This window comes from Silene latifolia, chromosome 10, assembly GCF_048544455.1.
Source record: "Silene latifolia isolate original U9 population chromosome 10, ASM4854445v1, whole genome shotgun sequence".
Lineage (NCBI taxonomy): Eukaryota > Viridiplantae > Streptophyta > Magnoliopsida > Caryophyllales > Caryophyllaceae > Silene > Silene latifolia.
In genome coordinates, this window is record NC_133535.1 from 78,807,852 (window position 1) to 79,096,209 (window position 288,358).

The window sequence follows — 288,358 nt, forward strand, 5'->3', positions numbered from 1 at the left end:
TGCTAGGTGAAAGAATCTGCCCGAGCCGACTTCACGACGAGCGAGCCAATGCTCGGGACGCCCGTCCTCAGCTCAAGTCGTGGGGACAAGAGGGGTCGTTTATTGTCAAATTTGCACTGGAGTAAAAATCTGCTCGTCTCCAGCTTAAGTCGAGCGAGCAACTGAAAATCCGCCCGACGTGTTGGTGAGACGCCCGTCTCCAAAGCTCTCCTGAAAATTAATTTTCCACTGCTCAAAAATCCGCCCGAATTACCCTTGAGCCGCCTATCCCGACCTGTTATATCATATAACAGGGTACGAAAACACTCCTTCTTCATTTCATTTCACTTCATTCAAACACAAACACCATTATTTGACTCACTTCAACCTTCAAACCTTCATCCAAAAACAACAATCTCTCATCCAAATTCATCCAAATCCAGTCTAAACTTGCTCAAAACAAAAACAAATCACTCCTTCATCAACATAAGACCATTCAAACATCAATTTCTTCAAAAAAAAATTCAATCAGTTTCTCTAGGGTTGGTGACAATTCGAAAAACCCCAAATTGATTGGGCATTCAATTGAAACTTGAAGAAAGAAGCATTCAAGCATTAACTTGGTGTGCTGATATAAGAAGGAAAGCAATGGTAAGGGCCAAGGGAGGAATCAAGACAACAAAAACACCAACATTGTCTAAAAGACAACAAGCTCTAGCATCCAAAGCAATGGTTTTGGTACAAGGGGAGCAAGCTACTACATCAACTATCAATGCTATTGAGGAAGTTACTAATTCTATCCCGGAAGTGGAACAATTAAAGAACTATCCGGAGGTAACTTTCTTATCCGATAAGCATAATAATGCATTCCAATCCCTTGCCAAGAAAAAGATTCTAGCTACAAAATTTATATGTCAAGATGCTTTGAGAAATTTGGGTGTCCTTGACCAAACAAAGTCATTTTTCGAGTCTATGGGGTTAGCAACCCTCTTTGAAATGAATGAATTGACATACCCCTCCTTGACTTTAGAGTTCATTAGCTCCTTGAGGGAATATAATATTGAGACTCGAGATTATGTAGAATTCCGTCTCGAGAACAAGACTAGAACGATGCTCAAAGTTGAATTTGGTGAAATATTTGGGCTTCCATACCATGACCGGTTCAAAATGAAACCGTTTGAATTTTATGTCGAACCAATTTGGCTAGCTATCTCCGGTCGTAAGTTCACTAGTTTCAAAGAATGCCATGCCTTGTACATTCATCATCCGGGTATAAGGTGTTGGCACAAGTTCGTAGCAAACACTTTGATTAGTAGGAAAGATGCCAATCACTTGACAGAATTAGACTTTGTTTACCTTGAGTCTTTCTTAAATGTTGGTGGAAAACCTAAGAGCGATTATAATGTTCTTTAACTATTGATAAAAAGATGGTTGGAAATTGAGAAGGGGAAGGAAGGTGCGGCCTTTATTGTTAATGGAGGCTTCGTAACAAGGTTGGAAAGACATTTTAACTCGGATTTCAATAAGGATAACACTTATAAATCGATTAAGGGAAGCCACCTTCTTGACATGAGCAACATGATTCAAAGGTTCCAATGGGTCAAGCACTATAACTTGGACCGTAACTATGAGTGGCTCATCAAGGATGCCAAGTTTATTGTCTTAACGAGTAATATTTGTCGCATCTCCACCCGCCGAACCATCTACCTCATCCCCGTTTCCGAGCAAGCCGAGACCATCATCAAACAACAACAACAACAACAACAACAACCAAGAGATGAACCCTCCTTCTCTTCCATTGTTACACTGCCTTATCCCTTTGCCTACCAAGAGTTCAAAGCTAATGGTGCTACGGCGAGCAATGACTACTTGACCCAACTAATGCAACACATGCATAAAGAAGCTCACAAGTACCGGGTGAATGCATATTACGCCCAATATACACCTCTCTACCATCTTGCTAGGCAAGGACTCATTGATCCTTCGGTTCTTTATCGGATTAGGTGGATATGAAAGTGTTCTTTACTAATGCTTCTCAAGATGAAGAATGGGATACAAGGGGAGAGGAGGAAGTTAATGATGGGAGCGGGGAAGGTAGTGGGTCTTGCCAAGATGATGATGAAGAAGAGCAAAGTTCAAGTGAAGAAAATGATGGTGAAACCTCTGGTTCCATGGAGGTAGATGATGATGATGATGATGATGATGATGATGTCACGATGAGTGACAATTGATGGTTGACAAAGCATGAAAGAGGGCATTATAATGCGGGGTTGATCACTTATGCTAGTACCAACCTATTCCATTGTGAGTCTCCTACCCCTCTTTTTTCTTTGTTTTTGTCTCTGTTTTCATGGCTTGTATAATATTTAACTTGCACCACTTTAAGAGTTATTTCAGGCTCTTTGTCGTTTTGAGTTTGGAGTCCTAGCACCACTCAAAGGACTCTCACCTCGGTCACATTGAGGTGTTTATCTTTTGTCTCCCACTACAAGAATCCAAAATGAAAATCTTCATTTATGCATTGCATTTCATGCCTTGTGAATTAACTTCCCTTTTCTTTTTTGCACTAGCAATAGTGTTATGTCCGGTTTGAGGAATTTCAATCATAAGGAATGCGAGTTAATTCAAATTATCTCTCCGAACAATAGAAACATGCATCATCTAGTATATATTAGCTTATATCACTTGAATATATTTATCACATGTACATATCTCACATATAGCTTGCATTTAGTGTAGAATCATGCATCATTCATTTCATTGCATTTGCACAATTCCCTATTGTTTTGTCCATTCGGGACAATGTCCATTCTAAGTGTGGGGATGGAGAATTCTAACACCTTCTAACTCAAAAATTTCAAAAATGATAAAAATTTGAAAAAAATTCAAAAATTCAAAAACATGTTCTTCCTTTTGTAGTACAAAAATGTATATATTGTATATATTTGTTTGTTTATGTTCACTCCTATTACATTGGACCGACTACGCCACCTCTGAGAGATGAGGAATATGAAGACCGCATGGTATGATCTTTCTAAATCTCATTTTTCCTCTCTATGTTAATGACTATGTGGCTTCTTTTTGTTTGATGCGGTACAAACCAACGTGATTCTAAGAGTTGAAATTAGATTATATGGCATACTAGTTATAGTAGTATTTGCATAAGAGTTGTATATATGTTAGTTGCATGATGGAATGTTGTTGCATTTTAGAAAAAAATTTGTGAAAATGTCTAGTTCGGAAGCTTGACAAGTGTATATAGTCCCTTATAGATAATTTTTCTCCTTGAGACTTTGTTTGCTAGAATACCCTCAAGACACTCTAGAATGTGTCATACTAGTATGTTTTGACCCATGGACTATGGCCTAGTCAAGAGTACCTTGTGGTGTGATGACTCCTTGGCTACCGTTTATTCCAAGGTGACCCTTGATGCCATACGACAGTTCTTCCATTACTATCATCATGTTTTGCCAATATAAAAGGGAATGTGCACAAAAATCTCCAAATTGAGTTCAAGTACAAAAATGAAAATAAAAAAGTTTGCACAAAATTGCATCAATGAAAATAGGAGCAAAAATAGTCTCCTAAGTTTCAATAAAAGTACCTTTGCTACAAAATGGGGTTACTTTGAAAATGTTCAAAAAGAATGCAAAAGAAATTGCCAAGTATCAAATTGTCAAACATCATAAGTGGCAAAAAAAATATTCTCAAAAGTCAAATACCACAAGAAATTGGGGGGAAACAAAACAAAACCAAACTACCATTGTGAAACTCAAACATATTGATCCCTTTTATACATTGATGATCTTTTCTTTGTTGCATGTTGGAGAGGGGACGACCCTTCTTCTTGTCTAGGCAAGAGGGGAACTTCCATGATCCTACAGTGTTTCTAGCACCTTAGGGAGCCTACTCTTGGACAAAATCATTTAGCGATTGAGGATAAAAGTACCCTAGTTTAACACAACTTGGAGATGATTTGTTGATATCCTATTTGACTTAGTAGCTTGGAGAAATAATATCTACAATGGAATGTGGACCCTTTGATTGCGTCCTCTCTAGATGAGGAAAGTGGCTATTCTTTTTGTAGATGCATCATTACTTGTGTTTTGTGCTTAAATGCTTGGATGTAAAGCCATTTTGGCAAGGGCCGCCTTATCTTGGAAGAAGGCATCTTACCTCATGGATGTCTTGTTGTGAGTTAAAGGGGTGGTGTGAGACCTGCTAATTGTCTCACATCGGCTAGTAATATTAATAAAGATCATAGTTTTAGTCACCTCTTTACACGGGACGAGCAAAGGTTTGGTTTGGGGATATTTGATATGACCCATATTTGTGCACATTTAGTCCCCCGAAGTAGCCTCTTTCCTATGCTTTCTAGTACTATTTAGGGTCGTTTCTTATCTTTAGTTCCCTACTTTGCATATTCTTTGAGGTTCTGTGTCCTTGGTAGGAGAGGATTGCTAACCTTGCACTTATGGAGCAAAGTAGAGGTAGATGGATTACATCTAATGACCAAGTATCAAAGAGGAGACCATTACTATAGGCCTAAGTGAATAAATGAAGTAGAAATGGGCAATGATGAAGAGCCCCACGACCTACCCACGATCCCCACGGATCCTCGGGCAGTCAAAGAAGAAGAAGAAGAGCTGAACAAAGATTCGGGCGTCTCAAGCATTGATTCGGGCATCTCATCCCTTAATCCGAGCGTCCTGAGCCCAGGTCGGGCGTCTTAAGGCTCAATCCGAGGGTCTCAACCTCAGGTGGAGCGGCTCATTGGGCAGAGCGAGTTTGCTTCAATCCACAATCTGGACGGCTCTCTCTAGGACTTGTAAAGCACTAATCTTTTTCTTAGGGACTTAATCGTCATTTAAGGACTTAGTTACCCTAATACTTGTACTTAGTATAAATACCCCATTGTATTAGGGGATTAATAACCAAGTTTACCTAGTTATAATTTAGCATTAATCAAGTTGTAATCTCTTAATTCAATATTAATCAAATCTTAATTCCTCTTTAATCCTTCAAGTGTTCTTAGTTTTAGTTTGGGTAATTTGAAATTGGCTTTATTGAATACTTGAAAACTCTTCATCATTCATCAAGTGTTCTTCTATTACTCTTTGCTTATTAATTAGATCATCCTCAATTTGGTATAATCCTTTTACCCTTGCTTATTTATTTACTCATTTACCATGTTTAACTTTTCTTGTCTATTTGAGCTCGGATTGTAAAACGTACGTCATTTCCTCATCCGGACTCTTATTAGAGTGATTCAAATGCCTAGATCACTTGATTTTTCGACGCTGTTTTATCTATCATATTTTCAGAGCAAAACAAGCAACTTTTAATTTGGTACCAAGCAATTTCTGTTGGGGTTGGTGTCCTTAACAGTTAGTGCAAGGACTTACAAACCTCTAAAAGGATCAAAGGGCATACTTTGGTATTATTATCAGTTGATCCACGTTTATCAATAACGGTTGGCTTGCTAGATAAGTTTGACGTTATTGTCATACAGATGGCGGTGATCAACTGGTCCCTAAAAGTCACACCTATAGGACACGTTCGAGAGACGTGACCGTATGAAAATACAGTCATGTAGATGCCAAATTTGACTAACCAGTTAGTCCGAGTTATTTGACTAGTAATTAGTCGAATATGTGATGTTGAGATATTATATTTAATACGGATTAAATATCATGGGCTAAGGCGAATTAACCGATTAATTCGAAATTAAATATAAACGAGTTATATTTAATTAATGTATATTGAATATAATTATACAATCTTTTTTGTTTTGTCGGACACGAATTAATAATTCAGCTAGCCCGTATTTTTAGCTGATGCCTTAATTTCCGATAACCGATAACAGTTTATAATTAAACCGCGTCGTATACACTTAGCGAGCTATGGACCGGATCACGAGTTTAAGTGAAGAGGAAATGGAAAGCCCATTTCTCTCTTACTCACTCGGTTTGGCCGAATGATACAAAGAGGGAGTCCCTCCTCTTTGTAACCTAATCATCATTTGAAACAAAAATTAGGGTTTCGAAAGAGCATTCTTCTCTGTAGAAACCGAGATCTCACATCTCAAGCAAACTCACATCAGTTCTCCCAATATTGCAAGGCAATCGGAGAACACGTTCTAGCACAAGGGCATATCTCGGACAAGGTCTTGGGTGCAACAATTAGGAGGGAATCTCATTTGATTTACTTTCTTTACGCCGCACTATAAGGACCCGAGGTTGATTCTAATTCCTTATCGTTTCTATATTGTATTTATGTTTTATGACGATATTCGCATGTTAAATTTACGTTATAGTCCTAAATTTAAAGGGTAGTATACGGATATTAACCCCCAAGTGGTATCAGAGCGAGGCCACGTGAATTTTTCCATGTGTTTTTCATAAAACTATCTTGAAACGATTTTTGTTTTGTCTAAAATTCCGTGCGGCTGCAGTAATTCTCACGGCAGATTTTTTTCTGTTATTGCTGCGTTTTTGTTGCATTGGGAACCGTGTCCTGTTTACACGGTTGATCTTGTTGTTGTTTTGTATCGAAAACCGTACCGTGACATGTTTTACACGGGTCATTTTCGTTTTGATATTATGCATATTGTTATTTTACACGATCATTATAACAATATGTTAATGTCTAGCATCTTGTAGTTTTGTTTTCAATCAGTTTTGATCAAAATAACGTTTGTTTTGTCTCGCCAAAACTGTTTCACGAGGGTTTGAAGTTTTCAGAGGTTTTTGCACTCGATCGACCAAGTTTTTAATCGATCGAGTGGTTTTTCTGACAAGTTTTTACTCGATCGAGTCCTTGTTGTACTCGATCGACTTGCTTTTAAAACCCCACTGCTCGATCGAGGAGTCCTCGTACTCGATCGAGCAGTATTGCTGATATAAGTCCTCGATCGACCACCAGTCCTGTCGATCGAGTACCTCCTGATTAGCATACCTCTCGATCGACTTGCAGTTCAGTCGATCGAGCCCTCCTGTCCCTCGATCGAGCACTTATGTCCCTGGATCGAGGGATTTCGTCTTTGACAGCTTTGAAAATTTGTTTCTTTTGATTTAAATTTTCTTTTGGCTTCAATATGTACTTTATACGGATATAGTACACTCGCTATGATTGTGAAACGGTTCACCACGTACCATTAAGTTATTTTAAAGCATACTTAAAGTAACGGATTGTAATGGATTAAAATTGAATGATAGAAGCGGTTTTATCACATGAATTTTAATCATTAAAAGGTGGTTTGGATAAATTTAACATAATTACGGAATTATGTCACGAATGAATTTGTTTTTAGTTGATGCATTTTCATTTATCGTTAATTATGAATGCCGTGAATGCTTTATATTACGTATTTATTTATTTTTACAATCAGTTGTAACTTAGTGTGGCCTTAGTAGAACGTGTTACCGTAATGATGGAACACGGTCTTGGTTGTATTTTGAGATCTCGTATCTCCGTTTTGGATTTTTCACTTGTAATTACAGTTTTTAATTAGAATGTAATTAGGTTTATATTTTGTAATTTTAATTGTAATTTTTGAGAAGACCAAAGACGGAGACCAGATGCTCACTCCCGCTACCTGGATCAAGATGGAACAACAAGACAAGCTTCTTGGGTCCAACGGTGGATTCCAAAGTTGTATTTTGTTCTTTTTATTAGGATAGGCCACACTAGGAAATTTTATTTACGTATTGCATTCATTTATTTAATTTATCGTAACGATAGTATGCATCATATTCCGCCTAAAAACCAAACCACCTAATAATTGCATGAAAACTGACACATATAGAGGTCACGAGTTAGTTTTCCTTGACATTCGTATGTCACACGTTTTTTAAGCCATCATCCAAATAAATTCATTCACGACAGACGCTAGTTATTCGTTCACTTAAAATGAATTATAATTTAGTTGATGGGATCTTCCTCGTATAAACAAAAATTGAGAACGGTCTTTATAGGTCAAACTCCAATGAGTCCCTTCTTCGTCGGTAGGCATAATATGACCCCTTCTACGTCGGGTAAGTTGGAACCGATTGACCTATTTTATCTCAACACTATGGTCACTCGTACGATCCTGTGACTATGGTGGACTATAGATAGGATTTCCGGAAATCTATCGACCAAGAGTTCTTCCAGAAGAATTAGCTAAACAGTTGGCTTATCAGTTTACAGAAATTGAGTCTTGGGATCACTTGTATCATTCTTGAGGGAGATCAATTATACAAGTGGGAGAGTCTACATGTTTAAAATGAATTTTAAAATAGACTTAAATCACCTCGATGAGTTGCTTATTTCGTTTTGTTTTTCTTTCTTTTTCAGTGTAGATCACGATTTTAAACTGCTAAACAACAAATGGCTGGTTCAAGTGATAACCCAATGCCAAGTGCCACATTGGACCGTGAGTCCTGGCTTAGGATCTTCATGAATCAGATGAATCGGTCTACTCGATCAAGAATGATGGATCCAACTTCGCGGACCGGGAGGCGGCATTACGGAATGCTTTGCCGCTGCGACGGGAAGCTCAAATATCTCTTGGAGCCCATCCCGCAAACCCGGGTCCCACGGCTAGAGCTGCTGAAGTCACCAAGTTTAATGATTTCTGTATGGAAGCGGGTGCGATTAAAAACGTACTCATTTTTGCAATGGAACCCAATTTGCAGAAACGCTTCATAGCCCATGGTGCAAACAAGATTTTCACCACGCTCACCAAGGAATTCTCGAAAGCACCGAGAATCGTGACCTATGAGCATACCACTCGCTTCTTTGATGCGAGACTCGAGAAGGGCCAACCGGTTAGCCCACACATTCTCGGCATGATTGAGAATGTCGAGAAGCCGGAGACCTTTAATTGTAACATCAGCGAGAACATTGTTATCGATCGCATACTTCACTCACTCCACGATGGTTATTCGCAATTTAGAGCGAATTACTATATGAATGATTTGAAGAAAACTCCCCATGAATCGCACTCCTTCTCGTACAGGGCCGAGAAGGACATGAAGTCCAGTGGGAGCATGAAACAGGATGTTCTCGTTGTGTCGAATAAAGGGAAGGGTAAGGGCAAAGCTCGGGCAAACCTAGCGAGAGGTAAGGCGAAGTTCAAGAAGTCGGGTTCAGGTAAGAGTGGGCCTGGTGAGTCGAGCACCTCATCAGGCGTGACAAAGAGCAAGAATGAAAACATGGAATGCCATCATTGCCACAAGACTGGGCATTGGAGACGCACATGTCCTGTTTATCATGAGGACTTAAAGGCAGGTCGCGTTAAACCTGTTGGTATGTCTTCCTCTTCTTCAACTTTTATTCATATGATTGAGATTAACCACGCAAGTTACGGAACTTGGGTACTTGATACTTGGTTGTGGTTCTCATCTGTGTAATCATGTGCGGGGCTCAAACATCGAACCCCTCGTAAAGGGTGAGGTGGACCTGCGTGTTGGGAATGGAGCAAGAGTAGCTGCCATCTCCAAGGGGACATATGTGATCCAGCTTCCTAGCGGATTCGAGTTGTCATTATATGACTGTTATTATGTTCCTAGTCTTTCGAAAAACATTATTTCGGTTTCGCACTTGATAAACTTGGTTTTTCATTTGTAATAGAAAATAATTCTTGCATTTTATCATTACACGATATGATTTACGGCAAGGCAGTCTCCATGAACGGAATTTATGTTTTAGATCAGACCACGGAAATATTACACGTAATGAATAAAAAGTTAAAGGTTGGTGACAAAGATCAAACGTATCTATGGCACTGCCGTATGGGACACATTAATGAGAAACGCGTAAAACAGCTCATCAAACATGGAGCTATCTCGGCCTTTGATTTTCAATCATTTGGCACGTGTGAATCATGTCTCATCGGTAAGATGACTCGGATTTCCTTCAAAGGTGTAGGAATGCGCGGCTGGCGACCTATTAGGACTCATACACACGGATGTATGTGGCCCTATGTCAATCACCGCACGAGAAGGCTATAGGTATTTCATCACTTTCACGGACGACTTAAGTAGATATGGCTATGTCTACTTAATGAAGCACAAAAGTGAATCCTTTGAGAAATTCAAGGAATACCAGAATAGGGTACAGAACCTATTAGGTAGAAAGATTAAAACTTTGCGTTCGGATCGTGGTGGCGAGTATCTTTCTCACGAGTTTGATCAACACTTCAAAGACTGTGGGATTGCCCTACAGTTAACTCCACCTGGAACACCTCAATTGAATGGTGTGTCCGAACGGAGAAATCGAACACTACTTGATATGGTTCGATCCATGATGAGTCACACGGTTTTACCCGATTCATTATGGGGTTATGCTCTTTTGTCGGCCGCTCTAATACTTAACCGAAGTCCGTCTAAAGCTGTTGACAAGACTCCATATGAACTATGGAAGGGAACGGTCCCTAACTTGTCCTTTATACGGGTTTGGGGCTGCGAGGCTTATGTCAAGTGGAGACCTGAAGATAAGCTCGGCCCGCGATCGGTCAAGACATACTTTATAGGTTATCCTAAAGGAACACGTGGTCATTACTTCTATTCGCCAACCGAACAACGTGTTTTTGTTGCGGCTAGTGCGACATTCTTAGAGAAGGAATTTCTTGAGAATGCAAAGAGTGATAGAACCTTCGACCTGTCGGAGATTCCAAAACCAAACACCGAGCAACCATTGGAGGAACCAATTCCTTCAATCCCGGCTGCGGTAAATATTCCCGAGGAACCTAGGAGGTCGGGAAGAGTCTCTATTCCTCCGGACAGATACATTGGTATGGTCGAGGAACATGATATAGACGACGTTCTACTCTTAACGAGTAGTGAACCCGCAACCTATAAAGGTGCCGTGACCAGATTCGACTCGAAACTATGGTTTGAGGCCATGAAATCCGAGATGGACTCTATGTATGAGAACAACGTGTGGGATCTTGTCGACTTACCTGCTAAGGTTCGTCCCCTTCAATGCAAATGGCTTTACAAGATAAAGCATTCTGTGGAAGGTCAACAAGATATCTACAAAGCACGACTAGTTGCTAAAGGTTTCACCCAAGTGCCAGGTTTGCACTACGATGAGATTTTTGCACCCGTAGTCATGCTGCGTTCCATTCGGATTATCTTAGCGATTGCCGCCTTTCATGACTATGAAATTTGGCAAATGGACGTGAAAACCGCCTTCTTAAACGGCTTTTTGGAGGAAGAGTTGTACATGGTACAACCCGAAGGTTTCATCGATCCTAAACATCCTAAGAAAGTGTGCAAGCTTAAGCGTTCCATTTATGGACTTAAGCAAGCATCAAGGAGTTGGAATCATCGCTTCGACTAAGTGATAAAAGAAAATGGATTCACTCGATCAGTCGAGGAACCATGTTTATATATCAAGTCGAGTGGGAGCAAGATTGTCTTCCTAATATTGTATGTTGACGACATACTCCTGATTGGGAATGACATACCTCTCTTAACTTCGGTGAAAGTATGGTTGAAAAACCATTTCCAGATGAAAGATCTGGGAGAGGCACAAAGAATTCTAGGCATCCGTATCTATCGAGATAGATCACGACGGATGCTATCTCTCGATCGAGTCTTACATAGACAAAGTCCTAGAGAGATTCAAAGCATGACTAACTCCAAGAAGGGTTCCTTCCTATGTCTCCGGGGGTGCATTTGAGCAAGTCTCAGGCACCAGAGACACCGGAAGAGAAAGAGCGCATGGCACGGATAACTTATGCCTCGGCAATAGGATCTATCATGTATACCATGATATGCACACGTCCCGACGTGGCATATGCATTGAGTATGACAAGTCGATTCCAACAGCAACCAGGTGAACCACATTGGTTGGCTGTCAAGAACATTCTTAAGTACCTACGGAGGACTAAAGATTGGGCATTGACTTATGGAGGCGATCAAAAGTCATGTGCGCAACCGTTCTGTGAGATGCTAGCTTCCAAACGGATCGAGATGACTCGAAATCTCGATCTGGATTCGTTTTTACTCTTAATGGCGCTGCATCACCGGAAGAGTTCGAAACAAACTGTTACAGAGATTCTACGACCGAGTCCGAGTACTATGCCGCGTCCGAAGCTACAAAGGAAGCGATATGGATGCGTCAATTCTTACATGGGCTATCCGTAGTGCCTAGTTCGAATGACCCGATCACCATCTATTGCGACAATAGTGGTGCCATCTTCCAAGCTAAGGAGCCAAAGTCTAGCAACAAGTCTAGACATGTACAACGGAAAGCTCATCTAATCCGGGATTACGTGGAGCAAAAGACAGTAGTGATAGAAAAGATTGCTACGGATGATAACATAGCAGATCCTCTCACTAAAGCATTACGACAAGATAAGCATGAAGGGCATGTTAATTCCATGGGAATTAAACGTGTTCCAAAGTTGTAGTACTCTTTTATGGATCAGATTCATCCTCTCTTGTACTCTATACGACATCATCGTTTTGATATTTTATATATATATATTTTGTTTTTCATGTGGAATTGTACGACAATTTTGAACACCACAAAGTGAACTGAACAAACATCATATCTTTTTAGTCCTTAATTGCCCACATGAGCTGATAACTCTGGCAATTATTTTGTGACGTTGGTTGATGGTGGGTTCAACGAGCCATAAGTCAACCGGTTGACTGACCAATCACAGAGGCGATTTATACGGATATTTCGTAGGACACACTTGTGACATCGACGTGGAGTCCTAAATGTTTTCTAACATTCGTTGCCCGGTCGTGGATAGGACTTCCATGGTGATCCTAAGAGTCGATTCTTTTGACTATCGACTGTCTCTTGAGACTACGGCAGATTTTGGGTGACTTTGGTTTCTTTCTCACGGTCATCCGTAACAGGGGGCCAAGTAGATTTTTTCTTGGTCATTTCATGCTGTGCATAGATCGGAAGGAGTCGAGTTGAAGGAAATATTCATCCTTTATCAGGTACTCGATATTTCTCGGGGCCACTCGAGGAGTCAGAATCGAAATGCATGGCCATGCTCGGATACGGATTCGTTTTATCAGTTAAGTTACTCTCTAGTCGGGGAAACCACTCTTGATACAGATCGATTGTAAAATACGACCTTTGTGGATCCGGATCTGCAAATTGTTTTACATTGAGTGGGAGAAATTTTAAATGAATATGAGAATCGGTTATCGCACATACACTTGTACGGACAAGTGGGAGTTTGTTGGAGCTTGTGTCCTCCAGTGAGTGCGGATAACGTCATTGCACATGCACTTGTACGGACAAGTGGGAGCTTGTTGGGGTTGGTGTCCTTAACAGTTAGTGCAAGGACTTACAAACCTCTAAAAGGATCAAAGGGCATACTTTGGTATTATTATCAGTTGATCCACGTTTATCAATAACGGTTGGCTTGCTAGATAAGTTTGACGTTATTGTCATACAGATGGCGGTGATCAACTGGTCCCTAAAAGTCACACCTATAGGACACGTTCGAGAGACGTGACCGTATGAAAATACAGTCATGTAGATGCCAAATTTGACTAACCAGTTAGTCCGAGTTATTTGACTAGTAATTAGTCGAATATGTGATGTTGAGATATTATATTTAATACGGATTAAATATCATGGGCTAAGGCGAATTAACCAGTTAATTCGTAAAATTAAATATAAACGAGTTATATTTAATTAATGTATATTGAATATAATTATACAATACTGTTTTGTCGGACACGAATTAATAATTCAGCTAGCCCGTATTTTTAGCTGATGCCTTAATTTCCGATAACCGATAACAGTTTATAATTAAACCGCGTCGTATACACTTAGCGAGCTATGGACCGGATCACGAGTTTAAGTGAAGAGGAAATGGAAAGCCCATTTCTCTCTTACTCACTCGGTTTGGCCGAATGATACAAAGAGGGAGTCCCTCCTCTTTGTAACCTAATCATCATTTGAAACAAAAATTAGGGTTTCAAGAGCATTCTTCTCTGAGAAACCGAGATCTCACATCTCAAGCAAACTCACATCGTTCTCCCAATATTGCAAGGCAATCGGAGAACACGTTCTAGCACAAGGGCATATCTCGGACAAGGTCTTGGGTGCAACAATTAGGAGGGAATCTCATTTGATTTACATTTCTTTACGCCGCACTATAAGGACCCGAGGTTGATTCTAATTCCTTATCGTTTCTATATTGTATTTATGTTTTATGACGATATTCGCATGTTAAATTTACGTTATAGTCCTAAATTTAAAGGGTAGTATACGGATATTAACCCACAATTTCCTCCTGTAATGGCTCCCTTCTTGTCATCCTGGCCCAACAACTTGTGGGAATTTATTATTGAGTCATGGGGATTGTCCTTTATAGCCCTAAAACTTGCTTTATTAAGATAAGGCCTTTAGCCTTGGTCTCTTCTTTTATTCTTGGTCGTTGGATGCAATTAATTTAGCTCTGTTTTACTCCGTTTAGGCAAGGTTAGTGCTCCTCTCCTACCAAGGACACCAAACCTCCTAGAATATGTATAATAGGAAGCTAAAGACAAGAAACGACCCTAATACAAACTAAAAGGCATAGGAATTAGTCTAGTTAGGGGACTAAATGTGCGTAAATACGAGTCACATCAAATATCCCCAAACCAAACCTTTGCTCGTCCCGAGTAAAGAGGTGACTAAAACTATGACCCTTATTAATATTACTAGCCAATGTGAGACAATTAGCGGGTCTCACTCCACCCCTTCAACTCACAACAAGATATCCATGAGGTAAGATGCCATCTTGCAAGGCATGGTGGGACTTCCCAAAATGGTGATACATCCAAGCATTTAAGCATAAAATACAAGTAATGGATGCATCTACATAAAGAATAGCCACTTTCCGCATCTAAGTGGCGGAAATCATCTAGAGGGGAAGCAATTTAAGGGTACACATTCCATCATAGATACTAGTTCTCCAAGCCACGTAGTCCAAGAGGATAAAACAAGTCACCTCCAAGTGGTGTTAAACTAGGCTACTTTACTCCACAATTGCTAAATGCTTTTGTCAAGGGCGATCAGATGGGGTGGAAGGATGATCCCTATGATATTAGTGGCATAAAACATGATAAATCTCAGATTCTCTACAAGTGTAAAGGCCAAGGATCATCCCAAGCTCAACAAGGCGGAATAACAAAAAGGTTTTGGGGAATGAAGTACTCAAGTCAATTAAAACAATAGTGGATTTGACTAGCATTCAAAATTTGGCCTCATTTCAACTTCTGCATTTCACATTTCAAAACTTTATGATGGGGTTTGTCCCTCATTTGCTAGCGTCCTTTGATTTCGCCAATCGCTTATTAGTCAACCGGTTAACCTCTAGACAATAGCTTTTCGGGACGATAGTCACTTTATCTTTGGGCGGTTGAATTCACAACTGTGTAGGGGCCCAATTCAATGGATCCCTCACCATAGCACATTGAAATGGTACGCCTCCATCAAATTTCTCAGCAATTTCAATAATTCAAAACATTTGAGGTTTTTTTTGGCAATCAAAACGATTCCACATGAAAAAACTTTTGAAATGAGCATTTTAAACTTATTAATGAAAGGTATTTTTGGGTTACTAAACCATGAAGTTAATCAAGGTCCCTTAGATAAGTGGATTAAGTCCATATCACATCATAAGGTTGGATAGGTGACTCACATGCAAACCCTTGACCAGGCTTTAGACCATGGGACAAAAGATACTACTATGACTCAACCTAGGGTGTCTTGATTGCATTCTAGTAAACAAAGACTCAAGGAGAAAAATTATCTACAAGGATCTTATATACACTTGTTAAGCTTCCCAATTAGACATTTCCACAAAATTTTCTAACATGCAAACTACATGCCATGATGCAACTAACATATATACAAATCTAATGCAAATACTTCTATCAACTAGTATGCCATATAAACTAAATTCAAGCTCCTAACAACATATAGGCACGAAAAACAACAACACAAAACTCCACAACTTCCTCATACACATATAGCCCATCCTCCTTATAAGTAAGAAGAAATGAAAGGGAGAAAGGATTAGAACAATTATACCATGCGGCCTTCTTATTTCCTTAGGATATGTTTCAAATGGAGTGGCGTACCTATATGAGAAGATTTTAATACACACAACCATATACAATTCTAAACTACTAAATGAATGAACATGTTTTTGGTTTTTGAAATTTTTTAATTTTTAGGGATTTTGTTTTTATAAAATTAAAAGCATATTTTTGAGATTTTTCAAGATGTTTATATGTTTTTGGAATAAAAATCCCACCTCCACTTTATTTTGGAGATGGTCCTTTATGTACAACGTAGGAGTAGAAATAAAAATGCAATGTATGAAATGAATGAATGCATGATCTATATAAATGCAACTATATGTCATATGTCACAAATGATGCAATTAAGCTAAACTAAGCTAAAGTGATGCATGGTTTCTATTAATATGAAAGCTAATTTGAATTCGCTTAGGACACTTATGATCAAACCTCCCCAAACCGAATCAAACACTATTACTAGTGTAAAAAGTAGGAGGTTTGGTCATGAGTGACTATGCATGAATGCAAAATGTATGCAACTAACTATATGAGATATGTATATTATAGTAAATGAGATGAGCTAATCTATATGAGCTAACTAGACTATTATGATGCATGATATTAATTTAAATGATAGCTAACTTGAATTAACTTGGAGTACTTGTAATCAAACTTCCCTAAACCACACAAAACATTGTTTCCAATGTGTGGACAAGAGCCCACCTACATGCTAAGCCAATCCATGGATGTACATCGGTCTGAAAGCCACGCTCGGCGGCGTAAAAGTGCTTTTGACAGGATCGATTTAGATCGGTCAATTTCGTCTCGGCAAGGGTCTCAAAACGATGTAAGAGATGTTTGGAGTTGCCACAAAGCATTTGTTGGATGCTTGGAACCCGTTTGAATCCAATTTATACCTAGGTAAACCAAGGCAAAAAGCGGTGTTTGACATAGGTACTAAAGATAAGGAATCATCCCTCTTTAACATACATCCTATATTTAGATTACATCTCATCTCAACCCAATTTGTGACACCCTAAGACATAACTACTTGCAATTGAAATCTTAAATTGATACCCGTGCCTTGGGATCCGACCTTTACTTACCACTATACTAAAAGTAGTTTGTGAAGATATAAATATAGTTTTGGTTGGTAGCGATAACGACTAAGCATCACACAATAATACCGAACCAAAAATGTCCTCGGAGTAGGTGTAGAATTGTATATACTTGTGTTTTTATTCTCTTCTCACATAGATGCAACACTACATTTGAGGCATTGTCAAGGGAATGTGAAGACCGCTTGGTATGATCGCTCTAATCTTTATTTCCCTTCCATTTATTTTCATTATTCATATGAGGAGGATGGGCTTACATGTCAAGGAGGATGTGGTGTATTTTGTTGTTGCGGTTTGTGTATCTATGTGTTGTAGGAGTTGCATCTAGATTATATGGCATTTTAGTTGATAGAAGCATATGCATTAGGTTGTATATATGATAGTTGCATCATAGCATGTAGTTGCATGGTTAGAAATTTTTTGTGAAAATGCCTATTTGGGAAGTTGGACAAGTGTATATAAGGCCCCTGTAGATAATTTTTCTCCTTGAGACTTTGTTTGCTAGAATACCCTTAAGACACCCTAGGATGTGTCATACTAGTATCTTTTGACCCATGGACTAAGGCCTAGTCAAGAGTACCTTATGGTGTGATAACTCCTTGGCTACTGTTTATTCCAAGGTGACCCTTGAAACCATGCAACCGCTTCTCACTTCTATCATATTTTGTCAAGAAAAAAGGGAATGGGCACAATAATCTCCAATTTGAGTTCAAAAACAAAATGAAAAATCAAAAAGTTCGCAAAATGGATCAATGATGAGAGGAGCAAAAATAGACTCCTATGCTTCAATAAAAGTACCCTTGCTACAAAATGGGGTTACTTTGAAAAATGTTCAAAAATGCAAATATTGAAAATTTTGCCAAGTATCAAAAATGCCAAACATAAAAAATGGCAAAGAAATGTTCTCAAAAAGTTAAATGCCACAACAATTTAGGGGGAAAACAAATCAAAAGCAAACTACCATTGTGAAACTCATGTATCTTGAAACCCTTTCTATCCTTTGATGATCCTACTTTGTTGCATGTGGAGAGGGGACGACCCTTCTTCTAGTCTAGGCAAGAGGGGGAATTCCGCGATCCTACGGTGTTTCTAACACCATAGGGAGCCTACTTTTGACAAAAGCGTTTAGCGATTATGGAATATCTATGATGGAGTGTGTACCCTTTAAATTGCTTCCCTTTTAGATGATTTCCGCCACTTAGATGAGGAAAATGGCAATTCTTTTGTAGATACATCCATTACTTATTTTGTGTGCTTAATGCTTTGATGTATTGCCATTTTGGCAAGCCCCACCTTGCCTTGCAAGAAGGCATCTTACCTCATTGATGTTTTTTTGTGAGTTGAAGGGGCGGAGTGAGACCCGCTAATTGTCTCACATCGGTTATATTATTAGGATAGTCCCCTAGTCACCTCTTTACTCGGGACGAGTAAAGGTTCTGTTTGGGGATGTTTGATGTGACTATTAATTACGCACATTTAGTCCCCTAATTGAACCTATTTTGCGTACTAATATAGCATTTTGTGGCCATTTATCCGTCAATTCCTTCCTATTTTGCTTTCCTATTGCATTTTATATGTCTTGTAGGAAAGAAGATAATGAGGCAGAATCCTCGTCCCTAGTGCATATTCGGAAGCTTGTTGACGATCTTGGATGTACTAGTATGAAGAAGAGGCAAGAATGGTGACCAAGGATGTAGGAATAAAGAGTATATAGAAGGATTATAGGCTTAAAATCAAGAATAAGAGAAGAACCCGGTCCTAGGATCCGAGCGTCTCGACCTTAAGCCGCGCGGCCTAGACCCAGGATCTGAGCATTCCGATGACAGCCCGAGCGAATCCCCTTACAGGACCAAACGTACTTCAGGCTAGGATGCGCGGATTTCCTTGGGAGTTGCTACTCAATCTGCGCCTGTCCCTCGGGACTTGCAAAGCTATATTCAACAGACTTAAGCATTGTTATTTACTAATCTACCCTTGCTTAACCTAATGATGTACCACTATATATACTCCATTTGTAATAATCAAGAAGGAGGGCCCTCTTAGATTAAAAATAAAGCTTCCTTAGTTTAGATTAAGCATTCTTAGATTAGATTAGGAGTATATTAGAATAGATTAATCTCAATCATTCTACAAAATTACACATTAATCTTTCTTTAATTATTGTTCAAGTTTATTATTGGGTAATTGAAGATTATTGGATTATTATTGGAGAATTGATAACTCTTCATCTATTAATCAAGTTTTATTCTATTATTATTTCCTTTCCAATTGTTCATCTTAAGTTTGGTATAATTCCCTTACTCTTTACTCTTTATTGCTTATTTCTTCACTCTTTTATCATGTTTATACTTGTTGTGATGATTGACACCATTGATGACATGTTTTCCATGATAATAAGTGAGTAGTTACTTAACTAGGACTAGTGGGGGATTAGGGGAGTTAATCATGGGATAGATTTATGCTTAATGAGTTCATACGAATGCTTGCTTATTGTTTTTCAACTTATGCACATATCATGTTTGATGAAATGCTAGACAATGAAACTGTTTTGTGTGGATTTTGCGCAGGGCGAAATCAGGTCAGGGTGATATTGTGCAGGGTTAACTAGCTCTAATTAGATTATTGGTCAGGTCGTCAGGGTACGATATTGAGCTATAAATAAAATAACAACAATGACAAGACAAACAATTTTGTACGTGGAAAACCCTTGAATGGGAAAAAACCACGGGCACCAAGCCAGGAGAGGATTTCACTATATGATTTGGGAGAATAATGATATGATAATAACAATGCTCGTATTTCTCTAAGTAATGTGTATATTTCTTCTTGTGTACGAATGATGTGTCTCCAATATCTTCAAAGTGTCTCTTATATAGCTTTCCCATCTTGAGCAGTTTGTATGATCAAGCATTGAAGGCTGAATATTCTCCATAATTGCTGGTAATAATTGCTGAATATCTCTCTCTTAATTGCTGTATTTACTGCATGATCTTTATACTTAATGCTGCGTATTTATTTCCATTAATATACGCGGATATGATCAAATATCATCCTGATATTTTGACCGTTGTCCTCTCCATGGCCTGGCGCCTATCTTCATGTGCCCTGAGAGCCTGACACCCTGAGAGCCTGGCAGTCAGGTTTAGATGAAATGCTGATCAGGGCGGTCTGCGGATTTTCAGGCCTAACAATTGCCCCTTATCTCTTTATTGGTAGTGCCAGGACGAAAAAATGAGGAGATAACTTCAATTTTGATAAGATCGCCCAACGGTTAAATTTTCCCTGATCAGTTTCCTGTAACGGCTCTTTTACTGCAATTGCTGACGCGTGGTTTATTTACTGCAACTTCCTTAATGATTTTGCGGCTGAAACCCTAATCTTCCTCACTATAAATACTTGTGTGCTTCATTAAGTTGAACTCATCAACGCAATCTCTTCTTATCTTCTCTTTTCAATAATTCTTTTCTTCAGTTTTCTTAATTCCTAACTTCCCAAATCTTTAATCAATCTTCCATAATTTTTCAAATAATGGCCGCAAAGAAAAAATCTACCAGGGCAGCGGTTCCTGCAACTCCTCCTCCTCAGAATCCTGAGGAAGTTTCTTCTGAAACTTTGCCTGCTTCTTCTGCTGCTCCATCTCCCACAGTAAATAAGCTGAGTGACCCTCCATTGGAGATGATCTCAATATCTCATGGTGCTTTTCAATTCAAGCCTACGAAGGCTTTAAACGAAGATCAGTCTCCTGCAAACCGTTTGAAGACTGAGTTCGAGAAAATTTTGAAGGATAAAGGGATTATCCCTGCTGATGCTGAAGTCTGGATTCCTGAGGATTCTCCTATCAGGGCTGACTGGGCTTGTCCTGGTTGGTTCTGCATCCATGACTGGGCTTTCAGGGCAGGCTGTAAGCTTCCTTTTTCTCCTCTTATGGTTGAGGTTATTAAGGAGATCGGTGTTCCATCTTATCAATTGATGCCAATGGTATGGACGGTTGTATGTTCTATTGAGAACCTCTGTAAAAAACACAATATTTATTTTTCTCTTGATGACTTGAAGACCTGTTATTCTGTTAAAACAAACAGTCCTGGCCGTATAAGTTTTAAGGTCAGGGCGTCTACCACTCCTCTTCTGAGTAATTTAGACAGTGGCCATGATAAGGGCTGGGCTGCTGGCTACATGTTTGTCAGGACCAATTCCGTGGGTCCTGGCCTGGCGTACTTAAATCATGAGGCCTGCGTGGCTGGTAAGTCTTTTGGTTTCTTTCTTTGCCCTGCATGTTTTATTTGTTAGTAAAAAATGAAATGAAATTTATAATAAATCATACCTCCTATGTGTGCAGTTGATGACTGGGTTACTAAAACTGAGTACCCCACTCCTAATGTTTCTGCTTTCCTTGCTATTCCTCCTTTGGAGAGGTCCTGGCCTCTTTGTTGCGGGGTTGGTCTCCTACTTCGTTGTTTGATGGCTGACAGTGCTCTCAGGGCGGCTAAAGCGTCAGGGGCTGTTGGTGCCAGCACTTCAGGCAGTAAGTCTATTTTAATCTTTCCTTTCTTTTTACCTGGGCTTCCTGATAATGTTTGGTTTGTATTGCTGATCGATTTTTCGTATTCTGACTACCAGGTCATCTATTCGTCTTGCCAGGTTTGGCATGGCTGGCCTTTCAGCCAGGCTGGCGAAGATCAAGGAGGAAGGTCCCCAGGGAAGCGGGGATACTGAGCCTGTTATTGACTTGACTGAGCAGCCTAATGTTGCCAAGGTCACTGCTGCACCTGCTGTCCCTGCTGAAACAAGTTCAGCAGCCCAAAAAAGGAGGATTGAAGATGTTGATATCTCTGCCCCGGTCAAGGAGGTGAGAGCCAGGGTGGAGAATATGGAGGCTGCTATGGTGAAGATCAGGGATTATGCATCTTCTAAATCGGATGTCATGCTCACCCTTGACCCTGTTGAGACTGCTACTCAGGCAGTTGCTTCGGTGGATCATTCATCGACCTCTTGGTGCCCCGGCTAAATGTAAGGGAGGTAGGTTGGAACAATTTCTATGTGTACTTTGTTTTTGTAGTTTTCTATTTTCAGGGTAAGTTATTCATTCTTTCTTTTGTTTTTGATCAGGGTGCCGCAGCCTGTCTCCATAATGCCTATCAGGCTACTTCTTTGGTGGCCAGGATTGATCTGATGAGATCAGATTATGATAGGTTGAAGTCTGAGCTGGAATTTGCAATGGCTGACTTGGCTGCTAAAACTGCTGACTTGACAAGGGTGCGGTGAGAGAGATCTTTGCTAAGACCGAGGCGACTTCAAGCGGGGCACATTGCGGGAGGCCTTGGATAGGAATGAAGAGCTTACCCGGAGAGGGATGACTTGGAGTTCAAGTGGATGATGCTTCCCTCTATTTCTATATCAAGGAAGGGCGGCTGCTATGTCGAGGCTCTGTCGAGGCCAGGGCCAAATGGGACCCTGCACCGAGATGGCTTTTGCTTTGCTTCAAAGTATCCCGACCGCACAATTTGGAGAATGAACAGGAGGTTGACTCTCCGGGGAGCGGGGCGTTGAAGCCGATCCGGCTAATAGTGGGGCGCAGTTCTTTGATCTTTCTTTTCAAAGGAGAAGCAGTAATATATTTTAGTTGGTATTTTGGGCCATCCAGGGGGGGATGTCTCTGGACAAACATTATTTTTATTTTCCCGTTTTGGGTCAGGGGGACTCTCCCTGGCCTTTATGAATATTTTGGCACCTTTGCCCCAGGGGGTAAAGGTTTATTAATATAGGCATGATGGCCTTCTTTTGGCTGATTTCACTTTTGTTTTTGCTTGATTTGTGAGTTTCGTCTTGTTGGACCTGTCAAATATTTTGTTTGCATGATCTGCACATTATTCTGCTTAAATAACCTGCACATTATTTCGTTTCAATTTGTCATGAGTATTTCAACCAAGTATAGTGTTTTGCTATAATGGTTGAAGGGGTGGGAAATCCGGCCTGTCAGGAGGGCTTATGTCCCCTGCCTAGCTGGAGGGCTTGGTATTCGGCCTGTCTAGAGGGCATTTAGACTGATGGTCGATATAAAACACCCTTGCACCTGTCTTGCTGCGTCCAGCCGGTTGTAATAAGTGGCAGTAAACCTAGTCAGATCAGGCAATTATTTCATGCCTGATTGGTCCTGACTCTTTACTGTATCTGGTGGTGGTTACCAACTCGTCAGGCACGGTTAAGTGCATAATTTTTGTTTCAGGAATATACAGTAGAGTAGCCTTCAATCCTGATTATTTATGCATATAATCTTTTATTATGTATAATTGTTCAGGATTCAAAAAAGTAAATATATGGGTTAGTTGATCAGATATAAAATACAGACAAGGTATGTAAAACATGTAATTCATCACATAGCATGTTGGGTTGAGTAATGATTGAATTTATACCTAATTGTAGCCTGATCTTTACATATGGAATAATTTTAAATGAGTTACATTCCAGGATCTTGGGATCATTTCCCCTTCTAGTGTTTGGAGCCTGTATGCTCCTTGTCCGACAATTGAGTCAATTAAGTAAGGCCCTTCCCATGTGGGAGCTAGTTTGCCTGCTGACTTTTCTTTTTTATTTGGAAATACTTTGCGTAGGACAAGGTCTCCTTCTTTGAAGACCCTGACCCTGACGTTTTTATTTTAAGTCCTGGCAACTGCTTGTTGATATGATGCTATCCTGATTTTGGCAGCGTCTCTTAGTTCTTCTGTCAGGACTAAGTTATCTTGCATCAGGTCTTTGTTTGTTTCAACGTTGTTTAGGCTGCATATGGATGTTGGTACCCCTACTTCCGCAGGAATAATAGCTTCACAGCCATACACCAGGGAGTAAGGTGTTTGGCCTGTTGCAGTCTTTGGAGTTGTCATGTCTGCCCATAGTACTAATGGAAGTTCTTTAGCCCATCTGCCTCGTCTTCTTTTCAGCTTCTATTTTAGGCAGCTTATGACTACCTTGTTGCTTGACTCTGCCTGGCCATTAGCTTTTGGGTATCCAGGGGTCGATGTTACCAGGTTGATATTCCATTCTTGGCAGAATGCTTGGGTCCTTTTCCCCACGAACTGAGTTCCGTTGTCACATACTATTTCAGAGGGGACTCCATAATGTTTGTCCTGATGAAGGATATTAATTCCTTTTCGATTACTTGCCTGTAAGAGTCAGCCTCAATCCATTTTGAGAAGTAATCAGTCGTGGCTAACATGAAGACTTTTTGTCCTGGAGCTACAGGCAATTTTCTCACAATATCCATGCCCCACTTTATAAATGGCCAGGGTGCGGAGATTGAATGAAGGAGTTCAGATGGCTGATGTATGATTGGTGCATGAATTTGGCAGGCTTCGCATTTAGAAGAGTATTCCGAGCGATCGACCCTCGGTGTAGGCCGAGTAGCCTTGTCCCGAGAACTTTGCTTGCCAGGCTCTTTCCTCCTTTATGGTTGCCACAGTGTCCATCATGTATCTCTTGAAGTACTAGTTTGGCTTCGTCAGGCTCCAAGCATCTCAGGTAGGGTCCAACCTGCGATCTCTTGAACAAGGTGTTATTGATGATAGTATAAGTTGAAGCTCTAATTTTAAAAGCCCTTGCTTCATGTATTCCCTGAAGCAGTACTCCTCGGAGAAACCAATCATAATAAGGTTTAGTTCAGGAATTACTGTCCGGATTGACAGGATTGACCTGTTCGGGTCTGCTGATGGTTGGCTCTAATAAGTGCACAATTGGTATTTTGTTGAAAATAGTGGGGGTGAAATTCGAACCTAGGCTGGCCAGAGCATCAGCCTAGGTATTCAGGTATCTTGATATTTGATCTATGTCAAATAAAGCAAATTTAGCGGTAAGGTTTTTTGCATATTCTAAATACGAAATCATTTTTGCATCCTTAGCCGTATAAATTCCCTTTATTTGATTAGCAATTAAGAGTGAGTCAGTTTTTACCTTTAGGTTTTGAACACCGAGGTCTAGACATACCTTTAAGCCTGCTATCAGGGCTTCATATTCTGTTTCATTATTGGTAGCTTTGAACTCGCAGCTTACAGCCTGAGCTATCACGTCTCCCTGTGGTGATTTAAGTACTAGTCCTAACCATGTCCCCCTGGCGTTGGATGCCCCATCTATGAATATGGTCCATTCTTGGTCTAGGGTTTTATTTTCTAGTTGGTTGACCTCTTTTATTAGGCCTGGTTCCAGGTTAGGGCTAAAATCAGCCACAAAGTTTGCTAGGGCCTGCGATTTGATCGCTGCCCTGGGTTCAAAGGAGATGTCATATGTGCTAATTTGTACTGACCATTTGGCCATCCTGCCTGAAAGTTCAGGTTTACGCAGGACATATTTTATGGGTAGGTTGGTCCTGACTATAATGGGGTGACTTTCAAAATAGGGTGTCAACTTGGTACATGACATAATTAAAGCTAAAACATATTTTTCAAGTAGTCCATACCTTAACTCAGCATCTAGCAGGCTTTTACTTACATAGTTGACTGGATGTTGCTGTCCGTCCTGTTCTTTCACCAGAACTGCGCTGATTGCTGTGTCAGTGACATATAGGTATACTGACAAAGGTTCTCCCTTTTCTGGTTTAGCCAGTAAGGGTGGAGATGATAAATAGGATTTTAGATCTTGAAAGGCCGCCTCATGCTCGTCATCACTTTGAATTTTTATTTTTCCCGAGGAGGTTATAGAATGTTTTGCATCTCTAAGAGAGGATCTTGATATGAAGCGGTTCGGGCGACTACACGCCAATTTTCGGATATCCTTGACAGACTTGGGTGACTGCAGTTCCAGGATAGCTTTTATCTGTTCAGGGCTGGCTTCTATGCCTCTCTTTGTGACCATATATCCTAGAAATTTGCCTGCAGAGACTCCAAAGTGGCACTTTGCAGGGTTTAGCTTCATAATATACTTTTCTAATATCTCAAATGCTATTTCTAGATGCTTCACATGGTCTTCTGCATTCTTGGATTTTACCACCATGTCGTCTATGTATACTTCCATAATGTCGCCTATCTGGTCTTTAAACATCATGTTGACCAGGCACTGGTATGTTGCCCCTGCATTCTTTAGGCCGAAAGGCATGGCAATGTAACAGTATATGCCTCGGTCTGTAATGAATGCAGTACTCTCCTGGTCAGCAGGGTGCATCTTTATTTGATTGAATCCACTGGAAGCATCCATGAATGTCAACATTTCGTGGCCTGCTGTTGCATCTATCATGGCATCAATATGAGGCAGGGGGAATGGATCTTTAGGACAGGCTTTGTCAGGTCAGTGTAGTCTACACAGACTCTCCACTTTCCATTCTTTTTCTGCACAACAACTACGTTAGCCAGCCACTCAGGGTACATTACTTCCCTGATCATCCCCATATCCAAGAGTTTTTCTACTTCCTCATTTATTATGGTGTTTCTTTCAGCTGCAAATTTGCGTCTCTTCTGCTGTACAGGCTTAAAAGATGGGTCAACATTTAGCTTATGAGTAATTACATCAGCGCTAATTCCAGTCATATCAAAATGTGACCAAGCAAACCAAGATGACTTATTTTTAAGGAAATTTACCAGTTCAGGCCTGACACTATCTGGTGCGTCAGATCCTATTAAAACATACCTGTCAGGGTACTCAGGGTCTAGAATTACCTGATCTGTTTCCATTCTGGGAGGTGCTACATAAGTGCTCCTGACAGGGTACTGTAATTGCTATGCCAGGGACTTACCTGCCTTGGAAGGCTTCAAGGCTGCTGTGTAGCACTCCTGGGCTGTCTTGTGATCCCCTTTGATTGTGGCTATGCCCCAGTCTGTTGGTATCTTGATGCACTGGTGATAGGTTGATGGTACGGCCTTGACATTGTGAATCCAGGGTCTGCCCAGGATGGCGTTGTAGGATGACAAGCAGTCAAGGACCCCAAACATTCCATAGGGTGAGACTCTTTCCACATAGGTTGGGAGGTAGAACTCTCCTAGTGTGCTTCTGGTTTCACCACTGAATCCTACTAGGACGCTGGATTTTTTGGTAATTTGATCCTCGTTTATCTTCATGGCTTTCAGTACGTCAAGCATGATCAGGTTTACTGAGCTGCCTCCATCTACCAGGATCCTTCTTACTGTGGCTGTTCCAATCTGCATAGAAATGACCAGGTCACAATCATTGAAAGTGATTGTTGGAACAGGATCCATCTTGCAGGGTGACACAGTCCTCGGTGTCCTGGCTATCTTTTTTGCTGCTGAACTTGTCAGGCCTCAAATCTCTGAACCGCCAGATATAAATTTTACTTCATAGAGTGGTGGTGGTGGAGGGAGATTACGATCCTGCCTGTGCTCCTGATTTTCCTTATCCTGGTTTGCGTTGCTGCCCTTAGTCTTGATCAGGTCTTTCAAGTATCCTGACTTTAGCAGGTAGGCTACTTCCTTCCTCAGGGTGAAACAATCATCTGTGGCGTGTCCAATATCCATGTGAAATTCGCACCATTTTAAATTGTCTCTCTTGAGATTTGGATTTTCTGATTTCTTGGGCCATCTAACAGTTGTTCCCATGTTGTCAAGCCTCTGGATTAATCCTGCAATATCAACACTAAAGTTATGTTCAGAGATAGGTGGATAAACCTTAACCTTACCTTGATATTCATGAGCCAGGTTGACTTCTGACTGATCTGGCCTGGAATATGGAGTAGGTCTGTAGTTGTTCCCTCTGTTGCTTTTCCTATTGCTTCTTTCATGATCCCTTGGTCCACTGGGTGATCCAAGTTTGTAGCTTTTATATTCTTCCAGCCTGATGAAGGCAAGGGTCTTGGCCTGGACATCTTCGAAGGTGTGGCAGGGATACTTAGTGAGTTCACTGTATAAGTCACTATGTGGTAGTAACCCCTGTCTGAATGCCTCCACTAATGTTCCAACGTCACACCTGGGTATAGACCTTTCTCATTGTTGAATCTTGCAAGGAATGTCCTGAGAGTTTCATCAGGCTTCTGTGTAACTCGGTAAAGGTCACTGGATCGTTTCTCCAACTCCCTGCTACTTGCAAACTGCTGGTTGAAACTGTTGATCAGGTTGGCAAAGGAATGGATATCTTGCCAGAGGCGGGTTGATGTACCATTGCAGGGCAGGACCAGTCAGGGTCGTTCCAAATCCCTTACACATGCAAACTTGTCTGAACTCGCTGGGAATGGATGCAGCCAATATTTTCTGCTTGTAAAGAGCCACGTGATTTTGTGGATCCGTGGTTCCATCATAGACCCTCATGGATGGAATTGTAAATTTCTTTGGTAGGTCTACTTTGGCTATTTCGTCTATGAAGGGTGAATCAACATAGCTGTCAGGGGCAGCTTCTTCTATGCTGGCAGGTACTCCTGGTACTTTATCGAATTTTTCGTTGAGTTTCTTGATCTCCTGAACTACTGCCATCATGATGGCTGCTGCAGATTCATCAGTTTTATCATTATCTTTTGGTTCATCATCACCATCTACGTTAGTGATTTTAGGAGTACTTGGGCTCCCAAAGCTGGAAAAATCAATGTTCTTAATAATTGATGGAAACGGGGTTCCTTGTTGGAATCTAGAGCCTGCCCCTTGGGTTTTTTCCAATTTTTGTTTCAGGGCTGACTCAGATTCTTTCAGTTGTAGGATTTCTGCTTCAGTTTGGGCCACTTTTTCTTTCAGGCTTTCCAATTCAGTGATTTTTTGGAGAGCTATATTCAATTGTTCTTCAACGGTGGGTTGGGTCATTTTTGTAGGTTTTTGAGTTTTTTGTAAGATAAGAAAAAAGGATTTAGAGAGCTAGATGCCCCACGGTGGGCGCCAATTGTTTTGTGTGGATTTTGCGCAGGGCGAAATCAGGTCAGGGTGATATTGTGCAGGGTTAACTAGCTCTAATTAGATTATTGGTCAGGTCGTCAGGGTACGATATTGAGCTATAAATAAAATAACAACAATGGCAAGACAAACAATTTTGTACGTGGAAAACCCTTGAATGGGAAAAAACCACGGGCACCAAGCCAGGAGAGGATTTCACTATATGATTTGGGAGAATAATGATATGATAATAACAATGCGTGTATTTCTCTAAGTAATGTGTATATTTCTTCTTGTGTACGAATGATGTGTCTCCAATATCTTCAAAGTGTCTCTTATATAGCTTTCCCATCTTGAGCGGCTGTATGATCAAGCATTGAAGGCTGAATATTCTCCATAATTGATGGTAATAATTGCTGAATATCTCTCTCTTAATTACCGTATTTACTGCATGATCTTTATACTTAATGTTGCGTATTTATTTACATTAATATATGCGGATATGATCAAATATCATCCTGATATTTTGACCGTTGTCCTCTCCATGGCTTGGCTCCTATCTTCATGTGCCCTAAGAGTCTGGCACCCTGAGAGCCTGGCAGTCAGGTTTAGATGAAATGCTGATTAGGGCGGTCTGCGGATTTCCAGGCCTAACAGAAACCTTGCATTTTTACCCATCTCTTATCTATTCAACAAGGCTTGTAAGATATAAACCAACTCAAGCCTTGTTAGACCTTGCTTATAGTTGAAATAGGGAAAACCCAAGTCGACTTTTAGGTGTTGTAAAGTCTTAATCGACTCGGCTCCGAGACGTAAGTTTCCCTAGGAATTGGTTTAATATGCATGTAGTTTAATGGGAAGAACTAAGTCGATTGTAGGTGTTGTAAAGTCGTGAATGACTCGGTTCCAGGAGCCAAATCTTCGTATGCATTATATGACAAGAACTAACTTAATTCCAACAATAATAAGTTGCTTGCATCTATGTAACTAATTTATGCTATCTTACCATGATTCCCCTATGATCCCATGACATCCTAGTATCCTTTATTATTTGTTTGCATCTTTATTTGCTTTATTGCTTGTCTTACTTTATTACTTTCATTAGTTTAGAATCAATCAATTCCAAACAATTATAACAACCCTTAGCGCAACTACGATTAGACTGAACAATTTGAGTACCCCCGTCCCGTAGATCGACCCCGACTTGCTTGCTACGCTAGTAGTTCTGTATAAATGTGTTTGAGGGCGTACAACGACACGCTCAATCATAGGTTTTGAGGGGGTGCGTTTTGAAGTTCGCCACCCATGTTGGGGGTGCATTTTGAGGCTCGCCAGCCATGTTGAAAGTCGAATGATCGACTGTGGGAAAAGGCCATGTTGGGGGTGCATTTTGAAGCTCGTCAGCCATGTTCGGGGTGTGTTTTGAGGCTCGCCTGCCATGTTGAAGGTCGAATAATCGGCTGTGGGAAAAGGTCGTGTTGGACGGGCTTATTTCGAGAGGTTGTTGAGTTAGTGGCCTCCGTGGGCAGGTTTCCGATATCCTGCCAGCGAATTTTGGTATTTATTTTGGATATTTGTGGCGCCGGAAAGAGATAGGGTTGTGAGCCTGGCTCTTGTGGATGGCGGTGATTTCGAAGTTTGAAGACAGGTAACGGTTTTGACTGTCGTCGTTCCGAATTTGTAGGAATAGCGGATGTGAATTCCGCCATTTGTTGTTTGTTTAGGAGATAACGGTTTTAATTCCGTCTTCTTGTGATTTGAAATTTGTGAGGAGTAGTGAATTTGAATTTCATTATCCTGTTGGAAGGAGTGACAATTTTTAATGCTGCCGTTTAAAATTAGTGAACATAACGAATTTGAATTTCACTATTTTGTTTTAGATGTGAAAATGACGGTTATTAATTTCGTCGTTTAAATTTTGAAATATGTGAAAATAGTGAATTTCCATTTCACCATTTTTGTTTTTTATTTGAAAATGACGGTTTTTTTATTCCGTCGTTGAAATTTGTGAAAATGGCGAGTTTGAATTTCAGTATTTTGTTTTTTTGTGATTCGAAAGTGACAGTTTTTTATTCCGTCGTTTGAAATTTTGTGAAAATAGGGAATCTGAATTTCACTATTTTGTTTTTTTGTGATTTGAAAGTGACAGTTTTTGATTCCGTCATTTTGAAATTTGTGCGAAAATAGCGAATTTTGAATTTCGCTATTTGTATTTGATTTAAAATTGACGGTTTTTGATTCCGTCATTTTGAAATTTGTGCGAAAATAGCGAATTTTGAATTTCGCTATTTGTATTTGATTTAAAATTGACGGTTTTTGATTCCGTCATTTTGAAATTTGTGCGAAATTAGCGAATTTTGAATTTCACTATTCGTATTTGATTTCAAAATGACGGGTTTTAATTTCGTCGTTTGAAATTTTGTGAAAATTGTGTGGAAGTTGAGCCAAAGCACAAAATTTCGCTGAATAAGCAGGGAAACGCTAAATAGGCGTGAGCCATCCTGCAATGCAAGGGGCTTCCCCTTTGTTCTGTATAAAGACGCGAGAAGGCTATGCTCTTAATTTCGTTTGTCTTATTCGACACATATCGCAAAAAACATACAAAATTGCCATTTTCGACTTTGTCATTTGCTTGTTTTCGTGCCATTGTTCTTATGTCATCTCAAGGTATGTAAATCCTCTTCAATCCATTTGAATTTGTTTGCCCATTTGTTAATTCAATTAGGGCGAAACCCTAACCCCTTGAAAATCGATTTAGGCGTTTTTGTCTGTCCTATTTTTGAGTGAAATTGATCTTTGCATTAGGTTAGAAAGTTGTTTAGGAGTATAGGGGTACTTTTAGTTTGCATTTTGGTCCCCATTAATGAAAGTTCTTCTTATTTCACAATGTTGTATTTGTTTGCTTGAGTTGTGTGCCCCACTAGGTTTAATTTTAGTCGGGGAAGATCGCCTTTGCAATATTGGACCTTCGTTGGTCTTTGTGGGCAAAATTTGAATTTTTGCATTTGTGAGACGGTCTTATGCTGACGAAATAAGCGTCTGTTTGGGCTCAAACTGAGCCGGTTTATCTTGAAATGGACCTTAACAGTAGTTTAGGTAACTTTGAGATGTGATTAAATCACGTTGTTTTGTTGTGGTCATAATTTTTAATTTCGACATGTTTATGCCCGAATTGGCGTAAAATTGCCTTTTTTAAGCCGTGAAAAATACCCAGTTGTGTATGGAATTTTTTTTCTTGTTTTGCGGACCTTGTATGGTCTTTGAAGTGTTGGGTGGTTTTTGTAATTTTGTCGTTGTTTTGACTCACCTTTTCCTTAAAAAGGAGGGCGAGTCGGTTTTTTTGTGCGATTTTTGCGAAGTGTTTTGCTGGATGAGTTTTGGCGGGTTTACCCTTGTTTTTGTTTCGCATTTGCAGATGATTTTGTTTTTGGATTTTGTCCATTTTGTGCTGTCGTAATGCCGAAATTTTGGCTTACGTTTTTGTTTTGTCCTTATTTCAGGTGAGTGTTCTAGGGCTTATGGGCCCACTAGGTCTGTGGCTGAGGCTTTAGAGCTCTTGTTTGGGACCAGACCGGTTACTACTTCGGGGAGTGTGCCCGAGGTGGCAGAGGATGCTTACAAGGAGGAGCCCACTGAGGAGGCTGTTATAGCCGAGGGAGCCGTAGGAGTTCAAGCTAGGCCTGTTGCTTGACATGTTGGAGCTGGGGGAGCCACGGAGGCCCGGGAGGGACCCGTTGTTGAAGCTGTTAGTGCTGAGAGGGCTCGGTAGGGGTCCGAGGCTGGTTCCTCTGTAAGGAGGGTTAGGACTAAGAGGAGGGGTTCTTACTCCAATAGACAGGGGCTCCAGAATGTTGTACGGATTATTGAGAGGGGTCCTCTTCGTCCTATGCAGCCTCACTGGACAAAGAGGTGGAGAGTAGAGATGGAGGCGGACGTTGTCTTCGTTCGTAGTTGAGAGGCTAGGCGAGTTCAGGCTCCTCGAGGGCTGAACCTGCGGTCGGCGCCTGCTTGGGCTGAGGGCTTTGACGGTAGCTAGTTGCTGTTGTGGCTCGACATTTCTAACCATGCACACGAGGGCCTGGGGAGTTTGCTGCTTTGTCGGGCCTTTGTTGTTTTAGTAATTTCAGACCTGAATAGGTGTTCAGATTTTTTTTGTTTCCCAATTTTAGGAGATTCCTACCATGAGGCCTTTCTCAGGCTTCTCGACTTGCATGGGCTTTTACGACGTTCTCCTGGCCGGTTCGAGGGTGTTGATAGAGAGGTCGGCTATGGGGCCGCTGGTGGCTGCCTAGCGCGAGATTCACCGGGCTTCGATTGGATCGAACTTATGTTTGATTCGCGCCATGTTAAACCGTTACTAGGACACGACGTCGTCGTTCCACATAGAGTTTGGGGAGGTCGGTATCACTTAGGAGGACTTTGCCATGATATCAGGCATTCCTTGTGGCGAGACGCCTATTTAGTTACCGGAGACGCCGGAGAGAGTGTCTTCTGCAATTATTACGGGCTTGATCGGTGTTGTTTTGCCTGCGCCGACCGACATTACCCCTTTCTTGATAGCGAAGTCCTATGTGGGGGACCACTTCAGAGTGAGGGTGACCGGCATCGTTCCGGGGCCGTTGGCGAGTCCGAAGGCTAAGGCTAGGGCTGACGTACAGGAGGCGCAGTTGTGGTTATGGTACTTCTTGGGTACCACGTACTTTGGTTACAAGGGTGAGCGCTTGTCGACCAATATAATTTCTTTTCTTGTTGACCTAGACGCCTTAGGTCAGTACGACTGGGTGACGTTGGCTTTGGCACATCTTATATGTTACTTGTACGCCGTCGTTCGTCAAGAGACGATGGAGGATGGGAGCTCTCCCTCTTTTGTCGGTCTCGGCCTCATCTTAGGGGTACGAGCGTTTTTGTTGTTTTTGATTTTGATTTTGATTTATCGATTGAGTTTTGAGTTTTGGCAATTTTTGAAAAATTGGTTGTTTGCTTACTTTGTCCCCTTGTGCTCGAAGACGACGGGTGATGTACCTCTGGCTTACCCGGCTGTGAGGGATTGGACTGTGGCTCGAAAAAAGTCCACCAAGTCGACCTACGAGGACTGCAGGCGTCGGGTGATTGCCCTTCGGGTTGGCGACGTAAGTCATTATTTCTTATCTATTTTGTTTTGTAGAGCAAAAAGTAAAGATAGGATAACTAGGTAGCTTAAAAAGCCCAAGTTAGTTGATTAGCTTTGCTATGAGCGCAGTTTGTCAGGTGGCCTTGGGAGCGCTACACGGGTGTGTCGTCCTTTGTTAGGGAGCGTTTGCGACCTCGCAGTTGCCAGCGTTTATTCCTTGAGACGGCGATCGAGCCGGTTTGGTACCTTTGCGAGCGTTTAGCCCGTCAGTGCTTTAAATAGACCTTCCTGGTGCCAGTCGATCCACCTAAGGTGTTGTTCCAGGAGTCGACACCCGATGAGGTTCAGAAGCACCTTAACAGTCGTGGAGGTGAGGAGCTGTTGTTGCAGGAGGCCGACTACGATGCCTTTCGTTTGTTGAGGCTTGCTTCGTACCCGATCGAGGTATGTTTTCCTCTGTTATTTTCTTTATTGCCTCTTTTGCATTTTGGTGGAAAGGTTTGTTATCCTTGGTCTGGTTTCCCATTGTAAGGTGTTGACGACCTCATGAGGAGTCGCCCCCCCCCCCTCCCCCCTTTCATAGCACATACCACTTTCTAAAGGCCGAGTGGTGAGGAGTTACAGCTGCGTCTACCAGAGCCTGCGGATCCTGAGGTGACCAACGTTGGCATAAAGTGGAGGCTGACGGTTTTGAGGGTGAGTTTCCAGTTTTGAACTCTCCTTCTTGTTTGTATTTTGCTTTGCGGCTTGCTTTGTTGAAAGGTTTTTTTTGTAAGTGCAAGCCGTTAGTCATCAGGCTCTGTGACAAATGGCTAACCGGTGTAGAGCACTTCCTGGTGATTTGGCTACAAGGGAGTCTCGGCTTATGCAGTTGCCTTTTGTTGGTTGTTTTGTGTGTTTTTGTGTTGCATTTCACATTTAGACCTCAACGACCTGTATTTGTGTTTTGCAATGTATTGCGGATCCGGCGGAGCTTGCTCGCGTCTGTGTTGAGTTTGACACGACAAGGTCGACGATCCAGGCACGGGAGTTGGGACTCACCACTCGTGATCAGGAACTGAGGCGTCGTGAGAACGGGTTGTGGAGTTGGGACGCGGAGATTGCTTCTCTCAGGGCTCGGTTACCCGAGGTGGAGGAGCTTCGTGTTACGATGAAGCGGGAGACGTTGGAGAGTTCTCCTGAGAGGGGGCCAGAGCAGGAGGTGGTGTCTGGTTTACCCGCGAATCCTCGTGAGACCAAGAGTGACCCACCGGGAGGTGTTGAGTAGTTGTGGTTTTTCGTCCGTGTTTTGGACTTTGCCTTACATATATGTATATTTTGCGTGTGGCGGTTTGTATACTTGTGTTTTTGGTTTATATTTTATTTGTGTTTGGCCTTTTTTGTGTTGTGTTTCGGAGAAACACGGTCAGCGGCTAATTCTTCATTTGCTTCGGCATTTGTTTCTGCATCGTTAGTGTACAAAACAGGCAACATGTAGCACATATGCATACACGTAAACACGCAAAAGCATTTGATGAAAACAAGAATAACCACGATGACTCGAAGTTAAAAATGAAATTGAAAAGAAATTTAGAAAATTTTGTGACAAGTTGTCACGTTTGGATTTCTCAAATGAAATTTTTTTGAAATTTCGAGGAATTAATTCGTGTTTGAATTAAATTGCTCGAGTTTTGCTGAAAAATTGATTGGAGACTAAAACTCAAACCGCCTTGGATGAATTTTAAAAGAAATTTTGTGAGTGTGTTTGATTTTTGTGAGATCCAGACTCAGATTTGCAAGAGTTTGAATTTTATGAAAAATTGATGTCGTGTTATCAATTTTGAATTTTGTGGAAAAATCAAAAAAATTTGGACTTTTCGACTGACATGGAATAATCCGTCGCGGATCAGGGCGAATAGCCCTTCCCCCCTTTAAAAAAAAAGAAAAGAAAATTCGTATGTTTAAAGCTGCGTCGCGGAAACCGTGCCGGATTTCGTGAAACGCGAAAATAAGGAAATGTGAGTGTGTGAAAACACAAAAATTTCCGGAAAGGCTCGAAGAGGCGCGAGCCTTGAGGCGAGAAATTTTAGGTGTCGGGAAGAAACGCAACTTGATAGGGACAAATCAAGGTGCGGATCCTGAAAACCAGCCCAAAGAGGCGCAAGGTCCTGGGCGATGTAAATGAGCTTCCCCCTTTTTCGGAAAAAGCGCAGATTGTTTTGTATAAAAAGGGACATTTGTGCTTCATGCTTTCATCATCCGAAACAAGAAAATCATCTATATGAAAACCTTTCTTCTTCTTCCACAAAATAGTTCATGGATACTTCGAAGATAGGTTGTGACATTGGTGTCGGGATTTGTCGACTCCCGAGAAGTATCGACTCGTTGTAATGGGGGTAGTTGGCAATTTTTGGTGCTTCATCAAGTTATGGTGCAATCCTTCTTCCTTGAAGCATGCTCTCGGTTTTTGGATTCGAAACATCATATTTTCGTTTTCCTAAAAGGTGAAATTTGCCCTTTTGCCGAAGAAATGGGCACCATTGGAGGATAGCCGGGTTTACGCCGGTGCTTCCTCCGATCAGTTGTGTTACAAAGAGAAGTTTCGTTCAATGTTGGGCTTGTCGACGAGCCAAGAGAACTTTCTCCTTGCTCCCCATGGTGTGGATATGTTGGCTCTTATCAACATCTTCTCAAACCGGTTGGATGTGAATGTCTCGGAGGTGGCTAGGAGAAGGGCTCTTGCCTTTTTGCCTAGTGCATTCTTACCTCCTTGTTGATGCTTTGAAGAAGGAGGGGCCAATGTGGTAGGGTAGCATTACCCTTGTGCATGTGGTTGAGCAAATGGAGCACGGATGGGATCAATTGTGGTTGGTGCTTGGCGAGATCATCCATGCTTTGGACAAGAAGGGCTCTTGTAGAGAAGCTCCTTTGTTTGGATCTCCAGGGATCCTCCAAGTGGGGCTCATGGAGAGGTTAAGGTATGTAGAGCCTCCGGTCGATTCTTCTTAGTACTCCTTCTGTCGCCTTACGATGAGGAAGAAGTTGTATTCAGATAGTTTTGCGTCCACCGAGGCCTATTGGACCTCGAGATTGGTGGAGGTGTTGGAGTATGTGTCCTCAACAATAGTGCGATCACATGATTTAAAATCGTAATTAAATCTCATAATAAGAATACGAAAGGGGTGATAAATAAAATAGTCAACTGATAAACATTAATCGGTAACGATTGGCTTGCTAGAGTTTGATGTTACTGTCGTGTTGACGGTGGTGATCAGTAGATCCCTTAAGGTCACACCTAAAGGATGATGCCCTTATCAGTAAAGTTAATTAGTTTTATATTGATACAAGTTAATTAATTCCTTAAATAAGAACAATTTATATTTATGAGAGGAAATATGTATCTTATTGTAATGTGATTAAATAAGATTCAATTTAGTGAATTAATATATTAATTTACTAAATTATGTTGAGTTTTTTAAATATTTCGAGGTAGAGATAATTAGTTATTTACATTTACAAAAGGTTGTAAATTTAACTAACTAGCCATTATGGGACCCATTATATGTTGATATAATGGTAAAATATTACTCAATAGGTTGAGTGAATATATGTTTATTAATTTGTCACATAATTGTTGTATGATCAAATTAATATTTAATTATGTAAGATAATTAAACATAAGACTTATAATTATTTGTGGGCCAAATATTATAAGACAAAAATGGACCCATATAGGTACATGTGTACCGCCCAACATGTGAAGATGATGGAGTTTTTGGTTTTGTCACTTAGTTGTTGGAAAGATGCTCCATCAACTTATGACAATACTTTACTATAGCCTACTACCTACATATAATTAGATTATTACATGTGAGACAAGACAAGACCATAAAATGCTCTACAATAGGCATTTTGGACGGCACATGCCTTATAAGAAAACATTTTTTGTTCTTCTCATTTTTCCACTCAATCTCACATGCAAAAAAACCTCTCACATTCATATTTTTCCTTCTCTAAAACTTGAGAAGTTTTAATTCAAATTGTTCATCAATACTACTAATATTATTAATGTAATATATGAATAATAGTAGTCAATTTTAAGGTAGACTACTAAATAAATATCTAGCAAATATTATTTAGTAGAGATAAGGGCTAATCTTGGGTGCAATCAAGAGGAGAATCTCTACATTGGGATTTTGGAGGATCATCCTAATACTCATCATAGCTCAAGAACAAGTGAAGCTAGGAGACCTTGCTTGTGCCCATAAATCCGAAAATAACAATGTAAGAATCATTGTTTTCGCATTTTATTCCTTATTTAGTTATGCATGCACTAGATCTAAAGAACTCATATGAAAATGTTAATTAGTTCATTATTAGAAGAGTCTAATAAGAGGTATATGAACCTAACAATTGGTATCAGAGCATAGTATGTTGCATGCATAATCGATTATTGTTTTTCCGAGTTAAAATGTTAACATATAAAACTAAAAATTTGTGATTTATTAGATAAAGTCACGAAATATTGATGCATGTTATATATTCTGGTCCTAAAATGTTTTTACGTCATTTTTATGATTTATGGTATTTTATTGCTCATTTTAATTATTTTTAGTGAAATAATTACATTTTTATGAGTAAAATGAACTTTTATTCTGGTCCTAAAATACTCACTATTGATGTATGTAAAATTTCGCATTAATGTGATTAATATTTCATGATTTAAGATTTTTATGTGATAAAAATGGTATAAATGGAGGTTAAATGACTAAAAATGGTTAAACTTAGTTTCTGACCTTGAAATTTTTATATGACCTCACATGTATATTTTACTTATTGTATGTAAAATCTCGTATTAATTTGATTAATATTGTATGATTTATGATTTTTATGAGATAAACATGGATTAAAAGGAGGTAAAATTGTTAAATATAGTTAAACTTCGAAATGGGCCATAAGATTTTAATATGTTGTCACATGCATGATTTACACACTGTATGTAAATTTTGAGATGAAATGGTTTCATTTAGCATGATTTATGAATATTTAGTGTAAAAATGACATAAATAGTGAGTATTTTAGCATAAATAGCTAAAACGAATTACATGGCATGAGAAAATTATTTTAGATTGCATTAATATCCCAATTATCAGATCTAAACACTACTACAGGTACAGGCTATAACAACGGTTAAAAACCGTTGTTATATGAAAATGCGGACGTTGTTAAAGTGTCCGTTGTAGTAGCTTTTAACGATTTTTCTAAGATACCCGTTGTGAAAACTAGTAACGGTTTAAAGTAGAAAAAAACCATTTTGGAAAGGGTGACTAAATTTTGGTGGGAAAGTTATAACAACGGTTACAGTATAAAAAACCGTTGTTATAACTAAAGACAACGGGTTTTTTTTTAAATAACCGTTGTTGTTTAGTTACCTCCAAAAAAAAATATAAAATTAAATATTACTAGATGTATGCATTATTACGGCAGTCCGTTATAACTCTGATGCATGCATTATTACTGTCAATCCCTGCATATGAATGGACAATATATGGAATGAGAAGAGTTATAATATTTGAAGCAGAGATACGATGGCACAACTTCCTAAACATATATTAATTAAATAACAACTCAAAAGACACATTACTTAGTATAAATACATGCATATCTCAACTAACATTCCATTATCTCACTATATATCTCCAAACCCTAACTGCTAAAACAAACTCCAAACCCTAAATCTTTCAAACAAACTCCAAACTTCATCGACAATGAATGATACCATCCGTAAGATCACATTACTATGACCGAGCACAACAGAGTTTCATCCGCCGGTTGCTAGACATCGAGTACAGGTACAGGAGCTACCTTGAGAACGCTCGGACCGCACTGAAGGACGCCAAAAAAAATGGCTTGACAGAGCAGCAGTTGTTGCAGCTATATGACGATATAGTAACTGCTGAACAAAACTTCCAAATAGCTAAGGAGGAGAGGATTGATATCATAGAAGAGAATGAGACTCTCTATGCATATCTAAGAATTGCATTTTTATCAATGTAATTCATTTTTTAATTTATGTATTTATGTATTTATATATATATATATATATATATATATATATATATATATATAATATATATATATATATATATATTAATTAAGTTTATCATGCATTCCTCTCTATCATCTTGCTTCTTCTTTGTTTTATTTTATTTTATTTGTTTTACAAGCTAATAAATGCAGAAAAACAACAGTGACAAAACTAATTAAGCGAATAATACTTAGAGAAAGAACATAATGATCGATAAAAACACATGCAAATGAAATAATTAGAGAAATAAAATAATGACTGAGATGACAAAACCTAGATTAAATCATGCATATTTACCTGATAATTAGAGAAAGTAAGAGACGATGAAACCAACAGTGACGGCGAGATGATAAAGCGACGATGAGGAAGAGCGAAAGAGACGATGAGAAAGTGTGTTTGCGCTTGTGTATGTTTATTGTGTTTGTGTTAGGGTTTGTGTGGTGTGGCTGTAGATCTGTGTTTGTATGGTTTATATTATGGAACGTATTGACAACGGTTGTTAAACATAAACCCGTTGTCATTACAGAAAATATTAACAACGGGTACATAGAAAACCGTTGTTAAAAAGTATTAACAACGGGTTTATAAATAACCGTTGTAATTACTTTTCACTAACTTTGCGCCAAATTATTAACAACGGTTGTGCATGTTTGATCCGTTGTTAAAACCTATAACAACGGTTATGGAACCATAACCGTTGTAATTAGTTTTAGTAAAATTCACGCCATCCGTTCTACAATGTCTTATGGTGATTTTCGTGGATAAGCGTTGTTAAAGGGGCGTTGTAGTTGCCTGGATTTGTAGTAGTGAAAGTTGTATACTTTAGATGTTTTATTTGATAAAACCGATAAATTGCAACTATATTTTCCTCGAAATTAATTCAAAAATTTTAACCATGATTTTTGACATTATGAGTGTCATGGAAATATTCCAGAATGTTCAAAAATTTAAAATTCAAATGTTGAAATTATTGTAATTTAATTTTGATTTATTTCATAAATGTTATGATTTTAAGGTCAAAATGAGCATAAAATTATATCAAGTTGAATTATTGTCAAAAATTGAGTGATGACTAATTTTTGAGTCCTAAGAGTGTAAGGATAATTAACTTGAGCTTAAATTTGATTTAAGTATTGATTAGTAATTTTAATAAGTTATTATCATGCATTTTCATAAAACGAGGTTATATAATCGATATAAGTTAAATAAGGCGATTTGGCACATAATTTGGCATGATAGACACATATTATAATGCTGCATATTTCATTTGTTGAATGTCTTTTTATTTATATAATTTTGAATTATGTAATTTTATCTAGTATGGCCTTAGTTTTAATCGATATTACCCGTAATGAAAGGGAATATTCATTCGGTTGTAATTTAATGTGATCTCGTATCACTTTTATTTTACTAGTTTTTCATATTACAAATGTATAATAGCAATAGCTTTGTATTTTTATTATTATTTCTAATAATGGAGTTTCTTCAAGACGGGGCCATTTGGAAAGGTGTTCCGATGAAGACAGTGTTCTTGGGAGGCGTGCCACTTGAAGATTCAAGGGACTAATGGAGTTGGTTTCCGAATATGTAATAGATTATTTGATTTTCTATTTTAGGAAGGCTATACTAGGAATTTATTTTTAATTGCTTTGCATTTATTTTAATATGTAGCATGCATTGCCAAATCGCCATAACAACACATGCATTTCAAATCGAGTCATCGAACGTGTCAATTATAATTATCGTAGTTCACCGCTTTAGTTCGCTTAAAACGTGATAGATAATAAATTGACAAGACCTCTCACTAAATAAAAATTGAGAATTAGCCTTATCAAATAGTAGAAACCATGAGTCCCAATTTCATAAGGAACTAGGCTCGACTCACCGGGGTGCTAAACTTGTTACGTTGGGTAAGTGGGTAATAAAATGTTATTACATCGAAATTTGGATTGAGCTCAACGGAAGTATTCGTGACCGTAATCGCATGTGTTCCGGGCTAAAGATAAATATTAATGTAATTTTATCGACCGAGAGTTCTAGACGTAGAATCGATTAAAGAGTTAATCCACTGAGTTATATTGATAAGGGATGAATCAGCTCACCGTGCCCGAATTGATATGAATTTGGATCTCGGGATCATTTATAATAGTTGGGTAGAGGTCACTATATAACTGCTTAAAACTTGTTTAAAATGTTTACAAAAATTATTAAAACAATAGATGTTTATATTTCCTTCATTTTCGTTTTTGTAGTTATTTATACGCAATGGATTCATCTAATACTCTTACACCAATCACCATTAATTCATGGCTCCAATCATTCGATGAAAAGTGCTCCGAGTATGACAATGACCCGATTAGAGAACTACGCTTTGGCATTGGTCAGGATGGAAATCTTTGCTACTTTACCACTTCCACACCTCCCACCCCCATATTAATGCCCACCTCTTTGGTAAGAGAATCTTGTGAAGAAAATCTCACAAATTCCAACGCATCTGTGTTTGTAGAATCAAGGTGAAATATTAAATTCAGTGGGAGTTCTAGCAAGAATGTCCTTGCAACTGAAAGGAGTAATGGTATTATTAAAAGAAAGGCAAAGATGGGTAAGAAACCCAAACCTGATAATTAATTGGAAATGGATAGTGAGACTACCCCAACCAAAACCAAGAAGGGTGCCCAATCTTACGAAGAATGTTATTATTGTAATGTCATGGGCCATTGGAAACGAAATTGCCCTAAGTATTTAGGAGATATCAAAGTTGGACTTGTCATTCCAGTTAGGGTTAAGGAGTATGGAAGCACTTAACAAGGGTAACATGGATCTCCAATTCGCAAATGGAACTAGAGTAGCCGCCATTTCAAAGGGAACCCTTGTGATTGCCTTAGCTAAGTGACTTTAAGTTGCATCTACATAATGGTGATTATGTATCCATTTTGTCTAAAACATTATTTCCATGTTAGACATGGAAGGATTCATATTTCGCCATCAAAAACAATTGTCGTATTTTGTTGAAAATAGACATGGCTGTGAGCCAAGTCACTTCTCCTAATGATATTCATGTTTTAGACACTTCCAACTCAAGCAAAAATATCTACATAATACGATCCAAAAGACTCAAACAAAGTAATCCAAATGTTTTGTACATTTGACATTGTTGATTAGGTCCCATAAATGAGAAACGCATTAAAAGCTAGTGTCGACTAGATTTATTGAGCCATTTGATTTTAAATCATATGGAATCTGCGAATCTTGTCTCCTTCGCAAAATGATTTGTACTCCCTTTAGTGGTAAGGGGACACAAGTAAGTGATTTGTTGGGACTAATACATGCCGATGTATTTGGTCTAATGAGCATCACCACAAAGGACAAATTATGACTACTTTGTCACTTTTACCGATGATTTAAGTAGATATGGGTATGTTTACTTAATATAATATAAAAGTGAAGCATTTGAGAAATAGAAGAATTTCTAAATAAAGTAGAGAACCAATTGATCAAGAGAACTAAAGCATTACAATCTGATCGTAGTGGCAAAGATCTTAGTAATGAATTTGATTACTCCACCATATATATTTGTACCTCACAAAGCTATCTCTTAAGAAGATAGATGTATTTCTAAGAGATAGAGTAGGAGTAGATTAGATCGTCACAAACATGACTTATAGTTATTATGTTACTTTTTGAAAGTAATGGAACTATAATCAATAAAGATAGAGTGGGAGTATAGTTTAGTAGGAGTATAGCACACATGTCTTATTGTTAAAATGTTGAGTTTCGAAAGTAATGGTATTATGACCTTGTCCCAAATTGACCTTGTTGCATATGAGCCATAACATTACAATCCAAAGATTGTTACTCAAGAGTAGATTTACTTTAAGGTGATGGTCTCTTTGAAGTAAATAGAGCTTTAGAGTACTTAAGTGCATAGATCGATATGAAGATGTTAATCAAGATAAATCATGTTAGGAATCGCCACATTTCATTTTGATGAAGAATGACAAATGATATTAAAAATTCGCTTTTCTAAAATGGGAATTTAGAAAAGGATGTGTATGGAACACAAAACCTTAGACAAAGATCTAAGAATCCTATCATATTATGCATAGCTTACTTAAGCGATCCTAGAATGATCTTAAGCAAGCATCAAAGGATTATACTTTTCGTTCATCTGATAATTGAGAAAGATTTCATTCACATTGTTTAAGAATCATATTTATACATGAAGTTTAGTGGGAGCCAGTATTATTTTCCCATGTCTTATATGTTGATAACATATTACTTATTGAGAATAATGTACTAATGCTCTCTTCTGTGAATGAGTGATTGGGAGACTAGGAAAAGGTGCGATGTATTTTAGAATCTATGTGGGAGAATATTGGCATAGAGTTGAGAGTCTTATGATGATAATGTTGGGATTCATTAATCACATATGTTTACATATTCATGTATGATAATTTAATTTAGTCATAAAATTAAATCGGATCTTATGCATGCAAAACAATTACAAAGTATAGAAAGAAAATCGATTCTTACATTGAATATTCGGCAATATGGGCACTAGTAAGTTCACCTTCTTACTAGTTCTTGAGCTTTCCAAATATGGAAGAACAAGACTCAAGTTTAGAATCTCTCCTAAGGAATTATACCCAAGGAATACCCTTAAATGTTTTAATTAATATAAGACTAGTATTAATTAAAACAAGCTTAAAAATAACACAAAATGGAGATTTTGTTCTCTTGTAATTCGGTCAAGAGAGGAGGATTCAATGAGTTTTCTTTCTCTAAAATATTTCACAAATGTAGAGAGTAATTATTTTCTAACTCCTTAGAAAACAATGTGGTAAGTAGTGAATAATAAATAGAGGAAAAACCCTTGCCTCTTTCCTCTAGAAAACCGGTGGGAAGGAGGGGGAATAGGCCAATACATGGTCTTTGTTCTTCTCAAGATAAGACTAGGTGTGCATGGCTACATCTAGAGTATAATCATTGTGTTTCCCTTATTTAAAAATAATCAACACAATTTAACTCTAATACTCCCTCCATTTCGGCACACACACACATAAAATGGAAGGTCCGTTTTATTTTGTCATTTGTCAATTTTGTCATGTGTCACATGTTACGTGACATGTTACACTATAGTGTATTTTTAACATATTAAAAATCAACATATTAATGAAATATGTCACATACAAAATTTAACTAGTAATTCTTGATTACTTGTACCAAAATGGTTGATCGAATTATAAATTACAACGACTTGTATTTATAATAAATTATTCAACCTGTTTCAATTGTTTCGTAAACAATAATTTAATCTAAGTAATAAAACGATTCTATTACTCAGACCGTATCTAATTTAATCGAATTATAATTAGATACGTTAATTTTACTCACAAAATCATCCGTCAGTTTTAAGCAATTTAATTAACTCGTATACGCATACGATTAATTAAATAATAAATTAAGAGTATTACCCTATAGTTATGACCTCAAGGTATCAACTAATCACCACCGTCGCACGACAGTAATGTCAAACACTAGTCAGCCAATCATTACCGATATGTGTGGACCAATTGACTGTAAAATATTACTTTCTCTCTTGTATTCTTAAATATGAGATTTAAATATGTGATCATCATGATCTACAATTGTGATCGCATTATTGTCGGGGACATAAACTCCAACAATCTCCCACTTGTCCTCGACAAGTGTGCGTCACCAATTCTCTTGTCCTAGTACTATCTCCCACTCAATGCAAGGTGTATTTCAGGTTGTACTTGCAAGTGATCACATCGAGAGTGGTTTCCTCGATCTGGAGAATAACTGATTGATCGGAGTTATCTACCATAGATATCTTCCGAGCGTGGCCATGCATTTCCAGTTTATTACTCCTCGAGTGGCCCTGAGATATTGTTTCAACCCTGACAAAGGAGTGGACAATTCTTATCGCACTATTCCCTTCGACTAGCCACAGCTCATCATAACCCAAAATAAGCCCTTTAACCCCATTTACGAAGGTCGTAGGATCATAAATCAAAGTTACTCTGAAATTGTGCCACCTTGGGTGAATAGTCTTTAGTCAAAAGAATCGACTCATTACAATATTATAGTAGTTCTTGCCACGACCAGGCTATATAAATTTGCCAGAACTCTATAAGCGGTTATTAGGCCCGACAAAGTGTTCCTAACAGTCTGCCTATGTGATCGACTAGTCATCTCATATGACTCTATGGCACTTGAACTTGCCATCAATGTAATACTCCGTATTTATAAGTCTTGGGGTACTCTATCGAGTAGGCCTTACTCTGTCGAGAAAGGGTAAGTTGCGTTTTAGAAAAGTTTCTGACCTGTTGGGTACTCGATCGAGTAGCTGGGGCACTCGATCGAGTAAGGGGGTACTCGATCGAGTACCTCGGTTACTCGATCGAGTAGCCGGTTTTACGGGGAGTTTTCTCGGGTTTTGTTAATTATGCGATTAAGGTATATAAGCTTTGTCGTCATTATTCTAAATCGCTTTTACAAAACCTAAATTACTGTTTAAGAGAGAAAGCAAGCAAGTTCTTCATCCTAATCACATTATTAGCAATACCCGGAGTTTGGAAGGTCGGTTCTTAGCGTTGATTATACCGTTGAGTTCCTTGCGTCGAGGGTAAGATCTATGTACCCTTTTTTTATTGTCTTTCCTTTGATTTGGTTAAACCCTAATTTAGAGATTTGGGGGTTTTATGTGTAGTATGTGATTTGGTAGCCTTTATGTGTTGTATGATAGGAGGAGGGTTCATAGAGGAAGCTTTTTGATTCAAAGAAGAGAGACCGTCGATTGTGTGCTTACCAGGTAGGATTTCCTACTCAGTATTAGTCCCATAATGGGATATTGGTTGATGTATTGTGTTTGGTTGTTTGATATAGTAATTGTATTGTGATTGTGGTTGTGATCGTTGTTGATGGTTCGCGAGGCATGGCCTCGGCTGAGTGGGGTCACTTGCGGGAGTGGCTTCACGCCCTAGTTTCGCCTTCTGTGGAACCCGCCACAGAAGGGATGTGCACATTAATGGACAGGGTTATCGCTCACTATGTGGAGCGGGGATTTGGTGGGTACGGCTGTGGTCCCCCACTGGCAGGGCTGGTCCAGTGGACAGTCAGTGATTGAGATGATTGGATTTGGCGTGATTGTGTGTGTGTGTGTGACAGTTAAGCTGTCTGTTTATCTTATTGTTGGTATATATTGAATTGTGTGATTAGTACTGACCCCGGCGTTGTTTTGTAAACCTGCGGTGATCCATTCGGGGATGGTGAGCAGATATTGAGCAGGTATTGAGATGAGTACTGGGATAGCTGGGATGGCCACGACATGATGATAAGAGTCTTCCGCTGTAGCTTATTAGTTATTTACATTTCAGTTAGAACAGTCAGTTTGAGAACATGTATTACATTTTGGTTTGGTTTCGAGAATTGTACTCTTCACTAAGTATTTATATTTAAACGTTGTTTCTTCATTGTTTATTTGATTATCATTGCCTCGGGTAACCGAGATGGTAATGTCTTCATACCTGAGTGGTCCTGGTAAGGCACTTGGAGTATGGGGGTGTTACAAATGGTATCAGAGACGACGATCCTGAAACCTGTAACCAATGAACCTAATGAACATAGGGAGTCCTAAAGTCGCGAAGTCGCCCTACAATTTTTAACCGGTCACATGGGGGGAGTGTTTGTCGAGTCGTATGTGTGTTTGGTTAACTTGTGTAAGAATGTGATGAAATGTGTGATTGTTGGATGTTGAAGTAGAAAGTTAAGAATGTGAAAGAAAAGTTGAAGATATGTGGAAACTGTTGATGGAATGATAGCATGTTGAATGTTTTACAATGTGGCATTTAATAACATGATGAAGTGATCTCGTATATCGTATGAAAAGATGCGTAGCATGTTTAGTTATGATATAATGTGGTTTTATAAAGTTTAGCATGTTAGCATATGACGTAGCATGCGGGTAGCTTTTATGAGTTGGCATGACTCGATCGAGTGGGACTGACTCGATCGGGTGGGTTTTTGACGATTTTGAGTCCAGAATCGTATTTTTGGGTACTCGATCGAGTAACTAGGGGTACTCGATCGAGTAGGGGGTCACTCAATCGAGTAGCTACTCGGTCGAGTATGTAAGAGATCAGAAGGTCTGTTTGGGGTCTGATGTTTGGGTACTCGATCGAGTATGTTGGGCACTCGATCGAGTAGCCCGTTACTCGATCGAGTATGTTTGGGAACTCGATCGAGTAGGTTCTGGGCAGCGTGTTTTCATGTTTTGAGGTTTAGTACGTGTGTTTATGTCTACCCTTTCTTATATATAGTTTCAAGATGCCGCCCAAGAAGACTGCTTTGTACGCGAGAGCTGAGCTTATGAACATAGATGACATCGTTAAGATGTTGGAGCATCAGGATGCTCTCACTGAGGCTTTAAAGACTGTGGGGAAGGATAAGGATAAGGATAAGGAGAAGGAGGTTGATCATTCTAAAATCAGCCTCTATATCGCGAGGTTTAACCCGAAAGAGTACAAGGGAGTTGGGGAGCCTAACCTTCTTGATAGTTGGCTGAGAGAGATGGAGAACATATTAGATTTGGTTCACCATCTGATGAGATGAGGTGGAACAGTGCGTTCTATCCGAGGGAGGCGGTGGCAAGTGGTGGGATACAGTGAAAGTGAGCGCTAAGGAGATATATACAAACCAAGGGTTACCTGCTATACCTTGGGAGGAGTTTCGTAGGGCTGTGAGGAAGGAGTTTATACCGGAACATGTGAGGAGTAAGTTGAGGGAAGAGTTTGACAGCTTTAAGATGACCGCTGAGATGTCTGTGGCCGAGTACTACAGGCAATTCAATGAGAAGTCTAGGTATCTTTTTGAGGATATGGGTTTGAGTGAGGAGAACCTGGCGTTGAGGTTTGAGAGGGGTTGACCCCTAAGATTATGGATAAGTTACCCGTGGGGATCCTTACGATGTTAAGGAAGCTTATGAGAGTCTTTGGGACAAATTGAGAGGTTGGTGGAGATGGCTCAGGAGAGGTTAGGTGGTGAGAAGAGGAAGTCTGAGAGCGAGGGTGGTGGCCAATCTAATCACAAGAAAGGCAACCACAATCAGTCTAAGGGATTTTCTTCTGGGTCGGGTTCAATCTTTGGGGCCTCCTTTGGGCGTGGCCGTGGAAGTGTGAGTAATAGTTGGGGAGTGACCTGCTATAGCTGTGGTGGTGTAGGCCACAAGAGACATGAGTGCACTAGTGCACCAGGATCTTTCCAAAGACCTGCGCAGAGCTTCGCGAGCAATAGACCGACTGGATCATGGCCAAACCGGGGAAGTCAGAGTTACCAGAGTGGAGGCAACCGCAACGGCGGTAATTCTTATCAGAAACCACCAACGAACAACAACAACAATCAAGGGTCGGGTGCTAAGCCGACCACATCAGCCAGTACTGTCCAGGGAGGTGGGCAAAAGACCAGTGGCAAGTTATTCATGATGGAGAAGAAAGCAGCTGAGGAAGATGCGCACGTTATCACCGGTACTTTTCTTGTAAATGGTATTCCTACCTTTGTTTTGTTTGATTCGGGGCTTCTCGGTCGTTTGTGTCTTGAGTCATGTTAAACAGTTGGGTTTGAGGGTATATGAGTCTGTTAGTGAGCAAGTTTTTATACCTTCGGGTGAGTCCGTATCATGTGGGAGATTGTTTAGAGATGTATCTATGATAGTTGGGCAAGTTGATCTACCTGTAGACTTGCTAGAGTTTCCTTTGACGGTTTTGAGATGATAGTCGGGATGGATTGGTTAGGAAAGTATAAAGCTAAGATAGACTGTCATCAAAAGAAAGTGTCTTTAAGAGGTCCTAAGGGTGTTAGTGTGTCTTATCGTGGGTTTCTAGTCAAACCCAAAGTTAAGTTGATTGCACAATTTGTCACCTTGAAGTCTTATCTGAGGAAGGGATGTCCTTTGATCTTGTGTCATGTGAGAGATGACCGGATAGAGAGTCCGACATTGATGAGATACCAGGTGGTGGGAGAGTTTCCGATGTTTTTCCGAGAGAGATTCCGGGTTGCCACCAAAGAGGGAGATAGATTTCAGCGTTGAGTTGAAACCGGGGACGGGGCCAATCTCTAAGGCACCGTGCCGTATGGGTCCTAAGGAGATAGAGGAGCTTAGGAAGCGGTTGGATGATCGATAGAGAAGGGATACATTAGACCTAGTGTATCGCCGTGGGGAGCACCCGATTCTTTTCGTGAAGAAGAAAGATGGGAGTTTGAGGTTATGCATAGATTACGGGAGCCGAACCGAGTAACGATAAAAGAACAAGTATCCTTTGCCAAGGATAGATGACCTGTTTGATCAGTTGAGTGGTGCATCAGTCTTTTCTAAGATTGATTTGAGGTCGGGGTACCATCAGGTGAAGATTAGAGAGGTGGACATACCAAAGACAGCTTTCACGTCGAGGTATGGCCATTATGAGTATGTGGTGATGCCGTTTGGGTTGTCTAATGCACCGGCAGTGTTTTTGGATTTGATGAATAGAATCTTCAGACAGTTCTTGGACCAGTTTGTAGTGGTATTTATCGATGATATCTTAGTCTAATCTAAGACTAAGGAGGAGCATGAGGAGCATCTGAGGATCGTGTTGCAAACTTTGAGGGATCATGAGTTGTATGCTAAGCTATCCAAGTGTGAGTTCTGGTTAGAGAAAGTTGCTTTTCTGGGGCATGTGATCTCTAAAGATGGGGTAGTTGTGGATCCGGCGAAGATAGAGGCAGTGACAAAGTGGGAAGCACCAAAGAATGTTGCCGATGTTAGGAGTTTCTTGGGTTTAGCGGGATACTACAGACGGTTCGTGAAGGATTTCTCCAAGATAGCTAGACCTATGACAGCGTTGATGAGGAAAGAGAACAGGTTTCGTTGGGATGAGAGTTGTGAGACGGCGTTCCAAACATTAAAGGAGCGTTTGACCACGCTCTGTCTTAGCATTACTGAAGGGACCGAGAACTTTGAGGTTTATACAGATGCCTCGAAGAATGGGTTGGGATGTGTGTTGATGCAGAATGATAAAGTGATTGCTTATGCCTCTAGGCAATTGAAGCCTTATGAGGAGAACTACCCTACTCATGATCTGGAGTTGGGGGCTGTGGTGTTTGCTCTCAAGATTTGGAGACATTACCTTTATGGAGCAATCTTTAAGGTATTTTCTGATCACAAGAGTCTCAAGTACATCTTCACTCAGAAGGAGTTGAACATGAGACAGAGGAGGTGGATGGAGCTGATTGGCAATTATGACATGGAAATCATCTACCATGATGGGAAGGCCAATGTTGTAGCTGATGCTTTGAGTAGGAAGAGTGTACATTCTCTGTGTACAGCTCTATCTTTGATGAGGCTGAGAGATGAGGTAGCGAGCTTTGGGATACATATGATGCAGAAAGGAGATGCCATGGGTGATATGACAGTATAGCTTGAGTTTTATGATGATATTCGAGGTAAGCAGGCGTTGGACCCTAAGATAGTGGAGTGGAGAGCTGGAGTAGAGAAAGGGACAGTGTCCCGGTTTTCTATTCATACAGATGGTAGTTTGAGGTTTTATGGTAGGTGGTGTGTTCCTAATGATGAAGAGTTGAAAAAGACTATCATGACAGAGGCACATTGCACACCATATTCAGTACATCCGGGTGGTGACAAGCTGTACAAGGATTTGAAGAAAACGTTTTGGTGGCCTGGGATGAAGAAAGAGACAGCTGAGTTTGTGTCCCGTTGTTTGACATGCCAGAGAGTTAAAGGGGAACAGCGACGACCACAAGGGAAGATTCAGTCTTTAGAGGTACCTGAGTGGAAGTGGGAATCCATTTCCATGGATTTCATTGTGGGTTTGCCAAAGAGTCAACAAGGTAACAACATGATTTGGGTAATAGTGGATCGACTGACCAAGTCAACTCACTTTGTTCCAATGAAAGATACATGGACTAAGGCACAATTGGCTATGGCCTATCAAAAGAACGTGCTTAAGTTACATGGAGTCCCTAAGGACATAGTGTATGACAGAGATGCGAGGTTTATATCGAGGTTTTGGAAGGAGTTGCAGGAATCGTTGGGAACAACTTTGAAGATGAGTACAACATTTCATCCTGCGACAGACGGGCAGACTGAGAGAACAATCAAGACTGTTGAGGATATGTTGCGAGCTTGTGTGATGGATTTTGGTGGTAGCTGGGAGCAGAGGTTGGACTTGATAGAATTTTCTTACAATAACAGCTATCACACTAGTATTGATATGGCACCGTTTGAGGCTTTGTATGGGAGAAGATGTAGGAGTCCAATCTGTTGGGATGATAGTGCTGAGGCAGTGGTTTTAGGACCAGAGATGGTGCATGAGATGGTGGAACAGATTAAGATGATCAGGGAATGGATGAGAGCAGCTCAGGATCGACAAAAGAGTTATGCAGATCTACATCGCCGGGATATAGAGTTTCAGGTTGGGGATAAGGTTGTTCTGAAAGTGTCTCCTATGCGTGGGGTTATGAGATTTGGGAAGAAAGGCAAGCTAAGTCAGAAGTTTATAGCGCCGTATGAGATCTTAGAGCGGGTTGGGGAAGTTGCTTATCGTCTGGCTTTACCAGCTGCTTTAGAGAGAGTGCATAATGTGTTTCATGTATCGCAGCTGCGGAAGTATGTGAGTGACCCGTCACATGTGTTAGAGGCCGAGACCTTAGAGCTAGATGAGTCCTTATCATATCTTGAGGTGCCTAAATAGATTCTAGACCGAAAGGTTAGAAAGACTAGGACTGGTGAGACAGTTCTGCTCAAGATTCTTTGGTCTAACCACGAGACCGAGGAAGCTGAATGGGAGCCAGAGGAGGCTATGAAAGAGCGTTACCCTTTCCTTTTTTATCAGGTATGTATGGTTACGGGGTCGTAACCTTGTTTCTTTTAGGGGGGTAGGAGATGATCGCGAACAGTTTTTAAGAGTTTTATACCCCTTTTTATATGTTGTGTCGGGATGTTTGTCGGGATGAGTTGGGTTAGTAACATGTTTTATGTTGAATTTTGTTTTGGGTTGTTGAGTCGGGAATGTTATGGGAGTACCTTTGTTTAGTAGTGGTTTGAACTTCGAGGACGAAGTTCCTTTTAAGGAGGGAAGACTGTAATACTCCGTATTTATAAGTCTTGGGGTACTCTATCGAGTAGGCCTTACTCTGTCGAGTAAGGGTAAGTTGCGTTTTAGAAAAGTTTCTGACCTGTTGGGTACTCGATCGAGTAGCTGGGGCACTCGATCGAGTAAGGGGGTACTCGATCGAGTACCTCGGGTACTCGATCGAGTAGCCGGTTTTACGGGGAGTTTTCTCGGGTTTTGTTAATTATGCGATTAAGGTATATAAGCTTTGTCGTCATTATTCTAAATCACTTTTACAAAACCTAAATTACTGTTTAAGAGAGAAAGCAAGCAAGTTCTTCATCCTAATCGCATTATTAGCAATACCCGGAGTTTGGAAGGTCGGTTCTTAGCGTTGATTATACCGTTGAGTTCCTTGCGTCGAGGGTAAGATCTATGTACCCTTTTTTTTATTGTCTTTCCTTTGATTTGGTTAAACCCTAATTTAGAGATTTGGGGGTTTTATGTGTAGTATGTGATTTGGTAGCCTTTATGTGTTGTATGATAGGAGGAGGGTTCATAGAGGAAGCTTTTTGATTCAGCAGTAGAGACCGTCTGATTGTGTGCTTACCAGGTAGGTATTCCTACTCAGTATTAGTCCCATAATGGGATATTGGTTGATGTATTGTGTTTGGTTGTTTGATATAGTAATTGTATTGTGATTGTGGTTGTGATCGTTGTTGATGGTTCGCGAGGCGTGGCCTCGGCTGAGTGGGGTCACTTGCGGGAGTGGCTTCACGCCCTAGTTTCGCCTTCTGTGGAACCCGCCACAGAAGGGATTTGCACATTAATGGACAGGGTTATCGCTCACTATGTGGAGCGGGGATTTGGTGGGTACGGCTGCGGTCCCCATCGGGCAGGGTGGTCCAAAGTGGACGATCGATGATTGAGATGATTGGATTTGGCGTGATTGTGTATGTGTGACAGCTTAAAAGGCATCTTTTATCTTATTGTTGGTATATATTGAATTGTGTGATTAGTACTGACCCCGGCGTTGTTTTGTAAACCTGCGGTGATCCATTCGGGGATGGTGAGCAGATATTGAGCAGGTATTGAGATGAGTACTGGGATAGCTGGGATGGCCACGACATGATGATAGGAGTCTTCCGCTGTAGCTTATTAGTTATTTACATTTCAGTTAAAACAGTCAGTTTGAGAACATGTATTGCATTTTGGTTTGGTTTCGAGAATTGTACTCTTCACTAAGTATTTATATTTAAACGTTGTTTCTTCATTGTTTATTTGATTATCATTGCCTCGGGTAACCGAGATGGTAATGTCTTCATACCTGAGTGGTCCTCGTAAGGCACTTGGAGTATGGGGGTGTTACAATCAATCGCATCACATTCTAGTCACTTCGAGACGTCACCTCATACAAGTAACTATGGGCGATTACTATGTCAATTTAGTTCACTTTAATGGGGTTCAATCTTGTCTCCACAACCCATTTGAATATGACAAGTTAATGAAAAATAAAAGACAAATGTGATTATACATATGAATAACTAAAACAACTTCATTTATTTCATATCAATGTCTAACATAAAACTGGCATGCGTTTAAGTCCCATAGACACAACATGTCCATCATGCTTAGTCTGCGATAAAGGCTTGGTGAGCGGATCTGCAATGTTATCATCCATCCCAACCTTAGCCATCGCAATTTCCTTTCTTTCAATGAAATCTCTAATTACATGAAACTTTCTAAGTACATGTCTAGATTTATTACTAGACTTGGGCTCTTTAGCCTGGAAGATAGTCCCGTTGTTGTCACAATAGAGATTAATGGGATCATTGGCGGTAGGTACTACTTTTATCCCTTCTAATAATTGCTTGATCCATACAGCTTCCTTGGCAGCTTCTGATGTTTCTATGTACTCAGCCTCCGTAGTAGAATTCGCAGTCACAGCTTCCTTGAAGCTTCTCCAGATAACGACACCACCATTGAGCATAAAAAACAAAACCAGCTTGTGATTTCATGTCATCTTTGTCTGTTTGAAAACTGGAGTCCGTGTAACCCTTAACACCGAGCTCGGAGTCACCTCCAAACGTTAGGACAAAATCCTTAGTCCTTCGCAAGTAATTAAGGATGTTTTTAACGGCAATCCAGTGACTCTCACTAGGATTCCTTGATATCTACTCGTCATGCTCAAAGCATACGAGACATCTGGACGAGTGCATATCATGGCATACATGATTGATCCAATGGCGGAAGCATAAGGGATCAATTTCATGCGTTCAACATCTTGGGGTTCGGTGGGTGATTAAGACTTGCTCAATATGGTCCCACTTACCATAGGAACCAAGCCTCTTTTGGATTGGTCCATGCTGAAGCGTCAAAGAATCTTATCGACATAAGATTCTTGACTTAATGCCAATATCCTTTTGGTTCTATCTCTATAGATCTGGATACCTAATATGCGTTGTGCTTCTCCTAAATCCTTCATTTGGAAGTGGTTACCCAACTACTCCTTAACGGAAGACATCATTGGAATGTCATTTCCAATGAGTAGTATGTCAGCCACATACAATATTAGGAACACAAAAATTCTCCCACTGAACTTCATGTATAAGCATGGTTCCTCAACGCTACGAGTAAAACCATTTTCTTTTATAACATGATTGAATCGATGGTTCCAACTTCTCGATGCTTGCTTAAGACCATAAATGGATCTCTTAAGCTTACATACAATGTTAGGATTTTTAGGATCCACAAAACCTTCGGGTTGTATCATGTACACCTCTTCTTCTAAATACCCATTTAGAAAACCGGTCTGGACATCCATTTGCCATATTTCATAATCATGAAATGCGGCGATCGCTAAGAATATCCGAATTGATCTCATCATAGCCACGGGGGCAAAGGTTTCGTCATAGTGAAGACCATGAACTTGAGTAAAACCTTTTGCCACTAGCCTAGCCTTGTAGACATCATCATGTCCTTCTATGCCATTCTTTATTTTGAAGATCTATTTGCACTGAAGAGGTCTTGCCCCTTCAGGGAAATCCACCAAGTTCCAGACTTGATTTTCATGCATAGAACTTATTTCGGATTTCATGGCCTTAAGCCATAAAGTTGAATTGGGACTAGAGATTGCAGCTTTGTAGGTGGCGGGTTCATCACTTTCTAAAAGTAACACATTGAGGGTCCCATTCTCTTCGATAAATCCAACATATCTATCAGGATGGCGAGGAACTCGACCCGACCTTCTCGGTTGAGGAATAACAACAGGATTAGATGACGAAGGAACGTCTTCTTGCGTCTCTACTTCGGTTTGTGGCTCTTGAACTTCATCAAGTTCAAAATTTCTCCCACTCTGTCTCTATTAGATTTATTGTGAGAATTGTTGCATTAATAATTTAATTATAATCGTTTGGTTGAATGCATGCAACTGAACTAGTTAATTTGGTTAAGTTCAAACCTAGATCGAAAGATAGGAATGAATAGACCTGTTATGGGCAATAGACTACACTAGTGAGGGCGGAAGCTAAGCTAGTTGTATTTTAGGGCGGATAGCGGACCGGAAGGACCTTTCCTTTACCCTTCTCACATTATATCGACTGACCTACCTTTAGCTGACTTGTGCATCTATCAAGATAACCCGACATCCTGTCATTTTTCTCTCTTTTTACACTTTCTCGACCCTTACTTTTATTAGTTTAGTTAAAATTACTCAAATCCCTCATCTTGTGACCGTAGACAGGCTGAATTAACAAGTAGATAGTGACCGCCTCCCTGTGGAGATCGACCCTACTTCCACTAGCTTCTGTTAGTTGTTTTAAGTATTTATTTTTGGTACCTGACGTTGGTATCAAATTTTGACGCCGTTGTCGGGGATCAATTTGCTGAAGAGCCTTGATTTTGGCAGGGTCAATTTCGATGCCCCTTTTGCTAACGACGTGTCCCTGGAGTTTTCCGGAGGTGACCCTGAATGCACACTTCTGAGGATTTAGTCTCATGAAATATTTTCGAAGGTGAGCGAAGAATTTCCGAACGGCGATGATGTGGCCGTTCCGCTCTTTGATTTGACGATCATATCATTGATCGTGTAGGAGAGTGGTGGCGGTTCTTTGGTGGGTTGCTTCGGCGTTGATTAGACCAAATGGCATGACAGTGTTGCAATATGTACCCCATTGTGTAGTGAATGCAGTCTTGTGCATGTCTTCCTCAACTATTTTGATCTGGTTATACCCAACATACCTAATACCTGTCATTTAGTACCAAAAATAAATACCTAAAACAACTAACAGAAGCTAGTGGAAGTAGGGTCGATCTCCACAGGGAGGCGGTTACTATCTACTTGTTAGTTCTAGTCTGTCTACGGTCACAATTTGGGGGTTTGAGTATGAATAAACTAAACTAAATCGAACAAGGGTAAAGAGAAAATAAAGAGAGAGATGCCAGGATGTCGGGTTATCATGGTATTACACAAAGCATCTAAAGGTAGGTTAGTCGATCTAATATGAGAAGGGTAAAGGACCTTCCGGTCTGCTATCCTCCCTAAAATACAACTAGCTTAGCTTCCGCCCTCACTAGTGTAGTCTATTGCTCATAACAGGTATATTCATTCTAATATTCCGATCTAGGTCTGAACTTAACCAAATTAACTAATTCAGTTGCATGCATTCTACTAAACGATTATAATTAAATTGTTAATGAAACAATTCTCACATTAAATCTCCTAACCAATTAAACCATCATCGATTAACTATCATGACTCCCGTAATTCTAGCATTCAAGAATTAGCTACTCATAAATAGAATGAGAACGAGAGATAAAGTAGAAATAAACATAATAAAGAGACGAGCAAAAGAGAAGGATAAAAGAAAGAGAGAGTTACAGAGAATAAGATTCGGAAAAGTAGAGAACAATCGTAACGTTCAACAGTAAGAAATGATAAAGTGATATATGAAGTGATACCTAAACCTAATCACGTCTCTCCTATTTATAGGAAAGAATTTTTAAACCTAAAATACGAAATTAAGATAAAAAGCCCGTGTCCATAGCAAGTTACTCGATCGAGCCCTTTCATAACACTCGATCGAACAAATCCAGGCTAAAACCTCTCGATCGAGGACTTTAGGTACTCAATCAAACACCATCAAAAAGAGGCCATTCGATCGAAGACAATAAGTGCTCGTCGAGCAAGATAGTTGTCGATCGAGTACTTTCCAGCGCACAATTCCTGCTTTGCGCACTGAATTTCAAACGGCTGCCATTTCTTCGATACTTGGGCAAACAGAGTGTTTCCGGTGGCGTTGGAAACATAAGAGGACAAGCGTTCATCTCCATTTAGAATCACTTGAAAATAGACTGTATAACTCGAGATATAGCTCTTCAAATTAAGCACAAGTAATTTAATATTCTTCCTTTGCTCGCCTAGCTATCTTACTCCTTTGCGCATCTCAAAATAGTAGTCTCCAAACTCCGACTCAACTCATCTCCTAAATGCATGCATAAAGACATGTTTTAGGATTGATTATGCTCCTCTCCGGTTCATACCTACAAATAATACAAGAGAAACCAAAGTAGACAATTCGGGGGACATTTGTAGCTAAACACTACACAAAATGCATAGAGATGCGTGCAAATATGGTACAATAAGTCTATATACACGCATAAAACACCTTCCTCCTTCCGTCACCTTCAACCTCAGATTCCGTCCACATTTCTTAACCTTTTTCCTTAATTTTTGTACCATTCTCTTCCTCTTTCCTTCCTCCTTCTTTCTAGGTAAGAAAGTCTCATTTTTGTGGTAATTTCATTCTTCGCCGTCTTTAAAAGTGTCGTATTTTAGCTTCTTTATCTTGTTTTTTAGCTTCTGAAGACCCGGAGTGAGACTCGTGCCTTGTGGACCATTTATTCGAAGAATAAGGAGCGTTTAAGGTAACAGTGATAGGTTACTCGACAAAAATGTCGAAACTCCATCTTATATGTCATTTTATATGCGCTTGTTTGATAAAGTTTGATTCTTGGTGTTTTTCTCATTTGTATGTTAATCTCCGTCTCAGAATGACGTTTGATATGGGTTCGTTTTATGCGGCTTTAGTGGACAGTTTCACATGGTTTTCGAGTATTGTTAGAATGAGTGTAACAGTTATTATTCGTGTTCTAGTTGCGTTTTGTTTCCGTCTCAAACTTGTCTTCCATGCCATCTTAATCGTGACTCGATTTGGACTGTTTTATTCTCCGTTTGGGTGTCATTTTTGGAATGCGTGATAGACGGATACCGCGCTGAAGCTAGGACTGTCTGTACTCCGTTCCCTTTCAGCCGTGGGAGGTGGTGTGGTGGTCGTCACGACCTGGTTGAGTCCCGTTCTGGCGACTTTTGCGGGTTGTCTCGGCACGGCCTTGGTCGGCACAGTTTTAGTGACTGTTTAACAGGCTGTTGGCCGCCGTTTAGTGGTGGTTAGGTGAATCGTTATGGGGTGCTTGGATGGTGGTTGTAGGGGGCTATCGGACCGTGGTTAGCTGCCCAAGGTGACACCTTGAGTCGTGGATTTGAATTGTTTTGGTGCTAGTTTAGTTTATTTGAAATATTTGAATTTGTGTCTCGTGTTTTATATAACGCAATTTGTCGGATATCGTTCTTTTACATATTATTTTGTCAGACTTGCCATGTTTAAATTGTTGGGCTCACCCTTTTTAAATTGATGGGCTCACTACTTCTTTGATTTTGGGCTCACCTTGTTGCATAAAATGGATGCTTTATACTTTAAATGTTGGGCTTGTAGTGTTCACTTAATTGGATTCGTTATGTTAAATTAGTCGGGCTAGTTATGTTAATTTAGTTGGATCGGTGTAGTTTACTTGATTGGGCTTGGTATGCTTCACTTGTTGGATTTCACATGTTTACATTGTTGAACCAATTTAATGCAGCAAACTAACACTTATAGCAAAAATTGTCAAATGCAAACGAGTTCTATGATGTTTATAATAGAGCTGAACTGTCGACCTTGCAAGACCTTTAATGATGGACTATAACGGGTCACTCTTTTCTCATGAAGCAAAGGGTAAGCATATGAATGTAAGAGAGGAATAAATATAGTCGCTCACCTAAACTACGACCCACTTAAACATGCATGCAACTAATATGATAGACAATTCTAATTACCGTACATACATTCCAACCAAACAAGGTCCTGTCACAGCCGAGGATTTACAAAAGTATGGGAATGTGAGGTAATGGGTAAGAAAAGGCAAAATATTTCTGGAAATGTGAGGTTAATAGCCAAGCTAGCTAACCTAATCAAAACCAAACTAAAAAATATCTGATCCTTAATCATTTGTAATAAGCACAAGTGCCCCTATTTCGGCACACAAACTCACTAAACAAATAGATACTCCTCATAGGATAAAAATAATGCATAGGAGTAAAAACCGTCAACAATTGAACTCTTTTTCATTCTCATACGGTTTCCTTTTTTGAATTCTTTTCTCTTTTTTTCTTTTCTTCACGTTTTTTTTTTCTCTTTTGGTCTTTTCATTTTCAACTTTTTTTTTTCAATTTCATCATCCTCCTTCCTCCATAAATTACCAACTCCCGACAATACAATACAAACCAAATTCGAATCAATCGTAAAATACCGTAAAACAATCAACTAGCTTAATAAGGCAGGCTAAATTTGGATGTAGTTAAGGGTCAAAAGGCAAATGTGGAGTTAAATGGGTAAAAATGAAAGAAAAGGAATATGTAAGCGCCTCCCTACATGTGACACCAACCACTAACCCGAATGTATGTAGGCAAAAAGCAATTGAATTTCATACTTGTGCAAATTAATGAACATGTTATGCAAGGAGTAACTACTCACAATCCGACATGAAACCGACCATAAGTGACACCAGTTTATAAGGCTCTAAATCTTAGAAATTATAAGTAGTTTGCCAAAATTATCAGGTCAAGTCTATTCGTTCAGCTAAATTTAAACATTAACTCGTAGATATGCAAAAATGACAAGGCTAATAAGATGACAGTTTGTTGCAAGGCTAAAGTGAAATGCAGTCTTGTGCATGTCTTCCTCAACTATTTTGATCTGGTTATACCCAACATACCTAATACCTGTCATTTAGTACCAAAAATAAATACCTAAAACAACTAACAGAAGCTAGTGGAAGTAGGGTCGATCTCCACAGGGAGGCGGTTACTATCTACTTGTTAGTTCTAGTCTGTCTACGGTCACAATTTGGGGGTTTGAGTATGAATAAACTAAACTAAATCGAACAAGGGTAAAGAGAAAATAAAGAGAGAGATGCCAGGATGTCGGGTTATCATGGTATTACACAAAGCATCTAAAGGTAGGTTAGTCGATCTAATATGAGAAGGGTAAAGGACCTTCCGGTCCGCTATCCGCCCTAAAATACAACTAGCTTAGCTTCCGCCCTCACTAGTGTAGTCTATTGCTCATAACAGGTCTATTCATTCCAATCTTCCGATCTAGGTCTGAGCTTAACCAAATTAACTAATTCAGTTGCATGCATTCAACTAAACGATTATAATTAAATTGTTAATGGAACAATTCTCACATTAAATCTCCTAACCAATTAAAGCATCATCGATTAACTATTATGACTCCCCTAATTCTAGCATTCAAGAATTAGCTATGCATAAATAGAATGAGAATGAGAGATAAAGTAGAAAGAAACATAATAAAGAGACGAGCAAAAGAGAAGGATAAAAGAAAGAGAGAGTTATAGAGAATAAGATCCGGAAAAGTAGAGAACAGTCGTAACGTTCAATAGTAAGAAAAGGAAAAGTGATATATGAAGTGTTACCTAAACGTAATCAAGTCTCTCCTATTTATAGGAGAGACAATTAATAAACCTAAAATACGAAATTAAGGTAAAAAGCCCGTGTCCATAGCAAGTTACTCGATCGAGCACTTTCATAACACTCGATCGAACAAATCCAGACTAAAACCTCTCGATCGAGGACTTTAGGTACTCGATCTAACACTATCAAAAAGAGGCCATTCGATCAAAGACAACAAGTGCTCGATCGATCAAGATAGTTCTCGATCGAGAACTTTCCAGCGCACAATTTCTGCTTCGCGCACTGAACTTCAAATGGCTGCCATTTCTTCGTTACTTGGGCAAATAGAGTGTTTCCGGTGGCATTAAAAATATAAGAGGACAAGGTTTCATATCCAATTAGAATCACTTAAAAATAGGTTGTATAACTCGATATATAGCTCTTCAAAGTAGGCACTAGTAATTTAATGTTCATCCTTTGCTCGCCTAGCTATCTTACTCCTTTGCGCATCTCAAAATAGTAGTCTCCAAGCTCCAAATCAACTAATCTTCTAAATTCATGCATAGGGACATGTTTTAGGCTTGATTATGCTCCTCTCCGGCTCATACCTGCAAATAATACAAGAGAAACCAAATTAGACAATTCGGGGGACATTTGTAGCTAAACACTATACAAAATGCATAGAGATGCGTGCAAATATGGTACCATAAGTCTGTATTAAATGCACGCATCAATACCCGTCCATGAATGCTAAAAGGATGTTCTCGGCGGTATTGTCTACCAAGATGTAAACATGTGGTAGAGGAAAGTCGTCTTTTGGACTTGCTTTTTTCAGGTCCCTAAAGTCGACGCAGACCCGAATTCTCCCGTCTTTCTTGGGTTTGGGGACAATGTTGGCCACCTATTTAGAGTATTCGGATACTTTGATGAATCCGGCTTTGAACTGTTTATCTACCTCTTTCTTGATTTTCAAGGCCTATTCGGGGCGCATACAGCGCAGCTTCTGTTTTATGGCCTTACCCCGTGTTTAGATGATATCCTATGCTCTCTAATCTCCCTGTCGATCCCAGGCATGTCTTTGTAGAGCCATACAAATACGTCCTTGTATTCGTGTAGGAGGTCGATGAACTGCTGTCTTTCCGAGGGGTTAAGGGTGGTCCTTATCCTAAGTTCTTTATGTGTGTTGTCGGTCCCTACGTTGATAGATTAGGTTTCCTCAAAGATGGGTATCATATCCTCTCGTTTGTCAAGTTCTTTGGCTAGGTGAGGTGGGTAGTCACTCAAGTTAAATTCCTTATATTCGTTTAGAATTGCATTGTAGTTAAATGGAGAGGAGTCGTAAGCAAACTTAGCGTTCATTAAGTCGACCTGAGCGAAAAGCTCGGATAGGACATAAATCTCATGGGCAGTCATAGGCGACATAGTAGAGGAGGTGGGCCCTGGAACAAGCTCCAGGTCGCTAGCATGCGGGAGTGGGGATAATCGTAGCTGACTCAGCCTCTGAGGCAGCCACATGTTAGTGATAAATAATAGAAATGGGACATTGATTGGGACATTAGAAGTTCTAGGATCTAGACACACTCTGATTCAGACTCAGACTCGGACTCCTTCTCATCTTCACTTCCCTTTTTGAACATAGAGCCTTTTCCAGTTGTAAACTTGACAATGCGGCCCTGACGATCGGTCCACTTGACAGTTTTCCTCTAGCCTAGAGTAGCTTTCTCTCGGTCAGCATCAGAGATTAAGGCAGTAGGATCGAACTAGTTGTCTTTAAGAGCAATGTTGATGATGTCCTCATAGACGAGGTGCTTGATGTTGTCTTCTCCGAAGAGGAGACTCACGGCTTGCCCATCCAGGTAAGGGGTCGATTTAGATTTGGTTGATGCAACTTTGGTGTTGTCAGGGATGAAGTAGAAGTCTTGAAAGACTTCTACACCCCGGTATTTGACCTTTGCTACGGGGTTGTAGATTGGCTCGAGAAAGCCGTTGTAGAGTTAAGACTCTCCCTCGGGGACGAAGTATCCATTGAGGGTCAAGTGGTAAGGTCAGAGGATGACTACGTTCTTTTTGCGCTTCCGTACTAGGAGATTCATTTCTTGGATTTCTGATGCGTGCATTTTATAAAGACTTTTTGTACCGTATTTGCACGCATTTATATGCATATTTAGTAGTGATTAGCTACAAATATCCCCGGAATTGTCTACTTTGGTTTCTCTTGTATTATTTACAAGTATGAACCGGAGAGGAGTGTAATCAAGCCTAAACATATTCATATGCATGCATTTAGGAGATGAATTGAGTCGGAGCTTGGAAACAATTATTTTGAGATGCGCATAGAAGGTAGGTAGCTAGGAGAGCAAAGGAAGAGCTTCAAATTACTAGTGTTTACTTTGAAGAGCCATATCTCGAGTTATACATCTTTTTTTCAATTGATTCTAATTGGAGATGAAATTATGTCCTGTTAGCTTTCCAACTCCACTGAAAACGCTCTGTTTGCCTAAGTAACGAAGAAATGGCGGCCGTTTGAAATTCAGTGCGCAAAGCAGGAATTACTCGTTGAATATTGCTCGATCGAGAGGTTAATCTACTCGATCGACTACCCAATCTACTTGATCGAGAGGTTCTTAATTGGAGGTCCTCGATCGAGTAACAAAAATACTCGATCGAGAGGTTTTAGCTTGGATTTGTTCGATCGAGTGATATGAAAGTGCTCGATCGAGTACTATTCTATCTGACGCAAGATTTTAATATCTTGTCATCGTGTCTTAGGAAAATAAATATCTCTCCTATAAATGACAGAGACTTATTTAGGTTTTATGATCTTTCATTCGACTTTTCCTCTGCTCATTATTTCTGTTCGACGTTATACTGCTCTTTATTTTCGGAACTCATTCTTTGTAATTTCCTTTCTCTCTTTTATTTTATTTCTCTTTTGCTTACATCTTTTTACCATGTTTGTTCTTGCTTTATCTCTCTTTATTTCTTTATTCACTATTATGCGTAGCTAGATCCCTTGTGCTGGGGTATAGGGGAGCCATGGTGATTAGGGAGATTGAGATTAGATGATTAGGTTTGGCTAAATTTGGTTTGAGTTGTTAATCACTGCAATTAACTGTAGTTAGCTGCTTGAGTCGACACATTTAGCTGATTAACTTTGGTACACCTTGACCTGGATCGAGAGATTGGAAGGGGTAAGACCTGTAATGAACATTAAGGCATTCTAATGAGGGTGAAAGCTAAGTAAGTAATGTTTTAGGACGAATAGCGGACCGAGGGGACCATTTCACTACCCTGCAGACCGAATTTATGTCGATCTTTTACTCTACTTTTGCATTCCTAGGAAACCATGGTGAACCGACAATCCTAGCACTTTCTTCTCTCCCTTGACCACATCTTTATCTCTCATACTGCTTTTAATTCTATTATTAGTTTAGATTAAACGACTCAAACCCCCCGTTTTGTGGACTTAGGCAGACTGAATAACGAGTAGATAGTGACTGCCTCCCTGTGGATACGATACCCGACTTGCCTCTGCTGCATTAGTTAGAGCCTGTTTGTTTTATTTTTGATAGGGTTACGACAGCCGTGTCAAAGTTTGGCGCCGTTCCCAGGGAGGTAACTATTTCATCTGCTTGTTTTATTTTTCTCTGTCTCTAGCCTCAAGGAATTTATTCCTTGAGGCAGTTCTTATCTTCTTCTCTAGTGTTGTTTTTATAGGTCCTACAGGTCTAGCTGAACAGGATTATTGGGAGAAGATCATCAAAGGGAAGGCTTGAGTACCTTTGATCTTCACCTATGTTCCATCCCATGGCGCAACAGGTGTTCTACTGTGAGAGATGTGGTGCTGCGGGGCATAATGCTGTTATTTGTTTGGCAGAGAATAACGAAGTCTATGCGTTTAGGCAGCATAGACAAGCTAGTCATTCCTTTACATATGTGTCGCCACATCCATTTCAGCAACGAGGCTATCAAAAGTCTCCATTTATCTAGCCGCCGCAACAACAAACTCTTCCTCCTACTAAAAAGAATGAAGAGATTGCTGAATTGAAGTCTTTGGTGAAGGCACTTGCACTTCAAGTGCAAGAATCTGATAAGTCTAGAGAGGCTCATTTCAAGCTAGTTGAATCTCAAATTGCTCAATTAGCTACCGAGTAGGATTCTAGACAATCAGAATTGCCTATTGACGATATGTATGTTGGATTATGTGTTCTCAATAATAGTGCGATCACAAATTAAATCTCATAACAAGAATACAAAAGGGATGATTCAATATATTATCAACTGATCAACATTAATCAGTAACGATTGGCTGACTAGAATTTGACATTACTGTCGTTTGACGGTGGTGATCAGTTGATCCCTTAAGGTCACACCTATAGGGCAATTCCCTTATTAGATAAGTTAATTAATTGTATGTCGATACAGATTAATTAATCGTTAAATAGTATAAATTTTATCAATGAGCGAGAGTTATATATCTTATTGTAATTTGATTAAATAAGATTCAATTTAGTAATTAATATGTTATATTACTAAAATTGATTAATGTTTATGAAACATTTGAGATACGAGTAATTAGTTAATCATAATTACAAAATGTTGTAGATTATAATAACTAGACTTGTGAACCATTTTATATACATGTAATTGTGAATTACTTTTTAATTTTTTAATTGTAATTTATTTGATATATAATGATATTTAATTAGTAAATATGACTTTATATTACTAATGACATGTTACATGTCACATGTCACAACATATTATAAATGACAAATGACAAAAATAAAATGGAGTCCATTTTAAGTGTGGGAGTCGGTTTTATGGGTAGTGTGTTAGGAGTTTGGGAAGTTGGTTATTTTTATGGGATAGACATAATCATCACATCTATTCCAGTCAACCTACCCTAATGTTTTGAAAAGACAAAAACCAAGAGTAGGCTTACCCTTCCCAAGGGCCAAAAACGGAACCCCCTCCCCTTTTATTATGAGATGAGTTCTTATTTTTAATATATGGAAAAACTCTTATGCTCTCACTTTCTCCTTCTCACATAAATAGTTTATGTTCATAAAATATGTTCAAAATCTAATATTTGCATCTAACTTACTATGGCAGTAATAAAATTAATATTAGATTTAATATTTAAGGTACTAATATATATTACCTAGTTAGTTATATTATTAGTGTTATAGGATATTCTTGGGTGCAATCAAGTGGAGACTTTCTAATTTGAAAGTTTGAGTTTATGGAGGATCATCCTAATGTAGTAAGCTCAAGATCTAGATTTGGAAGGAGTCCAAATCTAGTGCCCTAAATTTCGGTCCATATGAAATGTAAGAAAAATCGTTTTACTCGTTATTTTGATTTAAAACATCTTGCATGCAAGTAGATCCACATGACATAAATTATGAGTAATTTATAAAAATGAATTAGATGAGTCTAATAGGGGTTTATGATCCTAATAATGTATGAATCGGAATTCGAAGATTACTACAACAAAAATTCGATCGAACAGATTACACCATTCGATCAAACGTTTTTTACGAGGAAGGCCTCGATCGAACTAATGAAATTGTTCGATCGAGTAGTTTTGAGAAAGAAACCCTTCGACCGAGCACTTTGCATACTCGATCGAATGATTCAGCTGTGAATAGTGTTGACTCGTCATTCAGGCCTATTCCGGATGACGATAAGAAGGTAATTCAAGATCAATCCTGTCAAATTGGAGGTAATGCTATTCCTTCTATTTCACTCAATGGGATTCCTTTATTCCTTATGTTAAATCATATACTACTGCTGATTTGACGCCTTTGTCCCAGTTTGGGAGCAAGTTGGAAGAATATCGTCTTGTTTCTTCTTATACAGGTCTTGACAGGTTAGAAGACACGGAAGGAGGATTTGAATATTCCATCCCACATAATAGGAGGGCGTGGGATATGGCTAAGAGAAGACGCGACGTAGTTGATGCTGTAAAGAGTCGTTGTTCTTCCGATGTTATGCTGTGGCGACCGAAGGTGAAAGTCATGGATGCTGAAGGGACCTCATTTAACCAGAAGCCTTGTTATGGGCCATTAATTTTTGTTGGTGGATGAAGAGAAGAAGGCCGAGCTGGGACCTATCTGAAACTAGCGCTGACCAGGAGGTAACCCGGAGTTTAAGCTTTTTAGTTGCTTTTCAAATATTTCAGTTTTTGTTGCGTGTAATAATTGGTTTTCAGACGATAGACTGGAACATTTGGATTTGTTATGTTAGTTATGTAGGTTGTTTCTAGCGGGCTTCTCGATCGAGTATTCACTTTCCCGATCGAGCACTTTTGCGGCTCTTTTTACTCGATCTAGTGCTTTCTGTCCTCGATCGAGTTCGCTTGTTTTGATTCGCTTCCAGTTTGCTTGGGGACAAGCAAATGTTTGGTTTGGGGAAGTTTGATGCGCGCATTTTATATAGACTTTTTGTACCGTATTTGCACGCATTTCTGTGCATATTTAGTAGTGTTTAGCTACAAATGTCCCCCAACTTATATACTTTGGTTTCTCTTGTATTATTTGCCGGTATGAACCGGAGAGGAGTGTAATCAAGCCTAAAACATGTCCCTATGCATGCATTTAGGAGATGAGTTGAGTTGGAGCTAGGAAACTACTATTTTGAGATGCGCATAGAAGTAAGGTAGCTAGGCGAGCAAAGGAAGAGCTTCAAATTACTATTGCCTATTTTGAAGAGCCATATCTCAAGTTCTACAACTGCTATTCAAGTGATTCCAATTGGAGATGAAAGCTTGTCCTGTTACCTTTCTAACGCCACCTAAAACGCTCTGTTTGCCTAAGTAACGAACAAATAGTGTCCGTTTGAAATTCAGTGCGCGAAGTAGGAATTCTCGCTGAACATCGCTCGATCGAGAGATTAATCTACTCGATCGACTACCCAATCTACTCGATCGAGAGGTGCTTAATTGGAGGTCCTCGATCGAGTAACAAAAGTACTCGATCGACATGTTTTATCTTGGATTTTTCCGATTGAGTGATATGAAAGTGCTCGATCGAGTCCTTTTTTATCTGATGCAAGATTTTAATATCTTGTCATCGTATTTTAGGAAAATAAATATCTCTCCTATAAATAGGAGAGACTTAATTAGGTTTTATGATCTTTCATTCGACTTTTCCTCTGCTCATTATTTCTGTTCTACGTTACACTACTCTTTATTTCCGGAACTCATTCTTTGTAATTTCTACTCTCTTTTATGTTATTTCTCTTTTGCTTGCATCTTTTTACCATGTTTGTTTTTTCTTTATCTCCCTTTATTGCTTTATTCATTATTATTCGTATCTAGATCCCTTGTGCTAGGGTATAGGGGAGCCATGGTGATTAGGGAGATTGAGATTAGATTATTAGGTTTGGCTAAATTTGGTTTGTGTTGTTACTCATTGCAATTAACTATTATTAGCTACTTGAGTCGACGCATTTAGCTGATTAACTTTGGTACACCTTGACCTGGATCGAGAGATTGTAAGGGGTAAGACCTTCAATGAACATTAGGGCATTCTAAAGAGGGTGAAAGCTAATTTAGTAATGTTTTAGGGCGAATAGCTAGCCGAGAGGACCTTTTCACTACCCTGCAGACCGAATTTATGCTGATCTTTGACTCTAGTTTTGCATTCCTAGAAACCATGGTAAACCGACAATCCCAGCACTTTCTTCTCTCCCTTGACCATATATTTATCTCTCTTACTACTTTTAATTCTTTTATTAGTTTAGATTAAACGACTTAAACCTCCCGTTTTGTGACCTTAGGCAGACAGAGTAACGAGTAAAGAGTGACCGCCTCCCTCTGGATACGATACCCGACTTGCCTCTGCTGTATTAGTTAGAGCCTGTTGGTTTTATTTTTGATAGGGTTGCGACAGCCGTGTCAATGTCTTTATTGGTCGGCTCATAGCCTAGCCCGAAGGGGATGTTGGGGACCTTGGCCTGTTTTATAGGAGGTAAGGTGCTCTTCAGTGGATTGAGAGGTATGCCCAGGAAATAACACTGGCGCATCAAAATGCGGTTGACTGTGAGGTTCGGGAACGGGTCATAATCAAAGGAGGTTGATTCATCGCTTAGGGCGTTCACAGCTTGGAATCCCCACATTTCACTATCAGCCTCTTCAATGACCTGAGAGGCTATTCCCTTCTTCATGATAGCCTTGATCGGCGATGCAGGAATTGTGATTGTTTTCCTGTTGAAAGGGACCCTGATTTTATAATGAAGGGTTGAAGTGACAGCCTTGGCAGCGTAAATCCAGGGGCGTCCCGTAAAGCATATTGAAAGAGGTGTTGATATCGACCACCTAAAACATGGCTTGTCTTTACAGGGATCCAGTTGTAATGGTCAAGATGATAAGCCTCGCGACTTTACGACAAGTGCGGTCATAAGCGCGCATTCCTTGATTAATCGGAACCAAGTCAACTTCTTTGATACCCAGTTAATGAGCCGTATTGAGGGGAATGACGTTGACTGCATATCTGTCATCCACTAGGACCATAGGTACGTTCTTCTTGAGGCACTGTACAGTGATGTATGGGGCTAGGTTATGGTTGTCTTCGAACGGAGGGATATCATCGTCGGACAAGATGACCGGGTTGTTCAGGCCAGGGACATCCTTGGTCATTTGTGCTACCACTTCTTCAAGGGAGGAGGAAGAGGGAACTGTCAACTTTCCCAAGGCTTGTAGCAAAGCCTGCTGATGTTCGAAGGATGTAGCGATTAGTTGCCAAATTGAAATTTCGGCCTTCGCCTTTTGTAGTTGTTTAAGGATCGAGTTCTCGGCAATCATGGGTTGAATGTCCACATATGGGACGATTTGGCCATTTGTGTAACATCCCCATACACCAAGGTGCCTTACCAAGACCACCTAATGCATGAAAGAGCTACTATCTCGGTTACTCGAGGTAATGTACATCAAATTGACCATAAAAGAACATACTTTAGATAATTAAGTTTAGCGATTACATAACCAACATCCCAAAACTGTAAAGAAATACAACTGTTCCAAAATAACAAAACCAACTAAAAGGAAATATAAGTTCAACGACACAGAAGAAGACTATAGTGACACGTGGTGACTCAATCCCAGCTATCCCATGCGCGTCCATCTCATACCTGCTAAAGATCTGCTCATCATCCCCGAATGGATCACCACAGTTTTTAAAACAATTAAACGAGGTCAGTTACTTATTACACAATATAAGATAAAGCAATAACAATACTACACACAATCACCCAACTCCGTCACACCTCCAAACACCTAACTAGCCTGAAGGTCTAGCCTTGCCAGATTACGGCCGCAACCAGTAATCCTCACCGCCAGTGGGGGACCGCAGTCGTTCCCACCTAAGCCCCGCTCATCAGCACCGAGCGAAAACCTAAGTTCCTTAATGTACACATCCCCTTGTGACGAGAACAACAAGGGGCGAATCAAGGGCCTGAAGCCACTCCCTCAAGTGACTCCACTTAGCCGAGGACACACCTCGCGAACCACAGAAAATTACAACCAACCAACTATACAACAAAAATTACTAATTACCAATACCAATATGATATAGATCAACAATGTTAACAACCATCCACAATCAACCATCAAATACAATGTAATCAATAACCGAGTAGGGAAACCCTACTTGGAAAAGAAATCACCAAGATCGTCACAATCAGATAATCAAAACCGTTCTTTTACTAAATCACCTCCTATAATCACACAATCATACAATTACTATTTAACAATCACAATAACCCCAAATCCCCAAAAATACCCAATTAGGGGTTCAACAAAAATCAATGAAATGACATAAAAATAAAACTAGAATTTTACCCACGATGCGACAGTCTCAACGGTATAAAGAACTCAACGATCCGACGACTCTAGCCCTTAGAATTTGATAGCAATGAGAGAAGGGAATGCTACGTAACTTTTCTTTTGTGTAAAATATTTAGAATAAGTGAAAAAGTAAAAATAACTGGTAAAAATTACTTTATATAACATTCTCACGTTGCTATCAAAACCCGGCAAAATAACCCGTATAAACCGACTTACACAATCGAGTAAGTCAATTACTCGATCGAGCGCCCCCTACTTGATCGAGTGACACCTACTCGATCAAGTACCCATAAGACAATACACTGTTTCGTAACCAAAACTCACTTACTCGATGGAGTAAGCCTTACTCGATAGAGTACCCAACAGTACAGAAAATCGTAGTATTACAGTCTTCCCTCCTTAAAAATGAATCTCGTCCCCGAAGTTCAAACCCATACTAAAAAAAACACAGCAACACAAACATGACAGATAGAATTCAGATTGAAGCTTCAAGACGCGTGTTTTCTCCAGAACTCGCCCGGATTCTCAGACAGGAAGAATTTTTTTCTTTCCTTTGGTTTCAACTCGCGCAAGTTGGTCTCGATCCCAACGGATTGATGCAATTTTTGACCCAACACCCGAATCCTCCATTTTCTTCATTTCTTTGCATTTTCTATATTCTCGTTTTCATCAATTTCCATCAAGTTGCTTAATCAAAATATGAGATCCCTCATTTTCATCTCTCATGCAATCAATGCAAGCTTAAAAAGGTATGCTACAAATGGAGGTTTGATATAGGACTCCACCAAACTAAGTCAAATGACAAATTTCATTAACCATGGAGTTTAATGCTCTTAGTAGGCGATCAAAGGCTCTTAAATAAGCCTCAGATAAGCACTAGTAGGACCTTGGCCATTTTGAAATAGAATAGAGCTAATCCTCCACAAGGGGCTTCTCATTGAAATTTCTCCCCTTCACTTTGGCCTTTTTACCATAGCCTTCTTGTCTCTCCAAACTAGTAAGCTTAAAATTCTTGTCATCGGAAGGCTTCCATTCTCTCTCGTCCCCCTCAAATATGGAGATGATGACAGCATTTCGATTTATCAATCCTTCAAGAATAGAAGGAGAATCCTCATAGTATTGATGACGGGGTAGCTTAGGAATTGAGATTGTGGGTGCCAAGTCTCCACAAGTAAGCTCATTCATAGCTTTGTTCTTGAGCTTCCCCGCCAAGTACCTTTTGTATGACAATTTAACCTCTTATACAAGGTTTACCATATCATACCCAACAATCATAGGTTCCATGGTGGGTGAGAAAAGGTCTTCATAGTCAATAGGAAAGAGACATTCATCTTCTCCACGCAAGCATACCTCAAACTTCTCAAGGATGGGCTCCTCATGTGAGGCAATGTCACAACTCCATTCCTCTTCTTCATTCCATGAGTCATTGCAAGACACATGCTTCGCATAAGCTTCTTCCATAGGCTTGTCATCATCGCTATCTGTTGGAGTATGTGTCCTCAACAATAGTGCGATCACATGTTTAAATCTCAATTTAAGAATACGTAAGGGATGATTCATTTATATAGTCAACTGATCAACATTAATCAGTAATGATTGGCTAACTAGAGTTTGACATTACTATCGTTTGACGGTGGTGATCAGTTGATCCCTAAGGTCACACCTAAAGGACAATTCCCTTAATAGACAAATTGATTAATTGTATAACGATACAAGTTAATCAATTCTTTAAAATTGAACAATTCAATTGTGAGAGAGATTATTTATATCTTATTGTAATTTGATTAAATAAGATTTGTTAAAGTAATTGAAATACTTTATTGCTAAAATTGATTATTGTTTGTGAAACAATTGAGATAAGAATGAATGGTTAATTATAATTACAATATGTTGTGAATTATAATTAAATGACCCATTTTATTTATGTGATCAAGTATCACTAGTCAATTTATTATATATAATTTAATTAATGTATAAAATGATATTTATTTGATAAATATGCATTAAATTAATTAATAACATGTAACACACTACATGTGACATATTGTGTAACAAATAACAAATTAACAAAATAAAATGGTAGTCTATTTTATACATATGGACCGAAATAATGGAGGTGGAAGGTGTTTGTGGGTGATATTATTTTATGTGATAAAATTTAAATAATTTCACCTACACCTTCTAGCCTCTTACACACCTAAAATATTGAGAAGAGTAAAAGGAAAAGAAGATACCATATTTTGGTATCTACCCCTTGACCTCCACCGGTTGTCCTACTCTTTGTTAAGAGAATTTGTTCTCTTATTTACTCTATCATTATTCATTATTCATTCTACATGCATTTCTCTCCTTCTCTCACAACTCTCTCTACAATGGTTTAGCAACCTTATAACTAGTTTAATTTCCCGTGAAAATCACGGGAATTTCTCTAACTCTTCTTTAAAGGTTATTGAATCATGTTTCTATTATTCTCATTTGACTGTTGTAGATGAGTGATATCGTTTTTGCTCAACATCTGTATAATACTTTTCTTAATTTACAACTTTATTAAAATGATAATATCATGAAAGTAGTAAGTAGTATTACCATAGTTGTCCCCTTCAAAAAAAAAGTATTACCATAGTTATAAGTTTGGAAATAATTAATGATATTTAATCATTACAATATTTTTCACTTATTTTCTCTTAAGCGTTTATGAAAAAAATTAAATAGGATAGGCATAATAAATAAAATCATATAGATATTCATGAAAATTCCCACGTTAAAAATTCGAAATTAAAAGACATGCTACCCTTTTAACCGACCTCGTTAAAATATAAGAGAATATTGTACTTATGAATTACACTAAACTTGCTTTGGTCGATACATTTGTAATCTATTGTACTTTAATACAATCCAAACAAATTCACTACACATTATCAATTATGAATACATTAAAATTTTCTCAAAAACATTCTATCAATATTAAAGATGTGAGACTAAAAAACTAAAATTATAATTTGGTTAAGATACTAGAGTTTGTTCACCAAAGCTTGACCTCCCTCCACCATAATAGATAGTCATATTCGATCATCGACGATATCAAATCACTTAATCAACATTCAACATGCCAAAAACAAACTTTACAATAAAAATGCTTGTCATTCTATTTTCTTCTATTTTTCCTCTTATCTCTTCAACGGAAAGTTTTGAAAAATCTAATAGAATATATGAATTAAATATTTTAGTAATGAAAATGGAGTAAATCATAAAAAGGAGAAATTTAACGATCAATTTTTTTGTTAAGAATATGCTAGAGTTCTTATCAATTGATCTCCTTTTATACATAAAATTTGTTGAATTTTCATAATAGCAGAATATGAAAGTTCTGCATTAAAGAGAGATAAATATTGTGATTATGGGGTGAAGTAATGCTAGGGAGATGAAAGTTTACATAAGATGGGTGACTACTACTTTGTCTTTTTGTGTTCTAATTTTAATTTGTTTATTTTTATTTTTATTTTTTAATTTACCATGTAATTGTGTTCCGCCATGTATCGTTCTATTAACTACTCAATCTAGCATTTTTATTTTATTGTATATATGGCTCTTCGTTTGGGCCATGCTTTAACTCCACCCATTATTTCACTTAAAAATTTGTGGACAATACGTTTAATGTTTTGGAAATATGAATCAATTATTGATAAATAACAAGAAATTTGAAGAGTTAGGGACTTGAAACATAAAAGTAGTAATGATTATGCCGCATAATTAAATATAGGATTACACAAATGCTACAAAACACATCATTCCAAAAGATTCGAAGACTGCCACGTGTCACAATATGATGGTCAAGGTAGGCTTTTTATGTTATTATATAGAATTGTTCATCATAAATTCTAAATACAATATTAGATTACTAGTGTAGTAATAAGAATATTATTAGAATCATTTTAAGGATACTAGTGTATTAATCTAGTTAATTAATATATTAGTTTAAGGGATTTGTCTTGGGTGAAATCAAAGGAGGATCTCTACATCCAACATATTTAAGCTCAAGAACAAATAAGGAAGGTGACCTTATTTGTGCCCTTATTTCGAGCCATTCAACAATGTAAGCGACAATGTTTTCTTATTTAATCTCTTTTTTAGTTATGCATGCACTAGATCTAAAGAACTAATAATTAAAATGTTAATTTTTTCACTATTAGAAGAGTCAAATAATAGGTATATGAACCTCACAATTGGTATCAGAGCATAGGATGTTGCATGCATAATCGATTTATAATTTTTTCGAGTTATTAGTAACTTAATTAAAACTAAAAATTTGTGATTTATTAGAGTAAGTCACGAAATCATGATGCATGTTATATATTCTGGTCCTAAAATGTTTTTAGGTCATTTTTATGATTTATGGTATTTTATTGCTCATTTTAAAGCTTTTTAGTAAAATAATTACATTTTTATGAGTAAAATGAACTTTTATTTACTAAAAATGGTTAAACTTCACTACTAGCCGTGATTTTTTAGTATGACCTCACATGAATATTTTATGTATTGTATGTAAAATTTCTTATTAATGTGATTAATATTTCATGATTTGTGATTTGTATGTGATAAAAATGGTATAAATGGAGGTTAAATGACTAAAAATGGCTATATTTCTGACCTTGAAATTTTTATATGAACTCACATGCATATTTTACTTATTGTATGTAAAATTTCGTATTAATGTGATTAATATTGCATGATTTATGATTTTTATAAGATGAAAATGAATTAAAAGGAGGTAAAATGGTTAAATATAGTTAAACTTCGAATCGGGTCATGAAATTTTAATATGTTGTCAAATGCATGTTTTAATCACTTTGTGTAAAATCTGAAATGAACTTGAATCATTTAGCATAATTTATGGATTTTTAGAGTAAAAATGGCATAAATAGTGACTATTTTAGCATAAATAGCTAAAACGAATTGCATAGCATAAGAAAATTATTTAAGGTTGCATAAATATTCCACTTATCAGATATAAAGTTGTAAAATTGATTGGATTAATTTTTGTATAATTTAGATGTTTTATTTGATAAAACCGATAAATCGCAACTATATTTTTCTCAAAATAAATTTGAAAATTTTAACCATAATTTTTGACATTATGAGTGTCATGGAATTATTCCAGAATGTTAAAAAATTTAAAATTTGAAATTATTGTAATTTAATTTGGATTTATTTCATAAATGTTATGATTTTAAGGTAAAAGATGAGCATAAAATTAAATCAAGTTGAATTATTGTCAAAAATTGAGTGATGACTAATTTTTTAGTCCTAAGAGTGTTAGGATAATTAACTTGAGATTAAATTTGATTTAATTAATGATTTGTGACTTTAATAAGTGATTGTCACGCATTTCCATAAAACCGGGTTATATAAATGATATAAGTTAAATACGGCGATTTGCCACATAATTTGGCATGATAGACGAATAATATAATGTTGCATATTTCAATTGTTGAATGTCTTTTTATTTATATAATTTTTGAATTATGTAATTTGATCTTAGTATGGCCTTAGTTTTAATCGATATTACCCGTAATGAAACGGAATATTGATTTGGTTGTAATTTAATGTGATCTCGTATCACTTTTTTTTTACTAGTTTTTCATATAACAAATGTATAATAGGAATAGCTTTGTATTTTTATTATTATTTGTAATCATGGAGTTTCTTCAAGACGGTGCCATTCGGAAAGGCTCTCCGTCAAAGACGGTGTTCTTGGGAGGCGTGCCACTTGAAGATTCAAGGGAACAAAGGAGTTGGTTTCCGAATATGTAATAGATTATTTGATTTTCTATTTTAGGAAGGCCATACTAGGGATTTTCTATTGCTTTGCATTTATTTTAATATGTTGCATGCATTACCAAATCGCCATAACAACACATGCATTTCATATCGAGTCATCGACCTTGTCAATTATAATTATCGTAGTTCACCGCTTTAGTTCACATAAAACGTGATAGATAATAAATTGACAAGACCTCTCACTAAATAATAATTGAGTATTAGCCTTACCAAATAGTAGAAACCATGAGTCCTAATTTCATAAGGAAGTAGGCTTGGCTCACCGGGGCGCTAAACTTGTTACGTTGGGTAAGTGGGTAATAAAATGTTATTACATCGAAATTTGGATTGACCTCAACGGAAGTATTCGTGACCGTAGTCGCATGTGTTCCGGGCTAAAGATAAATATTAAAGTAATTTTATCGACCGAGAGTTCTAGAAGTAGAATCGATTAAAGAGTTAATCCACCGAGTTATATTGATAAGGGATGAATCAGCTCACCGTGCCCGAATTGATATGAATTTGGATCTCGGAATCATTTATAATAGTTGGGTAGAGGTCACTATATAAATGCTTAAAACTTGTTTAAAATGTTTACAAGTATTATTAAAACGATAGATGTTTATTAATTCCTTCACTCCCTATTTTGTAGTCGAAATTGTTTTCTCAATTGCAATGGCAACTCCAATTTCATCCGCAACCAATGTCTCATGGTTCCGATCCTTCATGGATCGTTATAAGTTAGAAAAGAATGGGTCCAACTTCGCCGATTGGGATGCTCAACTTCGCTTGGCCGCGGAGGGTGACGACAAGCTTCGTTACCTTACCGAGGGCTCTCCCGCCGCACCTAACGCTAGATCTACTCCCGCCGCTGGGCAAGCCTATGAGGTTTACCAAAAGGAGTCGGCCGCGATCAAAAATGTGTTGATCTTCTCAATGGAGGCCGAACTCCAAAAAAATGCTATAAAGATTAGCACCGCCTATGAGATCTATACAAAGCTTGTGACCATGTTTTCACAAACTCCGAGGATCATTCAATATAAAGCGGCATCCGCATTCTTTGATCTCAACATTAAGGAGGGCCAAAACGTTAGCCCTCATGTGCTCAAGTTGATGGAGCATGTTGAGACTCTAAGATTGAAAAAGGTAGAGATTCCCGAGGAACTCGTCATTGACCGAATTCTTCATTCCTTGAACAAGGTTAAGGCATATGTTCAATTCAGGGTGAATTTTAATATGCAAAACATGAAAGTTTCCCTTGATGAAATTGCACAAAATGCTTGTGCAAGCCGAGAGGGACATGGGGCTAAGTTTTAGCACCACCAAGGATATGCTCAACATTAATCAAAAGAGCAAAGGGAATTTCAAGAAAGGTGGCAATAAGAGAAAGAAGAAAACTCCCTACAAGAACAAGGAAAAGGCTTGTGAAGCTAGCTCCTCTAAGCCTAAGAAGGATGCCCCGTCCGGGGACAAATGCCACTATTGTAATGGTGTTGGGCATTGGAAAAGGAATTGTTCAAAGTTCCTTGGCGATATCAAAGTTGGAGAGATTGTTCCAGTAGGTAAATAACTATCCCTATCTTTTATGTTTCGATCTCAACGTTGGTATTTTGATACAAGTTGTGATGATTACCCTTTTTATTTTAATTAGGGCATCCAAGCAAGGACAAAGGCAAAGAAAAACATGCCTAGAAGATCTTAAGGAAAGCTAGATGTAGCCGCCCATGGTGCTAGATCTATGGAAGCTAGGGCTTACTTTGTCTTTATTTTCATGTTGTATTTTGAGATTTTAGAACTATTTTGATTTCCTCGTTCCACATCGAAATTTTGTTGTTTCCTTAAAACAATGGTTGTATTATGGATATTGGTGACTTGGTTTGCAACCCAAGTCACTCACTTTATCGTATCGTTTGTTCTAAAATTTATCATCATACTGTTGGAGTAGTGTCCTCCACAATAAGTGCGTTTACATATTAAATCTCTTAAAAGGAATATCAGGGATTTATCTTTTTATTTGTCAGTTGATCACCTGCGGCAGCTAATCGAAGTTGTTCCTCCCAATCTTTAAAATTACTACCGTCGACTTTTAAAACATATTTGTCCATAAAAGAACGTAGCCATGAATCTCTAGCTATGATGACGGTTTCACTTGAAGAAGTCATCGTGATTACTACAAAGGAAATGAAAGGAAAGATTAACATTTATCGTCTAAAAAAATTTTTAACTTGTGAAACTATTTTAACAAGTTCCCATTTATATAATGATCTCCCACTAAATTATATAAATGATTCCAAGATCCAATTTTTTATAAACACGGGCATGGTGGACCGATTCAACCCATATTTATATAAATTTGGTGAGTCAACATTTTGACTGATTCTACTACTAGAACTCTTGGTTGACGGATTTTCTTAAAATCTATCTTTTAGCCCCATAATAAATATGGGCACGGTGGACCGATTCAACCCATATTTATCCCGTTGAGTACAACCAATTTTCACGCGTAATAACTTTTATTACCCTACTTACCCAACGTAAAAAGAGTCTACCTCGGTGATCCTAACCTACCTCTAATGAAGAAGCGATTCATATGTGCTATTATTTGGTAAGGCTTAATCTCAATTTTAAACAAATGTGAGAGATCTTATCAATTTAATTGTCTATCACTTTTAAGTGAACAAAATTGGTGAATGCTAGACGATTAAATCGATAACAACAAAAATTGAAGCATGTAGTGACGATTTGGCATGAATGCATAAATAAACAAACATGTCCTAATATGGACACCTAGTTAATCTAATTAAATAAAATTATTACATATCGGAAACCAACTCCTTGGTCCCTTGAGTCTTCATTAATTGGCCTCCTTCTTTAGGATTTAGGAACGCCTTTCCGAAAACACCGTCTTTAGATGCTTCATTTAATTATAAATAATTAAATTACATAACAATATCCTATTATACAATTTGTAATTAAAATTAAAATAAATCTATTAATTAATTACAAATTAGGCGATACGAAATCGCAATTAATTACAAAACAAATCGATATTCCCTTACATTACGAGAAATACCAATTTCTACCTTTGGCCATATTAGGAAAAATTACATAATTATAATGCTAAAAAAAATATTCATCCAAATGAATAATAAAATGCATTATGGAAAATGACATACCAAATCGTCTAACTTACCAACAACGATCATTTGAGCTTTCTTTGACGGAATTTTTACCAATAAAAATTCATAATCAATTCTTAAAACAATTTTAAGCTATGCTAATGATACAAATCTTTTCTAATTTCAAAACAATTATTCTAACTAATTATCTTGAATTAATATGGGATTAAAACACAAATTATGACAAAAAGACATAATAATTCACAATTATTATGGAAAGATTTCATTTAATTATAAAATTAATGGAAAAAAAATTTTCAAGGCCATGAACATTCTGGTATTACACCAAAAATGACATGCAAGCGAAAATTTTTGTTTTAAAATTTATTTAAAACGATTTTACAATTTAATCGGTAAAACGGCAATTTTTACGATTTAATTCTAAACCAAACCATAAAAATTGAAATAACTTAAAATAAAATTTTGTACATTTTGGAACAAATTCCAGGAGCTAAAAATTCAAAAATTTCGAGACCAAAAAATTAAATCAATATTTATTTGCAAAATAACCATTATTTACTATTTTTTATCAAATAAAAATCAATAAACTATCTAAATTAATCACATTAACTTAAAGTAACTACTTATCTCATAAATAGAACATGCATGTGGTTATTTCTAAATAATTATGCATAAAATTAACATGCAACCCAATTTAGTAACTCTTAATTAATTTTAATGTATTTTTATTCAATTTTATGCCATTTTAAGTTATAAAAAATGGAAAAATATAACAAAAATCAAATTTTCGTCCCATATCATCCTAAAATCGTCTTAAGACAACATGCATGTATATACCAATGCTCTGATACCACTTGTTAGTTATTTAGACCAAATTATTACTCATCTTATGATATCAAAATTACAAATTAATTTTAGGTGGTCTAAATCTACATAGATGCAAAGCAAAATATAAAAGAGATGGTATTAAACCATCTTATGACAAAAATTCCTTACATTGTTATAAGGCAAAATGGGCACAACTCAAGGACTCCTTCCTTGATGTTGTTCTTGTGCTAATGCAATAAGGATGATCCTCCAACACCTTAATTACCAAAGTAGGTAATCTCCTAAGGTGACACCCAAGATAAACCCAAAATACTACTAAAATACTAACTACGTAAATGTAGTAGTAATCTTGTTTATTTGTATATTTGATGTACTAATTAATATTATTTCCTTGATAATATTATTTGTTTACTTTTATATGTGTTTATTGTAAAAGGATGAACAAAATAAGAAGAAAAATATGGTCTATTGATGGTGTATATGCACCATCCACAACAAGCACACAAAGATCAATTTTTCTTCAAATTTCCAACCTTAGAAATGATGGAAGGACTTAGGTATATATAGGCATGCAAATGTATACAATTCACATACAAATGCTAGTGGGAAATGCCTACCTTTTCCACTCACAATGAGTGTATTAGTAGTGTATAAAAATCTGTCCAAATGGTCCGGGTCCATTTCAATTTTCGACATTTGTCCCACAAATGCTTATAAGTCTTATATTTAATTATCTGACATAATTAAATATTAATTTGATTATTTGACACTTAAATAATATAAATTAACTACCAATGACTACTTAACTATTAAGTAATCATAAGACCATCTTATCAACATACAATGTGTCAACATTATCCCAATTAGCTAATTTTACAACCTCTTGTAAAATATAAATAACTAATTAATTCCACCTCAAAATATATACACATATCGCATAAAATTAATTAATTAACAATTAAGTAATAAATTCTAAATTATTAATTTATTACTTAAATATCACATAATTAAATAATAAATCTTCTCTGCCCGAGTTCGTAACCCGTCATCAAATAATACTTTTACGTGACTAATTAAAAGTTAAATAATACAAGGAATTAATTATCTCGTATCTCATACAAACAATTAATTCATTCTATTTGGGCGTCATGCTATAGGTGTGACCTAAAGGGATCAGCTGATCACCGCTGTCACACGACAGAATGTCAAACTCTAGTCAGCCAATCATTACCGATTAACGATGACCAGCTGACAAATAAAAAGATAAATCTCTGATATTCCTTTTACGAGATTTAAGATCTAAACGCACATATTGTCTACCTTGTCTATCCATCTCCCCCTTCACCTAGTACTAGGGCCACTGCCGATGTAAGAGAGGCTTTTTCAAATTATCAAAAGGAATCCGCTGCAATTAAAAATATTTTGATTTTTTCAATGGATCCTGCTTTACAAAGGCAATGTGTCAAGTTTCGTGATGCACATGAAGTATTCTCGAGGCTTTCAACTATGTTTTCTCAAGCCCCGTGAATAATTCAATGTGACACCACAGTTCTTTTCTTTGAGCCTAACCTCAAAGATGGTCAACCTTTAAGTTCACACGTACTTAAAATGTTTGAGTACGTGGAAACTTTAGAGGGGTTAGGATGCAAAATCCCCGACGAACTTGTGGTGGACCGAGTGCTCCACTCTCTCTCGCACGTCAAAGGATTTACCCAATTTAGGGTAAATTATAATATGACGAATATGAGAAAGAGTTTACATGAGCTCCATTCTCCGCTTGTGCAAGCAGAGAAGGATATGGGATTGAGTGGGAGTACAAGGAAAGATGTGCTTGCGATAAACGTGAAGGGGAAGAAGCAGTTTAAGAGGAAAGCAGGTAAGAAGCACATACAGGTGGAGGGAAAAGGTAAAGCAATTGCGAATTCCTCTACCAAGCCTAAACCTATAAAGGGTAATCCTCTTAAAGATACTTGCAATTACTGTAATAACAAGGGACATTGGAGGCGTAATTGCACGAAATACTTGGATGACATCAAAGCTGGCATTGTGAAGCCAACATGTAATTTCTCAATCGAATCTTTTATGGTAGACATAAATTATGCTTCAAATACAAGTTGGGTATTAGTTAGTGGTTGTGGTTATCACTTGTACAATCATTTGCAAGGCCAAAAAAGCATAAGAAAGCTAAACAAGGGTGATGTTGATCTCCGAATGGGTAACGGGTCTAAATTAGCCGTCGTCTCAGTAGGAACTTATGTACTTAACTTAGCTTCGGGGTTGCATTTGTTTCTTAATAAATGTTATTTTGTACCAACGTTGTCTAGAAATATAATATCAGTATCTGTGTTAGACAGAGAAGGTTTTTCTTTTGTAATTAAAGACAAACGTTGTACTTTTTCCCTTAATGGGATTGTATATAGCGAAGCTATTTCAATCAATGGTATTTATATTCTAGATACTTGCAACGATGTTTATCATTTAGATAATAAAAGACTCAAAACAGGTGATCCCGATCAATCTTATTTATGGCATTGTCGATTTGGACACATTAACGAGAAACGCATGAAAAGACTAGTGTCGACTGGTATAATTAAACCTTTTGATTCGAATCATTTGGTACATGCGAATCTTGTCTTCTTGGCAAGATGACTCGTTCACCTTTTCTAGGAAAATGATCTCGAGCTAGTGAGTTGTTGGGTTTAATACACACCGATGTATGTGGTCCAATGACAGCACTGCTAAAGGTAATTATGACTATTTCATTACTTTTACCGATGACATGAGTAGATATGGGTATATCTACTTAATGAGGTATAAAAGTGAAGCTTTTGATAAGTTCAAAGAGTTTCAGAATGAAGTACAAAACCAATTAAATAAGAAGATTAAAGCATTATGATCAGATCGTGGTGGGGAGTATTTAAGCAATGACTTTAGAGATCACCTTATAAACTGTGGTATTGTATCCAAGTTAACTCCTCCTGGCACACCACAATTAAGTGGTGTGGTTGAAAGAAGGAATCGAACTTTATTAGATATGGTCCGATCAATGATGAGTCAAACAGTTTCGCCATTTTATCTGCTGTATGCTCACTTAATCAAAGTCTCACTAAAGCAACCGACAAAACTCCATATGAGATATGGAAAGGGAAAGCCCCGAATCTGCGATACATGAAAGTATGAGGTTGTGATGCTTTTGTCAAGAGCAAGTCTGACGATAAGCTTGCACCTCGTTCTGAAAAATGTATTTTTGTAGGCTACTCTAAGGAAATCTGTGGATATTACTTCTACAATAGTAGCGAGAACACAGTGTTTGTGGTTCGTGAAGCTGTCTTTCTAGAAAAAGAGTTTATTTCTAGAAGACAGCGTGGGAGAAAATTTGAACTTGATGAAGTTTAAGAGCCACAAACTAATATGACAATACAGGAAGATGTTCCTTCTACGTCTGAATCGGTTATTGTTCCTTCTGAACCTAGGAGGTTAGAGAGGGTTAGTCGCCAGCCTGATAGATACCTTGGTGTCATCGAGGAAGATGGTGACTATGAGGTTTTACGTTTGGAAAGTGATGAACCCAAGACCTACAAAGCAACTATTACGAGTTCTGACTCTAAGCTATGGCTCGAGGCCATACAATCCGAAATTGATTCCATGTACGATAATCAGGTATGGGACCTGGTTGACTTACCTAAAGATGTTCGACCTCTTCAGTGTAAGTGGATATTCAAGATTAAAATCGGCATGGATGGACATAAATATATCTACAAAGCTAGATTGGTGGCAAAAGGTCTCATCCAGGTTCATGGTTTACACTATGATGAAACTTTTGCACCAGTTGCTATGCTTAGATCTGTTCGGATAATGTTAGCGATTGCTGCATTTCATGATTATGAGATATGACAAATGGATGTCAAAACCGCTTTCTTGAACGGGTTTCTGGAAGAGGAACCGTTCATGACATAACCTGAGGGTTTTGTGGATCCTAAAAATCCTAACAAACTATGCAAACTTAAGAGATCCATTTATGGTCTTAAGCAAGCATCAAGGAGTTGGAATCATCGTTTTGATCATGTTATTATACAGAATGGTTTTTCTCGAAGTGTTGAGGAACCATGTTTATACATGAAGTTTAGTGGGAGTAAAATTGTTTTCTTACTTCTTTATGTGGACGACATATTACTCATTGGGAATGACGTAGATATGCTTGCTTCTGTCAAGAAGTGGTTAAGAAATCACTTCCAAATGAAATATTTGGGCGAAGCTTAGCGCATCTTGGGTATCCGGATCTATAGGGATAGATCCAAAAGGATATTAGCATTGAGACAAGAAGCCTACATCGACAAGATTCTTGACCGATTCTATATGAAAAACTCCAAGAGAGGTTTTCTACCTATGGGCAGTGGGATCTCTTTGAGTAAGTCACAGTGTCCTACTAAGCCTAAGGATATTGAACGTATGAAATCGATTCCCTATGCTTCCACTGTTGGATCGATCATGTATGCTATGATGTGTTCTCGTCCTGACGTCTCATATGCTTTGATTATGATGAGTCGTTTTCAGAAAACTCCAGGTGAGAGTCACTAGATAGTCGTCAAGAATATTCTAAAGTACTTGAGAAGGACTAAAGATTCATTCTTAGTGTTTGGAGGAGAATCTGAATTACGTATAAGAGGTTATACGGATGCCAGTTTCCAAACCGATAGGGATGATTTGAAATCCCAGACTAGTTTTGTCTTTTTTTTGAACGGAGGGGCGGTTTGCTCGAGAAGTTTTAAAGAGTCCGTGACTGCTGATTCTACAACGGAAGCTGAGTACATTGCAGCCTCTGAAGCTGCAAAGGAGGCTGTTTGGATTAGGCAATTTTTAGAGGGACTGAAAGTAGTTCCTACCGCCGAGGATCCTATCACTTTGTATTGTGATAACAGTGGCGCTATTTTTCAAGCAAAAGAGCCCAAGTCGAGTAACAAGTCTAGTCACGTACTTAGAAAATTTCATATAATTAGAGATTTAATCGAAAGGAAAAAATTACATCGTTGATCCTTTAACCAAACCTTTGTCTCAAGCCAAACATGATAGTCATGTAGTTTCGATGGGATTGAGACGAATGCCAGAAATGTTGTAAATTATATGATATGTAATAATTAAGATATTGTATTTATTATTTCATATATGATAATTACATTTATCGTTGCATTCAGTTTTATATCTGAATTTATATATACTTTGTTTTATCCAAATAGATTTTAGTGACAAAGTCGAACTCTATTAAAGTGAACTGGATTAACATTGTATTTTGTCCCTAGTTACTTAATGAGGTGACGTCTCGGAGTGACTATATTGTAAGGCGATAAATGACAGGTTCGACTGTCATATGGTCATAATGATGACTGGTCGGTTACATAGGCAGATTGTGAGGCGATTTGTCGGACAGTGACCGTTTATGGAGTCCTTTTGTTGCTGGGTCGTAGCGAGGATTTCTATATATTCCTACGAGTCAATTCTTTAGACTGGTGACTATTTGTATGAGTTGGTGCGGTTTTCCGGTGGCTTTGGTTTTTGTTCTAGGTCGCACCGTAAAAGGAGGCCGATGAGCATTTACCGGGTCATTGTGATCTGTATCGAATGAAGAAGATAGGTCAACGGGATTCTCCATTTATGTCATATTTTATCTCAAGGCCACTCGAGGAGAGGTGACTGGAAATGCGGGGCCACGCTCGGATGAGATCTATAGCAGATTATCCGGTCAGACAGTCTTCTCCTTATCGAGGAAACCACTTTATGATATGATCACGTGCAAGAACGGCCTGAAAGACATCTTGCATTGAGTGGGAGATATTATAGGACAAGAGAATTGGTAACGCACACTTGTGTCGGACAAGTGGGAGATTGTTGGAGTAGTGTCCTCCACAATAAGTGCGTTTACATATTAAATCTCGTAAAAGGAATATCAGGGATTTATATTTTTATTTGTCAGCTGGTCATCGTTAATCGGTAATGATTGGCTGACTAGAGTTTGACATTACTGTCGTGTGATGGCGGTGATTAGCTGATCTTTTTAGGTCACACCTATAGGATGACGCCCAAATAGAAGGAATTAATTGTTTGTATGAGATACGAGATAATTAATGCCTTGTATTATTTGACATTTAATTAGTCACGTAAAAGTATTATATGATGACGGGTTAACTCGGGCAGAGAAGATTTATTATTTAATTATGTGATATTTAAGTAATAAATTAATAATTTAGAATTTATTAATTAATTGTTAATTAATTAATTTTATGCGATATGTGTATATGTTTTGAAGTGGAATTAATTAGCTATTTATATTTTCCAAGAGGTTGTAAAATTAGCTAATTGGGATAATATTGACACATTGTATGTTGATAAAATGGTCTTATGATTAGTTAATAGTTAAGTAGTCATTGGTAGTTAATTTATATTATTTAAGTGTTAAATAATCAAATTAATATTTAAGTATGTCAGATAATTAAATATAAGACTTATAAGCATTTGTGGGGCAAATGTCGAAAATCGAAATGGACCCGGAGGGGACCATTTGGAGATATTTTTATACACTACTAATACACTCATTGTGAGTGGAAAAGGTAGGCATTTCCCACTAGCATTTGTATGTGAATTGTATACATTTGCATGCCTATATATACCTAAGTCCTTCCATCATTTATAAGGCTGGAAATTTGAAGAAAACTTGGTCTTTGTGTGCTTGTTGTGGATGGTTCATATACACCATCAATAGACCATATTTTTCGTCTTATTTTGTTCATCCTTTTACAATAAATACATAAAAAAGTAAACTAATAATATTATGAAGGTAATAATATTAATTAGTACATCAAATATTCAAATAAACAAGGTTACTACTACATTTACCTAGTTAGTATTTTAGTAATATTTTGGGTTTATCTTTGGTGCCACCTTAGGAGATTACCTACTTTGATAATTAAGGTGTTGGAGGATCATCCTTAATGCATTAGCACAAGAACAACATCAAGGAAGGAGTCCTTGAGTTGTGCCCATTTTGCCTTATAACAATGTAAGGAATTTTTGTCTTAAGATGGTTTAATACCATCTCTTTTATATTTTGCTTTGCATGCATGTAGATTTAGACCACCTAAAATTAATTTGTAATTTTGATATCATAAGATGAGTATTAATTTTGTCTAAATAACTAACACATACACTACTTGCATCGAGAAACATAAGATTATCGACTTAAATTGATCAAATAGACAATTATAATGATTAGATCATTATATGTCCAAAAACTATGAATTCGATTCTCCTTATACCATTGTTACTAAAAGTAACAACTTTCTTATGTAAGATCAATTATAAAGTTATGTTGAGCTATTGAACTAACATATTAGGGAATTTGCGATCCAAAACGGACACATTATTCTAAACGGGTGGTCAACCAGGAGATACCTAAAATAGAGAGTCTATTTAACATATGACAATGATCAGGCTCGCATATTACATGAATCAAACTGCCATAATAGAGCTGGTCTTTTTATGTGCTAACACGTTAGTCTAGACAAACATCCAATTACTTCACCATATATGTTTGTAACAAACAAAGCTATCTCTGAAGAAGATAGATGTATTTCTAAGAGATAGAGTGGGAGTAGATTAGATCGTCACAAACATATTTTGTAGTTAATGTGTTACTTTTTGAAAGTAATGGAACTATAATCTATTTAGATAGAGTGGGAGTATAGCACACATGTCTTATTGTTAAAATCTTGCTTTTCGAAAGTAATGGAATTATGACCTAGTCCCAAATCGACCTTGTTGCATAATAGACATAGCATTACAATCTCAAGAGTAGATTTACTTTAAGGCGAGGGTCTCTTTAAAGTAAATAGAGCTTTAGAGTACCTAAATGTATAGATTGACATGAAGATGTTAATCAAGATAAATCATGTTAGGAATTGCCACATTTCATTTTGATGAAGAATGGCAAATGATATTAAAGATTCGCTTTTCTAAAATGGGAATTTAGAAAAGGATATGTATGGAACACAAAACCTTAGATAAAGATCTAAGAATCCTCACATATTATGCATAGCTTACTTAAGCAATCCTAGAGTGATCTTAAGCAAGCATCAAAGGATTATACTTTTCGTTCATGTGATAATTGAGAATGTTTTCATTCACTTTGTTGAAGAATCATATTTACATATGAAGTTAAGTCGGAGCCAGAATTATTTTCCTATGTCTTATATGTTGATAACATATTACTTATTGAGAATAATTTACCAATACTCTCCTCTGTGAAAGAGTGATTGGGAGACTAGGAAAGAGTGTGATGCATTATAGATTTCTGAATTTATGTGTTGAATTTGAGAGAATATTGGCATAGAGTTGAGAGACTTATGATGATAAGTTCTGTCACATCTGTTTAACATCAACAAGGTTGAGTAGGTTATTCATAGTGATGAAAGTGGAATTACTATGATAGAGTCATAGTCATTCACTGAACCTAAATAAGTTGTTGATCACATGAAATCGATTGCTAATGTTTCCGCCATTAGAACGATCATGTATGCCATTAAATGCACACGCCGTGATGAAGCTTATGCTTGGAGCATAATGAGTCAATAACAAGTTAATTCACAAGATGGTCTTGTGAAAGCCTTAAAGAACATATTTTATGATTCTTGAGAAGAATTGAGGATTTGTTCGTATGTTTGGATGATAAACTAAGTTGTGTGTTGAAGGGTTGCACAAACTGAAGTTTCCAAACCGAAAAGGATTTGTCAAAATCTTAGGCTGTTTTTATTGACTTAGGAGTAAGAGACTAGAGAAGTGTTTTAGTTTCGACCATTGCAAATTCTACAAACAGAATCTAAGTAAATTGTGATAAAATGGGCAACATAGGGAATTAGAGTGAATCCCTCTACTGATGACTTTATCACAAGTTATGAGATACAGCGGGAGCATCTTTCAAGCTAAAGAGCCCAAGTCTAGTAGGAAGACTAGACATATACTTGGATAAATTCATGTTATTAGAAATACCATTGAATAGAAGGAAATAGCAATTAATAAAGTTGCAATATATGGATATATGGTATATCCACTTGCCAAACTTTTATTGCATTTCAACTAGTGTAAAAGGTACACTATATATTATAAGATATGAAGTAGTAATAGTGTATTGACTATTCATATATGATAATCGCATTTATCGTTTGAGTTTCTTTAAACTCATTTATCACTTTGTTAAATCCAAATGGGTTGTTGAAACAATATTGAACCCCATTAAAGTGAACTGGATTAACATAGTATTCTCCCTTGGTTACTTAAAGGAGGTGACGTCTCGAAGTGACTAGAGTGTGATGCGATTGATGGCAAGTTCAACTGCCATATGGTCATATGGGATGACTAGTCGATCACATAGACAGACTGTACGGGACACCCTGTCGGGCAGTGACCGCTTATAGAGTTCTGGTAATTCATATAGCCTGGTCGTGACAAGAGCTACTATAGTATTCTTATGAGTCAATTCTTTTGACAAGAGACTATTCACCCAAGTTGGCACAAATTTCTGATTGACTTTGATTTATGCTCTACGACTGTCGTAACTGAAGTCAAATGAGTACATCTTGGGTCATGATGAACTGTGGCTAAACGAAGGGAATAGTGCGATAGGAATTATCCAGCCCCTTGTCAGGGTTATTTGAAATATCAAGGCCACTCGAGGAGTAGTAAACTGAAAATACGTGGCCACGCTCGGAAGATATCTATGGTAGATAATTCCGGTCAGATAGTTACTCTCCAGATCGAGGAAACTACTTAAGATATGATCAAATGCAAGTACGACTTGTGAGACACCTTGCATTGAGTGGGATATTGTAATAGGACAAGAGAATTGGTGACGCACACTTGTCCCGGACAAGTGGAAGATTGTTGGAGTATGTGTCCTCAACAATAGTGCGATCACATGTTTAAATCTCAATTTAAGAATACGTAAGGGATGATTCATTTATATAGTCAACTGATCAACATTAATCACTAATAATTGGCTAACTAGAGTTTGACATTACTGTCGTTTGACGGTGGTGATCAGTTGATCCCTTAAGGTCACACCTAAAGGACAATTCCCTTAATAGACAAATTGATTAATTGTATAACGATACAAGTTAATCAATTCCTTAAAATTGAACTTCAATTGTGAGAGAGATTATTTATATCATATTGTAATTTGATTAAATAAGATTTGTTTTAGTAATTGAAATACTTTATTACTAAAATTGATTATTGTTTGTGAAACAATTGAGATAAGAATGAATGGTTAAATATAATTACAATATGTTGTGAATTATAATTAAATGACCCATTTTATTTATGTGATCAAGTATCACTAGTCAATTTGTTATATGTAATTTAATTAATGTATAACATGATATTTATTTGATAAATATGCCTTAAATTAATTAATAACATGTAACATACTACATGTGACATATTGTGTGACAAATGACAAATTAACAAAATAAAATGGTAGTCCATTTTATACATATAGACCGAAATGATGGAGGTGGAAGGTGTTAGTGGGTGATATTATTTTATGTGATAAAATTTAAATAATTACACCTACATCTTCTAGCCTTACACACCTAAAATATTGAGAAGAATAAAAGGAAAAGGAGATACCATATTTTGGCATCTACCCCTTGACCCCTACCGGTTTTCCTCCTCTTTGTTAAGAGAATTTGTTCTCTTATTTACTCTATCATTATGCATTATTCATTTTATATGCATTTCTCTCCTTCTCTCACAACTCTCTCTAAAATGGTTTAGAAACCTTATAAATTGTTCATCATAAATTCTAAATACAATATTAGATTACTAGTGTAGTAATAAGAATATTATTAAAATCATTTTAAGGATACTAGTGTATTAATCTAGTTAATTAATATATTAGTTTAAGGGATTTGTCTTGGGTGCAATCAAAGAAGGATCTCTACATTGGGATTTTGGAGGATCATTCAACATATTTAAGCTCAAGATCAAATAAGGAGGGTGACCTTATTTGTGCCCTTATTTCGAGCAATTCAACAATGTAAGGGACATTGTTTTCTTATTTAATCTCTTTTTTAGTTATGCATGCACTAGATCTAAGGAACTAATAATTAAAATGTTAATTTGTTCACTATTAGAAGAGTCTAATAATAGGTATATGAATCTTACAATATCTTCATATGAATCATAGATGGGGGATTCACTCCTCCTCGTTAACTCTTTCTCCAACACCTCAATGTTCACATCAAATAACACACCCTCATACTCAGAAAGGCTAAGAATATTTAACTTACTCAGCCTCATATCTTCTTAATCAAATACCACACCTTCATACTCACAAGAGCTCAAGGATATTGGCTCTTCCCACTTCACATCTGAAAGATCATAGATCCTAATTAGATTCTCTAATTAAAAACAAATTATCTCATAATATTATGTTTTTGTGATCTATGTAACATGCATGCAACATAAAAGAATATTAATAAAAGATTAAGGAAATACAATTTCCTTACATTGATTTGATAGTGAATATGGGCACAATCAAGATCTCCTACCTAGATTGTTCTTGTGCTAATGAAAGATGGAAGATCCTCCTTTACCAAATCTCCAAATTAGAAGATATCCTTCAAGAAGCACCCAAGAACAAATACCCAATAATCTAACAAATATTAACTAGATACTTGTTAAATTTAACCCTTGATAATATGTAAATAATACTAATACACTTAGTATTTTTATTCTTTTATTACTAACAATCTTAGTAAATGATTTTATTATTTTAGCGAGATAAACCAACAATTTTATTCACATGCAAAAGATGTTCAAGTGAGCAAGTGAGAAAAAGAACAACTGTTGGTCTATATGGGGGGAGGGTGGCCGAGTGGAGTGTAGGTGAGGGAGTGTTTTTTTTCTTTTATTTTATGCCCAATCTAATTGAACATAGAGAAGAGCAAAAAGTAATAGAGAAGAACAAAAAGTAAACTGAAATGATTATGTTTCATGCACATTTACTTATACAATTACACGGTCCAATGCCCTATTTACCGGTCTATTTTGGTTCTTACTTTTGTCGCACAAATACGTGTAATTTTATTTTAAACATCATTTTATGTTTAAATGCTTCCCGATTAATTTTGTTCAAAACACTCTGTAAATATATGTGTACCGCTACACATATTATTTATGTACTAATATTAATCACATTAATCAATTAATACAATTTTAGTGATTTAACAATTAATTAACTAAAACCCGTCACATAAAATTAATTATTCAATTATCGCATAATTAAATAATAACTGTCGCACCTCGAGTTCGTAACTCGAAATCTCTCTAAAAAGATCGACTAATCTTTTAGTCAATAAATCAAGGGACTAAATCAATTGTATCTCATACAATTAATTAGTTCTCAATTGGGGTTTGCTCCTTTAGGTGTGACCGAAAGGGGTAAGTTGATTACCGCCGTCTCACGATAATAACGTCAAACTCTAGTCAGCCAACCGTTATCGAATTACGTTAATCAACTGACGAGGATCATAAAATAAATATCCTAATGATATTCCTTTAATGAGATTTATGATGTAAATGCAGTATTTTGGAGGACACTAACTCCAACAATCTCCCACTTGTCCGACACAAGGTGTGCGCTACCAATTCTCTTGTCCGTTTTAATCTCCCACTCAATGCAAGGTGTCTTTCAGGTCGCACTTGCACATTAACATATCGCGAGTGGTTTTCTCGATCGGGAGTGTGACTACAAGACCGAAAAAATCTGCCATAGATTACTTCCAAGCGTGGCCATGCATTTATAGTCACAACTCCTCGAGTGGCCTTGAGATATAGTAACCCAACATGGGTGTGCAATTCCTGTATGCCCTATCTATCTTTGCTTAATACAGATCACCATGACTCAGAAGATGCCCTTTCGCCTCGTTTCACGGCATGACCTAGGACAAAAACCAAAGTCACTCGAAAACTATACTGACTTGGATAATAGTCTCCAGTCAAAAGAATCGACTCATAGGAACATCTTAGAGATCCCTGCCACGACCAGGCTTCTATAATAGAACTAAGGGACTCTCTAAATGGTCACTATCCGGCAAAGTGTCACACACTCTGCCTATGTAATCGACTACTCATCACAAATGACCTCATGGTGTTGAACAACCATCAATCGACTTACAATCTAGTCACTCCGATACGTCACCTCATTAAGTGACAAGGGACAAATACAATGTTCATCTTATTCACTTGAATAGTGTTCAACATTGTCTCCACAACTTATTCAGATAAACAAGATATTATAAATTTAGTCACACTAAATGAAAGAATTCATAAATGAATGCTTAAAAAATGAATGCGATTATCATATCTATAAAAAGTGATACACTGTAACACCCCGTATTTTATTAAGTCGGATAAAATTCTTTTAATTGCTATTTTGAATTTAATTACATCATTTAACGATTTATATATATATGCTTAGCTAATTAATTAATTTCATCATAATTCGATACGTTAATTTTAATAATCATTAATAAGTTTATTTAAAGTTAGTTCGAGTTTATTGAAATTAGTTCGAGTTTATTTATTTAATTATTTCCGTTTCTTTACGAGTCCTTATGAAAGTTGTTTGAAGTGAACCCGAGATGGATTTTGGGAACAAAACCGTCCAATTAGCTATTTTGAGCTTATTTCACTAAATTAGCAATTTTTATTAATATCCGTTAGTTTTGTAAAAATCGCTAATAATTCCGATTCAAGCTGATATTGTATTATTTACGTTAACTAGCTGAGTTTATTTTATTTTCACTCATTAAATTTATTTATTATTGATTCCGTTTTATTACTGAAAATTTTACTTAAACCGATTAAATTTAACTCGAAACGGTTTTAATAACTATCGAAGTTTCTTAACGATGAAGAAACGTACGTATAATAAATAGCAGGCGGGCAAGCTGCTCCCTCATTTCTCACGCAACATTCTTTCTTCTCCCTTCCTTTTTCTTCTTTTCGTTCTGTTTTGATTTTTTTTGATCCTGCCACTCCGTTTGTCATCCGTTATCAATGATTTTCGTTCCATATTGCTGCTCCCATCGTTCCTGTCAATCCGTTGTAAGTAAAATTCATTTTCGTACGTATTTTTACAAACCCATTTATATTTTCAGCTTTATTTTTATAAGACGGTTGTAGATGCTAAAATAGAAGGTCTTGTAGAAGATTTGTTAGTCATAAATGATTAGTTCAATCGAAAAAAGGTAACAATGATAGGTTACTCGATATTACTTGTAAAATATGTTTATTTCGAATGCTGGTTAGTCTGTTTTATAATTAAGACGGTGTATAATTATATATAGGGATCCTTATGGATGTTAATTAGTCAGTTGTATAGTTGAGACGGTGTATAATGATATGTGGAGATGATTGAGACGGTGTATACTGACCTCTAGGGATCATTTGGGATGCTAGCTAGTAAGTGGTATATTTAAGACGGTGTATGCTGACATGTATGGATTGTTTTGGGTGATAATTGGTGTGTTTTATAGTTGAGACGGTGTATACTGACATGTAGGGATTGTTTTGGACTGATTTGGACTCTGTGTTGGGGCGATTTTTGTAGTCTTTAGGGTCTGTTTTTGAGTTGCTTTATACTTGTGGATTCCCGCTCTAAAACCGTTTTAAATGCTGACTTAGTTGGCTCAGCTAGGACTGTTTTTAGGCGCGAGAATGGAGTCTTAAGGGGACGATTGGTACTCTGTTTTGGGCAGGGACGAGAGCTGTCATCGTGGGTTTTCACTTTGCATTTGAGGTCTAGAGTTGGGGTCGAACTTAGGCATCTTTTGGGTTCTGTTTTGGACTGATTTTTGGGCCAGGTTATGAAGTAGGGTGAAGGGTGGCTATAGGTAGTCGGGTGGTGGTCGTGTTGGACTCCCAGTGGCCTAGCTGTGGCCTGGCCGTGGCTTAGCTAAGTCACGAGTTTGAGGCCATGTGTAGTTGGTGGTTAGGCCGAGTTTGAGGTTGTCATAATAACTTTTGAGCCGTGTCTATAATTTGTTTTGACGCTAGTTTGGTTTATTTAAAATATAATTAAATTAATTTCCGTCTCATATTTTGTATAAAGATAATTCGTTAATATCGTCCTTTCACATAATTATTTTAGGTGGCTCATATGTGGTTGAAGATGAAGAGTAATTTTGGGTTTTAGAAGCTTTCTCAGGTTATTACCTGTCTCTTTGCTAGCGTAAGGTAACTATTCCGAGTTACTCGACGAATTAATGTCACATTAGTAGTTAATGTTGTGCCTGTTGTTTGTTAAGTGTTTAGGTGATTGATAATGTGTTACTTTCGTTTTTCACATGATAGAAATTAGAAATAGCATGAGAATTATATTGTGATAAATTTTATGATTTGGGCCAAAGTAGGCAAAGACTCTGAGCCGGGCCGATTGACCGAACGAGTTTGGTCAAACTAGGTTTAAACCAAATCGACCTCGTTTTGACCGATGACCCGTCGCGGGACTCGGGTCGAGGGTTTGTCTTTGAGGTAAGATTGGTTGTTATTGGAGGTTTTATGTTATGCCTTGATATTTGTAATTATCATTTCACATGTTGGTTGTTGGATGCTTTGGATGCCTTATGCTTGAGTCTTGTTTGCCTTTAGCCATTGTAGTTTATTCTCATGGACTATGATATTGATGGTTAGCTATAATTTGGTTATTGACGACATTGAGGATATGGTTGGATTGTCTGCTGAATAGACATTTATATAGCCTTTCACATGATAGAATGTTAGCATTTATGTTGGTAAGTTGGACTATTTGCCCCTCTTATGGTTAATTGGGTATCCTACTTGTCTTGTGTGGTGTGGGCTAAAGTATTCAAGTGGGACTAGTGGGACTAGGTCCTAGGTGAGTATTTCGGCCTTCATCATAGATAGGTCATTATAGTCTTTGACGAGTGTATGTTCACTGCTTAATAGCCTCTGTGTTCCTGACTTGGTGGGTTTATATCCAAGTTGGGGCATGACCTCGTTACTTATTTTGAGAGTAAGTGGTCAGCTTAAGTACTAGCCAACCCTTTGGTGGACTCCTTAGGGTACTCACATGGTTTTATACAATTGTGGGTCTTGGGTGCGGTGGTGTGTATCCGCATGTCTAGGTCTGCGCAGATTTTAGGCTAGGGTTGTGTTGTGTCTTGGCCATGTTTTGATAGGACCTCTGAGCCAAGATACCGGTTCGATTACCTTCCCTACCTCGTGGTATAGACTCGAGTTACAGAGTGACTATTGACGGGACTAAGAACTTATGCCTGTCTTTGATATATTGCCCTTTCTTGTTTGATGATTCTATGAATCATATAAGGTGAGATGCAAGCCGGCTATGGTTGATAGAGTTTGGATTCCTCGATGTTATGTGATTCACATGATAGTGTAGTATGAGTCGGTCTTGTATTCACATGCTAGGACTATGTGTTGTTATATTGTTATTCACATGATAAGCACGATTGTCTAGCATCTATATGCTAAGGCTATGTGTTATTCATATTCATATTCTTATGTTTACATGTTATATTAATTATGACATTTTGTGGTCTGGAGAACTCGAGTTACTCCCCACCGATCGTGGCTTTCGTATTTGTATAAAATGCGAATGACAGGTAGGTGATGCATATATGGGGTACATGGACGAGCTAGCGAGCAAAGTAACCTTGGAACCTAGATTGGTTTTATTTTATTGTGACCCTTATACACTTTTTATGTCACATAAATTTTAGGGACATATGTCTCCCTTTCTCATATTTGGGTTGTATAACTTTGTTTCGCGACTTTAGCGATGTTTCATTCATGAGATTTATTTTGGACCTTGCATGTTTGACACCTTCTAATTGGATATCTTTATAACAGGTTTAGGTTTTAAAAATTACAGGTTTTTACTATAATGAACCTATTACAAACATATCCATGCAGTTTTATTCTAGAATTACGTGTTTACTTTTCCGCAATAAATGAGGGTGTCATATACACTATCCAATTATTACATATCCATAATCTAAAGAAATTCTGGTACTCGTCTCAATCCCATTGAGACGACATGACCATCATGCTTAGCCATTGATAAAGGCTTGGTTACAGGATCACCAATATTATCGTCTGTCCCAACCTTACAAATGTCTATTTCCTTCCTTTCCACATAATCTCTAATTACATGGTATTTCCTTTCAATGTGTCTAGATTTGTTACTAGAATTCGACTCTTTGGCTTGAAAATAGCCCCACTGTTATCACAATATAGAGTGATCGAATCTTTGGCGAAATGGACTATTCCTAGTCCATCCATGAATTGCCGAATCCAAACAGCTTCCTTTGCAGCCTCAGACGCTGCAAGGTACTCAGCCTATGTTGTAGAATCCGCGGTAACGCTTTGCTTGAAGCTCTTCCAGCAAACAACTCCTCCATTTAGCATAAATACATAGCCGGATTGGGATTTCATATCATCCCGATAAGTTTCAAAACTTGCGTCCGTGTAACTACTTATACGTAACTCAGTTTCTCCTCCAGACACTAAGAACGAATCCTTAGTCCTTCTCAAGTACTTAAGGACGTTCTTTAAGGCTATCTAGTGACTCTCACCGGGCTTGGCTTGATAACGACTTGTCATCCTCAAGGCATATGCAACGTCGGGACGAGTGCAAATCATAGCATACATGATTGACCCAACATCGGAAGCATAAGGGACGGTCTTCATGTGTTCAATATCCTTAGGGGTAGAGGGACATTGTGACTTGCTCAAAGTGATTCCTTGGCCTATAGGTAGAAATCCTCTTTTAGAGTCTTTCATATTGAACCGGTCAAGAACTTTGTCAATATAAGCTTCTTGACTTAATGCTAGTATCCTCTTGGACCTATCTCTATAGATCCGGATACCCAAGATTCATTGTGCCTCTCCCAAGTCCTTCATCTGGAAGTGATTCCCTAGCCACTCCTTAACATAAGTGAGCGATGGAATGTCATTCCCGATGAGCAATATGTCATCCGTATATAGGACAAGGAAAGAAACCTTAATCCCACTAAACTTCATGTACAAACACAGTTCTTCAACACTTCTAGTGAAAGCGTATTATTTAATAACATTATCAAAGCGATGATTCCAACTCCGAGATGCTTGCTTAAGACCATAGATGGACTTCTTGAGCTTACACACCTTCTTAGTATTAGATATATCCACAAAACTTTCAGGTTGTATCATGTACACTTTCTCTTCTAGAATCTCATTCAAGAAGGCGGTTTTGACATCCATTTGCCAAATCTCATAATCATGAAACGCGACAACCGCTTAGATTATCCTTATAGACCGAAGCATAGCGACTAGAGCGAAATTTTCATCTTAGTGTAAACCATGAACTTGGGTGAAACCTTTTGCCACCAGTCTAGCTTTGTAAACATCTATATGTTTATCCACGCCGAGCTTAATTTTGTATATCCATTTATACTGAAGGGGTTACACTCCCTCAGGTAAATCCACCAAGTCCCATATTTGGTTCTCGTACATGGAATCCATTTCGGACCGCATGGCTTCTAGCCAATACAAGGAGTCAGGACTAGACATGGCCGATTTGTAGGTAGTGGATTCATTACTTTCCAAAAGTAATAAAACACCATCCTCTTCGATGTTTCCAAGGTAGCGGTTAGGTGGATTAGAAATCCTACTTGCCTTTCTAGGAAAAATTACCATTTCAGAGGAGGAGGGAACGTTATCCTCCACATTCTCCTCTACCTCATTATCGATTTGTCGCTCTCGAAGTTCGTGAAGTTCAAATTTTCTCCCACTCTGTCTTCTAGAAATAAACTCTTTTTCTAGGAAGACAGCATCACGAGCCACAAACACTTTGTTCTCATTTTTATTTTAGAAGTAATAGCCACGTGTTTCCCATGAATATCCTACAAAAAGACATTTGTCAGACATGGGTGCTTGTTTATTGTCAGACTTGATCTTGACATACGCTTCGCAACCCCAAATGCGCATGAATGACAAATAAAGGACTTTCCCTGTCCACATCTCATATGGACTCTTATCGGCCGCTTTAGTCGGGCTTCGATTTAGTGAAAATATTCCAGACAAGAGGGCAAAATCCTAAAATGAACCAGAAAGCTCGGTTAGACTCATCATAGACCGAACCATATCTAGTAAAGTTCGGTTTCTCTTGTCGGCCACACCATTTAATTGTGGTGTTCCAGGAGTAGTCCATTGCGATACTATACCACAATCTTTTAGGTGTGAATCAAATTCAGAATTTAGGTATTCTCCACCACGATTAGATCGTAGGGTTTTAATCTTTTTATCCAATTGGTTCTCTACTTCATTCTGAAACTCCTTGAACTTGTCAAAAGATTCACTCTTGTTCTTCATCAAGTAGATATACCCATATCTACTCAAGTCATCAGTAAAATTAATGAAGTACTGAAAACTTCCTCTAGCGGTGATGGTTAATGGTCCACACACATCCGTATATATGAGAGCTAAAACCTCACTAGCTCGTGTCCCTTTTCCCGCAAAAGTTGCACGAGTCATCTTGCCTAAAAGACAAGACTCGCTTATACCATAAGATTCGAAATCAAATGGTTTGAGCACTTATGATGAAGCAAGTCTCTTAATGCGTGTTTCGTTTATGTGACCTAAACGATATGCCAAAGGTAGGATTCATTTAGATCACCCGTTTTGAGCTTTTTATTTTCCCCATGATAAACGTCATTAACATCATTTAAAACATAAAAACCTCCAATTGAAATGGCCCTGCCATAAACCAAATCATTCAACGAAAAAGTACAACAATTGTCCTTAATCATAAAACAAAAGCCTTACGCGTCTAACGCGGAAATGGAGAGGATGTTCTTGGTTAAAGTTGGTACAAAATAACACTTATTTGAAAATAACTCTAAACCACTAGCTAAAGTGAGCACATAGGTCCCCACGGAAACGGTCGCTACTCTAGCTCCATTGCCCATGCGGAGATCTACATCACCTTTTGCTAGTGCTCGCACGTCCCTTAAACCCTGCAAATGATTACAAAGGCGAGAGTCACATCCGGTATCTAATACACAAGTGGAAGTGCAAGCATAATTAACGTCTATCACATAGAGAGAGGAAATCATACCAATAGGCGTCACATGCCCTTCCTTGAGGTCCTTCAAGTTGTTGGGACAACTCGTTCTATAATGCCCCTTCCCATTACAATGGAAACATTCCGCCTCAGAGAGTTTGACATTCTTTGCCCTGGGCTTGCCATTCTCAATGGCCTTCCCCTTTCCCTTGTCTTTTTTCTTTAACGATTTCTTGAATTGGGACTTCTCTTTCCCCTTACCCTTCCTAACTCCAATGGACATGTTCTTTAACTTCATAGTGAGAACATCCCTTTTGTCACTCCCACTAGCTTCCATATCCCTCTCCGCTTGGGTGAGTAGTGCATGAATTTCATGATAACTTTTATCCATGCCATTCATGTTATAGTTTACCCTAAAGTGGGCAAACTTAGTGGGAAGTGAGTGGAGGATGCGATCCACCACAAGAGTTTTAGAAATGTTACACCCTAGACGCTCTAGGATGTCAACTTATTCGAGCATTTTTAGAACATGGGGACCAAACTTTTGGCCCCTCTCAAGCTTTGCTTCAAAGAAGCGTGCCGCCGCATCGTATTGGCGGACTTTGGGTGTTTGTGAAAACATAGTAGTCATACGAGTGAATATCTCGTACGCATTCAAGGAAATGCATGAAAGCTTGAGACTTTGGGACATCGACCATATCAACACATTTTTGATATCATTGGACATTCTCATATAGTCATCATAGGCGGTCCGCACCGCCGATGAAGCCCTTGCACCGGGCTCGATGAGAGGGGCATCGGTCAAGTAAGCAACTACGTTGTCGGACAACGCGGCGCTTTTGATGTTGGATTCCCATTCAATAAAGTTAATACCGTCATCTTTTAAGGTACATTTGTCCATTAAGGACCTTAGCCTTTAATGTTTGCCTAGTGGAGTAGTCGATGGAGTTGATGAAGTTGCCATTGCGAATTAAAATGCTACAACAAAATAAGGAAATATTAACATTCATGGTTTTAAATTTACTTGTGAAACATGTTTAACAAGTTTTAACATTTATATAATGATTTCCCACTAAATTATATAAATAATACCAATATCCGTTTTTAAACAAAAATGAGCATAGCTTGGGCAAAACATCTCATAATCGTGTAAATTCGGTAAGTCAACGTTTGACTAATTCTACCTCTAGAACTCTTGGTTGGCGGATTTACTTAAATCCATCTACTAGCCCCGGAACACAAGACCGTCTTATATCCCGTTGAGTCCAACCAAGTTTGGCGCGTGTTAACCTTTTATCACCCTCTTTACGCGAGGTAAAAAGAGAACACCCCGCTTGGGCTAGCGTGGCTCTTATGAACAAGGGATTCATAGTTGTTAGTAATTGGTAAGGCTAATCTCAATTTTAGTTATGTAAGTGATCTTGTCAATTTAGTCATAAATTCCCTATAAGTGAAATAAGTCGGTGAATGCAAATGACGTGAATTGACAACCGCGAAAATAAAATGCATGTGAATGGCGATTTTGGCATACACGAAAAATAAAAGCAAGCAAGCATATGAATTATCCTAGTATGGCCATGGCCTCCTAGTTAAAAATAACTAGACTATTACATATTGGAAACCAACTCCTTGGTCCCTTGCCTCTTCATAGGAACATCTTCCAAAGGGGCTTCTTCTTGTGGGACTAGGAACACCTTTCCAAAATAGACTATGTCTTGATGTAAATCCGTCTTTTGGAAACGCCGGTTAAAATAACTATTACAATTAAAATACATAGCTATTCCTATTATACATTAATTAATAAAATAAATAAAACTATTAATTAATTACAAACCGACGATACGAGATCATATTTAAATTACAAACGAATCGCTATTCCCATTCATTTCGGGTAATAACGATTAAAAAATAACTAGGCCATACTAGGTACAACAAAATAAATAATTTAATTAAATGACATTCATTCATTCAACACAAATAAATATGCTTAAAAATGATGTAAAATGATGCCAAAATCGCCCTATCTAACAATCGTTGGTATCTTGCTCGGTTAGGTGGATTTAATCGATTTTTAACTTGTTAAAAATCAATATTTAACACTTAAATCTAATTTTAAGACCAAACTAATTGTCCAAACTGTTTTGAACCTCAAAAATTAGTCCTCACTAATTTGATCATGAATAATTTGGGATAAATTTATGAAGAAAAAGATCGATATTTATCGGTTTTTTAACCACTAAAACCAATAAACATCAAAACAAGGTGAAATCAGATTTTAAATTTCACTTTTAACTTATAAAACATATTATTAAATGTACATAAATTTATCAAGGGCAGAATCATACGTTTCAAAATTTATGATTAATTTAATTCACTTTTATCGACTTTTATCTCATAAAATCAATAAACATGCAAAATTTCAAACCAACCTTCTAAATTTTACATATAATTAGTAGAAAATATATATGAAATAATATAAAAATTTCATGACCCGAATCAACTTTAACTATTTTAAGTTAACTATTAACCAAAATACGACATTTTTGACTCGGTTTTCTAAAAAATTCATTAAAAATAGCAAAATAACTTCACAAGTTACCCAATTTTCCCACAAACCTTTTGAGATCAGTAGGTATGCATGCCTAAAAAATTTTGTGCTAAAACCTCTTCTATCACAATTTTTTATTTTTTCAAATTATCTCACAATTTGTTTAAGATGCGAATAATCAACATGCAAATTACAAGCGTAGCTATGATACCACTTGAATGATCATAGATCCTAATTAGACTCTCTAATTAAAAACAAATTATCTCATAATATTATGTTTTGGTGATCTATGTATCATGCATGCAACATAAAAGCATATTAATAAAAGATTAAGGAAATACAATTTCCTTACATTGATTTGATGATGAATATGGGCACAATCAAGATCTTCTACCTTGATTGTTCTTGTGCTAATGAAAGATGGAAGATCCTCCTTTACCAAATCTCCAAATTAGAAGATCTCCTTCAAGAAGCACCCAAGAACATATACCCAATAATCTAACAAATATTAACTAGATACTTGTTAAATTTAACCCTTGATAATATGTAAATAATACTAATACACTTAGTATTTTTAATCTTTTATTACTAACAATCTTAGTAAATGGTTTTATTATTTTAGAGAGATAAACCACCAATTTTATTCACATGTAAAAGATGTTCAAGTGAGCAAGTGAGAAAAAGAACAATTGTTGGTCTATATGGGGGAAGGGTGGCCGGTTGGTGTGTAGGTGAGTGAGTGTTTTTTATTTCTTTTATTTTATGCCCAATCTAATTGAACATAGAGAAGAGCAAAAAATTATAGGGAAGAACAAAAAGTAAAGTGAAATGATTATGTTTCATGTACAATTACTTATACAATTACACGATCTAATGCCCTATTTACGGGTCCATTTTGGTTCGTATATTTGTCGCACAAATACGTGTAATTTTACTTTAAACATCGCTTTATGTTTAAATGCTTCCCAATTTATTTTGTTCAAAACACTCCGTAAATATACGTATACCGCTACACAAATTATTTATGTACTAATATTAATCACATTAATCAATTACTACAATTTTAGTGAATTACAATTAATTAACTAAAACCCGTCTCATAAAATTTATTATTCAATTATCGCATAATTAAATAATAACTGTCGCGTCTCGAGTTCGTAACTCGAAATATTTCTAAAAAGATCGACTAACCTTTTAGTCAATAAATCAAGGAGATCCCCTTTCTCCTTTGCTCTTCACTATTTGCATGGAGTACTTCAGTAGACTGCTGAGTGTAGCTTGTGAGTATCCTGGGTTCACTTATCATCCTCTCTGCAAAGGATTGAAACTGAATCATCTGATGTTCGCTGATGACCTTCTCCTTTTTTGTAGAGGGGACATCAGGTCTGTTCTTACTCTCATGACTGCTTTTCAATGCTTCTCTGCAGCTTCTGGTTTAACCATTAGTAATGAAAAATCTGATATCATACTCAATAGAATTACTCATGAACATGAAAATGAAATCCTGGCTCATACTGGATTTAAGAAGGGAAAGCTACCTTTTAAGTATTTGGGTGTTCAGATTTCACATAAAAGATTAACCAAGCTGGATTGTAATATTCTAGTGGATAAAATGTTGGCAAGGATTCGAGGTTGGAATAAAAGAAGGATTTCCTATTCTGGAAGATTGGTTTTGGTGAAATCTGTCCTTACTACAATTCACAACTACTTGTCACAAATTTTTATTTTACCTATGGGAGTAGTTGATAAAATTAAGGCCTTATGCAGGAATTTCCTTTGGGAGGGGGATGATTCCTACTCTAAAGCTCCTTTAGTAGCTTGGAATACTCTATGTAAAGGGAAACTGTATGGAGGGCTTGGAATTGTGGATACAAAACAGTGGAACATAGCTGTTGTGGGTAAATTGGTTTGGTGGATAGCAAGGAAGAAGGATCACTTGTGGATTCAATGGGTGGACAAAGTTTATATAAAACAGACTGATTGGATGGATTATAAACCTACTAGTGCTAGTTCTTGGGCATGGAGGAAAGTGTGTGAGATCAAAGAGGTCTTTAAAGATGCTTATGTGCAAGGGAAATGGTCTGCTGATGATGAGAAGTACACGATAAATGATGGGTATAAGTGGCTCACTCAACATGATATGAATAGGGTCCCTTGGTTCAAGAGTGTGTGGAACAAATTCATCATTCCTAAACACTCTTTTATTCTATGGCTCCTAAAACAAGAAAGACTCTTGACACTTGATAGGCTTGGTAAGATGGGTACTACTCAACAGACTAGATGTTTTTTATGTGGCATTCCTGATGAGAATCATCGACATTTATTCCAGGAATTCGTTTATGCCAGGCAATGTTATACTCAGTTATTTGACTGGCTGCAGATGCAGGTACCTGTTCATCTCAGTGCTGACAGTATATTGAGAATCAGGAAATATACTGGTTTTACCCGCTTGCTCCTTAGTTCACTGGTTGCTGCTATGCAATACCACATTTGGCTTTGCAGAAATACTTGTCGTGTGGATGGATATGTGACTCACCCTGCTGTTATCCTTAAGCGTATAAAGAGTGATTGTAGAATGCGTCTCATGAATATTTCTGTAGGAAGTCTGAAAAGAGGGGAGATTGACTGGTGTATGCAGCGAGGACTCATGTAATGTGTGTTCTAATGTATGTATATGGTAGTCTGAACTTTGGTGAATAGTTGCATTGGTTGTAATGGTGTTTGATGGCCTCTTTTGGCTTGGTTTTATAATATTACTTACATTTTCACCAAGGGACTAAATCAAGTGTATCTCATACAATTAATTAGTTGTCAATTGGGGTTTGTTCCTTAGATGTGACCGAAAGGGGTCAGTTGATCATCGCCGTCTCACGACAATAACGTCAAACTCTAGTCAGCCAACCGTTATCGATTTACGTTAACAACTGACGAGTATCATAAAATAAATATCCTAATGATATTCCTTTAATGAGATTTATGATGTAAACGCACTATTGTGGAGAACACTAACTCCAACAACATCTTCCACAACAAAGGTCATTACCTCAAATTCCCATTCATGGTCAATGCTTAAGAATTTGTGAGGAGTGGTTGGTTGGGTTACCTTAATTTGGGAAATTTGAATTGTCAACTCCTCATCTTGGGTAACAATGCTTTGAAGAACATTGTTTCTATTTTGGTTCTCTTCTAGCATTTGTGTGAAGAACTTTTGTTTGTCTCCCATCAGTTAATGAACCACATTTTGAATGTCAAATTTTGGCTCATCTTCTTGTTGAATGTCAAAGTTTGGCTCATCTTCTTGTTGTGTTCGTTTGTGTTGACTTGCTCCTAAAACTCATCATACCCATTATAATCATACTCAAAAGATCAACCACATACTCCATGTACCAAGTCTTGGATCATCATCATCATAGCCAAGATAAAGATACAACTACAAACATGGAAACTAAAACAAAACGGTGAAAACGACCTTGAGGAACAAGTTTCTCACGGTTAAAGCACAATTAAAAAAGACAAACTGTAATACTACGGTTTTATGAGTCTCTGGGTACTCTATCGAGTGGGGCTTACTCTGTCGAGTAAGTATGTTTGGTATACGAAATAGTAGTCTGCCTGTAGGGTACTCGATCGAGTAGCCTTGGCACTCGATCGAGTAAGTGACTTACTCGATCGAGTAAGTTGGTTATCGGGTGGTTTGCGACGGGTTTGTTAATAATGCGGATTAATATATAATACTCCGTCATCTTTTTCCTAAACACTTTTACAAACCGAAAGACACAAAAGGGAGATATTGGCAAGTTACGTTGTTCGATTCATTCGCATTATTGGCAAATCCCGGAGCTACAGGTGTCGGCTTCCTTTGTTCTTTATACCGTTCAGATCCTTGCGTCAAGGGTAAGTTCTACGTATCATTTTTATAGCAATTGGTTAATGTTGGTTAAACCCTAATTTGGGAATTCGGGGTTTTTATGATTTGTATTGTTGTAGTAGTAATTGTATGAATGCATGTATATGAGGAGGGTTCGTAGAACAGAGGTTTTGAGACAGCTGCTAGATCGTCTGATTCTGTGATTGCATTCCAGGTACGGTTTCCTTACTCAGTATTAATTACATGATGTGTTTGGTGGGTTCATTTTTATTATTGTTAAAGTATATTGTTGGTGGTTATGACGGTTATTGGTTATATTATTGGTTGTATTATTGATTAATATCGTTGATTGTTGTTGTATCTGTCTGTGGTCTTCGGGGTGCGTCCCTGGCTGAGTGGAGTCACTTGCGGGAGTGGCTTCACGCCCTTGATTCACCTTCTATGGAACCCGCCACAGGAGGGATGTGCACATTAATGAACATGGGTTTATCGCTTGGATGAGATGAGCGGGGCTTAGGTGGGAACGGCTGCGGCCCCCCACTGGTGGTGTAGAGTATCTGTTACGATGGGTACTCTGGCAGGGCTACACACTTTAGTGTGTAGTCAGTTGTGTGGAGTTTGGTGATGGAGACTGGGGTTTGATGTGTTGACTGAGTTGTTTGGCATTTGTTCGTAATGGTTTGTATTGTGTAATTAGTACTGACTCCGTTTAATTGTTTTAAAAACTATGGTGATCCATTCGGGGATGGTGAGCAGTTTTTGAGCAGGTTTGATACGATGCTTTTGGGCTAGCTGGGATGAGTCATCACTTGGCATTAGAAGAGTCTTCCGCTGTGTCAGACGATGTCTGTAGTTGTTCAGTTTTGCTAGTAGACAGTTTTGATTTTAGATTATATTTCATTTAACAGTTTTGGTTTGAGACATGTAATCACTTAAACTATGTTTACTTTTAAATTATGTTTCTCTATTGTCTTATGATTATAATTACCTCGGGTAACCGAGATGGTGACGTTCCTATACCTGAGTGGTCCTGGTAAGGCACTTGGAGTATAGGGGTGTCACAAAGTGGTATCAGAGAGATGATCCTGAAACCTGTAACCAATGAATCTAATGAATATAGGGAGTCAAATTAAAATGAACCCAGGGTAGAAGTTGTAGGAGCTAGTGCAAAGGCTTGGGAGACGTCCTAAAGTCGCGAACTCGCCCTACAATTTTGAGCCGGTCACATGGGGTACGTGTCGGGATCGTATGCGTTATCTTCTGGTTTGTGTATCTATTTAGTAACATATGGTGTGGAACGGTGAATGTGTGAATGTGGAGGATATGAGGTATGGAGTAAATGATGAACGATATGTGACTTGTATGATTGGATGAAGGCATGTTGTTTGTTTTATAATGTGGCATATTAGTGATATGAAGCAAAGTTATTATGTTGAGTATATAAAGAACTTCGTTTATACATATGAATTGTTGTTGTTGTTATGTTAATTATATGAAGGTTATAATGCATAGTTGGGAAAGAAATATAAGCATGCGGGTAGTGTTTACGAGTCGGCATGGCTCGATCGAGTGGGTCTGACTCGATCGAGTGGGTAGTTTACGTTTTCTGGGCAGAAGCGAGATTTTGCGCACTCGATGGAGTAAGTAGGGGCACTCGATCGAGTGGGGTCAGCTCGATGGAGTGGCTAGTCAGCTCGATCGAGTGTGTTTTTGAGCAGTGTTCTTATCAGGTTCTGGAGTCGAGGCACTCGATCGAGTAGGTGGGGCACTCAACCGAGTGGCCTCAACTCGATCGAGCGGGTTTTGGGACTCAATCGAGTGGGTTTTATACAGGTCATATGCATGTTTTGGGTTATAGTATGAGTGTTTTTGTCTGCCTTTTCTTATATAGTTACAAGATGCCGCCAAAGAAAACCGTCTTGTATGCTAGAGCTGAGAGTATGACGATTGACGACATAGTAAAGATGTTGGAGCACCAAGATGCACTTACGGAAGCTTTGAAGAGAGTGGGAAAGGATAAAGAGGTTGATCACTCCAGGATCAGTATCCACATATCTAGGTTCAGTCCAAAAGAGTATAAGGGAACCAGGGCGCCAATTCTTTTGGATAATTGGTACAGGGAGATGGAGAATATCCTGGAGTTGGTGCATTGCTTGGATGAGTTAAAAGTGGAACAAGCTGCGTTCTACATGAGGGAAGCGGCAGGTGAGTGGTGGGATAAGGTCAAGGTGAGTGCTAGCGAGATGTATATGAAGCAGGGACTACCTCCAATACCTTGGGATGAGTTCAAAAGAGCCATGAGACGTGAGTTTGTGCCGGAACATGTGAGGAGTAAGCTGAGGGAGGAGTTCGATGAGTTTAAGATGACATCTGGTATGACGGTGGCTGAGTACTACCGTAAGTTTAATGAGAAGTCCAGATACGCTGAGGATATGGGGCTGAGTGAGGAGAATCTAGCTTTGAGGTTTGAGAAGGGGTTGACCCCCAAGATTATGGAAAAGCTACTGGTGGGAGTCCTTACAGATGTTATGGAAGTCTATGAGAGAGCTGGGAGGGCCGAGAGGTTGGTGGAGATGACCAGGGAGAGGGGTGCTGAGAAAAGGAAGGCTGAGAGCGAGGGTGGTGGTAAATCCACATATAAGTAGGGTAACCACACTCAGGCGAGAGCATATTCATCTGGTTCAGGGTTTAGTGCTGGGGCTTCATATGGGCGTGGTCGTGGGAGTGGTAGAACTAGCTGGGGAATGACCTGTTTTAACTATGGTGGTGTGGGCCACAAGAGACATGAGTGCACCAGTGCGGTGAGTGGGGGTTTCCAGAAACCGTCACAGGGGAGCTTTTCACAGGGTCCTGCACAGAGTTATGCGAGTAACAGACCGGGTGGGTCATGGAACAACAAGGGAGGTCAGAACAACGGTAGGGGCAACCACAATGGCGGTAAATCTTATCAGAAACCAGCTACGAACACCAACAACAACCAGGGGTCGGGTGCTAAGCCGATTACCTCAGCTAGTACTGTCCAGGGAGGTGGGTAGAAGACTAGTCGCAAGCTGTTTATGATGGAAAAGAAAGCAGCTGAGGACGACGCTCATGTTATCACTGGTACATTTCTTGTTAATGGTGTTTATACCTTTGTTTTGTTTGATTCGGGAGCATCACAGTCATTTGTATCTTTGAGTCATGTTAAACAGTTGGGTTTAAGTTAGTATGAGTCTGTAAGAGAAGAAGTTTTTATACCTTCGGGGGAGTCTGTATCTTGTGGGAGGTTTTATAGAGGTGTATCCATGATAGTTGGACAAGTTGATCTACCTGTAGACTTGCTAGAGTTTCCTTTAGACGGTTTTGAGATAATACTCGGGATGGATTGGTTGGTAAAGTACAAAGCTAAGATAGATTGTCATCAAAAGAAAGTCTCTCTGAGAGGTCCTAAAGGGATTAGTGTGTCATATCGTGGGTTTGTTGTCAAACCCAAAGTTAAGTTTATTGCAGCTGTGACCTTGAAGTCCTATCTGAGGAAAGGGTGCCCGTTAATCTTCTGCCATGTGAGGGATCCAAGAGTGGAGAGTCCCACAGTTGAGCAGATACTAGTTGTGGGAGAGTTTCCAGATGTCTTTCCAGAGGAGATTCCGTGGTTGCCACCAAAGAGGGAGATAGATTTCAGTGTTGAGCTGAAACCGGGGATGGGGCCAATCTCTAAGGCACCGTACCGGATGGGTCCTAAGGAGTTGTAGGAGCTAAGGAAGCAGTTGGATGATCTAATTGAGAGGGGATACATTAGACCTAGTGTATCACCGTGGGGAGCACCAGTTTTGTTTGTGAAAAAGAAAGATGGGAGCCTGAGGTTGTGCATAGATTACAGGGAGCTGAACTGAGTGACAGTGAAGAACAAGTATCCTTTGCCAAGGATAGATGACTTGTTTGATCAGTTGAGTGGTGCAGGAGTCTTTTCTAAGATTAATTTGAGGTCGGGTTACCATCATCTGAAGATTAGAGAGGAGGATATACCAAAGACAACTTTCACGTCGAGGTATGGCCATTATGAGTATGTGGTGATGCCGTTTGGGTTATCTAATGCACTAGTTGTGTTTATGGATTTGATGAACCGAGTTTTCAGTCAGTTCTTGGACAAGTTTGTGGTGGTTTTCATAGATGACATCTTAGTCTTTTGTAAGACTAAGGAGGAGCATGAGGAGCATCTGAGGATTGTGTTGCATACCTTGAGGGAACATAAGTTGTATGCCCAGTTTTCCAAATGTGAGTTCTGATTAGAGGAAGTTGCTTTTCTGGGGCATGTGATTTCAAAGAAAGGGGTAGCTGTGGATCCTGCAAAGATTGAAGCAGTTACCAAGTGGGAAGCACCAAAGAATGTAGCTGAGATCAGGAGTTTCTTGGGTTTAGCAGGATATTATCGACGGTTCGTGAAATATTTCTCCAAGATTTCTAGACCTATGACAGCTTTGATGAGGAAAGAGAACAGGTTTCGTTGGGATGAAAGTTGTGAGATGGCGTTCCAAACATTAAAGGTGCATTTGACCACAGCTCCAATCCTAGCATTGCCTGAAGGGAGTGAGAACTTTGAGGTGTATACGGATGCTTCAAAGAATGGGTTGGGTTGTGTGCTAATGCAGAATGGGAAGGTGATTGTCTATGCTTCTAGGCAATTGAAGCCTTATGAGGAGAACTACCTTACACATGATCTAGAGTTGGGTGCAGTTGTGTTTGCTCTTAAGATTTGGAGGCATTACCTATATGGGGCGACCTTTAAGGTATTTTCAGATCACAAGAGTCTCAAGTACATCTTCACTCAAAAGGATTTGAACACGAGACAGAGGAGGTGGATGGAGTTGATTGGCGATTACGACATGAATATTATCTACCATGAAGGGAAAGCCAATGTGGTTGCAGATGCTTTGAGCAGAAAGAGTGTGCATTCTCTATGCACATCTATATCTTTGATGAGATTGAGAGATGAGGTGGGGAAGTTCGGGATAAATATGATCCAGAAAGGGGATGCTATGGGAGATTTGACAGTGCAGCCAGACCTTTATGATGATATTCACGGTAAGCAGGTGTTGGATCCCAAGATTGTGGAGTGGAGAGCTGGAGTAGAGAAAGGGACAGTGTCTAGATTCTCTATTCATACAGATGGTAGTCTGAGGTTCGATGAGAGGTGGTGTGTTCCTAATGATGAAGAGCTGAAGAAGACGATTATGACAGAGGCTCATTGCACACCATACTCGGTACATCCAGGCGCTGACAAGCTATACAAGGATTTGAAAAAGACTTTCGGGTGGCCTGGGATGAAGAAAGAAACAGCTAAGTTCGTGGCTCGTTGTTTGACATGTTAGAGAGTAAAAGGGGATCAGCAACGACCACAAGGTAAGATTCAGTCTCTTGAGGCACCTGAGTGGAAGTGGGAGTCCATTTTTATGGATTTTATCTTGGGTTTACCGAAGAGTCAACAGGGTAATAACATGATATGGGTTATAGTGGATCGACTGACCAAGTCAGCTCATTTTGTGCCAATGAAAGATACATGGTCTAAGATATAGTTAGTTATGGCTTATCGGAAGAATGTGGTGAGTCTACATGGGGTGCCTAAAGATATAGTGTCTGACAGAGATTCGAGATTTATCTTACAGTTTTTGAAAGAGTTGCAGGAGTCTTTGGGAACTACCTTGAAGATGAGTACAACATTTCATCATGCGACAGATTGCCAGACTGAGAGGACCATCAAGACTCTAGAGGATATGTTGCGAGCTTGTGTTATGGATTTTGGTGGTAGCTGGGAATAGAGGTTAGATCTGATTGAGTTTTCTTACAACAACAGCTATCACACCAGTATTGGCATGGCGCCATTTAAGGCTTTATATGGGAGGAGATGTCGGAGTCCGATTTGTTGGGACGATGGTGTTGAGGTAGTGGTTTTGGGACCAGAGATGGTACATGAGATGGTGGAGTAGATTAAGCTGATCAAATAAAGGATAAGAGCGGCCCAAGATCGACAAAAGAGTTATGCTGATCTACATCGACGGGATATAGAGTTTCAGGTTGGGGACAAGGTTCTTTTGAAAGTGTCTCCTATGCGTGGGGTCATAAAATTTGGCAAGAAAGGGGAGTTGAGTCAGAGGTTCTTTTAAAAGTGTCTCATATGTGTTGGAGAGGTTGCTTATCGGTTGACTTTACCGTCTGCTTTGGATAGGGTACATAATGTGTTTCATGTATCTCAGCTGCAAAAGTATGTTAGTGATCCGTCACATGTGTTAGAGGTATGGAACATAGAGCTGGATGAGTCATTGTCTTATCTTGAGGTGCCTAAACAGATTCTCGATTGACATGATGAGACAGTGTTGCTTAAGGTTCTTTGGTCTAATCATGAGGTTGAGGAGGCTACATGGGAGGCGGAAGAGGCTATGAAGGAGCAGTACCCGTCTCTTTTTTATCAGGTATGTATGGTTACGGGGATGTAACCTTGTTTCTTTTAGGGGCTAGGAGATGGTCGCGAAGAGTTTTTACATATTTTTATGTTGATTTTGATATAGTTAGTAGTTGTTTGAGTCGGGTTGAGTTTTGTTTGGTAAGTATGTTTTGGAGGTTTATGTTGAGTTTTGTTTTTGTTGTCGTATCGGGAGAGTGTTGGTGTGTTTTTGTTTTGTTGTGGTTTGAACTTCGGGAACGAAGTTCTTTTTAAGGAGGGAAGACTGTAATACTACGGTTTTATGAGTCTCTGGGTACTCTATCGAGTGGGGCTTACTCTGTCGAGTAAGTATGTTTGGTATACGAAACAGTAGTCTGCCTGTAGGGTACTCGATCGAGTAAGTGGCACTCGATCGAGTACGTGACTTACTCGATCGAGTAAGTTGGTTATCGGGTGTTTTGCGACGGTTTTGTTAATAATTCGGGTTAATATATAATACTCTGTCATATTTTTCCTAAACACTTTTACAAACCTAAAGACACAAAAAGGAGAGATTGCAAGTTACGTTGTTCGATTCATTCGCATTATTGGCAAATCCCAGAGCTACAGGTGTCGGTTTCCTTTGTTCTTTATACCGTTGAGATCCTTGCATCAAGGGTAAGTTCTACGTATCATTTTTATAGCAATTAGTTAATGTTGGTTAAACCCTAATTCGGGAATTGGGGGTTTTTATGATTTGTATTGTTGTAGTAGTAATTGTATGAATGCATGTATAGGAGGAGGGTTCGTAGAAGAGAGGTTTTGAGACAGCTGCTAGATCGTCTGATTCTGTGATTGCATTCCAAGTACGGTTTCCCTACTCAGTATTAATTAGATGATGATGTTTTTGGTGGTTTCATTGTGATTATTGTTAAAGTATATTGTTGGTGGCTGTGACGGTTGTTGGTTATATTGTTGGTTGTATTGTTGATTAATATCGTTGATTGTTGTTGTATCTGTCTGTGGTCTTCGGGGTGAGTCCCTGGCTGAGTGGAGTCACTTGCGGGAGTGGATTCACACCCTTGATTCGCCTTCTGTTGAACCCGCCACAGGAGGGATGTGCACATTAATGAACATGGGTTTATCGCTCGAATGAGATGAGCGGGGCTTAGGTGGGAACGGCTGCAGTCCCCCACTGGTGGTGTGGAGTATCTGTTGTGATGGGTACTCTGGCAGGGCTACACACTTTAGTGTGTAGTCATTTGTGTGGAGTTTGGTGTTGGAGACTAGGGTTTGATGTGTTGACTGAGTTGTTTGGCATGTGTTCGTAATGGTTTGTATTGTGTAATTATTACTGACCCAGTTGTTGAGCAGGTTTGATACGATGCTTTTGGGCTAGCTGGGATGAGTCATCACTTAGCATAAGAAGAGTCTTCCGCTGTGTCAGACGATGTCTGTAGTTGTTCAGTTTTGCTAGTAGACAGGTTTGGTTTTGGATTGTATTTTTAAAAGTTTTGTTTTGAGACATGTGACAAACAAATAAGAACTTACTCACAAAACACCGTCCCCGGCAACGGCGCCATTTTGTGAAAGATCATAGATCCATATTAGACTCTCTAATTAAAAAACAAATTATCTCATAATTCATTTTTATGTGATCTATGTAACATGCATACAAATATAAAAACATAATAAATAATGATTAAGGAAATACAATTTCCTTACATTGAGAAATGGTAGTATTTGGGCACAACCAAGATCTCCATATTGGTTGTTCATGAGCTTAAATTAAATTGCAAGATCCTCCATCTTCAATTGTCCAAGGTAGAACACCTCCTCTCTTAAGCACCCAAGAACTTCCCAAAAAATCTTCTAATATTAACTAGATATTATGTAAGATTACCCTTGAAAATAATACTAACACTTAATAAAAATTATTAGATTTGTAATACTAATTCTTAGTATGTGATTTCTAATATTTTTGGTTTTTAGAGAGATAAACCCTTTTTATTTTTCTCCACATACAAAAGATAAGTTGAAGTGAAAAAATAAACAATTGAATGGTAGAGCGAGGAGGAGGGAGGCCGGATTGATGCACAAAAGAGAGGGAGTTTTTTTGTGTTATTTTTGCCCAATCAATTGGTGCATGGAATAGACAAAAAGTAATGGGAAGTGCACATCCAATAGAATTTGGTGGTGCATAATAATTGTATCTCATGCACAATTATCTATAATCCACGTCCCAATGCCCATTTACGTGTCCATTTTAGTTCTTATATTCGTCACACAAATACGTGTAATTTTTATTTAAATATCGTTTTATGTTTAAATGCTTCCCGATTAATTTCGTCTAAAATACTCCGTAAATATACGTGTACAGCTACACATATATTTTATGTACCAATATTAATCACATTAGTCAATTAGTACTAATTTAACAATTAACTACTTAATCATTAATTCCCGTCTCAAATAATTTATTATTCAATTATCGCATAATTAAATAATAATTTCCGCGCCTCGAATTCACAACTTGATATCTCTCTAAATTAATTAATCGACTAACTCTTAGTCAAATTATCAAGGGACTAATTTAAACTGCATCTCATACAATTAATTAGCTTTCATGTTGGGGGTCGTTCCTTTAGGTGTGACTGAAAGGGATCAGCTGAACACCGCCGTCTCACGACTGTAACGTCAAACCCTAGTTGGCCAACCGTTACCAATATACGTTGATCAGCTGACTAGTATTGCCAATGAATAACCCATGCATATTCCTTAATGAGATTTAATAATATAATCACGCACTATTGTGGAGGACAAAAAATCCAACATTTTGATGGTCAGCGAGTCGTTTTTCACTTAATCAAACACATTTATAATCTCAACAAATAACTAGTTAGTAGTTAAGTCGAGGTCGATCCACGTGACGATGTGATTTGGGTTCTAAGTCTATCTATCTCAATTTATGCTAGTGTCACAATTTATTGGGTTGAAGTTGTGTTCTCAGCTACAACAAAGAAATATAAACAAGACAAGTACATAGAAACAAGGATGTAAGCAAATGATAAACAATACTAGGGAATCATGGGATCATATGGGATTCATGGTGAAATAGCATAAATGAATTATGTAGATGCAAGCAATTCTTATTGTTAGAATCAATTTAGTGTATCTCTTACAATTTCTAGGGGAAACTTAGGTCTCGGAGCCGAGTCGGTCAAGACTTTACAACACTTACAAGTGGACTTGGCTTTCCCTATTCATAGTGAGATAACACAAATGAGTCCTAAGAAAGTTAGGGTCACGGAGCCGAGTCGGTCAAGACTGTACAACACCTACAATCGACTTAGTCCTTCCTAATCAACTATATGTATGGTCTAACAATCCTTGAGTTGGTTTATGTCTTACAAGTCTTGTTGAAAAGATCAAGAGAAACATGCTAGGTTGTCAATCAAGCATTTCATAAAACAAGAATTGTGCATAAGTTGGAAAACAATAAGCAAGCATTCATATAAACTCATTAAGCATAAATGTTCCCCATGATTAACTCCTCTAATCCCCCACTAATCTCTAGTTAGAAAACTACTCTATTATGATCATGGAAAACATGCTAACAAGGCTGTCAATCATATTAACAAGTCTAAACATGATTGAGTAAAACAATAAACAAGGATTAAGTAAAGAGTAGAGAAATTGTACAAACTTAGGATGATAAAATAGAAAGTAAAGAATAATAGAAGAAAACTTGATTGATGAAGAGTTGTCAATTCTCCAATAATAACCCAATAGTCTTCAATTACCCAATAATAAATCTTGAACAATATCCTGCTTGTACTATACAAGGGTGTGTTACCAATTCTCTTGTCCGTTTTAATAACAATCTCCCACTCAATGCAAGGTGACTTTCAGGTCGCACTTGCACATGAACATATCGTGAGTGGTTTTCTCGATCGGGAGTCTGACTGCAGGACCGGAAAAATCTACCATAGATTACTTCCGAGCGTAGCCACGCATTTCTCAGTCACAACTCCTCGAGTGGCCTATAGAGGTTTAAACCCAACGTGGGTGGACAATTCCTGTCTGCCCTATCTATCCATTTGCATAATACAGATGACCATGACCCAGTAGATACCCTTTGGCCTCCTTTCACGGCCCGACCTAGGACAAAAACAAAAGTCACTCGAAAACTGCACTTGCTCATATAATAGTCTCCAGTTTAAAGAATCGACTCATACGAATATCATATAAGTCCCTGACACGACCAGGTGTCTATAATAGATCTAAGGGACTCTATAAATGTCACTGCCCGACAAAGTATCCCACAGTCTGCCTATGTAAACGACTAGTCATCCTTATGACCTTATGGTGATGAACCTTCCATCAATTGTCTTACAATCTAGTCACTCCGAGACGTCACCTCATTAAGTGACTAGGGGCTAATACAATGTTCATCCTATTCACTTGAATTGGGGTTCAACATTGTCTCCACAACCAATTCGGATAAACAAGGTATTCATGTTTTCAGTCAAACTGAATAATTGAGTTCTTAAAGAGACTCAAACACTGAATTCGATCATGACTTACATAAATATTAATACTCTATCCAATATTTACATAACGATCTTCAGCAATTAAGGTATACTCCTCAATCACATTGAGATGATATAACCATCATGTCTATCTTATACCAACGACTTTGGTTAGAGGATTAGCAACAGTTGCATCACTCTAATTTCTGTTGTTATTTTCCTTTATTCTATGTAATCTTTTCATCACATAGAACCTTTCTGAGTACATGTCTAAACAAGTTTTTAGACTCTGGTTCTAAAGCTAGTCAAACACTCCCACTGTTTTCACAGTCTCTCGGGAGACGATATTCGGCTAACAGAACTACTGTAGTTCTATTAAATTCCGGATATCTACTATCTCTTTCACAACATCGGATGTTGTAATGTACTTAGCTTTCGTTCATGATTTATACGTATAATTCTTATACAAATCTTTCATATAACATCTTTTATGTATAACTTCTTATACATGTATAACTTCTTCTACATATAATTCTTTATTATGCATATAACACTTTTACATGCGAACCATTCCTTAACAAGGCTCATAACATCTTATAAGCATACGAATGTTATCGTGTAACCCTTTTACACGAAATTCATAAATTCCTCCAAACTACAAGAGTAAATCCTCAGTGCTTCTCAAGTACTCAAGGATGCTCTTGATAATCATCTAGTGACACTCACTAGGAAATGATTGGTAATGACTTCTCATATTCTCAATATGATAAGTGCCTGACGGAAGCAGCTTTTAGCATATTTAATAGATCCTGCAGTGGAAGCAAAAGAGATCATATTTTGTGTTCAACAACTTGAACGAGTCAAGAATCTTACCACATAAGTCTCTTGACTAAAATGCTAATATCCATGGAGATCTATCTCATTAGATCCGGATATTTAAGATGCGCCATGCTACTCTCAAGTATTCACCCGAGAATATTTCTAGTCACTAATATGTCAAACACATATTTAGACTAAGAAACATCACCTTAGCTCCCACTAAACTCCATGTATTATCGTGGTATCTCGATAACTCGAGTAATACCATTCTGACTGACGACATGATTGAACCCAAAGTTCCAACTCTTTGACGTATATAAGATCACAAAAGGGATCATTCAAGCATGCTAGGCTTCTTAGCATTGACAAGATCAACAAAACTTCTCCCTGCATGAGTAACATTCAAGGAGAAAGTTTCGTTATTCTTTTGGAGAATCTCATCCTCATGAGAGGCTATATTGCTAAGAACATAGGAATTGATAAAGGCATTTAGGTTGTCACAAAATCTCTATAACCAACTCAAAATTAAAACATCTTATGTAACCTTTATGACAAGATCAAGGTAACCTAATTTGGTGCAAAGTATTCGCCCCAAATCAAGTCTCGAAAACATCTCATGTTTCCTTCCTTATCACATCTTGTGCAAGAAGACAATTTCGAATTGCATGGTGACACGCCATTACATAGAGTTCATACTATAGACAAGCCTTTTATGAGGGTTTAAGATTCGTCACTTTCGAAAAGTAACGCAATATTATCGCGAGATTATTTCCTTATAACCACTGAGCCACAATAAAGAACGTCTTCTTGCATTGTACTCAGTTTGTGGGTCTTGGACTTCCGTAAGTTCATAATTTTCCCACTCCGTCTTTCAGAAAATGAAAATTTTTCTAGAAAGACAGCATTACGAGCCACAAACTCTTTGTTCTCGTTTTGGAGAAGTAAAAACCAAGTGGTTAAAATTGGAATAACCCTCACAAATACATAAATTGGTTCTGAACATAAACATTTATGGTTCCAAATGTATAAAAATAACAAGTTAGGGACTCTCCCTATCTATATCTCATATGGAGTCACTTAGGCTATTATAGCAGGGTTTTAAACTTTTAGTTAGAAAATAGCTTACAAAGTTGCGAAAAACCTCAAACTATATCTCATAAAGTTTGGTTTTTCTTTTAGTGATACCAACTTTATGGTTCACAATCTTCTTAGTGATCATCAAGTTCATTACTTGATATTACCCATTTGACCTTCAAAGTCATTACTTTGAAATTTCCGATCAACATTGTTGAACTTGTCATACTTTTGGTTAACTACTTCATTTTGAAAATAAATAACCTACTATTGGCCTTACACATCCGTATGTATATGGTCAATCACCTCACTATCTGTGTTTCTTTTCTGCAAAAGAAAACATAATAAATGCACACATACCATAAGATTCTCAATCAAATGGTTGTACGATGTGCTAATCGTTTATCCGTTAAACGAATTTACTTGAGGTTTTATCGATTGGGTTCACCGGATTAGAGACTTTAAAATCTATAAGATAGAATAATATTTAGTTTTCGTGAAGAATGTAAAATACCTCTAACTTGAGTGGTCTAAACCAACCACCAAGTTATCATAGGAGTAGGTACAACCTTTTATTTTAAATCACCTGAGTGACGCCTTCTATGTGTAAACATAGATGATTACATTCTTTTAAAACCAAATTTAGGTACATTGTCCCTATCGAAATCGTTGCTACTCTAGTATCATTTCGATTCAAAAAATGTCCTATGCTAGACGTCTTACGTTTTATCAATTCATGTAAATTTCTGTACAAAGAAATGACCCGCACTTGGTATCTCATAACAAGATAGTGGAACTAGCCTATCCATTGAGTAGATGTCTCTTTCAACTTTGTTCTATCGCATACATCTAGGGTTGCTTCTTATTAACTCCCACTCATTTTTACATTCCTCTTTGCTTCAACAAGCAAAAATGAATCTCATGAAGACCTCTCTTCATGTCATTCGTGATATTTTATACACTTAGTAAGAGTAAATTACTATTAGGTGAGTGCAACATGTGGCAAAATCACAACTTCTTGCGAAATTGGACTACCTTACCGTTCAATTATCATCATATGCGTAAACTCTTTAGCGCATAAACAATCGATTTGGCCTTTCTCGAAGTGAGCCATTTGACGGTATCATTTTGGAGTATTTTATGTGTTTTTGAAAACTCTTTTCGCAAACTTTTGAATTACTCTTGAGTAATTAAAACAAATATGTCATCATCATGACGGAGGTGTCACTTTCCAAATCAAGACACTCTTGATAAAATGTGACTCCCATTTAAACTCGTAATAAGAGTTTGCAACATGAAACCCCTTTTTAATATGTATGGACGTTAAGTTGTAAAAAAAAAATCGCAAAAATCGTTGTAAGCTTAAGTAGGTGATTTGGTAAATCATGTTACTAATCATTGCTACCGAATTCCTTCAAAGAAACCGCTTTCTATGAAAGAACGAAACAAGTATAATAATAACCAAAAGGAGGATAAAATGCACGATGTCATAGTAAATACATTAATAAAAATGAACGAGAAATAAGGAAAATCAACATTCAATATTATAAAAAACTTGATAAACATTTTGAACAAGTACATTTATATAATGACCTCTCACTAAATTATATAAATGATTCCAAGATCCGTTTTTAGACAAAAATAGGCATCGCTTAGGCGAAACATCCCATAATTATGTAAATTCGGTAAGTCAACGGTTTACTAATTCTACCACTAGAACTCTTGGTTGACGAATTTCCTTAAATCCATCTACTAGCCTCGAAATACAAGACCGTCTTATACCCCGTTGAGTCCAACCAACTTTGGCGCGTAATAACCGTTAACCACCATACATACCCGAGGTAAAAGAGAACACCCTGCTTGGGCGAGCGTGGCTCTAATGAACAAGGGATTCATAGATGTTACTAATTGGTAAGGCTAATCTCAATTTTAGTTATGTGAGAGATCTTGTCAATTTAGTCATCAATTCCCTATAAGTAAACTAAGTCGGTGAATGTAAATGACGTGAATTGAAAACCGCAAAAATGAAATGCATGTGTATGGCGATTTTGACATGCGCGGAAAAATAAAAGCAAGCAAGCATATGAATAATCCTAGTATGGCCTCCTAGTTAATAAAAACTAGACCATTACATATCGGAAACCAACTCCTTGGTCCCTTGCCTCTTCATTCCAAAAGTTGCTCCTTCTTGTGGGATTTGGAACACCACATACTCCATGTACCAAGTCTTGGATCATCATCATCATAGCCAAGATAATGATACAACTATAAACATGTAAAATACAATAAAACGGTAAAAACGACCTTGAGGAACAAGTTTCTCAAGGTTAAAGCACAATTAAAAAAGACAAACAAATAAGAACTTACTCACAAAACACCGTCCCCGAAAAAACGGCGCCATTTTGTGAAAGATCATAGATCCATATTAGACTCTCTAATTAAAAAACAAATTATCTCATAATTCATTTTTATGCGATCTATGTAACATGCATGCAAATATAAAAGCATAATAAATAAAGATTAAGGAAATACAATTTCCTTACATTGAGAAAAGGTAGTATTTAGGCACAACCAAGATCTCCATATTGGTTGTTCTTGAGCTTAAAATAAATTGCAAGATCCTCCATCTTCAAGTGTCCAAGGTAGAACACCTCCTCTTTTAAGAACCCAAGAACTTCCCCAAAAATCTTACTAATATTAAGTAGATATTATGTAAGTTTATCCTGAAAAGAATAGTAACACTTAGTAAAAATTATTAGATTTGTAATACTAACTCTTAGTATGTGATTTCTAATATTTTAGGTTTTTAGAGAGATAAACCCTTTTTATTTTTCTCCACATACAAAAGATAAGTTGAAGTGGAAAAATAAACAATTGAATGGTAGAGTGAGGAGGAGAGAGGCCGGATTGATGCACAAAAGAGAGGGAGTTTTTTTTGTGTTATTTTTGCCCAATCAGTTGGTGCATGGAATAGACAAAAAGTAATGGGAAGTGCACATCCAATAGAATTTGGTGGTGCATAATAATTGTGTCACATGCACAATTATCTATAATCACATGTCCCAATGCCCATTTACGGGTCCATTTTGGTTCTTATATTTGTCGCACAAATACGTGTAATTTTTATTTAAACATCTTTTTATGTTTAAATGCTTCCCGATTAATTTCGTCTAAAACACTCCGTCAATATACGTGTACAGCTACACGTATATTTTACGTACCAATACTAATCACATTAGTCAATTAGTAATAATTTAACAATTAACTACTTAATAAATAATTACCGTCTCAAATAATTTATTATTCAATTATCGCATAATTAAATAATAATTTCCACGCCTCGAGTTCACAACTGGATATCTCTCTAAAATAATTAATCGACTAACTCTTAGTCAATTTATCAAGGGACTAATTTAAACTATATCTCATACAATTAATTAGCTTTCATGTTGGGGCTCGTTCCTATAGGTGTGACTGAAAGGGATCAGCTGAACACCGCCGGCTCACGACAATAACGTCAAACCCTAGTTGGCCAACCGTTATCGTTATACGTTGATCAGCTGACTAGTATTGCCAATGAATATCCCATGCATATTCCTTAATGAGATTTAAGAATATTATCACGCACTATTGTGGAGGACAAACACTGCAACATTTTGAGGGTCAGCGAGTCGTTGTTCACTCAATCAAACACGTTTATAATCTCAACAAACAACTAGTTAGTGGTTAAGTCGAGGTCGATCCACGGGACGATGTGCTTTGGGTTCTAAGTCTATCTATCTCAATTTATGCTAGTGTCACAATTGATTTGGGTTGAAGTTGTGTTCTAAGCTACAACAAAGAAATATAAACAAGACAAGTACATAGAAACAAGGGTGTAAGCAAATGATAAACAATACTAGGGAATCATGGGATCATATGGGATTCATGGTGAAATAGCATAAATGAATTATGTAGATGCAAGCAATTCGTATTGTTAAAATCAATTTAGTGTATCTCTTACAATTTCTAGGGGAAACTTAGGTCTCGGAACCGAGTCGGTCAAGACTTTACAATACTTACAAGTGGACTTGGTTTTCCCTATTCATAGTGAGATAACACAAATGAGTCCTAGGAAAGTTAGGGTCCCGAAGCCGAGTCGGTCAAGACTGTACAACACCTACAATCGACTTAGTCCTTCCTAATCAACTATATGCATAGTCTAACAAGCCTTGAGTTGGTTTATGTCTTACAAGTCTTGTTGAAAGGATCAAGACAAACATGCTAGGTTGTCAATCAAGCATTTCATTAAACAAGACATGTGCATAAGTTGGAAAACAATAAGCAAGCATTCATATGAACTCATTAAGCATAAATGTTCCGCATGATTAACTCCTCTAATCCCCCACTAATCCCTAGTTAGAAAACTACTCAATTATGATCATGGAAAACATGCTAACAAGGCTGCCAATCATATTAACAATTCTAAACATGATGAAGGAGTAAAACAATAAACAAGGATTAAGTAAAGAGTAGAGAAATTGTACAAACTTAGGATGATAAAATAGAAAGCAAAGAATAATAGAAGAAAACTTGATTGATGAAGAGTTGTCAATTCTCCAATAATAATCAAATAGTCTTCAATTACCCAATAATAAATCTTGAACAATAATTAAGTAAAGATTAATGGTAATTTATGGAAAGATTAAAGACAAATCTATTCTAATCTACTCCTAATGAGAGTTTAATTTAAACTAAGAAAGCTTAATCTCTTGATTATTACAAATGGAGTATATATAGTGGTACAACATTAGGTTAAGTAAGGGTAGATTAGTAAATAATATGCTTAGGTGTCGAAAAGAGCCTTGCAAGTCCTAGGAGGAGCCCCACGACTCCCCATTGCGAAGACAATCTCGCTGCATAACAATCCGCTCGATCTGGGCTAAAAACAAGCGTCCTGAGCTTCAACTCGAGCGGGTTGAGATTTACCTGAGCGTGTTAAAGGATAACTCAGGCGAGTTGACCTTGACCCGAGCGGGTTGAGCAGCAGAATCCTTTTTCTTGCTTTTATGCCTATGATGCCTTCATATGCTCATTATTCCTATCATCCTTGATCATCATTCTTGCCTCCCGTTCATACTAGTCCATATAATATCGTCACCAAGCTTCCGATTATACATGAGAGACGGAAATTCCGCCTCATTATCTCATTTCCTACAAGACATATAAAATGTACTAGGAAAGCAAATAGGAAGCAAATGATGAATAAAATGGCTATGAAATGCTATATTAGTATAAAAAAATTAGGTTCAATTAGGGGACTAAATGTGCGTAAATATGAGCCACATCACATACTTATATGCTATGTTGAAGACGAGAAATCGACGGAAGTGTAAGAACTCGTTAGGTCGGAAAACTCGGTTGAAATCCGTTTTAGCAAGGTAAAGAGTGTATTGTTTAGTTTAGAGAGTTTGTAGTTTGTTAAGATGGTCGGTCAAGTTGTTTAATACAGATGATGGTACCAAACAATGTGTATAGCTTGTACTTCTGATCGGTAGGTCGAAAATACGTGTCGGTTTGTCACTTGAGAAGTCAAGTTTAGAATTTTAAGGGAGAAATGAAGGGGCGAACACTCTCGTACCTTCAACTGGTGGCATTTGAGGGATATTTATAGAATATTGTGTGGTTGTGTGCGTTTTGAGAGACGTGGCCATCTGGGCTACTTAAAGAGGCGCGAACCATTTCGCGGGTCTTCGAGGTGTCTTGTCACAATCACGCACTTGAAATCATGGTTTGTTCTATCCTAGTTTTTGGATGTCATGATTGTAGTACTTGACCTTCAAGTATAACATGTATACATAGTATGGAAGGTTTGTGATGTTTGTTTTTTGTGTTTGACTCGGTTTGACTCGTTGTTGGAGTCGGGATTTGAATTTTGAGTCGGTTTTGACTCTAGTTAGTGTCATTGTGACCCCGTCGTCGTGCATTAAACACTCCAGGTATTTCAAATGTTTTAAGTTTTGTTTTCGAAATAGTTTTCATTTTTCCAACATATAGTTATACATAACTGTCGATTAAAGATGGGTCATGAGAATACAAGTTTTTTTCCATGGTCAGATTAGAGCTAGGCAGACTCATAATAGGGTGATGTCTATCAGGGGTATTGATTATATTCTTTATACTAACTCTCATGATATAGAGGCTGCTTTTTTAACTTACTACAAGGACCTGCTTTGGAGCTCTCACAACACCACTCCTGTTCATTTCCCCACTGTTAGAACAGGGCCAGTTATAACTGAGGATCATACTGATTTTCTTTTGGCACCTGTTTCTGCTGATGAGATTCATTCCAGTATTTTCTCCATTCCTTCTGTGAAGTCTCCTGGGCCTGATAGCTTCACTAGTCAGTTCTACAAAGATTCATGGGAGGTAGTTGGAGCTGATACTGTTGCTGCAGTTCAAGACTTTTTCAAAACTGGTAAACTTCTGAAGCAAATTAATACTACTACCCTCACTCTTATCCCTAAAGTTTCTAATCCTAAGTCAATTTTGGAATTTCGACCTATAGCTTGCTACAATACCATTTATAAGAGCATTGCTAAGGTCTTGTGTAGTAGACTCAACAAAGTCTTACCTGATATTGTTAATGAGAGTCACGGAGGATTTGTGAAAGGGAGGAATATTGTTGAGAATGTTCTGATTTGCCAAGATTTAGTGAGGCTTTCTAATAGGAAATCCTCTTCACCTAGATGTATGATCAAAATAGACTTGAGTAAAGCCTATGATTCTGTTGAGTGGTCCTTCCTTGAGCAAATGCTTAAGGCCTTAAAGTTTCCAAAGAAATTTGTTGACCTTGTCATGGCTTGTGTGACATCTCCTACTTATTCTTTGTCTGTTAATGGTAGCTCCTTTGGTTTTTTTCCTGGGCAAAAGTGGTCTGAGGCAAGGAGACCCACTCTCCCCCCTCCTCTTCACATTGTGCATGGAATATCTTTCAGGGATTTTAGGGGTGGTTGCTCAACAAGATGGCTTCAGATTTCATCCTCTATGTGGTCACATCAGATTAAATCATTTGCTATTTGCAGATGATTTGCTTCTCTTTTGTAAGGGTACTGAGACTTCCATCATGTGGTTGTTGAGGATCTTTTCCACTTTTTCTAATGCATCAGGCTTGACCTTGAACAAAGCTAAGTCTGAGATCTTTTTTCAATGGTATGCCCTCTTCTGCTATGGAGAATATTTTGCAAGTTTCTGGCTTTCATAAAGGTCAGTTGCCTTTCAAGTACCTGGGAGTACCTATTTCTGCTAAAAAATTGTCTAAAGCTGAAGGTATGAAATTGGTGGATAGAATTGTTGCCAGAATAAGAGGGTGGGGATCCAGACATCTTTCTTATACTGGTAGGCTGATTTTGGTTCAGTCTGTCCTTTCTACTCTCCACTCCTACTGGGCAACCATTTTTTTGATTCCAAATGGTATTATAAATAAAATTAATTCCATTTGTAGGAACTATTTATGGAGTGGAGGGGATGAGTATAAAAGGGCTCCAAATATAATTTGGGATAATTGTTGTCTTAGCAAAGAGGAAGGTGGTTTAGGTCTAAAACATGCTAAAAAATGGAATATGGCTTTGTTGGGTAAGTATACTTAGTGGCTTGCTAAAAAAAAAGGATCATCTTTGGGTCAGGTGGGTTACTCACGTTTATATGAAAGACTGTGAGTGGTCTAGTTACTGTCCTCCTGTTGATTGTAGCTGGACATGGAAGAAGATCACACATATTATGGAAACATTAAAGCAAGCTTACACCAATAACCAGTGGCTAGACACTTCTACTGAGTACACTGTGAAAGCAAGTTACTCTTGGCTCTGTGGAAACCAGCCTAAGGTAAGATGGAGATTTCTTTGTTGGAATACTTTAAATATCTCTAAATCTTCTTTTATTTGCTGGGGGATCATGCACCAACGTTTGCTTACTAAGGATCGTTTGTTGAGAATGGGTATCATTGTGGATGGTGGATGTGAAATTTGTGCAGCGGCTACTGAAGATCATAAGCACCTGTTCTATGAATGTTAGTACACCAGACAGTGTTTGGGTCTTTTTCAACAGAAAATGCAAGTACCTATGGACTTGAATGATATGATCACCTGGTTCTCCAAGTGTAGAGGTATTACTAAGGTGCAAAAGAGGTTTATTGGGGCATGTTATGTGGATCCGTTATACTCTATTTGGCTTGTCAGAAATGATGCTAGGATAAATGGTTTGGTTAAAAGTCCAAGTTTTGTCATACAGAAGGTTATAGAGGATGTGCTTCATAGATTTCAGAGACTGAATACCAGTAATTTGCAGTCACGGGAGAGGGCATGGCTGCAACAAATTTCCTGAGAAAGTTTTTGGTTTTTGTTTGCTTAGAATTGTTTTGATGTAAATATCATATATGTTGAGTTGTACACACTTTGATTCTTTGATATTAATATACTTAACTTTCCCAAAAAAAAAACTGTCGATTAAACGTAGCGATTCCTAAGCATGTTGTAGTCAGATAATCATCGGGTGTTTATTGGGGAATCAACAGATACAGGGTATCTACACAATGCAAAAAGAGAGAAGGTTTGGTTACAATAACTAAAATGATTCTAGATGCAATTATACTAAATGTAATGCAAAGTCGAGGAAGAGGATATCTTACAAATAGTGGTTTGAGGGAGTACTCCACCAAACTCATTTCAAATTGCCATTTTCATTGATGTTGTCCATATTACTCAATGCTCTCAATAACCGATCAAAAGCTTGAGCGCAATCTTCAAACAAGCATGAATACGATTTGTCCCAATTCAATATGAAGCATGGCCAAGGGAGCTTTCCACTTACTCTCCCATTCACCTTGCCCTTAGCACTTGAGCCTTTGCAATGCTTCAAACCAACAAGCCCATGATTCTTGTCAACACAAGGTATGAAGTATAGCCCATATTCATCCGGAGACTTCCATTCTCCACCATCTCTTTCAAATTCTATGATGATTGAGCATTGAATCATCAATCCTTTAAAAGTAGAAGGAGAGTTCACATTCTTTGATAAGGGGATAGTTGAAGGATGAGATGTGGAGGAGTCAACTTCTCACTTATGGAGAGCGAGTCGTTGTTCACTCCATCAAACACATTTATAATCTCAACAAACAACTAGATAGTGGTTAAGTCGAGGTCGATCCATGATACGTGCATTTTATATAGTCCTTTTAGGCCTTTTTATGCACGTATTTCTATGCTATTATCGTAGTTTTATGCTACGAAATGCCCCGAATATGCTACTTTGGTTTGTTTTGTCTTATTTGTAGGAATGAACCAGAAAGTAGTGAAATCAAGCCTTTTACCGTCCGTTTAGCATGCATTTGGAGGAAGAGTGAATTTGGAGCGGGAATGTAGCTATTTTGAGATGCGCAAAGGAGTAAGATAGCTAGGCGAGCAAAAGAAGAACTTCAAATTGCTAGTGCCTACTTTGAAGAGCCATATCTCAAGTTCTACAACTGATATTCAGGTTCTTCCAATTGGAAATGAAAGCATGTCCTCTTAGATTTCCAACGCCACTGTAATCGCCCTGTTTTCCCAAGTAACGAAGAAATGGCAGCTGTTTGAAGTTTAGTGCGCGAAGCAGGAAATTGTGCGCTGGAAAGTACTCGATCGAATACAATTATGTTCGATCGAGTCCTTTTTCTACTCGATCGAGTAGTTGCATTTTAGGATTTACTCGATCGAGTAGATTTTCTATTCGATCGAGTAGATTCAATTTAAGGTTTACTCGATCGAGTAGTTTTTCTACTCGATCGAGTGGTTTGAGCTTAATTTTGCTCGATCGAGTGGTTTAAAATCACTCGATCGAGTAGTTTCTTATTGGGCTCGGGCTTTTTAGTCTTAATTCGTTATTAGGTCAAATAAAAATCATATTTTCTATAAATAGGAAGGGGAGACGTCATTTGTAACGGTCCACACACATTACACGTTACTCTCTTCTCTCTCTTGTCAACTGTTTTACTACTTGATATTATTTTCTCTCTATTTTCTGGATCTCTTCCACTGTAACATTCTCTTTTCCCTTTTCTCTCATTTTATTTAATGTTTATTTCTTTCCCCTTTGCTTTTGTTCTTACTTTTATTATGTCTAGCTAATTTCCCTGCTAGGATTAGGTGATTCAATGGATGAATGTTAATTGCTTATTAGGTTTATAGATTTGTCGTTGTTGTTTTAGTCTATGTTGTTAATCATTGCTATAATTGTATCCTGCTGATTGAATCGATGCAATTAGCCTTTTAATTTTGGTAAGCCTTGACCTAGACCGAAAGGTTGGAAGGGGTGAGACCCGCAGTGAACAATGGGATGCTTTAGTGAGGGCGAAAGTTAAGTTAATAGCATTTTAGGGCGAATTGAGACCGAAAGGAGATATTCGTTGCCCATTAGACCGACACATCGACTGATCTGTGACCTTAACTGCGATTGACTGACATTAATTGATGACCCGAAATCCTAGTTCCCTCTCTCTTCCTTGTTAATTTCTCTTATCTTTATTTCTCTTGCCTTAGTCTCAGTAGCTTAGTTAAATCAAATCAAAACCCCCACACTTTGACATTAGACAGACCGAGTAGCCAAGTGAATAGTGACCGCCTCCCTGTGGAGATCGACCCTACTTACCACTGACTTCTGTTAGTAGTACTTAGGTATTTATTTTTGGTACTGAAACGACGGTATCAATCCACGGGACGATGTGTTTTGGGTTCTAAGTCTATCTATCTCAATTTATGCTAGTGTCACAATTGGTTTGGGTTGGAGTTGGTTATCTAAACTACTAGGCAAGTGAAACAAAGTAAGTAAATGAGAATGTAAACAATTGATAAAAGGTACTAGGGTGTCATGGGTTTATAGGGGAATCATGGCGAAAATCATACAAACATGTTTACATAGATTTAAGCAAAGATTGTTGAAGTGGAATTGAGTTAGTTTATGTCTTACGATTTATAGGAAGATTTAGGTCCCAGAGCCGAGTTTGTCAAGAATGTACAACACCTATAAGTCGACTTACTTTCTTCCTATTCTTATCTATGCATGGTCTAACAAGACTCGAGTTAATTTATATGTTACAAGTCTTGTTGAATAGATAAGAGATGTGTATATGCAAGGTTTCATAGTCAAGCATTTTATCAAGCATAACATGTGCATAGGTTAACATTACAACAAGCAAGCAATCTTATGGAAACATATATTAGATTAAGTATGAATCCACACCCATGTTATAGTTCCCCTAATCCTCCATTAACCCTGTCTAGGAAACTACCCAATCATGGTCATGGTAAACATGCTAATAAGGGTGTCAATCATATTAACAAGGTTAAGCATGGTGAATGAGTAAAGCAATAATTAATTAAGCAAAGGGTAAAAGAGATTATACCAACTTAAGGATGATCCAAATAATAAGCAAAGAATAATGGAAGAGAACTTGATTGATTGATAAAAAGTTGTCAGTTCTCCAATAATAACCCAATAATCTTCAATTACCCAATAATAAATCGTGAACAACAACTAAGGAAAGATGAATGTGTAATTTTGTGGAATGATTGAGATTAATCTATTCTAATATACCCCTTATCTAATCTAAGAAAGCTTAATCTAAACTAAGGAAGCTTTGCCTCCACTAAGAGGGCTTAATCCTTTGGTTATTACAAAAGAGGTATTTATAGTAATACAAGGATTAAGTTAACTAAGGGTATAAATGACGATTAAACCCTTTTAGAAGGGGGTTATAGCCTTGCAAGTCTTAGGAAGAGCCCCACGTCTTGTGCAGGGGGAGACGCTCGTCCTATGCATGGGCCGCTCGGATTGGTTGCTGAGTCGCCCGGATTGGGTTTGAGACGCCCGGATTTTGAGCCAGCTTGGTTTCTCGTTCTTTGACTGCATCAAGATCCGTGGGGATCGTTGAGGGGTCATGGGGGTTTACATCATTGCCCTTCTTCTTCACTTTATTGACTTCGGTCTTTGGTATTAATCCCCTCTTTGTTGCTTGATCGTTGGATATTATCAATTTAGCTCCACTTCACTCCATTTAAGCAAGGTTAATGCTCTTCTCCTACAAAGGACACCAAACCTCATAGAATACGCATAGAAGAGGCTAAAGACAAGAAACGACCCTAATACAAACTAAAAAGCATAGGAACTAGGCTAGTTATGGGATTAAATGTGCGTAAATAGGAGTCACATCAAATATCCCAAAACCGAACCTTTGCTCGTCTTGAGTAAAGAGGTGACTAAGACTATGACCCTTATTTAATCTAAAACTACTAACACAGCCAATGTGAGACAATTAGCGGGTCTCACTCCGCCCCTTTAACCCACAACAAGACATCCGTGAGGTAAGATGCCTTCTTGCAAGGCAAGGAGGGGCTTGCCAAAATGGTGATACATCCAAGAATTTAAGCACACAAAATAAGTAATGGATGCATCTACAAAATAATAGCCACTTTCCTCATTTAAGTGGCGGAAATCATCTAAAAGGGAAGCAATCTAAGGGTTCACACTCCATCATAGATATTGGTTCTCCTAGTTACTAAGTTAAAGAGGATACAAACAAGGCACTTCCAAGTTGTGTTAAACTAGGTTACCTGTTTCCACAATTGCTAAATGCTTTTGTCAAGAGCCAAGTCCCTATGGTGTTAGACAACACTGTAGGATCGTGGACTTCCCCCTCTTGCCTAGACAAGAAGAAGGGTCATTCTCTCTCCACCATGCAACAAAGTAGAATCATCAAACGATAAAAAGGGTTTAAAGATGCATGAGTTTCACAATGGTAGTTTGCTTTTCATTTGTTTTCCCCCCCAAATTGTTGTGGCATTTGACTTTTTGAGGACATTACTTTTGCCATTTTTGATGTTTGGCATTTTGATATTTGGCAAATTTTTCAATATTTGCATCTTTGAACATTTTTCAAACTAACCTAATTTTGTAGCAATGGTACTTTTATTGAAGCATCGGAGTCTAAATTTTCTCCTCATTTCATTTGATGCAATTTCAAACTTTTGACATTGATAACTTGAACTCAATTTGATATTTTTTGTGCCTAAACCCTTTTTTTGACAAAATTTGATGATAGAAGTGTAAGACGGTTGCATGGCTTCAAATGCCACCTTGGAATAAATGGTAGCCAAGGAGTTATCACACCACAAGATACTCTTGACTAGGCCTTAGTCCATGGGTCCAAGGATACTAGTATGACACATCATTGGGTGTCTTGAGGGTATTTTAGCAAACAAACTCTCAAGGGGAAAAATTATCTACAAGGGCCTTATATAAACTTGTCAAGTTTCCCAATTAGACATTTTCACATAATTTCCTAACCATGCAAACTACATGCCATGATGCAACTAACATATATGCAATTCTAATGCATATGCTTCTATCAACTATTATGCCATATAATCTAGATGTAAATCCTAACAACACATAGGTACACAAACCGCAATAACAAAACACACAACATCCTCGTTGACATGTAAGCCCATCCTCATCATATGAATAATGAAAAGAAATGGAAGGAAAATAGGGATTAGAATGATCATACCAAGCGGTCTTCACATTCCCTTGCCAATGCCTCAAATGTAGTGTTGTATCTATGTGAGAAGAGAACAAAAACACAAGTATATACAATTATACACTACTAAATTAAAGAACATGTTTTTTTTTGTTTTTGAATTTTTCAAATTTGTATGGATTTTGTTTGTTTATGAAATTAAAGAACATATTTTTTTGTGATTTTTCAAAAAATTTCAAATTTTTATGTATTTCGGAATATAAATTCTTATCCCTCACTTTATTTTGGACATTGTCCTCAATGTACATGTAGGAGTAGGAATGAAAAAGAAATACATGTTTTTGAATTTTTAGAGTTTTATGGAAATTGAAGTACAAATGCAATGATATGATATGAATGAATGCATGCTCTAACTAAATGCAATTCTGTATGACATATATAACAAATGAATACAATCTAAACTACACTATATGATACATGTTCTCTATTAAGCTATGGTCACCTATGATCAAACCTCTCTAAACCGATTTAAGCACTATTTATAGTGTAGAAAGAAATAGGTTTGGTCATTAGTGACTCTACATGAATGCAAGTTTAACTACTTGCAACTAACTACATGGGACATGTGGGATATATTACAATGCAAGTTATACTATATGAACTAACTAATATGCAAGGGTGATATGAAATATTTTACAAATGCAAGTCTATTCTAAATGATCAACTAAGATGTATGTCACTTCATGGTTTAACTTACCCAAACCGATTTCAAACACCATTGCTAATGTAGGAAGAAGGGGGTTTAATCATGAGGTAACTACATAAATGCAACTATACATGAGAGATAGGGAAAGAAATGATTCTTACAATCATGATCTCAATGGTTTTTATATTGTAGAATATGAAGATGGTAAATAAGATGCATATATAGCCATATCACGAGCCAAATGAGAGAAAAAAATGAGTTTCAGGGTCAACCCGCTCGACTCAATTCTGACCCGCTCGAGTTGAGGCTTGGGACGCCCTATTTCACAGGAATCCGCCCGAATTCTCAGCCAGGAGGAATTTTTTTCTTTCCTTTGATTTCCAATCGCACGAGTTGGCCTCGGTCCCCACGGATTGATGCAAGAATTGGCCCAAAGCTCGAATCCTTCATTTTCTTCATTTCTTTGACTTTCCTATCTTCTCATTTTCATTATTTTCCTTTAAGATGCTCAATCAAAATATGGGATCCCTCCTTTTCATCTCTGATGCGATGACTGCATGCAAGATTACACTAAATTTAAGTATAATACAAATGGTGGTTTGAGATAGGACTCCACTAAACTAAGTCAATTGACAAATTTCATTGTCCATAGAGATTAATGCTCTTAGTAGGCGATCAAAGGCTTTTGAATAGGTTTCAAATAAGCACAAATAGGACCTTGGCCACTTCAAAATAGAATAGAGCCAATCCTCCATAATGGGCTTCTCATTGAATCCCCCCCCCCCTAACTCTCTCTTGCCTATTTATCATAGCCCTTTTGGCTCTCGAAACTAGCAAGCTTAGAATTCTTTTCATCGGGAGGCTTCTACTCTCTCCCGTCTCCCTCAAGTATTGTGTTGATGATAGCATTTGGATTTATCAGTCCTTCAAGAATAGAAGGAGAATTCTCATAACATTGATGATGAGGTAGCTTAGGAATTGAGATTGTGGCTGCCAAGTCTCCATAAGTAAGCTCATTTCTAAGAGCTTCTCCACCAAGTACCTTTTATATGACAATTTTACCTCTTGGAGAAGGTTTACGATATCATCTCCAACAATCATAGGTTCCATGGTGGGTGTGAAAAGGTCTTCATAGTTAATAGGAAAGAGACATTCGTCTTTTTCATGGAAGCATACCTCAAAATTCTCAAGGATGGGCTCCTCAAGTGAGGCAATCTCACAACTCCATTCCTCTTCTTCATTCCCTAAGTCCTTGCAAGACACGTATTCCGCATAACCTTCTTCCATACGCTTGTCATCATCGCTATCTTCATATGAATTATAAATGGGGGCTTCACTCCTCGTCATTAACTCTTTCTCCAACACCTCAATGTTCACATCAAATGACACACCCTCATACTCACAAAGGCTAAGCGTATTTGGCTTACTCAACCTCAAGTCTTTTTCATCAAATACCACACTTTCATACTCACAAGAGCTCAAGGAGATTAGCTCTTTCCACTTCCCATCTTCTTCATCAAAGATCATTACCTCAAATTTACATTCAAGGTCAATGCTTAAGGATTTGTGGGGAGTGGTTGGTTGGTTTGTTGCTTGGGTTGCCTTCATTTGGTCAATTAGAATTGCCAACTTCTCACCATAGGTAGCAATGCTTTGAAGAACATTGTCCTTATTTTGGTTTTCATCTAGCACTTGTTTAAAGAAATTTTGTTGATCTCCCAATATTTGGAGACTCACATTTTGAATGTCAAAGTTTGGGTCATATTCTTGTTGTGGATGGGTGTAAGAGTGGTAATATTGTGGCATTTGGGATTGGTTGTAAAGTGAATCTTAGGTGGGTGGTTGTTGTGGATATTGGGTGTGGTGATTTTGGTGGGGAAAGTTAGGGTAGTAGTCAGGACTTTTATTGTATGAGTAGTAAGGTAGGTTTGTGTTGACTTGCTCCTCAAACTCCCCATACCCATTGTAGTCATACTCAAAAGATCCACCACAAACTCCATGTACCATGTCTTGCGTCATCATCATAGTCAAGATAAAGGTACAACTAAAAACATGGAAACTACAATAAAACGATAAAAACGACCTTGAGGAACAAGTTCCTCAAGGCTAAAACACAATTAAAATAAACAAACAAGAAAAAAATTAAACACAAAACACCGTCCCCGGCAACGGCGCCATTTTGATGGTGAGCGAGTCGTTGTTCACTCCATCAAACTCATATATAATCTCAAAAAACAACTAGATAGTGGTTAAGTCGAGGTCGATCAACGGGACGGTGTCTTTTGGCTTCTAAGTCTATCTATCTCTATTTATGCTAGTGTCACAATTGGTTTGGGTTACAGTTGGTTATCTAAACTACTAGGCAGGTGAAACAAAGTAAGTAAATGAGAATGTAAATAATTGATAAAAGGTACTAGGGTGTCATGGGTTTAAAGGGGAATCATGTTGAAAAACATACAAACATGTTTACATAGATGCAAGCAATTATCGTAGTAGTGGAATCGAGTTAGTTTATGTCTTACGATTCATGGGAAGATTTGGGTCCCGAAGCCGAGTCGGTTAAGACTGTACAACACCTACAAGTCGACTTACTTTCTTCCTATTCACTTCTATGCATGGTCTAACAGAACTCGAGTTAGTTTATATCTTACAAGTCTTGTTGAATAGTTAAGAGATGTGTATATGCAAGGTTTCATAGTCAAGCATTTTATCAAGCAAAACATGTTCATTGGTTGATAATACAACAACCAAGCAATCTTATGGAAACATATTAGATTAAGTATGAATCTACCCCCATGTTAAAGTTCCCCTAATCCCCCATTAACCATAGCTAGGAAACTACTCACTCATGCTCATGGTAAACATGCTAATAAGGGTGTCAATCATATTAACAAGGTTAAGCATGGTGAATGAGTAAAGCAATAATTAATTAAGCAAAGGGTAAAAGAGATTATACCAACTTAAGGATGATCCAAATAGTAAGCAAAGAATAATAGAAGAGAACTTGATTGATTGATGAAGAGTTTTTAATTCTCCAATAATAACCAAATAATCTTCAATTACCCAATAATAAATCTTGAACAATAATTATGGAAAGATTAATGTGTAATTTTGTGGAATGATTGATATTAATCTATTCTAATCTACTCCTTATCTAATCTACGAAAGCTTAATCTAAACTAAGAAAGCTTTGCCTCCACTAAGAGGGCTTAATTCCTTGGTCATTACAAAAGGGTATTTATAGTAATACAAGGATTGGATTAACTAAGGGCTTAAATGACGATTCGACCCTTTTAGAAGGAGATTGGAGCCTTGCAAGTCTCAGAAAGAGCCCCACGTCTTGCGCAGGAGGAGACGCTCATCCTATGCTCGGGTCGCTCGAATTGGTTGTTGAGTCGCCCAAATCGGGAGCCAGCTTGGTTTCTCCTTCTTTGACTGCCTCAAGATCCGTAGGGATCGTTGAGGGGTCGTGGGGGTCTTCATCATTGCGCTTCTTCTTCGCTTTATTGACTTAGGTCTTTGGTATTAATCCCCTGTTTGTTGCTTGGTCGTCGGATATTATCAATTTTGCTCCGCTTCACTCCATTTATGTAAGGTTAATGCTCTATTCCTACAAAGGACACCAAACCTCATAAAATAGGCATAGAAGGAGGCTAAAGATAAGAAACGACCCTAATACAAACTAAAAAGCATAGGAACTAGGCTAGTTATGGGACTAAATGTGCATAAATAGGAGTCACATCTCTCATCATTGAGGTCATTCATGATTTCATTTTCTTCACTTTCTTCTTGACCCTCTTATAACTTGAACCATTTCAAAAGAAGAGAGCTTCAATTTCTTCCAAACTATGACCAGAGGTGCCAATATCATAGTTTTCCTCTTGGCCTCTCAATTCTCAAAACATAACAAGTTCAAATTCATCAAGCTCCTCTTTCCAAGTTTTACCTTTACTCCCATAGGTGTCATGGGAACACACTTCTTCTACATGGATTATAGAAGGAAATTGTGGTGGGAGGTCTTCCTCACCATCATCATAGGTATCCCAAATTGGTGAAGCAGGGCTAGTGCGTGAGCTAGATACATGAGACAATTTAGACAAAGTGCTTGTCTCGTAATTGGCCTCCAACTCACATTTATCATTGCTCTCCTCCCCAACACTTAAACCTTACTCGTCCTCGATTAAGCTCATTAAATAGACTAAGACCCGTAATATAAATGATTATCTATGCTACTAATATCCGATGAAAGGCAATTAACGGGCCTCCTCCATCTCTTAAAATCACAACGAAACGCAATGAGGTATATGCTCCGTCGCAAGGCAAGTGGGGTCTTGCGAAAATTAGAGACATCCTAACATTTAAGCACCAAAACAGCAATAGGATGCATCAACAAAAGGAACGGCCGCTTTCCTCATCTACTGGCGGAGTCAACTAAAAAGGAACAAATATAAGGGCATAAACTCCATCACAAATACTAGTTCAACAAAGCACTAAGTCTAAAAGAATAGACCAAAATCACCTCCAAATGGTGTTAAATTAGACTACTTTTGTCCTCAATTTCCAAATGCTTTTGTCAAGGGCGGTCAGATGGCATGAAATGATGATCCTCATGATACTAGTGGCATATGACGCAACAAGTCTCTAATTCTCTACAAATTTAAAGGTCATGGATCGTCCCAAACTCGACAAGGTGGCATAGCAAAAATATTTTTTTGGAATGAAATGCTCAATTCAATGTACAAAATCGTGGATTTGACTATTATTCAAAATTTGACCTCATTCAACTTTCACATTTCACAATTTAATATGGGGTTTGTCCCTTTCGTAATAGTGTCTTTTGCTTTTGCCAATCACTTATTAGGCAACCGGTTAACCTCTAGACAATAGCTTTTCGGGGTGATAGTCACTCTGTCTTTGGTCGGTTGAATTCACAACTATTTGGGGTCCCAATTCAATGGATCCCTCTCCAAAGCACATCGAAGTGATACGCCTCCATCAAAACGACTAACTTCGCAAAATTTCAGCATTTAAAAACATTTTGAGGTTTCATTGGCAATTAAAAAGTTTCCCCATCACAAAATATTTGAAATGAGCACTTTAAACTTATTCATGAAAAATATTTTTGGGTTGCCATACCGCCAAACCAATCAAGGTCACCTAGATAAGTTAACCAGGTCCATATCGCATCTCGGGGTTGGATAGATGACTCACATGCAAACCCTTGACTAGGCTTTGGGTCATGGATCGAAAGCCACTAGTATGACACAACCTAGGGTGTTTTAAATCCATTCTAGTAGGCAAAGTCTTAAGTTGAATAGAGTATTTGTAAAGGCCTAATTTCTCCCGTCAAAATTCTCAATTAGGCACTTTTCAACACATTTTGCCTAATGAAACTATATGCCATGGATGCAACTAGTATATACATGTTATAATGCAAGTGCAACTATCAACGTATATGCCAAAAAGACTAATGCAACTGATCCTAACAACACATAGGCACACATCACCAAGTTCCAAAATTGAAACATCTTCCTCAACATACAAAGCCCAACTTCCTTAACTATAAATAAGAGAAAATAGAGGGAGAAAGGACAAGAGATAGAAGTGATTATACCAAGCGTGTTCTAACTCCTTAACATATGTCTCCGATATTCCAAATGTACCTATGTATATTATTACACAAACAACAATATATACAAGACATGTTAGGGGAATTTCCTCCCCACACTTATTCCTTTACATAAGGAAACGCAAATAAATAAAAGCATGTTTTTTAATTTTTGAAAAAATTTCATTTTTTTTTTGGATTTTCAGCAAAGTTTATCGAATTTACAAATGTTCAAATAAATACGAAGTAGATATTTCCCTCCCCACACTTAAAATGTACATTTCCTCAATGGACCAAGTGTAGCAAGTGAAAAAGAAAGAAAATGCATATTTTTTGGTTTTTATAAAAAAATTCAAAAAGAAAGAGGGTATAAAAGAAAGCTTGGGTTGCCTCCCAAGAAGCGCGGTTTTGAGGAAACCACCAAACTTACAAGTGATCTCAACAACTAACCGGGATCCCACAATCTATGGGTAAGGCCACCCATGGCCTTTCCATCATCAGCGGAGCTCACATATTTGAGCCTCCTCCAATCATCGAGGATTTGATCATTCTCCACATCACTCTCAAGTTCAATGGTGTAAAATATGTTCTCCCTTGAGGGAGGAGGATGATCAAACCCTACATTTCTCAGGCACTCAACATCATATGAGACTTCACTAGTCTCCTTTCCTTTCAACTCATCTTTCCGCCCTTTTGGTTCAAACACAAATATCTCAAAAATAGAAGGGTAAACTTCACTATCATCAATCAATAAGGGAGAGGGTTTCAACCGACTCACCCATGCAAGCTTTATCAAATCAGGGAGCATCGTACTCCTCATCAACATACATGATTTCAAGTAAGGGGGCATAAGAAATGAGGTCAAGGTCATCAGTGGGCATAATGAACTTATCCCTACAGCAAAAGTATCCATCAAATTTCTCAACAATGGGATCTTCAAAATCGTGTAAAACATCTTATTCCTCATCATGGTCATCAATAATAATGTCCACAAATCCTTTGTCTAAACTCTTAAAATTGCCATTCTTTTCATTGACCAAATTACGAATACAAAAATCCTCAAGGCAAGGGGTGTATGATTCGATTTCCTCAAGTACACCATTCTCATTTCAAGTCTTATCAAGAGAATCACAAGTTATATTTACGCACTCTTCATCGTAAGGTTCATCAACAACCTCATATTCCTCATGAGAGCTCTCCTCTATGGCATCATCGTCAATCTCACGTTTAAGAGCATCTTCTTTCATAACCAACCCGCTCTTTACCACCTCATGGTCTACATCAAATGACACTCCCTCAAATTCACATAAGCCAAGATCCTCAAAGCTTTCACTAAGAAGTCTATTTGGCTCATTCAACCACACATCATCGTCACCAAATTTCACTCTTTCTAACTCATAATCATAGTTTAGTGAAACAACATTTGAAAAGTGCGGTATATGTTGGAAAAAGAGATATGAAAGCTCTCTTGGAAGAGGGTGAGGTGGATTATAAGAAGAATCAAATATATGCACATCATTAACATCATTCACCATATAATTATCCATTGCGATTTGGGGAACATAAGAGGGGCATGTACCATAGTTATCTTCATAATCACCACTGCGAGAGGGGAAGAATGATGAGCAGGAATATCATGCATATCGTCATTAACATCATTCATCACATTCATGTTCACGAGGGGTGGGGAATAAGCATATGAAGGGCAAACTTGAGAAGTGTGTCCTACACCACCACATGTATCACAAGTAGATGAAAATGCATTCATATCACACAAATCCTTAGGAGGGAGGGAAGTATGTTGTGATTGGACATAAGATACATTAGAGAGTTCAACAATCTCCTTTAGATGTGGAGTTTGGTAGGCCATTTCCTCCTTAGAATTTCTAGCCAGATATGTAAGAAGTTCCCATCTCTCATCTTAAGACATATAATTAAAAATTCCATCATCATTTTTCTCAATCATATCCCTAATCTCAACAATGACGCCGTCATAGACTATGTGACAAAATTCCCATCTTTCAACATTCCAACCAAATACGAAAACATATATTCCTCAAGTCTTTCCCAAAAAAACATGTAATGCTTCAAATGGAGATAGAGGATTATTGAATATCGTTTTTTTTAATATTAAAAAGCAACAAAATTACTAGTCCCGAAACTTAGACTAAGACTTATATCTAACTATGCACCATCCCCGGCAACGGCGCCATTTTGATGAGGCTTTTATCGCCTAGTCCTATCAAAAAAATTAACCATAACACCAAACTATGTAGTAGGGAAGTAGGGTGTCGAATCCACAAGGATGGTATGTTAGAAATGGTTTATAAGTCTCGGTCTTCATTTGAGTCTAGTCAGTCAATAAGATTGAAGTTATTTTTATGCTAAAAGTCTAAGCTAAGCACATGAAATGAATGAACAATCAAGTAAAAAAATAAAGTAAGCACAACTAGCAGAGAGACTAGGGTGTTGAGGTCACCCAAGTAGGAGGGATCGAGTCTAAGTCAATGTAGAGGGCACAACAGAGGGTGAAGTCTAGGTGTGACCCTATCTCTCGATATGAGACGGTCCTTAGGTCAAATCTAGTTGAACTCTTGCCCGAACTAACGCCAACCCACCTATCTAGTATGGTCTAACTAGACCTGACTCCTGCCGACAGTAAGTCAAACCAAACACATGGAGAGCCGAACCCTCGCTTAAGCAATCCCACACATGATCAAAGCACAAGATAAGAAGCAATCATCCAATGAAATATGTAATAATTGAAACTATGAATGTGGGTATTTTTTCTAGGCAAAGCTTAAGCACTCTATTAACTAGTCTTAACTCTCGCTCTAGAGAATAGCTAATAAGGAGAGTCGAATTGCTCAATATCTCAGTTGGGCAGCTTAAAGACAAGTTACCCATAATCATTAACATCTAAACAAGTGAACAAGTGAATGCTTTCCAAGCATACTAGAGTAGTACCCCTTATTCCAACTACTATAATGAGAATAGCAAATTCCATCCCAATCTTTCATACAAGAGCCAAAATGTTCCAAACCCCCAACCAACATACACCCCACCTCCAATGAGAAACCAAGCTCAAAGACCCTTTTACAATCAAAGCCAAAGTTATCAAAATCAACCTTCATACAATCAAACAAATGACCAAGGCTTTGATGTTCAAAAAGCGATCCTCCAAATGTAAAATAATCAACAAGAATTTTTCACCCAAATGCAAAAAGATAGACGAGAAAAAGACATCACCATCAACAACATACTAGCCCACACAAAGATGCTAGAAACTCAAATGACCCAATTAGCACCTTCTAACTCTCAAAGACAAAAGGGGCAATTACCACCTCAAGGTAATCCCCCAAGATATGAAATGATGAATGCCATCCATTTGAGGAGTGGTACAAGATATAAAGGGCCAACGAGGCCAATTGATGAAGATGTTGTGGATGCTAGTGATAAGCAATGAGTTGAAAACTCTAAAGAAGAAAAACCCACCACCAATGAAGTTTCAAAGAAGAAGAATGAAGGGAAGGCTAAGGAGAAAGAGCCTATTGTGATTAGACTTCCATTCCCAAGTCATCAAGCTAAGCCTAAGTTTGATGAACAACTTGTAAAATTCTTGGAAATTGTGAAGAACTTAGAAGTCTGAATCCCGTTCACGGAATTAATCAATCATGTTCTGGCCTATGCAAAATACATGAAAGATATTCTTACCAAGAAGTACATCCTAAAGCTAGAGACTATTGCCTTTACCAAAGTGAGCAGTGCTATTCTATAAGGAAATTCCCCTCCAAAACTCAAAGATCCTGGAAGTTTCTCTATTCCATACACCATTGGCGACATTACAATCAACAAAGCATTATGTGACCTTGGAGCAAGTGTAAGTGTCATGCCATACTCGGTGTACAAGAGGCTAGGAATGGGAGAACTCAAATGCACCAACATTACGCTTCAAATGACGGATCGATCAACGAAGATACCTTTAGGAATATAGGAGGATGTGCCCGTGAGAATTGGCAAATTCTTCATCCCGGTAGACTTTGTCATTATAGACATGGAGGAGGATTCCAACATTCCTATCATTTTAGGAAGACCTTTCTTGCACACCGCGGGAGCGGTGATTGATGTGAAACATGGAGAGCTCACACTTGAAGTGGGAGATAAGACAATCACTTTTAATCTTGACAAGACAATGAGAGCTCCCATATTACATGTGCCATGTTTCAAGATTAATCACTATAGCCGAGAAAGTGATAGGAAGAAGTTAGCATCTCAATGAGAAGATCAAGCTATGGGTAAAGAATCACCACCCATATGAAAGAAGAAAGTGGATAACCTTCAAGATTCTCTATCCAAAGAGCAAAGAAATTTCCTCAACAATGACAGCTTGAATAGCTCACCACCAATCATGACAAGCAAAGAAGAAGGCCTCATTGGCCATGACAACAAGAAAGATGAGTTGTTTTCATCAACTCATGATACCATTGGGGAGCAAGCTAGTGAAGTTTGTGGTCTATGGGATGACGAATTTGAAGGATTAGTCAATCCTACATTGGGAATGCTATGACCTTAGACCAAGGCTTTGTTGATCCTTATCATCACTTTGACATGGGTCACCATCATGAAGAACACAATGTGCAAAGGTCTATTGACGATCTCTATAATGAAAATGAACAAGCCTTCGACTACTTCTACAAGGTGTTGAGCAACATCAACAACACCTTGGCTATGCCCCCTTGACATCTCATTCAAGAGTGAGAGTTTGGTGGAGTCCTCCCTAAACCACCATTTTTAAATATTCTAATCCTTCACTTGCATTTTACTTCTTATATTGCAGTTTTTTGTCAATTTTGGATTTGCAACTTCATACTTTGATCAAGATTTTCATTATGAGAGAAAGTGAGGGAGGGATTTTTATGTGTTTTGATGTGTAGTGTTGATATAGTGCGGGGATAGCAATTGCCTAGGCTAACCGAGCCTTCGAAAGTGCACCCACAATGTTGACCAAAGGAATGAAGAAAGAATGATATGGGAAATGAAGATCCCCACGGGTGGAACTGAACTCGTGGGTGCAGGAAGAAATCCAAGCGTCCCAAGAGGAATTCGCTGGTGCTGGCTGTGATCCGAGCGTTGTGGCTCTAAGACGCTCGTCTTGGGAGTGCTGAAATTGAAAAGTTTGGTTTGTTTTAAAATCTGAGCAGATTACACAGAAGACGCCCGTCCCAGTTCTAAAGTCGCTCGTCTTAATCTAAATCTGCGCGTCCTGGCTGCTGTAAAAATTATCATTCCATGCTGTTTGAAAATCTGAGCGTCCCCAGGTGAAGACGAGCGTCCTCAGCAAAATCCGCTCGTCTACAGAAGAATCTGCACGTCTCAGCACGGGTTAGAAATTCCTGAGCTCATTGACTGAGAATCCGAGCTTCCCCAGCCCAAGACGCTCGTCTCCTGCTGCTGAATGACTTTAACATGGGATTCAAACCCTCCTTCCCCAATTCATTTCTATCTTATACAAAAACAAACACACACCCTTTCTCCCTCAAAACCCTCAATCCCCTCATCAACAAAACACAAATTCCTCAACGAATTAAATTCACCAAAATCAAACCTAAACTTCCTCAAATCACAATCAAATTACTCCTTCATTAACAAAAGACCATCCAAACATCAAAAATCTCAAAAATTAAATCAATTTTCTAGGGTTTCAAGGCAATTTCGAAAATCCCATAATCTATTAGGGATTAATTGAAGCTTGAGTAGACTAGAAGCATTCAAGCAAAACTTTGGTTTGTTGATACAATATTGACAAGGAGTACAACGTGGCAAGAACAAAAGGTGGAAGCAAGGCACCCACAAACTCCAATCTATCCAAAAGGCAACAAGCTCTTTTAGCCTCAAAGGCTATGGTAGTGCATCAACCAAGAGTGGAAATTCAAGAAATCGCTACTCCTAATGTGGAAGCTACTCCTACTCCGGTCATTGGACAATTGCAAGATTATCCGGAGGTAACTTTCATAAACGATTCTCATAGGAAAGCATTTGTATCCCTTACTAGAAAAACTATTTTGCCTACCAAATTCATATGCCATATGCCTTAGACAAGTTGGGTGTGCTTGAAAGGACTAAGAACTTTTTTGAGTCTATAAAATTGCTTACCTTCTTCAAAATGCATGAATTGACTTACCCTTCCTTTACCATGGTGTTTGTAAGCTCTTTGAAGGTGACTAAGGTATTGGGTCAAAAATTTGTTGAATTCCGTCTAGAAAACATGAGTAAAGAGATGACTTTGGAAGAGTTTGGCAAAGTGTTTGCTCTTGTAGAACGCTCTCATTATGAGAAAAAGCCCTTGAAATATGATCCCGCACCTCTATGGAAAGCAATCACCAGGAGAAAATTTGAGTCCTTCCATGAGTGTCATGTTCTTTATGTCCACCATCCGGGCATAAGAGTGTGGCATAAGTTTGTGGGCAACACTTTAATCGCAAGAAATGGCACCAATAACTTCACCGAGCTCGACTTTGTCTACCTAGAATCCACCATGAATATCAACAAAACGTTCACCAAGGAATACAACATACTTCAACTCTTAATTGATCGGTGGCTTGAAGTTGATAATGCTAGAGATGGGGAGGCTTTTATTGTCAACGGAGGCTTAGTAACATGGTTAGCCAAACACTTTAACCCGGATTTTAACAAAGACAAGACATACAAACCGGTTAAGAGTGGCAACCTTCTTGATTAGGCCACTATGATCAACAAGTTCCATTGGGTCAAGAATGATAATCTTGACAACAAGTTTGAGTGGCTCACTAAAGAAGCTAAGTCCTTCATCTTGCCGAGCAAGATATGCCGCATCAATGTCCGAAGTTCAAGCTACCTACTCCCCGTCTCCGATGAAGACGAGATGATTATGAAGCAACATAGGGAATCGCACGCCAAGCCCTCCTCCTCCTCAATTGTGACTCCACCTTATCCAATCGCCTACCATGAATTCACACCAAGTGGCGTAAATGTTGTGGTAGGTAAAGACTACATGACTCAATTATTGCAACATATGCATAAGCAAGTTTATGAAGATCGGGTTAATGCCTACCGAGCTCAATATCCGCCCCACATTCATCTAGCTAGGCAAGGTCTCCTTGATCCTACATGTCCTTTGCCTAGTTGGGCGGATAGGGAGGTATTATTTCCAAATGCTCCTAGAGATGCCAACATGGATAATGAAGTTGCTAAGGGGAAGGAGATTGTTGTTGATGACGGGGAAGGTAGTGACTCTTGCCATGAGGAAGAAGAAGCAGAAGTGCAAGGTTCAAGTGATGATGGTGACGCCTCCGGTTCCATGGAGTTAGATGATGATGATGATAATGAGGAAGATGATGATAGTGATGATAGTGATGGGGATGTCGCAATGAGCGACAATTGAGGATTAACAAGCTTTTGGAGGATGCCACAATCCATTGTGAGTTTCCTACACCTCCTCTTAGCTTTGTTTATGTCTCTTATTTCAAATTTTTAATATTGATCATTGGTTTTAAGTCCTAGAAACACTCAAAGGACTCCCACCTCGATTCCATTGAGGTGTCTTATTTTGTTTTCACTTTTGAAAATCCAAAATGACAAATTAGTTTCATGCATTGCATTTTTTTGCATGAACCCCTCCAATTTTACACTAGAATAGTGTCTTACTTGGTTTGGAGAAGTTCAAGCACAAGCATTGGGAGTTAATCTAAATTATCTCTCCAACCAATAAATTCATGCATCGTATAGTTTAGTTTAAAATGCATCACTTGTGTATATGTCATATAGTTTGCATATTAGTGTAGAAATCATGCATTCTCATTTAGCTTGCATAATTTCCTATCGTATTGGCCGTTGAGGACAATGCCCATACTAGTGTGGGGATGGGAAATTATAACTTGACTTCTAAAACAAAAACCATAAAACTGAAAATTTGAAAAACCAAAAACATGTTCATTCCTTTATAGTGTAGAATTGTATATCTTGTATATATTTGTTTGTATGTTTATCCTTCCTTCACATTGATTGACTACGCTATATCCGAGACATGAGGATCATGAAGACCGCATGGTATGATCTTTCCAATCTCCTTTTTCCTCTTTATGTTAATGACTATGTGGCTTTATTTTGATTGATGCGGTATGAACCAATGTGATTGTAGGAATTGCATTTAGCTTATATGACATACTAGTTGGTAGAAGCATATGCATTAGGTTGTATAAATGTTAGTTGCATCATGGCATATAGTTGCATTTTAGAAATATTTTGTGAAAACATCTATTTGGGAAACTTGACAAGTGTATATATGGCCCTTGTAGATACTTTTTCTTCTTGAGACTTTGCTCACTAGAATGCTTCTAAAACACCCTAGGATGTGTCATGCTAGTATCCTTTGACCCATGGATTAAGGCCTAGTCAAGAGTACCTTGTGGTGTGACAACTCCTTGACTACCATTTATTCTAAGGTGACCTTTGAAGCCATGCAACCATCCTCCACATTCTACCACATTTTGTCAACAAAAAGGTAATAGGCACAAAAATTGTTCAAATTTGAGTTCAAGCATTTATATGAAAAATCAAAAAGTTTGCAAAATGCATTAATGAAAAGAGGAGCAAAAAAATAGACTCGTATGCTTCAAATATAAGCACCCTCCTTACAAATTAGGGTGACTTTGAAAATGTTCAAAAAAATGCAAAAATTTGAATTTGTCAAGCATCAAATGTCAAACATCAAAGAAATGGCAAAAAGAAATTATTCTCAAATATCAAATGGCACAAGAAATTGAGGGGAATAACAACATCAAAAGCAAACTCCCATATGAAACTCAAAACATATTGATCCCTTTATCCATTGAACCCAGTTTTGTGCATGGTGGAGAAGGGACGACCCTTCTTCTTGTCTAGGTAAGAATGGGAATTCCGTGATCCTCCAGTGTTTCTAACACCATAAGTAGTCTACTCTTGATGAAAGCATTTAACGATTGAGGACAAAGGTACCCTAGCTTGACACAACTTGGAGGTGATTTATTGGTATACCTCTAGGCTTAGTAGCTTGAAGAAACCATGTCTATAATGGATTGTGTACCCTTAGATTGTTTCCCTTGTAGATAATTCCGCCACTTAGATGAGGAAAGTGGCTATTCATTTTCGTAGATGCATCCATTACTTGCTTTTGTGTGCTTAATGCTTGGATGTATCGCCATTTTGGCAAGCCCCACCTTGCCTTGCAAGAAGGCATCCTACCTTATGGGTGCCTTGTTGTGAGTTGAAGGGACGGAGTGAGACCCACTAATTGTCTGTAACACCCCCATTTATTTACGAGCCTTTAGCAAGACATTCCCAAATAAATAGGACTGTTACCATCTCGGTTTCCTGAGGTACTGAATAACAAAGTACAACAAACCAAAGTACTTTAATTAAAACTTTAGCAATTACATGTTTATACAAATTAACCAACTAAAACTTAATATAAAATAAGATACAACTCGCAGCGGAATAAATAAAGTGATTACTAGTCTAGTGATGTAGACAGCAACTATGGTCCAAGTCAAGCTCACGTCCCAAATGCTCCCAAGTCAGCTAATCTTTAGTACCTATCAAATCTGCAACCCATTATGGTTCATCATAGGTGTTCACGAATACACTGACAACCACGAGGTTGAGTAGGAATAACTAACAACAGTAGATGACAATAACAATATGAATATGCATGTTATGACTTATTAGAACCATTCAGCCGAGTTCATCACTCGCAACACTATTCGTCCCGCCAATCCCTGGCCGGGGCAGCCTCAACCCGAAGATGAGAAAACACACTACATTACTATAAAGTAATGTCTGCCTCAACACAAAGTTGATAAATATCCACCAGATGGCCTGCAGACCAACCTGGGGCCTGCCTTGAGAAATCACGATTATAATCGTCTGCCAGAATAAATCTGATAACCACTATACATTACTATAAGTAATGTCTGCCAGAATAAATCTGATAACCACTATACATTACAATAAGTAATGTCTGCCAGAATAAATCTGATAATTAATGCAAATATCATGCTTATATGAATGCAACGATCAATAATAATCAGCCGGATATAATCCACAAAAATCAACCACAACGATATAACATGTATACTTCCAGTCACAATACTCATGTGAGATACAACAATAACAACCAGTTGAGTATTTATCCTACCTGATCAGCAAACCAAATTATATAGTACTCCAATTAATTAAGTAAACAAAGGCTAGCAATGCTCCTCCACAATCCCGTCACCTAAATAAGATAGTAATTATAATTACTAATTATTCTAATTATATAAGATATAAGCAATTTAATTAATTAATTAGTTAGTTATATTAGTTATTACGTAATTTACTAATTAAAAACTCATCTCAGCATTTCGTCAAAACCCGTATCAAGCTATACTAACTAAAACCATGTCCAACCCGTGTTAAATAATTAAACTAATTATAAAATAATTATACGATTAATACGGAGTTATTATATTTAAATCCCGACTTCTCAAAATTCGTGTCAACACCCAAATAAACCCGACTAACCACACCAACAATGTAAAAATGATAATGCGTAAATTACTACAATTAAAAACCCGTTCAACCAACCACCCAAATAGCACCAACACCCATGCTAAACCCGTGTTAAACCACACCTCAAACAACCCACATAATTCACACACAACCGCAGCAACCACCACCACTCGCCTCACCTTGGACAGCCACCCATCCCATGATGCCACTAGACCTGACCAGCTACCAACAACACCGTCACATATGTCTCAAACACGTGCCCTAGCAACCACGATTAAACGACACCAACTAATACCGAAAACCCGACAGTATCCTCTCACTCAACCTCACCACCTCTAGCCACCACCGCTGTCACCACTGACCCATGGTGGTTCCAGGGATGGTCCCTTATCTCCTCGACCTAATAACACCACCACAGCAACAACCCAACACCGGCAGCAAGTCCAACAAGACCTCCTCCTCTGTTTTATGCTAAACGGACCACCACCATCACCAACCACCACCTTCAACTTCCACAACCCCTCTACCATGGTCGCCCCAACCGCCAGGTTCCATCCCCACCCTACCCAGGTCAGGACACGTCCGGACTAGGGTTCGAATTGGAGTTGAATTCTCCTATTTCGCAACTCCGATCAATAACGCCATAAAGGTGGCGCCTTTAGCCACCACACACCACTACAGTGGTCGGCCAACTCCCTTGGTCCTAACCCTACCAAGCCCAGGTCCTATGTGTCGAGTTTTGTGGGTTTATTCCCCTATGCTCATTCACGGTTCCAATTAGACAACAACAGTCCGACCAAAACTCGTCTCTGCCACCGCCGTCCTCCACCCTAACTGACGCCACCAACAACCTTAATCCACCCTATGCAACCCCAGGAACCACTACCCAGAGTCTGGTCCAATCTTATCCTAGTTTGGATCGGATTTGAATCATCTTAAGATGGTTCCACAAGCAAATAAACTAACAATTGAACTAAGCCCTAATTTGGGGTCAAGTCAACGTCGGTCAAACCCCCTGGACAATGTGGTCAATGGTGGGTCTGGCCACTCCCTGGTGGTCTATGGCCAAGGTCACGGTCCTATCTAGTCTAGAGGCGGTCTAATTTATGTGTTATTGCAATTATAAGATTATATTGTGAGACAATTGTATAAACTTACCTTGAGACGATAATTACGCTGAATTATATTCCCTTCTTTCTTGTCCATATCGCCCTCTCTCTCTCTCTCTTTATTGTGAGATTATGAATTTTATGAGTGAATAAGGTCTCTAATTAGGTCATATCATCTATTTATAGTGATATAGTAGGTCATATAGAGCGGTATTAGGAAACTATGTAATTATTATATTATTATTATTATACAAATACAATTGTTATTAGTATTATCATAATTACTATTATTATTATTATTATTATTATTATTATAAAATATAGAATTAATAGTGTTATTATTATCATATTACATACCTATTGCTCGGCCCAATTCGTCTTCCCAACTCATCCACTATTTTATTATATTACTCCGTCTTATTCACAATTATAAATTATAAACTTATTTTAATTAATTATTTAAAAGGCGTTAATTATTAATATAAATTCTTATCAAATTACGGGCTATTACATTGTCTCACATCTGCTATATTAGTAGGTTAGTTTAAATAAAGGTCCTAGTTGTAGTCACCTCTTTACTCGGGACGATCAAAGGTTCGGTTTGGGGATGCTTGATGTGACTCATATTTGAGCACATTTAGTCCCTAAATTAACCTCGTTCCCATGCTTTATAATACATAATTGGGTCATTTATATCTTTAGTTTCACATTTTGCATATTCTTTGAGGTTTTGTCTCCTTGGTAGGAAAGGATTGCTAACCTCGAGGCGAAATGGAGATAAATTGATCACATCTGATGACCAAGCATCAAAGAGAAGACCAACACTAGAGGCCTAAGTAGATAATAAAGTGAAATGGGCAATGATGAAAGGATCCTTGCATCCCCGATATGATCCTTGCGGATTGTTAAGGAGGAAAAGAAGGGAAGGATTCCGTCCAGGAATCCGAGCGGATCGAGCACGATCCGGGCATCTCTAAACTCCAGGATCTGGGCATCTTGTGCCCAAGACGAGCGGCTTACAACGCAAGGAGCCGAGCGTCTTCCCATGGATCCGATCGGATCACAAGTCAAAAGAGCCCGTGCCACAGCACAGGACGAGCGAATCGTGGCAAGACTAGCAATGGGGATCCGCTCATTTCCTTTGGGAGGAGCATTTCCTCAACTTTTCTTAGGGTCCTAATAGTCATTTAAGCCCTTAGTAACCCTAATCTTTGTACCTAATCTTTAGTATAAATACCCCTTTGTACTACCTAGATTAGCATCAATCATATCTTAATCCATCCTTAATTCATCCTTGATCATCTCTTAACTACTTCTTAATACTCTCAAATTAGTCTTAATTTAGTTGTAATACAATTTCTCAATATTAATCATATCTTAATCTTTCCTTAATTTCTCTATTGTTCTTCATTTATTTTAGGCAATTAGAAAATTAATTGGGTTTATTTGGAGGATTGACAACCTTCCATCAATCATCAAGTACTTCTATTATTCTTTGCTTTATTATTTGGAATCATCTTCATAAGTATAATTATCTTCACCCTTGTTTAATTATTGTTAATCACTTTCATTTGTTCATCATGTTTTGCCTTGTTAGTTTGATTGACAATCTTATTAGCATGTTGAACTTGATAATGAGTGAGTAGTCTTTTAGCTAGGGTTAATGGGGAATTAGGGGAATCAAACATGGGGAATGATTCATGCTTAATCTAATATGTTTTCATAATTAATTTGCTTTCTTGTTGTGATTTCAACTTATGCACATGTTATGTTTGATGAAATGCGAGCCTATGAATCCTTGCATTTTTTGATCAATCACCTATCTTTTCAATAAGGCTTGTAAGCATATAAACAAACTCGAGCCTTATTAGACCATGCATAAATTTGAATAGGAAGGACTAAGTCTACGTGTAGGTGTTGTACAATCTAATCGATTTGGCTCCGGGACCCAAACCTTCTTAAGGATTGTAAGCGTATACACCAACTCGATCCCATCATAATAATAAGTGCTTGCATATAATTGAGAACATGTTTGTATGATCAACTCCCATGAATCCCCTATGAACCCATGACACCCTAGTGCTTTTAATCAATTGTTTACATCTCCTTTTATTTACCTTGCTTGTTTTCTTTACTTTATTTTCATCTTGTTAATTAGTTTATACCAATTTCATCCCAACCGTGTTTGTGACACCCTAAGACACAACCATTTGCAATTGAGAATCCTACATCAATACCCGTCCCTTGGGATCCGACCTTTACTTGCCTCTTTGCTAAGAGTAGTTTGAAAAGTTATAAATATTGTTTTGGTTGGTAGCTTTTGACGATGAGTTTTAACCGGACCACGGCGGAAGGCGGCACGGAAGAAGCGACATGGCATCTTCTATGAGTGTTGAGGAGGTTGCTTGTGCCCAGTGGTTGGGGCTTGTTTATGTAGCCATGGTGGTCGTCGGCTGTGAGTGGTGGCTGTCACGGTGGCCGAAGGTGGCTGTATTGGTGATATTGATTGTAGAAAAGATGGTTTATCAAACATGGTTTCAGGTCTCGCAATCCCGTCTCTCCTACACATTATATTAATAAAATAATAATAATACTATTATCATAACAAAAACCCGACTAATTATTAAATATAACTAAGACAATTAATTATTATGAATTAATTAATAAAATGAGCTTTTTAATCAATTAAGCCCACAGAATCGAGTCGGAATAAGGTATAAATGAGGACTAAAATACTACTTATCAAACGTCAAGACTTTTAACAATCCGGGTGATCTTCACCCACATGAAACTGGACTCAATGCCCCAGAGCATTTGATAGCTTCATTAAGTGAAGAGCCATGTGATGATCTATGTTAATACGGTATGGCAAGGGCTTAGTTATTAGATAAGATCCCAAAATTTCAAGCTCATCGGTCCGGTAATATCATGGCTCATCCCTCGCAAACATGGTACACCCCATAAATCGTTGCCATATTCTAACTGGGGTATTGTGACATGAGGTTACCGTCTTTTTCAAACCAACTTGATCATCAAGGCTCAAGATGGCCTTCCACACCCGAGAATGATTAATTTTCGCGGGCACCCTATGACCCGGTGCATCCTCCAACCCAAAAATCCTAGCAAGCCGGGAAATGGAAATTGAAGGGTCGCTATTAATAATATGAAAATGTAGCGCGGCTACCATCCCTATAGTGTGATGCTTGTCTAGTCGTAGGGAACTCAAAAATTCCCAAGCCACGAGTATGTCTGTGCTTGAAGGTTATACATTCCTTTCATTCCTACCCCTTTAAATAATTCCTTCGTCTCCTTATCTAGTCCTAGGTTTCGCATAGAGGGGCGCTACATGAACCTAGTTAGGGTGAGGGGACAACTTTTGAAAAGCACAAATTTACCTTTTTGAACGGTCGTCACAAATTCGACGGTTGGGTAGTCCGTATCCGGTGTGGTGTCGGAAGCAGCCTCCGCCACAAGCTGTGCTTGATCCCTTCCAAAATCGCCCTTTGTTCTCCTTCTACCTATTTTCTAAGATAGGAGAGGTTGGGGATGTTGTTGGGGTGGTTGGTTGTTTATTGGGTGAAGGAAGGAGGAGGGTTGGTGGTGATTTAATAGAGTTTTGTTGAAGAGGGAGTTTTTAGAGGAGGAAGAAGTAGAAGAAATAATGAAGAAGAATGAGGGGCGTCGTGTGATTTAATCTAATTTGCTCTCTACCGGTTTGGGCGCCGGCTTCCGGTCCACCGGCAGGGGCTCCTTTGCCTTTTAAGAAATTTTTCAATTTCTTTCTCAAATAAAAAGGTCATGCTGCCAGTCCACCGGAAGGGACATTCTTCCTCTCTTCCATTGCCTTGTTTTTGCTTCAGATATGTGCTCCATGCCGGTGAGGAGGCAGGGAGTACTCCTCTCATCATTTATTCGTGTTTTCCTCAAATATATGTGTCCCTGCCGGTGTGTCGGCTACCGGCCTACCGGCATAGGACACTAGTCCTCCTGATCTGACAAGCTTTCCTCATGAGAGTGCTCCTAGTCTGTGAGCCGGCTGGTGCCCAACTCGCACGCACCCCCCTAACATCAATTCAACAACTTTGTTCAATTTGAATTTGGTCTCGCTACCGGTCTACCGGCAGAGGGACCACAATTACGTGTATTCTAAAAAAATTCTAAGTTTCAATTGGGAATTGGGCCAAACAAAGGTTATGCTTGTGTTCCTCATTTTTCAACCGAATTACTTTCACGAGACAACCGTCACCAAATCCAATATGTACAAGTTGAAAATTGATCCAAATGCACTCATCCCTATCAAATGCATGCAATATTTACAAAAAATGGTGGTTCTTAAGGAACTTCACCAAACCTATCAATGATGGAAAATATTTCGATCCGGCTCCTCCTCGGGGATGAGGTCCCAGAGATAGAATACTTCTATGGTGCCTCTTTTATATCCTTGATAATACCGCTTTACCCTTTGGCCGTTAACCTTGAAGTTTTCACCTTCTTCGCTCCAAAGCTCAAATGCACCATATGGAGATATGTCCATCACTTTAAAAGGTGTCAACCACCTAGAACGGAGCTTGGCCAAGAACACCTTAACCTTTGAATTGAAAAGGAGAACTAGGTCTCCTACATTTCTCTTCTTGTTAACAACTTTGGGAGCATGCGTGCCACTTATTTGTTTGATCTTTATAGATCCTTGAACTCTCATATGCTTCCATTCTCAATTCTTAGAGTTCACTCATTTGAAGGAATATTTTCTCATTGGCTATGTCAATGTCCAAATTCATCTCTTTCAAAGCCCACCATGCTTTGTGCTCAAGCTCAAGGGGTAAATGACAAACCTTGCCATAAACAAGCTTGTATGGAGTTGTCCCAATTGGCGTTTTATATGCCATTCTTAGCGCCCACAAAACATCGGGGAGCTTTTGACACCAATCTTTCCTGCTCTTGTTGGCAACCTTATCCAATATAGCTTTGATTTGGCTATAGAGACCTCCACTTTCCCATTTGTTTGAGGGTGATAGGCAAGGGCGGTCTTATGTCGCACTCCATGAGATTCCAACAAAGCTTTGAAAGTGCTCTTTTGGAAGTGATATCCTCTGTCACTTATGACTACTCTTGGGGTTCCAAATCATGGAAAAATTGTATTCTTAAAAAGCTTCATCACTACCTTTGAGTCATTGGCTGGTGATGCTATCGCCTCTATCTATTTGGAAACATAGTCAACGACCACTAGGATATATTCATTCCCATATAAGTTTAGAAAGGGCCCCATAAAGCCACTTCCCCAACAATCGAATAGCTCAATTTCAAGGATATTATTGAGCGACATCTCATTCCTTCTCTCAATATTGCTTCATTGGCAAGCATCACAAGGTTTCACTAAGAAGTGTATGTGTTTGAACATGGAGGGCCAAAAAACCCCGGCTTGCAGCATCTTGGCAATTGTTCTTGAAGTAGCCAAATGCCCACCATAGGCCGCGTTATGGAGCCTATCCACTATTTTCATGCCCTCCTCTCTTGAAATATATCTTCTACACATACCATCACCGCATTTTCGTAACAAGTGAGGGTCATCCCAAAAATATCTCCTAGCATCATGTTTTAACTTCCGCCTTTCTTTAGCATCAAGCTCATCCGAAATAAATCAACTCAACAAAATATTTGCCAAGTCCGCAAACCATGGCACCTTTCTGCTTATCACCATTAGGCTATCTTCTCTCAACCATTCATTAATCGGTCCAGTTGTATCTTTGATTTCATGATTATCTGCCGTGAGTCTTAACAAGTGGTCGGCCACGACATTTTCGGCCCCAGATTTATCCCTAATGTCAAGATCAAATTCTTGAAATAGCAAAACCCACCTCAAGAGTCGAGGCTTCGCATCCTTCTTCACCATCAATTGTGTCAAGGCAATGTGGTCGGTGTAAACCACCACCTTGGAGCCCACTACATATGGCTGAAACTTCTCAATGGCATGGACAATGGCGAACATTTGCTTCTCAGTTGTGGAGTAATTGTATTGAGCTTGATCAAGTGTCTTGCTTGAGTATTAAATGACATGGTGTCTCTTATCTATAACTTGCCCCAAAATCGCTCCTACGACATAGTCGAAAGTATCACACATGATCTCGAAAGGGAGACCCCAATCCAGTGCTCGGATGATGGGAGCGATAACCAATGCAAGCTTCAACATATTGAAAGACTCAAGGCAATGTTGATGAAATATAAAAGGAGCATCCTTGAGGAGAAGTGAAGTTAACGGTTTTGCAATCTTTGAAAAGTCCTTGATAAACCGCCTATAAAAGCCGGCGTGACCAAGAAAGCTTCTCACCCCTTTCACATTTGAAGAGGGAAAAACGTTTTCTATCAGCACAACTTTGGCTCCGTCAACTTCTATCTCCCTCTTGGATATGACGTGACCACGCACAACTCCCTCCCCTACCATAAAATGGCACTTTTCTCAGTTGAGGACTAAGTTGTGCTCCTCACATCAACTAAGTACATTAGATAAATTGACAAGAAGATGATCAAATGAGTCTTTATGGACACTAAAGTCATCCATGAACACCTCCATACTCTTTTCCATGAAATCGGTGAATATGGCCATCATACACCTTTGAAAGGTGTTAGGTGCATTACACAACCTGTTGTGAAATAAATCTTATCTTTGTAACCTCGCAAGTATAACGAAAACTCGTCGTAGATGTGTGGGTCGAACCCAAAGGACAGTGGTTATGGTTCTAGGATTGCTTGTTAAACTATTAGTTTAGTCCGAACTAAGAAAATGAGTTGATTTAAACTAACAAAAGAAATAGACTAAAACAATAGAAAATCGATTAAATACTTAAGGCGGTGAAATATAATGATTAAAGGAACTAGGATATCGGGTTCACTCATACAGATAAGGAAGGAAATACACATAGAGCGACAAAGCCCAAGAGCATAAGCAAAGGAAGGACCCAATCTCTCGATGTGAGACTAACCCCTAAGTTAATATTGATTAAGACCTCACTTAATTAACCTAACCATAGTTTTTTCATGTGTTTTCTATATAATAGTCAAGTTATCACCCAACAAGTAGAAAAGATAGTTCAAATGCGTAAATTATCACTCAAGCATTCTCACAAACACCTTATGTGCGTGATAAAATCAACAAGCATAAACTCAAGGATTTTAATCTCCCTATGTCATAATACACTTCTATAATGCTATATGAGATCCCCCTCCATCCTAGTAAGGCCCTACTCACACATGTTAGCAACAAACAACATAAAAGATGGAAGCTCTGACATGTAACAAGTAAAGGAAAGCATGTTTGTAAGATAAACTACATAAGCAACTTAAATATGTAAACAATTGAAAGATAAAAAAACTAGAAGAAGAATTATACCAATTAAGAGACAAAGTTGCAATCTTGGATTAAATAGAATAATAATCCTCACCAATCATCAAATAACAACCCAATACCAAATGTAAACAATTGAGAATAATTAATTCTAAGCTAATTTACTAAGTAATTAATATTTGATTTGAAACATTAAAGCTTGCTTAAGAGTGTGCATATATTAGGGAAATAATTTCAGATCTAGGGTTGTATGTACAAATGATTCAGGGAAGGGGTATTTATAGTTTACACGGAAATTAGGTTGAAAATTACAAGGGAATTCAAAATAACGGAAGGTGTGTCCGAGTCGGTGGACCGACCGCCGATGCCCTACCCGGCTGGAATTTCTCTGTAAGTTAGTGAAATAAAATAAAGTCATCAGTGTGCACGACCGTGGACCGGCCGTCGTGGGGTGTTGGTGGGGACACACTGTGACTTCTTCTTCATTGCTTCCTTTTATTCCTTCTTCATGCATTTCCTAGTTTAGGCAAGAGGGGGAATTCTGAGATCCTTAATCATTATATCTTTGTTGCATGGTGGAGAGGGGATGACCCTTCCTCTCTTGTCTAGGCAAGAGGGGGAATTCCGCGATCCTACAGTGTTTCTAACACCATAGGGAGCCTACTCTTGACAAAAGCATTTAGCGATTGAGGATAAAAGTACCCTAGTTTGACACAACTTGGAGGTGATTTGTTTGTATCCTTTTAGACTTAGAAGCTTGGAGAAATGATATTTACAATGGAGTGTGTACCCTTATATTACTTCCCCTTTAGATGATTTCCGCCACTTAGATGAGGAAAGTGCTATTCTTTTATAGATGCATCCATTACTTGTTTTGTGTTCTTAATGCTTGGATGTATCCCCATTTTGGCAAGCCCCACCTTGCCTTGCAAGAAAGCATCTTACCTCATAGATGGCTTTTTGTGAGTAGAAGGGGCAGAGTGAGACCAGCTAATTGTCTTAAAACGGTTATATTATTATTAGGATAGTTTAAATAAAGGTCTAGTTCTAGTCACCTCTTTACTCGGGATGAATAAAGGTTCGGTTTGGGGATATTTGATGTGAGTCATAATTACGCACATTTAGTCCCCTAACTAAGCCTCATTTTGCATACTAATATTGCATTTCATAGCCATTTTATTCGTTATTTGCTTCCTATTTCCTTTCCTAATGCCTACGTCTTGTAGAAAAAAAATAATAAGGCATAATTCCCGTCTCTCGTGCGTATTCGGAAGCTTGTTGATGATCTTAGATGGACTAGTATGAAGGGGAGGCAAGAATGACGACCAAGGATGATAGGAATAAAGATTATATGAAGGCATCATAGGCATAAAAACAAGAAAAAGGGATTCTGCAGCTCAACCCGCTCGAGTTGTGCCACAACACGCTCGGGTTAATCTCAATCGGTTCGGGTTGAAGCTCAGGACGCTCGATTTCACCCCAAATCGAGCGGATTGACATGCAGCGAGATTGTCTTCGCAATGGGGAGTCGTGGCGCTCCTCCTAAAACTTGCAAGGCTCTTTTCTACCATTAAGCATATTATTTCCTAATCTACCCTTGCTTAAACTATGTTGTACCACTATATATACTCCATTTATAGTAATCAAGAGATTAAGCCCTCTTAGTATAGACAAAGCTTTCATTAGGAGTGGATTAGAATGGATTAGCACTTAATCTTTCCACAAACTACACATTAATCTTTCCTTAGTTATTGTTCAAGATTTATTATCGGGTAATTGAAGATTATTGGGTTATTATTGGAGAATTGACAACTCTTCATCAATGAATCAAGTTTTCTTCTATTATTCTTTCCTTTCCATTTGTTCATCTTAATATTGGTATAATCTCTTTACTCTTTATTCTTTATTCTTTATTGTTTTATTCATTCATCATGTTTAGACTTGTTAATATTATTGACACCCTTGTAAGCATGTTTTCCATGATCATGAGTGAGTAGTTTCCTAGCTAGGGAAATGGGAAATTAAGGGATCTAAAACATGGGGATAGATTCGTACTTAATCTAATATATTCCCATAAGATTGCTTGCTTATTGTAGTGTCAACCTATGCACATGTTATGCTTGATAAATTGCTTGACTAACAAACCTTGCACGTGTACATCTCTTATCTATTCAACAAGACTTGTAAGATATAAACTAACTCGAGTCTTGTTAGACCAAGCATAGAAGTGACTACGAAGAAACTTAGTCGACTTGTAGGTGTTGAACAGTGTTGACCGACTCGGCTTCGGGACCCAAATCTTTCTAGGGATTGTAAGACATAAACTAACTCGATTTCACTACAACAATGATTGCTTGCATCTATGTAAAAATGTTTGTATGATCACCACCATGATTCCCCTATGATCCCATGACACCCTAGTATTGTTAATCATTTTTTTACATCTTTTAATTTATTGCTTGTTTTACTTTATTGCTTTCATTAGTTTAGACTCATCAACTTCAAACCCCATCAATTGTGACACTAGAATAAATTGAGATAGATAGACTTAGATCCCAAAGCACACCGTCTCGTGGATCGACCTAAACTTAGCCACTATCTAGTTGTTTGTTGAGATTATAAATATGTTTGATTGAGTGAACAACGACTCGCTCACCCTCAGCATGGCATCAAGGGTCACCTTGTAATAAACGGTAGCCAAGGAGTTATCACACCACAAGGTACTCTTGACTAGGCCTTAGTCCATGGGCCAAAAGATACTAGTTTGATACATCCTAGGATGTCTTGAAGGTATTCTAGCAAACAAAGTCTCAAGGAGAAAAATTATCTACAAGGGCCTATATATACTTGCCAAGCTTCCCGACTAGACATTTTCACAAAACTTTTCCTAAAATGCAACTACATGCCATGATTCAACTAGCATATATACAACCTAGTACAAATGTTACTATCTTTAGTATGCCATAAAAGCTAAATGCAACTCCTAGAAACACATTGGTTTGTACCGCATCAAACAAAAAGCAGCCACATTGTCATTAACATATAAGAATAAAAAGGAGATTAGGAAAGATCATATCATGCGGTCTTCATATTCCTCATGCCTCGAATGTGGCGTAGTCGGTCTAATGTAATATGAGTGAATAAAAACAAACAAATATATACAATATATACATTTCTACACTACAAAGGGAAGAACATGTTTTTGGATTTATTTTTTTTAAATTTTTCAAATTTTTGTCATTTTTGAAATTTTTGAGTTAGAAAGTGTTAGAATTCCCCATCCCCATACTTAGAATGGACATTGTCCCCAATAGACAAAACAATAGGGAATTGTGCAAATGCAATGAGATGTAAGATGCATGATTCTATACTATATGCAAACTATATGGAATATTTACATGTTATAAATATATACAAGTGATGCAAACTAAGCTAAACTATATGATGCATACTTTATATTGGTCGGAGAGCTAATTTGAATTACCTCGGGTTGCTTATGAATGAACTTCCCCAAACCAAACCAAACATTATTTCTAATGGAAAAGAGGGGAAGTTTTTTCACAAGCATCCAAATGTAATGCATGAAAAGTAAGTTGTCATTTTGGATTTTACATGGTGGGAGCAAAAGATAAACACCTCAATGGGACTGAGGGGAGAGTCCCTTGATGGTGCTAGGACTCCAACTCAAAGTGATACAAGTTAAAATTTTATACAAGTCATGGAAATATGAGACAAAAACAAATCAAAAAGAGGGGTAGGAGACTCACAATGGAATAGGTTGGTACTAGCATAAGTGATCAACCCCGCATTGTGGTGCCCTCTTTCAAGCTTTGTCAACCATCAATTGTCGCTCATCGCGACATCCGCATCATCATCATCTACTTCCATTGAACCGAAGGTTTCACCGTCATCTTCTTCTTCACTTGAACTTTGCTCTTCTTCCTCATTATCTTGGCAAGACCCACTGCCTTCCCCACTCTCATCATCAACTTCCTCCTCTCCCCTTGTATCCCTTTCTTCATCTAGAGAAGCATTATGAAAGAACACTTTTCTATCCACCCAATTTGGCAAAGAACTCGAAGGATCATGGAATCCTTGCCTAGAAAGATGGAAGAGGGGTGGATATTGGGCGTAGTATGCATTCACCCGATCATTATATGCTTTATTACGCATATGATGCATTAGTTGGGTCAAGTACTCATTGCCCACCGTAATATCACTTGGTTTAAACTCTTGTTAGGAAAATCGATAAGGTGGTGTAACAATGGAGGAGGACGGCTCTTCTTTTGGATTTCTTTGTTGCTTGATGATTGTCTCGACTTGCTCGAAAACGGGGATAAGGTAGTTGGTTCGGCGGGTGGAGATGCAACAAATTTTGCTTGGTAAGACAATGGAGTTAGCATCCTTGATGAGCCACTCATAGGTCTGGTCCAAGATATCATGCTTGACCCATTGAAACTTGTGAATCAAATTGCTCATGTCAAGAAGGTGGCTCCCTTTAACCGCTTTATAAGTGTTATCCTTATTGAAATCCGGGTTAAAGTGCTTTGCCAACCTTGTCACCAACCTCCATTAACAATGAAAGCCGCTCTATCTTTCTCATTCTCAATTTCCAACCATCTCTTGGTCAATAGTTGAAGAACATTATACACACTCTTGGGTTTCCCACCAACATTCAAGAAAGATTCAAGGTAAACAAAGTCTAATTCCGTCAAGTGATAGGCTTCCTTTCTATCAATCAAAATGTTTTCCTCGAACTTATGCCAATACCTTATACCCGGATGATGAATGTACAAGGCATGACACTTTTTGAAAGTAGTGAACTTACGACCGGAGATAGCTAGCCAAATTGGTTCGGCATCAAATTCCAATGGTTTCTTTGTGAACTGGTCATGGTTCTTAAGCCCAAACATTTTACCAAATTCACCTTTGTGCATCGTTCTAGTCTTGTTTTCGGGACGAAATTCTACATAATTTCGAGTCTTAATCTTATACTCCCTCAAAGAACTAATGAATTTCAAAGTCAAAGAGTGATATGTCACTTCATTCATTTCGAAGAGGGTTGCTAACCCCATGGACTCGAAAAATGCTTTTGTTTTTTCAAGGACATCCAATTTACTCAAAGCATCTTGACATATGAATTTTGTAGCTAGAATCTTTTTCTTGTCTAGGGATTCGAATGCATTCCTATGCTTATCGGATAAAAAAATTACCTCCGGATAATTCTTCAATTTTCCACTTCCGGGGTAGAAGTAGTAGCTTCCTCGATAGCATTGACGATAGATGGAGCTTGTTACCTTTTTTTAACCAAGACCATTACTTTAGATGCTAGAGCTTGTTGTCTTTTAAATAAATTTGGTGTTTTTGTTGCCTTGATTCCTCCCTTAGTCCTTGTCATTGCTTTTCTCCTTTCAAAGTAGTATCAAAAAACCAAGTAAATGCTTGAATGCTCTTTTTCTTCTTTAAGTTTCAATTGAATGCCCAATCAATTTGGGGTTTTTTGAATTTTCACCTAACCCTAGAGAAATTGATTGATTTTGTGAAGAAATTGTTGATTGAATGGTCTTATGTTGATGAAGGAGTGGATTGTTTTTTTATTTGAGCAAGTTTGGACTTGATTTGGATGAATTTGGATGAGAGATTGTTGTTTTTGGATGAGGGTTTGAAGGTTGAAGTGAGAGAAATAATGGTGTTTGTGTTTGAATGAAGTGATGAGAAATGAAGAGAGGGGTTTGGTCCCTTGTTTTGTGATAAACTCAAGGATTTTAATCTCCCTATGTCATAATACACTTCTATAATGCTATATGAGATCCCCCTCCATCCTAGTAAGGCCCTACTCACACATGTTAGCAACAAACAACATAAAAGATGGAAGCTCTGACATGTAACAAGTAAAGGAAAGCATGTTTGTAAGATAAACTACATAAGCAACTTAAATATGTAAACAATTGAAAGATAAAAAAACTAGAAGAAGAATTATACCAATTAAGAGACAAAGTTGCAATCTTGGATTAAATAGAATAATAATCCTCACCAATCATCAAATAACAACCCAATACCAAATGTAAACAATTGAGAATAATTAATTCTAAGCTAATTTACTAAGTAATTAATATTTGATTTGAAACATTAAAGCTTGCTTAAGAGTGTGCATATATTAGGGAAATAATTTCAGATCTAGGGTTGTATGTACAAATGATTCAGGGAAGGGGTATTTATAGTTTACACGGAAATTAGGTTGAAAATTACAAGGGAATTCAAAATAACGGAAGGTGTGTCCGAGTCGGTGGACCGACCGCCGATGCCCTACCCGGCTGGAATTTCTCTGTAAGTTAGTGAAATAAAATAAAGTCATCAGGTGTGCACGACCGTGGACCGGCCGTCTGTGGGGTGTTGGCTGGGGACACACTGTGACTTCTTCTTCATTGCTTCCTTTTATTCCTTCTTCATGCATTTCCTAGTTTAGGCAAGAGGGGGAATTCTGAGATCCTTAATCATTCTATCTTTGTTGCATGGTGGAGAGGGGATGACCCTTCCTCTCTTGTCTAGGCAAGAGGGGGAATTCCGCGATCCTACAGTGTTTCTAACACCATAGGGAGCCTACTCTTGACAAAAGCATTTAGCGATTGAGGATAAAAGTACCCTAGTTTGACACAACTTGGAGGTGATTTGTTTGTATCCTTTTAGACTTAGAAGCTTGGAGAAATGATATTTACAATGGAGTGTGTACCCTTATATTACTTCCCCTTTAGATGATTTCCGCCACTTAGATGAGGAAAGTGCTATTCTTTTATAGATGCATCCATTACTTGTTTTGTGTTCTTAATGCTTGGATGTATCCCCATTTTGGCAAGCCCCACCTTGCCTTGCAAGAAAGCATCTTACCTCATAGATGGCTTTTTGTGAGTAGAAGGGGCAGAGTGAGACCAGCTAATTGTCTTAAAACGGTTATATTATTATTAGGATAGTTTAAATAAAGGTCTAGTTCTAGTCACCTCTTTACTCGGGATGAATAAAGGTTCGGTTTGGGGATATTTGATGTGAGTCATAATTACGCACATTTAGTCCCCTAACTAAGCCTCATTTTGCATACTAATATTGCATTTCATAGCCATTTTATTCGTTATTTGCTTCCTATTTCCTTTCCTAATGCCTACGTCTTGTAGAAAAAAAATAATAAGGCATAATTCCCGTCTCTCGTGCGTATTCGGAAGCTTGTTGATGATCTTAGATGGACTAGTATGAAGGGGAGGCAAGAATGACGACCAAGGATGATAGGAATAAAGATTATATGAAGGCATCATAGGCATAAAAACAAGAAAAAGGGATTCTGCAGCTCAACCCGCTCGAGTTGTGCCACAACACGCTCGGGTTAATCTCAATCGGTTCGGGTTGAAGCTCAGGACGCTCGATTTCACCCCAAATCGAGCGGATTGACATGCAAATGAGATTGTCTTCGCAATGGGGAGTCGTGGCGCTCCTCCTAAAACTTGCAAGGCTCTTTTCTACCATTAAGCATATTATTTCCTAATCTACCCTTGCTTAAACTATGTTGTACCACTATATATACTCCATTTATAGTAATCAAGAGATTAAGCCCTCTTAGTATAGACAAAGCTTTCATTAGGAGTGGATTAGAATGGATTAGCACTTAATCTTTCCACAAACTACACATTAATCTTTCCTTAGTTATTGTTCAAGATTTATTATCGGGTAATTGAAGATTATTGGGTTATTATTGGAGAATTGACAACTCTTCATCAATGAATCAAGTTTTCTTCTATTATTCTTTCCTTTCCATTTGTTCATCTTAATATTGGTATAATCTCTTTACTCTTTATTCTTTATTCTTTATTGTTTTATTCATTCATCATGTTTAGACTTGTTAATATTATTGACACCCTTGTAAGCATGTTTTCCATGATCATGAGTGAGTAGTTTCCTAGCTAGGGAAATGGGAAATTAAGGGATCTAAAACATGGGGATAGATTCGTACTTAATCTAATATATTCCCATAAGATTGCTTGCTTATTGTAGTGTCAACCTATGCACATGTTATGCTTGATAAATTGCTTGACTAACAAACCTTGCACGTGTACATCTCTTATCTATTCAACAAGACTTGTAAGATATAAACTAACTCGAGTCTTGTTAGACCAAGCATAGAAGTGACTACGAAGAAACTTAGTCGACTTGTAGGTGTTGAACAGTGTTGACCGACTCGGCTTCGGGACCCAAATCTTTCTAGGGATTGTAAGACATAAACTAACTCGATTTCACTACAACAATGATTGCTTGCATCTATGTAAAAATGTTTGTATGATCACCACCATGATTCCCCTATGATCCCATGACACCCTAGTATTGTTAATCATTTTTTTACATCTTTTAATTTATTGCTTGTTTTACTTTATTGCTTTCATTAGTTTAGACTCATCAACTTCAAACCCCATCAATTGTGACACTAGAATAAATTGAGATAGATAGACTTAGATCCCAAAGCACACCGTCTCGTGGATCGACCTAAACTTAGCCACTATCTAGTTGTTTGTTGAGATTATAAATATGTTTGATTGAGTGAACAACGACTCGCTCACCCTCAGCATGGCATCAAGGGTCACCTTGTAATAAACGGTAGCCAAGGAGTTATCACACCACAAGGTACTCTTGACTAGGCCTTAGTCCATGGGCCAAAAGATACTAGTTTGATACATCCTAGGATGTCTTGAAGGTATTCTAGCAAACAAAGTCTCAAGGAGAAAAATTATCTACAAGGGCCTATATATACTTGCCAAGCTTCCCGACTAGACATTTTCACAAAACTTTTCCTAAAATGCAACTACATGCCATGATTCAACTAGCATATATACAACCTAGTACAAATGTTACTATCTTTAGTATGCCATAAAACCTAAATGCAACTCCTAGAAACACATTGGTTTGTACCGCATCAAACAAAAAGCAGCCACATTGTCATTAACATATAAGAATAAAAAGGAGATTAGGAAAGATCATATCATGCGGTCTTCATATTCCTCATGCCTCGAATGTGGCGTAGTCGGTCTAATGTAATATGAGTGAATAAAAACAAACAAATATATACAATATATACATTTCTACACTACAAAGGGAAGAACATGTTTTTGGATTTTTTTTTTTTAAATTTTTCAAATTTTTGTCATTTTTGAAATTTTTGAGTTAGAAAGTGTTAGAATTCCCCATCCCCATACTTAGAATGGACATTGTCCCCAATAGACAAAACAATAGGGAATTGTGCAAATGCAATGAGATGTAAGATGCATGATTCTATACTATATGCAAACTATATGGAATATTTACATGTTATAAATATATACAAGTGATGCAAACTAAGCTAAACTATATGATGCATACTTTATATTGGTCGGAGAGCTAATTTGAATTACCTCGGGTTGCTTATGAATGAACTTCCCCAAACCAAACCAAACATTATTTCTAATGGAAAAGAGGGGAAGTTTTTTCACAAGCATCCAAATGTAATGCATGAAAAGTAAGTTGTCATTTTGGATTTTACATGGTGGGAGCAAAAGATAAACACCTCAATGGGACTGAGGGGAGAGTCCCTTGATGGTGCTAGGACTCCAACTCAAAGTGATACAAGTTAAAATTTTATAAAAGTCATGGAAATATGAGACAAAAACAAATCAAAAAGAGGGGTAGGAGACTCACAATGGAATAGGTTGGTACTAGCATAAGTGATCAACCCCGCATTGTGGTGCCCTCTTTCAAGCTTTGTCAACCATCAATTGTCGCTCATCGCGACATCCGCATCATCATCATCTACTTCCATTGAACCGAAGGTTTCACCGTCATCTTCTTCTTCACTTGAACTTTGCTCTTCTTCCTCATTATCTTGGCAAGACCCACTGCCTTCCCCACTCTCATCATCAACTTCCTCCTCTCCCCTTGTATCCCTTTCTTCATCTAGAGAAGCATTATGAAAGAACACTTTTCTATCCACCCAATTTGGCAAAGAACTCGAAGGATCATGGAATCCTTGCCTAGAAAGATGGAAGAGGGGTGGATATTGGGCGTAGTATGCATTCACCCGATCATTATATGCTTTATTACGCATATGATGCATTAGTTGGGTCAAGTACTCATTGCCCACCGTAATATCACTTGGTTTAAACTCTTGTTAGGAAAATCGATAAGGTGGTGTAACAATGGAGGAGGACGGCTCTTCTTTTGGATTTCTTTGTTGCTTGATGATTGTCTCGACTTGCTCGAAAACGGGGATAAGGTAGTTGGTTCGGCGGGTGGAGATGCAACAAATTTTGCTTGGTAAGACAATGGAGTTAGCATCCTTGATGAGCCACTCATAGGTCTGGTCCAAGATATCATGCTTGACCCATTGAAACTTGTGAATCAAATTGCTCATGTCAAGAAGGTGGCTCCCTTTAACCGCTTTATAAGTGTTATCCTTATTGAAATCCGGGTTAAAGTGCTTTGCCAACCTTGTCACCAACCTCCATTAACAATGAAAGCCGCTCTATCTTTCTCATTCTCAATTTCCAACCATCTCTTGGTCAATAGTTGAAGAACATTATACACACTCTTGGGTTTCCCACCAACATTCAAGAAAGATTCAAGGTAAACAAAGTCTAATTCCGTCAAGTGATAGGCTTCCTTTCTATCAATCAAAATGTTTTCCTCGAACTTATGCCAATACCTTATACCCGGATGATGAATGTACAAGGCATGACACTTTTTGAAAGTAGTGAACTTACGACCGGAGATAGCTAGCCAAATTGGTTCGGCATCAAATTCCAATGGTTTCTTTGTGAACTGGTCATGGTTCTTAAGCCCAAACATTTTACCAAATTCACCTTTGTGCATCGTTCTAGTCTTGTTTTTTTGGACGAAATTCTACATAATTTCGAGTCTTAATCTTATACTCCCTCAAAGAACTAATGAATTTCAAAGTCAAAGAGTGATATGTCACTTCATTCATTTCGAAGAGGGTTGCTAACCCCATGGACTCGAAAAATGCTTTTGTTTTTTCAAGGACATCCAATTTACTCAAAGCATCTTGACATATGAATTTTGTAGCTAGAATCTTTTTCTTGTCTAGGGATTCGAATGCATTCCTATGCTTATCGGATAAAAAAATTACCTCCGGATAATTCTTCAATTTTCCACTTCCGGGGTAGAAGTAGTAGCTTCCTCGATAGCATTGACGATAGATGGAGCTTGTTACCTTTTTTTAACCAAGACCATTACTTTAGATGCTAGAGCTTGTTGTCTTTTAAATAAATTTGGTGTTTTTGTTGCCTTGATTCCTCCCTTAGTCCTTGTCATTGCTTTTCTCCTTTCAAAGTAGTATCAAAAAACCAAGTAAATGCTTGAATGCTCTTTTTCTTCTTTAAGTTTCAATTGAATGCCCAATCAATTTGGGGTTTTTTGAATTTTCACCTAACCCTAGAGAAATTGATTGATTTTGTGAAGAAATTGTTGATTGAATGGTCTTATGTTGATGAAGGAGTGGATTGTTTTTTTATTTGAGCAAGTTTGGACTTGATTTGGATGAATTTGGATGAGAGATTGTTGTTTTTGGATGAGGGTTTGAAGGTTGAAGTGAGAGAAATAATGGTGTTTGTGTTTGAATGAAGTGATGAGAAATGAAGAGAGCGGTTTGGTCCCTTGTTTTGTGATAAAGCAGGTCGGGACGAGCGAATTAAAGTGGAGTTGTGCGGATTTTTGGACAGCGAAAAATTTACTATCTGCATTTCTTTGGAGACGGGCGTCTTGGAGGCAAGTCGAGCGGATTTGCATCAGGCTCGCTCGACTTATGCTGGAGACGAGCAGATTGTCTTCCAGTGCATATTTTACATTAGAGAGCTCCTCCAAGTACCATGACCCAAGCTGAGGTCGGGCGTCTTGAGCATTGGGTCGCCCGACTTGAGGTTGGCTCGGGCAGATTCCTTTACAGAGCATATTTCATTTTGCAACCTTTTCCCAGTCCCCACGGGCTCAGGCCTGCTCGTGGGGATCTTTTCCCCGTCTCAAATATTCTTCTTTTCTTCTTCATTTCTTCTTGGGAAAGGCTTGATTAGCCTAGGCATGTGCTTCCCCACACTTAATCATCCAGCACTACACATTCGAAGCATATTGAAATCCCTCCCTCACTTACTCTCATGTCACACAAACTAATCAATAATGTACAAGTTAAATGAAATGCAAGCTAAGAGATTATCATATTTAGAAATGGTGGTTTAGGGAGGACTCCACCAAACTCTCCCTCTTTTGAGAGGTTTCAAGAGGGCAAAGCCAAGGTGTTGTTGATGTTGCTCAACACCTTATAGAAGTAGCCAAAGGCTTGTTCAGTTTCATGGTAAAGGTCTTGCATAGACCCTTGCACATTGTTGTGTTCATTGTTGTAAACTGAGTCAAAGTGTTGACAAGGATCCATCAAGCCTTGGTCTAGAGTCATATCATTCCTAATGTAGGGATTAACCAATCCTTCAAATTCATCGTCCCATAGACTATAAAATTCATTTGCTTTCTCCCCTATGTTGGGTGGATCATGAGTTGACAAGAGCAAATCTCCTTCCTTGTTGTCATGGACAATGAGGCCTCCACCTAAACTTGTCATGGGTGAGCTTTGCAAGCTCTCATTCTTGTTGTGAAAAATTTCATGCTCTCCGAATAGAGCCATTTCAACATCATCAATATCTTTCGTCCACTTGGGCGGTGTATCATTGCCCTTTTCTTTGAGATTTCTATCTTTCCTTTTTTCTTTGAATGGAGATTCCATCTTCTTCTTGTCGCCCTTCCGAGTATAGTGATCATCCATAAAGCATGGCTCAAATAAGTTGGGAGCTCTCATAGTCTTATCAAGCACTAGTACAGAAATGGCTTTTGGCTACGGTTAAAAACGACTTTTGGCTACGGTTCTTCGACCGTAGTAAATCGGGGCGTTGCCTTAGATCAAGTAGTTATGGATACGATCAGGAACCGTAGCCTAAAGTGACTTATGGCTACGGTTATTAGAAGGAACCGTAGCCTAAAGTGACTTATAGCTACGGTTATTAAGATTTAACCGTAGCCATAAGTCACTTTAGGCTACGGTTCTCTTTTAACAACCGTAGCCATTTCTTAATTAAAATTTTTTTAAAAAAAATTATTTACAAAAATATGATTTATTATAAATGTAAATTCTTTAATTAAATTACAAAAGCAATGTTTAATATAAAACTAACATTACAAATCAACATCAATACTTAGCTAAAAAAATAAGCATATTCTACTCGGATGCAAAAGGTAAAAGCTACAAATTTTCTCCAAGCAGCATCATTCTAATTGATTTCACACATCAACAATTTCTTAAGCACAATTCCTGTCCCTCCATGCCTGAAAGAAAACAGACAAAAAAAAAAACATATTGGACTCCACAAAAGAATTTTAAGCAGTATGAACTGCAGATTAAGCTGTATAATAAGCTGTCCGAAATCAGTAGGAGAATCGAATCATCAATACTTAGCTTGCACCATCACATTCTTGTATTTGAAGGGCCAACTTCCAATCAAAATAGCATGTAAAAATTTATGAAATGACTCGGCAGTACAAAAGTGAGTCAAACTTCAAAGTAACTTCAACAACAATACAATAAGGATTTTCCGAGAGCTTACAGTCATAGTCCTTAATAACAAAGAATCATCAAACATCTATCAAATTGTGAAAAGAGAAACAGAACGTTACCTTGGTTGATGCTGGGTGTGACATCTGAGGCCTCTGAAACTACGACAAAGCCTTAGTCTCAACAAAGGTTAGGGTCGGCTAACTTGAATCATCATCTGAATCCGTGTAGGTTTGCATCTGCCAATATAGAAGCTCCTAGACTAAGCCATTTTTATTTGTCAAATTCGGTCCATTATCGTTGGAGATATAGCACTTGGGAAACCGTGTCACAGTATACAACAATTACAACATACTTGTCACGGGTTTACCTATTTGAGCAAATATTAAATTACTCTTTGAAGGAAAAGTTTTATCACTTTATGATACCTATGAGCTAAATGCTAAAAAATGACTATGAATGTACTCTCTCAAACACGGCATCAAATCAAGTTGACACATTCTAAGCAGCTTAACAGATATTAAACGGACTCAATAACGCATAGAAAACACAAGTCAGTCACATATACAAGTTTAAGATAGAAATCACTACCAGCATAGTTCCATAGCCATCTGCTACTTTACAGCCGACAATAGGAAAGGTGACTTATGGTTCTTAGAAACCTGCAGAATTCCATTTGAGAGTCAAATATAGTTCAAATCAGTGTTAGCATTATCAAGAGACCTTATAACTTTAAGCGGCTTACAATCTTGCTCTCTCCTGTCATACTTGATTCATCAATAGCAAGAGCTTGACCAGATATTAGCACTCCATCAGCAGGAACCTAAATACAATGAAAGAGAACAAGCATATATCATATACACAAGAAGCAAAAGAATAGCTATTTGAGCAGCTATTTTGAACGACCTTGACACCATAATAAGCTCGAAATCACTATACTTAACATGACCAATCACCTCAATATTATGATAATAATCGCCAGCAAAGATGGCACACTCATGCTCAAAATAAGCAAATTATGATCCTTCATACAGTAAATAAGTAAATTTCAAGCAACATAAGGACAACAAGCACCAGAACAACAAGCAGCTCATTTGCTTATACACAACATCATCAAACAAATTAACCGGAATAAGTTTTGTTATTGTTTCAACTACCTGAAAGGCTGAAATACATTTGAAATCACTTCATTCCTTTGCAATCACCGGACTAAAACCCTCTACCCATCATTTTCATCATATATACAGATTACTGAAGAGAGTTGATGAAATACCAATAAAATAAAATGCAAGAGAGGCGAAATAAAGAGACAAACCCTAACTTTATTCATTTTTGCGATTGTCCTCTTTATTGTTAAAATGCCCAATCTCAACGGTTTATTGAAGAAGAATCAAAATAACAATATAAACCTGAGATTGTCAAAGAAACAAGTAAGTTTATCGAGTTATAAGAATTGGGGTTGGAAGCTAGATCGAAACAGGTTACAATACATAACAATGATAAGTCATTTAAAGTGTTAGCTTTAAGCAGTTGAAGTGGTGGAGCCATTTATATACACATCCAAACCTGGATTAGAACTTATTTGGATTTAAGTATAGTTCCGTGAGACCGTGACATCCGCCTTGGATTTGGTATAGGTGCGATCAAGTTCGTTCATGTCCAAATTTCCGAAATTCAAACCCATAATAAATAAATCAAACTAGTTTTGATCAAATCTGCTTGAAAAATTGCTCAATTCGCCATATCTAAATACGAAAGAACATTCACGAATATACTTTTTTCCTTAAATGAATCCATCAGTTCCAACGAAGTAATTATATATGTCCGCTAAGGGAGTATCAAGTCTAACGGACCTTGATAAGATACAAGACGCGTTACAAATAGTCGTACACTCGTATGGTTGTACCTAATATTGTCTACATACAAATGACATTGTACTATAGATGTACTACTGCATGCATATAATAAATTGAGCTGAATTAGATTTGGTCCCATGAACCTCAACATAGCCAAAAACACGTTTGAACCATGTATGCACATCTTAATAATCAACTCGACCGGGTATACATTTGCTATTTCTATTTTCATTACCCCGGATAATATGCGTGTCTCTCCTTTGCCAAAAACACGTTTGAAATATGCCGCACACGAAAAACAAGTTAACAGTTCAAACAACTGCGTGTCTCTCCTTTTTTAATTGCATTCTCAGCGGCACATTTCACAAATATCTCCTTCACTAAAATCCTAAACTCGGGAATAGAGCGTTTCATATTATACATCCAACTTCGGTCCATCTCTAAAAACACCAAAGAAGGAAACATTTAATCATCAACAAATAACGTAGAGACAATAAAGTATATTAACTACAGCACTAAAAAAAATTTGATCACATAAAGCTAATTTTCGTTGTTGATTGTTAATTTGATCCACCTTTTCACAAGAATTGGTTAATTGGGAAAACTGTGAAACTTGATTGCCCCTTCCTCATAGAATTTTCATGTAAATGCAAGTTGTGAACTTAAAAAAAAAAAACTAAGAAAAGTAAAAAGACAATCAGATAATAAGATGATCAGAAAACACACTTGATAAAACACAAGGGATTCTTACAAGTATACTAATTAAAAATAAGCAAAGAAAACTCTACCACATATATCAAACAATATCGACGATCGTAAATACAAACTTTATATTACTGAGCTTGATGAGTTAAGTAAAAAAAAACAATACAACCACAAAACAGAAACTAGCTCTTTAGAGAGAAATAAGAAGAACAAAGGAGCTAAGAAAAATCGACCCTCATTACCAAACTTGTCCCAATATTGATTTGTTAAGTAAACTATAAATTATAAAATCCATTAAGGTCAGTAGTTTATAAATGGAAGAGCCCATATGGCTAATATTTTGTAAGACTTCAATACATCTTGATTTTTTCTTTTTCATTGAAGGGTTCATGCATTCAATATCAATCGTACATCAATGTTTATCTATATTCTGCCATGTCGTTAATAAATCTATAGTACATACTTTCCATGTCCTTGATTTGCAGCTCGTCAATATACACTATCAATACATATTTTGCTAATATATCTTTTTATAATTTGCAGCTGAATCAATATACACTATCAATACGACTCTAACTATTACTGTTAATTTTTTATGGTCACTTGTTTGGAGTCCCTCTTAAGCTAGATGTAAACAAACAGGAGTATAAGAATAGAAAAATGCATGCAGTTGAGAAGGAAAAGAAGGCAACATAATGTTTTCATTATAGAAAACCCAAAACAGGAGTATAAAAATAGAAAAATACATGCCAATTGTATGGAGTTCTCCTCTAATAGATGGATACTATTCAATAATTTAACTTTTAAATACGGTTGTCACTAAATTTTGGGAGCAATAAACGTCAAACAAAAATAGGTTCAGCTAGTCTTACTTAAGAGGTGTTTGTGTTCAAGATGACCATTTGACACTGTGTTTGTGCATATAAATATTCTGCAAGGCTACTTTCCATGCCTACCTCACAAGCATTATCGTCGGCATTGGCACCGGAACAGACACATCCTCACCAATGCCATTTTCACCAACCAGTAACTCGGCAAAAAAGCTACACACCAAGACTTACCTAGTAAGCTACACATTTATACTCTGTCTGTTAGTCAACAGCACGATATTCATTTATACCCACTCGTATACTTCTAATCCTAAACTAAAATATTCGATTAAGATATTAAAAAAACTCAACCCTAACCTATTGGACCGAAATCCCCAAATTACAAAGACTAGAACCAAAGGTGATTTAAAAAACAACTATTCCTAAGCTTTATAATGATTAAAAAAACTGAATTCCGTATAACAATGGACCAGAATATACCCACAATACACCAAAATAAGCTTTTCCTAAATCCAAAAGAAAAACCATACAAATTGATTGCATATAATCCAACCCTAAATCCAAAAGAATATCCTAAACTTAGTATAATACTAACCCTAAATCAAATTAATCAAAAATTAAATAAATATATTGATTTCTTCAGGAAAATAATATATAATCCAAACCCTAATAAATTGATTTGTTCAGGAAAAAATATCAGAATTGATTACCCGAATTTTCAGTATGGCGGTGATGGTGGCTGCGGCGTGAGCGAAAAGCGGTTGAGGTCGTGACCTGCTGGTGTTGGCGACAATCAGTTGGCGATCGGTGTTGGCGACTTGGAAGTAAATTGTGATAGAGTTGATAGGAAAGAAATTAAACGGTGCTGCGTTGTGATTTTGAGTACACCCTTTGTTTTTAAAAAATAAAATAAAAAATATGATATAGAGTTGGGACAAGGAGCTTGCAATAGAAAAAGTCAAGCAGCGCAAAAAATTATTACTTTTGCGCCTAAATTCATTTCGATAAAGGGCTACGGTCTATAAAATAGCCGTTGCCTTAATATATTTTCAGCTACGGTTTTTAATATAACCGAAGCCATTTCTTTTTTTTATTACTAATGCTACGGTTATTTGATAACAACCGTTGCCTTTTATAATAGGCTACGGCTATTTTTCATGACCGTAGCCATTTGTATCCGCCTAATGTCATTTCTGTACTAGTGAAGGTTGAAGGTGATTGTTTCATCACCTACTTCAAGGGTGAGCTCTCCATGTTTCACATCGATCACTGCTTCGGCGGTGTATAGGAAAGGTTTTCCTAAAATGATTGGAATGTTAGAATCCTCCTCCATATCAATAATGACAAAGTCCACTGGTATGAAGAACTTTCCAACTCTCACGGGTACATCTTCCCATAGACCCAATGGTTTATTTGTTAAAAGATCCGCCATTTGTAAAGTCATATTGGTGCACTTAAGCTCTCCCACTCCTAGTCTTTCGCATACCGTATATGGCATGACACTCACACTTGCACCTAGATCACATAGTGTCTTTTTTATTGTGGTATCACCAATGGTACATGGAATGGAGAAGCTCCTCGGATCTTTGAGATTTGCAGGGGAATTCCCTTGTAGTATTGCACTACTTACCTTAGTAAAGGCAATGGTTGCCAACTTTCGGATGGACTTCATCTTTGTAATGATATCTTTCATGTACTTAGCATAGGCCGGAACATGGTGAATTAGCTCAGTGAATGGTATAGAAACCTCCAAGTTCTTCACAATCTCCATGAACTTTTCAAGTTGCTCGTCAAACTTAGGCTTAGCTTGGCGATTTGGGAATGGGAGTCTAATCACAATAGGCTCTTTCTCAACTTTTTTAGCCTTTTCTTTACTTATCTTCTTTCATAAGTCATTGGGAGTTGTCTATACCACCTTAAGATTTCTTCTTAGTGGTTCAATCACATCACTTTGCTTGTCATTCTTTTCAACAATCCCTTCTTCAATTTGCATCTTTGGTCCCTCATATCTAGTACCACTCATCAAGTGGATAGCATTAATGGTCTCATGTCTTGTGGAAGGATTACCTTGAGGAGGTAATTGTCCCTTTTGTCTTTGGGAGCTAGAAGAGCCCAATTGAGACAATTGAGTCTCCAAGATTTTGGTATGAGCAAGGATATTGTTGATGGTAGTTTATTTGGCCATACTATCCCTTTGCATTTGAGCAAAGAAATCTTGTTGGCTCTTTTGCATTTGGAGGACCGCTTTTTGAACATCAAAAGCTTGGTGATTGGGTTGATTGTAGTATGGTCTTTGAGTAGGATTTATTATTGGAGGAGGTGTATATGTGGGTTGAGGGTTTTGGACATTTTGGCGCTTGTATGAATGATTTGGACACTACAACACATAGCGCTATATCTCGACTCTTCCTCCTCGACGCTTAACCAAGTGTCGAAGTAAAAATAATAAAAAAATAAATAAAATACCACTTTTCCCCTTTTTTCCTCTCATACGTTTCTAAGCCCGTTCACTCTCACTGCAAATTCGTCATGAATAGCCGTCTCTCTCTCTCTCTCTCTCTCTCTCTCTCTCTCTCTCTCTAAATACTCAAATCAATCATCTCAACCCCAATTGTGGTTTGCTTTTTTACTTTTTGTTCGATATATTTTGGTTCAATTGAACTTATATTTCCGTTGTTCAATTGTTGCTATGAACTTGTGATTTTATTCACAATCATGTAATCCGTAGTAGTTTACTTTACCATGCTTTCCGAAATGGAAAACTTTTCATTCGTAATATATTTTATCAGATCTGTGGGTTTTTTTTTTGCGATTCAAAAACCTTATTTAGCAGTTGTTGATTGTATAGAATTCTTAAGACTAAGCAAACACATATTTTATTTAATCTATTAAATCTAATTTATTCGTTTTTGTTTAATCTATCTATCCATACATATTTTTTTTTGGAAATTTAACTATTTCTTGCAGAAATCTATTAGTTTATTGTTAATTGCTGTTTTGTATCTTAATTCAAGATAGTTGTCTTTATCCTCGACCTTATTAGGTTTGCCTTGGGTTCACTAGAGAGTGTTTGTTTCGTTTCTTTTTCTTATCTCTCTGTATGATTTTTTTTCTCTTTCGGCAAGGATAGTTTAAGCTATTAAGTAGCCTCGTCACCTATTAGAATCAAGACAAAGCCAGCATTAAGATGGAATTGATGTATATGGAATACAAAACACCAATAAGTATGTTAAGACTTTGGTTATACTCCCTTCATCCCAATAATTTCTTTGTCTTTTCTATTCTTTGTGAGAGTATTTTAATCAAAGGCAAATAACTAATTAATATGGAGGGAGTATTAATAAACTATGGCGAATGAATACGAATTTTCGAGATGTTTGTCTATCATACTAACAATGCTAGACCCAAGGATGATTTCAACTTGGTAGTGCATAAGTTTTTTCATAAAAAAAATATCAAATTCTCTCATTCATGAAGTCGCATCCTTTTACAAATGTGTGTAGTAAACAATGGCCGGTTTAGTTGTTTAAATATGAATGTTCAAAAAAATAGATTGTTGTGGTAGTAACATGTACTGCTGATCAATTTAATGACAATGTAAGAAGTTTTTATATACATACAGATTTGATGTTCATCAAAGCAAGATGAAAGTACAACAAAAGAGACATGATAATAAAGAGGATTAGAAGATGGTGTGAAACTTATTTGATTATTTTCTTTAGCTAGTAAATTTTTGGTTCATAGGCACAAGAAAGAAAAGAGAAGCTCGGTGAAAAGATAACAATGCTTTTGCAGCTTGTGTCACCTTATGGCAAGGTATGATTCATGTTAATCTTGGTACTTTAGGTGTTTTCTTTTGCTCCCTAAACAGTTTTATGACTGTTCTTACCACTAGTATATCAATTCTATGTCATGTACATCAATATTTTCACGTGAAACTTTGATGCAAACTGATACGGCTTCTGTCTTATTAGAGGTGATGGAATATGAGTTTTCTACATGAGCAAGTAAAGGTTAGATATGCTTCACTTTCTTGATAATAACTATGTATAAATTAGGTTCTATGTTTTTTTCCTGGACAATTGATAAAGAGTTTGCTTAAGAAGGCGTAGAAGTTGAATATGTAACCGATAAGTAGTTTAGCTGATGAGTTTTCCCTAATTGTTGTTAGGTTCATGTTGCTGTAGTGTGAATGCTAGTGCCATTATGCTGCTATGCTGGCTGGTTATTGTTGCAGATAAGTTGGTGATGTGTTGATGGCCAGATGTTAGTGGGTTAGTGCCTATTATCAAACTAGTTGAAATTTATATGTGTGCATTTATAAACTTGTCAACTAAATTTAACATTGTAAAGCGTTAAAGCTATAGTTGAAAGTGTCTATTCCAGATCCCTTCATGTTTATGTTGGAGGAATTCAATTGTGTGTGTTAAAAGATCAAATTATGCAAATGATGGTAGTGTGGAGGTGGTGTTGTCATTGATGGCTATTGTTTATATATTTTATGGCTGCTGATAAAGTTTGCTTGGTCATCATCAAAAATAAGGAGTTTGCTTGGTCATCATGAAAAAGTGATCTCGCACCAGCATCTAATGAACAAATCAGAGGAATCTCTTGAAAAAAGGAAAGCATTAGAGCTTGTAAACGAATAGTGATAAGACTCACTAAAACTCTTATTAATATGCTAGCTATTTTTGCAAGGCATTTTAGAAAATTATAGGAGCTACTTAGTTAAATGTAAAGAATTTCAGTTTCATATTTACTGAACGACTTCAAAAGAAAAAGTTACGAGAGCAATTTTGACTACTGATTAAAGATGATTTCATGCCATGGTCCTACTGGGTCAAGTATATGATTTTTTATTGTGACAGTGCAGACTATGAAGTTGGATTAACAAGATTACATCCTCGAAGAAAAACCTTTAGTTCATCAGGTGAGAGAAGCTATTCTATTTTTTTTAAAAAAAAAAACTTAAAACATTGAAGTTTGATGATGTTGACCTTGTCTGTACGAGGATTTCATGATTTCGTCCTCTTTTGGCCTTCCATTAATAAACCTTTTTTGGTTCATATTTGGTGTACAAAACCCTTTCCCGCAACTAGATTTCAGTGAAGTGATTTGGTCTCTGGATTTTGGTTTATTTATTCTATTAGTGTTAAAAGTATGATATGATGCTGCCAATGCTAAATATTTTGCTTGATTGCAGTGTGTTTTGTGTCTACTACTAGCCTAATGGTATATTTATTTAATTTTTTCAGCTTCGTCTTTTCTGTAGTTATGGTTATGCAATGGAGATATACCCTTATACGAATTTGAACAAGCTGCCCCGTAGTGCTGAACTCCTTACCCTCAAATTTCAAGTCTTGTTGAATGTTTGTATAAATTGGCTGGCTCTCAACTTATAAACTAAATTAACTGGTTTGAATTGACTCTCTCATACACTAATACACTACAGGTCAGAAGCACTATGTTCACTATGTTCTCTGCAAAGCATTGTTTCTAGCTGAGTTTTTCCAATTATTATTTTTTGATGGTCAAACTTTGCTTTATGAACCTGTTTTAGAGTTTAGCGACTATACATACATCAATTTTTAACATTTGGAAGACAATCTTAAGGTGGAATTGGCTTTAAATGCAACTCTGGACAACAAAGCTTTTCTGAGTGATTAATGGAAGGTTTCAAGTGAAGCACATTGAGTCTATTTTTGAGAAAATATGTCAGCGTTATTTCTTATTGTTACAAAGTTAGACCGGGGATGTTCTTAAAGTGAAGATCAAATAGACAATACAGGAGTTTGAAGTAATGTAAATGTTACTTATTTCCTACCATATGATAGTGTAGTATATATTGTTCTTGTGTGTTTTGGAAGAGTGTAGGTTAATGACTTAATATATTGTAAGGCTGTAATCTAAATTTTATATTGTTATTAATGTTTATCTACTTTGTACTCGGCTATTTCTTTTATCAATGGTAAAGTTTGATGGGTTACTCTTCAAGGATCTTAACATTTAGCTCCTTCTAATTTGCTGAGTATGTTGGGATATATTAAAGAATTGGAGCCGAAAGAAACCAGAGGGAAAAGTGCGGAGAGGTTCAAAAATTCATGAGTAATAATAATGTGTCAGAAATTCTTGACGTAAAAAAGCGTCGAGAAATTTTAACGTAAAAACGTGTCGCTCTTAAAAGAGGCCCTGACGCAAAAAAGCGACGACAAGGTTGGCGCTAAAAAGCGTCAAAATATCCTGACACCCCGAAAAACCACGCTTTTTAAAGCGTCGAGAAATAAAATGGCGACGCTTTTAAGCATCGAGAATAGCCTAAAAAAGGGTCGAGAATGCAAGGGATTTGTTGTAAGGGATGAAATTTGGTATTCTCATTGTAGTAGTTGGAATAAGGTGTACCACTTTGTATGCTTGAAAAGCATTCACTTATTCACTTGTTCCTCTACATTCGTCTTGATCATGTCCCAAGGTTCCACAACTTTCACACACTCCATTTGGGATTGAGGATGATGCCATCATAGCATTGACATGTTGTTTGGGTGATTTAGAAGCTTCATCAAGCTTGGCCATGGCTTTCACAAACTTCACGTTTATGGTATCGATATGAGCACTGAGTTGAGCACCAAATTGTGTGATGGAATCCACCTCATGCTTCCCTCCTCTAATTGCCTTTCGTGGTCTACTATATTGGGAATTATGAACCATCATCCATTCGATTTTAGCCCATGTTTGGTTGTCATCAACCTCGGTGAACCTCCCATTAGAGCCCATATTAAGCACAATTCGTGAGTCTTCATATAAACCATTCCAAAACTGTTGAATAAGGAACCATTCACTAAGTCCATGGTGTGGACAAGAGCGACAAGTGTCCTTAAATCTCTCTCATGCTTCATATAATGATTCCTCATCCCTTTGCTTGAACCCGGTGATTTGGGCTTTCAACATATTAGTCTTCTCATGAGGATAGAATTTCTTGTAGAAGGCAAGTGCTAACTTCTTCCATGAGTCAATACCAAGGGTAGCCTTGTCTAGGCTCTTTAACCATTGCTTTGCGGTTCTGATCAAGGAAAAAGGAAACATCACCCATCGAATTTGATCTTGGGCCACTCCGGTTTGAGAGATAGCATCACAATAGTCACAAATGGTCTCCATATGTAGATGAGGATCTTCACTAGGCATCCCTCCAAATTGACTTCTCTCAACTAATTGTATGAATACGGATTTGGCAATGAAATTACCGGTTAAGTGAGGTGGTGTTGCAGTACCATTTGGTAGGTTCTCCTTGGTAGGAACGGAATGAGATGAAAATTTCGGCATTGTGGGTTGATTTTGTGGTTGGTTTTGAATTGGGTTCTCCTCTCCTTGTATTGCAAAAGGGTTGGTAAACTCAACACTATCTGATTGGACAATACCAATCTCCACAAGTTCTCCAATACCCGAACTTGTTGAAGTTCCTCTAACAACTCTTCTAATATTGGTCAAGGTTCTTTCAATCTCGAGATCAATAGGGAGAAGTCTACCTTGTAATCTCATAGACATGCAAAAAGCAAACAACTAGAAAACAATTAAAACTACCTTGAGGAATTTGACTTCCTCAAGGTTAAGAAAGACTCAACTAAAAACAACAAATGAAAACAATTCAATTGAACGTCGTCGCCGGCAACGGCCCCACTTTTCGCCGGTTCAAAACTTTGTCGTCTAAGTCAACCAACCAAAACAATATTTATAACTAAACAAACTACTCTTAGTAGACTGGTAATTAAAGGTCGGATCCCAAAGGATGGTTATTGAATTAAGTTGTCGGTTGTAGAAAGCTATGTCTTAGGTTGTCACAAATTGGGTTGAGATTTGAGGTATCAAACTACAATACTTTAACAATGAAATGTAAATAAATGAAAGTAAAGTAAGCAAGTAAAGTAGGGGTTTTGTAAACAATAGATTAAGGTACTAAGGTGTCATGGGTTCATAGGGGGGTTCATGGTGGTGATGATACAAACATGTTCATATAGTTACAAGAAAATTATTGTTGTAGTGGAATCGAGTTGGTTTATGTCTTACAATCCCTATGAAGATTTGGGTCCCGAAGCCGAGTCGGTCAAGAATGTACAACACCTACAAGTCGAATTAGTTTCTTCCTAGTCACTTCTATGCATGGTCTAACTAGACTCGAGTTAGTTTATATCTTACAAGTCTTGTTCATTGGATAAGAGATGTATTAGATTAAGTATGAATCTACACCCATGTTATAGTTCCCCTAATCCCCCATTAACCCTAGCTAGGAGATTACTCACCCATGGCTATGGTAAACATGTTAATGAAGGTGTCAATCATATTAGCAAAGTTAAACATGGTAAATGAGTAAAGCAATAATTAAGCAAGGGTAAAAAGGATTATACCAACTTAAGGATGATCCAAATAATAAGCAAAGAATAATACAAGAACACGTGATGAATGATGAAGAGTTGTCAAGTCTTCAATAATTCCAAATAGTCTTCAAATTACCCAAATAAAACTAAGAACACTTGAAGGATTAAAGAGGAATTAAGATTTGGTTAATATTGAATTGAGTGATTATAGCTGGATTAGTAATATCTAAACTTGATTAATGCTAAATTCGAACTTGGTCATTAATCCCCTAACACAATGGGGTATTTATACTAAGTACAAGTATTAGGGTAACTAAGGGCTTAAATGACGATTCCGTTCCTAAGAAGATTATTAGTGATTTGCAAGTCCTAGAGAGAGTCGTCCGGATTGACATTTAAAGCAAACTCGTGCTGCACAAGGATCTGCTCGACCTGAAGGTGAGATGCCCGGATTGAGCCCTGAGACGCCCGACATGGGATCAGGATGCCCGGATTGAGGCTTGAGATGCCCGGATCTTCGATCAAATCTCTTCTTCTTCTTTGACTGCCTAAGGATCCGTGCGGATCGTTGGGAGGTTGTGGGGGTCTTCATCATTGCCCATTCTACTTCAGTTATTCACTTAGGTCTTTAGTAATGTTCTCCTCTTTGATGCTTGGTCATTAGATGCACTCCATTTAGCTTTACTTTGCTCCACAAATTCAAGGCTAGCAATCCTCTCCAACCAAGGACACAAAACCTCAAAGAATATGGAAAATAGAGAACTAAAGATAAAAAGGACCCACTAGAAAGCATAGGAACGAGGCTAGTTCGGGGACTAAATGTGCATAAATATGAGTCACATCAATTCGATTATGGATCTATGACGTATGTAAGTGTTTGTGTGAGGATCCGACCTCACGAGTAGTGGTATAATGTGATAATCATAAAGTTGTTATATGCGTGTTTCATGTTATATGTTGTGTATGGTAACCTAATAGGATGGTATTCAGAAAGGGTAATGGTGGTTGAAGGAGTCATGTGATGATTGTTGTGTCGAGAGTCTGGTTTTGTGGTATTGTGGTTGTTGTGTACCGAGTGCGATTCACGCACGATACTTCATGTTGTGATGCGGGTACTTTGCGCTGCGCTGTGACTGTTGGTGGCTGTGTTGCGATGCCGTCATCGGTTGTGTTGAGTAGGTGGGATACTTATAAGACGAGCTTTCGAAAGTGTATACCAGTTATATAGATTGTTGTATTGTTTACTGTTGTTTCTTGTGAGTTTCGGTTTATACATATAGAGTGTTGTTTTGTTTATTGATGTTTCTTACCAGTTTCGGCTTGAGAGTGAGGGTAGAATATGATATGGAAGAGAGTTGTGTATGTTTCCATCGTTGTTGTGGTATAGTGATATTCTGTTGATGAGAAACAGTTCTGAGAGGTTGTTTGAGAACTTTTGATCTTATTCTAGAGGTGGCATTGGTTGATATAGTAATGGCAAGTGATTGGTAGAACATGTTTTGTACTAAACTGGAAGATGCAGGTGGTTCATAATCTTCTATCGGGACAGTAGGTATGGAGTGTTAGAAATTAGTATCATGTTAAGTTCAGGATAAGTTTTACGGCCATAAAAAGTGAGAATTTGAGGATCTAATGTGATTGTGTGTAACAATTGTGTATCATGAGTTATCATTTTGGGAGATAGGTGCATTATAGAGAGGTATGTTATTTTCCAGTAATGTAGAACCGTTGGAGTACTGGTTATATTAAGGATTTTGTGGTATAGGTCAGGTGGTACCGAATGATTTGATGTATGAGAACTGTTAGAGAAAGAGAGCCCGAGATATAGGAATGATTGTAGGTGTTGAGGTAATAGTGGGTTATCGTTAACATGCAGTGGTAATGAGGATTATGGGAAGTATAGCTAAGGATCTATTATTAATAGGTTACGAGGACGTAACATTTATCTTAAGAGGAGTAGGATACGACAAAGCGAGTTTGATGGTTGTACATGTTGTAGTATATTTGGAAGTTTGAGTTTTATTGTAAAATAAAGGATGGAATTGTGTTGTGATGGATATTATTAAAAATCATGGCAGTGCTTGTAGTAGCACGATGTTTATAAGTGTGAGTAAATTTCAATAGTGTTGATAGTTTGGGTGATGATGTTTATGAGTATGAGTAAACTTCGAGGACGAAGTTCATTTTAAGGATGGTATAGTGTAACATTCCGTTTGTTGGTTGATCTTGATTGGTGTATTCTCTTGACGTTGGATTTGTTAGTGGGTAATAGCTTAGTGAGACGGAGGTAGCGACATTTGTGTTTTGTATTATAGAGTTACTATCGAGAGGCTATGTTATAGTTGAGATGATATCGTGAGCTGTGTTGTGGAAGTAGGCATAGTTGGCGGAGTTAGTGTTAGGTGTTCATGTTTTATAGGTTGGGTTTGAACTTCGGGGACGAAGTTCATTTTTAAGGAGGGAAGACTATAATACATCAGATTTATGAGATGTTGGGTACTCTATCGAGTAGGACTTACTCTGTCGAGTAAGTTAGTTTTGCTTTCTAGAGTACGTTCTACCTGATAGGTACTCGATCAAGTAGGCGGTACTCGATCGAGTACCTTAGTTACTAGATCGAGTATAATGAGTTTACGAGTTTTTGGCCGGGTTTGATAGTAACTCGTAAAGATTTATAAAAAGAGTTTTCGTCAGTTCCTTTTTTACCTTATTCTAAACCTTTTTACGAAAGAAAAACAATACAACGTCAAATTCTCTTGTCTCATTGCTATCAATTAAAGGGGCTAGGATTGTCAGATTTCGGAGTTCTTTATATCTTTGTGATCGTCGTATTGTGAGTAAGATCCTTGTACTGTTTTTATGTCTTTTAGTTAATGTTGTTTAAAACCCGAATTGGGTGATTTGGGGGTTTTGGGTAGAAATCGGTTTATGATGTGTAATTGTTAATTATTGTTGTAGGTGATGATGTGGTACTTTTGTGCAGTTGTGTGATTGGGTGCAGTTATATCGGATTACGAAAAGGTAGGGTTTCCTTACTCAATTATTGTGTAAATTGTATAAAATGGTTGTTGGTTGATTGGTATGTGATTATATCGTAATTTGTTTTTGGCATTGTTTGCATTGGTATTGTGATTGGATTGTGATTTGGCTGTGTTCGCGAGGTGCACCCTTGGCTGGGTGGAGTCACTTGCGGGAGTGGCTTCACGCCCTTGATTCGCCTCTTGTTGTTCCCGTCACAAGGGTATGTGCACATTAATGGACATGGGTTATTTGCTCGATGGAGATTAGCACGGCTTAGGCAGGAAAGGTTGCGGTCCCCCACTGGCGGTGTGGAATATCTGTTGCGATGGATATTCTTGCAGGACTACACACCTTAGTGTGTAGTCAGATGTTTGGTGATGTGACGGTGTTGGAGGATTGTGATTGTGTGACTGTCTGTTGTATTGTCTTATATTATTTATGCGGTAAGTGACCTCGTTTAAATGTTTTGAAAACTGTGGTGATCCATTCGGGGGTGGTGAGCATTGTTTAGAAGGTATGCTTATGGATAGCTAGCGGGTCTCGGCTAGGATGAAGTCATCACGTAGTTTGATAGCTAGTCTTCCGCTGACATTTGTTATAGTTTTGATTTTTTGTTATGACAGTTGTTCGTTTGGATTTGGTTTATAATTTGTAAGCACTCTAAACAGTTTAACTTTAAAGTATGTTTCTTTGTGGTCACTTTTGATATCAACCATGATTGTAGCATTCTCATGTGCTAGGTGGTCTTGGTAAGGCACCTTGGCGTATGGGGGTGTTACAGTTATACCCTTGTTGTCCTTGAAATTTTGATTAAAACCATGGTCTTCGATCCCTTGATTACAACTTTGATTTCCTTGGTTGTACCCAAAGTCTTTGTGCCCTTGATTTTGTTTTCCAAAGTTTTAGTTTTGGTTGTTGTTTAACCCTTGATTTTGTTTCCCAAAGTTGTTTCATAAGTTGTTTCCAAAGTTGTTCCTTTGATTTTCCTCCACCCCTTGGTTGAGAAAATCCGTGTGGGTTGGTATTTTTGGCTTGTGGTTGAATGTGTTATGGGTTTTGCATATTAGTACTCTTGTTGCTCATGTAAGGGTAGGTCTTCATACCCAGATGGTAAAAATTTGAGTTTGGGTTATAGTTGTTTTGGTTGTTGTAGGAGGGCCTTGGTGGCCTCATGGAGTTGTTGTAGCTTTGGAAGGCATTAACATTTTGGACATTCACTTCAACACCCATATTGTATGCATTGTTGGCACATACATCAAAGGTGTGACTCATCCCTCCACACAACTCACAAGAAGGTTCTTGAACTACCTCCTCCATAGGAGGACCATAAGAGCCATACATGCTTGATTCACTTGTGTCCTTGTCATTTTCTCAAAGTTCTTTGTGAGAAGATCTAGCTTGGCAATTATTTTGACATTAGAATTTGAGAAATTCTCTTGAGGTTAACGGCTACTTATTCTCAAAGAATTTACTCTTAACCCATAATTAGCTTCCGAGTCAACCATTATCTTAATGAGGGTCGAGCCTTCGTCATCTTCTAAATGGTCAAATCCTCCCCCGCGGAGGCATTTACCATCTCCTTAGTTCTCGGCATTAGAGTTTGAAAGAACGTTTGAGTAATGTACCATTAGGGAATTCAATGATGTGGGCAACGGGCAATAAGGTCTTGGAACCTATCCCAAGCTTCTCCCAAAGATTCTGCGTCTTCTTTAACCATGTCCAAATGAAGCCGCCTTTGTTTGAGTCGGTCTTAGCACTAGATGTAGGCTAGGATAAGGATATAGGTTCAGATGAGTAGTGTCAAGTCTCAGAATGAGCTTTATCTAACAGTGTAGACAAAGATGCCGAGTCAGATAGATGTGGGTTTGTGTTGGGAACAGAAAATATGAAGCACCCGCTTAAAAGAAAGAAGACGTGGATGAAAAATGAAAAAAAAAGCCCGTTGAAAAAAACAAGACGGGGACAAGAAATGATGAAATCCCGCTGAACAGAAAGAAGGCGAGGAAAATAGAAATATGGAAAACCGCTGAAAAGAAAGGAGGCGAGAAGAAGAGTGATAGAATGTTCCCAACAAGAGTGATGTGTGATGTCTAAGTGTTCTCATAAAATCAATCTGTGTTTAGTGTTTGGGCGAAGCCATATCGTTGCTCTGTGAGTTTAATCCACCTTGTCAATGTCAAGTGATCTTGATTCCCGTGTGCCCTCGGGATCACACCTATGTTATACGATGTCTCCATCCTAGGTCCGACGACTTTGTGATTTTAATTTGCCATTTTCTAGCGCCAGAATGGCCAATTTACATTTCTACTTCCAGTGAGTCAATAATTGAATTAAAACCGTGCACACTTACGGTTTTATTTTCTTTTTTTGTTTTACGGTAGCGGGCTACGCCCACGTTATTTACGGGTTATATAGAATGTTTGAGTCGTATCTCCTGCTCACCCATCAAGGTTCGATTTCAAAATGGCGAATATTTCAGAATTCCAGAATTTAAAAAACGTTTTGCAGATTATGGATAGATGATCCAAGTCGTGATACATTTCAAGTCGAGGTTCAAATTTCAAATTCAAATTTTTGGTCTATGACCCAGTATTCCAAATGATTCGTTTTAAATTCAAATTTCGGGTCGTTGGCCTAACATTCTAAGTGATGTCAAGTTCAAAATTTAGGTCGATGGCCCAATTATTAAAAATTTTCAACATGTTCAAGTTTCGGGTCGATGACCCAGCCAATCAAATAATCCAATTTTTAAGTTCGATGATCCAAATGTGCTTATATGATGACTATTGCTCGTATCTTTTAGTGTTTCAAATGTAGCAGGAAATGCTTCAAATAGGAGCTCTAAAGTCTTCGACTATAGGCCCATCGCAAACTGGGGTCTCTGAAGCCTTTATCAAGATGAAATGGATGACATCCACCAAGAATTCAATTCAATACAAGAGTATGAAATGGAATATTCCACAACTGAAAGCCAATGTTATAAGTGGCAGCAACCTCCTCGGAAAGTCTCGTCCCATGTGGGCACTGATAACGCCTTATTTCACGTATTTTATCCCACATTTTGTCCCATATTTGATTGAGTTAATAACTCGAGTTGGCACTATTTATTTATTTTAGTGTCAAATAGTAATATTATCCAATTAGTTTTAAACAATGTTATTTCATAAAACTTCTCGAAGATTTGCCACTACTTCTATCATTTTTGTCATGTAGGTACCGAGTTAAGTAAGAGCCATTGAATAAGAAGGAACAAGACGAATAAGTATTCAAATACTAAGAGGATAAAAGATGGACAAGAGAGCAAAAGTGGACCAAACACATCATCATTCTTATGCACTTCTCGGTTTGGTCAGATTTCACAACTCCCACCCAAAATGAATATGGGATTTTATATGGTTTTAAGTTGGCACTACTCTACTTCATGTGGGCTCTCATAGGAAATAATCAAAATATACACACAAGAGCCAAATCCCATTATGCCTTGGTGAATATAAAAATATGGGCTTAATTTTGTTTGGTGGGGGACAACCGTTTTCGGGAAGGCAGAAGTACGGCCTTCATTTTGGAGTTTACGGCGAGGTAGTGAATGAGAAATAGATATTAGGAGTAGTAGGTAGATTGAGGTTAATTCTTTTGTTCATCAAAATAACAAAATTTCAATCTTTCCTTCGTTATTCTTAGATTAGATTAGTTTTATCTCTTCAAGTTTACAAATTTAATGAAGATCTACAATCTTAATCCCTATTTATTACAAGTTTGGTATTCATTTCTTCTCTCCCTTTCTCTTATGGTTATTTAGATTATTGTTATGTTTTAAATTATTTAGTTACTTTCATTAGATAAAGTTTTACTCTTTATTACTCTTGTCATATATAGTGTTAATTTAGTTAAGTTTAGTTTACTTTAAAGTTTCAATCATTATTGTTTTCACTATGATTAATATTGTTATTAGAGTAGTAGTTAGTATGTTTAATGTTAATTTAAGTATGATTAGTGAGTAGTATTTTCACAAGGATTTGATTTAACGCCGACATGTGTAAGTTACTTGATTAAATCTCTTAATTAGTTGTTGGAGTGTTGGTTAAGGATGATTGAAGGATTTAACTTGTTATAGTCTTATTTGTTATTGTTAATTGGATTTTGATCCTTGACCATTAGTGAGAGCCAATTAGGTTGGGAGTGATAACACCGCCTCATTCGGAGTAGTTGTCGACCTAGGTTGAACCTGAGAGGGAGAACCGAGGGAGGGTGCCTTCAATCTTAAGTTCGAAATCGACCCTCGGGAGAGGGAGTGGGATGACTTGGAAACCAACGCGGATTTAAGTACATTGATCAATACTCGGATATTTGGGTATTGAATTAGGGAGTCCGACTTACAAACCCGAGAGGGAGCTAGATCGGGGTGACTAGTGTTGTATTATAAGCCCGAAAGGGAGTTAGTAGGAGAATTAGAGGCGTTTCCCCTGAACACGTCTCCTTGACAACTAATTGACGGATTTATGATAGTAAATGAACATGTTGGTGGAGAAAATCTGATCCTAGGCCTTTCTTCATTGTTTAGACCATTATTATTTCTATTACTTGCTTTCTTACTTTAGTTGTCTTAGTTAGTAATTAAATTGGTTAATTAATTTAATATCAACCTATTTTATGATTCACGTGGCTAACTCATAATTTAAGACAAAACTAGTACTCAAACTTGATTTCCTGGTGATTCGACCTCTACTACCCTACTACATTAGTTGAGTTAATTGTTTGATTTAGGGAGTGGCATAAACTTCACTATCAAAATGGCGCCGTTGCCAGGGAGATCAACGGATTGATATTAGTTTAGTTTTAGATTTGTTAGACTATGTTTTTTGTTGTCATTTTCAAAATGTTGTTTTATGTTGGTTTTCCTCAATATGAAAATGAAGAATTTTGGGTTAATCTTGATAGACGTGTGCAATATCTTGACTCACAAGATGCCCATGGTTTTAGTGAGGAAGAATTGCGTCTTAAAATTGAAAAAAGCATAAATTGTCAAGTGAAATCTTTTCTTGATTCCTTCTGTGATGATGATTTATCTTCTAAATCGGATGAGGAAGCATATAAGCTTTCGATTGGTTGAATCATGAAAGCCGAAAGCCTAATTTTTCTTTGTCGAGTGTTGAGGAGAATAGTGTTGTGGATATTGAGGAAAGTGAGGATGTATTAGAGGAGAGGCTTGAGATTATGGTGGAAATACCTTTTGAGCAAGGTGAGGTTGACACCCTTTTTTAGGATGAGCTTTATACCCCTTTCAAGGATATACATACTACCTCCACCAGTCCCGTAGCCACACACACACCGATAAGGAGGATGCTCTCTTTGAGGATTATGAGAGCAAGAGTGATGAAGAGAGCATCATGGTTGTTGGAGGTCAAATTGGATGATGAACTTCTTGGTGAGGAAGCCTTGTTGGAAAATTGGGATTTTGAGGTTGATTTAATCGAGGAGCCTATCCTTGAGATATTTAATGCTCCCCTCCTTTTTGATGACGAATCTCTTAAACCCATTGATTCCATAAACCTCATTTCTTTTGACCCTTTGTTAGAAGTTATGTTTGATGAGAGGGAGAGTGTGAGCACCGATTGTGAAGAGGATTGTGAAGTGCACCTACTTGGTGAACCCATTTTTGAGAACTTTGAGGGTCCCTTTGTGGTAACGACGAGATCTTTAGGCACACGTATGACTTAGACCTCATTTATTATGCCCCCTCGCTTGAGGTTGTTAATTACTTTTAATGTGGTTCCCTTTATTTATAAAGCTTGCATGGGTGTTTTGCTTGAAACCCTCCTCCCTTATACATGTGATGATTATGATGCTTCCCCCTCTCTTTTGGAAAACTTTGTGTTTGAAATGGATGAATGGAGGGGAGAAGCAAGGGACAAGAACACTAATAAAGTCTCCTTTTTGGTTGATTGTCCCTTGCTTGTTGGTTTTAATCATTCTCCTCCAATGAAGGAGGAATTATTTTATGAAATTTAGTTTGAAAATGTCGAGGAGAATTATCACAACCTTGATGATTGGACGAAGCTCAAAGATGTAAGCTTCATTGACTTAGGCAAGGAGCTAAGTGGCCTTACCCATAGGTTGTGGGATCCCGGTTAGTTTTAAGACCAAGCTTTGGTTTGGCGGTATCCTTAAAACCTCGCTTTTTGGGAGGTAACCCAAGATTTCTATGAATTCTTTTTCTTTTTGATAATTTTTTCTAAAAATCCAAAAACATGTTCTTTTCTTTGAAAAAAATTGAAAAACAAAAAACATGCATTTAATTTCAATTTCCTCCACACATTTGTTTCTTTTTGAAACATAGTAAATAAATAAGTGTGGGGAGGAAATTTTATATTTCAGAAACCCAAAAACATGTATTTCATTTTTAAAAAATAATCAAAAAGCCAAAAAATATGTTCATCTTTCTACGAATATTTGAAAAAGACAAAAATATGTTACTCATTTTCACCATTCTTCTTCCTACACTAGTCCCATCGAGGACGATGTGAATAATAAGTGTGGGGAGGAAAGGGAGGAAAATATCTACTTCGTATATATTTGTACATTTTTAAATAAACTTGTAAATTTTGATAAAATTTCAAAACAAAAATCAAAAATCCAAAAAAAAATTGAAAAATCTTTAAAAAAAACATGTTTTTGTTTGCATTTAATTTCCTCCCATATGTAAATAAATAAGTGTGAAAGGAAATTTTCCACACATGTCTTGTATATATTGTTGCTTTTGTATAATAAAATACATAGGTACATTTGGAATATCGGAGACATATGCTAAGGAGTTAGAAGACGCTTGCTATAATCGCTCTTATCTCTTCTCCTTTCTCCCTCTCTTTTCTCTTATTTATAATTGAGGAGGTTGGGCTTTATATGTTGAGGAGGATGTTCCAATTTTGAAACTTGGTGATGTGTGTCCATGTGTTGTTAGGATTAGTTGCATTAGTCTTTTTGGCATATAGTTTGATAGTTGCACTTGTATTATAGCATGTATATACTAGCTGCATCCATGTCATATAGTTGCATTAGGTGAAATGTTTTGGAAAAGTGCCTAATTGGAAACTTTGACAAGACCGTTTAGGCCGTTACAAATACTTTTTCAACTTAAGACTTTGCCTACTAGAATGGATTTAAAACACCCTAAGGTGTTTCATACTAGTGTCTTTTGGCCCATGACCCACATCCTAGTCAAGGGTTTGCATGTGAGTCACCTATCCAGCCCCGTTATGCGATTTGGACATGGTTAACTTGTCTAGGTGACCTTGATTGACTTGGCCGTATGGCAACCCAAAAATATTTTTCATTAATAAGTTTAAAGTGCTCATTTCAAAGATTTTATAATGTGGAAATGTTTTAACTGGCAATGAAACCTCAAAATGTTTTGAAATGTTCAAATTTGCGAAAGTAAGTGGTTTTGATGGAGGCGTACCACGTTGATGTGCTTTGGAGAGGGATCCATTAAATTGGGCCCCCAAATGGTTATGAATTCAACCAACCAAAGACATAGTGACGATCACCCCGAAAAGCTATTGTCTAGACGTTAACCGGTTGCCTAATAAGCGATTGGCGAAAGCAAAAGACATTAGCACAAAAGGGACAAACCCCACCTTAAATGTTGAAATGTCAAAGTTGAAAAAGGTCAAACTTTGAATGATAGTCTAATCAACATTTTTGTACATTGAATTGAGCATTTCATTGCCAAAAATTTTTTTGCTATGCCACCTCGTCGATCTTGGGACGATCTATGACCTTTTAATTTGTAGAGAATTCGAGACTTGTCGCGTCTTATACCACTAGAATCATGGGGATCATCATTCCACGCCATCTGATTGCCCTTGGCAAAAGCATTTGGAAATTGTGGATGAAAGTAGTCTAGTTTAACACCATTTAGTGGTGATTTAGTTCCATTATCTTAGAGTTAGTGGTTTGTTAACCTAGTATTTGTGACGGAGTATATGCCCTTATATTTGTTCCCTCATAGTTGACTCCGCTACTTAGATGAAGAAAGTGGCTATTCACTTTGTCCATGCATCTTATTGCTTGTTATGTAATTCTTATTAGGAAGTGTCCTATTTTCCGCAAGCCCCAACTTGACTTGCAACAGAGCACATACCTCATTTTGTTTCATTGTGAGTTAAGGGACGGAGAAGGTCTGTTGGCTTGGCTAAAACTTCATCGTCAAAAGCTACCAACCAAAACAATATTTATAACTTTACAAACTACTCTTAGTAAAGAGGCAAGTAAAGGTCGGATCCCAAAGGACAGGTATTGATGTAGGATTTTCAATTGCAAATGGTCGTGTCTTAGGGTGTCACAATTTGGGGTTGAGGTAGGAGATCAACTAAAACTAATCAACAATGAAAATAAATGTAAGGTAAATAAATGGAGATGTATATAATTGATGTAAAGCACTAGGGTGTCATGGGTTCATAGGGGATTCATGGGTTGATCATACAAACATATTCTCAAATTATAAGCAAGCAATTATTGTTGTGATGGGATCGAGTTGGTGTATAAGCTTACAATCCCTAGGAAGGCTTGCGTCCCGGAGACGAATCGATTAGATTGTACAACACCTACAAGTCGACTTAGTCCTTCCTATTCAACTATATAGATGGTCTAATGAGACTCGGGTTGGTGTATAAGCTTACAAGTCTCGTTGAAAAGATAGGTGATGGGTAAAAAATGCAAGGATTCATAGGCTCGCATTTCATCAAACATAACATGTGCATAAGTTGAAATCATAACAAGCAAGCAAATAAATTATGAAAATATATTAGATTAAGCATGAATCATTCCCCATGTTGGCTTCCCCTAATTCCCCATTAACCCTAGCTAAGGAAACTACTCACTCATTATCAAGTTTAACATGCTAACAAGGTTGTCAATCATATTAACAAGGCAAAACATGATGAACAAGTAAGAAAGATTAACAATAATTAAAACAAGGATTAAGAGAATTATACCTTTAGAGATCCAAAATAATAATGCAAAGAATAATAGAAGTACTTGATGATCGATGGAAAGTCGTCAATCTCCCAATAAAACCCAAATAATCTTCTAATAACCAAAAATAAATGAAGAACAATAGAGAAATTAAGAAGAGATTAAGATGTGATTAATATTGATAAATTCTATTACAACTAATTTGAGAGTATTAAGAATTAATTAAGATGGATTAAAGATTGATTAGGAGATGATTCATAGATGATCCTAATCTAGGTAGTACAATGGGGTATTTATACTAAAGATTAGGTACATAAATTAGGGTTACTAAGGGCTTAAATGACTATTAAGACCCTTAAGAAAAGTTGAGGAAATGCTCCTCTCGGAGGAAATGAGCATATCCGTCTTGCTAGTCTTGCAACGATCCGTGCGTCTAGAGATGTGGCACAGGCTCTCTGACCTATGATCCGAGCGAATTGTCTGGAAGACGCTCGGATCACACTGCTAGGGGACGCTCGTCTTGTCCAAGAGACGCTCGGATGATGGTGAAGGGAGACGCCCGGATCATGCCTGATCCGCTCGGATTCCTTGGCAGACAGCTTTTCTTCTTTTCTTCCTTCATAATCCGCGAGGATCATTTCGGGGATGCAAGGATCCTTTCATCATTGCCCATTTAACTTTATTATCTACATAGGCCTTCTAGTGGTGTCTTCTCTTTGATGCTTGGTCATTAGATGCGATCAATTTAGCTCCATTTTGCCATGTAAATGTAAGGTTAGCACTCCTTTCCTACCAAGGGGACAAAACCTCAAAAAATATGCAAAATGGGAAACTAAAGATAGTAATCACCCAATTATGCACTATAAAGCATGGAAACGAGGTTAATTCCGGGACTAAATGTGCTCAAATATGAGTCACATCAAACATCCCCAAACCAAACCTTTTGCTCGTCCCGAGTAAAGAGGTGACAAAACTAGGACCCTTATTTAAACTAACCTACTAATATAGCCGTTGTGAGACAATTAGCGGGTCTCACTCCGCCCCTTCAACTCATCACAACAAGACAACCATGAGGTAGGATGCCTTCTTGCAAGGCAAGGTGGGGTTTGCCAAAATGGCGATACATCCAAGCATTAAGCACACAAAAACATGAAATGGATGCATTTACAAAAATGAATAGCCACTTTCCTCATCTAAGTGGCGAAAATCATCTACAAGGGAAGCAATCTAAGGGTACACACTCCACTATAGATACGGTTTCTTCAAGCTACTAAGCCTAAGAGGACACCAATAAATCACCTCCAAATTGTGTCAAGCTAGTGTACCTTTGTCCTCAATCGTTAAATGATTTCGTCAAGAGTAGACTCCTTATGGCGTTAGAAACACTGGAGGATCGTGGAATTCCCCTTCTTGCCTAGACAAAAAGAAGGGTCGTCCCCTTTCTACCATGCACAAAAATGGATTTGATGGATAAAAGGGATCATTTGTAATTTGAGTTTCATATGGGAGTTTGCTTTTGTTGTTGTTCTTCCCCCCAATTTCTTGTGGCATTTGACATTTGAGAACACTTTCTTTTTGCCATTTCTTTAATGTTTGGCATTTCAATGCTTGACAATTTCAACTTTTTGCATTTTCTTTTTGAACATTTTCAAAGTCACCCCATTTGTAGCGAGAGTGCTTATATTTGAAGCATAGGAGTTCTTATTTTTGGTACTCCTCTTTTCTTTGATGAAAATTGCAAACTTTTTCATTTCTTTTCATTTCTTGAACTCAAATTTGAACAATTTTTGTGCCCATTTCCTTTTTGATGACAAAATGTGGTAGAATATGGAAGATGGTTGCATGGTTTCAAGGGTCACCTTGGAGTAAACGGTAGCCAAGGAGTTATCACACCACAAGGTACTCTTGACTAGGCCTTAATCCATGGGTCAAAGGATACTAGCATGACACATCCTAGGGTGTTTTATAAGCATTCTAATGAGCAAAGTCTCAAGAAGAAAAAGTATCTACAAGGGCCTATATACACTTGTTCAGTTTCCCAAATAGATATTTTCACAAAAATTTTCCTAAATGCAACTATATGCCATGATGCAACTATCATTTATACAACCTAATGCATATGCTTCTACCAACTAGTATGCCAAATAATCTAAATGCAATCTTATAATCACATTGTTTCATACCGCATCATTTAAAATAAAGCCACATAGTCATTAACATAAAGAGGAAAAAGGAGATTGGAAAGATCATACCATGCGGTCTTCATGATCCTCATGTCTCGGATGTGGCGTAGTCGTTTAATGTGAAGAAGGATTAACAAACAAACAAACAAACAAGTATATACAATATATACAATACTACACTATAAAGGAATGAACATGTTTTTGGGTTTTCAATTTTTTAAATTTTTATGGGTTTTTGTTTATGAAATAAAGAGACATGTTTTTACATTTTCAAAAATTTTCAATTTTTATCATTTTTTTTAATTTTAGTCAAGTTAGAATTCCTCATCCCCACACTAGTATGGGCATTGTCCTCAATGGCCAATACGAAGGAATTATGCAAGTTATATGAGAATGCATGATTTCTACACTAAATGTAAACTATATGATATATAAACAAGTGAATGCATTCTAAACTATACTACATGATGGATGAATTTTTGTTTGGATGGAGAGCATAATTTGAATTAACTCCCAATGCGTGTGCTTAAACTTCCCCAAACCAAATAAGACACTATTGCTAGTGTAGAAATTTCGGGGAGTTCATGCACAAGATGCTATGCATGAAACTAATTTTGTCATTTTGGATTTTACATGTGGGAACAATAAAAGACACCTAAATGAAACTGAGGTGGGAGTCCTCTAGGTGTTGCTAGGACTCAATACTCATGATCAAAAATAAAAATATTTGAAAATAAGAGAAATGAACAAAGCTAAAGGAGGTGTAGGAAACTCACAATGGATTGTGGCATCCTCCAAAAAGCTTGCTAATCCTCAATTGTCGCCCATGGCGACATCACTATCATCATCATCGTCATCCTCATTATCCTCATTGTCATCATCATCCACCTCCATGGATCCGGAGGCTTCACCATCATCACTTGAGCTTTCCATTTCCTCTTCCTCATCTTCCTCTTCTTCTTCTTCTTCTTCACTATCAACAACAATCTCCTTCCCTTTGGTAACCTCACCACCCATGCTAGCATCTCTAGGAGCATTAGGAAAGAACACTTCCATATCCGCCCAACTAGGCAAAGTACATGATGGATCAAGGAGTCCTTGCCTAGCTAAGTGTAGGAGGGGCGGATATTGGGCCCGGTAAGCGTTGACTCGGTCCTCAAAAGCTTCCTTATGCATGTGTTGCATCAATTTAATCAAGTAATCGTTACATACCTCAACGTCTTCGGGTCGGAATTCTTGGTAGGTAAACGGGTAGGGTGGAGTCACAATGGAGGAGGAGGAGGGCTCGGTAACGGCTTCCCTATGTTGTTGCAAGATTATCTCGGCTTCACCGGAGAGTGGAAGAAGATAGTTTGTGCTTCGGACATTGAGTCGACAAATCTTATTTGGTAGAATGAAGGACTTAGCATCTTTTGTGAGCCACTCAAATTTGTTGTCAAGATTATCGTTCTTGACCCAATAAAACTTGTTAATCATAGTGCTCAAGTCAAGAAGGTGGCCACCTCTAACCGGTTTATAAGTCTCATCCTTGTTGAAATCCGGGTTAAAGTGTTTGGCCAACCATGTAACCAAGCCTCCATTAACGATAAAAGTCGTTCCTTCTTTACCATAGTCAATTGTAAGCCACCGTTCAATTAGGAGTTGAAGTATGTTGTATGGTTTGGTGAAATTTTTCTCGACATTCATGGTTGATTCAAGGTAGATGAAATCGAGTTCGGTGAAATGATTTGTGCCATTCCTTGCAATTAGAGTATTTTCCATAACTTATGCCATACCCTTATACCCGGATGGTAGACATAAAGGGCACGACACTCATGGAAGGATTTAAATTTTCTTCCGGAGATAGCTTTCCATAAAGGAGCGGGGTCATATTTCATGGGCTTCTTATCATAATGAGGGTATTCCTCAAGACTGAACACTTTCCCAAACTCTTCTAACGTCATCGTTTTATCCTTATTCTCTAGGCGGAATTCAACAGTTTTCAAGTTCAAGACATTAGTTACCTTCAATGAGCTTATAAACTCCATAGTAAGGGGGGGTATGTTAATTCTTGCATCTCAAAGATGGTACCCAACTTCATAGACTCGAAAAGGTTCTTGGTCCTCTCAAGAACACCCAACTTTTCTACGGCATCTGGACAAATAAACTTGGTGGGCAAAATTGATTTCTTAGCAAGAGAAATAAAACCTTTCCTATGAGAATCGGATGAGAAAATTACCTCCGGATATTCATGTAATTGCTCAATAACTGGAATAGGAGTAGTAGCTTCCACCAAAGTAATAGGAACCTCTTGGATTTCCACTCTTGGTTGTTATACCACCATAGCCTTGGAAGCTTGAAGAGCTTGTTACCTCCTTGAAAGATTTGATTTTGTGGGTGCCTTGTTTCCACCTTTAGTCCTTGCCATGGTTATTCTCCTTTTCAAGGTTGTATCAACAAAATTTTGCTTGAATGCTTCTAGTATCCTCAAGCTTCAATGAATCCCTAATTGATTTTTCGAATTTTGCCTTGAAACTTAGAAAATCGCTTCAATTTTTAAGGATTTGGATGTTTTGTTGATGAAGGGGTATTTTGATTGTGTTTTGAGGAAGTTTGGATTTGATTTGGGTGAATTTTGTTGAGGATATTGAGTTTTGTGGATGAGGGATTTGAGGGTTTATGAATGTGTGTATGTGTTTTCGAAGAAGGAAATGAGTTGGGAAAGAGCGGTTTTAAATCCCGTGTTTCGGCTTCAGCAGGAGGAGACGAGCGGATCTCCTTGAAGACGCTCGGATTGTAAGTCAGTCAGCTCTGAAGTTCCCAACCCGTGCTGAGACGCGTGGATTTCGCTGGAGACGAGCGTCTTTCAATGGAGACGAGCGGATTCCTCTGGTGACGCTCGGATCGTAAGACAGTGGGAGATTATAATTTTGAGACAAGCCAGGACGCGCATATTCTAACTGAGATGAGCGTCGTCAGACTGAGACGAGCGTCTTCTCCTGGGGACGTTCGGATTCATAGTCAGTGTGGATTTTTGAGTTCCCAGGTCTTCCAAGACGAGCGGCTAGGTGCTTGGACGCTCGCATCATGCCCAAGACAAGCGGGTTTCCACTGGGACGCTCGGATCACTCCATGTATCCACGGGTTCAGGTCCACCCGTGGGGATCTTCATATCCTAAGTCATTTCTTCTTCATTCTTTTGTTGTTCATTGTGGGTGCACTACGAAGGCTCGGATAGCCTAGGCAATTGCTATCCCCACACTAGTCCAAACACTACACATCAAGAAACATTAAAATGCCTCCCTCACTTTCTCTCATAATGATAATCTTGATAAAAATATAAATCCAAAATTGACAAGTATGCAATACAAAAAGTAAAATGCAAGTTAAGGGGTTAGAATATTTACAAATGGTGGTTTAGGAAGGACTCCACGAAACTCTCACTCTTGAGATGAGATGTCAAGGGGGCATCGCCAAGGTGTTATTGATGTTGCTCAACACCTTGTAGAAGTAGTCGAAGGCTTGTTCATTGTCATTATAAAGATCTTCAATAGACCTTTGCACATTGTGTTCTTCATGGTGGTGACTTGAGTCAAGGTAGTCACCAAAGCCTTGGTCTATAGCATTGCTAATGTAGGGATTGACTAACTCATCGAATTCATCATCCCATAGACCACATACTTCATTCGCTTGCTTCCCTATAGTTTCATGAGTTGATGGAAATAACTCCTCTTTCTTGTTGTCATGGCCAATGAGGCCTTCTTCTTCTCTTGTCACGATTGGTGGTGAGCTATTCAAGCTCTCTTTGATTTTAAAATTTCTTTGCTCCTTGGATGGAGCATCTTGATGATTATCCACCTTCTTCTTCCATATGGGTGGTGATTCTTTACCCATAGCTTGATCTTTGCATTGAGAAGCCAACTTCTTCCTATCACTTTCTCAGCTATAATGATCGATCATGAAACATGGCTCATGTAAGCGGAGAGCTCTCATTGTCTTTTCAAGGTTAAAAGTGATTGTTTCATCTCCCACTTCAAATGTGAGCTCTCCATGTTTCACATCAATCACCGCTCCCGCGGTATGTTAGAAGGGTCTTCCTAAAATGATAGGAATGTTGGAGTCTTCCTCCATGTCAACAATAACAACGTCCACCGGGATGAAGAACTTGCTAATTCTTACGGGTACATCCTCCCATACCCCTAAAGGTGTCTTCGTTGATCGATCCGCTATTTGAAGCGTGATATTGGTGCATTTGAGTTCTCCCATCCCTAGCCTTTTGCACACCGAGTATGGCATGACACTCATACTTTCCCCAAGGTCACATAATGCTTTGTTGATTGTAGTGTCGCCAATGGTGCATGGAATAGAGAAAATTCCCGGATCTTTGAGCTTTAGAGGTGAACTTCCTTGTAGAATAGAACTACTCACTTTAGTGAATGCAATAGTCTCTAGCTTCCGGATGGATTTCTTCTTTCTAAGAATATCTTTAATGTATTTCGCATAGGCCGGAACATGATTAATTAGTTCCGTGAATGGAATTGAGACTTCTAAGTTCTTCACAATCTCCATGAACTTTCCAAGTTGTTCATCAAACTTAGGCTTAGCTTGACGACTCGAAAATGGAAGTCTAATCACAATAGGCTCTTTCTCCTTAGCCTTCTCTTCATTTATCTTCCGTGAAACTTCTTGAATGGTTGTGGGTTCTTCTTCTTCCTTAGAGTTTTCAACTCTTTACTTGTCACTAGCCTCCACAACTTCTTCATCAATGGGCCTCTTCGGCCCTTCATATCTTGTACCACTTCTCAAATGGATGGCACTAACCGATTCATGGCTTGAGGGATTACCTTGAGGTGGTAATTTCCCCTTTTGTCTTTGAGAGTTAGAAGATGCTAATTGGGTCATTTGGGTTTCCAACATCTTTGTGTGGGCTAGTATGTTGTTGATGGTGATATCTTTTGCTTGGCTATCTTTTTTCACTTGAGTGAAAAATTCTTGTTGATTCCTTATTATTTGGAGGACCGCTTTTTGAACATCAAAGCCTTGGTCATTTCGTTGATTGTATGAAGATTGGTTTTGATAACTTTGGCTTTGATTGTAAAAGGGTATTTGAGCTTGGTTTCTCATTGGAGGTGGGGTGTATGTTGGTTGAGGGTTTTGAACATTTTGGCTTTTGTATGAAATATTGGGATAGAATTTGGTGTTCTCATTGTAATAGTTTGAATAAGGGGTGCCATTCTTGTATGCTTGGAAAGCTTTCACTTGTTCACTTGTTCCCCTACATTCACTTTGGTCATGTCCCAAAGTTTCACAACTCTCACATACTCCACTTGGAATTGAGGATGACGCCACCATAGCATTATCATGTTGCTTGGGTGATTTGGAGGCCTCTTCAAGTTTAGCCATGGCCTTCTCAAACTTCAAATTGATAGTGTCAATGTGAGCACTTAGTTGAGCACCCAATTGTGTGATGGAATCTATCTCATGATTTTCTCCTCTAGTAGCCTTTTGAGGTCTATTATATTGCGAATTATGAACCGCCATTTCATCAATTTTGGCCCATGTTTGATTGTCATCAACTTCGGTAAACATACCATTGAATCCCATGTTGAGGATATTGCGAGAATCTTCATAGAGACCGTTTCAAAATTGTTGCACAAGGAACCACTCGCTATGTCCATGATGTGGACAAGAACGACAAGTGTCCTTAAATCTTTCCCATGCCTCATAAAATGATTCCTCATCTCTTTGCTTGAACCCGGTGATTTGGGCTTTCAATATATTAGTATTTTCCGGAGGATATAATTTCTTGTAGAAAGCAAGTGCTAACTTCTTCCATGAGTCAATACCAAGAGTATCCTTGTCTAGGCTCTTTAACCATTTCTTTGCGGTACCAATCAAAGAAAAATGAAATAATACCCATCGGATTTAGTCTTGAGTAACTCTGGTTTGAGAAATCGCATGACAATAGTCACAAAAAGTCTCCATATGTGAGTGAGGTCTTCATTAGGCATCCCTCCAAATTGACTTCTCTCAACTAATTGTATGAATGCGGATTTGGCAATGAAATTACCGGTTAAGTGTTGTGGTGTAGGATTACCATTTGGTTGGTTCTCCTCGATTGGTACGGAATGTGATGAAAATTTAGGCATTTTGGGTTGATTTTGTAGTGGGTTTTATATTGGGTTGTCCTCTCCTTCTCTTGGAAAAGGTTTGGTAAACTCAATGTTATTTGGTTGAATGTCCACAATCTCTCCAATACCTTTCAAAGTACCTCTACCAACTCTTCTATTGTTGGTTAAGGTCCTTTCAATTTCGAAATCAATAGGTAAGAGATTACCTTGTGATCTCCTAGTCATGCAAAATATCAAACAACTCGAAAACAGTTAGAACAACCTTGAGGAGATTGACTTCCCCAAGGTGAAGAAAGACACAACTAAAAACAATTAACGAAAATCAAATCAAGTTAACACCGTCCCCGGCAACAGCGCCATTTTTGGCTCGGCTAAAACTTCGTCGTCAAAAGCTACCAACCTAAACAATATTTATAACTTTACAAACTACTCTTAGTAAAGAGGCAAGTAAAGGTTGGATCCCAAGGCACGGGTATTGATGTAGGATTTTCAATTGCAAATGGTCGTGTCTTAGGGTGTCACAATTTGGGGTTGAGATAGGAGATCAAATAAAACTAATCAACAATGAAATAAATGTCAGGTAAATAAATGTAGATCTAAACAATTGATTAAAAAAACTAGGGTGTCCTGGGTTCAAAGGAGATTCATGGGAGTTGATCATACAAACATATTCTCAAATTATAAGCAAGCAATTATTGTTGTGATGGGATCGAGTTGGTGTATAAGCTTACAATCCCTAGGAAGGTTTGGGTCCCGGAGCCGAATCGATTTGATTGTACAACACCTACAAGTCGACTTAGTCATTCCTATTCAACTATATACATGGTCTAATGAGACTCGAGTTGGTGTATAAGCTTACATGTCTCATTGAAAAGATAGGTAATGGGTAAAAAATGCAAGGATTCATAGGCTCGCATTTCATCAAACATAACATGTGCATAAGTTGAAATCATAACAAGCAAGCAAATAAATTATGAAAACATATTAGATTAAGCATGAATCATTCCCCATGTTGGTTTCCCCTAATTCCCCATTAAACCTAGCAAAGGAAACTACTCACTCATTATCAAGTTTAACATGCTAACAAGGTTGTCAATCATATTAACAAGGCAAAACATGATGAACAAGTAAGAAAGATTAACAATAATTAAAATAAGGATTAAGAGAATTATACCTATGGAGATTCCAAAATAATAATGCAAAGAATAATAGAAGTACTTGATGATCGATGGAAGGTTGTCAATCTCCCAATAAAACCCAAATAATCTTCTAATTACCCAAAATAAATGAAGAACAATAGAGAAAGTAAGAAGAGATTAAGATGTGATTAATATTTATAAATTCTATTACAACTAATTTGAGAGCATTAAGAATTAATTAAGATGGATTAAAGATTGATTAGGAGATGCTTCATAGATGATCCTAATCTAGGATCCTTTCATCATTGCCCATTTCACTTTATTATCTACATAGGCCTCTAGTGATGTCTTCTCTTTGATGCTTGGTCATTAGATGCGATTAATTTAGCTCCATTTCGCCATGTAAATGCATGGTTAGCACTCTTTTTCTACCAAGGGGACAAAACCTCAAGGAATATGCAAATGGCAAACTAAAGATAGTAAATGACCCAATTATGCACTAGAAAGCATGGGAACGAGGTTAATTCGGGGACTAAATATGCTCAAATATGAGTCACATCATCCGTTAATTGCCTTTCATCGTATATTAGTAGTTTAGCTAATCCTTTTATATTATAAGGGTCTTAGTTTAATTAATTAGCTTACTCGATGACGAGTAAGAGATAAGTGTGGGGAGATTTGATAACGCCTTATTTTACGTATTTTATCCCACACTTTGTCCCTTGTTGTATTGAATTAATAACTCGTGTTTGCGCTATTTATTTATTTTAGTGTCAAATAGTAATATTATCCAATTAGTTTTAAACAATGTTCTTTCATAAAATTTCTCAGAGATTTGGTACTGCTTCGATTCTTTATGTCATGTAGATACCGAGTTAAGTAAGAGAAAGTGAATAAGACAGAACAACACGAATAAGTATTCAAATACTAAGAGGTTGAAAGACGGACACGAGAGCAAAAGTGGACCAAACCCATCATCATTCTTATGCACTTCTTGGTTTTGTCAGATTTTAGTACTCCCACCCAAAATGAATGTGGGCTTTTTAATGGTTTTAAGTTGGCACTAGTGTACTCCATGTGGGCACTCACTGGAAATAATAAAAACATAAATACAAGAGCAAAATCCCATTATGCCATGGTGAATATAAAAATAAGGGCTTAACTTTGTTTGGTGGGGGACAGCCGTTTTCCAGAAGGCAGACGTAGGGCCTTCATTTTGGATTTTGTGGCGAGGCAGAGAACGTGAAATAGAGATTAGGAGTAGTAGGTAGATTGAGGTTAATTCTTTTGTTCATCAAAATAAAGAAATCCTTTCCTTCCTTCATTATTCTTAGATTAGATTAGTTTTATCTCTTCAAGTTTACAAATTTAACCCCGACATGTGTAAGTTACTTGATTAAATCTCTTAATTAGTTGTTGGAATGTTGATTAGGCATGATTGAAGGATTTGACTTGTTATAGTCTTATTTGTTGTTGTTGATTGACTTTTGACCCTTACCATTGGTAGGAACCTATTAGGTCGGGAGTGAGACCACCTCATTTGGACTAGTTGTCGACCTAGGTTGAACCCGAGAGGGAGAACCCAGGGAGGATGCCTTCAATCTTGAGTTAGAACTTGAACCTCAAGAGAGGGAGTGGGATGACTTGGAAACCAACGTGGGTTTAGTTACCTTGATCAATACTCGGATATTTGGGTATTGAATTAGGGAGTCCGATTTACGAACCCGAGCGGGAGGTTGGTCGGGGTGACTAGTGTCGTATTATGAGCCCGAGAGGGAGTTAGTAGGCGAATTAGAGGAGTTGTCCCTTAACACGTCTCCTTGACAACTAATTGACGGATTTATGATAGTAAATGAACATGTTGGTGGAGAAAATCGGATCCTAGGCCTTTCTTCATTGTTTAGACCATTATTATTTTTATTACTTGCTTTCTTACTTTAGTTGTCTTAGTTAGTTATTGTAACACCTCCCACTTACCAAGGAGCCTTAACAAAACCTTTCCCAGTAAGTAAGGGCTTTACCATCTCGGTTGCCCGAGTTAAGTATATCAAATAAACAATAACAGAACATTTATTAAGTGTCCTTTACAGAATAAACCAACGTGACAAGGATTACAACTCGAACAACTGAAGGACTACTAATCATGAGTGATAACGACAACTTGCTAAATAGCGTGATGACTCAAATCCCTTCCATGTCCCACAAGCAACATATCAATCATCACCTGCTAAACCGACTGCTCACCATCCCAGAATGGATCACCACAGTTTTGAAAACATAACACAAGGTCAGTCACATATATAACCAAGTAATAAAAATAACAGGACAACACCCAGGTCATGCAATACATATTCCTCCTAACTCCACCCATACCAGTAACCGACTATACACCAAAATATGTAGCCATGCCAGGCTCCCATCACAACAGGAGACTCACACCGCTAGTGGGGGCCGCAACCTTGCCCACCTAAGCCCCGACCATTGCAACCAGTGTATAACCCCATATCCATTAATGTGCACATCCTTCTTGTGACGGGAACCACAAGGGGCGAATCAAGGGCGTGAATCATTTTCCGATGATGACTCCACTCAGCCGAGGGTGCACCTCCCGAACCATAGACAAACAACAACCAATCCTAACATACAAGAAAGGCAATTTCAATAAAAATACTAATCATGCCAGTACATCCATCAACATCGTCTTAGATCAATTAAACAAGCAACTGATTAGGGAAACCCTACCTTTTCGCTATTCCATGAAAGGGCGTCCATCATACAAGTCAAGCAAGACTCCATGATGAACCCTACAAGTAACACCTAGATCCTCTCACTAAACTATTCAAGCTCTACTGAAATATAACAACTAAACACAAACTCACCATGAGACGCAAACCGATGCCAACGACGGCGACAACCCAATTCGATGACTTTATGTATAAACCGTCTCCCTTCTTGAGCTAGTGTTCAAGACCATATAAGAAGTATAGGATGAGGTGAAAGGATTGGGAGATATGGATTAGGTTAAGAAAGAGAAAGGAACCGTTGAAAAACTAAATTAGGTTTAAGACTCCGCGTTTTATACTAACGCGCTAACTGGCGAGATACTCGGTCGAGTATGGACATACCCACCCAAGTCTGACCTACTCGGTCGAGAATCATAACTACTCGGCCGAGTAACCCTAGCTAGGTCAAGTAAAAAGTAACGTTGGTCCACTACTCTCTCCCGTATGCTTTGATAAGGCTCTCCTTTGGTCAATAGGTCAGTCAACGGGTCCTTAACAGGGCGGGTATTACAATCTTCCCCTCTAAAAAGGAACTTCTTCCCCGAAGTTCGTCCCTCACTTCCCAAAGCAATACAACAAATCAATTCAAGGGATCACATAATACTCATTCGACATGCAAAACCACGTAAACATATGCAATACCAAATAACGTTAACATATACACGACAAGGTTATTATCATTACATTTCTAACACCACCACTTATCGTGACATGATTTTGACGACCATGAAGTAACTATGTTATTACTATGTGCAAAATACCAAACCATTTAGAAAACAAAGCTGATGTCATAAATAGATTAAGTTATGAAACGAAAGTTTAAATACTAAAAGCAACAATGTTAGAGAAGTTTCGCTAACTTTGCAATTCCTTTTGCCGCGATGTCATCTACCCCTCTAAAAAGGAACTTCCTCCCCAAAGATCACTCCCAAATAAAGAAATGAGATAATCATATATATGAACACATTGACCATGAAATCATATATAACTTGTTTCACAATTATAAGCATGTATTAGACATAAGTAGAACAACCATGTTCATGCAACTTAGAAATGAACTTTCTTGTAAACATCAAAGCTATGAAAGGTATATACAACACACACACACATACCAACAAGTACGACATTTATTATAAGATCGTTTATACTAATTCCCATATCATTTTCGTCTTAATTACGAGCCAAGCCGATGTACCATCATCATATAGGCCACACGCATACTATACCAGGCCCATACCGACACCAAGATGTCCATGATTATGTATAAACAAAACTAAAACAACTTAATTCTATCCTACTACAAGCTCAAAGCAACCACGGACATAACTACCAAACTATTCGGTCGAGACCAGCGAGTATTCGGTCGACTACTCGGTACTCGGCCGAGTATCAGGTGCTCAGTCGAGTTTTCCAGGACAGAATTTGATATTTCACATTCCACACTCATGACAAGAAAGATTCACCTGCAAAACACGTACCATGTCCACTACCAAATCAAAATCATGGTCTTAACGACCCTAACCAGACGGAGAAAACAAGTATTACCCTTATGGCCGCTTACAATTATCCAAAACAAATCAAATGGAAGTACGATAAAATTCCAACAAAATATCCAACAACAAGACCATATAAATCAAATCAGAGCTCAGATGTCTGCATCCTCATCCAAATCCTCACTACCACCTGTGCTAGATCTCCCCGCTCCCTGATAAGCTCCGGATGAGTAGCCACCACCGTCAGACCACCTCCCTGCCTCGTTTAGCTAGCTACCATAGTTGTCTCCCCATGGTTCTGTGAGAGAGCCATACCCGTAGCTCTCCGGTGATCTCCATGAGTTACGGTTCACCTCGTAGCTATGGAACACTCCGGTGTCATTCCCCGACCCCCTCCACCATATAGGTTGTGCCAACTCCGTCCATGTACCGTGGTTATAGACCATCTCACGCATGTTTTACATTACTAGAGTGGAACAGAACCAATCTGTGAGCTCACTGATCTGCATCCTAGGGTCGTGAGCTGTGGGATAGGGCGAGTACTAGATCGGGTAGAAACTAGGTGCGGTAAATAAAGGTCCAGTTTCCACCTCTCTAACCATCCTGCCTCCATGATTATCATGAGGTGTCGGGGCAGCCGTTTGCTTACTATAATCAAGGATCGTCTCTGGAAAATCTAGAAGGATAGCGGAGTCGATCAGTTAGTACTAGGGTTGAGGTCGAGGTTCTCCACTCCCCGGGTCATACTCTTCTAAGTGGTTGACCACCGATAGGTTCTCATGGTCAGGAAGTCTCATTCACTTGGTTCTATTCACCCTCCAAGCTAAAGTACCGACATCTAGCCTCTTAAGCCACTTGATGTGGCACCAGTATTGCGCATCGATAGTAGGAGCAGTCTAAAACAACCCGGTTCCCGATGCTGGCGGGGCCTCAAAGTTAGTTAGTCTCTGAGCTAAGCGGGTCACAACGGCTCCACAAGTAAGGTAGCGGCTTCTGCGAGCCATGAGTGCCAAGCTGGAGCACACAACCCCGGGAGCACTGTAGCAAAATGGTCAACGCTCAGCTCATGGTTGGTGTTCCGAAGACGGATACTAATTTTACCAATCACATCATATTTAAAAGAACTCAAGAACTCTAAGACAAGAAATGGGTAAGACTTCTTGCGAAGGTGGTACATCCCATCCATCCTCAAAATCTCGAATATATGCGATATATCCAAGTCCACCACCAAAGTTGCCAAAATATCAGGGTCCACACAACGAGTCGGTCTCATGGTTTGACTCATCAAGGCCACGAAAGCAGCCCATTTTTTGAAGCTAGCAAAAATTAACGATGGGTACTCGTATATTTGAGGGACAAGCGGTTCTTGGCTTGATTGCCCTACATCCATAGTGACATTAGCACGTGTCCGCTTCTTGGTAGGTGCTTTGGGTTTTGGCATGCTGCAAAAATACAACTTCAACAACAATTTTTCCGGAAATTATACCATAGTAAGGGCGATTTTTCAGTTTATACACTTTTAAGCCAGAGTTTTAAGACTGATTTTTTTTCTATAAAAAGGTATGAAACATCAACTTATTAGAGAATTACCACCAACAATTAAACCTTTAATAACATCCTAGAAGCAAATTAAGTGACCAAAAATAAAAGTTTTGGGGCAAAACCCTAGAACATTTTCGATACAAATTGGGATTTTTTAGCACAAAAACCATCTTTTCCCTGAGTAAATCGATAATTAAGAACAATTTGTACCAAGCTAGTACCATACAATCATAAATCCTTGAGTTATAAGAGCAAAATTTTCAGATTTGGGGCAAGTTTCTCAATTAACTTAATTAAAATAAAGAGTTTTAATAGTTGCATTACCTTAAGTCAGAATTTGAGTAGAAAGAGTAAAGGCAAGAGCAAATCAAAGAACAAGTTTAACAAAATCACCCAAGCTTATGTTTGAGAGAGTAAATTTTGATGAGAGTATGTGTAAAAATAAAGATATGAGGTGGAATATAGAGTTAAAAGAGCTTATAAAGTTTCCGGAAAAACACGAGCTGAACCGCGAATATTTGGAGTACTCGCCCGAGTACCGGGCCTACTCGGTCGAGTTGCCTCTACTCGATTGACTACTTCGTCTACTCGTTCCAGTACTCAGAGGTCAGTAGGTAGCCTAAAACACCAAATCTGAGTACTCGGCCGAGTGCCTATATACTAGGCCGACTTTCGCTTACTCGGTCAAGTATTCATTTCACTCGGTCGAGTGTACTTGTACAGTAATGGAAGTTAAAGATTTTATGAGTAATTCCCTGCAAAACAGTAAACATTTTTTTGGAGTTCCACTCATCCGGGACTCTTCATGCTTAGACTTTACTTCTATCAAATGTTAAGCAACTTATCAGCTACACACCCCATAACGACTCACTTACTCAACCCATATTATACTTCACTTAATTCCTCTAGCAGAAACTATTCCTGTTACAAGCACATATATCGTACTCAACTTGATTATATTACCAACAAGGCATAAGTCAATTCGTACGTCTACAAGCATCACTCCATTTAAGCATACATTGCTAACTCAAATCATTTATACTCCTTTCCATCTCTTTACATGCTATGACATTGCCATCTATCATTACTTCATTTGTCATATACAACCATACATAAAACTTTAAATCAATTACTCAGCTTATTCATACACACAGACACACAACATTACACCATACTTGCATTCTAACTATTTCAACCTTTGACTCTGACAGGAAGCAACCTTCAAGTAGACCACTTATCACACATTCAACACACACATATATCCTTATACGTTTACCCCACGTGACGTTGCTGGCTTGAGGATGATGTGGCCGGGATTCTAAGATAAGGGCCCCTTCTCACCCAAAACCTACATAAGAGAGCTCCCAAGACACATACACCAGGTTCATTTTAGTTTGACACCCTATATTCATTTGGTTCATTGGTTCAGGTTCTAAAATCGTTGGTCTGATATCATTTTATAACAACCTCACTTACCAAGGAGCCTTAACCAGACCTTCCCCAATAATTAAGGGCGTTACCATCTCGGTTTCCCGAGGTAAGTATATCAAATAAACAATAACATAACATTTATTAAGTGTCCTTTACAGAATAAAACCAATGTGACAAGGATTATAACTCCAACAACTGAAAGACTACTAAACATGAGTGACAGCGGCAACTTGCTAAACAGCTTGATGACTCGATTCCCTTCCATGTCCCGCAAATAATATATCAATCAACACCTACCAAACCTATTGCTCACCATCCCTGAATGGATCACCATAGTTTTGGAAACATAACACGAGGTCAGTCACTTGTATAACCAAGTAAGAAAAAAAAAACAGAACAACATCCAAGTCACGCAATACATATTCCTCCAAACTTCACCCATATCAGTAACCGATTACACACCCAAATATGTAGCCCTACCGGGCTCCCATCGCAATAGGAGACCCACACCGCCAGTGGGGGAACGCAGCCTTAACCACCTAAGCCCCGCTCATCGCAACGAGCGAATAACCCATTTTCATTAATGTGCACATATCCCTTGTGACGGGAACCACAAGGGGCGAATCAAAGGCGTGAAGCCATTCCCGACGATGACTCCACTCAGCTGAGGGTGCACCTCGCGAACCATAGACAAACAACAACCAGGCTTAACATCCAAGAAAGAAAATTTCAATAAAAATACTAATCATACCAATACATCCATCAACATCGTCTTAAATTTAATAAACATGCAACTGAGTATGGAAACCCTACCTTTTCGCTATTCCATGAAACTGCGTCCATCATACAAGTCAAGCAAGACTCCATGACGAATCATACAAGTAACACCCAGATCCTATCAATAAACTATTCAAGCTCTACTGAATGATAACAACTAAACACAAACTCACCTTGAGACGCAAACCGTTGCCAACGACGGCAACAACCCCACTCGATGACTTCATGCATAAATCGTCTTCCTTCTTGGGCTAGTGTTCAAGACCATATAAGAAGAATAGCGTGAGGTGAGAGGATTGGGAGAGAGGGATTAGGTTTAGAAAGAGAAAGGAACCGTTGAAAAAATGAATTAGGTTTAAGACTCTGCGTTTATACTAACTCGCTGACTGATGAGGGACTCGGTCGAATATGGACATACTCGGTCGAGTATCATAACTACTCGGCCGAGTAACCTTAGATCGGTCGAGTAACAAGTTATGTTAGTCCACTACTCTCTCTCGTATCTCTTGGTAAGGCTCTCCTTTGGTCAATAGGTCAGTCAACGGGTCCCTAATAAGGCGGGTATTACAGTTATTAATTTAGTCAATTAGTTTAATATCAATCAATTTCATGATTCACATAGCTAACTCAGAATTTAAGACAAAACTAGTACTCAAATTTGATCTCCTTGTGGTTCGACCACGACTACCCTACTAGATTAGTTGTGTTAATTGTTTGATTGGAGGAGTGTGACAAACCCCACTATCAGGCACCTATCAGCGGATGATAAGCTACGGCCAAGTGTCAGCAGATAATGAATTTTGGACCAATGCCAACAGATGGTAAACTTTGGGCAAGCGTCAGCAGTTGCCGAACTACGACACAGGTTTGATTCCATCAGAAACAGATATGTAGGCGTCTAAGGATCAGACTCAACCCACCTTTTATCCAAAATGTCAGGTCGATGACTAGTGTCGATGAAAATGATAGGAATGGGTCGATGACTGATATCGATGTAATAATTGCGAAGGTAAGGCATCCTGAACCGTGCTTCAGGTATGATCTTTGCCTATGGCTGGCGAGCTTATATACGCAAGTCTAATGGACTATAAATGACCCATGGAATCCTCAGGTCAATTGACTTGGGGTATACTTTGACTTTCACCTTGTCAAAGCCTCGCTCAAAGTGGTGACTCTGTAGATACCCGTATCTGTCGATATTGGAATTTGCAGAAAACACGACAATAATGATAGAATGATAGGCTATCACACACTTAACAAAAATACCCTAAACTTGGCTAACAAATAAATGAAGTAAAGTAGGTGTTGAGCACAGGAGATGGGAGTTGCATAGTGAAATGCTATAAATAGAATTCTATTAAGGTCGGTTACGATTGTTGTTTGGTTTGGTTGGTAAAACTTGTGATAAAATGAAGCAAAATTAATAATGATAAAAGTGTCTAGGAGAGTTGGGTCACACATGCAATTATGTAAATGCTCATGTAAAACAAGGAATTGAATGATAATTGTTTAGGTCTAATGACAACCACCTCTCGCCTTATTGCCAACCATTGAATGGGTTCTGGCGAGCTCTCGCTATTACTAGATCGGTCTACTAAAACGTGATTAGTCTAATTCAATTTCGCGCCTCTCATCTTTTACAAGTGAATTGACAAATTTAATCTAAGATAGTGATCAATTGTCAAAGACTAGCAAATAAAACAAGCATGTGATAGAAATTATTAAAAGATATTATAGCATCCTAATTCAATATTTACAAGTACTACTTATGCATGGCTTCCCTAATCACTAGACAAAATAGACTACGCATTTACAAGTACTACTTATGCATGGCTCCCCTAATCCCTAAACAAAATAGACTACTCACACATATTGAAAACTAAACTAATAGCATATTTTATGATAAACATGATGATAATAAAATTATAACTAAATGAATAGTTTTTTTGTAACGAGGAACATCTCTCATTAGCAGCCTATGGCGATACACTTTTGAGAGACTAAATCCCGAGAGATACGCGATAGCACGGTAAGCCGGCACTCTCTTTTAACAGACCCCGAAGATCTCCATGCAATAACCGCATATTGCTCATGCAGGGAGTCGAACCCGGGACCTTGCAATTCATGCCATTGCATGCTTTGAGGATGACCCGCGCTCCACTGCACTCACGACACGTGGTTTATTAAATTAATATTTAAGAGTTAGAATAATGCTAAATGATATCAATAATATAAATAATTAAAAGTGATGTTTAACAAAATAACTAGATAATGATAATAAAATGTGATTAACAAAATGACTATGATGAAATATATATATATATGTATATGAAATTTCTAGAGAAAAATTATAATGATAATAACTTAGTAATAAAATGTAGTCAACTATTATGCTAATAACAATAATGAAAACAATGAGACAACGAAAATGACTAATGAATTAATAAAATAATACTAGAAATGAAATTACCGTAACAAACGAAATGGAACTTTGAATAAGAAGAACACAAAAAAAAAACAAATAACTTCAATTGAAAGCTTGAATTAATAACTTGAAATGCTAAAGGAAATTGTTTATAACAACAAGGAAATGCTTATGGGAATTCTAAACTATTCTTAAAACTGAAGTTTTTGTGTGCTTATGCGTATGAAAGTATCTCTTAAAGGATGGATTTGACCCCCCTAATATAGAACTAAAGGGATGAAACGTAAAAATCATAAATGAAGGTGACCCCGATCGGGGACACCTCACCCCATTTGGGGACGTGGTAATCCGGATTTTCCCCTTTAATTATTGATTAATTGGCATAGGGAATCCAATGAACTGTCTTAATACCCCTTAATTCCTTCGACTTAATGCACAATTGGGAATCCTAAGCTTGCAGCTTCACTTGAATATATGTACTTTATTTGGGCTTTCATTTTCATTTCTTTACTTGTGCATCAACCCAAGTTTGTTTCATGCTCTGGATTTTCCAATTCTTCCCAAAATGTCCTTCTATGGTCAAGTTTTGTTTCTATTAGCTTTTTGAACTTTGGTGCGTGCTAATTTGACGGGAAAAAGCTATTGAATGCTTCCTTTCCTACAAAATGCAATGAGTACTAACAAAAACGCCTAGAACACGGAATTAGCTCACAAATACACATAAAATGTGCAATAATCAAATAAAATCGAGCTAAAATATGGAGTACAATCATATATAAACACATCATAGTTTCCCAAGATAAACCCTTGCTTGTCCTCAAGCAAGCAAACAAATCCCTTCAAATGTATAATCCCAAAATAAGCGACAAGCATAATGACTCAAATCCCCAAACAACATGGGCATAAGGATAATGCATTAACATGGATGAGATTTACATGGCGGCGTAGCATGAATGACTTCAAATGAACTTTTTGGCCCTTGCATGATCTTTTGACTTTGGACTCTCACTATTCACTCAATACTCATTTATATGTGAAAGGATATTTGTGTCAGTAGAACTCACCTATCCTCGACTCATGAGAGTGTGCCCGCAATCTAATATGGTAGTCATTTCAAAACCATAAGTCAAAACATTCAAATACAAGCATTTAAGAAGCCAATGGGTAAGAAGAAGGCAATAGGCAATGGGTAATAAGGGGGATCATATGAATTATGGAATGTGGAGCTAAGTCAAGCTAGCAACAACAAAGTTAAAGGATGCGCAATCCCTAATCAAAAATTAAACCCAACATTAGAAGTCAAAAACAACAACATAATGACCTTTTTCAATACAAACCATAATAATACTCCCCCAAATTCATGAATGATAATATGCGAGCTTCTTAACACAATCTCTTCTTCTTCTCTTTTTCTTATTCAAATCATGCTTCTCTTTTTTGTCTTTTCTTTTCTTCACATCTTTCTTTTCAATATCCATTTTTTTCTCTCTTCTTTTTTTCAACTTTCATTTCACTTCAACTTTTCTTTCATAATCAAATGAAACGGAAATAGCAGTTCTGTCTAACCAAGCTCACAATGACACGATCAAAGCATATCCCAAATGGGCACCCTAACACCAATGACATAACTACTAGCATAACAAGGTAGACATGTATAAAATGTAGTTGGGCAAGTTGTAAACATATGTAACACCCCGTATTTTATAATAATATTTTATTATAAAAGTATTTTATTAAATTAATTATTTCGGAATTTAATAATGTATTTTGAATATTTATATTTATCGCTTCCGTTCTATATTTTATTATTTATCGTTTTAATCTACTTTTGATTGGGTTAAAATGTCCGTGGACGATTTTACTATTTCAATTTAATAACTACTTTTCTATTCAAAGGCCTCCTTGCGTTTTAATATGGTCCAATCCAATTTATAATCACATAATCCATTGTATGAGCTAAAGGACCCAAAGTCAACTTATTAACCCCTTTATAAATATAAAAGCTTAAGCTCACAGGTAGGTTGCTCAACCTATTTTCTCACGCTCAAGTGCCGCAGCACGTCCACTTCTTCGTTCTCTATTTTGTTCACTTTTCTCCCTTTGACTCCATTGTTTTACATCTTTTTTTCTTCCAAACTCATCGCAAATTATATTTTCACAATCCTTGCTCTTATCTTTACAACATATTTATCTCCAAATATTTTTAATGGGGATTATTTGTATGGACCTTTAGACCTACGTTATGAGTCTCTTATTTTAATAGGTAAAGAAGAAGAAAAGCCTTTCATGGCATTTTTAAAGGTTTCGATTTGTGCCTTTCTTTAAAGTTGATTTTTGAGGATTTTGACACGTGTTGGAGACAAGGCTTTGTTGGTCGTTTTCTTTATGGAGGTTTAATTGCTAATAAGGTAACCAGGTGTTTCTCTTTTAATTGTGATTATGCCAATTGATGTAATTAATATGATTTAATGATTGTTTTGTATGATTGGTACATGTTTGATTGTTTATTGGCATGTTAATTACGTTTTGGCATGATTGTATATGAATTATATATCATATGTTGCTTATGCGTTAAATATGGGTGTCATAAGTGCAATTAGGGTTTACAAATGAACCCTAGTGGCGGCATGATAGGCGGCCAAGAGTGATCTCCAAAGTTATAGGTAAAGCTAGTATAACCTTGATGATGATTCGAGTGTTATAGCTGAAAGTAATACAACTTTGGGTTGTTAGTCTAATTATGGTCGTTTGAGGTATAACCTTGAAAATATGAATCCAGGTTATAGCTAAATCTACTATAACATTGAAGTACGAGTTAAGGTTATAGCTGTAACTAATGTAACCCTGGGATTATAGCTCAAGGTTATGGTTGACGCTAGTATAACTTTGAGTTTTGTGTCAAGGTTAGGGTAGAGGTTACTATAACTTCAAAGGTATTTGTTGAAGTTATAATCGAAGTTAGTATAACCTCATATCGAAAGTTCATGTTATGGTTAAGGTTATTATAACATTGATCGTGGTACTTGTTTCATATGTTACGTGATGTTCAGTTGTCATTATATAATGCTATGTTGCATACATTGTTTATCACTCTTGTTCATATGGTTGTAGGATAGTTAGTTATATTATCCTATGATTTGATAGTGATGTTATTCACATGCATGTATGGTCAGTTATACTATGCATTGTCTGTGGGCAGGTTGTATAGATGACGTGAGATATCAGTTATATACCGAACAGAATGAACTAATGCAACCCTTCGGTGTCTGTTGTGTGGTCTATGGTCGGGGGGGTAATGGAGGCAGTTGTTATACACTCTATTCCCCGAGTGTTGTTTGGTGTACAGTTATTGCATCGAGAGTCTGGCCAGGTCTTAGAAATATAGGCAGTGGTTATACGCTATACATAGTACCTTGGATGAAGTTGTTATACGGTCCACATCGATAGAGGCAGTTGTTATATGCTCCGATCAGTTCAGAGGCAGTTGTTATACGCTCTGAAAGTTAGAAGCATTTGTTATACGCTCTAATGGCGTTCACTTTATACACCGTGCTTGTGACTAGAGGCAGTTGTTATACGCTCTCGAAGGTTGTTGGTTTGGTAACATGGTACATGGTCATAATGGTTCTATGATGTGCATGATGTCCTAATGTGGTGTATGTTATGCGTCGTCACATGCTGATTGACTTGGAGTCAATATATCGAATAATTATCTTCTTATGCCAATGTTTGGTAGTGAGTTGTTATCAAGTTTTCATGAGTATAGATGGTCTCACATGTTTACTAGTTTTGCATTTCAATTGTTAATTATTGTTAGTTATATTCAATTGTTTTAAACATGACTGGGAGAGCATCTAGTTACTCCCCACTGATTATCGACCCCCCATTCTCAGGTTGTTCAGATGATTGCTGTTTTGGATGATATCTTGCTGGGGAAGTACTGTGCGGTGAGATGAATAATAAAATAGGAGTTTGCTTTTATGTTTTGAGAACCTTGAATAATGTAATAATTTGGTTTTTGGAGTTAGTATTGATCCGTATTGGTCAGGTGTTTCCGCCACCTTGACCTTTTTATCAGTGTTATACTCTGATTATTCTTTTACAATATGTTTTCCCTTTGTTGTATAATCCGGTTTGTTACAGTTGGTATCAGAGCGAACATGATGTGACTCTTAATTGCGCACATTTAGTCACCTAATTGAACCTATTTTGCATACTAATATAGTATTTCATGGCCATTTTATCCGTCAATTCCTTCCTATTTTGCTTTTCTATTGCATTTTAAATGTCTTGTAGGAAAGGAGATAATGAGGCATAATTCCTATCTCTCGTGCATATTCGGAAGCCCGTTGACGATCTTGGATGAACTAGTATGAAGAGGGGGCAAGGATGATTACCAAGGATGAAGAATAAAGAGTATATGTAAGGATCGTAGGCTTATAAGCAAGGAGAAGAAACCCTGTCCCAGGATCCGTGCATCCCAAGCTCTGGACGAGTGGCTTCAGCAGATGATCCGAGCATCCCGTGACCAAGCCGCGCATCTTAACAGAGGATCCGAGCGTCCCTCAGACAATCCGAGCGGATTCCCTTAAAGGATTAGCCGTGCTTCAACCAAAGACGTACGGATCTCCATAGGAGTTGCTACCTGATCCGCGCATTTCCCTCGGGACTTGGAAGCATCTATTCAACATTTAAGCATTGTTATTTACTAATCTATCCTTGCTTAACCTAATGATGTAACACTATATATACTCCATTTGTAATAATCAAGAGGGAGAGTCCTCTTAGCTTAAAAGAAATCCCCTTAGATTAGATTAGGAGTAGACTAGAATAGATTAATCTCAATCATTGATGGTGAGATTGTCGTCGGGTCTCCCAATCAAACACATTTATATTCTCAATAAACAACTAGTTAGTGGCTAAGTCGAGGTCGATCAATGGGACGGTGTGCTTTGGGTTCTAGGTCTATCTATCTCAATTTATGCTAGTGTCACAATTTGTTTGGGTTTGTAGTTGTGTTCTAAACTAATGAAAGTAATAAAGTAAAACAAACAATAAATTAAGAGATGTAAACAAATGACTAAAAGTGCTAGGATATCATGGGTTCATAGGGGATTCATGGGAGTACATCATACAAACATGTTCTCAATTATATGCAAGCACTTATTGTTATGGGATCGAGTTAGTGTATATCTTACAATCCCTAAGAAAGTTTGGGTCCCGGAGCCGAATCGATTAGATTGTACAACACCTACAAGTCGACTTAATCCTTCCTATTCAACATTATGCATGGTCTAATGAGGCTCGAGTTGGTTTATGTCTTACAAGCTTCATTGAAAGGATAAGTGATGGGTAAAAAATATAAGGATTCATAGGCTCGCATTTCATCAAACATAACATGTGCATAAGTTGAAATCACAACAAGTAAGCAAATTAATTATGAAAACATATTAGATTAAGCATGAATTATTACCCATGTTGGTTTTCCCTAATTCCCCATTAATCCTAGCTAAAGAAACTACTCACTCATTATCATGGGAAACATGCCATTAATGGTGTCAATCATCATAACAAGTAAACATGATAAGAGAATGAGGAAATAAGTAATAAAGAGTAAAGAGTAAAGGAATTGTACCAACTTAGGAATGATCCAAATATAAAGCAAAGAATAATAGAAGAAAACTTGATTGATTGATGAAGAGTTGTCAATTCTCCAATAATAACCCAATAATATTCAATTACCCAACAATAATAAACATGAACAATAATAAGGAAAGATTAATGTGTAATTTGGTGGAAAGATTGAGATTAGTCTATTCTAATCTACTCTTAATCTAATCTAAGAGAGGTTTTTCTCCTCTAAGAAGGCGTTCTCTTTTGATTATTACATATGGAGTATATATAGTGGTGCATCATTAGGTTAAGTAAGGGTAGATTAGTAAATAGCATTATTAAGTGTTGAGTAGGGAAATGCTCCTCTCGAAGGGAGATGTGCATATCACGTTGCTAGTCCCGCCACAATATGCTCGTCCCGAGCGTTTGGAGTCTTGGCACGGAGGTCCTATCTCGTGATCCGAGCGGATCGTGGAGGAGACGCTCCGATTGTGTTGCTGCAAGACGCTCGGATCTGGAGGGGAGAAGACGCTCGGATCGGGCACGGGACGCTCGGATCTAAGACAGTGTTCTTCTCCATTCTTATCTACCAAACAATCTGAGCATCTTGAAGGGGAGACGCTCGTCTTGCAGGAGGCGAGCGTCTTGAGTCTCGAGCCGAGCGGATTGGCGGACAGCTTCTCTATTTGAGCTCGGATTGTAAAACGGACGTCATTTCCTCATCCAGACTCCTATTGGAGTTATTCAAAAGCCTAGACCACTTATTTTTTCGACACCGTTTCATCAGGCATACCTTCAGAGCCAAAGAAGCAAAACTTGGTTTGGTTCCGAGCAATTTCTTCTTGCAATGACTTTCTTCTCATCGTCCTTACTTTTAAGCCTATGATCCTTTTATATACTCTTTATTCCTACATCATTGGTCATCATTCTTGCCTCCTCTTCATACAAGTCCATCCAATATCATCAAAAAGCTTCCAAATATGCACGGGAGAGGGGGAATTCCGCCTCATTATCTTCTTTCCTACAAAACATATACAATGTAATAGGAAAACCAAATAGGAAGGATTTGACGGATAAAATGGCCATGAAATGCTATATTAGTATGCAAAATAGGTTCAATTAGGGGACTAAATATGCGCAATTAAGAGTCACATAAAATATCCTCAAACCGAACCTTTAATCGTCCCGAGTAAAGAGGTGACTAAAACTATACCTTTATTTAAACTATCCTACTAATATAACCGGAGTGAGACAATTAGCAGGTCTCACTCCGCCCCCTAAACTCACAACAAGACATCCATGAGGTAGGGTGCCTTCTTGCAAGGCAAGGTGGGGCTTGCCAAAATGGCGAGACATCCAAGCATTAAAGCGCACAAAATCAAGTAATGGATGTACCTACAAAAGAATAGCCACTTTCCTCATCTAAGTGGCGGTAATTATCTACAAGGGAAGCAATCTAAGGGTACACATTCCATCATAGATTTGGTTTCTTCAAACTACTAAGCCTAGAAGAATACCAGTAAATCACCTTCAAGTTGTGTCAAGCTAGGGTACCTTTGTCCTCAATCGTTAAATGCTTTTGTCAAGAGTAGTCTCCTTATGGTGTTAGAATCACTGTAGGATCGCGGAAGTCCCCTTCTTGCCTAAACAAGAAGAAGGGTCGTCTCCTCTCTACCATGCACAAAAGTGGATACGATGGAAAAGGGATCAATAGAATTTGAGTTTCGTGTGGGAGTTTGCTTTTTGTTGTTGTTATTTCCCCCAATTTCTTGTGGTATTTGACATTTGAGAACACTTTCTTTTTGTCATTTCTTTTGACGTTTGGCATTTCAACACTTGACAATTTAAACTTTTTGCATTTTCTATTGAACATTTTCAAAGCCAGTCCAATTAGTAACGAGGGTGCCTTATATTGAAGCAGAGGAGTTTATTTTTGTACTCCTCTTTTCTTTGATGCAAATTGTAAAAACTTTTTTACTTTCATTTCAATTCCTGAACTCAAATTTGAACAATTTTTGTTCCCATTCCCTTTTTGATGACAAAATGTGGTAGAACATGGATGATGGTTGCATGGTTTCAAGGGTACCTTGGAATAAACGGTAGCCAAGGAGTTATCACACAAAAGGTACTCTTGACTAGGCCTTAATCCATGGGTCAAAGGATACTATCATGACACATCCTAAGGTGTTTCACAATCATTATAATGAGCAAAGTCTTAAGAAATAAAAGTATCTACAAGGGCCTATATACACTTGTCAAGTTTCTCAAATAGATGCTTTCACTAAAATTTTCCTAAATGCAACTATATGCCATGATGCAACTAACATTTATATAACCTAATGCATATGCTTCTACCAACTAGTATGCCATATTATCTAAATGCAATCCTATAATCACATTGTTTATACCGCATCAATAAAAATAAAGCCATATAGTCATTAACATAGAGAGGAAAAAGGAGATTGGAAAGATCATACCATGCGGTCTTCAATATCCTCATGTCTCGGATGTGGCGTAGTCGATCAATGTGAAAAAGGATAGACAAACACAATATATACAATATATGCAAGATTACACTACAAAGGAAATGAACATGTTTTTGGGTTTTTGCATTTTTCAAATTTTTATGGTTTTTATGATTATGAAATAAAAGACATGTTTTTGTATTTTTCAAAAATTTTAATTTTTTTGTATTTTTGGAATATAAATTCCCATCCCCCACTTTATTTTGGACATTGTCCTTAATGTACATGTTGGAGTAGGAATGAAAAAATAAATACATTTTTTTGGATTTTCAAAGTTTTATGGAAAATGAAGTACAAATGTAATGATATGATATGAATGAATGCATGCTCTAATTAAATGCAATTCTATATGAGATATATAACAAATGAATGTAATCTAAACTACACTAGATGATGCATGATTTCTATTGAGCTATGGTCACTTATGATCAAACCTCCCCAAACAATTTTAAGCACTATTTCTAGTGTAGGAGAAATGAGGTTGGGTCATTAGTGACTATGTATGAATTAGTCTATATGCAACTAACTACATGTAGGGATTCGATAATCTTATAAGTTAACATATTGAATATGTGAATAATTAATTTAGTAATAAAATTAATTCTAGATCTTATGCATGCAAAACAATAACAAGAGTAAAGGAAAATCGGTTCCTTACATTTGTAGTTTCGGCTATTAGGGCACTAGTAAGGTCTCCTACCTTACTTAGTTCTTGAGCTTTCCTAATGGATGAACAAGATTTAATTTAGAATCTCTCCTCAAGGATTGTACCAAGAAAACCTCCTTAATACAAATATTAATTTGATTACTAGAATTAATATTTGTACCCTTAAAAAATACTACTAATATTATAAGTATACTACTTCTAGTATTAAGGGAATAATATTAGTGATTTTGTGAGAGTTTATGTTTTGTTCAACAACAAGAAGTAGGGAGATAAAGTTGTATTCAAGTGAATGAAATAATATAAGAATGAATTAGTATAAGATGAAAACACACTACTTGAGTGTGTATAGAGGAGGCCACCGGTTTTTTGGCCATGGGTAGAGTGCCCAATGCATTAGCATTTTTCTCTTCTCAAGAGTGTAGATAGGGAAGCCTAAGATTAGTAGGTAATCATGATGTCTTCCACTAAACAAAAGAATTAAGCACAACCAACCTCCTCTCCTTCATTTACACGGCACCCTTAACATTATAAGGGTCCATTTTAAGTTTGTTAATTTGCTAATATGTATAGTGTGACATATTGAACATGTTACTAGACATGTTGTTTAAATAATGCATTTTTAACAAATTAAAAATCATTATATAAACAAACTAAATCACATACAAAAATTAATTAGTAATTCACAATTACTATTACTTAAAATGGATTATATAATTATAAATCACAACTACTTGTATTTATAATAAACAATTCATTCTTACTTCAATTGTTTCATAAACAATAAATAAACCTTAAGCAATAAAACAATTTAATTACTTAGAACGAATCTTATTTAATCGAATTACAATAATATACGTATAATTATTCACAAAATTATTTGTTCAATTTTAAGGAATTAATTAACTTGTATCATCATATAATTAATTAATTAGTCAATTAAGAATGGTTTCCTAGAGGTATGACCTTAAGGGATCAACTGATCACCACCGCCACACGACAGTAATGTCAAACTCTAGTCAGCCAATCATTACCGATTAATGTGGATCAGTTGACAATAAAAAGTTACATTCCCTTATGTATTCTTAATATGAGATTTAAACATGTGATCGCATTATTGTCGAGGACACATACTCCAACACTACATGAACCATGTGAAATATAATACAAATGCAAGATAAATGTATATGTATATAACTAAATGCAAGTGTAAATGTAATGCAAAGTCAAAGGAAAGGATATCTTACAAATGGTGGTTTGAGGGAGGACTCCACCAAACTCATTCCTTGTTGCCATGTTCATTAGCATTATCTATGTTGCTTAATGCTCTTAGCAACCTATCAAAAACTTTTGAATGGGCTTCAAATAAGCATAAATAGGAGATTAGCGATGTCAAAACTTAGCCATCTTGGCTTGGAATAGAACTTGCCAAACACTCTCCCATTTGTTTTGCCCTTGGCACTTGGCTTCTTACAATGCTTCAAACCGACAAGCACATGATTCTTGTCAACCCAATGTATGAAGTATTGCCCATATTCACCCGGAGGCTTCCACTCTCCACCATCTCTTTCAAATTCTATGATGATAGAGCATTGATTTATCAATCCTTCAATAGTAGAAACATTTCTTTGATGAGGGGATAGTTGAAGGATAAGATGTGGAGGAGTCAACTTCTCACCATTGAGGTCATTCATGCTTTCATTTTCTTCACTTTCTTCTTGACCCTCCTTAGAACTTGAACCATTTCCAAAGAAAAGAGCTTCAATTTCTTCCAAACTATGATCAAAGATGCCAACATCATAGTTTTCCTCTTGGCCCCTCAATTCTCCAAAGATAGCAAGTTCAAATTCATCAACCTCTTCTTTCCAAGTTAATTTACCTTTACTCCCATAAGTGTCAAGGGAACACACTTCCTCTACATGGGTCATAGAGGGAAATTGTGGTGGGAGGTCTTCCTCATCATCATTATCATCATCATAGGTATCCCAAATTGGAGAAGCAAGGCTACTGTGGGAACTAGATACATGAGGCAATTTAGACAAAGTGCTTGTCTTATAATTGGCCTCCAACTCACATTCATCATTGCTCTCCACCCCAACTTCATCATGCTTCAATTCATCATCCACTCTTGGTCCATAATCAATCAAGAACTCCCCTTCCTCAAAAGTTACATCTTCATATTCACATCCATCATGAATGTGTGTAAAGTGGGGTACAAGTTGGAATATGGGATGTTCCATGCTTAAGAATTTAGGAGGTGGTGGGAGATTCACAAGAGTTGCTTCATAATGCCATCCAAATTCTTCTTCACCTTTATTATCTTCCCCTTCTTCTTCATTGAGCATTTGGGTGGCTTTCATTTGGGCAATTTGATTCGCCAACTTCTCATCACTAGTAACGATGTTTTTGAGAACATTGTCCCTAGCTTGGCTCTCTTCTAGCATTTGCATGAAGAGATTTTGTTGGTCTCTTAGCATTTGGAGAACCACACTTTTCATGTCAAAGGTATGCTCATTTTCTTTTTGTGGGTACATGGGAGATTGGTTGTATGGGTGTTGATTGTAGGACGACATTTGGCATTGATTGTAAAGTGGGTTTTGGGAGGGTGGTTCTTGTGGATTTTGGATGTGGGGGCTTTGGTAAGGGAAGTTTGTGGGGCAATTTGAGTTTTCATTGTAGAGTTATAGGATGTGGGTGTGTTTTCTTGCTCAACAAACCTTCTCCATTCATACATGTCATACTCATTTACTCCAACTTGCCCATATACTTGTTCTTGTTGGAAGCCATCTGCCATCATCATTACTAGGACAAAGATATAACTACAAACAAGGAAACTGCAAGAAAACGTTAAAAGCAACCTTGGGGAACAAGTTCCTCAAGGTTAAAGCACAATTAAGAATATACAAACAAGTAAGAACTTAATCACAAAACACCATCCCCGGCTACGGCGCCATTTTGATTGTGAGATTGTCGCCGGGTCTCACAATCAAACACATTTATATTCTTAACAAACAACTAGTCAGTGGTTAAGTCGAGGTCGATCCATGAGACTGCGTGCTTTGGGTTCTAGGTCTATCTATCTCAGTTTATGCTAGTGTCACAATTTGTTTGGGTTTGTAGTTGTGTTCTAAACTAATGAAAGTAATAAAGTAAAACAAATAATAAATTAAGAGATGTAAACAAATGACTAAAAGTGCTAGGATATCATGGGTTCATAGGGGATTCATGGGAGTGCATCATACAAACATGTTCTCAATTATATACAAGCATTTATTGTTGTGATGGGATCGAGTTAGTGTATATCTTACAATCCCTAAGAAGGTTTGGGTCCCGGAGCCGAATCGATTAGATTGTACAACACTTAAGAGTCGACTTAATCCTTCCTATTCAACATTATGCATGGTCTAATGAGGCTCGATTTGGTTTATGTCTTACAAGCTTCATTGAAAGGATAAGTGATGGGTAAAAAATGGAAGGATTCATAGGCTCGCATTTCATCAAACATAACATGTGCATAAGTTGAAATCACAACAAGTAAGCAAATTAATTATGAAAACATATTAGATTAAGCATGAATCATTCCCCATGTTGGTTTCCCCTAATTAACCATTAATCCAAGCTAAAGAAACTACTCACTCATTATCATGGGAAACATGTCATAATGGTGTCAATCATCACAACAAGTATAAACATGATAAGAGAATGAGGAAATAAGCAATAAAGAGTAACGAGTAAAGGAATTGTACTAACTTAGGAATGATCCAAATATAAAGTAAAGAATAATAGAAGAAAACTTGATTGATTAATGAAGAGTTGTCAATTCTCCAATAATAACCCAATAATCTTCAATTACCCAATAATAATAAACTTGAACAATAATTAAGGAAAAATTAATGTGTAATTTTGTGGAAAGATTGAGATTAGTTGTAACACCCCGTATTTTATTAAGTTGGATAAAATTCTTTTAATTGCTATTTTGAATTTAATTACATCATTTAACGATTTATATATATATGCTTAGCTAATTAATTAATTTCATCATAATTCGATACGTTAATATTAATAATCATTAATAAGTTTATTTAAAGTTAGTTCGAGTTTATTTATTTAATAATTTTCGTTTCTTTACGAGTCCTTATGAAAGTTGTTTTAAGTGAACCCGAGATGGATTTTGGGAACAAAACCGTCCAATTAGCTATTTTGAGCTTATTTCACTAAATTAGCAATTTTTTTATTAATATCCGTTAGTTTCGTAAAAATCGCTAATAATTCCGTTTCAAGCCGACTTCTTATTATTTACGTTAACTAGCTGAGTTTATTTTATTTTCACTCATTAAATTTATTTATTATTGATTCCGTTTTATTACTGAAACTTTTACTTAAATCGGTTAAATTTAACTCGAAACGGTTTTAATAACGATCGAAGTTTCTTAACGATGAAGAAACGTACGTATAATAAATAGCAGGAAGGCAAGCTGCTCCCTCATTTCTCACGCAGCATTCTTTCTTCTCCCTTCCTTTTTCTTCTTTTCGTTCTGTTTTGATTTTTTTTTCTGTTTTTGATTTTAAATTGATCCTGCCACTCCGTTTGTCATCCGTTATCAATGATTTTCGTCCCATATTGCTGCTCCCATCGTTCCTGTCAATCCGTTGTAAGTAAAATTCATTTTCGTCATGTATTTTTACAAACCCATTTATATTTTCAGCTTTATTTATTATAAGACGGTTGTAGGTGCTGAGATAGACGGTCTGGTAGAAGATTTGTTAGTCATAAATGATTAGTTCAATCGGAAAAAGGTAACAATTATAGATTACTCGATATTACTTGTAAAATATGTTTATTTCGAATGCTGGTTAGTCTGTTTTATAATTAAGACGGTGTATAATTATATATAGGGATCCTTATGGATGTTAATTAGTCAGTTGTATAGTTGAGACGGTGTATACTTGATATGTGGAGATGATTGAGACGGTGTATACTGACCTCAAGGGATCATTTGGGATGCTAGCTAGTAAGTGGTATATTTAAGACGGTGTATGCTGACATGTATGGATTGTTTTGGGTGATAATTGGTGTGTTTTATAGTTGAGACGGTGTATACTGACATGTAGGGATTGTTTTGGACTAATTTGGACTCTGTGTTGGGGCGATTTTTGTAGTCTTTAGGGACTGTTTTTGAGTTGCTTTATACTTGTGGATTTCCGCTCTAAAACCGTTTTAAATGCTGACTTAGTTGGCTCAGCTAGGACTGTTTTTAGGCGCAAGAATGGAGTCTTAAGGGGACGATTGGTACTCTGTTTTGGGGAGGGACGAGAGCTGTCATCGTGGGTTTTCACTTTGCATTTGAGGACTGGAGTTGGGGTCGAGCTTAGGCATCTTTTGGGTTCTGTTTTGGACTGATTTTTGGGTCAGGTTATGAAGTAGGGTGAAGGGTGGCTATGGATAGTCGGGTGGTGGTCGTGTCGGACTAGTTGTGGCCTAGGCAGTGACCTAGCTAAGTCACGAGTTTGAGGCCATGTGTAGTTGGTGGTTAGGCCGAGTTTGAGGTTGTCATAATAACTTTTGAGCCGTGTCTATAAATTGTTTTGACGCTAGTTTGGTTTATTTAAAATATAATTAAATTAATTTCCGCCTCATATTTTATATAAAGATAATTCGTTAATATCGTCCTTTCACATAATTATTTTAGGTGGCTCATATGTGGTTGAAGATGAAGAGTAATTTTGGGTTTTAGAAGCTTTCTCAAGTTTATTGCTTGTCTCTTTGCTAGCGTAAGGTAACTATTCCGAGTTACTCGACGAATTAATGTCACATTAGTAGTTAATGTTGTGCCTGTTGTTTGTTAAGTGTTTAGGTGATTGATAATGTGTTACTTTCGTTTTTCACATGATAGAAATTAGAAATAGCATGAGAATTATATTGTGATAAATTTTATGATTTGGGCCAAAGTAGGCAAAGACTACGAGTGGGCCGTTTGACCGAACGAGTTTGGTCAAGCTAGGTTTAAACCAAATCGACCTCGATTTGACCGATGACCCGTCGCGGGACTCGGGTCGAGGGTTTGTCTTTGAGGTGAGATTGGTTGTTATTGGAAATTTTATGTTATGTCTTGATATTTGTAATTATCATTTCACATGTTGGTTGTTGGATAAATTGGCTGCTTTATACTTCAGTCTTGTTGCCTCTTTGCCATTTTAGCTTGTTCTCATGAATTATAAAATTAACGGTTAGCTGGAATTTGGATTATTATTGATAATGGAGATATTGTTGGATTGTCAGCTGAATTGGGTATCCTACTTGTCTTGTGTGGTGTGGGCTAAAGTATTCAAGCTGGGACTAGGTCCTAGGTGAGTATTTCGGCCTTCATCATAGATAGGTCATTATAGTCTTTGACGAGTGTATGTTCACTGCTTAATAGCCTCTGTGTTCCTGACTTGGTGGGTTTATATCCAAGTTGGGGCATGACCTCATTACTTATTTTGAGAGTAAGTGGTCAGCTTAAGTACTAGCCAACCCTTTGGTGGACTCCTTAGGGTACTCACTTTGTTTTAGAAAAATTGTGGGTCTTGGGTGCGGTGGTGTGTATCCGCATGTCTAGGTCTGCGCAGATTTTAGGCTAGGGTTGTGTTGTGTCTTGGCCATGTTTTGATAGAACCTCTGAGCCAAGATACCGGTTCGATTACCTTCCCTACCTCGTGGTATAGACTCGAGTTCTGAGTGACTATTGACGGGACTAAGAACTTATGCCTGTCTTTGATATATTGCCCTTTCTTGTTTGATGATTCTATGAATCATAGAAGGTGAGATGCAAGCCGGCTATGGTTGATAGAGTTTGGATTCCTGGATGTTATGTGATTCACATGATAGTGTAGTACGAGTCGGTCTAGTATTCACATGCTAGGACTATGTGTGGTTATATTGTTGTTCACATGATAATTAGCACGATTGTCTAGCATCTATATGCTAAGGCATTGTGTGATTCGTATTCATATTCTTATGTTTACATGTTATATTAATTATGACATTTCGTGGCTGGGAGAACTCGGAGTTACTCCCCACTGACTGTGGCTTTCGTATTTGTATAAAATGCGAATGACAGGTAGGTGATGCATATATGGGGTACATGGACGAGCTAGCGAGCAAAGTAACCTTGGAACCTAGATTGGTTTTATTTTATTGTGACCCTTATACACTTTTTATGTCACATACATTTTAGGGACATATGTCTCCCTCTTTACATTTGGTTGTATAATTTGCTATTCGCGACTTTAGCGATGGTTATGTTATGACTCTTCTAGTTAGACCTTGTATGTTTGACACCTTCCAATTTGGATATCTTTATAACAGGTTCAGGTTTTAAAAATTACAGGTTTTTACCCAAATGAACTTATTACAAACATATCCATGCAGTTTTATTCTAGAATTACGTGTTTATTTTTCCGTAATAAATGAGGGTGTGACAGTTGGTATCAGAGCATATTTGCTCCCGACGGACGTTTGTGCACCCCAATATAAATAACTTGACCTTAAAATAAGAAACTTGAGAGATGGGTAATATGGGTAGACTTAGGACCTTATGTTGTAGTCTCTTTGTGTTTGCTCTTTGTTAGGTACTAACCTGTTTGTTGATTGTCATTTAATAATTGTTGCGTTCTTGGATCAATGACCGTGAGCTTATCTATAGCTAATGGAGTTATTACCCTTATTATAAAAAAAATTTGAACTAAAGGTTTTGAAAATATTTTAATGTTTTTCACTGGTTTTAACGTCAATTAGTGTTAAAACTTGTTATTGGAGACGTCTGATAATTAGTTTTATCATTTGTTGGTGTAAAAATGTATTTTTATGTCTCTGAATTGGAATATTGATGTTCTTGAGTGATCGCCAAGAGTATCTCCGTTCCATTAAAAGGACACTTATATTTTAAGAAGATCAAGATTTAGTGCCTATTGCTGAGGATTGAAGATTTGTTCAACCTTTGAAGAATGCTTCTACTTCCTTGAAGATGTTTCTCGTTCTTTTTGTATCTCGCCTTATTCTTAATCTCTTGGTGCTTATCCTCCTTCTAAACTCCCTTTTATTTTACTTTAAAAGCTACGCTTGTACTCCTAACTTGTCCTTTGTTCTTTGCTTATCCTCCCTTAACGCCATTAGATAGTACATTTTCTTGTGAGGAATGTTGACCTTGGTTGGAAAATTCGACTTTTGAGGAGATTGTTTGTGTCTGACCCTTAACCCTAGCTTTGAGAAGTCGTGATGTTAGAAAGACTTAGGTAATGTGATGAGACATACTTAGTGATTCTTATACCTAGTTCCTTGACAAAGTAAGTATAATCGATTGGTGGATTCTTTGTGTTAGGAATGAGTTGCCTATGTGATTAAAGTTATAGAACTTGGCTTTGTTGTTTATGTTTGGGATTTGAAAGCTTAGTAGGTTGAGCGTCGTCACCTTAGGAGTAAACATGAGATAAGTTTAGGATATGAATTTGGAAGAAAACCCATTTTTAGATGTTAACAATTCCGTATAGATTGGTGATGTGATTTGGTGTTAGTTGTTCCTTGAGAACTTTGTTGAGAAGTCTTTGTCAATTCATTCTTTGGTTTTTAAAACATAGAGGTTGTGTCGAGTGCTTGAGATAAAGAGATGCTTTTATACTTGAGTGGTAGATTTGCTTCAGGGGAATCCTAATATGTGATAATATAGGTGGAAGAAGTATCTAACCGATTTATCACCCCTTAAGCGAGCGTTTATTTTACCTTGACCCTTGTTTGGGATTTGGTCGTTTTGTCATGAAGGTACAATACCCTAATAGGCGTGACCTTGTTAGAGAGAACCTTAAGTTTTAGGAAGCGTATGGTTTAAGCCTTAAAATCCTCTTTCATACCTTTAATCGTTTTCCTCCCTTTCGTTCATACCTTGGATGGATTTGATTCTTAAGTATAAAAGTTCACACGTTATTTCCTTGTCTTGAATACCTTCCTAATTCTAATATCTCTTACTGGTTGGTAACTAGTTATCTTTATGATTCGACTCTTTTAGTCTCACACCCTGACATGTTGCTTAAGTTTCCTTGTTGTCTAAATTCCCTTTCTCCTCGATAATAAGCGTTACCGTTCATACCTCCTTTCCTCGCTTCATCTTGCTCCTCCTTTAAGTTTGACATTCGTATCTTGTGAAACTCTATCTTTGACATCCTTGTAATTTCGACTTCAATTTCTACCCTATGAAATTCATTATAGCTCTCTTGTTACTTAAGTTTGAGCTCTCTTAACATACTTTGTTTCTATGCTATCTAAGTTACTTTACTTTTTGTACAACTTCTAAACTTTCAAGCTACCAGTTTCGATTCATTCTTAAAAGTTTATGTCACTTCTGCAAACCTAACCTATTTTTTTTAAAGATCTGAAAATGAAAATTTGATTTAGTTCCCTATTCCTTCCTTAAATATATAAACTCATTTATCGTAATTTTAATTACTAGACCCGAGATTTCGTTAAGTTTTATCCAATTTCTGTTAACTTTGATCTATTTATGACTTCTTTGTCAAAGTTTAATGTCACACTTTCAGGGATTTGACCCCCAATTGGGTTTAAAAGTGAAACCTTTATTTCTATTTTGGCTTTTTGCAAAAGAAAATTTGAGTAGATTACCTTTCTCTTATTTTGATTTTAACGTTGATCAGATGTTAGAACTAGTTATTGGAAACGTTTGATAACTTGTTCTACGCTTGTCGGCGAATAATTTTTGTTTTAAATTTGTCTCTGACTTGGAAAGTTAGCGCTCTTGTGTGCACGACAAGGGCAATTTCGTTCCATGAATGAGACTTATACTTTTGAAAACTTTTCATTAATGTTTCTGAAAGTATTTTGATTTTCGATTTATACAAATAATTTGCTTTTTGACCTTATCTTTGATTTGGAATGTGATGTTCTTGAATGCGCAACGAGAACACTTCCGTTCCTCTGATGAGAATCTGGTTCTGTCGGAAAATTTTATTTGAAACTTTTGAAAGAATTTTGATTCTTACGATGAGTGACCTTTTAAATGTTTTGGTTACCGATTCCAATTTCAGTTTTATTTTTATAACCTTTCATTTATACTTTCAAGTTTCGAGGACGAAACTTTTTAAAATATGGGGTGATTGGAACACCCCGTATTTTATTAAGTTGGATAAAATTCTTTTAATTGCCATTTTGAATTTAATTACATCATTTAACGATTTATATATATATGCTTAGCTAATTAATTAATTTCATCATAATTCGATACGTTAATTTTAATAATCATTAATAAGTTTATTTAAAGTTAGTTCGAGTTTATTGAAATTAATTCGAGTTTATTTATTTAATAATTTCCGTTTCTTTACGAGTCCTTATGAAAGTTGTTTTAAGTGAACCCGAGATGGATTTTGGGAACAAAACCGTCCAATTAGCTATTTTGAGCTTATTTCACTAAATTAGCAATTTTTTTATTAATATCCGTTAGTTTCGTAAAAATCGCTAATAATTCCGTTTCAAGCCGACTTCTTATTATTTACGTTAACTAGCTGAGTTTATTTTATTTTCACTCATTAAATTTATTTATTATTGATTCCGTTTTATTACTGAAACTTTTACTTAAATCGGTTAAATTTAACTCGAAACGGTTTTAATAACGATCGAAGTTTCTTAACGATGAAGAAACGTACGTATAATAAATAGCGAGCGGGCAAAAGTTGCTCTCTCATTTCTCACGCATTTCTTTCTTCTCCCTTCCTTTTTCTTCTTTTAGTTCTGTTTTGATTTTTTTTTTTTTTGATTTTAAATTGATCCCGCCACTCCGTTTGTCATCCGTTATCAATGATTTTCGTCCCATATTCTTTGCTCCCATCGTTCTGTCAATCCGTTGTAAGTAAAATTCATTTTCGTCATGTATTTTTACAAACCCATTTATATTTTCACTTTATTTATTATAAGACGGTTGTAGGTCTTTGAGATAGACGCAGTGCAGTAGAAGATTTGTTAGTCATAAATGATTAGTTCAATCGGAAAAAGGTAACAATTATAGATTACTCGATATTACTTGTAAAATATGTTTATTTCGAATGCTGGTTAGTCTGTTTTATAATTAAGACGATGTATAATTATATATAGGGATCCTTATGGATGTTAATTAGTCAGTTGTATAGTTGAGACGGTGTATACTGATATGTGGAGATGATTGAGACGGTGTATACTGACCTCTAGGGATCATTTGGGATGCTAGATAGTAAGTGGTATATTTAAGACGGTGTATGCTGACATGTATGGATTGTTTTGGGTGATAATTGGTGTGTTTTATAGTTGAGACGGTGTATACTTGACATGTAGGGATTGTTTTGGACTAATTTGGACTCGTGTTGGGGCGATTTTTGTAGTCTTTAGGGACTTTTTTGAGTTGCTTTATACTTGTGGATTTCCGCTCTAAAACCGTTTTAAATGCTGACTTAGTTGGCTCAGCTAGGACTGTTTTTAGGCGCAAGAATGGAGTCTTAAGGGGACGATTGGTACTCTGTTTTGGGCAGGGACGAGAGCTGTCATCGTGGGTTTTCGCTTTGCATTTGAGGACTGGAGTTGGGGTCGATCTTAGGCATCTTTTGGGTTCTGTTTTGGACTGATTGTTGGGTCAGGTTATGAAGTAGGGTGAAGGGTGGCTATGGATAGTCGGGTGGTGGTCGTGTCGGACTAGTTGTGGCCTAGGCAGTGACCTAGCTAAGTCACGAGTTTGAGGCCATGTGTAGTTGGTGGTTAGGCCGAGTTTGAGGTTGTCATAATAACTTTTGAGCCGTGTCTATAAATTGTTTTGACGCTAGTTTGGTTTATTTAAAATATAATTAAATTAATTTCCGTCTCATATTTTATATAAAGATAATTCGTTAATATCGTCCTTTCACATAATTATTTTAGGTGGCTCATATGTGGTTGAAGATGAAGAGTAATTTTGGGTTTTAGAAGCTTTCTCAAGTTTATTGCTTGTCTCTTTGCTAGCGTAAGGTAACTATTCCGAGTTACTCGACGAATTAATGTCACATTAGTAGTTAATGTTGTGCCTGTTGTTTGTTAAGTGTTTAGGTGATTGATAATGTGTTACTTTCGTTTTTCACATGATAGAAATTAGAAATAGCATGAGAATTATATTGTGATAAATTTTATGATTTGGGCCAAAGTAGGCAAAGACTACGAGTGGGCGGATTGACCGAACGAGTTTAGTCAAGCTAGGTTTAAACCATCGACCTCGATTTGACCGATGACCCGTCGCGGGACTCGGGTCGAGGGTTTGTCTTTGAGGTGAGATTGGTTGTTATTGGAAATTTTATGTTATGTCTTGATATTTGTAATTATCATTTCACATGTTGGTTATTGGATGAATTGGTGCCTTATACTTGATCTTGTTGCCTCTTTGCCATTTTAGCTTGTTCTCATGAATTATGAAATTAACGGTTAGCTGGAATTTGGATTATTATTGATAATGGAGATATTGTTGGATTGTCAGCTGAATTGGGTATCCTACTTGTCCTGTGTGGTGTGGGCTAAAGTATTCAAGTCGGGACTAGGCTGGGACTAGGTCCTAGGTGAGTATTTCGGCCTTCATCATAGATAGGTCATTATAGTCTTTGACGAGTGTATGTTCACTGCTTAATAGCCTCTGTGTTCCTGACTTGGTGGGTTTATATCCAAGTTGGGGCATGACCTCGTTACTTATTTTGAGAGTAAGTGGTCAACTTAAGTACTAGCCAACCCTTTGGTGGACTCCTTAGGGTACTCACTTTGTTTTAGAAAAATTGTGGGTCTTGGGTGCGGTGGTGTGTATCCGCATGTCTAGGTCTGCTTGTGATTTTTAGGCTAGGGTTGTGTTGTGTCTTGGCCATGTTTTGATAGAACCTCTGAGCCAAGATACCGGTTCGATTACCTTCCCTACCTCGTGGTATAGACTCGAGTTACAGAGTGACTATTGACGGGACTAAGAACTTATGCCTGTCTTTGATATATTGCCCTTTCTTGTTTGATGATTCTATGAATCATAGAAGGTGAGATGCAAGCCGGCTATGGTTGATAGAGTTTGGATTCCTGGATGTTATGTGATTCACATGATAGTGTAGTACGAGTCGGTCTAGTATTCACATGCTAGGACTATGTGTGGTTATATTGTTGTTCACATGATAAGCACGATTGTCTAGCATCTATATGCTAAGGCATTGTGTGATTCGTATTCATATTCTTATGTTTACATGTTATATTAATTATGACATTTCGTGGCTGGGAGAACTCGGAGTTACTCCCCACTGACTGTGGCTTTCGTATTTGTATAAAATGCGAATGACAGGTAGGTGATGCATATATGGGGTACATGGACGAGCTAGCGAGCAAAGTAACCTTGGAACCTAGATTGGTTTTATTTTATTGTGACCCTTATACACTTTTTATGTCATATACATTTTAGGGACATATGTCTCCCTCTTTACATTTGGTTGTATAATTTGCTATTCGCGACTTTAGCGATGGTTATGTTATGACTCTTCTAGTTAGACCTTGTATGTTTGACACCTTCCAATTTGGATATCTTTATAACAGGTTCAGGTTTTAAAAATTACAGGTTTTTACCCAAATGAACCTATTACAAACATATCCATGCAGTTTTATTCTAGAATTACGTGTTTATTTTTCCGTAATAAATGAGGGTGTGACATTAGTCTATTTTAATCTACTCCTAATCTAATCTAAGAGAGGTTTTTTTCCTCTAAGAAGGCCTTCTCTTTTGATTATTACAAATGGAGTATATATAGTGGTGCATCATTAGGTTAAGCAAGGGTAGATTAGTAAATAGCATTGCTAAGTGTTGAGTAGGGAAATGCACCTCTCGAAGGGAGATGCGCATATCACGTTGCTAGTCCCGCCACAATATGCTCTCCCGAGCGTCTGGAGTCTTGGCACGGAGGTCTTGTCTCGTGATCCGAGCGGATCGTGGAGGAGACGCTCGGATTGTGTTGCTGTAAGACGGGCGTCTTGGAGGGAAGACGCTCGGATCTAGAGGAGAGAAGACGCTCAGATCGGGCACGGGACGCTCGGATCTAAGACAGTGTTCTTCTCCATTCTTGTCTGCCAAACAATCTGAGCGTCTTGAAGGGGAGACGCTCGTCTTGCAGGAGGCGAGCGTCTTGAGTCTCGGGACGAGCGGATTGGTGGACAGCTTCTCTATTTGAGCTCGGACTGTAAAACGGACGTCATTTCCTCATCCGGACTCCTATTGGAGTGATTCAAAAGCCTAAACCACTTGTTTTTTTTGACGCTGTTTCATCTAGCATACTTTCAGAGACAAAGAATCAACCCTTGGTTTGGTTTAGAGCAATTTCTTCTTGCAATGACTTTCTTCTCATCATCCTTACTTTTAAGCCTATGATCCTTCTATATACTCTTATTCATACTAGTCCATCCAATATCATCAAAAAGCTTCCAAAAATGCATGGGAGATTGGGAATTCCGCCTCATTATCTTCTTTCCTACAAAATATATACAATGTAGTAGGAAAACCAAATAGGAAGGATTTGACGGATAAAATGGCCATGAATTTCTATATTAGTATGCAAAATAGGTTCAATTAGGGGACTAAATATGTGCAATTAAAAGTCACATCAATCATTCCACAAAAATTACACATTAATCTTTCGTTAATTATTGTTCAAGTTTATTATTGGGTAATTGAAGATTATTGGGTTATTATTAGAGAATTGACAACTCTTCACCAATCAATCAAGTTTTCTGCTATTATTCTTTCCTTTCCATTTGTTCATCTTAAAATTGGTATAATTCCTTTACTCTTTACTCTTTATTGCTTATTTCTTCACTCTTTTATCATGTTTATAATTGTTGTGATGATTGACACCATTGATGACATTTTCCCATGATAATAAGTGAGTAGTTACTTAACTAGGATTAGTGGGGGGTTAGGGGAGTTAATCATGGGATAGATTTATGCTTAATGAGTCCATATGAATGCTTGGTTATTGTTTTTCAACTTATGCACACATCATGTATGATGAAATGCTAGACTATGAAACCTTGCATTTTTTACCCATATCTTATCTTTTCAAAAAGGCCTGTAAGATATAAACCAACTCAAGCCTTGTTAGACCTTGCCTATAGTTGAAATAGGGATAACCCAAGTCGACTTGTAGGTGTTGTAAAGTCTTAACCGACTCGGTCTGAGATATAAGTTTCCCCTAGGAATTGGATTATCATGCATGTAGTTTAATAGGAAGAATTAAGTCGACTTGTAGGTGTTGTAAAGTCACAAATGACTCGGCTCCGGGACCCAAATATTCTTATGAATTATACGACATGAACTAACTTAATTCCAACAATAATAAATTGCTTGCATCTATATAACTCATTTATGCTATCTTACCATGATTCCCCTTATGATCACATGACATCCTAGTATCCTTTATTATTTGTTTACATCTTTATTTGCTTTATTATTTGTTTTACTTTATTGCTTACATTAGTTTAGAACCAACTACAAACCAAATCAATTGTGACAACCCTAAGCACAACTATGATTAGATTGAACAATTCGAGTACCCCCGTCCCGTGGATCGACCTCGACTAGCTTGCTATGCTAGTTGTTGGGTATAAATGTGTTTCATGGCGGACAACGAGCCGCACCATCAAAATGGTGTCGTTGCCGGGGACGGTGTTGTGTGTTTGAATCGTTCTTTTGTCTAGTTTTAGTTGTGCTTCTTCTTGAGAAGCCTTGGTTCCTTGGGAATTTCGTTTCTTGTGCTTTAACCTAGAGGAACTTGTTCCTCAAGGTTCGTTCTTATCGTTTTATTGTAGTTTCCATGTTTGTAGTTGTATCTTTGTTTTAGCTATGATGATGACTCAAGACTTGGTACATGGAGTATGTGGTGGATCTTTTGAGTATGACTATGGGTATGGGAAGTTTGAGGAGCAAGTCACCTACCTTACAACTCATACAATGAAAATTCTAACTACTACCCCAACTTTCCCCACCAAAATCACCACATCCAGTATCCACAACAACTACCCTCCCAATACCCACTTTACAATGAATTCCAAATGCCACAATACAACCACACTCACACCCACCCACAACAAAAATATGAGCCCGAATTTGACATTCAAAATATGGTTCTCCAAATGATGGGATATCAACAAAATTTCTTCAAACAAGTGCTAGAGGAGAGCCAAAATAGGGACAATGTTCTTTAAAGCATTGTTACCCATGGTGAGGAGTTGGCAATTCAAATTGCCTAAATGAAGGAAGCCCAAGTAACTACTCCTCACCATTCCCTAGACATTGATAATGAATAAGAGTTTGAAGGAGTTACCTTTGATGAGAAGTGGGAAGAGCCAATCTCCTTGAGCTCTTGTGAGTATGAAATTGTGGTATTTGATGAAGAAGATATGAGGTTGAGTAAGCCAAATACTCTAAGCCTTTGTGACTATGAGGGTGTGTCATTTGATGTGAATGTTGAGGTGTTGGAGAAAGAGCTGATGAAGAGGAGTGAAGCCCATATCTATGATTCCTATGAAGATAGCAATGATGGCAAACCTATGGATGAAAATTATGCGAAACATGTGTCTTGCAAGGACTTATAAAATGAAGAAGAGGAATGGAGTTGTGAGATTGCCTCACTTGAGGAGCCCATCCTTGAGAAGTTTGAGGTATGCTTCCATGAAGAAGATGAATGCCACTTTCCTATTGACCATGAAGACCTTTTCGCACCCACCACGTAAACTATGATTGTTGGAGAGGATATGATAAACCTTCTCCAAGAGGTCCAGTTGTCATACAAAAAGCACTTGGTGGAGAAGCTCAAGAACAAAGTTGCAAATGAGCTTACTGATACGGTCGTTTCTGTACCAAAAATAAATACCTAAATATAACTAACAGAAGCTAGCGATAAGTAGGGTCGATCTCCACAGGGAGGCGGTCACTATTCACTTGTCTACTTCGGTCTGTCTAATGTCACAATTAGGGGTTTTGATTGTTTTGACTAAACTAAATAGATTAAGGCAAGAGAAAATAATGAAGAAAAACGGGGGTAAATCAGATAAAGGAGAGAAATATGCTAGGAATCGGTCCATCGTGGCAACTACACTATCGGGTCAACTGAGTCGGTTAAATTATTGATAAGAAGAGCGAGGTCATCACGTTTCGGTCCTTAAACCTACGATTATACCCTTTCGGTCTCTAATCGCCCTAGGGTCTCCCTAACTTAGCTTTTGCCCTAATTAGGTATCACCTATTGTAATTAAGCAAGCCTTCCCTTCCAATCTTTCGATCCAGGTCGGGGGTAACTAATTAATCGGTCTCTTGAATGCATTCATTCAACCTAATCACAATTATATTGCTTAATACAATTCTTGTCGCAAAACTAGTCTAATCATGTCGAACCTAACATATTGCTACCACGGTTTCCCTAGTCCTAACATATTAAAGGAATTAGCTAGAAATAATTAAACAAGCAAGAACAAGAAATAGAGAAGAAGTAATAAACATGAACATAAATTAAGGAGGAAAAGAAAAGGAAAGAAGTAATTACTGAAATAAATCCGGAAAGAATGTAACAGTAGCAAAGTAACAGTGTATTGTGTGTGGGAGGTTACCAATGACGTCTCCCCTTCCGATTTATAAGAAAAATAGGATTTTATTCAACCTAATGACGGATTTAAGCTAAAAGCCCAAGCCCGTAAGAGAAACCACTCGATTGAGTGATTTAAAACCACTCGATCGAGTAAACTAAAGCTTAAACCACTCGATCGAGTAGAAAATCTACTCGATCGAGTAAATCAATAAATGCAACTACTCGATCGAGTAGAAAAAGGACTCGATCGAACAAAATTCTACTCGATCGAGTACTTTCCAGCAACAGTTTCCTACATTGCGCACTGAACTTCAAACGGCTGCCATTTCTTTGTTACTTGGGCAAACAGGGTGATTCCGGTGGCGTTGGAAATCTAAGAAGACAAGCTTTCATCTCCAATTGGAATAACCTGAATATCAGTTGTAGAACTCGAGATATGGCTCTCCAAAGTAGGCACTAGCAATTTGAAGTTCTTCCTTTGCTCGCCTAGCTATCTTTCTTCTTTGCGCATCTCAAAATAGCTACATTCCTGCTCCAAATTCCCTCTTCCTCCAAATGCATGCTAAATGGACGGTAAAAGGCTTGATTTCACTACTTTCTGGTCCATTCCTGCAAATAAGATAAAATAACCAAAAGTAACATATTCGGGGCATTTCGTAGCATAAAGCTACGATAAAAGCGTAGAAATACGTGCATAAATAGGCTAAAAAGACTATATAAAATGCACATATCACTTACTTGTGGATGTTTGGCACCCACAATCTCAATTTCTAAGGTACCCAGTCATCAATGCCATGAGAATTCCCCTTCTATTCTTGAAGGATTGATAAATAAAAATGCTATCATCATCATCAAATTTGAAGGAGAAGTTGGTGAGTGGAAGTCTCCAGACGAATATGAGCCATACTTCATACCTCGTGTTGACAAGAATCATGGGCTTGTTGGTTTGAAGCATTGCAAAGGCCCAAGTGCCAAGGGCAAGGTGAAAAAAAAGTGAATGACAAACTCCCTTGGCCAAGTTTTATTGTGAATTAGAACAAACCATATTCATGTTTATTTGAGGCTTGTTCACAAGCCTTTGATCTCCTTCTAAGAGCATTGAGCTCTATGGAAAATGAATTTCAACATTTCAAACTAGTTTGGTGGAGTCTTATCTCAAACCACCATTTGTAACATATTCCTTTCAACAACTTTGCATTGTATAATATTTAACGTACTTTTTACTTGCATTTTCATACATGAGAGTTGTGAGGGAGGGTTACTCATCCATTCGTTGAGCAAATTTTTAGAAATTAATGATAAGGAATCACAAAAAAGGTGCAAGGGAAAGGATTAGTACAAAACAAAAAAAGGATTGATAAGAAGCAGCTCAGGACGCTCATCCTCTCCACAAACCGCTCGTCCTGACGAGATCGACCTGACTTCCCTAGCTATATAGTTAGTTTAGTTAGTTATTTTTGATAGGTATACGACTGCCCTGTCAAATTTTGGCGTCATTGCCGGGGAGGCAATTGCCCTATCTGTTTTTGTTTCGTTTATTTTATCCGTCTCAGGGAATTCTTATTCCTTGAGACAGTTCTTATTTATTTTCTTTCAGTGTTGTGTATGCCCATGTCAAACAGGTTGGAGTTAGTTTCAGCTGATTCTGAGCCAAAGAGACTGTTCAGGCATAGACTCCGTTTGCAAAGAGAATCACGAAAGAAAGACTTGAGTACTTTCGAACCCGAACTTCATCATTTTCTATTTACAGAAGATCAATCTTTAGTAGAAGTTAATCTCAGTTCTGTAAACCAACCAGTAAAGATGCCGAATATTGCAAGTCATTCGGATCCTAAAGCATCATCTATTCCTAAAGGTTTCAATCTCCAGACTGAGGATGGGAATACTTTTGACATCCGTCTGTCCTATATCAATCTGGTGGAGAGAAATATCTTTAGAGGTGTGGCAGGTGAAGACCCGAGGAAGCATATGCAGTTCTTTACGGATTACTGTTCCACTATCCCCGCCACAAAGGGGGTAACTCAAGACAAGATTAAGGAGGTGTTGTTTCCTTTTTCTTTGACTGACTCAGCCAGGGAGTGGCTGACTGACTTGGACCAGGCGGCCGTGGGGATCACAGACTGGGAGACCCTTGCTCTTGCTTTTTATAAGAGAGATTTCCCTCCGCAGCGCACCAATCAACTGAGGGCAAAGATCACTAGTTTCAAGCAGAAACCTGATGAAACTTTCTATGAAGCTTGGTGTCGATTCAAGAGGTTGGTGAGGTCTCTTCCTCACCATGGTTTTGATCCATGGTTCCTAGCCAATCAGTTCTACAATGGGTTGTACGATGACCACAGAGCCATACTTGATGCCTCATCTGATGGAAGATTTCAAAAGAATACTGATGATGATAAGGGATGGGCGATAATTGAGGAGATGGCGACCCATTGTGCAGAGTATGGGAACTCGAGGGATGGTATTCGAACAGTTCACGCGGTTGATAAGGCAATCGTGGCTCAGCTGGAAGCCATGAATGCTCGTTTTGATAAATTGGAGCTGTATTCTGCTGGAGAGCCTCAGACTGTCCATTTGCTTACTAAAGGGGAGACCGTCATATGTGAGAGGTGTAGGAGCAATGACGGTCATACTGCTATTGGCTGTCTTACAGAGAAGGAACAGGTCCTTGCTTTTCAACAATACAGGTAAGGAGGGGGTTCCTATTATAATAACCAAGGGGCAGTCCATCCCAATTTGAGGTGGACAACTCAAAATGTGCTCAATCCTACCCCTCCTTCGCAGCAGCAGCCATATGTCCCTCCTTATAAGGCTCAACAAGGCTTTCAAAAGCCTCCTTCCTTTCCTACACCTAATCATGGTGCATCATCCTCAGGTGGGGTGAGCGAGTTATCTGAGTTGAAGACGATAATGCAGTCTTTGACAAAGCAATGGCAACTAAGTGACCAACAGAAAGATGCATCCATCAAGTCACTTGAAACTCAAGTTGCCCAGTTAGCCGCAAACCAATCCACGAGGAAGCAGGGTCATCTACCGTCACAAGCTGATAGGAATCCACACGAGACGGTGAATTTAATAAATCTGAGAAGCGGTCATTCATATGAGGGACCGAAATTGTTGAAATCAGACCCGAGGAAGGTAATTACTACTGATGAACAGTGCACTGTTGAAGAAAAAGAGCTGACGACAAAGAAGATACTCGATCGACTGGTTTCAGGTGGTCGATCGAGTGAAAAAGCTGAAGAAAGGACTCGATCGAGTGGAATTTTTACTCGATCGAGTGACCAGGAAAAAGAACAGCTCGATCGAGTAATTTTATTGATGATTCTACTCGATCAAGTGATATTGTTACTCGATCGAGTGATGCTTATAAAGAAGACCTCGATCGAGAGCCTGCTAGTGCTCGATCGAGTGAAATATCGCCTGAAAGACCTCGTTCGAGAGGAAAGAAGTCTCGATCGAAGGATGTAGAGCTTGATCCAGCTGATACGTTAGAAGAGAGGAACAAGGGGCTCGAGATACCCATCACGGTACCCTTCCCGAGGCGAATACAGAACACAAAGGCTAATCAACAGTTCGGTAAATTTTCCAAACTCCTGAAAAGCTTGCAGTCACCGTTTCATTCACCGAATTGCTGACATAGGTACCCTCGTACCTTAAATTTATGAAAGAAATTTTATCACGTAAGAGGCACATTAAAGATCATAAGACGGTAGCTTTGAACGAGGTAGGGACGACCCTAGTTTAGAATAAGTTATCTCCAAAACAGTCAGATCCGGGTAGTTTCTCGATTCCGTGTCATATTGGTACCCACTTAATTGAAAATGCGTTATGCGATCTTGGCGCTAGCTTGAGTGTATTACCGCTGTCTCTTGCTAAGAGACTTGGTTTAACCAAGTTTAATTGAACAAATATGACTATTCAGATGGCCGACCGTAGTATATCACGACCTTGAGGTGTCATAGAAGACATACCTGTTAAGATCGGGAGATTCTTTATTCCCGTTGACTTCATTGTACTTGACATCCCCGAGGACACACATACCCCTATCATTTTAGGGAGACCATTTTTATTTACTGCCCGTGCAGTGATAGACGTCGGGGGCAAGACATTGACTTTTCAGGTTGGGGACGAGGAATTGATATTCCATCAGTCTAAGTCTCGAAGGGCTCCCATGCAAGCTCAGCCTTGCAATGCCCTCTCTTCTACTGACCCTCCTATTGACACTCCAAATGAAAATTTGGAATATTGTGCTGCTATCGTGACCCCTCCGCCTCAGATTGAAAGCGAAAATGAGGAAAGTTCGTCTGTTTTCCTTGCTGCATGTACAGATGAAAATAATGTAGGAGCTGTCAATGGTTATTGTGCAATTAATGTTAGTCAAAATGGGAGTGATGACGCTAAAGCTGGTAAGAAAGGAATAAGGACGAGGAAAGTTTGCGCGTATGTGGACGTCAACTATTCTCCTCCTAATGATTCAAATACAAGCTCGTGGAGAATGAAGAGGACGGTTAATGTTGCTGAGGTGACGTCCTCCAATCAGGAGCCCTCCGAGGGGCTGCTGAATTGCTTTGAGAAATTGGCGGGGAAATGCCCCGTGTAACAAATTGTATAAACAATCTTTAATTTCCGTCGGATTTTATTTATTGCATTTAATTAGGATAATTAGAATTTAGACATTTTTAGAGTAGTTTAGAAGACTATAGACTGTTACTATTCAAAATTGGTATTTTGGGATATTTTTGCGAGTGTTTTTATGCAGGTTTGGGGAGATTATACGCAAATTCAAAGGCTTACACGGGGAAAAGAGCTCGATCGAGTACTTTTTGTACTCGATCGAGTGGAAAATGCTCGATCGAATGGTTCCAGACTACTCGATCGACAGAAGATAAAATGGGGAGTACTCGATCGAGTAAATTTTTACTCGATCGAGTGAAATGAATACCAGAGCTCTCGATTGAGTGGTTTAAAACCACTCGATCGAGTGGATTTGCAAAGGACGCACAGGGAGTCTCTTTAACTTCCTTCTTTTCTTCTTTATTCTAATGCCTCTTTCATTATTTCGACTGCCCCTTTATTTGCGAAATAGAAAACTCCCAAATCCTCCATAATTCTTGCCCTTTTACCAAATTCACCACCTACAAGTTGTTCCTTGCTAATTAATCATCCATTGCCCTCTATTTTCCCTTTGATTCTTGCTGTTTTACACGGTCAATTAACGGAGTTAGGGTTTACGATTTTTTTCGATCAAAAATCGCCATTCTTGCTTGTATTTGTCGATTAATTGCTCAATTTGTAGGTTTATCATCATCAAGTAAGTAATTCTAATACTTCTTTGTATTCTAATTTCATTAATTTTGCTTTTTATGAAGATAATTAGGAATTAGGGTTCGGGTAGTCCTTATTTGGTCGAATGTTTCGACTATAATTGTGATTCTTTGCCCAATTTGCCTTACTTGATGATTAATTCCCTTACCTCATTGATTTTCACATGTTTACTTCGAATTTTATGGGAAATTTGCGATTAGGGTTCTTGTCAGTCGAAAATTTCGACTGTGAATTAGGTTTTTCCGGCTGCCATATGCCTAATTTGCTTCAATTGTTGCTTAATTTGCTGCATTTGTCATCTGCTAACCTCACCCTACCACTAATTACCTGTCTAAATTAAGAATTTTGAGGAAAAAAATTGGGAATTAAGGGCTGCCAGTCGAAACTTTCGACTGTTTTGGGAAATTTTTACTGTTTCAGTGCTGCTATTTCGTTAATTTCTTATCATTTTCCCCTGCCCTTTTTTACTAGGATGGATTCTAGCTCTATGCCTTCTACGAGTTTGACTTTTAGTCCGTCCTTGTCTGAGGCGGTGGTCCCTGCTGTCACCACCGCCTCCACTTCCGTTAGTACCGCAGCCCCCGTGTTCTTAGTTTCTGCTGCTGGTACCGTTTTTACTGCTGCTAGCCTTTCTTCCTCAGTGGCGGTCCCTGCTACGTCCACTGCTACAGCTTCACAATCACCTGCAGCAGCTGCTTTCAGAGCGGCCCTAGTACCTCGTACCGTCAGTGGACGGTCTTCTACTTCAGGTTCTAGAGGTCGGGGTCGCGGTCGTGGTGGTGCTACACCTGCTCCTAGCGTCTCTGCTAGCACGGTCACGATTCGAGTGGACGACACTCTTGGCTCCCACCCTGAGTACCCGCAGGTAATTTTTGTTAATGGTGTACATCGTACTAGATTTTATAACTTAGTTGACCGCGAGTTTCTCCCTACATGCTTCCTTTGACGTACGTCACTTGAGAGGCTCGGTTTCTATGAGCCATTTTGTGAGCTTTTACGGGGCACGGGGATGGCCGGACTCATCACTATGAGTGGCCATACCTTTCGGGAGCTGAGTCTCGAGTTCTTCAGCTCCTTCACCTTCTCCTCCGGGGCACGCAATGCTGCCCCCACTAGTCTTTCTGTTTCTTTGCGGTGTTCAACCGGACTTTTTCGATGACATTGGAGGAGTTTGGTACTCGACTTGGACATTCCTTTACGGGCGCCACTGTTGCCCCTAGAAAGGTCATCCGTCAGCTCTGGCGGACCTTGGCCCAGACCACCTTTCCCGAGCGAAAGCTTGCTCAGGTCCACCACCCTCTGCCCGTTACTTCCTTAGACTCATGGGGAATACTATTTTTGGCCGAAAGGAGCCAAACAACATCAACAACAACGAGCTCTCCATTTTAGGCGGTTACCTGAACATCGACTGCGAGGGTCCCTTTACCCTTAACATCGCATACTTGACCGCCCATTACTTCCAGGCTCAGGGAGAGAAGATCACGGGCACTATCGTCTGCGGTGGCATAGCCACCATTCTTACCCGCTTTCTCCTCCGTGACTTGCCTCGTGACCTACCGTACATATAGGGAGATAGGTACCTGAGCCTAGCGTCTATGCACTCTCAGACCTGGCTGACTTCTGACTACTGGACATGGAAGATAGATGGTTCCTTGTCCGTAGACCTACCTTGCACCACTCTCCCTCGTTTAGCCCAGTTGCCTACTGTTGCACGGGGCGCCCGACCACCACCTTTACCCGAGTACCACATGTCGATCTGACCACCTACTACTTTACCCGCTGCTAAGAAGCGGCGTAGACTTGAGACCGGAGAGCGATCCGCACCTTCCACGGGTGGCCAGACTTCCACAGCCACACCTACCCCGATCCCTACTCCTACTCCTACTCCTACTCCCGCGCCTGCTGACCAGACACGGACATAGCCGGTCCTACCGGCTAATTTTGTACCTCCTCCACCCTTTGAGGCGTCCTCGGTCATGGACCAAGTGCGCCGTGACGGTTTGTTGATTGAGATTGCAGAGAGACGGGCTCGTATGGAAAGGGACATAGCTCTCACTTTGTTCCCTCTATACGAGTACCACATGAGGCGACACCGTCCGATCCCAGAGGGTTGGCCAAACCCTTCCTTTTACCGGTACCCAGCTGAGGGGTACCCAGAACCTGCTAGTAAGGAGGAGGAGGAGGAGGACCCAGCGGCGGCGGCGGAGAGAGATCGAGCTGAGTAGAGGAGGAGGAGAGAGCAGGAGTGGACCCGGACTATACTGTGACGGTGGAGGACGTGACGGATGAGGCTGACGAGTAGCCGCTGGTCTACTCACTTCCCCAATTTTCAGGCTGGTTTGGGGAAGTTCGTGTTTTTTATGTCTATTCTCGCTCTTTTATTTATTTTGTCTCCTTTTTACTTTATTATTTTTCATTTTTTATTGGTTGTATATTCCCGTTCCCCTGTATATATCTTCTGGTGTATGCTGGAGGACAACGAGGGCGTTGTCCGTTTTGGTTTGGGGAGGGTATTGCATCCTTTTGAGTCTGCATTTGCATTTGTTTTGCATTCACGTTTCTATTTTTCAGCTTGCATTTGTATTTAATTATTTCTTTAAAATTCAAAAAAACCAAAAAATTAGAAAATTTCAAAAATCAAAAAATATTCACGTTTACTTTTGCATATAGGTTGAGTCGGAATGGTTGATTTCCGTGATGATATTGCATTTTAACTTGTCTTTTTACTTGAGCCTTGCACTTTTATTGACGGTTATTAGCTTTGTCATATGCATAATCGACGAGTTTTTGTTCAAATATAGCCGACTGTTTAGACTTGACTTGATAAATCGGCAAGCTACTTATAATTTCTGAGTTTTAGAGCCCATAACTGGTGACATTCATGAGCAGTTCAGTAGAAATTGAGAGTAGTACTCCTTGCATAGCATGTTCATCATTTTTGCACTTTAATGACATTCGATTTCTTATCAAATGCACACATTCGGGTTTGTGGTCGGTGTCACATGCAGGGAGGTGCTTGCAAATTTTCCCCTTTTCTTATATTTTTCTCTCATTTAGCTCCACTTAAGCCAAAACTTGCCTTTTTGACCCATTAACTACATCCCAAACTGAGCCTGCCTAGTCAAGCTAGTTTAGTATGTCTTTTGTGGTATGATTTTCCGTCTGCAGTTTGGCCCGTATCATTTTGATTGGAGTTGGTGTAAATAAAGGTAGGAGAAAATAAAAAAAGAAGAAAAAAGAAGAAAAAAAAGAGAGAAAAACGTGAAGAAAGAAAAAGAAAAAATGATGAAAACTGTATGATTCACGTGAAGAAGAAAAAAAAAAGTTGAAAATAATATTTGACTTGTATCAGTTGATTCATTTAGACGGTATTAAAAAAGGGAAGTTTGTGACCATCTAACTCCTCCGTTCTTATTCCATATTTTTGAGGAGATAGAGTATGTGATTAGTGAATTATGTGCCAAATGAAGGGCACTTGAACTTTATTTTTCAGTCAGTTGAGATTCGGACGGTCTTATATGGTCCTGTTTAGGAACTAGCTTGGCGCTTTTACCTCCACATTTCCATAACTTGTTTTGCCTTTTCTTACCTGAACCACACTATTCCCATATCATTTGTAAGCCCTCGGCTGTGACGGACATTATTGGTTGGAGTGTGTGCATTAGTACTTCAATTGTCTTTCATTTTTGTTGCATGCATGCTATGTAGGTCGCAGTTTAGGTGAGTGATTGTTTCTCTCTCTCTTTCACATATATTATTCACCCTTTGCTTCATGAGAGAAGAGTGACCACGTGAGAGTCCGATTTTGTTGGTCTTACAAGGTCGATAGGTCGGCTATATTTCTGAACAACTTATAACTCGTTTGCGTATTGATCGCATAGTCAGAATCGTTAATTTTTGTTACATTAAATTGGTTCAAGTAGACAAGTTATAGCTAGCTCTGAGTTTTCATTTCCGTTCCATTAGTTGCATTTTAGTTTACTCGAGGACGAGTAAAGGTTCGGTTTGGGGAGATTTGATACGTGCATTTTGTATAGTCTTTTTTTAGCCTATTTTAGCACGTATTTCCATGTACTTTTGTACTGTTTATATCGCATTACGCCCCGAATTGGCTACTTTGGTTCGTTTTGTCCGTTTTGTAGGAATGAACGTGAAAGTAGTGGAATCGTACCATTTTCGTCCCTCTTTTCATGCATTTTTGAGGAGACGGGATTTTCAGAGTGAGATCTTGCATTGGGATGCATGGAGGAACGGTTTACGGAGTAGTCGGTTACGAGTTTGAGCTGTTTCGGAGGAAGATTACTCGATCGAGCCCTTTTATTGGTCGATCGAGTGGTTTCTATGGCTGAGAATGGTCGATCGAGCAGTATTTTACTCGATCAAACAGTGCTGGAATTAGAGGTTACTCGATCGAGCACTATTTCTACTCGATCGAGTAGATTGCCTGGAGAAGTACTCGATCGAGCTGTTTCAGACAGCTCGATCGAGTGGTTTTGACTTCCATGGGCTTTAATTAGTCCTTGAACTTGTTTTTAGTTATTGGACTTAGCATTTTTCTATTTAAACATACATTAATTAGGTCATTAGGCATCTAATAATCTGATTATCTTTTACTGCAAAAAGACTACGTTGCTTTTTCCTCTCTACTGTAACTTTTGCTTTCGGATTTTCTTGCTCGGATTTAGTTGTTCTTTACGCCGGATTCTTGCGATTGTAATCTTTACTCTCTTTTAATCTTAATTCTTCATTTATTTACTTTAATTACTTGTTTTGTTCCTTCTTTACTTCTGCCCTAATCTTTATTTATGTAATTTCATTATGTTTAATGTTAGTTATTTCATTGTTATTAGTTTTGACAATATTAATAGCATGAGTAGCTAATTTATTTCATGTTGGGATTAGGGAATCTACGGTAGAAATGTGACGATGTAGTGAATAGGTTAGATGAATTATTTGTGAGATTCTGTCCCCATGGCAATATAACTGTATTTATCTACTTAGTTGAGTGCACTCTTCTGCGTCACCCTTTTAATCTGGTTAAATTTAATCCTGGATCGGAAGATTGGACTAAATAGACCTGCTATGAACAGTAGACTACCCTGACGAGGACGCAAGTTAAGTTAGTGGAAATCTAGGATAGAAAGTGGACCGGAAGGACCTTTCCATATCCGTCTCACATTAATTTATCTAGACTATTTGCAGTTGAGTCACTAGACTACCGTAGTGAACCGAAGTCCTGACATGTCCCTTCTTTATTGATCGCTTTATTCTTATTTTATGCCTTTATTGTTCTTCTTTATTTCTCTTCCTTTAAAGCCTTAAATAGTTTAGAAATCAATTTACAAACCCCCCATTTTGTGACCAAATAGACGGACTCTTTATAGATATCTTGCCTCCCTGAGGAGATCGACCTGACTTCCCTAGCTATATAGTTAGTTTAGTAAGTTATTTTTGATAGGTATACGACTGCCCTGTCAGCCACATGGGAGGCCGAGGAGACCATGAAAAAATGGTATCCACACCTTTTCACGCAGGTATGAGTTTGTTTACGAGGTCATAACCGTGATTCTAGAGGGATAGGTCATATTACGCAAGTACAAATTTCCTTCTTTCTTTTACTAAAAGTCGTCAACACCTCACCCTATAGTCTATTGGTTAGTCATATCCATACTAGTCATGTGTCGACCTGACCTACCGCCATACACACTTGAGGTGTGGAGCTTATCGAGTGAACCGGACACTCGATCGAGTAGTGTGTCACTGTCCAGCTTTTTACACGAGGCTTGGTATGTGGCCTATCACTCTTCAACCCATATGTTTTTAGATTTTCTTCTCAATAACCACCCTCACCTTACCCTACCACTCTATAAAACCTCTAAAAATATAATACATCTTATCCTCCAACATCTAACTCACACAATTGAAGGTTCATCTTCCATTTCTTGTTCTTAATCTTTCACTAGCATTTGTAAGTTCATCCTTAAACTTTCTCCCTTATTCCTATTTTTTAGACCTTAATTCCACTAGTGTATGGTCATATAATTAATTATAATTATGACTAATTAATAAGGTTTATGACTAAATTAATGGGGTAATTAGAGGTAAATTAATTTTGTTAGTATTATTTTTATTTTAGTAAGTAGTAGTAATAGTAGTCATAATTTGTGTAGGAGTAGACTTCTTTGAGGATCCCTTCTAGCTTGGTTGGTTGATTGATTGATTGAAGACTAGTAAGAGGTAGGGTTTCCCTACTTAACTTTAATCATATAGATGATTGTTTGTGCATTAATTAACATTAATAACATGGTAGTTGCATATAATATGAATAATGGTAATTAGGGTTTGATGGTATGATATTATTTGGCAATATTCATACATGTGGAGAGATGGATAAGCATTGTTAATATTTTATTGGTGATAAATTGCTTTATAACATGTTTATGAGACATTGGTACAAATGGTGAGTTATTGATGAATTGAGCATTAGTTATATGTCATGGATTGTATATTTGAAAAGCATATTACTTGTTTGTAATTGTCCTTCTATGTGGCGTTGATCCTTGGAAATTGGTTGGATTTGGTATTAGTTATGAGACATGGTGATAGAGGAGACGTAAGACGGTTGCGAGACCATCTTGCGCTTGGGTCGCCTCTTGGAGCTTCCCATTCCTAGTGGGATGTGCACATTGAGGACTTGAGTTTGGAGGGACCCGTGTGGTTGAGACACGCCGTCTGGCAGGGAATCTGGATCGCTCTCGGGCCTGGTACCACAGACGTGTTCCGAGTACCTAGTTGTGATCCGGTGTTGTTGGCGTGTCCTTGACATCAAAGTGTTGGAGGTGGATAGTTGAATTTTATCATGCATCATTTTATTAATCCTTAACTGCATATTCGTGTAGATTGTCGTAGTAACATGCATTCATGAACATTTGTATTATTGGATCTAAATAAAGTGTTTCCAAAATGTCTGTGGTAAACCATATGATGATTTTCGCTCATATGGGAGACAGTGATTTGACAAGTTAGCTTGCATATATTCGGAGGCTTGGGAGCGGTCTTCACCTTATTGTCATCACTTTTGTTGTTGTCTCGTTTTTTACTCTTAGACTCCACTTTTCATTTCAGTATGGTTTTTTTTTTTGGTAAATTGTGAGATGTATATATTATATATAAAAAAATAAATAATTACAAGCATAATGGACTGAAAGGTTATAGGGTCAAAACTCACAAGGAGTAACCCTTACACATCATTTTCTAGACTCAAAAGCCAATTTTTCTCCGCACTTGACATGTGATCATCTCGTTTATACTTGATTCTATGCTTCACATTTTCTTTAATCAGCTGCAAAACCCATTTTGGATTAGTAAGCATTGCATTCAATCTCGCATTATTTCTCTGTGTCCAAATATGGTAATAACTAGCAGCCAACACAAGAGCATACATATTCTTCTGCACTTTCGATCCTGCATTACTCATACCCCCTACTGATGGGATTTGTATTCCACACCAGTCAGTAATCTGCATCATAATAAGCTTCCTATACCCACACTCAAAGAACAGATGTTCCTGAGTTTCTGATGCAGCTTCACATATACAGCAATGATCAGAACTGCAACACCCAATCCTAAATAGTTTCTCCCTCGTGTTTATCCCATTATTCATTATAAGCCATGAGATTAAAGAATGTTTAGGGATTTTCCAACTGCACCACACAGTCTCATACCAATTAGGTTTGTTTTGATGAGATCTCAACCAGGCATATCCCCTACTAACAGTCTATCCCCTATTATCAGGCATCCAATTTCCATCAGAATAACCAGTTTTCATGATTTCTTTTACTTTACAAATATTCTTCCAAGTCCAAGTAGCATCAGCAGCTGGTTTATAGTCATGCCAGGTCTGTTGTTTAATATATATCTGGTTCACCCATTTGTTCCACAACCTGTCAGCTTTACAATAAATCCAGTCCACAAGTTTAGCAACAGTTGCAATGTTCCAAATTTCAACATTCTTCACCTCAAGGCCTCGTTCGTTTTTTGGAAGTGTGATAATGTCCCAATTAACAAGAGGCACTCTGTGGTATTCAGCACATCCATCCCAGAAAAAATTTCTACAAACAGCTTCTATTCTCCTAATCACATATTTTGGGAGAATGAAAATGTTAGCCCAATAAGCATATAGCGTGTTAAGCACTGAATTGATCAGGGTCAGTCTGCCAGTATATGAAAGCTTCCTGGCACCTAGACTCCTGATTCTATTCAGAATTTTCACAATGAGCATATTGCATTCTCTTTTAGAAATTCTCCCTGGCTGAATAGGGAAGCCAAGGTACCTGAATGGCATTTGGCCTTCCACAAACCCAGTAACCTGCCTGATATCATCTTTCAAATCATTTGTATTGCCATTGAAGTACACCTCAGACTTGCTATTATTCATGCTCAGTCCAGAAGCCTTTGAGAAGGTAGAAAAAGGTCTTATAAGTAGCATAATTGACTGAGTTGTCCCTTTTTAAAACATGAGAAGGTCATCTACAAACATCAGGTGGGTCAGTTTAAGCTCTTTGCATAAGGGATGATACTAGAAATCCCATCTCTCTGTGGCATATTTGATTGTTCTAGTTAAGTACTCCATGCATATAGTGAAGATTAGGGGGGGAGATAGGATCCCCTTATCTAAGACCTCTCTTCCCTTTAAAGTAGCCAAAATGATTTCCATTGAGAGCTAGGGTAAAGGAGGTGGTCTTGATGCAGGTCATAATTTGCTGGGTAAATAGATGAGGAAAGTTCAGACCCAAATGAGATGGTATTTGCATCCCTTAACATATAAATAATTATCTAACTACAACATATCTATTTAAATCGTTGTCTTAAGTTGCTTTACATTCGTTTGTTCGCACTACAAACTTGGGAAACCAAGTCTTGTGACATGTGTTGGGAATTGTCTTGAGGAAGGATCCCGACTTATGGGAGTGTTACAGTTGGTACTTGGCGGAATCATTCAAGCCTTGGATAAAAAGGAGCCTTGTGGAGATTCGCCCTCGTTTGGATATCCTATAATCCTCCAAGTATGGCCTATGGAGAGGCTAAGGTATGTTAAGCCTCCAATTGATGCTTCTTCTTATTCTTTCTGTCACCTTACCATAAGGAAAAGGTTGTATGGGGATAGCTTTACGTGCACCAAGGCCTATTGGACCTTGAGACGCCTATCGTAACCCTATCAAAAATAAACCCGAGGGGTCTCTAACTAATGCAGCTAGGGAAGTCGGGTCGAATCCACAGGGAGGCTATGTTGCTTCTACTCGCTAAACTAAATTTATCTAAGTCACTGTATTGGGGGTTTAATTTTGTCAATAAACTAAAACTAACTAAAGCAGGAAGAGATTTAAGAATTTAACTATAAAGAGAAGAAAATCCAATTAATGTCAGGATGAGTTAGAGAGAGAAAGTGCGTACGATTGCGATAAGGTCTTCACCAATGGCGAAGAACAAAACAACTAAACCTAATTCATCCATCGTTCAACAATCTAAACAAACTAATAATAATAATATACAATCAATTACTACAGATAAAAACAAAAAAAATGATACTATTACGCCAAATATTAATAGTAATAATGTAAATTCTTCAATTGATCGTGATGCGGAAGTAGCAAAAACCAGGGCGGAGGTAGTTGTGATGTTGCGTAGTGCAGGAATAGCGTTACCAGAAGCTGTGGTTGTTACTGAGAATGCGACCCCGGAAGCGCCTGTGGAGGAAAATAATTCCCAGATGGGTGTGCAGGATCAGGAGTCCAATGAAGTGCAGCAACCACCGTCTAACAATGAAGAGGAAGGTATGATGGTTAAACTTACTCTAGATGATGTTAAAGAGGAAATAGAGTACTGGTCTTTTGCGATTTTTGGATATGTCATGGGGGTAAACCCACCATGGAGGGCTATGGAAGGATATCTTAGGAGAGAATGGAAGGATTATGAGATTTCCAAAATAGCCTTCTTACCAAATGGTTTATTCGTTGTGAGGTTTGCTACAATGGAACATAGGAAGCTTATACTGGAAAAGGGAATGTTCCTATTTGATGGTAAGCCTGTGATTATTAGACCTTGGGAACCAAATACTAAGATTACCAAAGTATCAGTGAAAACTGTTCCTATTTGGGTGAAACTGATGGGCTTGGATTTGAAATTTTGGGGAACAAAATGTTTGGAAAAATTGGCGTCCATAATAGGGAAATTTGTTAGGGTTGATGACCTTACCTTGGACAAATCGTTGTTGGGATTTGCTAGGATCATGGTAGAGGTGGGTATTGACCAACATTTTCGTGAGAAAATCATGTTTAAGGATTAGTTGGGACAGGTTGTGACGGTTTTGGTTGAGTATGATTGGCTTCCAGTCACATGTACCAAATGTAAAGCAATTGGACACACGGAGAAACAATGTAGGAGAGGCAATAGCTGGGTTAAGAGGCTTATTCAACCACTACCACAGGGGCCTAACAAGCAGGTTTGGAGAAGGAGAGAACCAGTGGGCATAACTACTGATACAGTAGGGTTTCCTAAGTTACCTCAGGGTGGTGTAGGTGTTCCACTGGTTGCTCAATCTGGGGAGACTAATAGAGTACAGAATGCTGGAAAGAAGGTTCTAATAACTCCTACCAATACTCCAAGCATAACTGCTACCAATAATGTTTTAACACCTACTAGGATTCTGATACGGATTACCAGGCATGAGTCAAGATTACCAGGAGTAAAAGAGAATGCATTTGTGGTGAACTTCAATAAGGAAATGGCTAGTACAACACAAATGGTTGATAAAGGAGGAGGAGGGGAGGCTTCTGCCTCTCATGGGTAGCTTTGGTGTATGGAATATTAGGGACCTGAATAGTTTGAATAAACAGAATGATATCAAATGGTGTATGTATAATGCTAATGTAGACCTATTTGGGCTCCTTGAGACCAGGGTAAGGCCTGGATCTCTAAATAAGGTAATTGATTGTTTTTTAAATGATTGGTCTGTCATCACTAATCATCAGTATCATGATGGAGGGAGGATTTGGTTGCTTTGGATGAAGGAGAAATATGATATTGATGTGTTGGAGATTAGTGCCCAACTTATCCATATTAAAGTTAAGGATATTATCAATAACTACCATGTTTATGCTACTTTTGTCTATGGCTTTAATAAAGTTGAAGAGAGGGTGCCTCTGTGGACTGATCTTATGAGGGTGGTTGTTATGGAACCTTGGATTATTCTAGGGGACTTCAATAATGTCTTGTATATGGATTAGAAGATTGGGCTTCCAGTCAAAGATAGTGAAACTATTCCTTTTCAGAACACTATTGATAATTGTGGACTTCAGGATATGAAGTGCACTGGTTCTTTCTTCACGTGGAATAACGAGCAACCCAGTTCTACACGGTTGTTTAGTAGGATTGATAGAACTCTTGTCAATGATGAATGGATTAATAATTGGCCTGATCATTATGCCTATTATGCACCTGAAGGAGATTATGATCATTGCCCTTGTTTTATTCAGTGTAGAGATATGAATGTGAAGAAAATTCGACCTTTTAAATTCTTCAACATGTGGACTGGGGTACCTGAATTCAAGGATATAGTTGAGGAAGGATGGAATTGTAGAGTGCAGGGCACAAAGATTTATCAGGTGGTAAGGAAATTGAAATCACTCAAGTATCACCTGAAGAAATTGAACAAAGATCTATTTTCTGATATTGAAAAGAACTCTGATATTGCTTATGACTTACTGTTGAATGCTCAAAAAGAACTTCAGTTGGATCCTCATAATAGGCAGCTTATGGATAATGAACACAACTTAAGAGCTAGTTACCAAATGCTGCATAAAGCTAAAATGGATTTCCTGAAACAGAAGGCAAAATGTGAGTGGGCTCAGGAAGGGGATGCTAACACTTCTCTCTTTCATAGGGCAATCAAGTAACGCCAGTTGAGTAATAAGTTAATACAAATTCAAGGTATGAATGGTGAAATATGCAACACTCTTGAGACTGTTATGCAGGCATTTGTGGTTTATTATCAGGATTTGCTTGGCTCTCAAGGACTATCTGAGGATGTTTGTACTAATATTGTGATAAGAGGTGCTACTCTGGCCACTGAGGATTGGCCTGCCCTAAAAATTGTACCTAATATGGAAGAGATTAAGAAGATAATGTTTGAAATTCCTGATGAAAAGAGCCCGTGGCCTGATGGTTACTCTAGCTGTTTTTTTTAAAGCGGGTTGGGACATTATGGGGGATGACATTTGTGGGGCTATCACTGATTTCTTTAGAGGAGGGCAGCTACTGAAACAACTGAATAGCACCACTTTGGTTTTGATTCCTAAGGTCAAAAACCTTGCTACTGTGAAGGAATTCAGGCCATTAGCATGCTGCAATACAATTTATAAGGTCATCTCTAGAGTTCTCTGTGCAAGGATGGCTGTTGTACTTCCTAAACTGATTAACCCTGCATAAGCAGCATTTATAAAAAGTCGTAGCATCATAGGTAACATCCTGATCAGTCAGGATTTGATAAGATTGCACAAGAGAGCAAGTGTTTCTCCTCGTTGCATGTTGAAGGTTGACTTGAGGAAAGCCTATGATTCCATAGAGTGGAATTTTGTGGAAAAAATGATGAGTGCTCTTAATTTTCCTTCTGCCTTCATCAGTTGGTTATGCAATGTGTTACAACCACAACTTTCACTATTTCTCTCAATGGTCATACACATGGGTTTTTCAAGGGCAAGAGGGGTTTACGTCAAGTAGATCCTTTATCTTCTTTGTTGTTTACCTTATGCATGGAATATCTGAGCAGGCTATTGGATACTGTTTGCAGAGGCCCTAGATTTAGTTATCATCCTTTATGTAGAGGAATCAAAATGACCCACTTGGGTTCTCTAATGATCTGCTCTTATTTTGTAAAGGGAATGTGGCTTCTATATTTACCATAGTTGCTGTGTTTGATTGTTTCTCTAAAGCTAGTGGGCTCAACATCAATAATGATAAGACTGATATCATGTTCAATGGTTTACAGGCTGAGGTGGAGGATGTAATATTGAGGCAGACTGGTTTTAAGAAGGGTAGTCTCCCTTTCAAATATCTAGGGGTAAATATTTCTCACAAAAAACTTTCCAAGGTGGATTGTGCAGTGTTAGTTGAAAAAATGGTGCAAAGAATCAAAGATGGAATAAAAGGCGTATATCTTACACTGGCAGATTGACATTGGTTAAATTAGTGCTGGAGACTCTGCATCATTACTGGACTCAGATTTTTGTCTTACCAGTTGGGGTCATGGATAGGATTAAAGCTTTGTGCAGGAACTTTCTATGGGAAGGGACTGACAACTATTCTAAAACTCCTCTTGTGTCTTGGAAAATTGTGTGTAGGCCTTTGGCAGCTGGTGGATTTGGAGTCATTGATAGTAGGATGTAGAATATTGCTGCGGTAGGGAAATTGGCTTCGTGGCTTGCAACAAAAAAGGATATCATGTGGATAAAATGGGTTGATCAAGTGTATTTGAAAGGCAGATATTGGTAAACTTATCAACCAAGCATAAACAGTTCTTGGGCATGGAGGCAAGTCTGTGCTGTTAAGGAGCATCTCAAAGGTGGGTATACTGAGGGTAAATGGCTACGCAAAAATGGGAGTTATACTATATCCTCTGATTATGAATGGCTAAATCAGGAGAATTGGCCTAAAGTACAGTGGTATAACATTGTGTGGAACAGATTAAACACGCCTAAACATTGCTTTAATGCCTGGTTAATTAAGCAAGGTAGGTTACTTACTCTGGACAGGTTATGCAGGATGGGCATTACTGATCAGAATTTATGCTATCTTTGTGGAGTACAGCCTGAGGATCGTGAGCACTTATTTCAACATTGCACCTTTACCCAGTAATGCCATGCTAGGACACTGAGTTGGCTTCAAATTCATGTTACTGGCAATGGTACTGCTGAGGATATGATGAGGATTAGGAGGTATTCTGCTTTTAGAAGCAAGTTACTGAGTTCACTGATGGTTGCACTACAGTATCACATTTGGTATGCGCGAAATTTGTGTCGTGTGGAAAATAGGGTACTGCATCCTAAGATCATAGTTAGAGTGGTCCAAGAGGATGGTAGATTGGCTATTATTAAGTATAAGTATAGTATGATGTCACCGATTGATATTAGTTGGTGTAGGAAGTGTAGAATGATGTAATAGCTAGTTGAATGATATGGGTTATGTCTCCTATATGGTAGGGGAGAGTAACTGTCTAGGTTGTACTTGGTGATTTTGCCGTTGTGGGATGAGTTTATAATATGACTTACATTTCCACCAAAAAAAAACTATAAAGAGAAGGAAACTAGGATTGTTGGTTCATCAATGAATGTCAGATGGTCACAGTTTAGGTCACAGATCAGTCGCGTGTACCAGTCTAAGGGGCAGTAAATACGTCCTTTCGGTCCTCTATTCGCCCTAAAATAATACTAACTTAACATTCGCCTTTATTAGAGTATTCTAAAGGATGTAGCGAGTCTCACTCCTTCCTATCTTTCGATCTAGGTCGGGGTTTGCCACAAATAACTAGAACAATTATGCGCATTAACCGTCTAATTATCATTAAATGCTACTTGTAACAACAAAGACATGATAGCAACAAAAGATCTGTAAACCTAATTAGCAACTAACAACAGTTCATTGAATCCCCTAAATCCTAGCGGGAGAATTAGCTAAACATGACGATAATATCGAAACTAATACTAACAAAAGCAATAATAGATAATAGCATGATAAAAGATGAAGACAATTGAAATAATAAGAACTAAACTAAACAAGGAGAATAAAGGAGTAAAGGAATAAGAAAAGCAAAAGAAAAGAATTAATACTAGAAACTAAATTAAATCAAGTAGAGAAAAGAAATTACATAATTTAGATCCGGAAAAAATAGACAGGAAGAACTACATAATAAAAGTTTTAAGTTGTAGAAAAGTGATGGAGCGCGTCGGTGTACGCCATCAAACACATTTATACCCAACTACTAGCATAGCAAGCAAGTCGGGGTCGATCCACGGGACGGGGGTACTCATTGTTCAATCTAATTATAGTTGTGCTAAGGGTTGTCACAATTGGAATGGATTGATGATTCTAATCTAATAAAAGCAATGGGAAGTAAACAAGCAACAAAAGGAAGGATGTAAACAAATGACTAAAAGTGCTAGGATATCATGGTTTCATAGGGGACTCATGGTGGTGATCATACAAACATGTTTCCATAGTTACAAGCAATTAATGTTGTAGAGAAACCGAGTTAGTTTATGTCTTACGGTTCATAGGCAGATTTTGGTCCCGGAGCCAAGTCGTCTAGACTGTACAACACCTACAAGTCGACTTACTTTCTTCCTATTCACTTCTATGCATGGTCTAACAAGACTCGAGTTGGTTTATATCTTAAAAGTCTTGTTGAATAGATAAGAGATGGGTAAGAAATGCAAGGTTTCATAGTCTAGCATTTCATCAAACATAACATGTGCATAGGTTGACATTACAACAAGCAAGCAATCATAAGATAACATATTAGATTAAGTATGGACCTACCCCCTGTTATAGTTCTCCTAATCCCCCTCTAATCCTAGCTAAGTAACTACTCCCTTATTATCATGGAAGACATGTCATCAATGGTGTCAATCATCACAACAAGTATAAACATGATAAAAGAGTGAAGAAATAAGCAATAAAGAGTAAAGAGTAAAGGAATTATACCAAACATAAGATGAACAAATGGAAAGGAAAGAATAATAGAAGAAAACTTGATTGATTGATGAAGAGTTCTCAATTCTCCAATAATAACCCAATAATCTTCAATTACCCAATAATAAACTTGAACAATAATTAAGGAAAGATTAATGTGTAATTTTGTGGAATGATCGAGATTAATCTATTCTAATCTACTCCTGATGAAGGTTTATAAAGAAGGAATGCTTAAGTGTTGAACAGAGCCTTGCACGTCCCGAGGGAAATGCGCGGATCATGTAGCAACTCCCAAGGGAATCCGTGCATCCTGTCTTGGAGCACGGTTGGTCCTATAAAGGGATCTGATCGGATTGGCTGCGGGACGCTTGGATTGTTGTCTGGGACGTACGTCCTGAGCTTGAGAAGTGCGGATTCTGGGACATGGTTACGTTTCCTTGCTTTTAAGCCTATTATCCTCCTATACACTCTTTATTCCTTTATCATTAGTCTTCATTCTTGCCCTCTCTTCATACTAGTCCATCCAAGATCGTCAACAAGCTTTCGAATATGCGCGAGAGACGGGAATTCCGCCTCTATCTCCTTTCCTATAAGACATATAAAATGCACTAGGGAAGCAAAATAGAAAGAATTTGACGGATAAAATGGCCATGAAATGCTATATTAGTATGCAAAATAGGTTCAATTAGGGGGCTAAATGTGCGCAATTAAGAGTCACATCAAACATCCCCTAACCAAACCTTTACTCGTCCCGCGTAAAGAGGTGACTAGAACTAGACCTTTATTTACACTATCCTAATTATATAACCGACGTGAGACAATTAGCGTGTCTCACTCCGCCCCTTCAACTCACAACAAGACATCTATGAGGTAAGATGCCTCCTTTCAAGACAAGATAGGGCTTGCCAAAATGGCGATACATCCAAGCATTAAGCACACAAAATAAGTAATGGATGCATCTACAAAAGAATAGCCATTTTCCTCATCTAAGTGGCGGAAATCATCTAAAGGGAAAGCTATTTAAGAGTACACACTCTATTGTAGATATTATTTTTCCAAGCTACTAAGTCTAAAAGGATACCAACAAATCACCTCCAAGTTGTGTCAAACTAGGGTACTTTTATCCTCAATCGCTAAATGCTTTTGTCAAGAGTAGACTCCCTATGGTGTTAGAAACACTGTAGGATCGCGAAATTCCCCCTCTTGCCTAGACAAGAAGAAGGGTTGTCCCCTCTCCACCATGCAACAAAAATGAGATCAATGGATAAAAGGGATCAATATGCTTTGAGTTTCACAATGGTAGTTTGCTTTTGATTTGTTTTTCCTCCCAATTTCTTGCGGTATTTTTTTTTTTGAGAACATTTTTTTGCCATTTTTTTTTATGTTTGGCATTTTAATACTTGGCAATTCTTTTCAATATTGCATTTTTGAACATTTTTCAAAGTCACCCCAATTTGTAACGAGGGTGCTTTTATTAAAGCATAGAAGTCTATCTTTGCTCCTCTTTTCATTGATGTAATTTGTGCAAACTTTTTTAATTTTCATTTTTTACCTGAACTCAATTTGATGTTTTTGTGCCCATTCCCTTTTTGTTGACAAAATATGATGATACAAGTGTAAGAATGGTTGCATGGCTTCAAAGGTCACCTTGGAATAAACGGTAGCCAAGGAGTTATCACACCACAAGGTACTCTTGACTAGGCCTTAGTCCATAGGTCAAAAGATACTAGTATGACACATCCTAGGGTGTCTTGAGGATATTCTAGCAAACAAAGTCTCAAGGAAAAAAAAATTCTACAAGAGCCTTATATACACTTGTCAAGATTCCCAAATAGGCATTTTCACAAAATTTTCTAACCATGCAACTACATGCCATGATGCAACTAACATATATACAACTCTAATGCATATGCTTCTATCAACTAAGATGCCAAATAAACTAAATGAAACTCCTAACAACACATAGATACTCAAATCGCAACAACAAAATACACCACATCCTCCTGGACATGTAAGCCCATCCTACTCATATGAATAATGAAAATAAATGGAAGGGAAATAAAGATTAGAGCGATCACACCAAGAGGTCTTCACATTCCCTTGACAATGCCTCAAATGTAGTGTCGTATCTATGTGAGAAGAGAACAAAAACACAAGTATATACAATTTTATACTACTAAATAACATGTATTTGGTTTTTCAAATTTTTATGGTTTTTGTTTTTATGAAATTAAAGAACATATTTTTGGGATTTTTCGAAAAATTTTCAATTTTTATGGTTTTTTTGTTTTACTTACCTCCAATATAAATTCCCATCCCCCACTTTATTTTGGACATTGTCCTCAATGTACATGTAGGAGTAGGAATGAAAAAGAAATACATATTTTTGGATTTTTAAAGTTTTATGGAAATTGAATTACAAATGCAATGATATGAATGAATGCATACTCTAACTAAATGCAATTCGATATGACATATATAAAAAATGAATGCAATCTACACTATACTAGATGATGCATGATTTCTATTAACCTATGGTCACCTATGATCAAACCTCCTCAAACCGATTTAAGCACTATCTCTAGTGTAGAAAAGAATAGGATTGGTCATTAGTGACTATGTATGAATGCAAGAACTAACTATATGTAACTAACTAATTTAAATGCAATGTGAAATATAATACAAGTGCAAGTGTGGTGTAAACTAAATGCAAGATAGTTTAAAATGCAATGCAACTATACATAAGAGAAAGGGAAAGGGTATCATACAAATGGAGGTGGTGTGGTCAAACACTTCTAGCCATCCTACTCGTCATCATCAGCATTGTGGTTCCCACGTTCGCTAGATCCTCCTTGGTCATAGCCTCCTCCTTGGTTAAAGAATCCCCCACTCTGGTCACCAAAGTTCCCTTCTTGGCTTCCATAGTTAGGGAACAAGAGATGTGGTTGAGCCCAAGATGGATGAGAGCCTCTAGGGTTTATGTACCCTTGTTGAGCCATCTTGTAGTACGAGGGGTATTGGGGCAATTAGTTGTCAACCCTCCCATCGTGCACTCGAAGATCAACATTTTGCATGAGCTTTATCAAATCATTCATGGATGGAGCTCTCAGATCTTGAGGAGTGAATGGTACATGTTGTGTTGGGTAGGGTGGAATGGGTACATAGGATGGTGGTACATCACCCCATTCCGGAAACTCGTGAGGTCGATGAGGTGCTTCTTCTCTTGGTGGTGGGCTGTCATAGATCTCAATGGGGAGTAAGTAGCTTGGCCTAGGGTAGTACCGGCTCAACCGGGGCTCGGAAGATGGTATGTCCCACACCAAGAGGACAAGTGGTGTGCATCATTTAGTGAACCACTCTACACTTTCGGGTTGGTTGTAAGTACACCACCGGTGGTGGTTGAAGATAGCATCCTCGTCTATCAAAGTGCTCCCTTTGAACTTTTCATAGCTTCCATTAAGGTTGAACCCGGGGCAAAGTTCATTGGCCAAAATTGTGATTAGGCCCCCCATCACAAAGGTTTTGATATTAGAATTCCCTTGAGCAAAATCATTGAGCCTCGTAAGCATCTCAAGGGGTGTTTTGAAATTGTAAGGCCTTGTCCCTTGCACATTCAAGTAATACTCTAGGAAGGTCAAGTCGAGAAGGATTCACCTGTCTTGCTCTAACCTTCCATTAATAGTTCTGGCTATAAACCGTTCAGTAATACTAATCACCGGATGTTGGATTGCAAAAGTATAGCATTGTGTAAAGGAATGGAGTTCTGTCCCAGAAATGGCTCTCCATAGGTGGTTGACGGTGAAGTCGGAGGGCTTATCGGTGTTTTCCCTTGGTACTTCAAGACCAAAAATACTTGCAAATTGGTCTAGAGTCAACCTATGGTCTCTATTGCAATGACGGAACTCCATACCAATATTTCTCCGTTGATTAGTGACAACACGGAGACTACACAAAAACTCTAGGGTGAGACTCAAGTAAGTGTCCTCATGGGCATAGAACATCTTCTCAAGACCCAAACCATTGAAAAACACCTCCGTTTGATGCCTTATTCCAAGTATTTCTAATGCGTCAAGGTCAATGAATTGAGTAGGTTCATAGTCCTTACCTAGCAATTGCTCAAATCGTTGGCGATGGTCATTGTTGGTGAAGAATACCTCCGGGAAATACTCAAGTTGTGTAACACCGTGTATCACTACATTTGCTCAGCCTCTTGCCTCCCGTGAGGCGGATGAAATAGCACCCTTACGACGTTTAGGCACGGCCTCGGTTGCTTTCTTGCTTTTGCTCCTTAGATTCATCTTTGCTTGATGTGATTGTTAGGGTTTTGCTTGATTTTTGTGATGGGGATTGTTTGTGGACGATAAGATATGGTTTTGAGTTGATAAGATAAGGAAATAGGGATGATGGGGGCGTTTATCTCGAAGAAGGGGATCTGGGACGAGCGGGTTAGGGTTGGGCTCGTGCGGATTAAACTGCGACCCAGCCATTTACCTGTTGCTATCCGTGCATCTTGCCATCGGCTCGAGCGTCCTGGGTATGAAGCATGGGCGTCCTTTCAAGGAGACGCGCGGATTTTCTTACCGCTAGTTTTTTCTTTTAGATTCAGCTCAGGACGAGCGTCTTGGCTTTAGGATGGGCGGACCGGCGGATCTTGAATGGGACGTGCGTCCTAAGAAAAATCCGCCCAGATTTTCTTCCAGTGAAAAATTATGCTCAAAGTACTATTCAGGATGAGCGTCCTGTTGTTGGTTCGAGCGTATTATAATCGGGACGTGCGTCCTGGCTCCAAGTCGCGCGGATTTTGTGACATCTATCTTTCTTGCCTGCAGCACGGCTCGGGACGAGCGGGCTGCTGTCGGGACGCGTGTCCTGAGCTACTTCTCATCAACCCTTTATTTGTTTTATTTTAATTCCTTCCCTTGCACCCTTTTTGTGATTCCTTATCATTAATTTCTGAAAATTTGCTCAAAGAATGGATGAGTAACCCTCCCTCACAACTCTCATGTATGAAAATGCAAGGAATCTAAAAGTACGTTAAATATTATAAAATGCAAAGTTGTAGAAAGGAATATGTTACAAATGGTGGTTTGAGATAGGACTCCACCAAACTAATTTGAAATGTTGAAATCTATTGTCCATAGAACTTAATCCTCTTAGTAGAAGATCAAAGGCTTGTGAATAAGCCTCAAATAAGCATGAATATGGATAAAGCTTGGCTAAGGGAGCTTGTCATTCACTCTCTCTTTCACCTTGCCCTTGGCATTTAGGCCTTTTCAATGCCGCAAACCATCAAGCCCATGATTCTTGCCAACACGGGGTATGAAGTATGGCTCATTTTCGTCTGGAGACTTCCACTCACCAACTTCTTCAATTTTGGTGATGATGATAGCATTTGGATTTATCAATCCTTCAAGAGTAGAAGGAGAATTCTCTTGGCATTGATGACGTGGTAGCTTAGGAATTTAGATTGTGGGTGCTATATCTCCACAAGTAAGTTCATTTGCAACTTTGTTCTTGAGCTTCTCCACCAATTACCTTTTGTATGACAATTTGACCTCTTGGAGAAGGTTTACCATATCATCTCCATCAATCGTAGGTACCATGGTGGGTGCGAAAGGTCTTCATAGTCAATAGGAAGGAGGCATTCATCTTCTCTATGGAAGCATACCTCAAATTTCACAAGCATGGGCTCTCCTAGTGAGGAAATCTCGTAACTCCATTCCTCTTCTTCATTCAATAAGTCCTTGCAAGACACACTTTTCGCATGATCTTTTTCCATAGGCTTTTCATCATTTCTATCTTCATATGAACCATATATAGGGGCTTTACTCCTCTTCATAAACTCTTTCTCCACCATTTCATTGTTCACATCAAAAGTCACAACCTCATACTCACAAAGGCTAAGAGTATTTGGCTTACTCAACCTCATATCTTCTTCATCAAATACCACACTTTCATACTCACAAGAGCTCAAGGAGATTGGCTCTTCCAACTTCTCATCTTCCACATCAAAGGTTACTCCTTCAAACTCGCATTCATGGACAATGCTCAAAGAATGGTGAGGAGTGGTTGCTTGGGTTGCCTTCATTTGGGCAATTAGAATTGCCAACTCCTCACCATAGGTAACAATGCTTTGAAGAACATTGTCCCTATTTTGGCTCTCTTCTAGAATTTGTTTGAAGAAATTTTGTTGATCTCCCATCATTTAGAGAACCATATTTTGAATGTCAAAGTTAGGCTCATCTTTTTGTTGTGGGTGGGTGTAAAAGTGCTCATATTGTGGCATTTGGAATTGGTTGTAAAGTGGGTATTGTATGTGGGGGTTTTGGTAGGAAACGTTGGGGTAGTAGTTAGAATTTTTATTGTATGAGCTGTAAGGTAGGTTTGTGTTGACTTGCTCCTCAAAATCCCCATACCCATAGTCATACTCAAAAGATCCACCACATACTCCATGTACCAAGCCTTGAGCCATCATCATAGCTAAGACAAAGATACCGCTACAATCATGGAAACTACAATAAAATGGTAAGAATGAACCTTGAGGAACAAGTTCCTCAAGGTTAAAGCACAAGAAACGAAATTCCTGTTAGGTTCATATACCTATTATTAAACTCTTCTAATAGTGAACTAATTAACATTTTAATATGAGTTCTTTAGATCTAGTGCATACATAACTGAATAAGAAATAAAATGAGAAAACAATGGTCCTTACATTGTTGATGGTTCGAAAATTTGGGCACAAATAAGAACACCTTCCTTATTTATTCTTGAGCTCAAAAATTATGGATGATCCTCCTAAATCCCAAATATAAAGATCCTCCTTTGATTGCACCCAAAACAAGTCCCTTAAAACTAATATACTAATTAACTAGATTAATATACTAGTATTCCTTAAATGATTCTAATAATAATTGTATTACTACACTAGTAATATTATTATGTGATATTAGAATTAGATGAATAATTTTATGAGATCTAAAAACAAGTTTTAGAGAGAATAAGAGAGGTTTTTTCTCCAAAACCTAAAAATTGTGTAAGAATGAAAATAAGAGCAAAAGATGCTCTTATGAAGCCTTGTGAGGCCGGGTGAGAGGAGGGGAGTGAGACCAATGCATGGTCTTTGCTTTTCCTTTTGTTCTTCACAAGTAAATAGGTGTAAGACTACCTACATAATAGGTAATCATAGTGTTTTATTTAAACATTAAATAAAACACCCACTAACCCGTAATTCCTCCAACATTTCGGTCCATGTATAAAACGGACTTCCATTTTATTTTGTCAATTTGTCATTTGTCACACAATATGTCACATGTAGTATGTAACATGTTATTAATTAATTTAATGCATATTTATCAAATAAATATCATTATATATATTAATTAAATTACATATAACAAATTGTCTAGTGATTCTTGATCACATAAATAAAATGGGTCATATAATTATAATTCACAACATATTGTAATTATAATTAATTAACCATTCATTCTTATCTCAATTCTTTCATAAACAATAATCAATTTTAGTAATAAAATCTTTTAATTACTAAAATAAATCTTATTTAATCAAATTACAATAAGATATAAATATTCTCACTAGCAAAACAATTGTTCAATTTTAAGGAATTGATCAACTTGTATCGACATACAATTAATCAACTTGTCTATTAAGGGAATTGTTCTATAGGTGTGACCTTAAGGGATCAACTGATCACCACCGTCAAACGACAGTAATGTTAAACTCTAGTTAGCTAATAATTACCGATTAATGTTGATCAGTTGACTAAATAAATGAATCATCCCTTACGTATTCTTAATTTGAAATTCAAACATGTGATCGCACTATTGTTGAGGACACATACTCCAACATTTCCCAAGGAACCAAGGCTCCTCAAGAAAAAGCACAACTAAAACTAGACAAAAGAATTATTCAAATACAAAACACCGTCCCCGGCAACGGCGCCATTTTGATGGAGCGCGTCGTTGTACGCCATCAAACACATTTATACCCAACTACTACCATAGAAAGCAAGTCGGGGTCCATCCACGGGATGGGGGTACTCGAATTGTTCAATCTAATTATAGTTGTGCTAAGGGTTGTTACAATTGGAATGGGTTGATGATTCTAATCTAATAACAGCAATGGGAAGTAAACAAGCAACAAAAGGAAGGATGTAAACAAATGACTAAAAGTGCTAGGATATCATGGTTTCATAGGGGATTCATGGTGGTGATCATACAAACATGTTTTCATAGTTGCAAGCAATTAATGTTGTAGAGAACCGAGTTAGTTTATGTCTTACGGTTCATAGGAAGGTTTTGGTCCCGGAGCCGAGTCGTCTAGATTGTACAACACCTACAAGTCGACTTACTTTCTTCCTATTCACTTCTATGCATGGTCTAACAAGACTCGAGTTGGTTTATATCTTACAAGTCTTGTTGAATAGATAAGAGATGGGTAAGAAATGTAAGGTTTCATAGTCTAGCATTTCATCAAACATAACATGTGCATAGGTTGACATTACAACAAGCAAGCAATCATAAGATAACATATTAGATTAAGTATGGACCTACCCCCATGTTATAGTTCCCCTAATCCCCCTCTAATCCTAGCTAAGTAACTAATCACTTATTATCATGGAAAACATGTCATCAGTGGTGTCAATCTTCACAACAAGTAAAAACATGATAAAAGAGTAAAGAAATAAGCAATAAAGAGTAAAGGAATTATACCAAACTTAAGATGAACAAATGGAAAGGAAAGAATAATAGAAGAAAACTTGATTGATTGATGAAGAGTTGTCAATTCTCCAATAATAACCCAATAATATTCAATTACCAAATAATAAACTTGAACAATAATTAAGGAAAGATTAATGTGTAATTTTGTGGAATGATTGAGATTAATCTATTCTAATCTAATCTTGATGAAGGTTTAATCTAATCTAAGGAAACTTAATCTAAGCTAAGATGTCCCTCTCCCTTTTTTGATTATTACAAATGGAGTATTTATAGTGGTACATCATTAGGTTAAGTAAGGGTAGATTAGTAAATAACAATACTTAAGTGTTGAATAGAGCCTTGCAAGTCCCGAGGGAAATGCATGGATCATGTAGCAACTCCCAAGGGAATCCGTGCGTCCGGGTTTGGATCATGGTTGGTCCTGTAAGGGGATCCGCTCGGATTGGTTGCGGAACGCTCGGATTGTTGTCTGGGACGTGCGTCTTAAACTTGAGACGTGCGAATTGTTGGAGTATGTGTCCTCAACAATAGTGCGATCACATATTAAATCTCATAATAAGAATAAAAAAAGGATAATTCAATATATTGTCAACTGATCAACATTAATCAGTAATGATTGGCTAACTAGAGTTTGACATTACTGTCGTTTGACCACGGTGATCAGTTGATCCCTTAAGGTCACACCTATAGGACAATTCCCTTAATAGATTAATTAATTAATTGTATTACGATACAGATTAATTAATTCCTTAAAATTGAAAAATTTATATTTTTGAGTGAAAGAAGTAACTTATTGTAATTTGATTAAATAAGATTCATTTTAGTAATTAAAAGGTTTTATTACTAAAATTGATTATTGTCTATGAAACAATTAAAATAAGAATGATTGATTAATTAAAATTGCAAAATGTTGTGAATTATATTTATATGACCCATTGTAATTACTTGTAATCATGAATTACTAGTTAAATTGTCACATGTAACTTATTTATTATAAAATGATATTTAAGGGGTTAAATATGCATTAAAATACATATGGGCATGGTGTGTGACACATGACCTACCTATTTACATTTGACAAAACACAAACTTAAAATGGAGTCTATTTGGCCGAAAATTGGAGGGACAAATGAGTTAGTGGATGGTTTATTTTATTGTAAAATAAATATCATGATTACCCTAAAATAACTAGCCATGCAAACCTAGTCTTATGGGTAAGAAAATTGAAAAAGGGAGAGCATGCATAGGGTCTTCTCTTACCCTCCCAACCGGTTTTCCCCATCAAAAGAAAGAGCTTGTCTCTAAAATTTTCATTCTTTTCTCATGCATAATTGTTGCATGCTCTTTTCTCCTCCATCTCTCTAAAATTGTTTTATTAATAAATTTGTTCATTCTCATATTACATAAAACATTACTAGAAGTAGTAGTAAATAATATAGAATATATTTTAAGGTATCTATTTAATATATCTAGTTAATATATTATTTAGATTTAAGGGTAAGTCTTGGGTGCAACTAAGAGGAGTGTCTCTATGCTTGAAACTTGAAGATCTTGGAGGATCATCCCAAATTAATTGAGCTCAAGAACAAGTGAAGGTAGGAGACCTTACTTGTGCCCAAAAATTCGAACCATATACAATGCAAGGAAACTCGATTTTCTTCCTTATTTCATTATTTTGTTATGCATGCACTAGATCCACATAAATATATGAGTAATTTATAAAATGAAATAGATGAGTCTAATAGGGTTAATGAACCTAATAATTTGCATCAAGAGCTTTGGTGTTGCATGCATAATCGGTTTGGTTTTCCCGAGTTAAATGTAACTTAATTAAAACTAGTTATTTTGTGATTAATGTGATAAAGCCACGAAATTTTTTTGCATGTAATATATTCTGGTTCTAAAATTATTGCTTATTTTAATGATTCATATTGAAATAATTACATTTTTATGAGTAAAATGAACTTTTATTTACTAAAAATAGTTAAACTTCACTACTAGCCGTGATTTTTTAGTATGACCTCACATCTAAAGTTTCATAATTAATTTTGATTTATTTGGTATGTTTATTGATTTTTATGTGATTAAATCGATAAAAGGGCAACTTTATTAGTCATAAAATTAAATTCGAAATTTTTGGTTAAAATTTTGCCATTTCCAGGTTCTGGAATTTTTTAAAGAATGTTCAAAATTTTGATTTTGATTTTTTTCGTAATTTTTATGTTTAATTTGGAATTAAATGGTAAAAGTTATGATTTATATGATTTATTAATGAATTAAATTATAATATTTTGTGGGAAAATTTTATTGAGTTTTTGGAATCTTGATAATATTCCAGTATTTTCAAAAATGTGATTTCGAAATTTTTCAAATTTTATGATTTATTGGGAATTATCTTATAATTGTTATGATTAAGAGAAATTTAATAAGCAATAATAGAAAACCAAGTTGAATTATTGTCAAAAATTGAGAAAAGACTAATTTTTGAGTCCTAAAAGAGTTAGGATAATTAACATGAGCTTAAATTTGATTTAAGTATTGATTTGTGATTTTAATAAGTTATTATCACGCGTTTCCATAAAACCAGATTATATACGATACAAGGTTTAAATAGGTCGATTTGGAACTTAATTTGGCATGTTAGATCATATAATAATGCTGCATATTTTTATTGATGAATGTCATATTTTATTTATGTAATTTTGAATTATGTAATTTATCTTAGTATGGCCTTAGTTTTAATCGATATTACCCGTAATGTAAGGGGATATTGATTCGGTTGTAATTTAATGTGATCCCGTATCACTTTTATTTTTACTAGTTTTTCGTATTAAAAATTTATAATAGGAATAGCTATGTATTTTATTATTATTTGTTATTCCGGAGTTCCTTCAAGACGGTGTCAATCGGAAAGGCGTTCCGATCAAGGCGGACTCCTTGGGAAGCGTGACACTTGAATTTCGAGGGACCAATGGAGTTGGTTTCCGAATTTATAAATACATTATTAGATTTTCTATTTTAGGAAGGCCATACTAGGAAATTTATTTATTGCTTTGCATTTTTCTTTATATGTTACATGCATTGCCAAATCGCTATAAACAACACATGCATATCATATCGACTAATCGACCGTGTCAATTATAATTATCGTTAATTCAAAATTTTAGTTCACTTAAATTTGATAGATAATAATTTGACTCGACCTTTCACGTTATTAAGATTGAGACATAGCCTTACCAAATAGTAGGAGCCCATGAATCTCAATTTCATAAGGGTACAATACGATTTTTCGGGGTGCTCTCTATTGACCTTGGGTAAGTGGGGTAATAAAATGTTATTACATTTCGAAATTTGGTTGATATCAACGAAAGTATTAGAGGGACCGTTGTTCCAATAGGTTCGGGCTAAAGATGAATTTAACGTACATCGACCGAGAGTTCTAATTGTAGAATCGGTTAAAAGGGTTAACCCACCAAGTTATATTAATAAGAAGTGTAGAGGGCCCATAGGCTCACATCCAAAGTTAATATAGATTTTGGGTCTCGGAATCATTTATATAATTGGGTGGAGATCATTATATAAATGCTAAAACATGCTAAAATGTTTTAGATATAACGATGAATGTTTAATTTTCCCACTATTTCGTTGTTTTTAATGTTGTTTTATTTCATTACTCCTACTCATATGCGATATCATTCGATTATAACACGAGTCTCCGCTAAACCACTATTGCTAACGACAAAGAATTTATTTATAAAATGAACCGTATCATAGGTTGTGGACTAGCTCCATAAGAATCGTTCTATTCCATAGAACTCGATAGGAATTGTCCTATGCAAATATTAGCATCTTAAAATCCTAACATACCTATGTATGATTTCTTGTGAAGAAATATGACTAGAGGTAATGATTGGTCAAAATATGTTTTGATAATTCTTCTATGCATCTATGGTTCAAAAGTCTTATTGCTCAACCTAAACATTTGTCATCAAGCACTTAAGTTGTTAAGAACATGACAATGTTAAATTGGTAAATTAATTGTTAGAAATTTTGATTAACCAAATACCACAATAGAGTTCATCCTTGTGAACACTACTACAGATACAGCCTATAACAACGGGTAAAAACCGTTGTAAAATAAAAAAGCGGACGTTGTTAAAGCGGCCGTTGTAGAAGGTATTTACAACGGTTTGCTTATTTAGTGAAACCGTTGTCTAAAGTATTCACCACGGTTAAAAGCCGTTGTTGTTGGGTGTTCTCCGTTGTGGAAAGTGTTTCAAAATTTTGGAGGGAAAATTATAACAACGGTTGTCGTATGTATAACCGTTGTTGTAACTTTCCCTCCAAAATTGTGAAGTCTTTTGACAACGGGTTTATGGTACATACCCGTTGTTGAAATTTTTAGTAACAACGGTTCTTTGTTTAATACCCGTTGATGTAATTTTACCTCCAAAATTGTGAAGACTTTTAACAACGGTTCTTCGATTAAAACCTGTTGTTGAATATTATGCGCGGGTATTTGTGAATGTCATTCACAACGGTTTTATTTTTATTAACCGTTATGAAAGGTATTCACAACGGTTTTTTTTAGTAACCGTTTTTATTACAAACTCCTAATGTTTTGAAAAAATAAATTTGTTTCATGCCATTCAAAAACCTGCATATGTCAGCAGCACCAGCATAAATCACAGCTGGGTTCATCAGAACTCAATAGATTCAATTCAACCACAACAGCAGCTGCATCATATATATATATATATATATATACTTACAAGGAGTTGAATTTACATGAACTAATCATTCCCTAACTTCAACAAAAAATTTACTAATAAGTTGATCTAAACTCTGAGTATCATGCATTTCTAGCTAATATATTCTAAGACGTAGTTGCCCCACATGTCTCTTACCTCGTCTATATCTACACTTGAGTACTGCTCAATCTGTTGTGACTGGTTGATTGCATACTGCGGCAAAAACAAAGAGAAGACATTATGGTATATATAGCAGCAAGCAAGACAACATTAGCAACATCATGGTATATATATATAGCAGCAAGCAAGACAACATTAGCTCTAATTTTAAAAAAAAGTAATAAACACATGTTTAAATTATTACTAACCTTTTCTGGAATAACGAGATATCTTCGCCTAATAATCTCCAACATGAACCGACAAGCGTAGTATCCACATTGTATGCTATCTGGCTGGCGAGGGGCCTATTATTACATAAAAAAACAGACGAGAGAAGGCTCACATCAGAATCTTGAACTTTAGGTATTGTATTAGTATTAAACACAGATTTTGCACTTAATGTTATTGTATTTGAGCACGTACCCCTGTTATCGTAATAAAATCAGGGCCAACATCATAATCTTCCGTGGGTTGATCCTGCTCGTTTGCTCTTTTCTTCTTAAAGGCCCTTTTTTTAAAAAATAAAAAAGGAGGCGTAAAACTAATTTTTTTAGGGGCAAAAATATGAAAGAGCTTTTTTCTATAAATAAAAAATGAAAATGTTATTATAAATAAATCAGTATTATAAACTTACATATTAATCAAGTGCTTAAAAGTCTCGCTTGGTTGATGATGTAAAGAGTCCAACCAGAAAACTTTATTCCTTGTCGGCATGATGGCTGCTAGCACCCAATGAGTCCTACATCAAGAGACATCATCATTATTAATAACAAGTACATATATTAGGTATGAAAATGCAATTGTAGGCGGAAACGTAATATTAATTTGTTTATTACTCTTTTTCATTATAAGCGCCAAAAATCAGCTTCTTGGTTGTCGCCAATTGCTGAGCAATATAATCTACCCGTTGTTCGAACGAGAAATCCGGAATAAATAAAGATAAAACATAGGGGCACAGGAATCCGTATAGATCAGATGGAATATTCTTCTCGAGGATCACTCTCAATTTCAATATCCTACATTATTACGGTATTAATTCCGGTATTTAAAACACTATCTAGTAGTCAGAATATTAGACTATGAAATTATTTATTAAGAAACTTACTTTGTAACACCCCGGTTTATAAAAGAAGCCTTCGTCAAGACATTCCCTAATAAACCGGACTGTTACCATCTCGGTTTCCCGAGGTAGTGGATAACAAATTAAACTCCAAGGCAATTTATGTAATTATTTTTTTAACTTAATTATTACAAAACCTCTTTACGTCAAATTACAAGAATTAACATAAATAAAAGTGAAAGTCTTCTAGATGATGATCTAGCTACTAAGTCGTCTGATCCAGCGTCTCACGCCCATCAAGCTCCCGTCCTATCTCTTAACCTGTCAAGTCTGCTCGCCAATAGGGTCATCACAGGTGTTCACGAATACACAGGGTCAACCACGAGGTTGAGTAGGGAAAACAATAAAACAATAAAATATGATATGCATGATACTCCGTCACCTCCATCTCCATCTTAACTCATCACACACATCTCATTCCCCGAACGCCCAGACCATACCGATCCCCTAGAGACTATATATCGACCGAAGCCGATCTGCCAGCTCAACAGCTGAGGACACCAGGGCAAGTCCTGCAGAACCCGCCTGGGCCTTATCACAACATCACATCGTATCTCAACATCGTCACTACCACATCATCCTCCAACTCCAATGCATATGAAATGCTCAACAGTAATTAATGCAATGCAATATGTATATAAATCACTGAACTGATAAATCATAAAGTCATTCCAGTTACCCGATGTTGTGATATCATACTCAATATGATCTAATCAGTCAATCACCTTTCCGAATATAAATGATAACGTAAATCAACAACCAGGAATCAAGTCAACACAATTCAACTATGACGATAATAGGACAAGTGTATTTCCCTACCTCAAAGTGCCCGCAATTCCAATTAAGCAGTTAAGCAATCCAGAAATAAAGCAACGAATCTGATTATCGATCCTTCACGAATCCGTCACCTAAAACAATTATAATAATTATAATTACTAACTACTAAATATAGCAATCTCCCAAAATAGAAGCTTTCCCGATATAGTAACTTTTCTATTAAACAAACCCGACTTAGAATAATTAATTATGATTAATTATTATTTTATTTTAATAACTCGGAACTCAAATCAAATGATAATTAAAGGATTAAACGAATTCCGCGATTTAATAAAAACCCGAATCAATCATTTGAATAACTTAAACAACCCGACTTAAACCCGTCTTCAATTATTTTAATCAACTCGGGAATTAAATTAATTAATTAAAAGTACAACCGATTAACGAATTATAATGATTAACTAATAAAACCCGCTTCAAAACAAATCGAATAACCCAACTCTTACACTCACACTTCACTCACGCCCACACCCTTAAACCGCCGCCTGAACCACCACGACAACCACCAGCCGTGGTCCCCACTTCAACCCAGCCACCAACAACCACCCCCACTGGGGTCGACTCCCGCCGGCGAGGTGAACCACGGCCGTCAACTGGCCTGGTTCAACACCGAGCCTCACCAACCGCCTCTGTTTCTCCTCTCACCACCACCGCAACCATCACTGAACTCCTGTCAAACCACCACGGCTATGCTCGCCGTCAGCCCACCAACACAGACACCGTGGCACCACCATTTCGACCTCCCCCGAGTCCACGGTGGTGCCACCCCAACACTACTCGTCTAACTCGCCTGAAAACTGCATTTAACTCGTTTGTTACCCCCTATGTCGATGCCGCCTATTACTGCCACCCTAACCACCTACAACCACCCCAACAACCACCAAGTTACTCGCCACTCACCACACCACTCATATAACCTGACAACAATCACTAACAATGCCCCTATCAGACACGCAACCACCCAAAAAACCTGACATCAATTCGAAAAACAGAGAAGGGGATTGAAATGCTTACCTTGCCGCCACCACAACAGCCACCACGGCCACCTACGACCGTCGACAATAGACCCTAGCTCCTCCCTGCTGCACGGTCACCACCCAGGCTCACTCTTTCTCTCTCTTTACCCGCGAAATCTGAAGTTTTGGTGTTGGTGAAGGAGAGAGGCGGGTTGAGGGAGATGGAAATGAGGGAGGCGGCTGGTTACTATTAGGGTTAGGGTTAGGGTAGTGTTTAGGTTTATAATTAGGGTTAGTTGGGCTTAGGGTTAAGGGTAATTGGGCTGGACAGTTAATGGGCCAGCTCAACTGGTTAACTCACCTTTCGAATTATATAAAACCGTCTCAATTAACTTAGATCGATACAACGCGAGTTAATTAAAATAACTTATCATAATTATCGACTCGACAATTTACCCGACTTAATTGGTAATATAAAATGTATAATAATTAATATATAATAATATCCGTTTAATAATATCCGTTTAATTCAATAATATCCGTTTAATTTATTATATAAAAATACGGGGTATTACAGTCTTCCCCCCTTAAAATGAACTTCGTCCCGAAGTTCGCTCCCATACTCAAACAACAGAAAGGTATTGCATATCGTACTTACGGATGTCACGCATTTCTAACACGGTTAACACACACTTTTGACACATCAATTATACATGACAGACACGGAATGTTACATACTTCATCCAAACAAATATGTGTTGGACATCAATCTGGTCTAGGCCAGCCCATACGGCTAGCACATCCCATGATACATGTGCTTGGCGCTCAGCCCCTAGAATATCCTCTTCGAGCGGAATAACTATCAATTGCTCGGTGGCTATGCGATGGCCAGCCTCCTCATGCAGTCTCTTCATCGTCACCGTTCTTACTTTTTGCATGTAATCCTTCCCTTTATATTGTGTGGAGTTTAAAGTCCTAACTTTCTGGTCCGGGAAAGAATGAGTCTTTGATTTTGTCCCCTACACAAAATTACCATGCTTTTTATAAATACAGACAAAATATAAATAAAGGGAGCGAGGTTAATTTTTAAAAAAATGAAGAAGTTAATTAAATACATACCTCATCAAGTTGTTGTGAAGTCGAGGTCGTTGGCATGTCTGTGGACTTAGGCTTATCCGCCAAAGCCGCCTTTTTTGTTCCCTACAAAAAAAAAAATAACATATAAATTTAACATATAAAAACATTCAACAATTAAAAATGTAACACATATATATATATATAAAGGTATTTCTTCTAACCCCAACTCGCTTTCCATTTGCTCGGGCGGCGAGATATCTTCGCCAAGTAGATGTGAGTATCGAGGCCATTGGATGAAACTTCCAAGCGCATCTCCCGAATGGTAATGTCGTCACGAATGGGACAGGCGGTTGAAAGTTTTCATGGCCTGGATTGACTGTAGTTATCTCTACTATTCTATGATTCGGCAAAAGTTTTTCGCCATGAACTACGCTTTCATTTCTGCAGATTTGTTTTCTACGAGACCCCGGCCAACACGCACATGTGGCTTTTCGATTCTATTAGGGTCAGCAAGAATAATTGGCCTCTTGTTTACGGCCTGAAGAATATACACATACATTATTATATCTTTGCAAAAACGCTTCAGCATTCAAAAGATTTTGCAAAAACGCTTTACATCTCGGGCCGATTTTTGCACAAACTTCAGCATTCATATAAATTTAACTAATTAAACACTTCATGCATACCTTATCGAAAACAGGAACCGACTTGAAGGGGATGTATCTTTGTTTTCCATCACCATCTTCTCATCAAGTTGCATCTCCTTTTCAGATCCATTATTTACCTAATAAAATTAACCAATTCAATGGCACCATGTCAGAAGTTGGCAGTGAACACACCCCCTGATCTTACCCAAAAAAAAACAAAAGAAAAATAAGGAAGTATTAGGTACCTGATCGGCTTTACTTGTTACAACTTCAGAAGCATTATTAGGTACCTGATCTTTCTGAATCTCGTTGACCGATACTTCCTTCTCATGTATTGCCAAGGTAGTAGCGGCCTCTTCACCAATCTGTTGTACCTTATTATTACCCCCTTTAGAAATGACATCCTCCATCATCTTCACTTCTTCTTCGGAAAGCTTACCTCCAAAGATTCAGCTTTAGTAGTACGGATGACATTAATCAAGCGCTTGCCAAGAATGTAATGTGTCCGCAATTTTTATCCCAACAATAACATGTGAATTGAACTTAAATGAAAATAATAGAATAAATGTTACCATGTCGGCGTTCTCGGACTTAGTCTTCCTTTTCTTCTTTATCGGGGCAGTTGTCCCATAATATTTCGTTACTCCAACCTGTAACGGACGCCCCTCAAACGACCTGGATGTTCGGGTCGGCCGATCGCTCTAGCAAGAACGTCATTACGACCACTGGGAGTGAATTTCCCTTCTTCTACCTCTTTCAATACGTTATCCTATAATATATTAAATAAACTTCAAATTATATTTGTAACTAAAATAATAAAGTTAGTAATGAACTCGTCTTAATAAAATAATGCTTACTATGTTGGCCAAAACTTCCTCATCATATTTGTCATGCGACGACCGGGATCCTTTAGGCGTGTGCCCATGTTTATAAGTTACATGCCGATCCACCTCTTTCACTCCCTTTGCCACCTACACATTAACATGGTAACATTTATACACATAAATGTGTATCAATGCAAGTCCAAGTGTGATTAAAAAAATAAAGTCTCACATGGCAATAATGCATGCTACTTACGAGGTCCTCTTCTATCTTTCTCAGAACCGCCTCGAGAACCATAGAATTTCCCCTTCTTGCATGAAATGTTAGCACGATTTCTTTTGCTAACGGCCTTCAAATAATTATATAAAAGCGCAAGTAGATGAGATAATAAAAAGATTATATAAAGGACTCATTAATTAAAAAAATGATAGGTAAATCGTTAAAAGGCGAGGATATTTAACTTGAAACTTCTCAGTAGTTCTCATCTTTTTGAAAAGATCCCATTCTTCCTGCTTGATGGTGGGACACTTGTTTTCCGGTGGGCTCTTACGCATCTCCCCCGTTGCCTTGTCCACATACAACCAATCCCTAGCAACGCCACACTTCCACTGCCTGTGGACATCCGCTGCCTTATGCATTAAATACTCATCATGGCTTTTATCGGGTATAATAAAGCCTTCCTTTACACGAGCCAAGTATAACTCCGCCAATTTTGGATTCAAAGTTCTAACATCATCTAAATGGATAGGCACAAACTGTCTTGTGCAAGCACCAATCCAATCGGAGAAAAGACCCGCATTTGGACCAAAGAGGGAAACCCATCTCACTCCATGTTATTTGGAACGGCTGTTTAGCGGCTATAGCTGCAAGGACTTTCTTGCACTTCGTAGCACCCCTCTCACCAGGCTTATTATCACCAGGCTCATTATTCTTTTGACTTCTTTTACGTTTTTCACCCATGATAATCCTAAAACCCAAATATGAATGATATAGCTGGAAATGAACAACTTAATAACGTACATGCAGAGTATTATCTAAAACCCTAAACCCTAATAGGAATGAAAATTTAAAACAACAGATTGAGCTTCTAAAATCCTAAACCCTGATAAGAGGAGTAAAGTATATGATGCGGGATGATAAAGATAACAAAGAAGACGAAAAACAAACAGATGCATGAAAAAGAAACAAGATGATCGTCTTAAAACCCTAATGACGAAACACAAAATTAAAGTGAACATACCTGTTGATGATGATGATAAAGAGAACGAGCAGGATGATAAGGGAAGGCAACGGAATCTGGCTTGAAATCAAGCGACGGCGGCGACGAGAATGTAAAAAGCGAGGAAGAGAGAAGAATTAACTCAGGATACCAACGGTTGAACTAATAATAATGTTGTGTGTGTTTGTGTATGGCATGCTGTATGGATTTCTATATTAGTTTTTTATTAAGACAAACTATTGACAACGGGTGCTCAAAGAAGAACCGTTGTTATATGTTAATAACAACGGGTCAATAAAAGTAAACCGTTGTCAAAAGTTTATTACAACGGTTAAAATATACCCGTTGTAATATATTTTCACCAAATTTGCCCCAAAATGAAATATGTCAAAAAAAATAATTACAACGGGTAGAGGTACTACACCCGTTGTTGAAAGTATTAACAACGGGTAATTTAAATATAACCGTTGTTATTGTTGAACCTCTTTTTTTTAAAAATTATCGTAATTCCATTACGGTCAAACTGTAACAATACATACTGCAACATTATTCAAAGAATTTCAACACCAAAGATCCACATCTAATAATAAGATCAAGAAAATAAGACAACTTACACCAAAGATGCATGCATACATCGTATGTGTCCGATGAACTATCTCGGGATCGGGGACGTTTCTTGGATGTCATAGTTTCTTCGTTAACCCAAATACCTTCACCATGGTCATCACGCATATAGATGCTTTCGGTGTCCTCATGATCGTGTCAACATCGTCGAAATAAGATACAAAGTGGTAGACCCATCCATTCCCTCAAAAACGACATCCCGATCATCATCATCATTATCGGATGGACTACTCCTTCTTTTCCTTATAGACAGTACAACGGACCACTTCTTATCCATAGGATCGGTGACATAGAACACTTGTTTAGCTTGGGATGCCATTATGAAAGGATCATCCTTATTATTGCCAACCTTACCCAGATTGACCAACGTAAATCCCATCTTATCCTTTCGGACACAATGGATGTTGTTATCAACCCAATTACATCGAAACAAAGGCATTGTGAAATCAATGTAATCTAGTACCAATATTTCTTGAATAACACCATAATAAAGGCATTTTCCCCAAATAGGCTTTTTATCTTTTGAAGTAGCAAAGTGCATTGCCTCAAATTCAGAACTCACACCACTATTTTGCATTGTGCTCACCTCATCTTGCTCGTGGGTGTAAAAAGTATATCCATTAATGGCAAAACTGCTGTAAAAGGTGACCCCGGCATTTGGACCTAAACCAAGACGTAGTAACCTAGGAGAGATGTCATCACCAGTTTGATCAAGACACTCGTAAGACAATATTCCTAAACCACTCTTGAAACGTCTTCGTATGCTCGTTCGCAATCCACTTCTCGGTCTTGTTTTGGTGATCGTATTTGAGCTCATCTTTATGTTGTTGAATATAAGGTTGCACCTCATCTTCGTTGTTTAGCACATACATGTGTGCTAAATGCAACATTTCACGTGTCACAATTTTTTCAACCCGCCCCCTAATACCTTTTCCGGTCATCCAGTCACTATGACGATTCTTAGGAACGCCAATCAACTCCTTCGGGGAGAGATGAGCGTAACAATATGAAAGAGCTTCGTCTAAAATAGCGCGTTCAGCAATACAACCTTCTGGACGATACCGATTAGATGTATAGTCCTTGTAGACTTTCATCAATCTTTCGAAAGGATACTGGTATCTCAAGTACACGGGCCCAAGGTACAAAATCTCCCTAACCAAGTGAATGGTCAGATGAATCATGATAGTGAAGAAAGAGGGTGGAAAATACATTTCCAACTGACAAAGAGAGGTTACAACGAGGTCCTGCAATGAATCCGCGTCATCGGGATCGATGACTTTCTCGCATATGGACTGGAAGAAGAGACAGAATCTAGTTATAGCATATCTTACCTTTTCAGGTAAAATGGAACGAATAGCCACAGGTAGTAATTTTTGCATCAAAGTGTGACAATCATGTGACTTTAACCCGGTGATTTTTAGGTCTTGCATCGACACTAGGCTTTTGATGTTCGACGAATAACCATGTGGCACTTTAATTCCATTAAAGCATGCACGAACTCTTTTCTCTCATTCCGTGAAAGGGTAAAAGTCTTTGGCGGTAAAAATGTACGATTACCTCTCTTCTGTGGTGCCAACTCTAGCCTAATACCCATCATTTTCATATCTTCCCTAGCTGCGGCGTTATCCTTTGTTTTACCAGGAACATTCAGAAGGGTATTTATAATATTATCACAGACATTTTTCTCAATGTGCATGAAATCGAGGCAATGCCCCCTCCAGTCGGCCAATATGGAAGTTTATCAAAAAATATGGATCTTTTCTTATAACCACGAGTAGACAATTTAGAGCCGCTCTTCTTCCCATAATCTATCTCAATATGCTTTACTTTCCGATAAACTTCATGCCCACTCAAAATTCTAGGAGGTTGACGAAGTTCTTGTCTTCCATTGAATGCTTTCCGCATCTTGCGATAACAATGGTCATGATACAAGAACCTCCTATTTCCCATATACACATACTTACGAGAAGACTTCAAGTATTCGGACTCGATATCCTCCCCACACAATGGACAAGCCTCTTTCCCATGAACTGTGTGCCAGAAAGGTCGCCATAAGCCGGATAGTCGGTTATTGTACACAATAACATCGCTCTCAAATTGAAAGTTTCGTTCTTATATGCATCAAATACTTCTATCCCACTATCCCACAACAATTGCAAATCATCTAGAAGAGGTTCCAAATATACATCTATATCATTTCCAGGTTGTTTAGGGCCGGAAATTAACAACGACAACATCAAATACTTTCTTTTCATGCACACATATGGAGGTAAGTTATAAATAGCCAACACTACTGGCCAAGTACTATGTTGGCTACTCATGTTTCCGTGTGGGTTCATTCCATCGATGGGACAGCGCTAGACGTAAGTTTCTAGGTTCATTGCCGAACTCGGGATACTTAGCGTCGAACGATTTCCATTGCTTACCATCTGCCAGGTGTCTTAGCTTTCCATCATTTATTCTTCCCGTTTCATGCCAAGTTAACATTTTTGCATCATCGGGATTCGCATAAATCCTTATGACTCTTGGTATCAATGGAAAATACCACAACACCTTAGCCGGGATCCCTTCCTTATCCTTATAACGCCACTCCAAACATTTAGGGCAATTGGTTAAGTTTTGATATAGTTTCCGATACAATATGCAATCATTTGGACATGCATGTATTTTCTCATATTTCATACCCACTCCTCTTATTAGTTTTTTTGCCTCATATGTCTTAACAGGTAGAACATTACCATCTGGAAGCAACTCCTTTATC

The 288,358-nt window shown here is 37.9% G+C and overlaps 1 protein-coding gene, 2 long non-coding RNA genes, 2 other non-coding genes and 1 pseudogene across 5 annotated transcripts; 4 read left to right on the forward strand and 2 right to left on the reverse strand.

The window, feature by feature from the left end:
• Nucleotides 1-59,071: 59,071 nt before the first annotated feature.
• LOC141609044 (uncharacterized) lies at nt 59,072-233,297 on the forward strand. Its single transcript, XR_012527160.1, has 3 exons — nt 59,072-59,146; nt 231,638-231,724; nt 233,048-233,297. It is a non-coding gene; the product is annotated as an uncharacterized LOC141609044 (long non-coding RNA).
• Nucleotides 173,160-174,736, reverse strand: LOC141609043 (uncharacterized). Its single transcript, XR_012527159.1, has 5 exons — nt 174,669-174,736; nt 174,257-174,334; nt 174,103-174,173; nt 173,634-173,750; nt 173,160-173,285 (listed from the first exon to the last, which is right to left on the reverse strand). It is a non-coding gene; the product is annotated as an uncharacterized LOC141609043 (long non-coding RNA).
• LOC141609715 (small nucleolar RNA R71) lies at nt 183,741-183,840 on the forward strand (annotated as a pseudogene).
• On the forward strand, nt 205,095-205,202 carry LOC141609710 (small nucleolar RNA R71). Its single transcript, XR_012527628.1, has one exon. It is a non-coding gene; the product is annotated as a small nucleolar RNA R71 (small nucleolar RNA).
• A 12,456-nt stretch (nt 233,298-245,753) lies between the features above and the next one.
• On the reverse strand, nt 245,754-245,860 carry LOC141610342 (small nucleolar RNA R71). Its single transcript, XR_012528245.1, has one exon. It is a non-coding gene; the product is annotated as a small nucleolar RNA R71 (small nucleolar RNA).
• A 12,515-nt stretch (nt 245,861-258,375) lies between these two features.
• LOC141607816 (uncharacterized) lies at nt 258,376-261,145 on the forward strand. The gene is made up of 5 exons (XM_074427162.1): nt 258,376-259,197; nt 259,387-259,745; nt 259,858-260,095; nt 260,186-260,795; nt 260,889-261,145. Exons 1-5 carry the CDS (start codon nt 258,376-258,378, stop codon nt 261,143-261,145), a joined length of 2,286 nt encoding a protein of 761 aa, XP_074283263.1.
• Nucleotides 261,146-288,358: the final 27,213 nt, after the last annotated feature.

What these genes read in the sequence shown, in the direction of transcription:
- LOC141607816 (XM_074427162.1), top strand. Translation starts at nt 258,376, where the DNA reads ATGGCGAAGAACAAAACAACTAAACCTAATTCATCCATCGTTCAACAA. An exon ending in TTGCTAGGATCATGGTAGAG is followed by an intron (nt 259,198 to 259,386) that starts GTGGGTATTGAC and finishes CCACTACCACAG; the next exon opens with GGGCCTAACAAGCAGGTTTG. An exon ending in TTAATAAAGTTGAAGAGAGG is followed by an intron (nt 260,096 to 260,185) that starts GTGCCTCTGTGG and finishes TATATGGATTAG; the next exon opens with AAGATTGGGCTTCCAGTCAA.